This window comes from Megascapheus bottae, chromosome X (genome assembly GCF_031878675.1).
Source record: "Megascapheus bottae isolate mThoBot1 chromosome X, mThoBot2.hap1, whole genome shotgun sequence".
NCBI lineage: Eukaryota > Metazoa > Chordata > Mammalia > Rodentia > Geomyidae > Megascapheus > Megascapheus bottae.
In genome coordinates this window covers 12,301,975-12,590,332 of record NC_143547.1, presented here as the reverse complement: position 1 = coordinate 12,590,332, position 288,358 = coordinate 12,301,975, and the positions used below count along the sequence as shown (strand labels likewise).

The following is a 288,358-nucleotide window of genomic DNA, read 5'->3' as shown; positions in this document are numbered from 1 at the left end:
CCACATGTACTTTTGTTACATGCCATTTATTGCTGTGAGAAAATATATTAAAATTGCCCCAAAGCATCCTCTAGTAACTGTTTTTATTATAAGGTTTTGTACATGTCAGACCTTACATGACATGTTCCCTCTGGACACTAGGACCTAGCTGAAACTCTCAGTAAATATTCTAGTTTGGCTTGGTCTATTAATTAAAATGCTAGCTCATTTTGGAATACAATTTTAAGCATCTGGAATGGTCAAATTAAGAAAACCTTTTTCCTTCTAGCTGCTGCCTCTTTTCTTTAATTGCAGTGTTTATTTTGTATCTAGTGAGACATGGCTAGGGGGAGGGTTCTTAATCCATCTCTTGCCAATAATTACATGACTGTAAACAAGATAATTAGCATTTGCCTACTTTGTTGGAAGCAAAATGCATGTAAAAACTAGAAAGATATTTCTAATTGGTGTCTTTTATGTATTGCTCCATTTATGGGAACTGGAACATATAACAGGGAATATAAAACAAAGAAAATGGAACTTCGCACAAAATTTAGATCTAATTGTCTGGTAATTTACATTTTGAATCCATGTCATGATAAAGATACATTATTTTTGTTGTTTTCAGTGGCACTGGGTTATATTTCTTTATTTTAAGAATACTTGATTTTGAAATTGGAGCCTTCTAGGAGCTCCACTTTGTTTGGCTGACAATCTATCAATTGAGCCCCACCTCCATCTCTGTACTGGGACATTTTTTATTGTAATATTTTCAGGGTAATGTGTAGAGTGGTTACAGTTACATTTGTCCGGTAGTGGGTACATTACTTCTCAAACATTGATACCACTTCTCATGTTTTTGTCCCCCTTTCCCTCCCTGCCCCTCCCAATCATCTTGTTTTCCTTTTCCCTTCCCTATTTCAAATAAATAAACACATATACAATATACCAGGTAAAAAAGTCAGATACAGTAACAACATGAGATAAACCATAAGGAAAGAAGAAGAGAAAACAATAACTTCACATAGTACATTAACAACAGCAAACACACAAGATAAACCTTTTGTTTCCATATCCTGGAGTTCATTTTGCTTAGTCTCATCGTATGTGGCCATATGTGCATAGCTTTTGACTTATTGTGATCCTCTGCTAGGAGAATCCTAGGTGTGTACTAATCATTACAAATGAGGGAAACCGTGGAGCCTGTGTGTACTGGAACATTTTAATTTGGGGCCTTGAATTTACTGTGCAGGCATTTTACTGCTGAACCATACTAATAGCCATTTTTAAACTAGTTACATTTTTAATAGAGTCTTTCTTCCTGTCCAAACATGTGCCTAGACTGTAGTTCTATTTATTATTGTCCACCATAGGTAGAATGACTGGCATGATATGGAGACTTTTTTTCTAGATCTTGACTAGAATAATGATCCTCTGGATCTCAGACTTTCCAGTAGGTAAGATTATAGCCATGAGCCACCAGCATTCAAATATATTAACTATTTTAATCCTCAAAGCCTAACCAACCTATATTCACCCAAATTTCTTCTTAATATGATTTTGTCTAATTATACAGAACAACAATGAACATATTGTTTAGATTTTTTTCAAATATCAGAGTAATGAGCAATATGATATATATAACACATTTTAGGTTTGGTATTTTTTAAATTTATCTTTATTGAAGCATAATGTTTTGCCTGTCTTGTAGTAGATGATAATACATGTGTACATATAATGTATAATAAAGATAATGTGTGTGTACTTCAAATATTAATTATTTTTATTTCTTGGAAATTGTGTACTTTTCTAGTCATTTTGAAACATACTGGAATTGCTTTGACATATACTTACTCCAGTATACTAACGAAGAACCAGAAGTAATTACTCTATTTCATGTTTTATGTGGTCCTATTGAACTTTCCATCCCACCACCCTTACCTTTCCCAGACTTTAGTGAACTCTAAAGAAAAGCATTTTATAATATATGTATATGTATATGTATATGGAGCATATATTTAGAAATACATGACAATCATTAATATTTCCTCATTGGGTTCCCTTTCATTAAGGTAAAACTGAATAGTATACATGTGTATGCATACATAGAAAAGATCATTTCTGTATTCCATATATATTATATATTTTTATTGTATTTAATAGAAGGGTTACATTATATACACCAGATAGAAGGTGCATTATGTCACATACATTGATATCCTTTCTCAGGTCTTGGTCCCCATTTCCCTCCAACAACCCCCATTTCCCATCTTGCTTTTCACCCTTCCCTATCCAACTTCAAACAACCAAACATGCATATGTAAAATATATCAGATAAGCAGGTGAAATATTGTAAAAATATGAGATAACCAAGGGACAACAAAAGAAAGGCGAGATAACATAGTACATTAAAAACAACCATCACTGATTATATGACTTTTGGTTCTATATCCTGGAGGTCCTTTCATTTAGCATCATTCTATATGACCTTAAGTGCCTAGGTTTTGTTCTATTGTAAATTTCTGCTAGGAGAGCCCAAGGTTTTTACTGATTATGATGATTGAGGGAAACCATTGAGCCTATGTTCCTTTGAGTCTGGCTTACTTCACTTAATATGATTTTTTCTAATTCATTCCATTTCCTTACAAATGGGGCGATGTCATTCTTTCTGAGAGCAGCATAGAATTCCATTATTTATAAATACCACATCTTGTTGATCCACTCATCAACCGAGGGGCATCTGGGTTGGTTCCATATATTTGCTATGGTAAATAGTGCTGCAGGGAACATCATTCTGCTAGTGGATTTAGTATGTCTTGTTTCTGGACTATTGGGTAAATGCCAAGTAGTGGAATTGCTGGAACATAGGGGAGCACATTGTTTAGTCTTTTGAGGAACTGCCATACTGCTTTCCATAGTGGTTGAACGAGTTTACACTCCTACAAACAGTGTAGTAGTGATCCCTCCTGGCAACATCCAATCCAGCATCTGTTGTTATTAAATTTCTTGATCCTGGCAATTCTAACTGGATTGAGTTGTTTTGATTTTCATTTCTTTTATGACCAGAGATGTCGAGCATTTTTTCATATGTATATAGGCCATTTTTATTTATTCTTCAAAGAAGACTCTCTTTAAGTCTTTGGCCCATCTTTTAATAGGATGGTTGTTTCTTTGGAGATTAGTTTTGGAGTGATTCAATTTTTTGAGCTGTTCATATATTTTAGATATGAGGCCTTTGTCTGTTGTATGGTTAGTGAAGATTTTCTCCCACTCTAGGCTTTCTACTTAATTTGCTAGCTATGTCCTTTGCCATACAGAAGCTGTGAAGTTTAATGCAGTCCCACTTTCTTTGATTTGTTGTGCATCTTGGTCCTTATTAAGAAAGTTTCAACCTGTGCCAAGGAGAGCTAGTATATCTCCTATTCCTTCTTGTAAAGTTTTCAGTGTATTTGCTTTTACTTCAGTGTCTTTGATCCATTTGGAGTTAATCCTGGTGCAGTGTGACAAAGAAGGATCCAGCTTTAGTTTTCTGCAGGTGCTTAACCAGTTCTGCCAGCACCACTTGTTGAAGAGGCTGTCTTTCTTCCATTCTATTTTTTTCGCTCCCTTATCGAAGATTAGCTGGTCATAAGTCTGTGGATTAATATCTGGGTGCTTAGTTCTATTCCATTGGTCTTCAGGCCTGTTATTGTGCCAGTACCCAGCTGTTTTGGTCACTATAGCTCTGTAATAGAGTCTAAAGTTTGGTATTGAAATTCCTCCTTCGTTGTTCTTTCTGCTAAGAAGTGTTTTTGCTATGTGAGGTATTTTATTATTCCACATGAAATTTTGGATTGCCTCTTCTATTTCTTTAAAGAATGACATTGAGATATTTATGGGTATTAGGTTGAATTTGTAGATATCCTTTGGCAAGATTGCTATTTTCACGATGTTAATTCTTCCAATCCAGGAGCATGGGAGGTTTTTCCATTTCCTCAGTTCTGATTTATTTCCTTTTTCAGGGTTTTAAAATTTTTATCAAAAAGGTCCGTTACATTCTTAGTTAAGTTAATTCCTAGGTACTTCATTTTCTTTGAGGCTACTGCAAAAGTAGTTGCTTTCCTGATTGTTGCCTTGTTCCTCTCATTGTTGGCATATAGGAAGGCAGTTGATTTGTGAGGCTTAATTTTATAGCCTGCTACCTTGCCAAAGTTCTGAATCAGCTCAAGAAGTTTGGGAGTGGAGTCTATAGGGTTCTTTAAATACAGAATCATGTCATCTGCAAAGAGGGAAAGTTTCACTTCCTCTTACCCTATTTGGATCCCCTTTATGCTTGCTTCTTGCCTTATTGCTCTGGCTAGGAATTCTAATTCTATGTTAAAGAGGAGTGGAGAGAGTGGCATCCTTGTCTTGTTCCTGATTTTAGAGGGAATAGCTTTAGCTTTTCTCCATTGAGTATAATGCCAGCTGTGGATTTGTCATACACAGCCTTTATTATACTGAGGAATATTCCATGGATTCCTAGTGTCTCCAGAGCTTTTAGTGTAAAGGGGTGTTGGATCTTGTCAAATACTTTTTCTGCATCTATTGAGACAATCATGTGATTCTTGTCCTTGCTCCTGTTGATGTGTTGAATTATATTAATTGATTTGAGTACGTTGAGCCAGCTTTGCATCCCTGTGATGAATCCTGTTTGATCATAATGTATAATTTTTTTGATGAATTTCTGAAGATGGTTGGCTAGTATTTTGTTGAGAAGTTTTATATCAATATTCATCAAAGAAATAGGTCTATAGTTCTCTTTCTTTGATGAATTTCTCTCTGGTTTTGGGATGAGGGTTATAGTCGCTTCGTAGAATGAGTTTGGCAAAGAGCTTTTGTTTTCAATTTTGTTGAAGAGCTTGAATATTATTGATGTGAGCTCTGCTTTGAAGACTTTATAGACTTTGGACATTTGTTGGAGTTCGGTCAGCTTTTGGTTTGTGGATTCTATGAATTCGTCCATTTTTCTTTGTAAATCCTTTATTATGGCTTCTTTTATGGCTTCCTCTCACATATCACCATGTTTATGGTTTCATCTCATTTAGATATGGCTTCTTCCCGTATCTCTTTCTGTGTATTTTCAAACTTTTCATTATTCATGCTTATCAATTGCATTTGTATAGCATTTAGAATACTCTCATCTAGTTTTGCCATTGACTGCTCCATTACCTGTTTATATTGGGTGGAATATGCTATCCTTGATTTTCTATTTTTATTGAGTTTCTTGTTCTGCCCATTTGAAAATGGGAGCAAGATTAATACTGTACAAGATTACAAATTTTAAGATATAACCAACATAGACCTCTTTAGCTGGCCAGACTATAAATGTTCACAGTTTAGATTGATATTATCACTCTCTCTCTCTTTTTGTGCACTTACAGACAAATCTATTACCACCACTGATCACCATTTCATGACCAAAAAATAAACCCCTCAATCCAATCTCTATTGTATTTAAGTCACTCTGGGCCTACAGTATAATTGAACACCTAGATATACAGTATTACTCAACAACCATCCACTGTATTATAAAAGTTGAAGGATGAACAGATTACCAGAGATAGAAAAATAGTATGAAAGACAAGAGGGGAGGTAAGAAAAGGGTAATGTAGAAGTATAAGATTAATATAGTAATGAAGGGTAGTGATAGCATAAGGATAACTGACCTAAGGTGATAGAAAGATAAACTAGTTGAGTATAAAATTTAGAAAAAGTAAGATAAAACTTACGAAAAATAAGAGTTTTAAGAAGAATATATAGAGAAAAGAGGAAGGTATATATAGGGGAGTTCAATGATAAAAATTTTTTAAAGTAAAAATAAACAAGAAAAAGAAAAAAGTTGGGAGGAGATCCCACACATTTGTGAGTTCTTAGACAAGAAATACTAAGGTTGAGAACCAGCACATTAAAAAGCAGATGACTATCAATATAAATATCATTTGTACATAGTCTGTACACAGTGCTGTCTCTAGGAATGACCGCAATGGCAGAAGGAAAGTAGGGAAAGAAAAGAAAAAGAAAAAGGAAAGAATCATAACATTAAAAAAATGTGTAGATAAAATGGCAAAAAAACAGTAAGAACACAAAAAACGCAAATGAAAAAGTGTAGAAAAAGAAAAAAAAGAAAAAAAAGGGTATTCTTCAGGCTTTTTGGGGGGGGGGCAGGATAGGGAAAGTGTGTTTTCACTAAATCCAGCATCCAAACCCTTCAAAAAGTCTTTTCTCTTGTGATTTGGCTTTGCGGTTTTTCTGATCAGTTTACTTGATTGGAGAGAAAAAAAAGGTGGAGTCAGGAGTGGCTTTGTTTACCAGGACTGTAGCCCCGCCCAGGGGGAGGAACTTCCTCTAGCGCCAGGGATGGTCATGCAGCTAAGCTTCCTCTGGGAAATCCTTTGCCCTTTTGAATGATGGCGCTGCCAGCACCACTTTTCAGGCTCCAGTTGGTTTGGCAGGGTGTTTGCCAGCAGTCAAGATGGCGCTGCTCTCGGCTGGTGGGGGAGGGGATTCCTTCCCAATTCCCTTTCAGCGAGCAGAAATGGAGTCGTCCACAGAGGTACTCGCAGATTGCTGGATTTTCTGGTTCCGTGAAGCTGGTAGGTCTGTGCCACGGCCGGGTGTCAGCTCTGGGCTCACGCATGCTCTGTGTGGCTCTGTCTGGAGCGGGAAGGTCTGCACTGTCTGCTCAGGTGCGGGAGGGAGGCTTTGTCTCCCTGGCGGCTCCCAACGGCTGGCACCACTCCATGCTATCTTCTTACGCTGGTTTCCTGCCTTTCTCCTCTCTGACTGAGATCTCTGTGGTGCTAAAGCTTACTTAAGATGGATCTTTGGGTATGAACTTTCCCCTACAATGATAGAACTGACATCTTGGCGAGAGCTCAGAAAGACTCACACTGAACCTCCGCCATCTTCCGCTGATCTCTCCAGTCAAATGATTTTATATATATAAAGAGAGAAATATGCTATGATGTGTAAGAAATAACTAGATAGTGAAGGAGGAGAAAAATAGTCCAGTTAAAAAAATTTCATCATCATGATTCCAAAATCTGTACACTATAGGAAAAACAACAGGCTGATTGAAAGTAAGATTGCTGGAGAATTATAATGGCAAGACAAGTTTGGGCTGCAGTCCTATTCCTCTAAAATTAAAAGCAGCATTAATTTTATTGCTAAATACATTTAATTAATACCCATTATAAATAAGGCACTAGACCAAGCTTTGAGAATAAGTGAGTATGGTTCTAGTCTTTGTGTAGTGTATATTATTATCTAAGAAAATTAGTCATAGCTACCATTTATTAAGGTATGTTACTATATAGTATATTAATCCTAATATTAATTAGAAACTAGTTTTGTGTTATTGCATGTGTGGGAAAATAGCATGACAAAAAGTCAGTGCTATCCTTAAGTCCACAAACCTCAGCCATATTGGCCCCAAATATTTTGCTGTTCCCATTACATTATCTTACCTGTAGCAATTTTCTGATAAAACTCAGTAAAAGGCTGAATTTATGAGTTAACTTTTGAAATAGTACTCATTTTAGAATATAATATATTTTAGAGCTGAAAGGAAATTTAAAAGTCATCTAATACTCATTTTCTTCTTTTTTTTTTTTGCCAGTCCTGGGCTTGAGCTCAGGGCCTGAGCACTATCCTTGGACTTTCTCAAGGCTAGAGCTTTACCACTTGAGCCTCAGCACCATTTCTGGCTTTTTTCTATGTATGTGGTACCGAGGAATCAAACCCGGGACTTCGTACATGCTAGGCAAGCACTCTACCACTAGGCCAAACTCCTGGCTCCAACATTTTCTTCTTATACTTGATGTCCAATGATGTTAGAGGATTGTTTAAGGTTTAGACAGTGGATTATTTTGAAATAAGAATAAAGGGCTATTTCCCACACTTGGCAATTCATATAAATCTAGTTATTTTAACTGCTAGGGCTATATTATTCTAAAGATTAGTTTTCCTAAACTCAGTTACCTTTGTAATACAAGTTAAAATGAAAATCCTATATATGAAAAAGTTCTAGATATGATAAGTCCTATATATGAAAACATCATTTAATTATATATTGTTTCAAGTTGTAAATAAAGCAAATATTTGAATTATATAAAAAGATAAAGCATTTCTATCGATATTGTTCTCTGGAATCTACTAAGTACCATTGGCTCTATGTCAGATATTTCTCTTGTAGGCTCACCTTTATATTCTCTCTTTTTACAAAATCTATAAGTGATAACATATCTGTTAGTCTAGTCCTATTTATTCTCTTTCCTATGATTAATAACTAGTTTTAATTTCAAATGCCATAAAAAAGCACATGATTTAGTTGCTTTTATGGTTTTTAAAATGCTCCTTGGCAAATCTTATTCTCTAAACACTAAAGGACTTATATCAATTTTAACCTTTTCTCAAACAAATATACTTATTAGGTTTATCCTTGAATTCATGTTGTAAAAAATAGGTCTTTTCATCCTTAGTATAGTTTTACTAAAAATGTAACAAAAATTCTTCTAAATGATTTAAATATTGAATTCAATAATATACTTTTTCCATCTAAATCATTTAAATGTCTACCAGTGGATGGGCATTTGGTCGAGGAAAGAGTAAGAAATAATTGGTACTCTGCTCTCTATTTTCTTTCACAAGTATTCCCAAGGAAGTGATTTTTATGCCTGAAGAGAAATGGAGAACCAAAGAATCTCAAATTTTCTTCAGTCATTGCTGTACACAAGAGACTGAAAGGCTTAAAACTGGAAAGATTATCACTGACATACTGAATAGCTTTGTGCTTGATATATAACACATGCTGAGAGTCAAAATTCACCAGAGAAAGTGTGACATACCAAGGATTTATTAAAGGTGTGCAGTTAAGAATTTCCAAGTAAAGGTGTCAAATGTCAGAGGACACCTTGGTATAAATAACTAGAATTCATACAATAAAAGGATTGCTGCAAGTAGGTAATTATGCCTTTAAAATTAAAGAAAAATACAGAAATATGAAATTAAATAAACAGAAAATATCTAAAACTGTGTGTCAGTTCAAATTAAATATGATCTTTTCTACTTGCCAAACAAGATTGTATTCAGAGGCAAGTTTTCTGCTGACTGGACAGTGTAAGTGACTAAGTAACTAAAGAAGAGAAGATACTTAACATTTCCAATTTGCATATTATTCTCATTTATCCTCATGAGGTCTATTAGTTTGTCTCTGTCAAGTAGGAAAGGGTTGTCATTTTATTACATTTTAGATGCTGGGAGAGCTCCAAATTCAATTAAATTACATGCTTCCTTTTATCATGGTCAAACAAACTTAGCTATCAAATTTGGTCTGAAAATATATAGATTGTACATTTCAAAATAAAATTGAATGCTTATGCTTTTTATAATATAAACATGGATTATTTTAACTCACATTTCCTTGATGTTTTCATTATAGATCATTATATCTTATAAGGAAAGCTAATCAGTTTAGTTTGTTTTATTTATGACCTTACTATAGTCTCTCTCCATCACTTACAATGCCATGTGTAAGTTACTTATATTTATGCTATTTTTATGGCAAGATATCCCTAGAAACTAGAAAACAAAAGAAATGTTATCCAGAAAGAGAAATCCGGTATAAATACCACTGTATGTGCATTGATCATTATGCTTTTGAAGTTTTTGAGAAAACTTCTCTGTGAAGCTAATGACAAACATGGTGAGCCTGCCATAATTGCTATAGCAATTACTACAGTGAATATAAAAATTGCTATCTCTCAGCTGAATGGATTTATTATCAACTTTTTTTGGCAGTCATGGGGCTTGAACTCTGGGCTTGGGCATTGTCCCCAAGCTGTTCTGCTCAAGGCTGCTGCCCTATCCCTTGAGCCACAGCCCCATTTCTGGCTTTCTAGTGGTTAATAGGAGAAAAGAGTCTCTTAGACTTTAGTGCCTGAGCTGGCTTCAAACCATGATCCTCAGATCTCAGCCTTCTGCGTAGCTAGGGTCACAGGCATGAGCCACCACACCTGATATCAACTTATTTTTTTTCTTTTATCAATTTAACAACTTCATCAATTCAGAGTCAAATTTTAATAATGGACAACATATGTGCAAATGGCTTTAGGTGCTGGTAATAAAAAATACAGATTCAGCTGAATGTGGTGCGTGCCAGTAAGTATTCATGAGAAGGAGACAGAAAGATCTTGAGTGTGCTACCAGTCTGGGCTTCACCTTTAGCTTAACTCCAGCAGCTCACACCTGTTTTCCTAGCAATTTATGTGGCTGGGATCTGAACATTGTGATTCAAAGCCAGTCCAGGTGGAAAAGCCTATGAAACTCTTTTCTCCAAAAACCCAGAAGTAGGAGTATGGGTCAAGTATTAGAGTTGCACTCTTGAGCAATAAAAAAATAAGCAAGAGTGTGAGGCCCTGAATTCAAAGCTCATTATTGGCACACAGAAAATAAATATTTGGTAAAAAATGACTATTTGAACAATATAGTTTTTAACTGTATTTATTACTGACTAATCTGATCAAAATTGCCATAAAATTCTTACCTTTGGCTTCAAAGCAAATACCAACATAGTATTTTTTTAATTCCAAAACTAGGTTTACATCCTACACGAACTTAATCTGTAAGTTTGAGATAGTGCCTAAGGTTCAGTCCTTTTTAAAGTAACCCAGAGGCTTCTAGTATAATAATTATGACTGAGTTTCATTTCCTTTACAGAAGACTACTTCTTCATATATTTAATGGCAATTTGTCATTTTTCTTGTAAAAACTATTCAGTTCACTTATGTGTTTATTAATTGGGTGGTTGAATTGGGGGGAGAGATTAGTGTTTTTATTAACTCTCTATATGTTGTGATTATTAATCCCTTAACAGATATATAGCTGGCAAAGATTTTCTTCATTCCATAAGCTATCTCCTCAGTCAGGTGCATACATTCTTTACTGTATAGAAGTTTTCTAGTTTGATGTCAGTAATATTCATCGATCCTTTCTCCTATTTGCTGAGCCATTGAAGTTCTATGCCAGTGTATTCATGTGTTTTCCCCATTTGTTTTCTAACACAGTTTCAAATTTTGAGATCTTACATTAAGATCCTTGATCCACTTTGAATTGATACTACTATAGATCAAGAGATAAGGATTTACTTTCAGTCTTCTACATGTAGTATTCAGCACCATTTGTTGAATGAGAACTAAAAAGTTGAACATGGATATTTTAGAACACTCTGAGAAACCAGAAAGATGTCTTATGTTCATGGAATGACAGAAATGATATAGTGAAAATTACTATACTACTGAATGGATTCTAAAGATTTAATAACTTCCCCATCAAATTTCAATGTCATTCTTCACAGAAATATAAAAGTCAACCTTCTATTTGAACTACAGAGCCACTTTCAGTTTTTTCTATATATTGAGGATTTGAACCCAGGGCTTCACGCATGCCATGCACAGCATCAAAGAAAACTTGAGCAAAATGGTGTGCCAAAGCTGGGCATGGTGGCTCACGCCTGTAATCTTAGCTACTCAGGAGGCTGAGATCTGAGGATCGAGGTTCAAAGTCAGCCCGGCACAAAAGGACCTGAGACTCTTATCTCCAATTATCCTCTAGAGAATGGGTACAGTGGGACTTGGCTCAAGGGTAGGGCTGTAGCCCAGGGCCAGGGCAGTATCCTTGAGCTGAAGTGCTTAGAGACAGTTCCCAGGCCCAAAGTTCAAGCCCCATGACCCACAAAAAAACTGCTATTGGTAAAAACAATAACAGTTTTCAAATAATACTACAGGACCAAAGTAATAAAAGAGTATTGTACACATGCACACACACATATACAGAGACAAATGGAGAAACAATACCACTTTTTTTCCAAATTCTTCATCAGCAAATTAATTCCCTTATTATATTGTGTTGCAGGATATACTATTATATTGCATTATACTGTACTGATGGATAAGACAAGATCATACTGTACAAGTGGAGCTGTGTCTCTAAGTGGTAAAGTGCTAGCCTTGAATAAAAGAGCTGAGTCACTGGGTGCAAGCCACACAACCTTTGTTTTTGAAGTACTGTGGTTTTGACTCAGGGTCTTTGCATTTAGTAGTCACTCACTTTATCACTTGAGCAATGTTCTAAATCCTTTGTACTTCTCTCACCTTTCAAATAGGACCTTGCATTTTAAATATGGGCCCACCTTGAAAGCCATACTCCTATCATTTATAATTCTCCTATAATGGAAGTTATGTACCTCCATGATCAACATCTTAATGGATGTGATGGGTCTTGAGAACTCTGTCTTGACTGGCCTTGAAACTTGAATATCTTGATCATCTCCTCTTAGTAGCTAGGATTTCAAGCATAAGCCACTAGGCTTGGTTCAGCTTGGTTCTAGAATATTTAGAATATTTAACCATAGAAGTAAAAATTCCAGAACAACACATTTTAATACAAAAATGTTTGTTATATGCATAAAACATACAAAATCAAAAGATAATTTACAGCTTGAATACTATAAGATATTTTGTTTAGCAGCCAAACACATACTATATATGGCTATCTCCTTTAAATCCCTACAGTTTCCTTTAAATGAAATTTTAAGTTGGTTAAAGCAAAAATCTGGGGTATTTTTTCGTAGGTAAACAAATGCTAGTGAAAGGTGAGACACTGTTTTACTTGAACTTTAAACGAATATGTGTTCACATTTAAATCCAGTATTAGCATTGTTTCCTGTACCCAATAAAGCCCCTTTAATTCAATAGATAGAGTTTTTATTTGAAATAAAATTAAGTTAATGACTAGAGGCCCTTTTCAGTGACTATAAATTTTCCAAATGATAAGTACATTTTTCCCCTTTAGGATGCTACATATAACAAATCTATTGGTTCCAATTTTCTTCTTTTTGACTTCTCTTACTCATTCTACCATCACCCACCAGAAAAAGGTGAAAGTTAATAACTAGGTTCAAAGTCAAGAATGAGATTAGAGTCACACTAAGCAAGGGAAGGTGATTTTCGAAATTTAAAAAGGAGCCCTTCAAGGGTCATGTAATTACTAGGGTGTTACCAAAAAAAATTATCACTGCAGCATATTCCTCCTCATTTGAGAGGAAAGTGCCACAATGCCACAGGGCAGTGGAGTTATAAATGGTGTCATGCAAATGAGTCTGGAAAGCACGTACATTCATGTTCTGTTGCCCCACTAGTTAATGGAAAATGCAACATCAGAGAGCATACCTTCATGGAGAATGGCATATTTAGGACATTGGCTGGGATTTACAGTCAACCACCTTTCTGCTGCTTCACTGACTTTTACAATTCATTCCAATTTCCACTCATAGGGACAAAAAACTCACAGTGCATACATTAGCATCTATCCTTGTTATGCTGTTGTCTGCTTATTTTACTTGTGATTTAAAAAAGTTAGCTAATTTATTTATGTTATAGTTCTCTATAATAATGACTTGGAAGATAATTTTCTCTTCATGAAAACGTCTCTAAAACAATGTTATATAGTCTTGCTAAGCAATGACTCTGCTCTTCAAGCTCTCTATTAACTTAAACCCTCACTATGCTTTTAATTGAAGTCCAATTTTACACTTTTAATATCTAGAAAAAGTTTTTTAAAAAGAGTAAATAAAAATGGGACAAACTTCAAGGCTGATATATCAAAGGTTTTGAAATTCCACATTTTAATGTTTCTTATATTAGAAAATTAATTCTTAAGGAAAAGTATTATTCAGATTTATTTAATCATCACCTTAGAGATGTCATCTGAATCTTTTGAGATTTTTGTAACCCTTATTCTGACCTAGTTTTTAAAACTTTCAGGTGTTAATGAACTACTATTTTTTCTCAGTAAATAGGAAATCTAAACCACTTTGAATAGACTATCTCATATTATATATTTGACTGGTAGATTTAAGCATTTCATTTTCACTTTTACCTGAAGTAATAATGGTGCTACAAATTATATGCCCTAAAACCAAATAATTAAGGTATGAGGAGACCAATTTCATTTAGTGACTGGTTTTATACAAAAGTGCTATAACCATACACAATGTGAATATAAATTAAACTGGTGCTTGAGTTCTTGTTATATTTCTAAGAATAGTATCAAAGTACCCATTTAATAATTACTTAAATATAATTTAATACTGAGTATCATGCCAACACTCATTAATGGCTGAACAGTACTGTTATTTTAATTAAAAGTGTAGCTGCCTGCCGCTGAAAGACCAATATACTAGAGATAGGAAGGAAGGAAGGAGGTTTATTCAAGGATCAACAATCTTAAAAATGTAAACAGGTCATCACCTCAAAGTTCTATCTTAGTGTATAGAGAACAAAGAACTCTTATGTGGAAGGAAAGGAGGTACTTAATAAAAGAATGGACAACAAAACTACTTGAACATTGATGACAATGATCAAGAAGCACTGTATTCATAAACTGATTTGTTAAAAGGCACTCCTTAGGACAACTATCTCTAAGATAAAAAGGGAGGGAACATAAAAAGATTAGGGAGGAAAACACAAAGCAGTTCTGCCAAGGGAAACTTCCTTAAGGAGCTAGCATGTTGAGTATAGGCCCATGGAAAAGTATATTTTGTACTTTAATGGTTAATTTGGATGCATATAATGATGAAATATTACCCGATCTTACTTTTAGAAACATTTTATGCTTTTTTCAGTTTCTTTCTTTTCTATGACAGTCCCAAGGTCTGAACTCAGGGCCTGAGCACTGTCCTTGGGCTTTCTCAAGGCTAGAGCTCTGCCACTTGAGTCATAGCATCACTTTCGGTTTTTTCTGGGTATGTGGTACCAGGAATTGAACCCGGGTCTTCATGCATGCTAGGCATGCTAGTGGTCTTCTAATACTCAGGCCAAATTCCCAACCTCTTTTTTCAGTTTCTATATATAGTTTTGTCGATAAATCCTTTCAAATATTTCACTATAGTCATCAATATTTTCTTCTAGGACCAAACTGAAGAGCATATATATATTCCAGAGAGAAGGTGAAGTATTTAACCATACTTGTGGATATCTCTCCAAAGAGGATCCGTGTCTTTTGTTTCCAAGCAGGCAGGCAGGCAAGCAACATGATCCTTTAAGGCAGTGGTTCTTCCACTTTAAAGTAGAGAATTTATTCAAACAGGTTGTTCTTTTTCCTGTCTCAGTTTCTGAGTTAGTCGGTCTAGCTGAGAATTTGCATTTCTAACAAGTTTCCAGCTGATATTGCTCGGCCATACTTTAAAAAATTAATAATGGATAGATACAAATTGGGTAAGGGTTAAAGGTAACCAAGGCCAATTTTAATTGGGAGTGCAAATAAAGAATTGGAAATTTGGTAGAGATTTCTACCTATAGGATTTAACAAACATTGTTATTACCCAAAATGAAGATTTTATTTTTAGTACATAATTGGAAATATTGAGAAGGGTAACTTGAAATATAACCTGAAGAGAGTAACCAGAAGAAATGAGGAATAACTGAACAATCCAGGTTATGCTTCTGTCTTTTGCTGCTTTTCCTGGCTGGCTATGTGCATGGGTGTGTTATTTCTCTGTGTAATGTTTTCTATTTCCATGTTTTTTTTTTAAGCTCAAGGTTAATGCCCTACCCCTCGAGCCACAGCACCACTTCTGGTTTTCTGGTGGTTAATTGGAGGTAGGAGTCTCAGGGACTTTAGTGCCAGGGATGGCTTTGAACTGTGATCCTTAGATCTCAGCCTCCTGAGTACAGGTGTGTGAGCCACCATGCCCAGCTTCCTCTTTCTATGTTTTTCAGAAAGTAAAAAACAAAAAAATAGCAAACCATTTCTAATAGCAAAACGTTCAATAATATTCTGGTTGCTATAGCATGCAAATTCATGAAGAGATTGTTTTCCCAGACTTGGAGAAAAAATGAAGGGAGTACATTGGTTAGACGTTAGCTGTCGTGTCCATCCTCCTACTGAGCGGTGCCGGTTTAACTCCCTTTTTATCCTCCCTTGATCTGTGACTTTTTAACTCATTTCATTTTTAACTCATTTACTCATTGGGAATTGCTTTGGCCCACAGAATGTTTCAAAAATGACATCATACCAGTTTTAAGCCTAGGTTTCACAAGACTTTAAATTATTTTTATTAGGTTTCTTGCTGCAGCCTTAATTCAACAACTATATGGTCAAGCCCAGTCTACTTCCTGTTGATAATGAAGTCACTGTCTTCAACAATGTCAGTAGGCTAGATATATCATAAAGCTTTATTGTGACCAATAGCTGACTTTAGACTACAAAATGACTCCAGAGTGACTATTTTAAACTTCTAAAATGGATGTTGTTCATTAGAATACAAGTTGACTTGTAACAGATTTAGAAGTAACTTTTTCCCAAAGCACTCTTCAACTGGGATGTCTGATGGAAGCAGGATATAAAATCTCTGTCTTCATTTTCTGTCTCCTTTGCTAAACTTTGGATTGGATCCCTGCTTAGCTTTACACGGAGATATGTTAATCACTTTAGAAGCATTCATCAAAAGCTAAGAATACTCTGCCTTCAAGGCTGAGGCTCCAAGATATTTTCAAGATTTGCAGTGACATAATCAACACATTATCAATTGGTAGGTTTTACTGTATCCTGTTCCAAACCACTGGAGATATGCCTCAAAGTCTCCAGGCATTGCCCTAAATCTTTACTAAACTTGCTTCATCTTCTCTCTGACTTGTACTTTTCTCTGAATCATTCCCTTACGGAGTCTATAAGTAAGTCAATAAATATATATCACTAACAAGAGATAAGACTACCCCCTCCCAGCTGCACTTTTAAGTTGCTAATATGACCGATTAGGGCACCTATAAATAATATCAACCTGACCACTGTGACCAATATTGTTTGACTATACATGTTGTTTTTGCACCATACCAACTTTTCTTCTTCCCCATATAACAGCAAAACTCTTATCCATGCCTCAAAGAGAAAGCCCAGGACACTTGGTGACTATGGCCTTTCCTAATTCACTATTGCTTTTCCCTTTTTTGTGTGTTGATTGTTTATAACTGCTCTATTGGGACCCTTGAAATTAGGTATCTGGTCCAGAATTCTAGTAACAAACTGGTATACTAACCTTTAAGGGGCCAAATATAAAATGGTAAGAACCAATGTAACTTTAGAGTGAAGCTGATTATTTAAGAGCCTTTAAAATATTTATTGTCAATTTCTACAGGATATGCAAAGTAATTTGTATTCTAGAATGGTTTAAAATAGCTTAATGTAAAATATGTGAAATGAAGGTACTAATTAGAATCTTTAAATATTTTTGCTTCACCCACGTACCACTGGCTTATGCATATAGTTTTACCTACTTAGGAGACTGAGAACTGGAAGATTGTAGTTCAAGGTGCAGAAACCCTTTGAAACACTTGATTTGGTTCAGAGGCATGTACCCGTTACCTCAACCTTCATGGGGGGCTGAGACTGGGTGGGCTGTGGTACGGTGGTCAGCCTAGGCAGAAAAAACTACAAGACTCCATCTCCACAAATAGATGAATTGTTTCCATCAAGCAAGTGAAATTCATTTACGAAGAACAGAATTATCCTATGTGATTATTTAATCTTCATTCCCATGATTCAGCTAAGAATACTGAAATCATATTAGAAATCAACAACTGCATATGTTGTTTCTTTGTTCCAAAAGTTTGTGTGGTTAATATTCTACTATTAAAACAACCCTGCAAGTTTGAAACCATAGCCAAGTTACAGATTTTTGAAGTTCATGTTTATTCTAATATTTCCAAGGCAAATTAGGTAATAAGTAGCAAACTTAGAAGCTATACTCATGTCTTTCTGACTCCAGAGACTATAATCCTAACCACTTTATTATTTAAATGTCTTAATTTTTTCCTTGGATTAAGAGTTTGGCATGATTCAGCATTTTATGAGGGTGACAGCTGACTCAAACAGCTTATTATATTTTTGTATTACTGAAACCAAGTTGCTACAGAAGAACTACAAAAATGTTAATTTATCATATGACTTTCTGCTAGTGAATCCTCAATATATATTAGACCAATAGTGTAATTTTTATGCTGAAGTATTTTTAAAAATCAAATGATACTCAGGCCTGAAGGAATAGAATGGAACGAGATTAATAGCTAAGGCATCCAACTAGATGGGAATATCTGATCTGTCAGTTTGGCTCAACAGATACTTGGCCCAAATTCTGAGGGCTTCTCACAGTGGATAGAAATAGAATCCTTAACTTCACATGGAATTATAGATATCACATAGAACCAAAACAACTGTGAGCAAGAATGAAGCTGGAAGTATCACACTTCAAATTATATTACAAAGCAATAATATAACAGTAGTAATCACATAAAAATTGGCACATATAACAATAAAACCAGTTACATTCCAGAAATAAGGCCATGTTTATCTAATTAATTTTGAGCAATGATGCCAATATGAGAAAGGACAGTCTCTTCAATAAGTGATATTGTCAAAATCAAAATCTACATATGAAATTGTACACAAGTCATACTATCTACAAAAATCAACATATAGTAGATTGAATATTTAAGCATAAAATTTGGAACCATATATCTGATATATCGTATATATGTTAATTTGTTTATTTTAAATAGGGAAGGAAGAGGAAAATCAAGATGATTGGGAGGGGTGAGAGGAGGGAAAGTGGTAAAAAACATGGGAAGGGGTATCAATGTTCAAAAAATAATGTACCCACTACCTGACAAATGTATCTGTAATCCCTCTATATATCACCCCGACAATAAAAAATATTAAAAAATACAATCCAGAATATATTAAAATAAGCTTCTACACACCAAGTGGGGCACAGTGACTCACACCTGTAATCCTACCTACTCAGGAGGCTGAGATCTGAGGATTGTGGTTCAAAGCCAGCCCAGGCACTAAAGAAAGTATGACTCTTATCTCCAATTAATCAATAGAAAACAGGAAGCAGGACTATGGATCCAGGTCTAGTGCAATAGCCTTTAGCTGAAGAGCTCATGGACAGCATCCAGACCCAGAGTTCAAGCCCCATGACAAACAAAACAAATTTTACACACCAACTAAATCTATTAACAAAATGAAAAGACAACTCTAGAATGGGACCATATATTTTAAACTGTACATCAAATAAAATGTCAACATCCAAAATATATGAGTAATATATACAACTGAATAGTAAAACACCTCCAGTTAAGAAATGACAAAGGCCCATTGTTCAGTGGCTTGCATCTGTAATCCTAGCTACTCAGCTCGGGTAATATGAGTGGACAAAGGAACATTATGCTAAGTAAAATAAGCCACATGCAGAAAGACATATACTATGTTATCTCATTGTTATGTAGAATCAAAAAGAGTCAAGTCAAATAGCATCTCAGAGAATAATAATGGTTGTCAGAACCTGGGAGATAGAGAAATGAGGACGGTTAGTGCTAGAAGGTCAATATTTCAGTTATGGAATATAAATAAGCTTTGGGGATTACTGTGCAACATAGTGCCTATAGCTAACAATGCCATATTGTATATTTAAAATTTGCCAAGAAGGGAGATCTTACGTGTTCTTACCATGCCCAAATAGTAATGATAGTAATAACAATAATGAGAATGTAATACTAATATGAAGACAGAGGGAAATATTTAGAGATAATGTTTATGATTATATGTTTAAGGCCTCCATGATAGTGATGATTTCGTGCACATACAATTATTCCTCAGTTAACTGAGATGTATATATTAAATATGTACATATTTTAAAATGTCAACCACACTTCAATGAAGTGTGTTGAATAAAACAAAGAATCTAGTTCACATTAAACAGGATATCTAAGTATCCTTAGTTCATGCCAAATTAGTAGTAGATTTAGCCTTTCACTTTACCTTTGCCAAGTGGATTTAAAATTCTGCAGACTCTATTAAAATTTACTACTGAAGTAAGAGTGACAGTTATTTCTTTCTACTTTTTAATATGGGACCATAGTTTTATTAGAATACTTGCCCTCTGAGTTCAGCAAGGAGCATGTTATAATTAGATGAGTATTACAATAGAGACACTGTTAATGGCATTTTTGAGAAATAGTAAAAAAGAAAGCCTACAAGAGTATCTCCATTAGAGTCTTTATAAGTAAGTGAAACCTGTCTTAAGGGACTACTAAAGAAATCAGCATGAGTTAGTTAACTGAAGGTCAAACAAAATGATATGATATGCCTTGGGGAACCTGTTAAAGTAATCATTGCAGATAAGGGACTGACACACTGTCAGAGTTGTCTCTGCCTATTTTTAATATGAAAATAAAGATAGGAATTAGAAACTGCTGAGATGGCCCCTTTATTTTGCCACAGACTTAAATATCATCTATTAACAAATACATTAAAATATATTTTCTATGAGACTATGAAATTATAGGATAGTGTATAATGGAAGCAGTCTCATACATGGTATTTGAAATAATTTCCTGTTATAGTAAACTTTTCTTTTTCGTGACAGTCTTGATCTTGATCTCAGCACCTAAGGACTGTCCTGGAGCTTTTGTGCTCAAAGTTAGGGTTCTACCACTTGAGTCAATGCTCCACTTCTGGATTTTTAAAAATTAATTGGAGATAAGAGTGTCTCAGGGATTTTCCCGCCCTGACTGGCTTCAAACTGTGACACTCAGATCTTTGCTTCCTGAGTAGTTAGGATTGCAGGCATGAGCCACTGCTGCCCATCCTCTGCCGGGTTTTTTAAAGAGTATTTTTCAGAATTTTATTCAAAAGATTTAAACTAAAATTTTACTCAAGAATATGTAAAAGATACTGATTGTTTAAAAACTTAGAATATAAAGAAAATATAAGAAGATAAATCATGTAATACCATGATTCAGAAAATCTCATAAGTTTTTACATGTATCACATTAATATACTCATTGTAATAATATATGTTTTTTAATCTATTAATCTTCATTGAATCTTTTAATTTGACTACTTTTCCTTTAACTTTTTTGTTATCATGGAAAGATCACATAAATTCATTTTAGAAATAATTACAAACACTTTAATCAGTCTGAATTTCCTCTACGGGAAGTTATAGAAAATAAAGTCAGTCATTTTTTTATTTATTCAGCAAAAGTCATTACTGTCCCTGATACAGTCATGAACTTAATACTATTCCCAAAGAAGAACAAGCACAAGGGGAGTATGATATTGGCCTTCTGGCATTGTAACTCTATATGATTCAGAATACCTATAAGTTAACTTGAATAATGAGAGCAGGAAGAAAAATCAGAGAATGAATAGCAATTTTTCTCATTTGCTCACTTTTCTGATTTCTTCCCCAGAAACAAAACTTACTGGAGTCAGACTCTCTGGTCAGAAATGCTAACTTTTCAAATTTTTCATCTCTGCTCCTAAGATAAAATGGGTTCATAGAGCTTTTTTACTTTCCTTAATATTTGCCATTGAGAGACCACAGGTCATGGCATTCAATATGATGTGACTTTAGGATTTCCTTCTGTTTCTTCTGTTTTGGTACAATTTATAGCACCAGGAAAACATAAACTAATAAAAAATATATTAAAAATAAAGCAATACGGCCAGGAGTTTGGCCTATTGGTAGAGTGCTTGCCTAGCACGCATGAAGACCCTGGTTGATTCCTCCATACCACATACATAGAAAAAAGTTAGAAATGGTGTTGTGGCTCAAATGGTAGAGCTCTAGCCTTGAGAAAGCCCAAGGACAATGCCCAGGCCCTGAGTTCAAGGTCCAGGACTGGCAAAAAATAAATAGGGGCTGGGATTTTGGCCTAGAGGTAGAATGTCTGCCTAGTATGGACGAAGACCCGGGTTCAATTCCTCAGTACAACATACATAGAAAAAGCCAGAAGTGGTGCTGTGGCTCAAGGTAGAACTCTAGCCTTGAGAAAGTCCAAGGACAGTGCTCAGACACTGAGCTCAAGCCCAGGACTGGCAAAAAAAAAAGTAAATAAATAAAGCAACAGTGTTACTGTAACATAGCTTTTTTTTTTCCTGTTTGGAAAACAAATTAGAAATTCAGCTAGAACTAAGACAAAAAAAGACTATGAGATTGAAAATATATAGTATTTATTCTTAATACCTCAATAGAAATATTAAAATATTGAAAATGCATAAATATTTTTATATATGTTATCTTAAGTCATTAAACATACTCAATATCAAATTGTTAGTATGGCCCCAGGAAATTTTACTGATGATTCTAGAAGAAAGATTAAAGCAACGGATTTAAAGAACTTACTGGCATGGGGCCAGGAGTTTGGCCTAGTGGTAGAGAGCTTGCTAGCATGCATGAAGACATGGGCTCGATTCCTCCGTACCACATACATTAAAAAAGCCAGACATTTACCCAGTTGTCCAGAAACAAAGACATACTAAATCCACTAGCACAACGATGTTCGTTGCAGCACTATTTACCATAGCAAAGATATAGAACCAACCCAGATGTCCCTCAGTTGATGAGTGGATCAACAAGATGTGGTATTTGTACACAATGGAATTCTATGCTGCTCTCAGAAAGAATGACATGGCCCCATTTGTAAGGAAATGGAAAGACTTAGAAAAAATCATATTAAGTGAAGTAAGCCAGACTCAAAGGAACTTAGGCTCAATGGTTTCCCTCATTTTTCATAATCAGTAGAAACCTTGGGTTCTCCTAGCAAAGATTTACAATAAAACAAACCTAGATACATAAGGCCATATAGTATGACGCTAAATGAAAAGACCTCCAGGATATAGAAACAAAAGTCATATAATGAGTGATTGTTGTCCTTAATGTACTATGTTATCTCTTATCTCTTTTGCTATCCCTTGGTCATCTCATATTGTTACAATATTTCACCTTGTTATCTTATATATTGAATATATACTTGATTGGTTATTTGAAATTAGATAGGGAAGGGGGAAAAACAACATGAGTGGGGGGGGGGCGAGGGAAATGGGGACCATGACATGAGAAAGGGTATCAATGTATGTGAAATAATGCACCTTCTATCTGATGAATATAATGTAACCCTTCTATTAATTACAATAAAAATTATATGAAAAAAAGCCAGAAATTCTGTTCTGTCTCAAGTGGCATAATGCTAGCCTTGAGGTAAAGACCAAGGACAGTGCTCAGGCCCTGAGTTCAAGCCCCAGGACTGGCAAAAAAAAGAACCTACTGACTTAAGTGCATAAATTCATATATGTTTATATATCTTTCCTGAATGATGTGTTAAATCACTATTTTTGCAATATTATCCAAAGGAAAATTAATCACTCCAGATAATTTCTTGTTAAAAGAAGCAATAGATATATTATATACTGTATATACTTGCAAGGTTTGCAAAATATTAATGGAGGTTTGTCAATGGCTTTTGTTCATAATTTAACTCTATTGGCCAGTATCAGAATCTTTCTTTCTGCTTTATTTACATTTATGCACTAAAGTATTAGTTGTTTTTAATTTAAGAAGCAAGGAAGTACAGGGTGCCAGTGTCTCAGGCCTGTAATTGTAGCTACTCAGAAGGCTGAGATGTAATGATTGCTAGCCAGGGCAGGAAAGATTTTAGTTCCAATTAAACAACAGCAAAGCAGGAAGTAGAGTTTTGACTCTATGGGTAGAGACCTGGCCTTGAGCTGAAAATCTCAGGGACAGAGCCAAGGCACTGAGATCAAGCCCAAGGTCTGAAAAAGAAAAAATAATAAGGCACAGGTTCTTTGGTAGTCTTATTGTTTGCTTTTTCAAAACAAGCACATGACAAAGGAGAATTATATGTGTCAGGAAGATGAATACTGGTGAAACCTAAAGGAAGTCTGAAAAATAATCAAATCTTTGACCCCCCACTTCCATTTTTAACTTTTTGTGTTTTGAGAATTTCCATGAATAATTGACCCTGCATAGCATACCTCACTGTTTTTACTATTGCGCATTACAAAACTTATAAAGGAATTTTAAATATAGCCTTGGGACTCATAAGCATGCCTTTGCACATCTGGCATATTATAAACTTCCCATTGCAGGTGACAGAATAAAATGAGTCTCCTTCCTTATGTTTGCTTTGAACAAGCAAACATGACTTCCAAAGAACTTTCTTGTTTCTTTTTTCTCTTTTGTAAATTAATTTTATTGTCAGTATGACATACAGAGGGGTAACAGTTGCATACATTAAGGTAGTGAGTATATTGCTTGTTGAATATTGTTACCTCCTCCCACATTATTTTTCCACTTTCCCTTTCTTGTTTCTTTTCTCTTCTTTCTTTCTTTTGCTCTTTCCTTTCTTCTTTCTTTCTTTCTTTCTTTCTTTCTTTCTTTCTTTCTTTCTTTCTTTCTTTCTTTCTTTCTTCAGTTTGTATGCTCTTGGCTATCCCTGAGCATTTTTGCTCAGGTCTAATGCTTTAACACTTAAGTCACAGCTCTACATTTACTGGATTTATAAATGTATTTGCGAGGAAAAGAAGTGACAGATTTTCTAGTGAAATAAGAACCACAGAATGCTGGATCTGTATAGACATGAAGACCATGTTACATCATAGATGAGATGAGTGAATCTGCAAAGTAAAGCATATTTTTCTCCTCCATTGATCTCATAATGAAATTTTGTTCTTATAGATAGGAAAGAAAAGGGAAATTAATAGATTTCTTCATAGTGGTGTTCCTACTGATTCTTTTTTTTAATATATTTTTTATTGTAATTAATAGAAGGGTTACATGATATTTTCCAGATAAATGGTGCCTTAATTCCCACACATTGAAACCCTTTCACATGTCATGGTCCCCATTTCCCTTCTCCCCTCCCCCACCCCTCATCTTGTTTTCCCCCGTTCCCTATCCAATTTCAAATAACCAAATTCAAATATATCCAATAGCTACTGATTCTTTTTTAATTCCCTCAGTTCAGCAAAGACTTTTTGCATTTCAATATTCTTCTAGACTCTAAGACTGTAATCTAAAATAAAGAGTCCACATATTGTACAAATTTCTTTTTATTACTCTACCCATCACTTCTCCTCAGTTCAAGTTTCCAAATTCACAACTTGAAATATCTACCTTTAAAATATCTACTGATGATTGTCACAGTTATATCATGTATATAATAACAGGGTATTTCTCTTCCACACAAAGCATGGCATATTCCACCTTCATTCTAACCATTATTAGAGATTTTATTAGTCTTATCAATCTTGAATTTCCTTAATATGGGATTTAACTTTAACATTTTTGTTTTATTTTTGCTTATTTATTGTGTAGTTGTAAAATTTTTCTTGTGCTAATTTTACAAAGGGTATTATTTGAGAAAAATGTATCAAGTTTATGAAACATAAAATCAATTGCAGATGTTCTCTAATTTACAACAGGCTTATAGCCTGTGGCCAGGAAGGATCACTACTACACTGTTGGTGGGAGTGTAAACTCATTCAACCACTATGGAAAGCAGTATGGCAGTGCCTCAAAAGGCTAAACATACAGCTCCCCTATGACCCAGGAATTCCACTACTTGGCATTTACCCAGCCATCCAGAAACAAGGATATCTGATATCTGAGGATCACAGTTCAAAGCCAGCCCTTCCATCAAAGTCCATTACACTCTAATCTCCAGTTAATCAGACAATCAAACAAAAGCCTAAGGCAGACCTGTGGCTCAAGTGGTACACTATGAGCTTTGAGCACGAAAGCTCAGTGACAGTGCCCAGGCCCTGAATTAAAGCCGTAGGACTGGAAATAAAAAGGAAGGAAAGAAGGAGGGAGGGAAGGAAGGAAGGAAGGAAGGAAGGAAGGAAGGAAGGAAGGAAGGAAGGAAGGAAGGAAGGAAGGGAGGGATAATTATAGTATAGGATCTGTTTGGGGAGAGGTTATTGGAGAGATAAAGGTGGGCAAACACAATTGAAATACCTTATATACATGTATGAAATCTGTTAGTTTAAGAAAAGGAGGTCAGGGAGAATAGTAGATGGCATAAGTTTGAACAAAATACATTATGAGCAGTGAAACGTTCTTTTTTTTTTTTTTTTTGCCAGTCCTGGGCTTGAGCTCAGGGCCTGAGTACTGTCCTTGGACTTTCTCAAGGCTCGAGCTCTACCACTTGAGCCTCAGCACCACTTCTGGCTTTTTCTATGTATGTGGTACTGAGGAATTGAACCCGGGTCTTCATGCATGCTAGGCAAGCACTTTAACCACTAGGCCAAACTCCCGGCCCCTGAAACGTTCTTTTATAAATAATATATACTAGTTAAATGTTAACTATAGAATATAGTAGAATCATGAAGAGAGAGAGAGAGAGAGAGAGAGAGAGAGAGAGAGAGAGAGAACAAAACAACCCAACTGAAATGAATGAACAAGAATACTCAAAATTTCCTATTCCTTTCCACCATATTAATTCACTTGTAAATCCATGTAAAATAATCCTCTCTGTATCTTTAAAACTTCTCTAGTTAGCTTATAACAGGCAGTTCCCTTTTCCCTTCTTTGTTGACCTCCTTTTGTCAAACAATACTTTGAAGTTTTCCTTTGTTCTTGAAAAACTTCCCAGAATTATAATATTATAAAATGGGATGGTAGGGGCGGGGAGTTTGGCCTAGTGGTAGAGTGCTTGCCTAGCATGCACAAAGATCCAGGTTTGATTCCTCGGTACCACATACATTGAAAAAAGCTGGAAGTGGTGCTGAGGCTCAAGTGGTAGAGCTCTAGCCTTGAGAAAGTACAAGGACAGTGCTCAGGCCCTGAGCCCAAGCCCAGGACTGGCAAAAAAATAAAATAAAATAAAAATAAAATAAAATGGGATGGTATCTTTTTTCTCTTCTCTCTCTTTAGGCCTCACATTATGTTGTCTTCTTAAAAGTGATTTCATAGAAGAGTGAGTAAAACCATGGATTCCAGAATTCAATTCTTTAGTGAACATTCTGGTTCCCTCAGTTACAAATGCTTGTGAGAGTACTCTTAAACTTTACTGTGATAACAACTTCTGTTAAATGAACTAGTTGGACCTACTTTATAGGTTGTCATGACAACAAGATAAGGAGAGACTATGTAGTACAATATACATATATATTAATTATGAGACATTATACAACAATCCTTACACATACTTTACATTTCTTTGCCCCAATCCCGATTAGGATGCCAGTATCTTTACTGTGATACGAGCATAGCTGGACTGATAGTCACATTCTATTTCATTTTATTCCTCACCTTTTCATTCAGTCAGTTACAAAATACCACTTTATCTGTCCAAAATACTGCTCTATAGATCTAAATTTCATTGGCTCTAACCTATGGTTTTGTAAAGTTGGTTATGGTTGGCCGCACAGAATTTAATGGTAGGTTTGAAACAAACATATCAAATTACAGTGCTTGCTCTCAAATTATTTCATTTAATTATTCAAGTAATCATTTGAGAGCTAGTACCTAACTCTCAGATGATCCTTGACCAAAATAACTTAGTTACTAAGTACCGTAAGTGCTAGATCAGAACCTTCTCTTACACATTTTGTTGTTTCTCAAGATACAAAAATCTCTTAGAGAATATTTTCTCAGGAAAACCAGAGTTGTAAATATGTCTCAGAGGTCACAGGTATTAGCATTTTACAGAGTTCCTATCTCAAAATTATGGTAGCTGGATTATATGAGAGTAAACTTCTCTCAGATAAAGTAGGTCTTTTCTTAAGAAAACTGGACTAAGCTCCCCTCTGTTTAATTAGTATTTATCTAAAGCAGTTTATTATATACTAGCAGCTAGTGACTAGTGAAAACCTCTCATCCTCTATAAGTTATTATGTACACTGTTTCAACTTAATGTTTTACCAAATGCAATCTATAATTTGAAAAGGCAACTAGACTGTTCATACAGCAATAAACATTAATACCCCCCCCCGCATGCACAGGTATATTTAGCCTGGTGTGGAAAATAAAGTGTTGCCATTAATTTGTTGAGCATTAAAGCAAGCAGAAAAGAAACAATCTTGAATGGTTAACTCTAGAATAACTGAGCAAAATAAGACCTAATTCTAAAATGTAGACTGCATCAAAACTAAGATGGTATGCCCCAATGTAAACACTAACCATGAACTCCTTAAATGTACTTTTGGTAGAAATATGAATAACCTTTCATGAGATTGCTTCATATTAACTACTATAGTTTTTCAGATAAATTTTAAATTTTTTACTATGTTCATACACGTCTCCATGTAAAGCAGGGGAAATATAAAGATTTTAGGGGTATTGTACTTGTTATTAATTTAAATTGAGTATTCACTGTTTGAATTTACTGCAGAAGATGTCCTCAGTTACCCAATTATTTTAGCACAATTTGGCACATACATGATTTTAAAAAATGTTGTATCTAGGCAAAGCATTTAATGTACTACCAAATTAATCCCTGTGGAACACTACATTAGATGCCATAGTGATTATAAAAAAACACTTTCATAAGTGCAGAGTGCTCCAGTAAATAGTGGAAGATGTACATTTATTTCTGTTACATATGATGCAGATTTCCTTACTAGTAGCTTGTATTGTTTCTCAACATAGCAGTTTTAAATAATGTGCATTGTGTTCATATCTCTCTAATTCTGAGGTCTTCTTTTCCCATATTTGGTAAAAGACATACACATACTCAGAAAGAATATGGATTGATCCATAATTCTTTAGCAAAGTTATGAGAAATAGAAGTGATCAATAAGCTGTCCCGTTTCAGTTTGACCTAATTAAATGAGAATAGGGAATGTATGTGTTGTTAGGAATTATTTAATGACAGTTAATGTATCCTAGTTGTTTTGTACCAAACTATCTCAAAACTTGTAAAGTAGCCATTTTTTATCTGCATAGATCTCGTGGTTTTGAAATTTTGACACAATATAGCAGGACTGGTTTGACTTCGTTTCATAATACATGAGGAATCTCCTGGGAACCTCAAAGGGCAGAGGTCACTTAAAGTCCAAGTGCTTTTTATCATGTGGGAATTCCTTCATGGGCTTGTCTAGACACATAGAATGAGATTACTAGAAAGCTAGGGACTGAACTATGAGTGTTTACTGAGGCATCTACATGGATCCCTTGGTTATGCTTTTGGTACCTTAAAGCATGCATTTAATATTTGAAGGGAAGCAACCAAAAAGGGAACTTATACCATAACAAACAAGCACTTAAAGAAATCCAAGTGAAAGTTACATGTTATTATCTAATGCATCTTCTTAATTGATATGATTCATTTCTTCTGACAAGTTATTAACACAGCATTGAAGTCAATATAAATTTAAGGAGAGAAGAAACAAATCCCATCACTTAATAAAAAAAAGTGTCATAGAATGTATTTTAAAACCACCACAAAAGATCAGCAAATATATTTGTTTATAAGCTGAATATTATCATGACTCTATATTATTTGGATATTATATAAGCTTTCCATATCAACAAGATAACTATGCAATGATTGTAGAGCTCTCCTAAAATAATATTTCATTTCCTATCTGCTTTTAAATTTTTACCTATTGCTAATTCTTCCCAAATCATCGTAAGTTCTGTAAAGTACAGTTCAGAAATATTGTTGACACAATTTAATGTGACATTTTTTGGTGTGTGTGTGTCAGTGTTGGGATTTGAACTCAGGCCCTGGGCACTGGCCCTTAGCTTTTGAAACATTTGAGTCACTGATCCACTTTCAGCTTTTTGATAATTAACTGGAAAGTTTCACAGACCCTTCTTCCCAGGCTAGCCTTCAAACATAATCCTCAGATCTCAGCTTTCTGTGGAGCTAGGATTGCAGATGAGGGCCAAGGTTGCCAGATTAGCATTTCTACGTTTATAGAGTTCTTCAAGAGTCTACTGAAAAACAATCACACTCAGCTTCCCTTTTGCTTTCATGCTTGGACTTCCCTTTTCATCTAAATCAGATCATCCCTTTCCTTGCTGCTGAAATTCACATCTTCCTATCTCACTTTTAGTTGCCTTTTTTAGATAGTTTCATAAAGTAGTTTGCTGTGCATTTCCTTCCATGGATAGTATATTGAATTTAGAATAAATTGTTTCCACAGGATAGAAAATGGCTTCATTTTAGCTTCTCTTGTAGTTGCCAGTTTAAGTAATCATAACATTCCTGCTTGAATATTATTTTTCATAATTTTGGAAAGGGTGAGCTATTGTTTTGTTTGCAGATATTTATTTGGGGAGTGAATTCCTATCCTATTATAGTACTCAGGTCATTGTAGATAACCTATTCTATATGGCATTGCTGTTTGCTTATTTTTCATCTTTCTTCCTGAAAGCTTTCACAGTTTTTTACCCCTGTATCTCTCACATACTAATATTTTATGGTGATATACATGTGTGGTCTTTCATATTCTCTCTTTTGCCCAGTATATCATTAATATTGAAGTTTGTACCTCTGATTACTATAATTTTTCTTACTTATTTCTTATGTTTGTTGGGCAAATATACTCCCAGTGGTTTTCTTCTCTATTCTCTATAACTTTCAGGAATTTAATGTAAACTTTCAGGTTTGACCCTATGTTATTCTTGCCTGGTTCTGTCCTACTTTCCACTTTATTTATTGGTTTTGCTACTGTGGGGAGATTTTATTGACTTTCTATTTGGTGTTGGTACTTTTAATTTCCACGAAAATGTTTCTCTTTGTGTTTTTCTTTATCGGGATTCTTTGTCATTTCCATTTGCACAATATAGCCAATGGTTATTTCATCAAAATTTCTATTATTTCTGAGTATATAGTTACATTTAGTTGAAGAATATTTTGTCTTCATGATCTTATTTTCTCCAACATCATTTTTCTTTGTGTTTTCTTTCTATTCTCCCTTTCATAAAGCTTCCTTTCAGGAGCTTTACACGAATATTTTTATCTTTATCTATTCATATTATGAATGAAGTATTAAGCCGAGAATAGTGCCTCATATGCATACTACTAGCTACATAAGAGGCAGAAACTGGAATAATATTTTGAGGCTAGCCCACCTAAAAAGTTCATGAGATCCCAGCTTATGTATGAAAAGCTGAGTATAGCATCATATAACCATGTAATCCTAGCTAGTCTCTACACATAAAAAGGAGGACCATACCCAGGCCAGCCTTTATTTGAAAAATAACAAAAACAGAAAGGACTGGAAGCAGCCAGGTGCCCGTGGCTCAAACCTGTAATCCTAGCTATTTAGGAGGCAGAGATCTGAGGATCACAGTTCAAATCCAGCTCAGGAATGAAAGTTGTGAGACTCTTATCTCCAATTATCCACCAGAAAACTGGAAAGGGCACTGTGTTTCAAGTGGTAGACTGGTAGCCTTGAGCTGAAGAACTCAGCGACAGGCAGCACCAAGGCCCAGAGTTCAATCCCCAAAACTGACAATATCTATCTATCTATCTATCTATCTATCTATCTATCTATCTATCTATTTATCTATCTACCTATCTATTTATCTACCTATCTACTGTAGCAAGTGAGTAGTGGTCCCCAGTTATTCTGCTTTTATTGGCTTTGGCAGGTATTGATTGTGAAATATCTTATTGTCAGTATTAATACTAATTAATAGTTCTTCCCTCTCTTCCTTTGCATATTTATATATTACTAAAATACCACTTATAAATCTGCCATTTGTAATTCTTTTCTTGTTTTATTGTCTGTATATCATATAATTATCAGAAAGAATAAATTATTTCCATCTATTCTGAAATTAAAATCATTTTATACATCTCAGTAATCATCTTTCACATCTCTAGGAACATTCTGAGGTAGGTCAAACCATTTCATTTAGTGTTACAATTGATAAGCAGATTACTTTGAAACTTAGTAAATATTCATAACTAGGCAGATGGTTGATGAGCACTTTCATATTTCATAGTCATAGCAATACATTGACTCTATCTGCATTACATATTTTTCAACTTATGTTTTATGCAATAGTATTGCCTAAATATCTATTTCTATGTGAAAAAAGAAAGAATTGTATATGCATATATTTATGTATGTATGTATGTATGTATGTTTGTATGTATGTATTATGTATGAGAATATTGGTGCGTGAGCCTAAGTTCTTGCACTCACATTTGGCTTTTGTTTCCCTCAATACTAGCACTACCGCTTAAGCTATCTCTCTCTTCTTGATTTTTGCTGCTTACTTGGAGAAAGAGTTTCATAGACTTTTCTTCTTTGGCTGGCTTTGAATTTCAATCCTTAGATCTCAGGCTCTTAAGTAGCTAGAACTAAATTGTGTGATTCATTAGTGACCAAGACACAATTTTATATCGAAGAAAATGTGGATCATAACTGGATACAGTCATTGCTGGCCAGTTCTCTATTTTTGTGGGTTATGTGGCTTGAACTCAGCCTGGGCACTGTCCCTGAGCTCTTCAGCTCAAGGCTACTGTCTTAGCCCTAGGCCTGGGCATTGTCCCTGAGCTGTTCAGTTCAAGGCTACCACCCTATTCTTGAGCCAAGCCCCACTTCCCTGTTTCCCAGAGGATAATTGGAGATAAGAATCTCAAGCTTTTTTGTGCTGGGGCTAGCTTTGAACCGCAATCCTCAGATGTCAGCCTCTTGACTAGCAAGGCTTACAGGCGTGAGCCACCATGCCCAGCCTAACCTTCTAAGATTCCTTAAAATTTGTATTCATTTTATTTTCTATTACTATTATTATTGTTGTAAAGGTGATGTACAGAGTGGTTACATTTACACAAGTCAAGGAATGAGTACATTTCTTTTCAATAATGTTACCCCCTTTTCTTGCTCTCTCCCAGTTTTTCCTTCCGATCCCCACCCCAAGTTGTATAGCTCATTTTCAATATAGTTTTAGTGAGTACCACTACCGCATTTGTTTGCCCTTTATCCCACAATTTTTGAGCTCCTCCTGACTCCCCACAAAACTGATAAACTTACTTACAAAAGGTACAGAAGTCAAAAGCAGAGATACAGGAGGGGAAAAAAAGAACAAAAAAGCAAAATAAGAAAAAAAATCCTCTTATTTCCATTTCTTGGATTTCATATTGATAAACTTCATTTTATATGAGCCTTTGTGATCTCTCCTAGTATGAATATGGCCTTATATTTGACCCCAACATAACCCTCTCACTAAAACATTGCATAAATGAAATAGCTTCTGATTTATAAATATGTTAAATGTCAAAATAGCCCAAAGCTATTATCAAAAATGAGAAAGGATTTCATATCATAGAACTTTCTACCTTGTTTTTCTAAGATTCTTTACAATAGGATTAAATTTTTTTGTCTTTAACTCCTATCTCTGTTCTGATTCACAGATTATGAAATGGGCCCTCATACCTTTCCTAAGTAAACCTCCTTTAAAAAATAATCAATGAGCTGGGTGGATGTAATCATGCCTGTAATCCTAGTTACTCAGGAGGATGAGAACTTAGGATCAACATTCAAAGCCAACCCAGACACGAAAATCCATGATACTACTTTCTCCAATTAACTAGTAAAAATTCAGCTCTGGCTTAAGTGGTAAAGTACTAGTCTTGGGGGGAAAAGTGCTCAGGGATAGCACCTGCTCTGATTTCAAGCCCCAGGACCAGAAAAAAAACAATAAAAATAAATGCTAGCCAGATGTTGGTAAAATGTGTGGGGAGACTGTCATAGTTACAATAATTTGAAGAATGTTAGCTATGCCTAAGTATAGGAAATTCTGTTATAACTTCAGTGTGCTAACTCCTAACAATATGCATGATAATTCCCAAATAATAATTCAGTGATGTTACAAAAAAAGTCATGGCCAGGCTGGGAATTTGGCCTAGTACAGTGTTTGCCTAGCATGCACAAAGATCCAGGTTCGATTTATCAGTACCACATACATGGACAAAGCTGGAAGTGGTTCTGTGGCCAACGTGGTAGAGCTCTAGCCTTGAGAAAGCCCAAGGACAGTTCTCAGGCCCTGCATTCAAGCCCCAGGACTGGCAAAAACCATCATAGCTACTTATTAAATGGAACTTTCATACATATTTTCTTTAATAGCTCATCATTGTTTATGTACTGCTGATCTCATTTTTATAAAGTAAAGCATTTATGAGTTATTTGTATAAGTCCACAGCTCAGTAAATACTTTAGGACTGCAAAAATATATTTTAGATGACATTTTGGTTCTTATATCTTTCAATTCGTACTATCTCATGCTACAGTTCTACAACTTCAACAATGTAATGACTTACTACAGCAAAATAGTTTATTTCATTTATATGTTATCTGTGGAGAGTGAGACTGCTATGTCTCTCTGCTAGGCTTTGTTCAGCCTTGTTGAAAGTGCCTCTACTCTCACCACCAGGCTTAAGGAATAGCTGATAGTGGGAAATCTGAGGATCCTACTAGAACAAAAACAGGTTTAATGCTTGGTTAAAAAAATATATATGTATGTGTGTATGTGTGTGTGTGTGTGTGCGTGTGTGTGCGTGTATGTGTGTATAGCTACTCAGGACGCTGAGATCTGAGGATCAAGCTTCAAAGCCAGTCTGGGCAAAAAAGGATCTGAGACTCTTATCTTCAATTAACATCTAGAAAATGGGCTTGGCTCAAGGGTAAGGTGCTAGCCTTGAGATGAAGAGCTCAGTGACAAAGTCCAAGCCCAGGGTAGGGCAATAACAGTGAAACGACAAGCTTAGGGATCATGCCCGAGCTGAGTTCAAGCTCTATGACCCACAAAAATCCATATATATATATATATATATACATATATATGTATATGTATGTATGTATATAAACACTATTGAAGTGTCTATTGCCAATTGGCATTCATATCCCTGATAATAGTTCCTTACTCAATTCATGTCATATATAATAGAATATATACTTTGCCCCTGGACAATACTATATATAAATATATATGTAATATATATATGTATATATAAATGGGCAGCAATATATAATCCTCTTAAGGACAAAGGAAAAGTGAATGTTTGTTATAGTTGTTCATTCTATGTCATAATGATATAATAAAGTTTAACAATAGAAGACACTCGTCCTGATACATTCCATCACAAAAAATCAAACATAAGAAATAACATCCAAATAAATGACAGCTAGGAGCCATTGCCTCATGCCTGTCACCCCTACTTGAGAGGCTGTGATGGAGAGGATCATGATGCCACCCTGTGTTGGGAGCCAGAGTGGAATCCAACTGTACCTTGACTTGCATCAGACGATGGCTTTATTGTCTTATTGCTTTCTGGCCCTATTCTATGTAAATGACCTGAGAATTACCATATGAATGTAACACCTGGAGGTTCCCTGGGAGAGGAGGAGGGAAGAAGGGGGAGTGGAAAATAAACGCGGCAGTCTCGGCAGTCTTTACCTGGACTGCGGACATCCCGGACCCGGTGTGTCTGTCTCTCTTCTATTTCTTGTTAGTCCTTGCCCCTGATTTCAGGAACCCCAATCTGCGAACCCTGGTTTGCTGCCGGTTGGCCCCGGCAACCCTGTCCAAAATTGTTTGCAAGACCCCCTTTAACAGAAAAAGCTAAGTGCCGTGTCATGTGTCTGTCATCTCAGCTAAATAGGAAGCATAAATACAAGCTTATACTTCAAGCCAAATAAAAAAATATAGGCCACGTGCCAGTGGCTCATGCCTGTAATTCTAACTACTGAGGAGTCTGAGGTCTGAGGATCATGGTTCAAATCCAGCCTATGAAGGAAAGTCTATGAGACTCTTATCTCTAGTTAACCACCAGAAACCTGGAATTGGTGCTGTGGCTCAAAATGGTAGAATGCTAACCTTGAACAAAAGAGCTCCTAAACAGCACCCTGGCTCAACTGACGGAAGGAAGGAAGGAAGGAAGGAAGGAAGGAAGGAAGGAAGGAAGGAAGGAAGGAAGGAAGGAAGGAAAGAAAGAAAAAGAAAGAAAGCATTAGAAAAAGCCACGCAAGTCTACTATGATTAAATCAAAAGAGCAAGGAGTAAAATTGATGTATTAAAATTATTTAAAGTATGATTTATAGTGAGAGTAGATTAAGTGAGAGTAAATTTTAAGTAAGAGTAGACTGAAGTTCAGGAATGAGTAGAACTTTCTTGCTCTAAATCACCCCAAATTAACAGAAAACTTCTGTGATATGAAGTATCCCTGACACAGCACAACATTAGAAAAACATACTGATGAACCTTTAAGAAAGAAAAGAAAATCTCCACTTTCCAGGAACAATGAGGAAATGAAAAGATGGTGCTGTAGCACTGTTTTTTGTTATGAGTGTTATTAGGAGCAAGGAAAGAGATTTATGGAATCCATAAAGTCATTTTAAGGCTAAGCCCTGGGTTTTAAAGCTCACCAGATTTATTTAGGAGAAATATACCATGTGCCATCATGGTGTTAGAAGTCAGAAAAGATGCCCTAAATTCGCACAGACTCTCTGGACAGAATAAAATGTCTTGGCTAAACAGAAACTGTAGCTATGGCAAACCATTAGGATTTGTTAGTATTAGATGGGAGGTTTGATTTACTTATTTTTTTGCCAGTCTGGGATTTGAACTCAGGGCCTGAGCACTGTCCTTGGGTTCTCTTAAAGGCTTATGCCCCATCACTTGAGATACAGCACCACTTCCAGCTTTTTCTATGTGTTTGGTAACAAGAAATCAAACCCTGGATCTTTGTGCATGCTAGGCAAGCACTCTACCACTAGGCCAAACTCCTGGCCTGGGTAGGTTTTAAATATATATCCTCCTCTGAACAGTTCTGCATGAATGAGACATTGAATATAAAAGTTTCATTATTAAAAAAATGATAGCAAACACACACATCTTATGTATGGCAGGATATATAAAGATGAAGAAAGAACAAATGGGTAAGAAACAGAATTAGTTCATTAGATTGAATTTTGAACATCCCCTGGTTTCTTTTGAAGCATGCGTAATCGATTCTTAGGTTTTTTGTGGGATAAAAATTGCACATGTCACTTCACTAAAAATTCAAGGAAATATATGTCATTACTGCTTAGAAAGCCAATCCCACAGCACTAAGTTAACTCACACATGCTAAAGAAAACCCAATCCAATGCAGCAGATTCTGGGCTGGAAAATAATACCAACACATCAAAGTTAGAGAGCTACATGGTAGAATTTCCTTTCAAATATCCAAAATTTGCTTTATTTTAAGAATCAAATAAAACTGTAGCACCCTGTGGATTTATCAGCCATGTCTTATGTGGGGAATGATTATTATGCTGAATTTATGAAACCCTGAATATAATGCTTTACAAAAGAAAATGCTAGCACAACCTTAATTGCAGTTCACAATGTTGACGTTTTAATCTATATAAATAGCCTAATAATATCCTTTTTCTTGCGTATCTAAGCAGTCAGAGCTATTTAAAGACTGTGGCATTTATCTATTGTGGGTTTCCTGGACCCTTGTGAGAGAAACCCTTGTCAGAACAAAACTAATTCCTTTGGGCTGATTAAATGAAAAACATGAGCAAACAAGGACTCTGGAGTTAGCTGGTTGCTCTCTCAACTAGAAAAGTGCTTTCTAGAATTTCTAGTATTTCGATATACTTACTTCTGTGCCTAAAACTAATTTTGCATTTTCTACTAAAACTTATGCTTTAATTCATATATATGTATAACATAGCATTTTCTCACTGAACTGTGATTTTATGTGTTTTGAATTAGGATAATAGTGTTTAATCAAATGAAATCCAAGGCTTTATCAAGAAATAATAATCCAAACTCAGTGGATTGTCTACCATTTTGAGAATCCAGGCTAATATTCATAAAGCCCAAACTAACTCTACTTTATCCTTTCCATCAGACAATTGAAATGGAAAACAAAAAGTTGTTTGTGAGCTTCCCTACATTTCAGGATTGTGTTAACAAGCTTTCATGGGAAAACAATATTTGAGAAGATTATCTTCAATGTATATCATCTGTTCTGTATATCATCTGTTTAAAGACTTAAGCTAAAGTAGGCATTTCTGAAGTGGAACCCTAAGACTGAATGCTCAGAAATATTTAGTGTATGTTCTTCTTAAATAGGAACTTTAAATTTTGATTTTTAAATGGACATCAAAATTTGCATATACTGAAGATTTTAATTCAGAATCTGTGGTTTCCAAGCCTTTCCTGTATCTATATTTTGGGCTTATAATGTGTGTGTGTGTGTGTGTGTGTGTGTGTGTGTGTGTGTGTGTGTGTGTCAATACTAGGGTTAGAAATCAGGTCCCAGGCACTGTCACTTATGGTTTTCACTCAAGGCTAGTGCACAACCATTTGAACCACAGCTTCACCTCTAGCTTTTTTCTTTTAACTGGAAATAAGAGTGTTAAGGATTTTCTACTTGCGCTGACATTGAAACACATCCTCAGATCCCAGCTTCCTGAGTAGTTAGGATTACAAATATGTGCCATCAGTGTCTGGCTAGCATCATAGTTTTTAAAGTTATTAAACTTGTTCTATTTTTATTAGTAGATCTTTGCTCAAAATATTTTGGGTTGTTTTAGTGTTCTAAATGACATTTTGTTTTTAAAAATATGTTGCTATCTTGAAGCAAAAATTGCAAAAACTGAAGTGGATAATTTGTAAACATACAGATCAATGATTTCTTAATGTTCTTAATTTAGTTTTTAGTAATGTAGGGAATTTTGCAGTTATTTACTATCAAGATGAGGAAATCCACAACGATTTTTGTTTGATGAGGATTTTTTTCATGTATGTGAAATATTCATATAAATGAAGATACATAGCTACTTAAAAAGAAATATATAGTAATTTAAATGAATAAAATATGAGATTAATTTTAATATAAATGAGTAAAACATGAATAAAATACATATTTATTATTCAGGTTAAATTGCTAACTGATAAGCTAATTTGTAAAAGGTTCACATATCTGTAGTATATCCTACTTGGTGTGAGCATATATTTGTATAAATTTCTGGATTCAGTTTGCAACAATTTTGTTGTCATTTTTCATACTTAACATCATGAGACATCTTAGTCCATAAATTTTCTTTCCAGTATGTCTTTTATTTTTGGTATCTGGGTCATGAAGAACTATGTATAGAACAGGTTAGTATTTCTTTTTCTTTTTTTTTCTTTTTGTGGGTCATGGAGCTTGTACATGGCCTGAGGTCTGTCCCTGAGCTCTTCAGCTCAAGGCTTCCAATCTACCCTTGATCCAAGCCCCCCTTCCCATTTTCTAGAGGTTAATTGGAGATAAAAGTCTCAGGTCCTTTTGTGCTGGGGTTGGCTTTGAACCTAGATCCTCAGATCTCAGCCTACTGAGTAGCTAGGATTACAGGCATGAGCCACCAGTGCCTGGCCAAGTTAGTATTTCTTATTTCTTCTTGTAGTTTATCAGTTTTAAGTACTATTTGTCATTCAGTTAAGGATAAATACAAGTTACAGTTTGTTAGGTCTTCTCAGATAATTAACCCCTTTTCATAGTACAATGCACTCTATTCTGTTTTATCTGAATTTATTGTAGGATTGCCAGCATTCTTCCTTTTCTTTGATCATCCAAATATTTTATTCTGACCACATGAGAATTGGTTTTCTTTTCTTATCATCAACACATTTCATTTTGCGTCTTGCATCTATCACCTAGTTTCTGTTCTATGATGTCTGGAAACTCAGATTGTATGATTTAGAAAACTATGGACCAAAGATTCTAAGGACTAGCCAGATGTCCACCTTCTCCCATCCTCATCTTCCTCCCTCTCTGAATCCCACGCTTTCATCACCAGCATCAACTTCCTTATAGTAAGGTAGTCTTGAATAAAGTTCTTATGTAGGAGTCTAGGGCTCCAAGACAGAGGATCTTGCTGTCATTAAAGTTTGGCCTAAAATAGCATAGCATCACTTTCAAACTATTCTCCTAGTCACAGTGATGAAAGTCTATCCAAGATTCAAGGGGAGAAGGTAGAAATTCCCTGTTTCAAAGGGAATTATGTCAGTGCAATTTCTGTTATTGAGTTTGCCTGTGGTACCATTAAACCACTTAATTTTTTTTACTATTTAGAAAACTGAGAAGTCACACCTTGTTTGAGGCACTTCATTTGAAGGGCTCTGTGTGGATGAAATATCTTTTAAAAATGTCTTATACTTTGAAAGACATACATACATAATTTTTGAAATGTATACAAGCGATTATATTTTGATGAGTAATGAGATTGTAGGTATGTAGGCATTAAAACTGGTTATTACAAAGAAAGATAATCAAATTATCTAGTTTAATTGATATCATAGTGTTGGTGTTATCTTTTAGGGCACCACAGTACTAACAACAGGAGATGTGTTCCTCTCTGAGCAAGCATATCCCTGTATTACATCAGATTAGATGTTTCCTCTGTTTATACATCGTGCTCTAAAATAAGGAGACTTTAAATGTACTAACTAATTAAAAAGATAAGGCAGAAAGGTTATAGATACTTTACATTATTAACTTTTAAAAAGATTGCCAGTGGGGGGGGGGGGGCAGAGTTTGGCCTGCTGGTAGAGTACTTGCCTATTATGCATGAAGACCTGGATTCGATTCCTTGCTACTACATACATAGAAAAAAGCTGGAATGGTGCTGTGGCTCAAATGGTCGAGCCTTAGCCTTGGGAGAGCCCAAGGACAGCACTCCAGCCCTGAGTTCTAGCACTAGGACTGGCACTAAAAAAAAAAAAAAGATTGATGAGGAGAGGAAGGAAAGGGGGACAAAAGCATGAGAAGGGATGTCAGTGTTCAAGAAAGAATGGCATTGCTCCATTTGTAAGGAAATGGAAAGACTTGGAAAAAATCATATTAAGTGAAATAAGCCAGACCCAAATGAACATAGGCTCAATGGTTTCCCTCATTTGTAATAATTAGTACATATCTAGGACTCTCCTAGCAGAGGATTACAATAGCTCAAAACCTAGATACATAAGGTCATATAGCATGAGACTAAATGAAAGGATGTTTACATATATATACACACATATACATATATGTGTGTATACATATATGCATACATATACATATACACACATACATATACATATATCCTCTCTAGGACAGTAAATCACTTTCTGAATGATCAACCCTTCACCTAATGATACATATATTCCAAATAAATATTTTCAGCTCTTTTATTAAAGGTTTATTAAATCTTTTATTGTATAATTGAGACTTGTGGATTTTCAAATGAAAAAGGCATTTTACCAATGTTCCAGGATAGTACTAACTTCCAGTTCTTTTCAGCTAAATAAGAGTCATCCCCTATGGTTTGTAATGAATAATGTAAACTAAACTACCTGACATTTCCACTCAGTCCAAAGAACAGACTGAAAATGCTGAATTGTCAGTAAAGCTTTGATGTAAATCAGTAGTCATAGGAGACTGCAAAGAAGAACATAATGTAACTGTCAGTTCATCAAAGGGAAGCTTTCTTCTTTTAAAAATTTTAAAGAAAAATTCACCATACTTCCTCTGAATTAAAGGATGATTTGGCTCTATTATTTTAGGGTGTAATTTATAGCCTAATAAATATCAAGACAGCTTTGAGAAAAGTTGTTGTTTCAATGTTTTAAACAGTATTATAAAAATATAAGTCAGAAACAAAATTTCATATGGCTATTAAGACTTTATTTTTCAATTATTTTACTAAATGATTAAGCTCATAGTTATCTTCTTTGGCTCAAAGTAAAAGGAAATTAAGGAGAAAATATACTCAAGCACATTTTTTTCTCATTGTTGGTCAGTCATTGAGCTTGAATTTTCTGCTCTAGGTTAGCACTATACCACTTTGAGCCACAGAACCAGTTCTATGTCTCTGGTGGTTAATTGGAAATAAGAGTCTCATGGCCTTTCCTATTTGGGCTGGTTTCAAACTGCAATCCTCAGTTCTTAGCCTCCAGAGTAGCTAGGATTACAGGTGAGAGCCACCAGTGTCCAGCCTTTGAACACACTTTTAAAGTCATTTTTATAGAAAATCCACAAACTGCTTCCTAAAAATCTACTTCTAGCAGATGATATGTATGCATCCTTTCGAGGCAAAACAGCCTTTATGCAAAGCAGCACTGATATCCCTGTAAAGTTTGGGAGAAAATTCATACTCTCAGGCCTCCCCTCTATCTGAATCAGAACCTGCCTTTTGACAATATTTCCAGGTGTTTTGTTAATGCATGCTAAAGATTGAGACATGATAACCTAAAATTTTCAGTAACAATGACTTATTGCATTTTAGCATTTTATTCAGACCAACACATGGACGAACTTGTGAGCCATTTGATTTGCATACAATCATTCCATTCATGCTCCCAATATCTTCTATTGTTTTTTTGGTCGGTTGTGGGGCTTGAACTGTGGGCCTGGGTGCTGTCCTTGAGCTCTTCAGCTCAAGCCTAGTGTTCTACCACCTGAAACACAGTGCCACTTCTGGTTTAATTGGGGTTAATTGGAGATAAGTGTTTTACAGACTTTCATGTTCAGGCTGGCTTTGAACCACAATCCTCAGGTCTTAGCCTCCTGAGTAGCTAGGATTACAGGCGTGAGCCACCAGTGCCCAGCTTTTCTTCTATTATGCTAGTTAATGTAAAGATGTTCTGTCCAACTCATCATATAAGTCAAGATGCTTTACTGCATTTGCAAATAATGAAAATTTTAGGTAAGGAAGTTTTAAACTAAAGGAAATTTATTGTCTTGCATTAGGAAGATCACAGTTGAATAAATTTAATGCCTCAATATTATCTTTAAGAATTGAGGATTTTCTGATAAATGCAAACACATCTTTATTCTAGCTTCTCTCATATGTGTGAACTTGAAAAAATGATCTTTCCTAGTCAAACCTGGAGAGAAATGGAGTCATATTGATTATATATTTAGGAAAGCACCTGGGCCAGAAGAACCAGGAAAATCAGGACTGTCTTCTTGCTCCACCGAAACTATGAAATATTCAGTGTTTAATGTCTGAAATTTGTAGTATAATTTATTGAGTTGCAATAGACAACTAGTACAAGATGCTTGGTAAAAATTGGGGCTCTTGACTGAAAAGAATGGAAATATAATTGGGGTGATATGACAGACTCTTAGGTTGCTTCCATTGTTCCTTACCTCTTACGATTCCTGAAATTGTGCATTTACCCCCCTTTATGTATGGGCTGATGTAATGTAATAAGAGTGTTCAGGTATCATTCTATAATTATTACAGTTAAGACTATATTGTTACCTTGCTCTCCAAACAACTTAAGAGATTCTCTAGAGATTTTACTGCTTTGTTTTGTGTGTGTGGGGGGGGGGTATGGCCATGTTTGAAAACTTCACATAGCAAGTGTGGCCTCTAGTAAAAATCCAACTAAAATTCAAGACTCTTTAGTCCAACAACAAAAATGAAATGAGGTCGACTACAAATCAAAATGAGCCTGTAAATCAGTACCTGCTTAGTGAAGCCTCTAGAGGAAAGTTAAGCCTGGCCTACACTTTCTAGCCTGTAAGATCACCAATAAAATACCAAGTACCTTGTTTTGGACTTCCAGTAAGTAAAAACTGGTAGGTAATAAACATGTTTATTGTAAGCTGCTAATTTGTCTTACTTTGTCAAGCTATACTAAGGGTAAAAATGGGTGGAAAAAATGAGCAGTCTTCTAGAGATGTTAATGTAAATTGTGTCTTTATAGATAGTGCCTTTTGTAAACATGAGTAAATATATTCAGAAACTTAGGGCTACCATTCCTGAGGTTCACCATTTCATAGCTGTAAGTTTTGAGTTCACATAGTACTTACATTATGTCATTCAAGTTGAAACATTATGAAGACTCATGAGCTAGCTCATTTTTCATTTGCTAATAATATATTCAATGAGACAAGTACTTTAAAAGTTATAAAATGTTCTACCTGAGTAAAAAGCCTACAAGATACATCCTCAGATGAGCTCTGTGGTCTATGCGAGTTGTATCCTGCAAAAAATTTTGTCTGTACACATGGAAAACCTGAGTTCCAAGGAAACTGAATGCATCTTTGGAAACAGTGTGACATGATGGAAGAATTTCGATGTGTCTGAGAAATAAGTAATATTAGGGAACAGAGGTTAGTTGGGCTAGAAAGTACCAAATGGGTGTAGGAGAAAAAGTCAACCTGAGTTAAATACTTTGGGACATGCTCTCAGTTCTGGCAGATGTCAATAGATAAAAAAATAAAATATACTGATTTCATTTGTCATTTTTCCAATGTTGGAACCTATGCTTGTTATCATTTTCTTTTGCTTTTTTTTAATCATCAGGGTGATGTATAGAGGGGTTACAGTTACATTTGTCAGATAGTGGGTGCATTACTTCTTGAACATTGATACCCCTGCTCATGTTTTTCCCCCTTTCTCTTCCCCACCCATCCCAATCACTTTATTTCCCCTCCTTCCCTTCCCTATTTCAAATAAACAAATAAATGGATATGCAGTATACCAGGTAATAGCTCAAAATCTATGTACATATGGTCATATAGGATGAGACTAAACAAAATGGATATGGGAACGTCTATATGGAAACATGTATAGGAAACATCTATAGGAAACATATGTAGGATATGAAAACAAGAGGTTTATCTTTCTAATTATTGTTCTCAATGTATTATATGCAGATATTTCTTTTCTCTTTTTTCCCCTCATGAGATTGCTAGTTTTTACAGGTCAAAAATAATTTAAAACAAGACAGATGCCACTAGCTCATGCCTATATTCCTATCTACCTAGGAGGCTGGAATCTGAGGATCATAATTTCAAGCCATCCCTGGCAGGAAAGTTCATGAGACTCTTATCTTTAATTAACCAACAGAAAGCCAGAAATAGAGCTAGGGCTCAAGTGGTAGCGTGCTAGCCTTGAGCAAAAAAAGCTCCCTGACTCTTGTCCCTTTCTCCAGGCCAGCAAACAGCCAGATATGGTAATAAGGACCTCTAATCCCATCACCAGGGAAGTAAAGATAGAACTCTTAGGTTCAAGGGTACCCAGAAGGCTCAAGGCAAGCCATGACTACAAACAAAGACCCTATGTCAAATTTAAGAAAAGATTGAAAACATCCAGGTATGATGACATTTGCATGTAAAACTACCACTCAAAAGGCTGGACCAGGAGGATCTCTGGTTTGAGGTCAGCCTGGACTACATAATAATAATTTTTAAGAAGATTTAAAGCAAAGTTTTCCTTAATGACTTACAGAATTATTATTTGAATTTCAAAATTTAAAAGACCTACTGTCATGTTTCTCACGTTTCTCAGATAATGTCACAACTATGTTTGAATATTCAAATTTTTCCATAGGAGTAGCAACCTCTGGGAATGTCTTGTACCTTTGTTAAAATGCATTCATTGGTGGAAATAATTTAAGCAGCTTTTAATTATCTGTGGCTCAGTATAAAATATTTTTATTTAAAGAATTTATTAACATTGATTTTTACATCATATTTTAAATGACTTGTTAAACAAGTATTCAAGCCTTGGGCTCTACTAGCAGAGATTTGCAATAGAGCAAAATCTTGATACATAAAGCCATATAATGTGAAGCTAATTGAAAGGACCTCCAGGATATTGAAACAAAAGCCATATAATGAATGATTGTTGTCCTTAATGTACTATGTTGTCTCTCATCTCCTTTGCTGTCCCTTGGTTATCTCATATTGGTATAGTATCTCACTTTGTTATCTGAGATATTGAATTTATTTGTATTTGGATATTTGAAATTTGATAGGGAAGGGGGGAAAACCAAGATGGGTGGGGGTGTGGGGGAGGGAGGGAAATGGGTACCAAGACATGTGAAAGGGTATCAATGTATGTGAATTAATGCACCTTCTATCTGGCAAATATCATGTAACCCTTTTACTAATTACAATAAAAAAATTTAATAAAAAAAATAAAAAAGAAGGGAATCTCTGTATACAATCACTGGCACTTAGATTTTAGAACATAATTAAAATTAGGCTGTGGGTTTGTATGTCATAGATACATATGTTTTTAGTCTCTGAGTTCAGAGTCCTTTCTTAAGAAGGAAGTAAGTTTTCTGATTTTAATTATACCTTTCTGGCTAGTATAATGACAAATATAAAAATAATTATCTTTCTTGAAGTGTTAGTATGTGTGATATGCAGTTAACATGGTTAACATGCTCTAATATAATCTCTAAAAGATGCTTACAGACAATGAAAATAACGACATTAAATTATTTTAATTTTGTTCAAAAAATGCCCTTACTGTAACCCATACTGCATAGCTTTAAGTAAATGAAACATTTTAATAGTTATCATTTTGTTATATATAGTAACTACTTTTAAATAGGTTCCTGGTTTTTCCTCTTAACAGGTATTAGAATCACTTCCTTATGAGCCTATGAACATTACTGCAATAATGATATTACCCGTATAGTAATTAGAATTTTTGTGGAATTTAGAGAGTTACATATTTTAAATTAGTATTTCCCAATTGGGCCAAAGTCTCATTGAATCTAGATGTTTAACTAGATCTTATGAAAATCAAATAAACCTCATTATTGAGAGAATTGCATTTGTTCACTGAGGAATGAATACTTGCTCTAGTTTCTCCTTACCTGTGCACCTTGTGTACTATAGACTATCAGTAAGTATTTCAGTAGAGCAAAAAAAATATCTGTAGGGTGCTTTTAAGAATTAAGCTTAAAAATTGCACAAACAAGACCAGAGATGCAGCTCAGTAGTAGAGTATTTCCTTAGAATGAATATTGCCTTACATTCCACCCCAGAAAAATCCTCTCCCAAAAAGATTGCACAAATAAAGTAGCTTCTGATTTATAAATATGTTAAGTGCCAAAGTAACCTAAAGCTATTATCAAAATGAGAAAAGATTTCATATCATAGCACTTCTTTTTTATTTATTTAATTTTTATTGTAATGTTTGAGGGGTTACAGTTATATTCACCAGATAGAAGATAGAAGGTGCATTACTTCTCACACATTGATACCCCTTCTCATGTTTTTGTCCCCATTTCTTTACCCCCACGCCCTCCCAATCATCTTGTTTTCCCTTTTCCCTTTCCTATTTCAAATAAGCAAATAAACATATATACAATACACCAAGTAACAAAGTCAGATACTATAGCAATATGAGATTAACCTAAGGGCAACAAAAGAGAAAAGAAATAACAAAGTACATTAAGGACAACAATCACTCAAGATAAAGCTCTTGTTTCCATGTCCTGGAGATGCTTTCATTTAGCCTCATCCTATATGACCTTATATATCTAGGATTTGAGCTATTGTAATCCTCGGCTAGGAAAATCCTAGATGTGTACTAATTATTACAAATGAGGGAAACAATTGAGCCTATGTTCCTTAGGGTCTGGCTTACTTTACTTAATATCATCTTTTCCAAGTATTTCCATTTCCCTACAAATGGGGCAATGTCATTCTTTCTGATGGCAGCATACAATCCCATTGTGTATAAATACTACATCTTCTTGATCCAATTATCCACTGAGGGGCATATTGGTGGGAGTGAGAACTAGTTCAACCACTATGGAAAGCAGTATGGCAGTTCCTCAAAAGACTAAACATAGAGCTCCCCTATGACCCAGCAATTCCACTACTTGGCATTTACCCAATCATCCAGGAACAAGGACATACGAAAGCCACTAGCACGATGATGTTCATTGCAACACTATATAGCACTTTCTACCTTGTTTTACTGAGATTCCTTACAATAAGATTAAATTTTTTCTGTCTTTAACTCCTATCTCTGTTCTGATTCTCAGGTTATGAAATGTTCCATCATACCTTTCCTAACTAAACCTCCTTTAAAAAAAAATAATGAGGGGCCGGGGTTTGGCCTAGTGTTAGTTTGCCTATCATGCATAAAGACCTGCATTGGATTCCTTGGTACCATATACATAGAAAAAAAAAGCCAGAAGTGGTGCTATGGCTCAAGTGATAAAGCTCTAGCCTTGAGAAAGTCCAAGGACTGTGCTCAGGCCCTGACCTCAAGCCCAGGACTGGCAAAAAAAAATTTTTTAAATAATCAATGAGTGGAAATGGCTCATGCCTAGGTACTAAAGAGGATGAGAACTTGGGTCATTGTTCATAGCCATCCCAGACAGGAAAATCCATAATACTCCTTTCTCCAATTAACTAGTAAAATTCAGCTATGACTCAAGTGGTAATGCAGTAGTCTTGAGGGGAAAGAAGCTTCAGGGAAAGCACCCGGACCCTGAGTTCAAGCCCAAGGACCAGCAAAAAATAAAAAATAAAAAATAAATGCTAGCCAGATGTTTTTGGCTTATACTTGTAAACCTAGTTTCTCAAAGAGTGAGATCTGAAGATTGTAGTATGAAGCTACCAGCAGTGGGGAAAAAAAAGTTCAGAGTTTCTTATTTCCAAAAAGACGGAAGTGAAGGTATGTATGGCTTGGTTCAAGTGTAGCACACCAGCCTTGAAAGAAAAAGGCAAGCAAGAGAGTAAAGCCCTGAGTTCAAGCCTTAGTGCTGACATAGAGACACTGACAAACACAGACATACATAGACAAAGACACACACACACACACACACACACACACACACAAACACAAAAGCTCAGAAAGGAAAAGTTTAGTTTTGTTATTGTTGGAGTGAGTTTTTTACTACAAGGCTTCAATTGTGAGATATTTAAATATTTTGAGATATTTAAATATTGTGAAATATTTAAATTTAAATTTTAATAAAAAAGTGATATACAAAGTGGTTACATTTATATAAGTAAGGTAATAAGTACATTTCTTTTTGAACAGTTTTACCCCTTCCACAATTTGCCAATTTCTGTCTCTAAGTAACTAGAGTTACAAGTGTGACCTACTGGCCACAGAAATATATACTATTTTAAAATTATTAATAAGCTTTAATATTTATAGCACTACAATCTAGTATATATCCATTTTTAGCATAGAATATATACCTATATTCCTATTGTCAATCCTGACTCCCAAGCTGCAACAAGTGTTCTGAGGATTACACCCAGTGATATTTTACTTATTTCTGAAATACATGTAAACAAATAGGATATATTTATAGGAACATAATTTTCAATGCGTCATGTTATAATATGAGTAATGCTATCTTATTTCTGAGCAGTATTCTGTTATATGCAGTGTATTTCATTAGATTATAAGCTTTCCTGTTTGTCAATATTTTATTTATTTACAGTTTGGGGCTAGTGTAAATGTCAGATATATTTAGGGGTAAATACATTTTTTGAACCAATACTGGGGCATGAAATCAGTTCTTGGATGCTGTCCCTGAGCTTTTGTGCCCAAAGCTATTGCTCTGCCCCTTGATTCACAGCTCCACTTTCTATGAATTGGAGATAAATATAGCTGTGGACTTTCCTGCCTGGGTTGGTTTCAAACTATTCTCTTCAGCTCTCAGCATCCTGAGTAACTAGGATTAAAGGCATGAACCACTGCACCTAGCAATTACATTTTAAATTCCTCTGGGTTACTATGTAAAAGTAGAATAACCTAGCTGTAGCAAGTTAAAATATGGCTAACCAATTGTAATTTATGGAAAATTACAGGCAATGGGGCCAGGCGTGGTGGCTCACACCTGTAATCCTAGCTACTCAGGAGGCTGAGACCTGAGGATCATGGTTCAAAGCCAGACTGGGCACTAAAAACATTGTGACTCTTACCTCCAATTAACCACTAGAAAACAGGGAGTGGTGCTGTGGCTCAAAGGGTAGGGCAGTGTCCCTGAGCTGAAGAGCTCAGTGACAGCGGTCCAGGCCCAGATTCCAAGCCCCACAGCCTACATTAAAAAATATAGGAAATGGAAAAAATATGTCATGAGAGAAAGCAAATAATTGGTTAATAGATAAACTAATAATACAACGAAAGAAAACAGGTCTAGTAGTTGGAGGGAGGTGCCAGAGGAAGGGATTTAAAAAAGGACAAGAATCATTTTGTTGTGAAAATGTTTCTGTATTAATTGTTTGATTTCATAAATATATATCAAAACTTAGAAAAATTGTATATAATAAACATGTACTGGTTATTATACAAGTACAATATATTTGTTGCACAATTAAAATATTTTATTGATATCATTTATCCCTAAATTTTGGGTCATTTCATTTCTATTTGAAAGTAAAGGTCCGGAGCCGGGATTTTAGCCTAGTGGTATAATGCTTGTCTAGCACGCACAAAGACCCCGTTCTATTCCTTGGTACCACATACATAGAAAAAACCCGGAAGTGTTTCTGTGGTTCAAGTGGTAGAGCCTTGAGGCAAGCCCAAGGACAGAGCTCAGGCCCCGAGTTGAAGCCAAGACTGAAAAAAAAAAAAAGCTTAGTGATGACTAAATAAAAACTTTTACTATGTATGCATCAGAGGAAAGGTGGCTGAAAGAATACAGCTTTGTAAACAAATTTATTACAATTAGATTTCCTTTACTGCTTATTTATTGTTTCATTAACTATTGTATAACTTTATAAAATTATACATTGGAATAAGTTATGATATTATGTTTTGATATACAGACACATTGCATAAAGTTTAAACCAGGTTAGACAATACTCACTTCTTCACAATCACTTGAAATGGGGTCATCAGTCTGCTACAATTTTGTCTTGAAATTTTTGTCTTTCATTCCTGCTACATGCACTCATATTTCTCTAAGCAATGTCAGTTCAAAAACCTGAATCTATGAATTATTTAAGTATCAATAGCGAAGAGCACATGAGAGAATATTGTTCATGAGCTTGTCCTTTATTCATAGTGTAATATTTAGCCTGAAGTTTATAGTAGAACCTTCACAAAGCCAGAATACCAACAATTAAGGATGAGACTCCTAAGACAGCATTATTTCTAATTAATTCATTTCAGCAACCATCAAAAATAACCAGCAGAATGAAAATGAAGATATGTCTCTACTGGGTACAGTATATAACTATTTAATAAGAATTTATAATCAATACTTTCCTGACATTAAAAATGTATACATGATGGTCAGTGAGACCAGACAAATTTTAACAGCCTCTAGTCTCTAGTATAAGGTATACAATTTCTGTAACTAATATTTCCTCTGTAAGAACTAATTTTTTTATTTTATTTTTTATTGTAATTAGTAAAAGGGTTACATGATATTTGCCAGATAGAAGGTGCATTAATTCACATACATTGATACCCTTTCACATGTCTTGGTACCAATTACCCTCCCCCCCACACTCCCCACCCGTCTTGGTTTTTCCCCCTTCCCTATCAAACTTCAAATAACCAAATACAAATAAATTCAATATATCAGATAAGAAAGTGAGATACTATAACAATATGAGGTATCCAAGGGACAGCAAAGGAGATGAGAGACAACATAGTACATTAAGGACAACAATCATTCATTATATGGCTTTTGTTTCAATATCCTGGAGGTCCTTTCAATTAGCTTCATACTATATGGCCTTATGTATCAAGGTTTTCCTCTATTGCAGATCTCTGCTCGTAGAGCCCAGGGTTTCTACTGATTATGACGAATGAGGGAAACCATTGAGCCTAAGTTCCTTTGAATCTGGCTTACTTCACTTAATATGATTTTTTCTAAGTCTTTCCATTTCCTAAAAAATGGGGCGATGTCATTCTTTCTGACAGCAGCATAGAATTCCATTGTGTACAATGTTGATCCACTCATCAACTGAGGGACATCTATGTTGGTTCCATATCTTTGCTATGGTGAATAGTGCTGCAATGAACATTATTGTGCTAGTGGATTTAGTATGCCCTTGTTTCTGGATGGTTGGGTAAATGCCAAGTAGTGGAATTGCTGGGTCATAGGGGAGTTCTATGTTTAGCCTTTTGAGGCACTGCCACACTGCTTTCCATAGTGGTTGAACAAGTTTGCACTCCCACCAACAGTGTAGTAGTGATCCCTCCTGGCCACATCCCCTCCAGCATCTGTTATTATTCGTTTTCCTGATCCTGGCCATTCTAACTGGAGTGATGTGGAATCTTAGAGTTGTTTTGATTTGCATTTCTTTTATGACCAGAGATGTTGAGCATTTCTTCATGTGTCTATGGGCCATTTTTGTTTCTTCTTCAGAGAAGACTCTCTTTAAGTCTTTGGCCCATTTTTTAATGGGATGGTTGTTACTTTGGAGATTAGTTTTGGAGTGGTTCAATTTTTTGAGTTGTTGATATATTTTAGATATGAGGCCTTTGTCCATTGTTTGGTTGGTGAAGATCTTCTCCCACTCTGTAGGCTTCCTAATTAATTTACTAGCTATGTCCTTTGCCATACAAAAGCTCTGCAGTTTAATGCAGTCCCACTTATCTAGCCTTTCTCTGATTTGTTATGATTCTTGGTCCTTATTAAGAAAGTTTCGACCTGTGTCAAGGAGGCCTAGTGTATCTCCTATTCCTTCCTGTAAAGTTTTCAGTGTGTCAGCTTTTACCTCCAGGTCTTTGATCCATTTGGAGTTATTTCTAGTACAAGGTGACAAAGAAGGATCCAACTTTAGTTTTCTGTAGGTGCTTAACCAGTTCTGCCAGCACAACTTGTTGAAGAGGCTGTCTTTCTTCCAGTCTATTTTTTTGGCTCCCTTGTCAAAGATTAGGTGGCCATAGGTCTGTGGTTTAGTATCTGGGTCCTCAGTTCTATTCCATTGGTCTTCAGGCCTGTTCTTGTGCCAGCACCAAGCTGTTTTGAGAATTATAGCTCTGTAATAGAGTCTAAAGTTTGGGATTGAAATTCCTCCAGAGCTGTTCTTTCTGCTAAGAAGTGTTTTTGCTATACGGGGTCTTTTATTATTCCATATGAAATTTTGAATTGCCTCTTCTATTTCTTTAAAGAATGCCATTGGGATATTGATGGGTATTGCGTTGAATTTGTAGATAGCCCTTGGCAAGATTGTCATTTTCACAATGTTGATTCTTCCAATCCAGGAGCATGGGAGGTTTTTCCACTTCCTTAGTTCTGCTTTAATTTCCTTTTTTAGGGTTTTAAAGTTTTCATCAAAAAGGTCCTTTACATTCTTAGTTAAGCTAATTCCTAGATACTTTATTTTCTTTGAGGCTATTGTGAAAGGAGTTTCTTTCCTGATTATTGCCTCGTTCCTCTCACTGTTGGCGTAAAGGAAGGCAGTTATTTTTTGAGGGTTGATTTTATAGCCTGCTACTCTTCCAAAGTTTTGAATCAGCTCAAGGAGCTTGGGAGTAGAGTATATAGGATTCTTTAAATACAGAATCATGTCATCTGCAAAGAGGGATAGTTTTATTTCCTGTTTCCCTACTTGGATCCCCTTTATGCTTGCTTCTTGCCTTATTGCACTGGCTAGGAATTCTAGTACTATGTTAAAGAGTAGTGGAGAGAGTGGGCATCATTGTCTCGTTCCTGATTTTAGAGGGAATGGCTTTAGATTTTCACTATTAAGTGTAATACTAGCAGTGGGTTTCTCATACACAGCCTTTATTACATTGAGGAATGTTCCATGGATTCCTAGTTTCTCCAGAGCTTTTAACATAAAGGGCTGTTGGATCTTGTCAAATGCCTTTTCCGCGTCTATTGAGACAATCATGTGATTTTTGTCCTTGCTCCTGTTGATGTGTTGAATTATATTAATTGATTTGCGTATGTTGAACCAGCTTTGCCTCCCCGTGATGAATCCAGTTTGATCATAGTGTATAATTTTTTTGATGAGTTGTTGTAGACGGTTGGCCAGTATTTTGTTGAGAAGTTTTGCATCGATGTTCATCAAAGAAATAGGTCTATAGAAGAACTAAATTTTTAAAGACTTCAAATTCTTTCTCTGGTAGTCAGCTAGTTGATGAAGAAATAGATGGCTTTTCAAATAAACCTAATTGCTTTAGAAATCTTCATGAGGTGAGTTCAAATCACTGTAATTGATTTGAAAACATTTGCGAAATTCCAAAGATGGAAGTAATTCCATCTTGATGATATTATTGTTCTAAATTTCGAATTTTATCCTTAGACTAAATTAAGAATCTTTGTAGATGTAATTTGACCACATGATCAAATAGAAGAATAAGAACGGGATCCAAGGGACTGATTGAGCACAGATGTTTACTAACCAAAGAAAAAAAATATGCCAGTCCTGGGGCTTGAACTCAGGGTCTGGGCACTGTTCATGAGCTTTATTGATTTTTGCTTTCAAGGCTAGTGCTCTATTACTAGAGATACAACTCCCCTACTGTTTTCTTTTGTTAATTAATTAGACAAAAAAAGTGTCTCATGAGCTTTCTTGATCTGACTGGTTTGAAGCAGCAATGCTCAGATCTCAGCCTCCAGAGTACCTAGGATCAGACGTGAGTCATCTGCAGCCAGCAAAATCCAAGTATTTTTAAATGACAGAACATGAAACATTTGGAAGTAAACATCACTCAGAAAGCTTCTGTACTTGTTTCTGTTTCAATATTTGGAAGTATAAAATTAAGCATAAAGCACAGAACCCAATTCTGTTCAGACACAAATCTCTATTATCTGGATGGATTGAACATGTAATAACTTATTTTATTTTCTTTTGTTCATAACAGACTGGACTACTTCAAAACAAATTCACAAATTAGCAGTGAGAAGACCATAGTCTAATCTTATATGCTTGTTGGCTGTAGATTAATTGCAACCTTTTTTCCTTACAAATAGAACAAACTTGAGCACCCATTTTTAAATTTTTGTTGGGCATCATTATTTGCAGATGTTAGAAACAGAGGGAAAATACATCTCTGCAAACTCTCTAGACCATTCTAAGTTCATTCAATATTAATCTTTCTCTGTCACATTTCTCATTGGAAATCCAAATACTTCATTCCAAAACCAAAATGCTCTTTTCATCATAAATTTTAAGAAATATGACTATAAAAGTAAAATCTTGTTTCTAGGGTTATTTTAAAATGTTTATTATATGAATTATTTAAACAGTATATTAAATTCTTCCTCACATAGAAAACTGAAGCCTAGGTAATTGAGAAACCTAAATAACAAGAAGTACTAAAAGTAGACTCTCTACATACATCAGTGTATATGCGTCTGTCTATAGCTACACAAGTATATCTATGTATATAGTACTATCCCTGCCTATAGCCACAATTACCACCTTTATGTTTTATTAAATGGGCATTAATTGGGTTACTCGGGAGACTGAGATCTGTGAATTGTGGTTTAAAACTCGCCTAGGCAAGAAAATCCATGTTACTCTTAACTCCAATAAACTACCAAAAATAAATAAAGTAGGAAGTGGAGCTGTGGCTCAGTGGTAGAGCATTAGGTCTGAGCTAAAGAAGTTCAGAGATAGCACCCAGTCCCTGAATTCAGGCATGTGGATGAGCCAAAAAAAATTGCAATGCTTAAAATGTACATTACTATGGCTCAAATTTAGAGACATTAAATAACCTAAAATGAGAATTATACAGGCACACCACACACACACACACACACACACACACACACACACACACTCACACACTCACATACTCACACACACACTTACACACTCACATACTCACACACACACACTTACACACTCACATACTCACACACACACGCTCACACACACACACACACATACACACACACCACATATTCGCACATTATGTCATGCCTCACTATGTAATTGGACTGAATTTTTAGTACTCTATTACCTCAAGAGCTAAAATTGTAGAGACTAATTCATTCTGTTTAATACTACACCAAAATCTTAATGGTGATAGTAAATTAAATTACATTTAAATTGGCATGCAAAACCATATAATTATTATTAATATAAAATGTTTGTGACTAGTTGGGCACACTTGGCTCATGCCTGTAATCCTAGCTACTCAGGAGGCTGAGATGTGAAAATCACAGTTCAAAGTGAGCAGGGGCAGGAAAAATCTATGAGACTCTTATCTCCAATAAACTACTCAGAAAGAGACAAAAGTAGTACTGTGACTAAAGTAGTAGAGCACTAGCCTTGAGCACACAGAGTGTCAGGGACAGTGCCCATGCCCTGAATTCAAGCCCCAGGACCAGGAAAAAAATGTTTGTGACAATTATAATTCAACTTAGCTTAGTAAATAATTCAAGTATGTATATATATATATTATGTATATATATATATACAAACACATGTGTCTCTATACACATATATATAATGTAATATATGCTACATATAATATATACTATATACATTGTGTATACATTGCCTATTAGTAGCTCTCCCCACAATTTTCATCTCAGTTTTGGCAACAGTTTCCTTCTATTGTCTTTTCTCCTAATCTCTTTAAGTATAGTATAGTAGTACTAAGATTATAATAGTCACAGGAACACCACCTTGCCCCTATCTTTTTATATAGGTTCTTTATTAAGTCCTCCAGAACTAACACATCTTAAGTGTCATCTCTTATATACCAGGACTTCTGTAGATATAATGTGGAAAGAAACTGCCTGGATAACGTTATAAGTGCCAGAAACGTTATAACAATAACAGGATTCTGAACTGACACACAACTGAAAACGTATAATATTATTTCATAAATACATGAGTGAAATCAGAGTGTAATACATCAAAATAAGTTTCTGTACAAATAGGATTTTCATTTAACTTGATGCTGGCTATTTAAAGCAGCAAGAACAAATTTGTAAGGATTTGGAAATGTATATCATGTGCATAATACACAGGATCATCCTGAGAACATTTTTTCTAAGACTAACGCAAGTTCCAAAATGTATAACAAAAAAACTGTGTTACATTTCATCACATAATTTCTAAATACATACTGTAGTTAGAATAGTCTTTCATATGCTAGTGAGTGACCAAAGTATGGATCTACAAAGGAAACAGTCACATAAACCATGATTCTCTAATTTGCTGGAACCTTAAACACTAAGAAAAGTTAGAAGTGGAGTCAATACGGCTTCTCTAGTTTGCTAGATATAGCTTTATATAAGAGGATTCAACAAACCCATAAAAAAGTGTTTTGATGAGCATTGCTGTGATCGTCAGGACTTAGTCTTGGTGTTATCTAACTTCCTCTTGGACAGAACACGAAATTCAAATGCTATTTTCTGGATACTGTAGATGCAATCCACACATATTTAGGTAGAACAGAGGTCAGGGCTAACCTAATCTATCCAGTGAGACCCTGTAGCAACTGAATAGAAGAAAATATTAAATGAATAATGAGTAATTTAATTATTGGTTACTTAGCACAAGACAATATGAGATGTATAGGTGAATATATTATTATTGCATACCATTAGGGATTAAAACAATTTCTTTTTTTCACTCTTTATGTATTATTTATTATGGTTTGGGGGATGGATTCCAAGGCCTTATGCATGCTAGGCAAATACTATATCACTGAGCTAAATTTCCAGTCTTAACTAATAACTTCATGAGGAAAATCAAGGGGATATTCTATATGTAATGGAAAATATTGAATGCTAGAATACCTTGGGACAATGTTTTAATGGTTCTGAGGGAAACATTTAGAATCTCGTATTCTCTAGCCCATAAAGCAAATATACTTTCAGACACGCAATAATAACAGTTTACTTTCAATGCATCCTTTCTGGGAATTTACTCATGTCGTAATCACAAAATAAGGATAAAATAAAGAGGAAAGTATGAGATTTGGGAAATAACACAAAGAATAACAGAATAGTAGAATGTGAATTTTTTAACTGTATGCCCCCAGCTGAAAACATACAGTTTTAGGAAGACAAAGAGCTCTAGGAAAGATGTTTTATGATAGGAAAAAAGGCATCATCCAGATGGTAAAATAATTCACAGGAGAAAATCATGCAGTCATGTAATTTGATCTTTAGGTTACTGTAGATTTTTAGAGTCCATTTTATACCCTCTGGTGTGTGTTGTGTTTGCATGTATACACATATTCATTTATACTCATATGCATACAGGTTTGGAGAAAGACCTCTCAAGAAACTTTTCATGAGTACATGATAGACTATCAAACAAGCTGATATGTATTACTTTGGATGATATTAGAAAAAATATGAAGGGAAAAGAATGCTTGGTGCAAAGAGCATGATAGCAGTTTTTATTCCCAATAGACAGGATAGAGAAGTATTTTCTCCTAATGACTAATTTGGGATGAAACCTGTAACTTTCAGAATTTAGAAATAGCACAATGAAGATGGAGTAGAGAGAAGAAAAGCAAATACTGGCCCAGGAAATAGAAACGTAATTGGACATCACAAGAGACTTAAACTCATAATAAGGACTGAATTTCACTGTGACTGACTCAGAAGACCACTGGATGGTTCTGGTATTATTATGCTATTGTATGTTAAGTACATTGTTAGAGGAAAATAATGGAATAAGGAAAACTATGAAAAGACTATTACTGTAATTCAAAGGAAAGATTAAGGATCCTAGTAATAAGGCTTTAATAACAGAAATGGCCAGAAAGAGATTCAAATGTGATGAGAGGTATTCTGAAAAGTAGTTTAGACTGGGCTAGAAGTATATGAGAGAATAAAAGAAGAGCCATGATAACCAAATATTTGACAAGAGGGACATGAGCAGCAGAGTATCCGCTTGGGACAGGAAGAACAAGTTTCAGGTATAGTAGGCAGGAATGAGTTGAATACATGATGTAGGAGTTTGTGAGAGCTATTTGGGATAGAACTGTGTCTCCCTTTTCTCCTGAGAAAAAGATGACAACAAATAGAAAGTTCAAAAAATACAGAACATTGTCATAAGACAGGCATAGCAAAGCATGTAGGAAGTTATGAATTTATGAAATGTAAGATTATGCATACACAAAAAACAAACACATGCCTACATCCATATAAAATGCTGATTTTTTTTGCTTTTGATTTGCTTTGGTTTTGTTTGATTTCTTTAAATCTTGTTTAGTTGACAGTGGGGCTGGTAAGAGAGAACAGAGATGAATTGACTAAGGGTAAACAAACACACCAGCAGTGTTCAATAGACATTATGTTGAAAATGAACTTACAACTTGCGGGTGGGGACAAGAGGAAAAAATTGGGAGACTGAGGGAAAGGGTGACATTGTCCATAAAGAAATTCACTTATTACATGACTTAGGAAAATGTAACTCACCTTTATAATAGCAATAAACATTTTATATTCTTAAAAAAATGAGAAATATGTGGGGTGCCAGTGGCTCATAACTGTAATCCTAGTTACTCAGGAGGCTAAAATCTGAGCATCATGGTTCAAAGCCAATGTGAGCAGGAAAGTCTGTGGCACTTTACTCTGTAACAACCCATGTATCTTCCTCCCATCTAGGAACCATGAAGAAATAGTAACAAATCTGGGTGCCAGTGACTCATGCCTATAATCCTAGCTATTGAGAAGGCTGAGATCTGAGGTTTGTGGTTTAAAGCGAGCCCAGTCAGGAAAGTCCATGAGAGTCTTATCTTCAATGAAACACCAAAAAACTAAAAGTAGTGCTGTGGCTTGATGTGGTAAACTGCTAACCTTCAGCACAGAGAAACTCAGTGGCCATGCCCAGTCCCTGAGTTCAAGCTCCAGGAACAACAAAAAAAGACAGAAATATGACTTTAAGAATTTATGAATGTAAGATGGTATATGCACACAAACACACATACATACACATGTGCATAATATTGATTATAAATTGAAATACAATATTGATTAGTGTACTATTTTAATTCAAATAATTCAGAGTCAATATAATGAATCTAAAAACCATAATCTTGGTATACTACTTGATTAGCCAATGAGTACTGCTTATACCTAGGGTTTTTTTTTGTAGTGAGTTTATTTTTATGTTGTATAAATTCCAATCCAAAGCATGAAAGTTGTGATTGTGGTTGAAGGAAAAAATGTGGGATTTAATAATCTTGCCAAATGTGAGAGTAAAAGTGCAGGTGACAGATTGTAGGAGATGATAGGGAAAAGAAATGTGAAGAATATATGAAGGCACTTATATGCCCATTCTATGCTGAAAGAAAGCAAAATATATAACTAAATTTTGTAGAAGAAATTGAAGTGTCATGATACTGCTTAACTAATAAATAACATGTTATAGATAAAAATTAGTTGGAATCAGGCAAATATAGGCAATAGAATGAATTAAAATGAACTGTCCTATTAGGAAGTAAATATAATTTTTCTAAAGTCAGTTAAGATGTACAAGTATATCTTGAAATTGGTGACTCACACATGTAATACTAACAACTCAGAGTGCTGAAATGTGAGGACCATGGGACAAGGATAGCCCAGGAGAAAATGTCCAAGAAACCTTAACTCCAATTAACCAGTACAAAAACTGGTCTGGAGTTGTGTCTCAAGAAGTAGAGCACAATTTGGGATCTAAACACTGAGTGAGAATATCCCACCTTGTGCAGGCACAGAAAAAATGGAGAATTATGAGCATTTTTGATAAATCAGAGAATTACTTCAGGAAAATTTTTATTGATAATCTAGCATGGGCTAAGAGAAGTATTGAAGGAAGTTTTCTAAACATTTTCAGAATGAACTATGCAATGTTAATTTTTATTTTTATAAATGTTTAATAATTTACAAGAAAGATATTTGTATTTTAAAAATCTAGAAGTCTTTACTAAATACCAGGAGGAAAAGAGTAAAATTTTAAAGATACAAGAAATTATAAAAATACAAAATTGCATGATATTAATGTCTAATATTTTCCATATCTATGTGATTCTAGGACTTTGTCCCAGATAATATCAATTTAATAATCTAGATGAGAAGCACTAGTGTCTTAAGAAATTATAGGCTATAACTTTTGACCATCTGTCATTATAAAGGTGTGAGGTAGTGTGCAGTTTAAAAACAAATGCAATGTTACTACCCAAAATATTTGAGAATATAAAATATTACAACAAAATTTTCCTTATCAAAATAAGGAAGATGGGGTTGTATACTGCCTATATCCCTCTAATCACAGACCAAGGGCACGGTGAAAGCTATTTTCTTGGAGCTATCTCAAGGAAGATAAATTCTGCATACATAATCTGGTTATTGTTATGGTTAAACTTTCTCTCGTGTTCAATTTGCTTAAAGCAAATTCTTTTTAATAATAAAGCTTATAATTGTTTAGCCACTTAATAATAATAACGCAAAGTAAGTAGTCTTTTGTAATTATGTGAATACTGAATAACTCCATTCTTAAAACAGAAAGCCTTATATTGTATTGTGTATATTCATGTATTCATAGTTCTTTACATGAAATATAGTCATGATAGAAGCAGAACTGATGCATGTTACTTTCTCTATAATATTTTACTTGTAACCACACTTCACATTTAGATGTTTTGAATATGTTAACAGTATTACAAAGGAATTTTAAACCACAATTGAAAATCACTGTTTTCCCTTTAGGGAAACTAGGCTAGAGTTAATAAAACATGACTCAAATTCTTAGCTTAGCTTCTTCATATGCTCTTATCAGTGTGTCATTGGAATCACATATTGGCTTTTATTTCTTATTTTATGATATTAATATATTAGAAATAGAAACAGAAATGTCACTTTATTATTCAAAAAAGGAATTTAAATTATATTTTATGTCTTTCAATCATCAAGATAGGTCTTAGTTTCTCCAAAAGGGTTGAAATGGAAGAGAGTCACTATGTTAAAAAAATACTTATTCCCTACATTTGATGCTTCAGATTGATTTCAAATACCTCTTGCATCATAAAGGTATAATTGAAAATTATATATTCTCTTTGGATTTTCCTTAGTGTCCCATTTCTTTTTCTAGGATATATGCCACCATCTACAGTATTAAGAAGTTCTATTTTATAATCATCGTATTTCTAAGTGTGGGATGAAAAGTTATTTGAGAAGAGGAATTCTTTCTTTATTCATCGATATTCTCCAATGACCAGTGCATTAAATAAATATGGTTAAATATTAAATTAAACCTATACTTTAATTTCCCTTTCCAACATTACTAAAATACACATTCTATGTATGTTGTAACAAATTTATCACCTGAAGGAATGTTCCTTTCACAGTATTATGTATGTCTGATACGAGAAATAGAATGTGTTCTCAGAATAATTCTTTGAGTTGCCCTATAAAGGTTACAGACTAGCAGGGTACTAATGGCTCATATTTGTAATCCTAGCTACTCAGAAAGTTGAGATCTGAGGATACTGGTTTGAAGCCAGTCCAGGAAGGAAAATTCATAAGATTCTTAGCTCCAATCAACCACTAAAAAGCTAGAGGTAGAATTGTGGCTCAAGTGATAGAGTGCTAGCCTTGAACGAAAAAAAACGCAGGGACAGTGCCCTGAGTTTAGCCCAGGCTCTGAGTTTAAGTCTCAGGACTGGCAGACATATATAAAAATGAAAAAAAATGAGTCAGTAGCTTGTGTCAGTCTATAATTAATAATACTTGAAAGTGAATTCTTAAAACTATATAAATATGTGTAAAATGTCAAACTATAGCAGTTTGATTTTATTTAAAATTTCTTAAGTTACTACTCAATTTATAATATAAGCTTTTAAAATTAATCTAAATCAAACTAAATTTCCATTTTCTTGATTTATTTGTTTATGGTAGTCTAAGTTTATATTTCACTGAAGTTATAAGATTCAGGAAGCAGTTGTAAGATTCACAGTAATGACCCATCCTAGTACTAGTCATTGTGAAACTGTCACTATTTCAACACAACATATTGTCATTTGAATAGTCTAAATAAACTAAAGTTGATATTTCATTTCATTTTTTTCTTTTTTTTTTGGTGGGTCATGGTTCTTGTACCCAGCCTGGGTGCTGGCCCTGAGCTCTTCAGCTCAAGTCTAGTGCCCTACCCTTGAGCCAAGCCCCACTTCCCATTTTCTAGAAGTTAATTGGAGATAAGAGTCTCAGATCCTTTTGTGACCCAGCTGGCTTTGAACCTTGATCTTCAGATCTCAACCTTCTAGAATTACAGGTATGAGCCACCACACCTGGCTTGATATTTCATTTCTTTAGATAGTTTGGTATATAAAATACAGATAGAAAAAACTTTCTTAATGATATATGTCCAAATGTAAAACAACATAATTCAACATGGTAAATATAATTTATACCAAGTGTAGTTATTAAGCCATTTATCCATTAAGAAATTTATTTTGTAGTTAGTATAGGCCACAATATACAAGAAAAGGTCTTATATTCCTGGGTACCATAGTTGACAGAGGAAAGGGATAATGAAAAAGAAACCAATAGGATAAACATTAACTAATGATTTTCATTAATTAGTTACAAATGGAAATGGTTATGAGTAAGTAATTTTATTTAAGACATATATTAGATGCAGTTATGGATTTAAGCATATAGAATAATATCTTGTGTAGATGAGATAATACATGCACATAAAATGACAAAAGAATTAATATATGTCTAAATCTATGTTGTATGACTAAGTAAAATCTACAACACAGTAAATCTAAAAAGGTGATTTTTTTCATGAGGACTAGAATGTATCATCTCAAATATTATTTGACTAAGAATAAAGTTGAATTCTCATATAAAGAATGCAGGACTTTGGAAAGATCTCAGCCATTTTTCCAATGACTGACAGTCACTAAATATTATAATTTATTTCCTAATGAAGTTGTCAAAGCCTTTTCACATGTCTATGAAAATAAGATAGGAGTTTCATCTGTTCAGGATGCTTTAATTGTCTCTATATTATGCCAAAACATCTGGTAGTTCTAGTCTATAGTAAAAAAAAAAAAAACTTCATACTGTCAAATCAAAGAGCTTCATGTAGCTCAAACAAACCTGTTGATTGAAACTGTCATTTCTCTTCAGATTATTTTAGCTAAATAGAAATTCTAAACTCTTTTTCTGAGGGTTTTATTTTTATTTTATTTTATATTTTATTGTCGGGGCAATGTATAGAGGAGTTACAGTACCATTCGTCAGATAGTAAGTGCATTAATTCTCACACATTGATACCCATTTTCATGTTTTTGACCCCATTTCCCTCCTCTCTCCCAATCATCTTGTTTTTCCCTTTCCCTTTCCTATTTCTAATAAACAAATAAACTTATATACAACATCCCAGCTAACAAAGTCAGATATAGAAACAATATGAGATTAACCAAAGGACAAAAAAGAGAAGAGAAATAACGAGTATATTAAGGACAACACTCACACAAGATAAAACTCTTGTTTCCATACCCTAGAATTCCTTTCATTTAGTCTCATATTGTATGACCTTAGGTACCTAGGTCTTGAGCTATTGTAATTCTCTGCTAGGAGAGTTCTAGATGTGTATTAATTATTACAAATTAGGGAAACCATTGAGCCTATGTTCCTTTTAGTCTGGCTTACTTCACTTAATATGATTTTTTCTAAGTCTTTCCATTTCCTTACGAATGGGGAAATGTCATTCTTTCTGATGGCAGCATAGAATTCCATTGTGTATAAGTAACACATATTCTTGATCCAATCATCTACTGAGGGGCATGTGGGTTGGTTCCATATCTTTGCTATGGTAAATAGTGCTGCAATGAACATCATTGTGCTAGTGGCTTTAGTATTTCCTTGTTTCTGGACGTTTATGTTGGCTAATGTGGTTAGATTAAGCAAAAAGTTGTAAATTCCTTTACATCTATGTATACATAAAATTAGTTTTATTCATACTATAAGAATATAGTATGAATAGAACTCCTACATAATTTGGATGAAGCATACCTGATGTATAGGAAAATATTTAAAGTGAGAAAATGACATTGCTGATTTTTAATTAAAATATGGATGATAAAATTCAAGAAGTTAAACATTAAAGCATGGCTATATTTTAAATCCTTGTACATTCATTATATAAACAGTTATATACAGTAAAAAAAACTTTGGAAAGAATAGCAGTTACACTAAAATTGAGAACAATAATTTCTAATTGTTCAGTGTATACATATTGGTTTGTTTATGTGTTAAAACAGAGCTGAGGCAGATATCATATATAATGATATAATCATAGACTAGTCAATTCAATGTGCTTATGATTTTCTAAACTGGGGACTAAGAAATTTTCCAGTAATAAGAAAGAAATAATGGTTCCTGGGAAAGGAAATTACCACCTGTTTTATACTTGAGTATTTGTCTTTGATTTTTCTTACAAAGTGATTATTTCTAATGTACAAATAAATCAGCTCCTTTTTATGTGCCTTATATATGTATAAATAATTTTCATAATATTTGCAATTTTTATAATGAACTCTATAAAAATGTTTCCCAGGCACATACAATTATGCATTTCCTGTTCAGAAATTATATTCATAGTTGCATAAGGTACTCATTTTACAAATGATAAAAATTAAGATAATAATACATCAGTGGCTCTAAAGTAATATTAACTGTGACAGGTATGCCTCAAATCTTAACCATATAACCTTTGTACAACTACTTAAAGATAAAAAATTATATTATAAATGAAATTAAACATATTTAGCTATACAAAAGTTCATTTATTCAGAAAGTTTAAAATGAAAGTTCCACATGTATTTAAAAATTACTTACAAACCAATATTTTCTGTTTATGTCCCTACCATTTTCAACCAAGTCCTCCAGGTCATTTCTTTTGCCTTCAATCAAAATAGGATGATAAATGATATTTTTAAGGGAAAATCTAGAAAGAACATAATTTCAACCACATTCCATTTTTATGAATGTAATCATATAAACCCACCTAAATGTGAAGAAGTTTATGAAATGTATTCTAGTGCTATCCTGAAGAAAAAATTTGTTTCATGGGCAGCCTATCAAATGACAACCACATTGCTAGTCATCAAACGTCATACATGGATCATATTTTCCAAAGAGAAAATCCAAACCTCAACCAACCATTGCACCTAAATCAAAATCTGGCTCAAGTAGATGTGCAGTAACTATTGTCAAGTTAGACATGTGGTTCACCTTCATTTGGTAGGAAGACAGGTTTTTCTTTTCTTTTTTTTTTTTTTTTTTGCCAGTGCTGGGCTTGAGCTCAGGGCCTGAGCACTGTCCTTGGACTTTCTCAAGGCTAGCGCTCTACCACTTGAGGCTCAGCACCACTTCCGGCTTTTTTCTATGTATGTGGTACCGAGGAATCGAACCCGGGTCTTCATGCATGCTAGGCAAGCACTTTAACCACTAGGCCAAACTCCCGGCCCGGAAGACAGGTTTTTCAATGAAGTAGTCAGACTAATTAATACTCTTCTGTATCTCCACTCCTGATATCATATTAAAGCCTTAGCACCAATAAATATATTAGGTAACATAGCAAAGGATGCAGGTAAAATTCACATGTATAATGAGCTAGCTTGTATACAAAGTACCCCGGAGGGTCAAAAAAGGGAACCTGAAGAATGGTGTGAGTCAGAGGAGATCCAATGATGAAACATAAAATAATAAAACAAGTTCAAGGTATGAAATGTGAGGACTCAATTGACCACTTCTATCTTTGAAATTAGCAGAATATGCCATAAGCCAAGAAATATGGGAAGCCTGGAGGTACTAGAAAAGGCAATGGGGAGCCTCACCTTGGTCGTGAAGGGAATGCAGTCTGTCAACAGTTTATTTTTGTCTGGCTGCTCCAAGTATTTGGCTTCTGCCTTTAAAGTGGAAGATTATTATTGTCAAGCTGCAATCTTTGGTGGAGTTTTTATAACAGTAATGGTAAATTAATGAAACTCTCTTCCACCATAAATATACACTATACCATGGTAGTGCTGGAACAAGATTAGTAGTAACTAGAAAAAAAAATCTATTCAGAAAGAGACCTGGAAGTCCTAATATAAAACAATGACATAATCTTGAAAGGAAAGCATTTTAATCTCACCACCACAAAGATTCAATAATTAATAGTTCTTTGATTACAACTGATTTTGTTTTGGGAAGAGCCAATTCCTATATCTAGGTGAATACTGGTTCTGAGGCTTGAATTCAGTGCCTGGGCCATATCCCCGAGCTTCTTCTGCATATAAAGCTTTACTGCTTCAGATATAGCTCCATGTATGGCTTTTTTGGTTCACTGGAGTCTCACAGACCTTCCTGAACAGGCTGATTTAGAACTTTGATCCTGAGATCTCAGCCTCCTGAATAGCTGAGATTACAGATGTGAGACACTAGTGCCTGGATCTGTGTGTTTTTGTGTGTGTGTGTGTGTGTGTACATACACATGCTTATACATGTGCTCTGATCCTAACACTTGAACTGAGAGCCTAGGTGTTGTTTGTAAACTAGATTGTCTATATTCAATGATGTCTTCATTGCATCTGTACCTGTGAAATACTATAACCAAACATTACTGGCTTTTAAGCATTGATTGTTAAATTTTCAGGAATGTTAGGTGGTCACTGACATCAAGGTGATATCCTAAAACTGGCTGTACCACAGATGTTGGCAAATACCATAAAGCATGGCTTTTTATTTTTGTACATGTTGAGACCCAGGTGTTAAAATTTTAATAGCCCAGCAATGTGTATATTTCTCTTTCTCAACTTCACATAGGCTAATGTGATTCTCTCTTAAAAAACCAATGTGGAGGGCTGGGAGTTTGGCCTACTGGGAGAGTGCTTACCTAGCCTGCATGAAACCCAGGTTCAATTCCTCGGTACCACATACTTAGAACAAAAGCCAGAAGTGGTGCTGAGGCTCAAGTGTTAGAGCTCTAACCTTGAGAAAATCTTGAGAGAGTGCCTTGAGACAGTGCTCAGGCCCTGAGCTCAATCCCAGAATTGGCAAAAATAAATAAATAAATAAATAAATAAATAAATAAATAAATAAATGAATGAAACCAGTGGGAATTTTGTAAAACCTGATCTTGACTACAAAACTAAGTAATGTTGCCCAGTTGAGAGGTCTTATTGGGACTTTTGTTCAGTGCTCTTTAGAATCTTACCTATTATACTTTGGTACTTAGAATAAGCCATTTAAGGTCCTAAATTTCTGAACTTTCTCTCCTTATTAAATATTTCTGCTTGTACCCCAACCAATTACTTCTCTAACTTATCTCCTAATAACCCCTTATAAAATAATGTAGACTGTAAATGTCAGCCTGCCATTATCACTACAATTCAAGTTACTGTAGGTGATGTTTTCACCAAATGTTTTCTCACTACACCAGACAGATCTCACTGCAGTATTGATTTAACTGTCCAGCCACTGTTGCACAACTAAGCCATTCTGTAGAGGGCAAGGCTTTCACATTGCCCTCTTTCACATTGCCAGTTGCCTTGTTAGTTCAGGTAACATTATCTACAATAATTAATGAATGATAAAATCGAAGTGTCTTAACAGAGTACAAGTATATCTCATAGATACATCCCAAATGAATCTCTCCAATTTGTAAGTGGCTCTTGCTCAAGCAGCAACTCAGGGATTCAGCCTTCTTTCCTCTGTGGCTTCCCCCAAGTCCATGATTTGCTTTTAGGTCACTCCACTCTTGTTACAAGCTAGCTGAAAGCAAAAATACAAAAAGCATGGGTAATAAATGGGGAAATTTCTGTGGAGTAGCTTTAGAAGTAGCATACTTAATTTATGCATACATGTCTTTATGTAGAAATCAGTTACACAGATACTTTACTACAAAAGAAATGATGTATGTGGTCTAGTTGTTGGGAAAGGAGAAGAAATGAATTTGGTAAAAAAAACAGAAACAGCTAGTCTTTGGCATAAGTATTTTTTATTCTAGAAAATATACTATATAAATATAGCTATGATTTTACTTTTATATTTACAAAATATATTTACAGTTGAATAAAATGGTAACAATACAATAAGGCACTATTCACAGAAGTTACCAAAAGAATACCATTTTTAGAAATTACCTCGAGAGAAAATCATAAAATATAAAAGTATATAATGTTCAATACCATCTTCCAACCTTATAGGGTAGCTTCACATAAATTTTCACAATTCTGAAAATAATCCAGAGTTTGAAGCCTGACAAGACAAACATGTTCAAAATGTTTGCCATATATCCAAGCTAAGGCATATATATGAACTCATTCCATAGTCACAAACATCCTTACTCATTTTACAAATGAGTAAATTTTGACATACTAAATATAGGTAGTTGTTCAAGATAAAAATACTAATTAGTATTTTCCCTTTGTTTTCTACATTTGTTTGTTTCCTTTTTCTGTTTGCTATCTACTTGTGAAATTTATTTATCCTATCAAGTACAAATTTGCAAACAGTACTTTTTTGTGTGCCATAGTTTAGCTTGAATTCAGGGCCTGGACACTGTTCTTGATCTCTTGTTAACAAGGCTAGTAGTATATTACAGCCAACTTCTGGCTTTTCTTGGTGTTCAATTGGAGATAAAGTCTTGAAGACTTTCCTTCATGGAATGACTTAACTGTGATTCTCAGTCTCCAACGTTGCTGGGATTACAGGCTAAGCACTTGTGCCTGGTGCAAAAACAGTTCTTTATAAGAAGACTTCTGGCTGTTGCAAACTCAACAAAGAAGGAGAAAGCAATGATACTCAATCACAGAATTCCATTTTTTTCTTGTCTTATCAAATTTTAACTATGCTTCAATTAAGGCACTTGCAGGTGTTCCCTTATTATATGCAACTGCTAAACAGAGATCTCTATTAAATAACATAAATCAATTTTCATTCAAAAAGATAACAATGTCAAAAGTCTCAGATCCTGGGCTGGAGGTTTAGCCTAGTGGTAGAGTGCTTGCCTCGCATGCACAAAGACCCGAGTTTGATTCCGTGGTACCACATAGAAAAAAGCCAGAAATGGTGCTGTGGCTCAAGTGGTAGAGCTCTAGCCTTGAGAAAGCCCAAGGACTTCAGGCCCTAAGATCAAGACCCAGGACTGGCAAACAAAAGTCTCAGATCCTGGCCGGGAGTTTGGCCTAGTGGTAGAGTGCTTGCCTAGCATGCACAAAGACCCAGATTCGATTCCTTGGTACCACATGCATAGAAAAAAGCTGGAAGTGGTGCTGAGGCTCAAGTGGTAGAGCTCTAACCTTGAGAAAGTCCAAGGACAGTGCTCAGGCCCTGAGCTAAATCCCAAGACTGGCAAAAAAAAAGTCTCAGATCCTATATTTTCAAGAGCCACGTTAGACTCAAGCTTTGATGCTTGTCTGTGGTTTATATATCCTCATCATTGCAAATATTGAAACATTCATGAATACTCTAATGGATGAAATTACCCTCTTTTAACAATTAACAAGTTAAAGCAATTATTATTATTATTATTATTTTGCCAGTCCTGGGCTTGAGCTCAGGGCTTGAGCACTGTCCTTGGACTTTCTCAAGGCTAGAGCTCTACCACTTGAGCCTCAGCACCACTTCCAGCTTTTTTTTTCTATGTATGTGGTACGGAGGAATCGAACCTGGGTATTCATGCATGCTAGGCAAGCACTCTACCACTAGGCCAAACTCCCGGCCCCAAAGCAATTATTTTTTATATACCTTTAACTCCTTATGCATTTCTTTGTTTTGCTGAAATATATTAAGAGTCAACTGCAAATATCATTCAACTAGCAAAAATTCATCACATATTACTACAATAGCATTTTAACATAACAAAAATGATATTAGCACAATAATTAATATTAATAATTGTTATTTTATATCACATAATATTCAATTTACATTTCACCATTGGTCTCAAAGTCCAGGAGACAGTCCAAAGTTTTCCTTGAACCACTGAGTTGTTAAAGTAAGTTTCCAAAAGTATCTTATATTGCAATTTGTTTCTTACCTTGTGATGAATTTTTTTGGCCAGTCTTAGGGCTTGAACTCAGAGCCTGAGCACTGTGTCCTTTGGCTTTCTTGAGGCTAACCCACTACTACTTGAGCCACAGCACCATTTCCAGGCTTTTCTATGTATGTGGTCCTGAGGAATTGACCTGGGTCTTCGTGCGTGCTAAGGCAAGCACTCTACCACTAGGCCAAACTCCTGGTTCACAATGAATTTCTTAATCTAATTCACATGGTGAAATTTCCATCTCCTTTTATAGGTCAGTTATTGGTGTTTGAAGGAATAAGCAGTTGTCTTGTAGAATCTTCTACATCCCGAATTTAGCAGGTTTTCTCAAGTAGACTTTTGCCTTGTTTCTTTGTTTTATATAATTATGTATCAGGTATATAGCTCGGGTCTACCATCTTATTGAAGCTTAAAAATAATAATCCTATTCCATATTTCCTTATTTTTTGTGTAGTAGTATTTTCTTCCTTTTTCATTTTATAAAGAAAATGTTTACCAGCTACCAGTGGCTCACACCTATAATTGTAGCTACTCAAGAGGCTGAGATGTAAGGTTTAAAGCCTATTCCAGCAGGAAAATTCATGAGACACTTCTCAAATTAATGACAGGGAAACCAGAAGTGGCACTGTGGCTCTAAGTGGTAGAGTGCTAGCACTGAGTGAAAAAGCTCAAGGATAGTGCCCAGGCCCTGTGTTCCAGCCCTATGAAAGATAAAAGAAATTTTTTTGCCAGTCCTGGGCTTGGGCTCAGGGCCTGAGCACTGTCCTTGGGCTTTCACAAGGCTAGAGCTCTGCCACTTGAGCCACAGCACCAATTCCAGCTTTTTTAATGTATGTGGTACCGAGGAATACCACCCAGGTATTTGTGCCTTCTAGGCATGCACTCTACCACTAGGCAAAACTCCCCAGCCAAAAGAAAATTTTAAAAAGGAAGAAAATGGTTCCTAGTCAATTATTTTTTTTAACACATTCAAGTAAAATTTCTCACAAGAAATTTAGGAAAAGAAAATTGACTTTGTTTCAATGTCTATAAATTTTAGAAAATAAATGTACAAGGAACCCTAATGGGCAGTTACAAGAACTTTTGCTAATACAATGTAATAATGTTAATATATTCTAAATATTTGTGAGTCTATTTCATTGCCAATATGTTCTTTCTTATTCCTATGGAAGTGTCTTTAAGTCAAACCATGCTTCTACATGATTACCCGAATCATTAAAATGTTCCTTCTTGGCCCATGCTACTCTGGAGTATGGGAGGTTTGTAGATAATGGTGGATGCTTGATCCCTAATTATTGTCGAGGATGTTTGTCTTCTTCCTGTGTGTGTGACCCCAAGGACAAGTGGATCAAGGTCCTTCCTTCAGGACAGGCAGACATCTAAAAACTATAGAGGCAACTTCTTGTTGCAGAAATGGATGAGCATGTGGAGCTCTTCCAGCAAGGACATATCTAAGGCAGGTGCAGAGGCCCAACAGGGTGTAGAGCTGAGGATGGTCGATGAAGGTGTGGAGAAGGCAAGCCTGAGACCAGTAGGTAGGCTCAGGGGCCTATGGAAGCACAGAGACAGTGGCTTGGGTAGGCACGGAGAAGGTACACTTGAGCCAGGCAGGCCGATGCAGAAGCCTTGAGCATGAAAGACCATGCAAGCACAGAGACAGAGGCAATGGCCTAGGCTAGCTCAGATGCAGAAAAGATGCACACGAGGCAGGAAGGCTGGTGCAGAGGCCTAGGTGAACACAGAAGCCTGAGCAGGTACAGAGGCTAAATCAGGCACAACGATGGAATCCTGCACAAGCACTAAAAAGGCATTCATATAAAAGGCATAGAGGCCAGCCAGTATGGTATAGAGGCAGAAGAGTAGGCAGGTTCAGAATAGGACACACAAGGCAAGGCAGGCTGGTATAGAGCTCTAGGAAAGCAGAGAGGGCTTTGGCAGGCACTGAGGTACAGGCAAACCCAGAGACAGAGGCCTGTGCATGCCCAAAGAAGGTTTGCACGAAGCAGGCTCTGAAGCCCAGGTAAGCTCAGAGAGAGACGGCTATTCCGGTGTGGGGAATGGCATACACAGCAAGGCAGGGTAGTGCAGAGGTCTAGGTAAGCACAGCGGCCTAGGCAGGCAACGAGGCCCAGGAAAGCGCAGAGAAAGAAGCCTGCACATGTGCAGTGAAGGCTCTGAGGCCCAGGCATGTATAGGGCACACAAGGCAAGTACAGGGGCCTCGGCAGGAACAGAGGCCTAAGCAAGCTCAGGGACATAGGCATGAGCATGCAAAGTGAAGGCTCAGAGACTCAGGCCAACATAGATGCATAGGCCTGTGCAGGTGGGGAGAAGGACACATAAGGCAAGGCAGGCTGATGTAGAGGTCTAGGTGAGGGCAGAGACTTATGTAGGAGGCTCAGACAAGCACAGACACAGAGGCCTGCACAAGCACAGAGAAGGCTAAGAGGCCAGGTTAGCACAGAGGCCTGCACAGGTGCAGAGTAGGGTACACAAGGAAAAGTAGGCTAGTGCAGAGGTCTTGGCAAGAGCAGAGGCTTGGGCAGGCATGGAAGACCTGACAAGGGCAGAGGCTTGCACATCCTCAGAGAGGGTGCATGCAAAGCAGGGTTAGAGGCCCAGGTAAGCACAGAGGCAGAAGATGGCACAGGTGGAGACGGGCACAGAAGGTAAGGCAGGCTGGTGCAGAGGTGTAAGCTAGGACAGAAGCCTAGGCAGGCACAGAGGCACAGGCAATCAGAGAGGCCTGAACATATGCAAAGAATGCACGCACAAAACAGTTTCAGAAGCCAAGGGAACACAGAAGAGAGGGGAAGCAGAGGCCTACACAGGTGCAGAGAAGGGCACAGAAGGCAAGGCAGAATGTTACAGAGGCCTCAGCAGGCAAGGAGGCCCCTACAAGCATAGAGGCTTGCACATGCGCAGAGAAGGTATGCACACAGCCGGTTCTGAGACCTGCGCATGTGCAGAGAAGGCACAAAGCCAGGCAAGCACAAAAGCAGAGGCCTGCACAAGTGCAGAGAAGGGCACATTGTACAAGGAAGTCTGGTGCAGAGATCTAGGTGAACACAGAGGCCTAGGCAAGAATGGAGGACCAAGCAACTGCAGAGGCGGCATACACAAAGCAGGCTGTGTCCTGCACATGCACCAATAATTCACGCTCAACGTCTTAGAGACCTAGGGAGTGCAGAGGCACTGGCCTGCACAGGTGCAGTGAAGGCTCAGAGCCAGGCAAGCACAGAGGCCGAGGCCCGTGCAGATACAGAGAAAGGCACATAAGGAAAGTAGGCAGGTGTAAGGGTCTAGAGGTGTATAGAGGCCTAGGCAGGCAAGGAGACCCATATAAGCATAAAAGTTTGCACATGCACAGAGAAGGCACACACAAAGGCTGGCCAGCAGAGAGGCAAAGGGCTGCGCATGCGCAGAGAAGGCGCAGAGACAAGCACAGAGGCAAAAACCTGAGCATGCGCAGAGAATGTGCAGAAAGAGACAAGCACAGAGGCAAAAACCTGAGCATGCGCAGAGAAGGCGCAGAAACAGACAAGTGCAGAGGCAAGGGCCTGCGCAAGTGTGGGGAAGGGCACACAGTAAAAGGTGCAGAGTTCTAGGCGAACACAGAGGTGAACAGAGAACCAGCATGCACAATGTAGGCTCAGAGGACTGTGCATGCGCAGAGAAAGCTCAGATGCCAGGCAGAGAGAGGGCTGCGCAGAAGCAATAAAGGGCTCACAAGTCAATGCATGCTGATGCAGAGGTTTAGGTGACCACAGAGGCCTAGGTAGATACGAAGGCCCATGCAAGCGCAGAGGCAATAGCCTGTGCAGATGAGAAGACAGGCACACAAGGCAAGGCAGGCTGGTACAGAGATTTAGGTAAGCACAGAGGCCTAGGCAGGTTTTGAGGCTCAGGAAACGTATGCACATGCAAAGAGAAGGCTTGTACAAAATAGGCTCAGAGGCTAGGCAAGTGCAGAGGCAGAGGCCTGAGAAGGTATCTATAAGGGCACACAAGACAAGGCAGACTTGTGATGAGATCTAGGTGAGTGCATAGGACTATGCAGACTTATAGGCCCAGGCAGGCACAAAAATGAGGCCTGCACATGTGCAGGGAATGCTCTTAGGTCTGGTAAGCAAGCCAAGGCAAGTGCACAGAAAGTGCACATAAGGCATGGCAGACTTGTGCAGAGGCCTAGGTGAGTGTAAAAACCTGGTCAGGCATGGAGAAGATATGTATATGACAGGTACAGAGGCCCAGCCAGGGGCATGAGAGGCTGGCACAGATGCCCGGGAAGGTACAGAAGCCCAAGCAGGTGCCTGACAGGCAGGCACAGGGGCCCTGGTAGGCACAAAGAGACTCGTAAGAGGCAGTCACAGATGCTGTGGAGGCAATAGAGGTGCAGCTGAAAAGAACCCACGGGTGTTTCTGATCTGTGTCCTGGGGCTGGGCTATTCGCTGTGCTTGGTTACCTATCAGGATGACACCAACTGCATCCTGTTGCACTGTACTTCCTGTAATATTTCTTTGGATAAGGAATAGAAAATTTCCAAACCTAAAGATGAAGATGATTGCATTCTGGAGACTCTGTATGGTACATACTTTTCCTCCAACCTTGGCTACAAATACAGGTGAATTCCCAAAAATCTAAATCACAGAAGGACTTGTTTTGTCTCAGAGTGGAAGCTGTTGAAAGTTGTATTGTATGATCCTCTGAGAAACATATGGTACCAAGAAGATAGGAATGTTTTTTTGTTTGTTTGTTTGTTTTAATATATCGAAAGTAGGTTGAAATAGAAAAGGCCCAAAATCAGATGGAAGATGTCTTGGTAGCATTACAAAGGAAGCTGTAGAATGTCAAATCAAAGTTGGCTCTTTTCTCCCCCCATACCACCCCCATCTGTCTCTCTTTCTCTCTTTCTCCTCTTTGCCTCCCTCTCCCTTTCCTTTTTTTACTCTTATTTCTTAACTGAGAAGCGTCATAAAATTGATCATGCAGTTATATTTTATGCTAAAGAGGGAATGTCATACTTATTTATATTTTGGAGCTATTTTATATTTTCTGTAGTTGGAATTTGGGAGTTTTTATTCTAGTAAGAGACTTGGTCATCATTTCAAATCAATTTTTGTCTGTGTCAAATTCACTAGTTTTTATTTTAAAAACCTCTGTGTCACTTTTAGTACTTTGGACAATATTTAATAGTGAATTGTAAGAAAAACTTAAAACTATTCTTCAGTTTACTAGGTGATTCAATCTGAAAACTATGTTCAAAGCTCTTTGAAATAGCTGGACAGTTAAATTATTACAATTATTTGAAAATTTACACAAGAAGAACAAGAGATCACCAGGTATGTGCTCAACTGTTCAGGCTACCCAGCTGTGAAAAAAACTGCGTATAAGTCTGTAATTAAGGAGCAGTAATTATCACCATGATTCACCCAGTGATGTCACAGAGCTCTTTGAAAATCACTCCAAGGCTGGGAGCTGAAAGCACACACATGCACACACCTGTCCACATACCTGTCTCTGCTGCCACCATCTAACTTTTGTGGTTTGCACTGGCCTCAGTGATCTTCCATATTTGCCTCTGAGATTACATATGTGCATCTCATGCCCAACTCAAACCCAAGTTGGCTTTTTTAGGGGGGTGGGTCAGTACTGGGGTTTTAACTCAGGGCTTCAACTTTGCTGGACAGGTACTCTGATGCATGATCTATACCTGCAGACCTTTTTTGCTCGTTTCATATGCTCATTTCTCACTTATTGCCTGTGACAGCCTGGATCATGGTCCCCCTATGTATGTATCCCTGCCATGGAGGCAGGGATGATCTGTGTTTACCATTAAACCTAGCTTTTTTAGTTGAAATAGGATCTTATGAATATTTAGCCTAGTACGGCCTGAGACTACATTTCCCCCAATTTCAACCCTTTTTTAATTTTTCAGTTAGTGTGTTGTATTTTGGCCTCAAAACATGTCTCCCTAAATATAGCCTCCCAAATAGATAGGACTGCTCTGTTAGCCACTGCACTCTGCTCTACTGGTTTACTTTTAAAGATAAATACTATTCTTAGAATGAGTTACTTTTCCAGTATTGTAAGATTTTTGTCTTTCTCCTGAGTTACTGATAAGATTATAATCAATTATAAACTTTGGTGCCTTTACTGTAAATATTATTTCCTGGCCTGTCCTTTTGTGTATGTATGTATGTGGGTTTGAACTCAGGACCTGGGTGCTGTCCTTGAGCATTTTTGCTCTGCCACTTGAACCACAGCTCTACTTTTAGCTTTTGGATTGGAGATAAGAGTATCATGTACGTTCCTGTATAGGCCAACTTCAAACTATAATCCTCATATCTCAGATCCTTTACACGCTCGAATTACAGGTTTGAGCCGAAGGCACCCAATTATCATTAAATTTTAATCTTAATCATATTTACTCATCTTACCTTTAATCTTAGAGATTATTTTCTTACAAATAATCATTTTAATGTTTCTGAGTCAGGGTCTTTCTCTTGGTAGCACAGAATGGCCTGGAAGCCATGACCTTCCTGCTTCAACCTCCTAAGTGTTGGGATTACAGGCAAGTCTTGGAGGTACATGACCTATTTAGTCTGAACTCAGATACAGAAATTCCTCTGCAGTGACTGGACTGTCAGTCTAGCTACCTTTGTTTGCAGATTCCCAGAGATAAAATGGGCAGGAAGATTTTGGGTTGCTATCTTTTAGGTTGTGTACCCTCTTTATCTCTAAATTAGGATCATCCAGGTATTTCTATAACCAAACTTATCACAACTATTAATCTCTGAGATCACCAAGGGGAATGATAGGGTTCCCTTGAAACACAGCTGCCTACTGTTGGGCTGAAATAATTGATAGACTATAATATGAAGTGAAATAAATCTTCCGTTAAATAGATAAGGCTTGAAAAATAAAGAGTTGCGACAATGGTACAAGTGTTACATAACACTGTTATGTAACAGAAAAACATAATATTTTTCCCTCCAACTAATACTTCACTGTATAGAAACCTAGTAGTCTTCATATACACAATGGAAAAATGATCTGAGAGACAACTAGATGTTGAGAGGATTGGAATTTATTAAAACAACAAAACTTTACCTTTAAATGTTTTTAAACAAGCAGAAAAGTGAGAAGGAAATATTTGAAAAATTATAACAGCAAGGAAAACAAATCTTTAACTCAATATGTAAGTCTTGGAAACTAAAGATCAGAGTTACAATCTTAAAACAAGGTTACAACTGTGTTACAGGAAAAGAATACAGAAGTTAAGTTTTTCTTCCTCCAGCACAACCTTTTCACAAACGTTTTCCTTAAAAGATTCACCACTGTAGACCCAACTAGAAGTGGGAGGAGCTTAGGTTTGGAGCATGGGAAGAGACCTGGGCAACACTGCAGGCCCCAGCTGCACCTCTCGCTTCTGCTCTCACTTCCTCATCCCTCAAAGCCTCATCATACAGCATAGGGAAAGTATTGATGGGCTTATCAACAACTTTAACCAAGAACTCTAGGACTTTCATTTTGGTGGTTTCAGCTCGGGCTCTGGCCCCCCACTGGAATTCATAGCAGGGAGGATCACTGTCAGGTATCTGGCAGTAGTTCAGGTATCCATCCTTCACCAATTCTTTGGTGATAAGCTTTCTAGGCTCCCCAAACATTGCATACCTCATCCCCTCATGAATCCCTAGATCATTCAGGAATTTCCAAACATCTTCCTCAGTGGCACGGTTGCCCTTCATGAAGATGATACCCAAGAGCATCATCAGCATTCCCATCTTGGACAACCCCCCCGTGGGACTCAGACTATACTCATTGATTTCATCCAAATTGCTGCCAAGGGTTTCAGGTTTACTATTTGGCTTTCCTTCCTTCAGATCAATACCAAATATCCGCTCTATCTGCTGGGTGGCATTCCTGAAAATCTCAGGAAAGCGCTGCTTGTAATTTTTTTGGATGACCTTCAGCATATCTACCTGTGTAATAGGCTCTTTTATTTTAAACTTCTCTAGCATGTACTGCACCAGTATATTATTCTTCTTGGAAAGGGGATCTTTGAATTTGCTCTTAGTGGGGGCAGACACCTGGGGGGTGTTTGCTCTTTTCTTACCAGCACCAGTATTAGGACTCTGGACAGCTACATCAGAGCTAGTGCAAGAAGCCTTTACATCAGCACAGGCAGATGACTGAGCTCCCTGAGACTTCTGGGGAGTGCTGGCAACATGGGAGCTAGGGAGAGCTCCATCACCAATAGGAGGGGAGGGGGAAGACTCCACATCCTTCTCTTCAGGGGCTTCTGCACCCTGCAGACTCTTGTTCTCCCTTTGTTCCTGTTGATTCTTGGCACGGGAGCGATGCTTACTCTTATGTCCCCTTGGCATGATGACTATGGTCAGATCCCTCAGGCAGAATCCTGAGGGAGACAGAGGGGAAAATGTACTTGTGAGAACTGTCTCCAGAGGGAGAGCTCCCTGGCTTTAATCCAAGCTCCCTCTGCAGGTTTTCTCTCTGGCTTTTGTTCTAGAAACCTACCTGGTCAACCTGTGTCCTCTCCAGGTCAGTCTGTGTTCTCTCCTATTCAGCTTGTGTCCTGAGACTCCTGCAGAGAGGAAGTTATAGAGTTTTGTGTCATAGCATGACTCAAAAGCTTTATTTTAGGGTACCCCAATGACTAGCAGTAGAGTCCCAAAACACTAAAAGTCCTATTGGTTTACACTCAGGATTATTATACTTACTTTTGCAAAGTCTAGATCCTTCCTTTTCTCTTTTCCTCTGAAAGCAACTTTGAACTTCTCTAGTAACAAAAAAGGTTGCATAAGAGAGCACTCTAGCACTTCATTCAAGTACATTTAGCACTCCTACGTTTTATTTTAGAAAATGGTACATTTAGGCCGGTGCAGTGGCTCTCACCTGTAGTCCTAGCTACTTAGGAGGCAGACATCTAAAGAACAATGTTCAAAGCCAGACTGGGCACTAAAGAACATGAGATTCTTTTCTCCAATTAATCATTAGAAAACAGGAAGTGGGGCTGAAGCTCAAGGCGTAAGGCATTATTAGCTCAAGGATAGGCCCAGCCCCCACCCTCAAAAATGATACATTTGATGTCTATTGGGAATGATCATAGTCCTCACACTGTGGTGTTTTTGTTTTTTTGCCAGTCCTGGGCTTGAACTCAGGGTCTGAGCACTGTCTTTGGACCTTCTCAAGGCTAGAACTCTACCACTTGAGCCTCAGCCCCACTTCCGGCTTTTTTCTATGTATGTGGTACCGAGGAATTGAACCAGGGTGTTCGTGCATGCTAGGCAAGCACTCTACCACTAGGCCAAACTCCCGCTCCCACACTGTGTTTTTTAATGGGGCCTCAGAATCATTCTTTGCTCATCTCTTGCCATTTTATTTGCCTAAATGCCTGCCCTCCTCTTGCAGAAAACAAATGATGGACAAACTAGATCCTCTTTGTTACTGGACCGTACAAAGCACAGTCTGGAGGGGTTCCACATATCTGCACCTAACCCACCTCCCAGCCCTGAGTTCAAGCCCCACGACAGGAAAAAAACAAAAACAAAAACGAAAATGAAAAAACAAACAAAAAAACCAACGTTTAGAGGGCAAAAAATTTGCCCCTCTGATGAACAAAATCTATCAGCCACGACCTTTATTTGTTGAGACCAAGAGAAGAAGTGGAGCAGCCTTTTGCAATTCCCAAGGAATCACGGAACCTTCCATGGGCATCACGAGACGTACTCACATATTTCACGAGAATGGACTATAACTTCGAAGATTCTCTGTGACTCAAAATTTCAACTCAGTTTACCCACTAAGACCCCCAAGCACACCCCATAAATCTTTTTTACCTGACGAGAAGTAGAATTGCACCCGGAGGCAAAACAACAGCAGCTGAGGCAGGAAGTGCCCTCTTCTGCTTTCACTTCCGGCCTTTAACTCCTACTTCCGGTCATGAGTCCACGTTTTTCTGGCATCCAGGAACCTAGACCTCAGAACTCCCTCCCCCTCCCCCCCCACTTCCGCTGTTAGTCTTCCTTTGTTTCTGAGGAGTGGCATTCCAAGAGCGCTCCCTGGAAGGTCTCTTTCACTTTGCAAAGACAAATGGACTTTCCTCTTTTCTGAGGTAAATTCAAGCATGCATGACAAAAAAGTTCATTCTCCTGAGTCCGGAATGGGAAATAGAAAACAAGTAGTCATGACTGAAACTTTGTAAGAATATACTGTATAGGGAAGAGACTTAAAGTAGCCATGGCTGCAATTTTTTAGGTTTTTGTTTTTGTTGTTGCAACAGTACTGGGGATTGAACTCTGGGTTTGATTGGCTTTTTGCTCAAAGCATCCACTCTACCACTTAAACCACACCTCTACTTCCAGTTATTTTCTAGTCAATTGGAGATAAATATTTCAGAGACTACCCCTGCCCCACAAACCCCACACCTCCTCTCCCCCCTCCCCCCACAATCCAGGCCTGGCTTTGAACAGTGATCCTCAAATCTCAGACTTCTAAGTAGTTAGGATTAAAGTCATGAGCCATCATTGCTCACTATTTTTTTTTTTTTTTTGCTGATTCTGAGGCTTGAACTCAGGGCCTGGGCACCTTCCTTGAGCTTCTTTTGCCCAAGGCTAGCACTCCACCACTTAAGCCACAGCATCACTTCTGGCTTTTTCTGTGATTTAATTGGAGATAACAGTCTCACAGATTTTTCCGTTCAGGCTGGCTTCAAACTGCATTTCTCAGATCTCAGCTTTCTGAGTAGCTAGGATTACAGGCATGAGCCACAAGCTCTTGCCATCTGCTCCTCTTGATATGAATAATTGATAAGAATCATCTGGCTGCTCTGATTAACCTGGTGGTTTCACATAAGTTAGCCTAGCATAAGGAGATTAAATTTTGAGCTCTTGTCTCTCTTGAGGTTTGGAGTCCTTTTTTCTTAGCTTTGGTGGTTTCTATTGCTTAAGGTCATATAACTCTATATTGCTTATAGGAAATCACCACCTACCTTCCACCCATGACATACAATATACTCAAAAACATGGGGGGAATTCTTAGCTTGAAATTCATGTTTCAGTCTTCTGTGGGTGTCTGTGTTTATATTAAAACTGAATTTCAACTTGAACTATATGTTATTTTTGTATTTGTTATTCTAACTTAATTTTAATATTCTACAAAGGAGATTTAATGGCCAATACCAATTTATTTAAGAGTATTCACACAGTTATTAGTGAAATCTCTAGATTTACCTCTATCAATTACTCCCAGTGTTCCTACTATTTTAAATAGTAGTGACAGACATATGTGCTATCTGGGATTCCTTCAATAAAAATTTAAAAGATACATCCGAAGGCACTGTAGAAGTAACAAATGCCAATCTTTACAACTTTTCCTCCAGTTCTATATTCAGGATACATTTATACAAGGTTCTAGTTCTATAGAAACATAGAAGCCCTTAATGGTATTAACTTTTGTTACAGTACCACTAAAGCCATAACACTAGCATTTCTACCTAAGGATAGGTCCCCCAGGCTTGCCTGTTCATGTATTCTTCTTCTTCTTCTTCTTCTTCTTCTTCTTCTTCTTCTTCTTCTTCTTCTTCTTCTTCTTTCTTTCTTTCTTTCTTTCTTTCTTTCTTTCTTTCTTTCTTCTTTTTTCTTTCTCATTTTTCTTCTTCTTCTTTCTTCTTCTTCTTCTTGTGGGTCATGAGGCTTGAACGCTGGCCTGGGCGCTGTCCCTGAGCTCTTCAGTTCAAGGCTACTTCCCTACCCTTGAGCCAAGCCCCACTTCCGGTTTTCTAGAGGTTAATTAGATATAAGAATCTCAGGTTCTTTTGTGCCTGGGCTGGCTTTGAACCTTGATCCTCAGATCTCAGCCTCCTGAGTAGCTTGGATTGTAGGTGTGAGCCACCACGTAGTGCATTACTTCTGTTTATCCTCTCCTCCTGACATCTATGGATCACCATGCCCAGGTATGGTTTGTGATGGAGCTGTCTCTCTAGAGACTGGTATCTAACTGTGATTGTCCTGGTCTCTGCTTCCAAAGTAGCTGTGCAATTATGTCCACCCCTTCCTTCTTATTATTCTTAATTTTGATTTTCTTTATTCCTTCAGTTGTCCCATGGTTGATGTCAGTCATTGCATTGAGAAATCTTAGTTTGGTTATCTTCCTAGTCATGGTTTGGAAAGCAGTAAATCTGGTAAGAATTGGAGGATAATTGCAGTCTTTATAATATTTTCTCATATGATTAGTAAATAGTATACAAATGTATTAGAGGCTTTTCTTTCTTAAGTGTGTGTTTAAGATTTTATAGTTGTCTCTACCAGGAACTTGTGCATTTCTATTTTTATTGAGTATATCTTGGATTTTGTTGCTCTTGTGGGAGTTTTATTTCCCATGGCATATTCCTGTATACCAGACCTGTGAATTTTTTTATATTTACATATTTTCTGCAACAGTTCACATTTGTAAATGTTTATCATTATATTTATTCATTATTATAGTGTATTATAATTGCATAAAAAGGTTTCATTGCAACATTTCTTAATTATATGAGATATTTTGGTTATATTCAAACCATTTATTACCCTCACTTATACTCCTTCATAACCCCTTCCAACTCCCTATAGTCCCCATTATATATATATTTTTTGGCCAGTCCTAGGGCTTGAACTCAGGGCTTGGACACTCTCCCTGAGTTTTCTCAAGGCTGGCGCTCTACCACTTGAGTCACAGCACCACTTCCAGCTTTTTCTCTGTGTGTGGCCACACTCCCAGCCCCGCACTTTACCTTCAGGTGTTTTTTATATTCTTTTCTAAATTCTTCAATGGCACTATCATATGATACATCTGAATCTGGTATATTTTACTTAACATGATGATCTCTAGTTTCACCAATTTTCCTGCAGATAATATAACTTCATATTCTTATTCTTTTTTGTTGTGTGTGTACTTGTTCTAAGGTTTGAACTCAGGGCCAGGGTACTGTCCCGGAGCAACTTTTGCTCAAATCTAGTGCTCTACCATTTGAATTACAGGTCCACTTCTGGAATTTTCTGAGTACTTGATTGGAGAAAAGGGACTCAAAGACTTTCCATCCAAAGCTGGCTTTGAACTGTGATACTCAGATTTCATCCTGCTGAGTAGCTAGGACTGCAGATATGAGTGACCAGTGCCTGCTATAATTTCATATTTTTGTATGGCTGAATAAAACTCCATTGTGTGTATATATACACATGACATTTTCTTTATGTATTCATGTGTTGGTAGGTACCTAGGAATAGTTTACAGTAAACTTTCAGTTTGTATTTTTCAGTGGAAGATTACCAGATTTTATGTGAAAATTTTAGTCATTTACATTTTGCCAAAAAGTCTTCATTTTACTTTGCATTTCATATTTAACAACATGACATTAAAATTATCCTAGTATGAAAATTAACTTACAGAGAATAAAATGAAGACAAATACCTAACATCAGTCTTCAATAATCCTCAATTTAAAATAAGAATTATCTTTGTAATCAAGTTTGTTTATTGGTAGTTATACACTGAGCAAGTGCACGATTATCTCCTTTCGGAGGTACATGATATCTGTTGTTTCCTTTGTTGTGATACTGGTACCATCCCCTTATCAATTATTGTTATAGTTTCTGCAATATTGCGATTCTCTATTTCTAAATTTCTTTTTTCCTTTTTTTGCCATTCCTGGGGCTTGAACTCAAGGCCTAGACACTGTCCTTGACCTTTCTCAAAGCTAGTACTCTATCACTGGAGCCACAGCACCACTTCCCACTTTTCCTGTGTATGTGGTACCCAGGAATCAAATCCAGGGTTTTGTGTATGCTAGGGCTTCGTGTATGCTAGTGGCACTCTGCCACTAGGCCAAACTCCTGACCCTACCTAAATCTTTTATATAGAACCTTTTTATTTGTCCAACATTTATTATGTTGGCGTGTAGTAATTGTTATTATATTGTTTCCTTAGTAGCATTAAAATCTTTCTGTACCTAGGGTTATATAATTTTCATAGTTGCTTTGACTTCTTTCATTATCAAGTATCAAAATCTTTGTATAACTATTTCAATGAACTGCCTTTCACTAATTTGCTTCATCATTTTCTAATTTATCAGTTTTTCATTTTGATTCATTATTCTGTACCATCTTTGTATCTAATTTGAGATTCTGTAGCTTCTTGAATCTTTTAAGCATTGTTTTTCTTATAAATATGTATACTTACTGGTGATACTGATAGTTAAGAGATTTGTGCTTCCCTAGAAATGTTTTCTACCATTTAAACCATGTCTCAGTTCCTTTTTACTTTAGTTCTTTTTGAGACTGGATCTTGTATGTTTGCATAGTACAGGTTCGTGAGTGAACTTCCTATTTACCACTCCTGGCTAGCTAGGCTAATAAGGCAATTGCTACCATGCTCTACTTTAGCTGAGATTAACCTCTCACTACCTTTTTATTGCAAGTGCTGTCCTTGAAATCTGTTCATTCATATGTCAATATCTTAAATAGCTTGGACTGTATATTTGAGCCATCATAACTGACTAAATAGTTTTGATGAAATATTCCTATGAATTATTTGAGCTGATTACAAAAATAATTGGAATCAACATTTCATGTTGTACTCAATTTTTCTTCAAGTTGAATATATCTGTCATAATTCTCTATAACATTTTAAATATATAAATATATATGTATATATATACATACATACACAGAGAGGGGAATATTTATTCATGCATATGTTCTAGAGTGACAGTAGCAACATTTTTATAAAGAAATATGTTTTCCTATGGCATATCTTACTTAATAATGATAGAAGAAACTTTAATGACTAGTGACAGATGATTGACATTCTCTGTGTGTGTGTGTGTGTGTGTGCGTGTATGTATGCATGTGCACATGTGTGTGTGTGTGTGTGTGTGTGTGTGTGTGTGTGTGTGTGTGTGTGTGTACTGGTCCTGGGGCTTAAATTTAGGACTTAGGGTTTACTGCTCAAGGCTAATTGGGCCACAGCTCTACTTTTGGTTTTGCTGGTAGTTAATCTGAGATATAAATCTCATAGGCTTTCCTGCCTAGGATGGCTTCAAACCACAATGCTCAGACCTCAAGACTCTTGAGTAGCTAGAATTATAGGCACGAGCCACTGCTGCCTAGTGCGCGAGCTCTCTCTCTCTCTCTCTCTCTCTCTCTCTCTCTCTCTCTCTCTCTCTCTCTCTCTCTCTCTCTCTCTCTCTCTCTCTCTCTCTGTCTCTCTGTCTCTCTGTCTCTCCCACCCTCCCTCCCTATTTAATTCAGGAAGAAAGTGTTTTTCATTAAAAATTTTGCTAAATGGATATATTCATGGATTATACAGAGAAACAGAAACAATTCTAAATGTATAACTTAGTAGAGACTTTTTAAATTGCTAAACTTGGTTGTATATTATTTTATTTTGGATATTACTAGGGACTGAACTAAGGACCTTATGCTTGGGCAGGTGCTATACATCTTGAAGTATGCCTGGAGCCATTTTTTTTGGTTTTGGTAACTTTGAAGTTCTTACTTTTATACCAGGATGCAGATATGAATAGTGATCTCCGTGTTTATGCTTCTCCTATATATAGGATTACAGATATCGCCTTTTCATGGTTGAGATAGGATCTTGGTAGTATGGACCTTTTGTGTCAATTTCTACTTCTTGTGTAGAAAGGATTACTTGTGTGAGCTACCATACTTGATATACTTGATTTTTTAGAGCAATTTCCATTTTACAGCAAAACTGAGTGAAATGTCACATCTGTCCACCACACAGACTTTCTTGGTATTGATATCTAGTATCACTGAGATCATATTATTTAGAATTACATTAATGTGTTATTTTAAACCTGAATCCATAGTTCACATTATCATTTATACTTTTGGCTATATAGGCCAGTCTACTATTATTCCAAATACATTCACTATATCAAAATGTATTTGTGCTTTATTCAACCTCCTTTATTAAAACCACTTTTTATACCTCTGAAACCCTTACCTTCTAAAGTTATTTTCATTTAAAAAATAATTTTGTTGCCAGAGTGATGTACGGAGAGGTTACAGTTACATGGGTAAGGTAGTGAGTGTATTTCTTGTTGGAATTTGTTACCACTCTCAGGTTGTTCTCTTACTTTGTCTCCTCTACCCTTCCTAAATTATAGAGATCATTTCCAACATATTGTCTTGTGTGTATCACTACAAATGTTTGCTTTTTCCAGAATGTCATAATGTGAAAGTCATATAGTTTGTAACCTTTTTTCAGATAGGCAAATTTTGCTTAGCAGTATACACTTACAGATAACCCATGCCAATTCAGGAAGCACATACTTTTAAGAATTTAACTACAATTTCCTGTGTGGGGAGCAGAAAAAAATGTTTCTTTAGCTTTTACTATTTCTTTAGACTTTACTTCTGTTACACTAAAATAAATCCTTCCCAAAACTTTCAAAAATAACATTAGTTTTTTTTGCCAGTTCTGGGCTTGAGCTCAGGACCTGAGCCCTGTCCTTGGACTTTCTCAAGGCTAGAACTCTACCACTTGAGCCTCAGCACCACTTCCAGCTTTTTTCTATGCATGTGGTACCGAGGAATCAAACCCGGATCAAGCACTCTACTCTTAGGCCAAACTCCTGGCCCCAACATTACTTTTATCACTAGACATTGTTCTCATTTATGAATGTATCTATTGAAGGATATCTTGAATTTTTCTTTGTCAACTATTCATAAAAATCTGCTGTGTGTATCTGTGAGTTTTGTGTTGACATAGTTTTCAAACTGTTAGTGGATAAACACTAGGGAGTATAATTGCTGTATAATATAAGAACATATTTGCTGTATAAATACTCCCGCCACATTGTCCTTCAGTAGGTTGTAACATTCTCATCTCTCCAGCATTAAATTAGGGATTTCATTGTTAAATATAATTTTAATCACTTGATCTTGTCAGTGTTTTGAACTTTAGCCATTTTAATAGGTGTATGTTGATATCTCATTGTTTTAGATTGAAATTCCCTTATGATATATAGGCATCTTGAGGAATTAAAATATTTTCTATAGGTTCACTGAATTTTGAGCATAGTATTATTATAATATTTCTTAATATACTGTTTATTGGTCTTGGAGTTATTAACAATGGCCCTATTTGACTTTTAGTAGCAATTTGTATCTTCTTAATGTTCATGGATCATTACAAACATTATTAATAGTATAAAAAGTAGACTTTAGTTTTATCAGTTGTTTATACAAATATTTTCATGTATTTCTATTTTGATATGTATAGTTTCTTTTTCCTTTGAATTTAATTTCATTTTTCACTATTTTAAGGTAGAAGATTAAATGATTACATTAAATGTTCCTTCTGTTAAAATGTAAATATCCAATGCTATAAATTTCCTTGTAAATGCTGCCTCCATTACAGCTCTCATATTTGGTGAATCTTATTTTGATCTACTTCTATTGGAGAAATTTTATTATTTATTCATTTATTTTCCTTTTATCAGAATTTGAAAACTGGGACTTGCTCATCTTGCTTGTCTTGCTGGCAGTCTTATGCCACACCCCCAGACAGGTTCTTTTATTTCTTGTTATTTGTGCTTTAGTATCTCTCAGACTTTATTACTTAAGCTACCTTTGATCTGCCATCCCCAGAGATCTCAGTCTCCTGTGTATCTACTACTACAGGCATGAGCATTGGTATCTGATGAGAATTTTTCTTTCAATTCTCTTCAGACTTCTTCTTGAACCTGTTGTTTGATCTGCTATTATTTAAGGATAATCTATTATTACTTTATATTTTTCTTATTTTATCTATTCTATTTGTAAAAATCAAAAAATATGGAATGCTTCACAAATTTGCGTGTCATCCTTGTGCAGGGGCCATGCTAATCTTCTCTGTATTGTTCCAGTTTTAGTATAAATGCTGCTAAAGTGAGCACACTTCATGTTTTTTCCATATCTAAAATTGTAGAGTGTGTGCATGCATGTGTGTATATATGCATCTATCTATCTGTCTATTTATTTATCTATCTATCAGGGTCTGGGCACTGTCCTTAAGCTTTTTCAGTGCTAGTACTCTACCACTTGAGCCATAGCACCACTTCTGGCTTTTTCTTTGTATATAGTAGCAAGGAATTGAACACAGGGCTTCATGCATGCTAGATAAGCACTCTACGGTTAGGTCACACTCCTGGCCCTTGTAGAGTATGTTTTATTAAATTTTCCTTAAATTTTCCAGTGTATGTTATTTGGAACAGAGGGTGAAATTTTCTGATGTATTGTCTTTTTATAATGTGCTATTTATTTCTTGTGTTAAATAATTATAACATTACATACAACTAGTTAATTGACTATATGATTCAATTTGAGTACATCTTTATGGATTTTATTTGTCAGTACCTCTGTCTTTCGAGTATACATGGAGAGAGCTGCGTGAATGTATTACCATTGCCTCACCAATGTTTGCCTGTTATGGCTTACATTAACACTGTGCTTTACTGTGTATATCTAATCCTTGCTTTTATACTTTTTTTTTACAGAGGGAATTGACTCCTTTATCATTGTTATTCTTGTATTCTTTCCTAATTATTACCTTCCCCTAAATTCTATCTTGTCTCTAGTGAATATATCTAGTTTAGCTTTTTAATTATGTTTTTTTATTTTTGGTGCCAAGACTAGTGCTTGTATTCAGGACCTGGATGCTATCCCTGAGTTTTTGTGCTCAAGGCTAGTGCTCCATCACTTGAGCCACAGATTGGTGTTTAAGTGGTGATAAGGGTCTCACCAAATTTCTTGCCTAGATTGGTTTCAAACTGTGATGCTCAGATCTCAGCCTCCTGAGTAGTAAAGGTTATAGATATAAAAGTCACTGGAACCATCATTAGCTTAGGTTTCTTTCTTTTGTGTTAAAGGATCACAAACAAGGTTGGTTTGACTTCCCTCTTTCCTGTTTGGATCACTTTTAAATATTTCTCTTACTTTATTTTTCTGGCTAGGAATTTTCATACTATGTTGAATAGCATGCAGAGAGTAAGCATCCTTGTCTCTCTCATTTTACAAAACAAATAAAAATAACATACATTCTTTTTTTGGTTATTTAAGATGACTTTTCCTCTCGGCCCTATGCTATATCCCTCAAGTGGCTTAACTCTTTCTGAACCAGTTCCTATGGCAATCTGGATGTAGATATAATAATATTTCTTCTAGGGGGAGCAATAACACTTTGCCTCTTTAAACCTTGTCTTTTGTCCTGTTCAGGTTAGTCTTGTAATATTTGGTGACTCACTAAAGTAAGAGAGAATGGAGGAAGTCTTTAGCTTCTTTTTCTCGAAGGTTGTTCTTGTGATGTTATCCTACTATTTGTTGCTACTGTGTGACTCTGAATTCTGCCACTGAATTCCCAGTGTATAGGGGATAGTTTTTTTGCCTATTTAATATTGGAAGGTCTTCGCAGAAACAAGTGTTAGGTGGGGGAAATCATATGTGGAACTTAAGCATACGGAGTCTTCTAGGTATCCCTGGTTGATTGCTTCCTGAGTCCCTAGATTTCATCCCATGAGCATATGCTTTCATTTACTAGGTGATAAAGGTACTACCTCTGCATCTTACTGGATGTTGGGATAATAAATTATTATTTCCTTATAAAGGCATTGTTCTCCTTCCAGGATTGGCATCAGGGACTTTCTGTGCCTCAAGATTCCCTCATGAAACAGGTTCATTTGCTGAGTTCTCTTGGGTCACAGAATACATGTGTGCAGGGATATGAAGCAATAAGTTCCAATGAAACACTTTTTCTCTGTTCTGATAAGTAGGGAAGGAGATGCTGCTGCCACTGGAAGGGAATCACTCACCAGAGAACAGATACATTGTGCTAGGCTCACATGGTTTCCTGGGAGCTGAAAACTGATCTACTGGACATGGGCACAACAGCGTCTTCATTTACTTGATTTTGAGAGAGTTGTAGGTGGACCACACAAGAGTGAGCAAGAGCAATTTACTCAAATGGTTTTGCTGGCGGAGGGCATGGATCCACATATATGAGCATCGGCTCATGAGTGCATGCACAGGGATACCCCAGCATTGAGCTCATGGGGCTTGGGTCTCAGTGCATTGCTTAGGTGCTAGAAGTATGGATTTTTTAAAATCATTTTTCACTATAATTGATTGATTAATTTCCTTTCTTGGAGCAGTAGATTTAGGAAGTTTGAACCTTTGTGTGAGATTATTGTACTGATCAGCTTGTACTTTCTGCTGTGGGTACTTTGTGTGTTGCATATGTGTGGAAAATGATCAGCTCAATATCAGACAGTAACCACAACAACAAAAGAGAAAGCAAAAAGTTTCTGTATTTACTACACAGAGGTCTGTTACCCAACAGAGCTCCTTCTGGATGCAATTAATCACTTGCTTCCTTTACATAGAGATTTGAAAATATTTTGTTCTTTGCTAGTTTCCATCTCTATATTGTAAAATTTCTCTTATGTCCTTACATAAGTTATCATTTCCTTTTTTGTTCTATACCTATAACTTGTCTATGGGGAAAAAGAACTGTAGTTGTCAGCAGTCCATCATACTGCGCTGTCCCCTGTTCAATATTTTTAGATAGACTGATAGAAAAACTTTAGCTTACATAGATAGAGTACATTACAGGGGAATGTCATATTACATTGGTGTATGATACCATGTGATTACCAGTATGCCAACTTTGGTATAGTAATTCCCTCAGAATAAAATCGCATGCCCTGTCCATGCTTAAGGCAGAATTTTTGAGGAAATTGAAAAACAGTTAGGTTTTCTGAAGCAGTCTGCCCTCTAGGCCCCATTGCTTATATCCCAACCTTAAACAAAATATTCACCCATCCCATGGATTCCCCAAAACCTGTCTTATTACAATGTCAACTCAAAATTTAGTCTCGGCAGTCTAAATCAGGGCCATCAAGTGAGAAGGCTGTTAGGGTATGAGACTTAGGTATGGCCATAGGGTAAGATATGCTTTGTATACATATTTGTGAAAGGAAAGAGAAGACATCTTTCACACATGCAGTACGTTAGTAGTATACACATAAGCTAGTAGTTGTGTTCATAAATGTATCCATATAGACATATAGATATAAAAGGGTAACTGGGTAATGTCTGCAATCCTAGATTCTCTGGAGGCTAAGATCTCAGCATTACAATTGATGCCAGCCTTAGCAAGAAAGTCCATGAGACTTTTTATCTCTAACCACAGAATCCAGAAATAGAGCTGTGTCTCAGGTTGTAGAGCACTAGCCTGGAGCAAAAATGTCTCATGGATAGCATATAAGCTCAGAGTTCAAAACCGAGAAAGAAAGAAAGAAAGAAAGAAAGAAAGAAAGAAAGAAAGAAAGAAAGAAAGAAAGAAAGAAAGAAAGGAAGGAAGGAAGGAAGGAAGGAAGGAAGGAAGGAAGGAAGGAAGGAAGGAGAGGAAAGAAAGAAAGAAAAGAAAGAAAGAAAGAAAGAAAGAAAGAAAGAAAGAAAGAAAGAAAGAAAGGTAACTGGAAAACAGCAGTTCTGAATTCATAGTGAGCAATTTTAATCTGTTCCTTGATATAATTTAAAAATAATTAATTTATCCAGTGACTTCATTCTGTGGGTTTTTACTTCCTTCTTCACTGTCATACTTACAGGTTTATGGAGAGGAGTATAAGTTTGCATTTGAGTATATGAAATAGTACCTTGCCAATCTGTGGTCATATGCTCTAACTCACACACCTGAAACATGTTATTTGCCTTCCCCAGAAGGAAATTTTGCCTGCAGTATCTAGGATTGAAGAATAAATGTTAGGCCCGTATAGTGATGGATCCTGTTTTCTAAGGATCCTGTTTTCTAAGCCAAGTTAGGATTGCTCTGTATAAAAAACAAACAAATCATAAAGTCCTGGGGTGGTATTTCAAGTGCTGGAGCAATTGCCTAGCTGGAACAACTCCCTGGGTTTATTTCCCACCGAGCAAAACAAATAAATAAAGCACCCATCATGGACTAAATCTGTTGTCACTTGATCTGGGGCTTCCCAACATCCAGAACTATGAGAATTAAATAATTCTTAGGATTATCTGTATCTTTTTCTGCAACAAACTGCTATTCCACCCTCATATAACAGTATATATGGAACACAGAAAAAATTTTAAAAACTTTTATTCAAACTTTGTGGCACCTTCTGACATGGAATTTACACTTCCATGACTATCAGTCCACCCATATTACATGAAAATTCCATCAAACCAGGGACATTCAGTTTCCTAAAACCTCAAAGTCCCTGCTTTGCAAATTTCTACTTGGTCACTCTCATAAGGAACACCCTTATGCTAACTCTTCTTTTTACTTTAAGTCACAGAGGGTAGTTGAATATTTTCATTGTTTAACTGCACATCATGGGCTCAAAATTTGTATAGACACAGGCTGGGTCATTAGCGTATCTCCCCTTAGTACATTAATTCACAAAATTAATACAGCCTTCCAAAGAATATATTCTTACAATTCAAGATGCTAGAATTGCTGCCAAGAGAGAAGTCCTTCCATCTTTCCCAATCTATCCCATCTGCCTCTATTTGCATTTCATAGTAGTCTTAACAATAATTTATTCTCATATAAATAAAGACTGCTGATTTACACTCCAGATAAACTAATTGTAATGCCCCTTTAATGTAGTGGATTTAACTATCCCAGTTCTTGTCCAAAAGTGCCATAGGTACATTGTGCATCTCACCTTAAAGGATTATTGCTCTTTATCAGCAACACCTTATAAAAAGTGCATGAAATTCTTATTTCCAAAATAATGGAAACAGAGTTCAAAACACTGGACTAATTCCCAGGGGGACATTTTTCTCTCACTGTACTCACAAACCCAAAGTAACCTATCAGGGCAGTTTTCTAGTATAGGTAGAATTCTGTCCCCATCAGACTCAGATTCATATGCTGAAGCAGCAGTCCCTTAAGTAACTGGTTTGGGATGTGGTGATTTGTAAGTCAGTAGGTTCAGGCATAAGTGCCTGCCCCTGACTTTTGTCCTCTCTCAGTGCTAGCAGTCTACCATATGGGCCACAGATCCACTTCTAGATTTTTGGTAGTTTATTGTCGTCAAGAGTCTCACAGACTTTCTTGTTGGCCTGACTATAAACCATGATCCTCAGATTTCAGTCTCCTGAGTATCTAGGATTATAGACATGAGCCACTGATGGCCAGTGGTTTGCATGTTCTTCTTTTTTATTTAATTTTATTGTCAAGGTGATATACAGAGGAGTTACAGTTACATACGTAAGGTATAATGAGTACATTTCTTGTTGGACATTGTTACTCCTCCCATGTTTTTCTCTCACTTTCCCTCCCTCAACTCCACACCACCAAGTTGTAGAGTTCATTTCTAACACATTGTCTTGTGTGTGTTTCTGTTCTCTTGGTTCATCCTTTGTCATCTCACCATTTTGTTTGTCACCTTTCCATCCCTAATCCACATAAATGTATGTACAATACACCAGGTACCATAATCAGATACAGTGACAACATGGAATAAACCATAGTGTGCATGTGAGGGAGAACAAAAGAAAAAAGAAAGCAAATCACATAGTACACTAAAAACAATATAGACTTCGTGGGTTCCCTTTTTTATAATAATTAGTATATGTCTAGGATTTTCCCAGCAGAAGACCAAAATTGTTCAATAACTATGTACATTATACCATATAAGATGATGCAAAGTGAAATGAACTATAGGATATAGAATCAAAAGGTTTTTCTTTATGGTTGTTGATTTCAATGCATGTTTTTTCTTAAGAGTAGGCTCTCATCTTTTGATTGCTGTCTCTACAACAAAAGAAAAATAGAAACAAGTGTTTGTGCTCTTTTCCCTTTCTACTGGTCACTTGTGCCTGCTGTGGTTTGTTCTTCTCTCTCCTGTATTCGGTCACAGTTAAGTACACAAGCCAGTAAGGGAGGTAAATAAGGAATTGAATGTATTTACACCATAACCTGAGACAACTCAGCCTCTAGAACTGGAAAGACTAAATGTCTGTTAAGCTTAATTGTTCTCTTTTTCTAAACTGCCTGTCATCCTAAACTCAGTCAAGAGTATTTGCTTACTGCATCCAAAGAGACTTAATGATTTTAGTCTTTAAAGTGTGAAACAACATCTGAGAGCATTTCCATGACTCTAGGTGGTCCACCACTCAGATTAAATGAAAATTCAAAAAAATGGCATTTGTAGTTTAACAAACTCCCAAAAGCCTTGCATTGCACATTTCCACTTGGTTGTTCTGATAAAAGCTACACTCATAATCACTCATTTCTTTACTTCAAAGTCATAGAAGATAGTCCAACATTTTCCATGTACAGTCGCATGTCATGTACTGAGAAATCATACAAGCAAAGTTGATTAAATTAGTTTAACTTCCTGTTGCTATACCAAACCTATCCAAAGAATATACTCCCAAGAAATTATGTTTAAAAATAAAATACAAACAACAGTATGTTTTTTATAAACATTTTAGTTCAAATTTTTTGAAAAAGGCAAGAAAAGGTTTAAAACAATTTTTGCCAAACAACAGTAAAAGTAGCAAGAAAAAAACAAGGATGAAGCATGGTTAACATTTTTTTTCAGTCCTGGGGCTTGAACTCAGGGCCTGGGCACTCTTCTTGAGCTTTCTCAAGGCAAGTGCTCTACCACTTGAGCTACAGCATGACTTCCAGCTTTTTCTGTGTATGTGGTATCAAGGAATCAAACCCAGGGCTTCATGTATGCTAGGTAAGCACCCTACCTCTAGGCCATATTTCCAGGCTCAAGCATGTTTAACTTTTTACCCCACTAACTTTCTCTACTTTATTAATTTCACCAAAAATGATATCGTGCTATATTATTTATTTGGACAGTTTTACAGCTTCAGATTCAACTGAGGTAGAAATAATTGCAGGGGGAATGCCACTAAAAACTGCATACGCTTTAGTATTGGTGCCAGACTGTGTGTCTCTAGATTCAGGACTCCTTCTTTCTAATAATCCAAAGAATCTTCACAAATAGAAGCAAAGAAAGAAGGAGCAAGTTCATTAATCTTGGCCAAAAAATTCAAGACTTCCATCTCAGTGGTTTCAGCATAGGCTTGAGGACCCCACAGGAATTCATAGCATGGAGGTTCACTGTTGGGCACCTGCCGGCACTCCAGGTATTTCAACCTCACCAAATCTTGGGTAATGAGCTTCTTTGGCTCTCCAAAGGCATAGTGCTTCTTCCCAGGGTATACTTGCATCAACTTTAGGAATTTCCAGATGTCTTCCTCGGTAGCAACATTGCCCCTCAATAATATCATACCTAGGACATTCATCACAAAACCGGCCTTGGGATAGCCTCTGCCTGGACGAACTCTCCCATTGTTGGGGAGTTTCAGTTTGCTCACAAGATTAAATGTGTCTTGGCTCACTTCTCTCACTTCAACTGCAAAGACAGCAGAGAGGTGCTCACAGGATTTCCTGAAGATCTCATCAAAGTCATTTTGACAGTCTGGGTCTATATTAGTCAACATTTCTTCCTTGGTAGTCAGTTTCTTCATATTAAACTTGGAGAGAATGAACTTCTCCAGGAACCGAACCTCTCTGGATATAAGATCTAGGTGTGAAAGCTCACTACAGGAAGGTTTCTCAAAAGGGCTCTCTTGAAACTCTTCTTGAAGATTACTCCCAGATATACCAAGAGCAATAGCAGCAGTAGACAATGCTGCAGAAACAGCCTCATCTGATGAAAAGGTAGATGGTACTCCAAAAAGACCCTCATTAATAGGAGCCATATAAGGGACTGTGAAAACAAAAACATCATTAGAGGCAGAAGATGTAGTAGGAACACCTTCATCAGCATGGCCAATAATTTGTGGTGTTGAAACAGCACTAGCAGTAGCTTCATTCGAGCAGACTTTTCTAACTCCTTGGAGAGTGCTACATGACTCAGCCATGGGCACCACAAAGGATGTAGTGCATTCTTCAGCTATCATTAATATTTCCTCAGTACACTTGCAAATCCTGGCATGACAACTCTTACAGGGAAAATTGGAAAATGTGTGTGCCAGAAAAGTGCTGATTTAGGAGCCTGGAGGAGGAAGAATGAAATTGTGTGAGTACCTTCAGTAGGGAGATAGCTGATTGACTACCCATGTGTAGTTTTCAATGAGCTCAGTGTTTACTAGTAACTCCTGAGGCATCTATTCTTATCTTCTGTTTCCTTTGATGCAAGACACAATAATTCTTAGGCTATAGCTTTCTACGCCTAAGTAGGCTGGATAGGATGAGGGGAAGGACTTGTTTTAAAGGTCCCCTTTTTGAAATTTGGAATCTTCTACATCTGAAGTCAAAATCACCACAGCAATAGTGGGCAAATCTAGTGTTCTCCCTTCCACTGTTCTGATCCAGCAAAGAATAATCTAAGATGTCCTTGAAAGTCTAGATGAAGAATTGAATGAGATTTTTTTTAGTCTGCTATTCCTTTCACAGAGAGCCAACTGTAATGTCATTCACTTGTTGAATATGCAAAACTCCATCAGGAATGTCACTCCGACTTCAAGTATATTTGGTGCATTTTCTTCAGTTTTATTAATTGGCCAACATCACCAGAATTCAAGTTTTAGAAAATGCTGTCCCTCAAGCTAATAGTACTAATCTTGGCTTTCTAGGATTGAATGTATGTGTAAGTATCTTATTCTTACCTCTAAATTATCACTACACTAGAATTTCTTGTTTCTTGATGATATCTCCTAAGAATGTCTTTTGGGAAAAGATGGCCACTTAATAAGCCACAGATCTCTGTGGTTGAGAATATGGGAGGAAATGGATACTAACCTCTTAATGTAGTCCTTACATGGTCCTCATCTTGTTGCTAAGGAATACCTACAAATCCTTCTGTATTGTCCTTTAGGCCATCATTGTTTGATTATATTCCTCACCACTGTTAATAACACCCTATGCCATGGGAGAAAAATGAGTACAAAGCATAACATGTTTGAATATAGTTGCAACTCACCCTGTGGTGGTTCACTTAATATCCCATGGGGTCCTTAGCTACACTTCTGGCCATTCCTGAGAAGTTACGATATATTTGCATAGGAATTGGGCATTCTACTCGAAATCCTAGATCCCCAAGACCTTCTTGTTGAAGTTACCTTGGTAGATTTGTTTGAGGATGACAGTGTCCAGCTGAGTACAACCTCACTGTTCTGGAACCAGTAGTTTTCTAAGAAATTAGGCAAAGCCAGAATATTTTGGAATCTATGTGACCATAATACTCTGTTTTATATATTTCTAGGTTGTTTTGTTTTGTTTTGTTTTTCTGGGAGAGAGTTACCTGAGAGTTGAGCTTGGGGTCTGGATGCTATCCTTGAGCCATTTTTCTCAAGGCGAGTGTTCTACCTGAGCCACAGTCCCACTTCCAGGTTTTTAATGGTTAATTGGAGATAAACTGGGGGGCTTTTCTATCTTAGAATCACAGTCCACAGAGTAGCTTTGAACGGCCACCTGAATAGCTAGGATTACAATCATAAGCCACCTACACTCAGCCTTTTGTTTTAAGTAATTGTTATGGATATTAAGACTATGTACTTGATAACCAGGCCTCTGCCTCTGGTTACCCACGTTTTTTATTTTTTCTTTTACTTGAACCCACACGTTCCTCTTCCTCCCCCACTCACTTAACTAAACCTTTTTGATCTTTTTAATATCATGGAGGAAAATAGGCTTACATCTTGCCAACCCTCCTCTAGCTCTCACCTGTGAGTGCCCTACCTTCTCTTCCAATATTCTTTCCCTCCCCCCTCCCTCTCTCCCACCCTGTCTTGACCCTCCCCTCCCCATATTACACTTCAAAAGAAGTCTTCCCCCAATAGCTTCACATTGTGGAAGTAAAAGCTAACTTTGACCAGCCACCATAAGGAGGAATACTGAGAGCCATAAACAGTCTCTGGGCAAAACCTCCCACCTAAGGATCTTAATCAACTGTTGCTATTTTCCTTTAGTTGTTTCCTAACTGTGCCACATTGTTTTATACTCAGAGCCTGACATCCTAAAAATTAAAAGAAGGAGCTATAAAATGGTTTACGTCTCAACCTTGTGATTTCTTTTATAGACTGAGAACAAGGATAGAAAGGGGTTCTCTTTTGAGACAGAGGTTTATCTCATTGTCTTCCAATCTCCTTACCTTTCTTTCAAGAAACGAACTTCTCCCGGGGTTAGTGGACAGCCAGACTGTAAGCCCCTCTGTTTCTTGAAACTCTCCTGCAGGAAGTGGGCAGCAACAACTCTTCCAGATCTGTTCACCAGTAAGTTACATTGTTTATTTCAGAACATTCTAGATTTGACTGGTCTTTGGTTTAGGCTCTTCTCTCAAGCACTCCCCACCCCCTACCCCACTGTGATGTCATTGTATTCCTAAACACTTCTTCCACAAACTATCAGGACTTACCTTAATATAGCACAAAAATCTAAAAAGCACTTGCTTAGCAAATACAAGGCCCCCAGTTTCATACAAATATCTCGAAAGAAAAAAAAGTCAGCATTAAAGTTATCTATGACTCGTTGGAGGTTGTAGGATTTGTGACTGGAATGAGCAGTTCTAAACCAGATGTGATAATCATCTGGGTCCTCAGGAAAGCATTGATCTTGTTTTCCTCCACCAGTACTAGGGTTTGAATTCATTTGATTTCAGGGACTTCCCTCTTCTTGGCTTATAGGGACACTATAACACTTGAGCCATACCTCTACTACCAGCTTTTGGCTGGATCACTGAATAGAATCATCAGAACTCAATGTGATGTACAGCTAGGATTATAGGAATGAGTTAGCCAAGTCTGGCTTTCTTCTTTCTCTTTAATTAAAGACTTCTTCCAAATGCAACATCCTTATACACTTTTCTTTCTTTTCTGATAATTCTTGGAATTGAACTCAAAAACTAGCTATTACTCAGCAGCCCTCTGTCACTTATCCAGCAGTTTCATCAGCTCCTTTCACTCCTAAGCCATTCAGGAGGAAAGGAGTACTCCCCACCAAACAGCAGATCCTTACAGGAGGAGCTTAGTTCAGGGGGAAGAACTTTGACTTCTGTCCTTTCCTGTGGAAATACATAGCTGAGTGAGTCTCAGAACATTCTAAGATTTTATTATTTTTGAAATTATATTTTATTGTCAGAGTGATGTATAGAGGGCTTACAATTACATTTGTAAGATAGTGAGTACATTACTTCTTGAACACTGTTACCCCATCCCATATTATACTCCCACTTTCCCTCAAACAACCTCTCCCAACTTGTAAAGTTCATTTCCAAGCTTAGAGTTGGGGAAAGCAACTATGCTTATGATACCTGTTTTGAGGTTTTTTTTGTCAGTTATGGGACTTGAACTCTGGGCCTGGGCATTAGCCCTGAGCTCATCAGCTCAAGGCTACTGCCTTACCACTTGATCCACAAAGCCACTTTTGTTTTTTTGGTGGTTAATTGGAGATAAGAATCTCATAGACTTTAGTGCAAGGTCTGGCTTTGAACCGCGATCGTCAGATCTCAGCCTCCTAAGTAGATAGAATTGCAGTCATGAGCTACTGTGCCCAGTTTATCATAAAATGTTTTTATCTGGGTTGTGTAGCTATGTCAGTGCTTCATCCTGGCTCCTTAATCTCCTCCTCCTACCACTCCCCCTATTATGAGTCCTTTAATTGCTAAGTTTCTCCTCCAGGAGCCATCTTAGGAGCCTGCACACAGCTCAAATAACAATCAGTTGCCTAATAAACAAAAAGTCCAGAGTCTAATTCCAATTCCTTAATAGAAAAAAAAACAACAAAAATCAGCCTTGCAGTTATTTCTATGTGTCTAAGAACAGGTTATTAGAGTTTATGATTGATTGCCTTTGTTTTTGTATTTAACCAACCTCTACTCCTATCTTCTGCCTCTTTAAATGAAAGTATCTTACCAAATTCCACATTGTAACACATTTTCTTCTTTCCTGATACTTTCTGGGTTTGAACTCAAGAAGCACTTATTAGTGATTGGCAGAATGTAATTTGCCTGATTTACTTTTTTCATATATTTTATTGTGATTAATAGAAGGGTTACATTATATTCACCAGATAGAAGGTGCATTATGTCACATTCATTGATACCCTTTCTCATGTCTTGGTTCCCATTTCCCTCCCCTCACCCCCACCACTCATCTTGTTTTCCCCCTTCCCTATCCGATTTCAAATAACCAAATACGCATATATCCAATATGTCAGATAACAAGGTGAAATACTGTAACAATATGAGATAACCAAGGGACAGCAAAAGAGATGAGAGATAACATAGTACATTAAGGACAACAATCACTCATTATATGGCTTTTGTTTCTATATCCTGGAGGTCCTTTCAATTAGCTTCATACTATATGGCCTTATGTATCTAGGTTTTGTTCTACTGTAAATCTCTGCTAGGAGAGCCAAAGGTTTCTACTGATTATGACAAATGAGGGAAACCATTGAGCCTATCTTCCTTTGAGTCTGGCTTACTTCACTTAATATGATTTTTTCTAAGTCTTTCCATTTCCTTACAAATGGGGAAATGTCGTTCTTTCTGATGGCAGCATAGAATTCCATTGTGTATAAATACCATATTGGAGGGGCATCTGGGTTGGGCCATATCTTTGCTGTGGTAAAACGTGCTGCAATGAACATCATTGTTCTAGTGGCTTTAGTATGTCCTTGTTTCTGGACATTTGGATAAATACCAAGTAGTGGAATTGCTGGGTCATAGGGGAGCTCTATGTTTAGTCTTTTCAGGAACTGCCATACTGCTTTCCATAGTGGTTGAACAAGTTTACACTCCCACCAACAGTGTAGTAGTGATCCCTCCTGGCCACATCCCCTCCAGCATCTGTTGTTATTAGATTTCTTGATCATGGCCATTCTAATTGGAGTGAGATGGAATCTTAGAGTTGTTTTGATTTGCATTTCTTTTATGGCCAGAGATGTCAAGCATTTCTTCATTTGTCTATAGGCTGTTTTTATTTCTTATTCAGAGAAGACTCTCTTTAAATCTTTGGCCTATCTTTTAATGGGATGGTTGTTTCTTTGGAGATTAGTTTTGGAGTGATTCAATTTTTTGAGCTGTTGATATATTTTAGATATGAGGCCTTTGTCTGTTGTATGGTTAGTGAAGATCTTCTCCCACTCTGTAGGCTTTCTAGATAATTTGCTAAATATGTCCTTTGCCATACAGAAGCTCTGCAGATTAATGCAGTCCCACTTATCTAGACTTTCTCTGATTTGTTGTGTTTCTTTGTCCTTATTAAGAAAGTTTCCACCTGTGCCAAGGAGACCCAGTGTCTCTCCTATTCTTTCTTTTAAAGTTTTCAGTGTATTTGCTTTTACCTCGATGTCTTTGATCCATTTGGAGTTAATCCTAGTGTAGGGTGACAAAGAAGGATCCAACTTTATTTTTTGCAGGTGCTTAACCAGTTCTGCCACTTGTTGAAGAGGCTGTCTTTCTTCCATTCTATTTTTTTTGGCTCCCTTATCAAAGTTTAGGTGGCCATAGGTCTGTGGGTTAATATCTGGGTCTTCACTTCTATTCCATTGGTCTTCAGGCCTGTTCTTGTGCCAATACCAAGCTGTTTTGGTCACTATAGCTCTGTAATAGAGTCTAAAGTTTGGTATTGAAATTCCTCATGCGCTGTTTTTTCTGCTAAGAAGTGTTTTTGCTATACGGAGTCTTTTATTATTCCATATGAAATTTTGGATTGCCTCTTCTATTTCGTTTAAGAATGACATTGGGATATTGATGGGTATTGGGTTGAATTTGTAGATAGCCCTTGGCACAATTGCCATTTTCTTTTTTTTTTTTTTTTTGCCAGTCCTGGGCTTGAGCTCAGGGCCTGAGCACTGTCCTTGGACTTTCTCAAGGCTAGAGCTCTACCACTTGAGCCTCAGCACCACTTCCGACTTTTTTCTATGTATGTGGTACCGAGGAATCGAACCCGGGTCTTCATGCATGCTAGGCAAGCACTTTAACCACTAGGCCAAACTCCCGGCCCCGACAATTGCCATTTTCACGAGGTTAATTCTTCCAATTCAGGAGCATGGGAAGTTTTTCCATTTCCTCAGTTCTGCTTTACTTTCCTTTTTCAGGGTTTTACAAAATGTCCTTTACATTCTTAGTTAAGTCCTAGGTACTTTATTTTCTTTGAGGCTATTCCAAAAGGAGTTGCTTTCCTGATTGTTGCCTCATTCCTCTCATTGTTGGCATATAGGAAGGCGGTTGATTTTTGAAATTAATTTTATACCCTGCTACCTTGCCAAAGTTTTGAATCAGCTCAAGCAGTTGGGAGTGGAGTCTATCGAGTTCTTTAAATACAGAATCATGTCATCTACAAAGAGGGAAAGTTTCACTTCCTCTTTGTCTATCTGGATCCCCTTTATGCTTGCTTCTTGGCTTATTGCTCTGGCTATAATTTGTCTGATTTCTAATGTAAGCCTCTCACATTTCTAAACTTCCCAGTAGTTAGCCAATACTACCATTAAAGAAAAGATCCTAAAGGAGTCTTAATGGAGGGGGAAAGAAGTTGACTAATATATTTTCCTGAGTTATATAATTTGTCAGTCTCTTGAAATTCTAGGTTAATTGATTCTAGAAGTTTAGGCTCATTCTTTGCCACTCCCCTTTATAGGGAAGTCCTCACATCCCTGCCTTCCTGGTCTAGAGCCATTTTGGCAGAGGTCATGTACCCAGAGTCATGAAGCACTTAAATGAGGACTGCATGGTTCCCAGTTATTTCTTCAATATGTTGAATGAAAATAAAAATAGTAAACCAGTAATCAGCCATAGAATTATCTGACACTACCTTTTATATATAGGGCATTGAATTCCTGAGCTAATTCAGGGACTAGCATGGCTAGCACAAGCAGAACACTCCAATTTGAATCACCTATACTTTAAAAGAAAAAGAAACAAAAACAGAAGTCAATATTTAAGAACAGATTATAACATAGTTCGCTTCAACAATCACAGAATCCTTTTCTTCCAAAGCCACAAACTGTATTACAAATGAAAGCTGGTACTGCTGCTTATCAAAATATACAAGACAATTGATGTTTCATGAACTATGTTATAAATGCAAAGAGAAGATAAAATATTAAAACATATTTTCTAAATTCATAGTGCATGGTTAATTCAGACTTCTGTACACTACAATATATTCAATTTTTCTTCAGTTTGTATTTGCTTACTATTGTTACTTGATATCTCTAAGTCTTTTCCTAACCGATATAGCATTTTAGCATGCCTTTTAATAAATGTCATGACATCTGTAAAAAAAAAAGAAAGAACAGATTATAGGAATGTGTGATTAGTGTTATGTGTCTTTTACAAGACCTGGAAATTTAATGCATTCCTTGTCATGGTTCCTGTCTTGTTAATATAAAACAACATAACAAAATACTACCTGGATATCCTGTTGGGAGCTGGGGGTCATTTATAGTTAGGTTCTCTTATCCCTCCTGAGCTATTTCTGAGCAGAAATTATTTTGACAGCCAGCATGTAGCTCATGGTAAAAGCATTTGCCTAAGAAGCACATGCTTCCCAGTTAAAGTTCCATATTTTAAAATGAAAAAATAATTAAAAAGAAAATAAACAGAAGGCAGCCTCATAGTTATACTACTATTTTCAGAACCATTCATGGGGATCTCTGACTAGTATTTCTGTGGTTTCTTAGACCACAAAATATATATCACTGGGAATATATAAGTACTCCTCTGTCTTTAAGGAAAGCCTTTCTGTGAAATGCCCTATACTAGCAAACTGTATTCATTGTTTTTTCTTGTGTTTAAATTCATGAACTTGCTCTTGTTCTGTTAACTGCTGAGCCTAGCTTCTTAACAAGCTCCTTACTTTCTTGAAGACATCAACAGGAAGTGATCAACACTACTCAAGGAATATTCCCAGGGAATGCTTAGCCTTCATCATCCTTGCCTCTTAGTCTTCCATCTCCTTGCCTCTTCTATATTTTCTTCCTCTCCTACTTCCTCCTTGCCTCAGGTTTCCACTCTTCTTTCTCTCACTTTCCAGTTTGTTTTTTTCAGAGCCTACTGCTTTTGTACTTGCTGGCCAGGAATAGTATTCCTACTATCTCTGCTTCCAGGTTGGCTGAAATTATAGCCATGAGCCATGGTACCTAGACCTTGATTGGTGTTTGTACTTTTGTATTTTTTACTCTGTTACCTTTTCTGTCATGATATATAGTCACTTCAGTTTGGTTGTCATCTTCACAGACCTATGTAGGCAGTAATTTCTAAAGAAGGAAGATGATTTACATCTTTGTAATATTTTTTGAATGAATAAACATCTTACAAATGCATTTGAGACTTATTTCTACAATTGTATTCATACAGTTTTATAGTTATCTCCATAAAGAATTTATGCATTTCTCTTTGTTTTTATTAGGCATATTTTGCATAGTGTTGCTGTTTTGAGAAGCATATTTTCTGTTTCTTGTGCCAGTTGATTCTTGTTTTTTCATTGTCTAGGCTCCTGATATGCTTTGGTCTTTTTTTTTTTTGCCAGTCCTAGGCTTGAGCTCAGGGACTGAGCTATGTCCTTGGGATTTCTCAAGGCTAGAGCTCTATCACTTGAGCCTCAGCACCACTTCCGGCTTTTTCCTATGTATGTGGTACCGAGGAATCGAACCCGGATCTTCATGCATGCTAGGCAGGCACTCTACCACTAGGCCAAACTCCTGGCCCCTTGCTTTGGTCTTTTTACATCAGTTCTCTGAAGTTTCTTATTGAAATATTTTATACCTATTACTTTTTTGTAAACACGCACATTTTCATTAAGACTATTTCTAGGATATAGTGATTTATACAGAGTAATAGGTTTCAAGTTTACATTTTCTTTTGTGCCAGCTCTTTTTTTCTTCTGATGCTGATCCTTGAAATCTGGGCCTGGGCACTGTTCCTATATCTTTTTACTTAAGGTTGGCACTCTACCGCTTGAGCCAGAGCTCCACTTCTGGACTTGGAAATAAGAGTCTCATGAACTTGCCAGGTGGAGTGGCTCATGCCTGTATTCCTAGATACTCAGGAGGATGAGATCTGAGGATCGCAGTTCAAAGCCAGACTTGACATTAAAGTCTGTGAAATTCTTATCTCCAATTAACTACTAGCAAATGGGAAGTGTCACTATGACTCAAAGTGTAGGGCAATAGTCTCAGGTTCAGTGCCCAGGCCCATAGTTCAAGTACCACCACCACCAAAAACTAAAACAGAGTCTCCTGAACTTTCCTGCTTAGGCTGGTTTCAAACTGTGATCCGCAGATCTTAGCTTCCTGATTAGCTAGGATTATAGATGAAAGCCACTAGTGCTTAGAAAACTTTATATTTTAATATGTGTATAATATATTGTGATTATAATCCTCTATTATATTTTCTTATCCTCTCCCTTAGCTCCTTCCATATGCCTAATTGCCCTACTTTTACTTTCAAATTCTTTTTTTCTTAATTCATATGAGAAACATGCAGTTATTGATTCCAGCTTATTTGAGCTAATGAGATGATCTTCAGTTTCGTCAATTTTCGTGCAGATGACATAATTTTATGACTGAATAAAATGTCTTGTATATCTATACATGCCATGTTTTATTTAGCCACTCATTTGTTAGTGGGAGCTTTGATTCCATAAATTGGTTCCTATGAATATGCAATATTGAATGTTGTATATGTAAGCATTTCCATTATGTAACTTTGACTGTATTTTTCATTTAAATTTTTATCAGCAAATATGAAATGTAAGAGGATGCAATTTTGCTATTTTTATTTGTATGTCAAATTCACACTTTCAAGTTATTTTTCACATCAACCTAATAATTTTAGTAGGCTTCATTATTATATTTTAACGTTTCTAAAGTTCTTTGAGTATATTTGTCCCTCACATTCTTTCCCTCTATCCACTCTTATTTTGATTCTTTTCTATATATGAGCAGAAATGCTATAGGTGGATCTTAAGGACATTACATGTTTAGTAATTTGAAAAACCCCTATAGCTGTTTTCATACAAATGAACTAGATTATACTCTAACCAACAGTATATAAGTGTGAATTGACAGATACATATGTGGTTTAAAATGGTTATGAAAGGAAACAAAATAATTTCATTTTGGCCTAACTTTAAAGTTGTAAATGAAGTGCCAACATGGGAGCCATAGATGAGTATATCAAACCTTAGACTGAACCTTGTCAAAAATTACCAAAACTCTGTCTCAGAGAGCAAACAAGAGCCAGGCACCAGTGACTCATTATATAAACATAGAGACTTAGGAGGAAGAAATCTGGGGAATGTGGTTCCAAGCCAGCTTGGGCAGGAAAGTCTATGAGATTCTTATCTAAAATTAACATAAATTATAGCTCTGTAATAGAGCCTAAAGTTTGGAATTGAAATTCCTCCGGCGCTGTTCTTTCTGCTAAGAAGTGTTTTTGCTATACGGGGTCTTTTATTATTCCATATGAAATTTTGAATTGCCTCTTCTATTTCTTTAAAGAATGCCATTGGGATATTGATGGGTATTGTGTTGAATTTGTAGATAGCTCTTGGCAAGATTGTCATTTTCACAATGTTGATTCTTCCAATCCAGGAGCATGGGAGGTTTTTCCATTTCCTTAGTTCGGCTTTAATTTCCTTTTAGGGTTTTAAAGTTAAGCCAGACTCAAAGGAACTTAGGCTCAATGGTTTCCCTCATTCGTCATAATCAGTAGAAACCTTGGGCTCTACTAGCAGAGATCTGCAATAGAGCAAAATCTTGATACATAAGGCCATATAGTATGAAGCTAATTGAAAGGACCTCCAGGATATTGAAACAAAAGCCATATAACAAATGATTGTTGTCCTTAATGTACTATGTTGTCTCTCATCTCCTTTGCTGTTCCTTGGTTATCTCATATTTTTGTAGTATCTCACTTTGTTATCTGATATATTGAATTTATTTGTATTTGGTTATTTGAAATTTGATAGGGAAGGGGGAAAACCAAGATGGGTGGGGGGTGTGGGGGGGAGGGAAATGGGTACCAAGACATGTGAAAGGGTATCAATGTACATGAATTAATGCACCTTCTATCTGGCAAATATCATGTAACCCTTTTACTAATTACAATAAAAAATGCAAAAAAAATAAAATTAACATAAAAAGCCAAAGTGGAGCTGTGGTTCAAGTGGTAGGGTGCTAGACTTGAATACAAAATTTCAGGGACAGCACCAATGGCCAGAGTTAAACCCTCTGCACCAGCACAAAAAAAGAAATAGAGAATGAGGGAAGGAAGGATGGGAGAGAGGGAGGGAGGGAAGGAGGGAGGGAGAGAGGGAAGGAGAGAAGTAAGGAGGGAGGGAGGGAAGGAGGAAGAGAGGGAGGGAAGGAGGGAGGGAGGGGAGAGAGAGAGGGGGGGGGGAGAGAGCGCATATCTACCCAGCAACCATGAGGGGCAGTACCACAACAAAAAGAAGGAAAGAAAGAAAGAAAGAAAGAAAGAAAGGAAGGAAGGAAGGAGAAGAAGGAGAAGAAGCAAGAAAGAAGAAGGAAAGAAGGAAGGAAGGAAGGAAGGAAAGAAAGAAAGGAAGAAGAAGAAGAAGAAGAAGAAGAAGAAGAAGAAGAAGAAGAAGAAGAAGAAGGAAGGAAAGGAAGGAAGGAAGGAAGGAAGGAAGGAAGGAAGGAAGGAAGGAAGGAAAGAAAGAAAGAAAGAAAGAAAAGAAAGAAAGATAGAAAGAAAAAGAAGGAAAGAAAGAAAGAAAGAAAGATAGAAAAATAAATTTACCTGCCAGAATGGTAATGCATGTCTCTAATGTCAGGCATGTGGGAATCAGAGGTAGGAAGATTGAAGAATAAGGTCAGTTCTTGTAAATGTAAGAACCTAAGAAATAAATGGAAGGAAAAAGGGAAGGTAGCATAGCCAAAGTGATATAGTGTCCTTCGAAAAGTACAAGTCTTAAATGTTGATATTGCAAAAGAGAGAAGAAGATAGTGAGGAAGGGGAAGGAAGCAAGGGAAGAAAAATGCAAGAAAAATGGTTCCTTTCCAAACAAAAACACTTTGCTCTTCCAGAAATGGAGTTAAAATTGATGGTAAAAACATAAGTGGAGAGGAAATATTTATAATGTCATATTTTTTGTATGGCTGAATAAAACTTTGAGATACACACACACACACACACACACACACACATCTCTTGTTAGGTACTTAGCCTAATTTCATTAATTGCCTATTGTGAATGGTGCCATGATAAGAATGGGTGTTAGATATGTTTTTCTGTTGTGAGCATATTTTAGGTATATAGCCACGAGTGGATATTATGAAAGTTGTACTTTTGTTTTGTAAGGAATCAAAATACAGATTTTTATGTGCTAAACTAATTTACATGCCTGAGAACAGTGTGTATGGGTTACTCAGGAGCTTGGTGAAGCAGCTTAATAATGACTGGGTGCCAGCAGAGCAAGAGCATGTCTCTAAATTCAAGCACAGAAACTAACAGAAAAGAGAAAAAAAGCACACAACAATGTGGCATCTGATATGGTCTTTTTATTTTTTGCCAGTCCTGGGCTTGGGCTCAGGGCCTGAGCATTGTCCTTGTGTTTTCTCAAGGCTAGTGCTCTACCACTTGAGCCACTGCTCCACTTCTGGCTTTTTTCTATGTATATGGTACTGAGGAATCAAACCCAGGTCTTTGTGCATGCTAGGCAAGAACTCCACCACTAGGCCAAACTACCAGCCACAGGTATGAAGTCTTTTATGAGGAAGAACTGGATACATATCCAGTATGTGCCACCTTTTTGGGTGTGTCAGTCATGAGGATTGAACTCTGGGCCTGGACCCTGTCTGAGAACAATCCAGTTCAAGGATAGTACTCTACCACTTTGAGCCACAGCGCCACTTCTGGTTTTCTGATTGTTAATTGGAGATAAGAGTCTCATGGACTTTTGTGCCTGGGCTGGCTTTGAACCACATTTCTCAGATCTCAATTTCCTCAGTAGCTAGGATTATAGACCCAAGCCACCAGCACCTGGTTTATGTGCCAAATTAAATGGAACCAATCGCAGATTCTAATAACCTATTCTTAGACATAATGGGGTAGCTGTAAAGCTGATTTCTGGACTTTGAAGGAATGCTAGCCCGAATAACAATGCATCTGTACTTATTTCTCCCCCTTCCTGTACTTGTAGCTTCTACTGTAGCTCTTACTGTTGCTCTCCCTTCCTGATTTCCAAAGTTTAAGGTTATTTTCTCCTGCTAGTTATAACTCAAGTTGCTAAAATTGGTGTCAAGCCATAAGTTCTTCTAACCTTCCTGTGTATCTTTCTATTCAGTGTCTGTATTTATCAGTATTATAGCTTTGACAATATCTAGTTCTCACTTAAAATAACCTAATTTTAAATTCCATTTTTATTCAGGGAATCACACTCCTAGTTCACTGGCCAAACCAGCAGAGTGGCTTTTATGCATCTCACTTTAAGGGTTATGCCTAGTTCCTAGAAACTCCTTGTAGAAAATTTACATTATACACTATTTTGCAAATTGTTACCCAGCAATAGAAGTAGTCCGTGATACTTTATTTTCTGCCTAAGTTTTTAAGTTTTTCCCTAACCTCAAAGTGACTTATCAACAGTTTAGCATTATGGACATGTAATTACTACGTCCCTTTCATTCCTTGAATTCATATACAGAAGCCTTAGTTCCCCCATGTGATTGTATTGGGATGTGCCACTTTGCAAGTTTAGGTGTTATTAGCATGGGTATCTATATTTATTGTTTTGATTAGTGCCCTCTACAACAAATGAGACTACATTAAAATTCTCCTTTCTTCTTTCAGTCCCATTTGTTCACTATTTCTTATTCTTCTCTCCCTTTCCCTCTTCTACTCAACTCTGCTATAGGTTATACCACAATAAGCAACCAGCCAGTAAGGTAACTTAATAGGGAACATAATCTATTGATTTGGGATCAGGGACCACCACTGAGATTATGTGTAAATTCAAAAAAATAGGAGGACTTGGAATTTTCAAGTTTTAAAAGCATTGCATTGAAAAATTCTACTTGATTGTTTTAAGAAAGAACCTTATTCTTATTTTAAGTCACAGAGGGATGTTGAACACTTTCTTCTTATAATTATATCTCATGAACTTGAAAATTCATCAGCCCACCCAAAGTCTATATTTTCATTGACTGTTGGATGAATAAAAGTAAAGAAACACAGTTGAAATTATAAAGATTTAATTTCAACAATTTTTGAATATGCTAAGAAAAACCTGAACATTTAATTTTATCAACCAAAGTAAAAGCAACAGAAGAAACAAGGTTATGTAAAACTTTTCCCCTACATTACATTCTTAAATTTCACACTTTTCAAGACATTTCTACTTTGATGTTTTACTTTTTCCCCTGGATAACTTTAAAGATTTAGATTCAACAGGATGAACAGCTTGAGCAGCCTTAGGAAATAAACGAGGTATGCCTGAGGTGCAAGGCTTGATTCCCTGTAATTTCTGGGCCCGCTCCTTTTCCTCTTCCAAAGCCTCTTCATAAAGAGAGGCAAAAAATGTAGGTGAGGTTTCATTGACGTTTGCCAGAAATTGCAGGACTTCCATTTTGCTGGTTTCAGCAAAGGCTTGAGGACCCCACAGGAATTCATAGCGTAGAGGATCACTGTTGGACACCTTCCGGTATTCCAGGTACTTCAGCCTCACCAAATCTTGAGTGATGAGCTTCTTGGGCTCTCCAAATATGTAGTGCTTCTTCCCAGGATACACACGCATCAACTTTAAGAATTTCCAAATGTCTTCCTCAGCGGCACAGTTGCCCTTCAAGAATATCATAGCCAGGACATTCATCACAAAACCTGTCTTGGGATAGCCCCTGCCAGAACGAACTCTCCCATTGTTGGGGAGTTTCAGCTTGGTCACAAGATTGTATGTTTCAGGGCTCACTTCTCTTACTTCAACTGCAAAGACAGCAGAGAGGTGCTCACAGGCTTTCCTGAAGATCTCCTCAAAATCCTTTTTATATTTCTGGCTGGTAATCCTGATCATGTCATCCTTGGTAGTAAGCCGCTTCAGATTAAACCTGTAGAGAATGAATTGCTCTAGGAACCGGACCTCTCTGGACATAAGATCAAGGTGTGAAAAATCACTGGGGACATCTTTCTGAGTAGGACCTTTCTTTAACTTTCGTTGGAATTTGACACCTTTAAATGGCCTGGTGCCAGACATACCCACAGCAAGAGCAGCAGTAGACAGTGCTGCAGAAACATCATCATCAGCCAAGGTAGATGGTGGTGAAGAAACAGACTCACCAGTAGAGACAGGGGATGGTACTTTGAAAACTCCCACACAAGTAGAGCTAGCAGCTTGTGCATCTGGATCAGTATTGGAAGGAGATAATTCTCCCAAAATAGCCTCAGTAGTAGATGATGGAGACAGTGTTGCATCTATATCAGTAGAACCAATAGATGGTGTTGTAGAAATGCTATCATCATTAGAGGATGTAACTTGTGCCACAGAAACACTAGTATCAGTAGAGGTAGTAGTGGATGATACTATAACAGCTGGCACAACAGAAGCTTTGGTAGATGCTTTCTTCTGTGGCCCTTTTGGAGTGCTGCGTGACTTTGCTGCAGGCACATTCTTAGAGGTTGGAGCAGACTCTTTCACCACTATTGCTGCTTGCTTAGGCTCCTTGCCATCCTGAGCATTACCTCGGGCTTGGTTGCGTTTTTTACGGGCATGAAGTTTGCTTTTCTGACCTCGAGGCATGATGATTCTTGTTAGAAGTGGTAGGAAGTACTGTGGACAAAACAGCTTGTTTTTACAGCCACCTAGATAAAGAAGAGTAAATTGTTTTAGCACCTTCAGTTTTCCTTGAGAGCACTGCTCTAGAAACTCACAATCAGTCTGTCCTTCTGAAGGAAGGCAGAGAGATTCTTAGGCTACAACTACCCATAACTGGGTTAGTTGGATTAGGATTTTTTTTTGCCAGTCCGGGGCTTGAGCTCAAGGCCTGAGCACTGTCCTTGGACTTTCTCAAGGCTAGAGCTCTACCACTTGAGCCTCAGCACCACTTCCAGCTTTTTCTATGTATGTGGTACCAAGGATTCAAACCCAGGTCTTCATGCATGCTAGGCAGGCACTCTACCACTAGGCCAAACTCCTGGCCCTGAATTAGGATTTTATCAGGAGCTTGTAGTAAAGCCCTTTGTTTCCAGATGTGGGGATCTTCCAATGTCTTAGAGGTCTACTTTATAGCAACATTTTTCTGTTGCTGTTAAGTTAACTCCTTAAACAAAAGCTGAATATGCCACTGAGACCCTAGGTTAAAAGTTAAGGAATTTCTCTGCCTGTTGTCCAGATCAGGAAGACTTTTTTGGAGTTATGTGGAACCCTCTCTGTCATGGACTGCTTGACTATGTAGACCTCCTATTCAGGGAACTCCCCTCAACTCCAGTTACTACTTGGTCTTTCTAGCTCCCTTCTATTATACCCCACACAAGTTTTCTTTTATATATCTTAGATCTAATGTAAAGAAGTATTAGGAAGCTTGATACCCTGAGGCTTTCAGTAGTGCATGCATCAATGAGCATCCTATTTGTTATCTCTGCAGTGATTAATTGAAAATGGTGAATTGCCCTCTTAAATTTTCCATTGATTTCTGAATGCTTAAGACATCTTGCTGACATCTCTGGATTCTTCCTCACAGTATATGATATTCCATGACTTCAAAAGGTAATTAGGAAGCCTACAGAATGGGAGAAGATCTTCACCAACCACATAACAGACAAAGTCCTCATATCTAAAATATATCAACAGCTCAAAAAATTGAATCACCCCAAAACTAATCTCCAAAGAAACAACCATCCCATTAAAAGATGGGCCAAAGACTTAAAGAGAGTCTTCTCTGAAGAAGAAACAAAAATGGCCTATAAACACATGAAGAAATGCTCAACATCTCTGGTTATAAAAGAAATGCAAATCAAAACAACTCTAAGATTCCACCTCACTCCAGTTAGAATGGCCAGGATCAAGAAAACTAATAACAACAGATGCTGGAGGGGATGTGGCCAGGAGGGATCACTACTACACTGTTGGTGGGAGTGCAAACTTGTTCAACCACTATGGAAAGCAGTATGGCAGTTCCTCAAAAGACTAAACATAGAGATCCCCTATGACCCAGCAATTCCACTACTTGGCATTTACCCAATCATCTAGAAACAAAGACATACTAAATCCACCAGCACAACAATGTTCATTGCAGCACTATTTACCATAGCAAAGATATGGATTCAACCCATATGTCCCTCAGTTGATGAGTGGATCAACAAGATGTGGTATTTGTACACAATGGAATTCTATGCTGCTGTCAGAAAGAATGACATTGCCCCATTTGTTAGGAAATGGAAAGACTTAGAAAAGATCATATTAAGTGAAGTAAGCCAGACTAAAAGGAACTTAGGCTCAATGGTTTCCCTCATTTGTCATAATCAGTAGAAACCTTGGTCTCTCCTAGCAGAAATTTGCAATAGAGCAAAACCTTGATACAAAAGGCCATATAATATGACACTAAATGAAAGGACCTCTAGGATATAGAAACAAAAGCCATATAATGAGTGATTGTTGTCCTTAACGTACTATGTTATCCCTCATCTCTTTTGCTATCCCTTGATTATCTCATATTGTTACAGTATCTTACTTTTGTTATCTGATATATTGGATATATTTGTATTTGGTTATTTGAAATTGGATAGGGAAGGGGGGAAAACAAGATGAGGGGTGGGGGTGAGGGGAGGGAAATGGGGACCAAGACATGAGAAAGGGTATGAATGTACGGGAAGTAATGTACCTTCTATCTGGCAAATATAATGTAACCCTTCTATTAATTACAATAAAATATATATGAAAAAAATTTAAAAATGGCAAAAATACAGGATCAAGTTGGTGCTAATCTCTTATATGTGTGTTCTTCATAGAGTAATCCTCATTTTAGCACGGAGAAAAACCTATAAATGTGCTGTTTAGGCCATCTCATTTACATTAAACTCATCACAGTTTCTACATGGTCTCCCCCTTCCCATTCCCCAATACTAGGGAGGAAATGAGTATCAGTAACATCAGTAATAAAACTATATGCTGCTGTCAGAGTGCTATTTACCTCATACCTCTACAGGGTCCTTCATTTATCCCTGGTCAACCTGGGCTACTTACATAAGCTGACCTGAGAGCCTCTACTGTGACTGAGGCCCTCCTCTCCTAGAGAAACTTTTGCAAAAGTTAGATAAACTTGTTTGGGAGTCTCCTGCAATTAATGGCTGTGTCCAGCTGTGTGCTATCTCACTCTTCTGGTACCAGTGATCCCTTTGAATCCCACTGCTAGAATACACTTTGGAGATGTTCTTCTTCTTCCTCTTTTTCCTCTTCCTCCACCTCTTCCTTCTTTTTCCTCCCCCTCCTGCTCCTTCTTTTTCCTCCCCCTCCTCCTCCTCCTTCTTTTTCTTCTTCATTATTTGTGATGATTCTAGGGTTTGAACTCAGGGCCAGAGTGCTGTTCCTAAGCTTTTGTGCTCAAGGTGAGTATAATTGGGGCTAAAAGTCTCAAAGACTTTTTCCCCCATTGGCTTTGAACCACAATCTTCATATCTCCGCCTCCTGAGTAGCTAGTATTATCGTCAAGAGCTACCGGCGCCTGCGTTTCACTACACCCACCTCTTTCCGGTACCATGGATTCAACTCAGAATCATATTCTTTCTAGGTACATCTACCAGTTGGAACTAGCCTCCAATCCTGGTTACTCCTTTTTCTGAGTTGAGCTCCCACTCCACTCATCCCCCCACTACTTCACTTGAGACAAATTCTTTCCTTGGCTTACTTATATAGGAAAAACGGCATCACATCCACTGACTTCTGTGTCTCGGTCTACCACAAACTACATACACAGTGTTAGTATCTGTACTTATACCCTTCACGTAATGTCCCTCGCCATTATTATGTTATTTTCAACTGTGCCTGCGCAGAAATGGGCCGCGTCATTGTCATAGGACTCTAGAGGCAGAAATGCGCGAGCACTATGGCGGCTTCTATTTCCTCCCAGTGGCTTCCTCTCCCAACGGGAAAACAAATATGCTTTTTTAAAAGATGAAAGGGGAAGTTTTCTAATGTGGGATTTATATCAGTCACTTTTAAGTTCCTTACCTTTACTTCTCACAGAAATTGGAATTTTCGTTATCTTCGTTCTCTACTCTCGGCTTAGCTGACAACCGCAGTCTACAGAACCTTCCCGAACTCCACCCCTTAAACCGGAAGTATCTTCGGCCACCACCACCCTTGGGTGGGGCCAATGCACAGTGCAGAGAATCTATGGTCTCCCCACTACATTGAGATAGTGGACTAGACCAGTTGTGGTATGTTCTAGGTTTGATTTGCCTTGACTGTTGGGCTCCTCCCTCTGCCACTCCCCCTTAAAGTGACATCCTTTCATTTTGAAGCTCCTCCTTCAGGAAGTCAGCCTGACAAGCTGGGGGTGTGGCTCAAGAAGCATCTTGCGGGGGCGGGAGGGTGGCCTAGTGGTAGAGTGCTCGCCTAGCATGCACGAAGACCTGGGTTCGATTCCTTGGTACCACATACACTGAAAAGGCCGGGAGTGGTAGTGTGGTTCATGTGGCAGAGCGCTAGGCTAGCCTTGAGCAAAGTGTCCAAAGACAGTGGCCAGGCCGTGAGTTCACGTCCCAGGACTGGAAAAAAAAAACACTCTTGTTTAGCAAGCACAATAATTCCCTCCTCATACCCTCGTTCACAAAGGAAAATAAAGGGAAAAGAAATCTATACAGCAGTTATCCTGTTATGTATAAGAGCTGGCTTTGATATGCCTATAACTTTACTCCTTTTTTTTTTGTTACATGTTCTGATCATTTATCACCATCTTCATTATGGTTCTCCTCTCCTTAATGAAAAGCTTTCAGCCAAATGCCTCATCCCTTGAAAATATCCCCCCCCCCCCCCCTCGCCGCCTCACCAAGTGTTGAGTTTCTTATTCAGGCCTTGCCCGCTTGACTTGTGCTCTATCACTGGAGTCTAGCTTCTAGTTTTGTTTTTTGCTGACTATTGGAGGAGGAATCTTCCAAACTTTTCTGCCTCGGTTAGCTTTGAACAAAGATCCTCCTATCTTAACCTCCAGAGTAGATAGATTACTTAAACCTGACAATTTCGGACTCTTCAGTAGGGTCCTTATTTATTTTTTTTAATATTTCTTATTGTAATTAATAAAAGGGTTACATGATATTTGCCAGATAGAAGGTATATTAATTCACATATATTGATACCCTTTCACATGTCTTGGTCCCCATTACCCTCCCCTCCACCCCCCCCCCTTATTTCTTTTAGTGGCACATCAGTTCTTAGTCTCCATATAATGTAACACAGGCAGTCTAGTCTTATTGAGATAGTGTCTGACAAACCTTACCCTAACTGTCATCAAACAGTGATCATCCTGGTTTGTGACTCACTCAAAGCTAAAAATTATGAGACATGATATTTGGTCATATTCCTTATTTTTAGAATAATTTCAAGTTTAAAGTAAAATGTTGGTGAAAAGGTTAGTTTCCCACTCAATAATGTTTCTTTTGGTACTAACACTTAGTATTACTGTGTTATACTTTTATATTAATAATATTTCATAGCTAATACTATTAAAGCTCTATTTAACCAAAATCCATAGATCATATAATATATAGTCTTTGTCATATCAGAATTATACAAAACAAACAATATTTAGTGTACTGAAATTCCTCCTAGCTATCTTATCCATTGCTTTGATATTCTTTAAAATACTTTGCATAATTTTTCTTTTTTTCCAAAATGTCATGTAATTGGAATCATACAACATATAATCATGTTTAAATAGACAAATTTCATTTAGAGTACACAAATGGTGTTCTTTTCTTCATGTCTCCATCCTAGAGAACACTTGTTTATTTATTTTTTGGCAAGTCCAGGGCTTGGGCTCAGGGCATGAGCACAGTCTTTGGGTTTTCTCAAGGCAAGAGCTTTCCCATTTGAGCCATGGTACCATTTCTGGCTTTTTTTCTATGTATGTGGTACCAAGGAATCAAACCGGGGTCTTCGTGCATGCTAGGAAAGCACTCTACCACTAGTCCAAACTCCCAGCCCTTAAAATATTTTTAAATGTTAAGACCAACTTAGTTTTTTTATGCCTTAGTACTGTTCACAAAATTGCTTTGAATATTTTCTGTAGGTTTTATTTTGTTATGTTTTTGTTTTGGTACTTTACTTTTTTGTTGATCAAGGGACTTGAACTCAGGCTCTGGACACTCTCCCTGAGCTTTTCTCACTCAAGGCAATTTCCCTAACATTTTGAGCTACATTGCGCACCACTACCAGTTTTCTAGTGGTTAATTGGAAGTAAGAGTCTCATAAATTTCCTACTCAAGCTAGCTTTGAACTCTGATCCTCAGATCTCAGCTTCCTGAGTAGCTAGGATTATAGATGTGAGCCACTGGCACCCAGCTTGTGTGGGATATTTTGGAAACATAATTTTCAATCAATTAGGTATAAACACCTAGGACTATATATAACTGCTGGATACTATGGTATGAACATGTTAACTGGATAAATACTTACACACTGTCATTAAGTGAGGCTGTGACATTTCCCTTCCCCCAGAACTAAAGCAGGGATCCTACTGATACATATTTCCTTCATATGATCTTGTCTTGTCCTGGGCATGGGCTCAAGGCATGAGCACTGTCCTTGGGTTTTCTCAATGCTAGAGCTCTACCACTTGAACCAAAGCACCCCTCCTGACTTTTTTCTGTGTATGTGGTACTGAGGAATCCAACCTGGGTCTTTGTGCATGCTAGGCAAGCACTCTACCACTAGGCCAAACTCCCAGCCCCAGTTTCAACCATTTTTATGAATGTGTATTGCTACATTATTGTTTTAGATTATAATCCTATAATGGTACATAGTTAAGGATCTTTTCATGTGCTTTTACTATAGAAAAGTAGTACCATTTCTACCTAAATATTTAATAGAATTTAACACTGAACCAATTTCACATCATTAGGTTTTTGGTAGGAATAATTATTATTTTTTTTCACCAGTCCTGGGGCTTGAAATCAGGGATCTGGGCATTGTCCTTGGACACTTTTTGCTCAAGGCTAGTGCTCTGCCACTTGAGCCACAGTGCCAATTCTGGCTTTTTCTATGTATGTGGTACTGAGGAATCAAACCCAGGGCTTTGTGCATGCTACCCAAGCACTCTAGCACTAGGCCAAACTCCTGGCCTACATATTTTTTTATTTCAAAGATATAGACTTATTTAGAAGATTTATCTCTGCATATATTTATCTGGGTGTCTTGCGAGGAATTGAATCATTTCATATAGGTTACCAAATTTATGAGCAGAAAAGTGTTTATAACCTTCATTTAATACATTTTTATTAATCATGAAGTTTGTTAGCAAAGTGGCAGGATACAAAATTAATCTTCAGAAGTCAGTACCCTTTTGTACACCAGCAATACACAAACAGAAGGCCTGTCAAGAAAATGATCCCATTTTCAATAGCCCCCAAAAGAATAAAATACTTAGGAATTAACTAAACCAAAGATGTAAAGGAAATATTCAATGAAAACTATAAAAGCCTAATGAAAGAAATTAAAGAGGACACTAGGAAATGGAAAGACATCCCATACTCATGGCTAGGGAGAACAACATAGTTAAAATGGCTATACTGCCAAAATTGATATACAAATTCAATGCAATCCCCATCAAAATCCCAAAGACATTCTTTACTGAAATAGAAGATATAATCCAAAGATTCTTATGAACAAGAAAAGACCTAGAATAGCCAAAACAATTCTAGGCAAAAAGAGCAATGCTGGTGTTATTACAGTATCAGACTTCAAACTCTACTATAGAGCCATAATAACAAAGACCACTTGGTATTGGCACAAAAACAGACCAGAAGATCAGTGGAACAGAATAGAAGACCCAGAAACAGAACCACATACCTATAGGCAACTTGTATTTGACAAAGGAGCCAAAGATATACAATGGAACAAACGCAGTCTATTCAATTATTGGTGCTGGCAAAACTGGGCAGCCACATGCAGAAAACTAAAAATTGACCCTAGCCTTTCGCCATGCACAAGCATTAACTCAAAGTGGATCAAAGACCTCAATGTCAGACCAGAAACAGTGAAACTGCTACATGATAAAGTAGGAGAGACACTGGAACTCATAGGCACAGGCAAAAGATTCCTGAACAGAATCCCAGGGTCACCACAGTTTGGAGAGAGATTTGATAAATGGGACTACCTAAAAATAAAAAAGTTTCTGTACAGTTAAAAGCATAGTCACAAAAATAGAGAGACAGCCAACCAACTGGGAAAAGATATTTACCAATAATACAAAGGAACAAAAGGCGCATGGAATCCTTAATATGTGGCTATTAAATCCAATGAGTACAAGAGCAAGGACTCAATATTTGCATACTCAATGCTATGGACATGGTAATGGAAATATAAACATAACTATATAGACATAAAAACCTATGATTTTATAGACATAATGTTTTATTTCATAAATTAATATGTTTCTATGACATACATACCGTTAGCCTAATTTTGTTTTTTTCATATATTTTTATGGTAATTAATAGCAGGGTTACATTACATTTGCCAGATAGAAGGTGCATTACTTCCCGTACATTCATACCCTTTCTCATGTCTTGGTCCCCATTTCCCTCCCCTCACCCCCACCCCTCATCTTGTTTTCCCCCCTTCCCTATCCAATTTCAAATAACCAAGTACAAATATATCCAATATATCAGATAACAAAAGTAAGATACTGTAACAATATGAGATAATCAAGGGATAGCAAAAGAGATGAGGGATAACATAGTACGTTAAGGACAACAATCACTCATTATATGGCTTTTGTTTCTATATCCTAGAGGTCCTTTCATTTAGCGTCATATTATATGGCCTTTTGTATCAAGGTTTTGCTCTATTGCAAATCTCTGCTAGGAGAGTCCGAGGTTTCTACTGATTATGACAAATGAGGGAAACCATTGAGCCTAAGTTCCTTTTAGTCTGGCTTACTTCACTTAATATGATCTTTTCTAAGTCTTTCCATTTCCTAACAAATGGGGCAATGTCATTCTTTCTGACAGCAGCATAGAATTCCATTGTGTACAAATACCACATCTTGTTGATCCACTCATCAACTGAGGGACATATGGGTTGAATCCATATCTTTGCTATGGTAAATAGTGCTGCAATGGACATTGTTGTGCTGGTGGATTTAGTATGTCTTTGTTTCTAGATGATTGGGTAAATGCCAAGTAGTGGAATTGCTGGGTCATAGGGGATCTCTATGTTTAGTCTTTTGAGGAACTGCCATACTGCTTTCCATAGTGGTTGAACAAGTTTGCACTCCCACCAACAGTGTAGTAGTGATCCCTCCTGGCCACATCCCCTCCAGCATCTGTTGTTATTAGTTTTCTTGATCCTGGCCATTCTAACTGGAGTGAGGTGGAATCTTAGAGTTGTTTTGATTTGCATTTCTTTTATGGCCAGAGATGTTGAGCATTTCTTCATGTGTTTATAGGTCATTTTTGTTTCTTCTTCAGAGAAGACTCTCTTTAAGTCTTTGGCCCATCTTTTAATGGGATGGTTGTTACTTTGGAGATTAGTTTTGGATTGATTCAATTTTTTGAGCTGTTGATATATTTTAGATATGAGGACTTTGTCTGTTATATGGTTGGTGAAGATCTTCTCCCACTCTGTAGGCTTCCTAATTAGTTTACTAGCTATGTCCTTTGCCATACAAAAGCTCTGCAGTGTAATGCAGTCCCACTTATCCAGCCTTTCTCTTACTTGCTGTGATTCTTGGTCCTTATTAAGAAAGTTTCGACCTGTGCCAAGGAGGCCTAGTGTATCTCCTATTCCTTCTTGTAGTTTTCAGTGTCGCCTTAGCCTAATTTTGATTAAGTTCTAAAAACAAAGTCCCAGTGATTGCATATAGAGATTCCCTTCTTGAACACTTGTTAAACTTGTCATTTGAAATATGATGTAAAAATCAATGTTAATGAATTCTTTAATAAAAAAGAAAATAAATAAATAATTCCTTCTGATTGATGAATGCAAATGTTAATGATATCCTACTTTGCCTGGTTTTAAAATTTACTAAATGGATCCTCATTGTATGTGCTCTCTTGTACCTTGATTCCCTTACCCAGAGTTATATTTGTGACATTCATCCATGAAGGTATGTGTAACGGTACTACTTTTATTTCCATTGCTGAGACATCCCATTATATAAATATATTTATTTCTTTGAAAAAAATAGATAACCTAATTTTAAATGCCATTTTATATTATTTTATTTTATACTAGTCCTGGGGCCTAAGTGCTGTCCCTGAGCTTTATTGCTCAAGGCCAGCTCTAATGCTCTACTGCAGGAGCTCAGCTCCACTTCTGGCTTTTTGGATATAAGAGCCTCATGGACTTTGTAGCCTGGTCTCACTTGAAACCGCAATCCTCAGTTCTCATCTTTCTGAGTAGCTAGGAATTATAGGCATGAGCAAACCGTGCTTGGTTTAAATTATTATATTATTATAAGCAAGGATTGAATCAAACAGTTTAGTTTCTCATTAGCATTCCAAACCCTTCCAAAGAATATGTTCCCAAGAAATGTTTGATAAATACACAAGTCATTCTCATGATACAGGTCTTGGGGTTTGCATCTGCCAGGATGAATTCTCTGATTTGTTGGGGAGTTTCAGTTTGATCACAAGAATGTATGTGTCATGGATCATTTCTCTTACTTCAAGTCTAGAGAGAACAGAATGGTACTCACAGGCTTTCCTGAATATCTCATCAAAATCCTTTTTATATTTTGTGTTGATAGCACTCAACATATCTTCTTTGTAAGGGGCTTCTTCAGATTAAACTTGGAAAGTATGAACTTCTCCAGGAACTGAACCTCTCTGGATACAATATCTAGGTGTGAAAGCTCACTACAGTAATATTTCTCTTTTTAAACTCTTCTTGGAGTTTAGAATGTTTAATTGGTTTACTGCCATATACACCTATAGAAATAGCATCAGTGGTCAGTGCTATTGACAAGGTAGAAGATGCTTCAGAAACACCTACATTGGTAGGAACCCTACATGGCATTACAGAGGCACACACATCATTAGGGTAGAAGATCATGTAGCAGAAACATCTATACCAGTATCACCAGTAGATCATAGTAGTGATGCAGTATCTGCAGGAGCTGTGGTTGATGTTGCCTTCCTAAGTCCCTGGGTAATGCTTCCTCAGACACTCTTGAAGAATAAAGTAAACTTTTTTTCTGTGAATGATTTTTCTTCAATACCACCACAACCTGAGCATTCACCACATCCCTGGAGGCATTTCTCATGATCATTGAGCTTACTTTTCTGACCTTGAGGCATAATGAGTCTTGTAGGTACAAAAGGAAAATGTGTATGGAAGAGAGGTAATACTCTTCTGATTTGAGGTGTAGATATCCTCTAGGATTTTTATAAGAACCATCATCTTAACTGTGTAAAACAGTTATTCTGAACCTAATTCAGCAAAGAAAAATCTAAGATGCCTTTGAGATCTCACAGGTGAAATTAGGGGAATTTCTTAGACGCATTCTTTTCATAGGCAGCCAATTTTATATATGTTGACCCCTCTTTGTCATGTACTTGTAGAGCATTCAATACCCAATCAGGAGAATCACTTCAACTCCATGAAGCATTTGGTACATTTCTTTGAATTCTAGTGACCCTTATCAGATTTCTTGTCTCTTTGATTTGCTATTCCTCAGGGTTACAATTCTGATCTTGGCTTTCTATGATTGACTGCATGAAATGAATAGGCCTCAAGTTTTTTGTTATGCTCAGTGATGTGTGGTTCCCAAAATATTCCCTTAACCTCTGAACCATCATTTTACCTAAAATTTCTTTCTTCTTGCTGGTAATTCCTGAGAATTCCTCATAGGGAAGGATGGCCACCTTGCCAGCTTACTTATATCCTGTGGCTGAGAAAATAGGATGCACTAGATGCTAGGTTCCTAATGTAGTCTTCACTCATCATACTGCTACAAAATGCATAGAAATCCCTCTACCCTGGCTCTTAAGGTAAACTCATTAGATTATATTCTTTAACACCCCATACCATAGGAAGAAAATACTGATCATATTACCTTTCAATAGACAAACAGAATGATGGTTCCTTCAGTTTTCCATTTGTGGCCTTGGATGCATTTCTGGCTGTTCCTGAGGAGCTTCTAGGTACTGACTTGAGGATGTAACATTTCTCAAGAACTTTAGGTCCCTAAGACCCTTTTTGTAGATGTTATTCTGATAGACCCGTTTGGTAATGGCAGGGTCTAGGTAGAAAGAACGTCATTGTTCTGGAACTAGTGATTTCCTCAGAAATCAGACAAGGCTATTCCATTCTGGAATTTATGTGAACACATGGATTCCATGTGTTCTCTGTGTGTGTGTGTGTGTGGTGTGTGGTGTGAAGTTTTTGTTTCGTTTTCAGCAATACTGGGTTTAGGTCTTAGAAGCATGTGCTCGTGCTTGATAACCAGGCCTCAATTTCCTGGTTATTCTTGTCTTTGACTGGAACCAAAACTCTATTATCCACCTCTCCTCCCACTCAATTCATTTAATGGGGGGGGGGGCTCTTCAGATCTCTGTACTATCACCCAGTAAAATTGGGCTCACAACTTCCATTCTCACAGCCTAGGTGCCCTTCTTCCTCTATTATATCCATTCCTCCCTACCTCCACACATCTCTTTGTTCCTTGCTCATTTCCTCTTCTTCCCCATGTAGTCCTTCAGGAAAATAGCTTTGCTTCCTATATCATCACATTGTAAAACAATCTAACATTCACTGACCTCCATGCCATAGAGTTTTGGGAGCCACAAACAGGGTCTCTATGCACATGCCCTCTATCTAAGGTTTCTTGCCTTTCCTTTAGTGATAGTTTCAACTATTCCAAAATCTGCACTTAACAGAGTTATGTTCATTTCTTTACCCTCAGAAGCCTGAAACTCTAAATGTGGAAATGGATGAATACTCTGCCTTTCTCTCTACCTTATAACTGTATTTTTATAGACTCATAATACGCATATAGCTGTATGGAGGAGGAAAAGGGTACTCTTCTGAAATATGGGTTTGACTCATTGTCTTCTAACCTCCTTATCTTTACATTTCAAAGAAACTGAGACTTCTGCTGGATTTTTCAAGGGAGCTGGACTCCAAGCCTCTCCACTTTCTGAACCTCACCACCAAAATGAAAGGTTCCTAGGAAGGGACTGGCCTAAAGTGTGCAGCAACTCTTATTCTAGGTTTGTTCTGGCCTAAGTTGCAGTGTCAGTCTCAGAACAATCTAGATTTTATTGATCCTTATGCTTTAGTCTTCTCTCTGCTATCCTCAAATTAAATAAAAACTGATCATATTAGAAGAGATGGTTATGGAAAATCTGTGACTGAATACCTTTATGATTGCACATTCTGAGCATTTGTTCATGTACTCAACATGATTCCTCTCTAATAGATGATTTTGAGTCAAATGCCATATATTTGCAAACTGCTGGTGTCTGGATTTTAACTCAGGAACTTGTTGGGTGACTCAATAAGCTCCTAGACTAATCTTAAGGCCTCTCATCAGGAAGTGAATGCCACCATCAATTAAAAGTCTGTAGGTGGAAGTGGTACTATAGCTCAAAATGTAGAGCACTACCCTTGAGCAAAAGAGCTCAGGGACAGTACCCAGGCCCTGAGTTCAAGCCCCATGACTAACAAAAAATTACTAGCAAATGTCTCTAGGGCTGTACTTACAAAGGAATCAAGAAAAAATTTACCCTATTTTCTCTGTGTTTTACATGGCTGTTTCACTTTCAGGATATTCTTGATTTGATTGGTCCTTGTGCATTATTTAGGCTCCCTCCTCTGTCCTGTCCAATTGTTTGAGGTTCTTGTATTCCTCAGCTCTTCCTCTAGAAGCTATCATGGAATCCTGAGCATAGTTTATGCTAAAGAATACTTGCCTAATAATATAAGATGCTCTGTTTAATTCCAATAATTCAAAAGGGGAAAACAGAAATCATTCTCACAATTGTCTCAGTATATTTAAGAGCAGGTTATAGGATGTACTGAATATTTATCCAGGCTCCTATCTTCATAATAAAAATACTTCCTATGAAATGCTACTTCCTTGAAAACTTTTTCTTTTCTATTATACCTGGGTTTGAAATCAAAGACTTGCATTGACTCAACTGACTATCACATAAGTGGCAGACAAACCAAGTTTCCTTACAAGTATCCCTTCTTTTCTGGGTTATGTAATTATGTCAGTTTCATAGCATTTTGGATTTGATTGTACCTGGCACTTTAGGCTCCTCCCTTTGCTGCTACTTCTTACTTTGAGGTCTTCACAATTCTAAACTATTCTTTCCGGAAATTAGCCTAACACCTGGGGATATGGCTCAAGCTCAGTTGCACTTGCCTATCAAGCCCGTGGTCTAAGCTGAAACTCCAATAAAATAACTGAAAAAATAAGATAAAACAAATTATCACATTATGACTAAGAACTGGTTATGAGATTTCTGTGACTGGACTCTTACTTTTCTTGATTATCATCATGGCTCTTATTTATGCCTTTAATGAAAGGCCCCCTGCCAAATTCCTATTACTTTTTTAAAATTATGGTATTGGAGTTTCAGCTTAGGACCAGAGTGACATAACATGGGAAAGCTGAAGAATAGGGCAGAGGATTGTAATAGGAGATGAATATAAGAGAAAACTTACATACGCTATTCCTTCCGTTCACTGCACAGACTCAATCTTTTTGTTTTTGATCTGAGTTATATAATTAGCGTAGTAAAGAATTTTAATAAAATTTTATTATTAAAATAAGCTCTATGATGGTTTTTGGTGTGTCACGTTTACTTAATTATTGAATCTACATTAACAGATTTTAACAGCTAACGATTAAACAATTTTCCTTTTTTAGCAACAATTGTGTTTCCCATAAGAATATAAATAAAAATAATTAGCAGCTAATATTTATAGATGACAGACTAAATATACAAAGGCGTACTATTCATAAGCTTATATGTTGTGAATAATTTCAGATTAACAAAAATTTAAGATAGCAAAACAGAGGGACTGTGTAAACTTTTACATTCCTTCCCTCTTTAGTTTCTCTTGATACTGACATCTAACATTAGTGTGCTATATTTGTTGTAATAAATGAACCAATATTGATGTATGCCTATAAACTGAGATCCATAGTATGCATTGCTATTTACTGTTATATATTCTGTGATTTTTTTTATTGAAAAACTCATACATTGACCAGTAGGGATCATAAATCAGCATAGAATTCATAAAAATATTTTCAGTGTACTAAGAATATTCTGTGTTTTACTCATTCATCCCTCTCTCCCTCAGGAGCATTTCATCTGTTTTCTATTGATTCTTGAACTGGCTTTTTGCAGAATGTTATATAGTTGGTAGCTTACAGTATATTATTGTCCAAGCTAATTTTACGGATAAGTGCATGTTTTTGCATAGCATACTAGCTCATTCCTTCTTTACTACTAAACATTATTCTACTGTTAGATTTACGACAATTTGTGTATCTGTTAATTTGTTGAAAAAATATCTTTGGTTTGTGTCTCTTTGGAAGGGTTTCATTCTTACATCTTCACACATATACATATTGTATTCCAATGGATCTTAGCTCCTCTATTACTGTTTCTACTTTCCCCCAAATAAAATCCCCAAAACGTTTCATTACTTCATATTTGTAGTTGCAAACAATCATCTCATCAGCATTCAGGCGCTTTCATCATCCCACCCACTAAACAGCTCTTGCTATTACGTGTCCACCATATCCACCCATCAGAGTATATTTCTATTTCACCTCAACCCATACAACTTTTATTGTTGACCACATACATATTTGTAATATATTAGTTATTGACTATGTTTGTTTCCTTTCTCTCTTCCCTGTCTCCTCCTAAGCAGTCCCTTAATTTGATTCATATTCTAGATTCAACCATCCAAATATTATGAACATGTACATTTTTTAGTTCTAGGTTCCACTTACGAGTGAAAGCATAGTACATTTTTAAAACTATTCTTCCTCAGTATGACTTTTCTAATTGTATCAATTTTCCTGAAAAAGGCACGGACACAACTTTCATTATGTCTGTGTAATATATATATATATATATAACATATACATGTGTATATATGTGCACACATATATGTACACACTCACTCACACACACACACATATATATATCTATACCACATATTTTTATCTATTTGTTGTTAGCAACTAGGTTGCTTTCATAGTTTTTTCCTTTCTTTTTTCTTTCTTCTTTCTCTTTCTTTCTTTCTTTCTTTCTTTCTTTCTTTCTTTCTTTCTTTCTTTCTTTCTTTTTCTTTCTTTCTCTCATTGGTTTCAGGGCTTAGACTCAGGGCCTAGGCACCATCCCTGACCACTTTGTGCTCAAGGCTAGCACTCTACCAATTCAGCTACACCGTCACCTCTAATTTTTGAGTGGTTAATTGGTAATAGGAGTCTCACAAGAATTTTTCTGCCTGGGCTGGCTTCAAGCTACATTCCTCAGATTACAGCTTCTGGAGTAGCTAGGATTACAGGTATGAGACACCAGCACCCAGCTTGAATAATTTTTCTATCATGAATAGTAATGTAAAAACATGGTTATGAAGGTGTCTTCCTGCTATAATAATTTGCTTTCTTTTGAATATATGCCCAAGAGTGATATGATATGGCTCAGTCACAAGGAAAGCTTTTAACCTTGAAGGAACTTCTAAATATATTTCCACAGAGGCTACCCTAGCTTGTATTTCTTCCAGTAGTGTATAGAGTTTATAATTTGGATGCAAATGGTTCTTCTTCACCTAGGTGTAGCCCAAATGGCCTAGAATAACAAACATCTTTGCTTGTATTCCATTTACCTAGTGATAAAAATGACATGTATTTTATTCAATACTCTCCTCCACAAATTAATCCCTCAAAATTTTCCTTTACTATAACATAGGTAGAATGCCCTTTATTTCAAACAGGATTATATTGTTCCTGTTTGAGGTGAAGCATAACAATACAGAGGCTTCTGTGCATCCAGATGGAATATTGTCTTTGTTTGTATCCAGAAACTTCAGGACACACTGTGCATTGCATAGCACAGCTAAATTGCATGCAAGAGCCTTGAGATATAGGCTAAGATACCTTTTCTTTTACTTTTTATGGGCTAAATTATTTACTCTTTGCCCCCAAATTCTTTTATTAGTGTTTTTATTTTCAAAAAGTCAGAATCTGACTATATTTGGAGACAATATTTCAAAAGATGATGTGCTTAAGTGACACTACTAGTGTACACTGTAATGTTGTCTGACTGACTTTTCCTTATATGAAAATGTAAGGACAACACTCCAAGGAAGTACACATACACAAAATAATCCTTGTAATGAGGCAGCAAGATCGAGATTTCTTGAAAACCCATAAGGGAGGACTCAAGTGACACAATCATGACAGGGTTTTATTCTTGTGATTGCAGCTTATAGAAATGTGAGAAAATGCAGAAATACATTTCTACTTTTGAACTACTCACACGTTATTTTGTATGTGTGTACTTGTCTTGGAGCTTCGACTTAGAAGCTGGGCATAATACCAGAGCTACTTTGCACAAGATTATTGCTCTACTATTTGAGCCACAGTTACTTGCAGCTTTTGCTGAGTAGTTGAGATAAGAGTCTCGCAGACTTTCCTGTGAGACTGAATTCCCAGACTGAATTTGAACAGCAATCTTCAGATATCAGCCTCCTGAGTAGCTGGGATTACATGTGTGAGCTACCAGCATCTGGGATTAATACTTTTTAAAAATATTGCCCAGATAAGACAATAATAATGATGATGATGATGATAGTAATAGTAATAGTATGTTTTATATAGTTTTTTTTCTGGATTATGTGTGATATAAACCTATTTTGTAAGATTATACTTCATGTCCTATTTACATCAGTAGAGGGAATGAACTTCGATAGTATATTTCAAAGATGTCCAAATATACAACATTAGAAGACACTGCAGGTTAGATCAACAACAGTTATTCACATATACATTTTTTTCACATGTGGGCAAGTAGTACAATATGAAGGTGATTTTTAGAAACAGAGCAGTAAGTAAACAGGTTCTCTGGGAGAGAAAGTTTGTTCATAAAGAGGAAGTGACTTTTTGGCAACAATAGTGCAAACAATGCGAGAGAAGGAAATCCTGAGAATTGAGAATAGGCAAGACCTAGGTTTCACCCCATTGATCAAGATGGGTATGGGAAAAGGGAATATGATACTCAAGTAGAGTCTAGAAAGGAACATGTAGTTGTGATACAACTTTTTTTTTTGTCTGGCCTTTTATCCAAGTCCCACATCCTTTTATAGCCAACCTGGAGTTTTAAGTATAAAATTACATCACATTGGTTGACAGGAAGCTTCCAAAAATTCACAATACTTTGAGGCAAGTAAATTTCCCTCTATCCAAAAGTTCTACTTCCCTTGATTTAGTCTAGGGTATTTTAATCAATTCTTCAAATGACTACATCTGCCAGATTCTAAAATTCTTTTTGAGAAGGTAGATCTTGGTCTGAGTATCTCCAGTACTAGCACAGAACCTTCTAATGAGTAGATCCTCGTTATGTTTGAGCAAAAGGAATAGTAACTAATTTATGAATAATCAGTTTCTCCTAGATTAATTACATTTATGTTCTTCATGTGGCTGAAGAATTAGTAATCCTATCAAAAATAATTTTAAATTTATGATATCACTGTTTTAATGTCATTGATTTCTAGTATAATCTATATTGCCTTTTCTCTTTATACTCTGAATCTATTTCCTATTTGTATTTTCCTAAAGTGGGAAGAAGTTTACATTATTAGATTGTTTCTTCTAATATAGGCATCCAATGACATGAACATACTGTAAACACTGCTTTAACTGTGGCTCAACTAATTTTTTTCTCTACTTGATTCAAAATTTTTGTATTTGCCTGCATGATCTGCATCTCAGATCTTTCTCTTTTTTCACCTTTTTTTGCCAGTCCTGGGGCTTGAACTCAGGGCCAGGGCACTGTCCTTGAGCTTTCTCAAGGCTAGTGCTCTACCACTTGAGCCACAGCACCACTTCCAGCTTTTACTGTGCATCTAGTACTGAGGAATTGAACCCATGGCTTCGTGCATGCTAGGCAAGTACTCTACCACTAGGTCATGCCCCAAGCCCAACTCTATATTTTTTCGTACTAGTGTTCTACCACTTTAGCCATACTCTGACCTAGCATTTTTTCTAGTTGTTTGGAGATGGAATGTCATAGGTTATAATGTCTTGGCTGTGCTAGATTTGAAATATTCCAGGTATCACCTCCTGAGTAGCTCAGAGAATAGATGTAAACCATCATCATACAGTTTTTTTTTAAATTTCAATTTCTCCTACTCTCTTAACAATCTAAGAATACAAAAGTTTAAGTCAATTGTACATGAATGAAATGAACAAAGGTATACAGATAATATTTTATTTGTATTTTATTCATCGCAATTATTTTGTGTAAAATTATTTTGAATTTCTATGTATACCCCTACCAGATGGAGAGAAAACTTTGGACTTTAAGAAAGGGGAGAAGCGCTAGCTCCTGGTAAAGTCAGGGAGGAGCATAGCCATATTATTAGTGCTAGCTGTGATAGCAGTTTCACTGTTGACATTCCTCTTCAGCCCTCCTGGCTTCTCCATATGCAACTGTGATTTTTTTTGGATCAATTACATTATTATTTACTAAAAAGTCTATCACTTCCTTATTTGTTGTTTCTTTGAAAGCTTTGCATCCCCAGAGAAATTCATATTGAGAGGGATTACTATTTGGCACTTGTTGATATCTCAGATAATTTAGCCTCACCAGATCTTTGGTAATAAGATGCTTGGGTTCTCCATATATGTAGTGCATTTTACCAGGATATAATGCCTTTGCTTTTAGAAATTTCCATAGATTTTCTTCAGAAATTCTGTTACCCATCAGGACAATAACACCTAGAATAGTCATAACTAACCCAGTTTTGGGTAAGCCAGTACCAGAATGGATTCTTCCGTTGTTCGGGAGCTTTAGTTTACTGACTAATGCATACTTGTGTCTACTTTTGTCCATTTCTTTGATGACAACTGCAAAGGCACTCTCAATATTTTCATTGGCTTTCATGAGAATCTTAGTAAACATGTCTTCCTTCGAACAAGAGATAATTGTTAGCATATCTTTCTTGAAAATAGGCTTCCTTTGTTCATACCTATAAAGCATGAACCCTGCCAAAGCAATTGCCTTCTGAGCCACAGAATCAATGCAGATTATCTCCGTTGAAAGTTTAATCTCAGAAGACCTTTTCTTTTCTTCTTTTTCACTCCTTTTACCCTCATTCAAGCTTGTAGTAGCAACATCTTTATAAGTAGTGGTGGGTAATTGAATAGTACACGGCCCCTGAGGAACACTAATTAATTCAAGAGTAGATGGAATTTTTAGAAAATTATATAGAACAACATGGGGATTGTACATAGGCGATGTAAGCACAAGCCTTGACAGGGAGGTTTTAGCGGCTTTGCAGTGTTTCCAACACCTTAGCATCGTAATTTACTTCTTCCTAGGTATGACGGTTTTCAATAACAAGAGAATGTCTGATGCTGGCTCAGTGGAAAAGGGCTGATGGTGGGCAGGGGCTTGTGTACACCTTCACCAATCAATGTCTGTCATGCCTATGTAGTCTTCCAAGAAGGATGTTTATACAATGTAAGAGATTTCTATAGTCTTGACTGGCAGATACTTTGGGAAACCTGGGGAAGAAGGCAGAGTAAATGTGAGCCTGCTAGCCCTCCCTCCTGCATAACCTGGTGACAGTTCATTATTTTGATAGCTGCCTGGCCTTAACACACCCCATTTTCTTAACATGAATCCTATGCCTTCATGGTAATAACCCAAATTCTCTGAAATTACTCAGCTGGGAGAGATCTCATTTGGTAGAGGAATGGTTACCTTAGTTCTCACTGCTCTCCTGAATATTCAGCAAGTCTTCCAACTACTGTCCTGCTTCAAACAAGACCTTCACCTCTAATTGACATCATAGACAAGATCTTAGCAACACTGATGTATCCAAGGGCAGCTAGCAGGGGTGGGGCTTGATGTGCTCCATTGAGTTCTAAGGCTGGAATTTTAATTGTTAAGTCCTAACTTAGCTCTGTACTTTAATTTTTGATCAGGACTAAGACTGATTTTTTTTTTGCTTATTTAAGAGATTTGTTCCCTAATCAGGTTCTTCCTAGTCTTCAATCTTTCTTACAGATATCTGCTAGATAGTACTAGTCTTCTTTGGATTATTGAAAGGGGAGGGTCACATCTCTGTTTTCCTTAGATTCAAAGCACATATGGTTTTACAGATTCCCTGTGGCCCCAGAAAGAAAAGGAAGAAGGCAGTATCCTATGAACATATCTGTCTTTTTCCTCATATGGTTTGAAACAAGATTCAGCTAGAGATTATGGCTCTCTTGTTGTTGCTCAGGTTCTTTAGACTCCTGTCCTTCTGTTGATGCATCCTATTTAGCTTGGATGCGCCCCTATTCTCAGTTACTGAGTTGTAGCTTGGATAATGTTTTCTTAGAGCACCTTTACCTATGATCCTCCCATTCTCATCTGCAAAGTAGCTTGGACTACAGACAAGCATTATATACTCTTGCCTGACTATTGATTTGTTTTGTTCCTATTTTACTTTACTTCCTTAGTTTTTTTTTCTTTCCATGACTGATTTCTGTCATGGTACACAGGAGTCTTAGTTTGGCTTAGATTTAGTTATTTTCACAGCTATACATAGGCAAGTTTATATTCAAAGGATATAGGCAATTTTTATAATATTTTCTGTTCTCAAAAATAAATAGTAAAAATTGTTTTGAAATTTATGTTTTCCAGTAAGTATGTGTAATATTTTGTTGTTGTATCTATGAAATATTGTTCATTTATGTTTGTTTTATATTAGGTTTAATCTTCAATTTTCTGTTTTGTAAATTCTGTATTTTATTACATTTTGTAATTAGTTACTGATTTTGTCTTAGGAGGCTACTGATTTTCCTATATTTGTTTTTTTAAAACTATTTCTATGAATTTTCTTATAAATTTAAATCACCAATTCTTCTAATGATTTATATTTTAATTACTACTACTATTAGTGTAAATTAATTATGCAACATGATGGGTTTAAGAAGTATAGTTTCATATATGCATAGAACATAGTTTCAAAAACACAAGCTTTCTTCACTCACTTTCAATATAGCCATGGAATTTTTAATAAGAGCATTAAGACAAAAAGACAACATTAAAGGGTTCCAAGAAAAAAAAAGCAAGAAGTCAACTGTCCTTTCTTAAAATGACAGGATGAGCAATAGTAATTCCTTATCTTGTTTGTAGTAAAGGGTAAATGTATTATTGCTAGTTAAAAAAAAAACCTGCACAGAGGGGCTGGGAGTCTGGCCTAGTAGTTAAGAGTGCTTGCCAATAATGCACTAGGTTCAAACCCTTGGTACCACATACATAGAAAAAGCCAGAAGTGGTTCCGTGGCTCAAGTGGTAGATCTCTAGCCTTGAGAAAGCCCAAGGGCATTGCTCAGGCCCTGAGTTCAAGCCTCATGATTGGCAAAAAAAAAACCTGTACAGAATTATCCCCTCAACCAGTTTCACTCCAAGAGGTACATTTTTTCACTTGTTCAAAAAAAATTTGCTCTTGTTATTCCATGGATTAAAGGGATGAAAATTGGATGGAGGCAGCCAATTGAAAGAAACAGGATATACTCTACTCATGAAATGTATCCATTTTGAGCTCCATTATCTCAGTGAATATTTGCTGTTGAGCAGATGCTGGGAGTCATCTAGCATGTGTAAAGGACAAGGGTTTGATTGCTTAGAAAATAAAGAAAAGTGGATATCTGAAGGAAGGAGTCTCTAGTCTTATAACTGATAATACTTCTAGAAAATCTTAACCTCACAGAATTTTAATGGGTGTCTGCTAGTAATGTTTATTTTACATGTAGAAATTGTTTCTTACATAGTTGAGGGCAGTTGGAAACAAAGTTGAATTTATTTTAGGCAGTACTAGGGCTTGAATTCAAGATCTGGGCACTATCCTTGGGCTTTCTCAAGACTAGAGCTCTACCACTTGAGCCACAGTACCACTACCACCTTTCTCTGTGTATGTTGTACCAAGGAATGGAACCCGGGTCTTCATGCATGCTAGGCCAGCACTTGACCATGCTCCTGGCTCCTGGCCCACTGAAGAGTTTTATATGTTTTAAGTATATTGCATTCAGTCTGTAAAAATAGCACATAAGCTTTGAACTAATAAATGCATAAATGGAATAACATTAAAAAGTTTAAAAACTTGGGCAGGGGGTTAGGCCTAGTGGTAGAGTGCTTGCCTAGCATGCATAGAGACCGGGATTTGATTCCTTGGTACTACATACATAGAAAAAAGCCAGAAATGGTGCTGTGGCTCAAGTGGTAGAGCACTAGCCTTGAGAAAGCCCAAGGACAGTGCTCTGGACCTGAGTCCAAGCCCCAGGACTGGCAAAAAAGTTTAAAATCTTTAATTACTCAACTAGAATACAAGTTTAAATACACACAAAGTTAAGTCCAGTTCCTTGGTTTTCCTCTGAAATATTTACTGCATTTTTTTTAGTGAATGAGTGGAGACATTCTGTCACCTTCACTTGACATGAAGGAGACTTGGTTGTGAATCATGAAGGTATGTTAAGCTTTCATTTAAAATCTGGCCTCCTCTAGTTCTTGGGCCTTTTGTTCCTTGTTTCCCAAAATCTGTTAATTGTGGCCTATATATACATTGGGGTTGCTGTCATTTCTTTTTATAAAATTCACTGGCCTTTTATCATTCTGATTTCAGCAAAGTCTCGACTCTAAGTCTGTCTGCTCTAGGTATACTCTAAATTGGCTCAGAAAATATCAAATCTCCTCTGTGACAAAGATGCCCTTAATGAAGACCATCTCTAATTCTAGTAAAATGGGAAAGGAAATAGTAAACATAAGGAAGAACGAGTTGAGAAAATGCAGGAATAAATTAGTCTTTTTTAATTTTAATTTTTTATATAAAGGGTATTATACAGAAGGGTTACAGCTACATAAGTAAGCAACACTTTCCTTCTCTGGGACATATCTACTTAAATTAGTCTTATATACTCCCCCCGACACACCTACCTAAATTAGTCTTATATACAACTGTCATTGAAAACTTGCTTCAGTGGTAAAAATAAGAAAAGCTTCCTAACTTTCTTCTAGGTTTCTTTATTAGTCATTGGATCCATGACAGAGAAGGAATTTGAATTTTCTATGTAAGAAATTAAGACCTCCCACCTACCTCCTTTAAGAGTTCCCATAGTAAGAGAAGAGTTAACTTTATTTAAAAAATAAACAAAAAACTTTTGAGGCCGGGAGTTTGGCCTAGTGGTAGAGTGCTTGCCTAGCATGCATGAAGACCCAGGTTCAATTCCTCTGTACCCCACATACATAGCAAAAAGCCAGAAGTGGTGCTGAGGCTCAAGTGGTAGAGTTCTAGCCTTGAGAAAGTCCAAAGACAGTGCTCAAGCCCTGAGCCCAAGCCCAGGACTGGAAAAAAAAACTTTTATACTGGAGTTGTGATGGAGAATAGAAAGGTGGTATTTTAGTCCTATAAACTATCTCAAATTATAAAACTGATAATTCATGTGGAAACATTTTTACTTTTAATTTTTAAAAACACAGAACTTCTAATCTTAACAGTTTTGTATCAGGGTCCATTCTCTAATTTCTGGAACAAGCTAATATTTTTTGAGCTGAGTCAGCCTGCATAAAGCTAAAGTCCTTACTAACTTCACTCCCCAGAGGCAGATGTCAGAGTAAGCCAAGTGGGCTGCATTTTTTGAAAGTTAACAGCAGAGTTCTAAAAAAAGTTGACTGGTTTAGTTTTATTCTGGAACTGAGACTTTCCCTCTAGTAAGTTGAGTCTGTCAGGGCTTGTTTGTGGCATCCCAGAACTTGGTATGTTGCTGACTTTCCGGTTGGATGCCCTCCTCCTTCCTAATTTAGGTCCTCATACTGAATATTCCTATAGCCTTGAGTTTTGAACAGAGAATCTTGCACTTACTAAGCTGGTGTTCTACCCACCTGAGCCATGCCTCCCGCCCTGTTTATGCTGGTTAGTTTAAATCATAACATCTCGAAGCTGGGTGTGGTGGCTCATACCTGTAATCTTGGCTACTCAGAAGGCTGAGATCTGAGGATCAAGGTTCAAAGCCAGCCTGGTTACAAAAGGACCTGAGACTTTTATCTCCAATTAACCTTTAGAAAATGGGAAGTGGGGCTTGGCTCTAGAGTAGGGTGGTAGCCTTGAGCCAAGAGCTCAGGGACAATGCCCAGGCCCAGGCGTAGGGGGGTAGCCTTGAGCCAAAGAGCTCAGGGACAGTGCCAAGTGCAAGTTGAAGCCCCATGACCCACCAAAAAATTTTTTTAAATGACATCTTAAGAACTTTTCTTGACTGGACTAGCCTCAAACTAGAAGAGTATAGTATAGTTTCACGTTTCAGCTTCCTGATTAGCTAGGATGATAGCCCAAGGCCATGGACACCTAGCTGCTCCAGTTCATATATATATATATATATATATATATATATATATATATGGCACATAAAATGGTATACAGTAGGGACACTAGAGTTTATTAATCCTAAGAAGCAAACACATGTTGACCAATTCTTTTCTCCTTTCCCTGAATGATCTACAACTCCTTGTAATTTCTTACTAAAAGTCTATTTTAAAATTTACTTTTAAAGAGATAGCTTATGGGCATACAGCTTTCTCAAAGGCAATGGACCTAGCCACAAACTGGAATAAGATGGATTTTTTGGAGAAAATACAGATTTCTGCTTGAGCTAGAACATGTACGAGTCTCAAAGTGTAAAGTGAAACATGATCATGGCCCTCCAGGTCCTATTTTTTTAGTGGCTATGGGGATTGATCCCAGGGTTTTACATTTGTTAGGTAGGCTGTATATAATTTGTGACATGTAACAAACCCTTTTGATTTTGTTATTTTTCAAATAACATCTTGTAGTTATTTCTAGGCAGGCATGAGAAACAGCTTCCTACTTATACTTCCCATGTAGCTGGACTGACTGGCAAACGCCATTATATCTTCTTTGTGACATGGGAATCTTACAAATCTTTTTGTTCTGATGCTCTCCTTGAACTACAATCCTCCTGATCTCTAAAATCATAAATATCTATTTTTACAGGTGGGAGTTACCATGTTTGGCTTTATGTTTTAGAGCAAGTTTAGTTAAACTTGGATGAACACACTTGAAAATCTTTGTAACCTGTCACATCATTTACCCTACATAGTTTTCATTCATACTGAAATCTACTGTGTCCACTAGTACAGTATTGTAATATATAAAATATTTCATCCACACTAAAAGTTTGTTATATTCTACTTATTCATTCTTACTTCTATTACCTGAGCCCTCATCTTTTTTCTTCTTTCCTTCTTTCTTTTTATTTTTTGATGCCATTCCTGGAGCTTGAAAATAGCCCCTGGGGACTATAACTGAGATTTTGCTCTAGGCTAGTGCCCTACTACTTGAGCCACAGATCTATTTCTTGCTTGGTTGTTTATTGTAGGTAAGTCACATGGACTTTCTTGCCTGGGCTGGCTTTGAACCATGATCCTCAGATGTAAGGCCCACTGATAGCTAGTAATATAGGCATGGTGAACCACACTGGTACTAGAATCTAACCTTTTTTTTAATAGCTTTAATGCTTTTCCTTTGTCTGCAATATCATATAGCTGGAATTACAAAGCCCATATCATCATTTTAAATAGGTTGACTTGACTTCAAAATATACAGTCAAGTTTCCTCTGTGTCTTTCCATGGCCTAATAACACATTTATCTCTATTAATTAGCATTATTCTACCATATGGGTTTATAGAACCTTTTAAAAAAATCCATTCTTCAGTTTAATAACATCGTGATTGTTTTTTGTCTGTATGACAACTGTGGTAAATAGTACTATGATTTTTTGTGTAGGTTTTTATGTGGAAATTGTTTCAACTCATCCAGGAAAATTTCTATATCATACAGTTGGAGTATATATGCTCTTATGAAAAGCTGCCAATATGTCTTCCAATGAGGCTGTACCATTTGAATCCCTGCCAGCACTAAATCAGGTACCTGATATTTCTGTCCCCTCTATCATTTGATGTTGTCAGTGTTTTGAATTTTAACCATTCTAATAGTTACATACTGATCTCTCTTCATTTTAATTTGCACAAAGCTTTGAGTTAAATATCAAGGATCACCCAAAAGGGAAACACATTTATATAAATAATGTTTCACCAAAATCAAATCCTTTTGCCTTGCAAAGAACACTCCATTTTTGTGTTTATGTGTTGATCCTGGTGCTTGAACTCAGGGCTTGAACACTCTCCCTGAGCTTCTTTCGCTCAAGGATAGCACTCTGACACTTAAGCCACAGTTCCACTTCTGGCTTTTTGGTAATTTATTGATGATAAAGAATCTCTTGGGCTTTCCTGCATGGGCTGGCTCTGAACTGTGATATTTAAATACCTAGGATTATAGGCCTGAGACACTGACATGCAGCTTTCAAAGGACACTCTTAAATATAGATAATAAAAACACAAATGCAAAAAAATTTTAAATATATCAAGAAAACAGTTTGTTCTCAGGTTAAAAATAACACAATAAAACTTTCAGAAAATGAAGTCCAATTTTCAAATACATATAAACCTGAACACATTTCATGAAAAAGAAAATGTAGACAGAAAATAAAGGTAAGTATGTTTAATGTGATTATATATGTACATGCCTCTCTTTATGGATGGAACCCTTAATCCTCAATGTCTCACTTTGACTTCTTGTAGGTGCTTGACTAGCATACTTCTAATGATTTGGAGAAGAACAAAACCTTAACTTCCTGAGACTTTTGATGAAGTAAGTATGTATCTTCTGGCCATACTACTTCAAGCCTTCCAGACATGCCTGCTACTGGTAAGTCATAGCAAACATATGGGGTTGGTGGTAGAGGCCATGAATTCTATAGTGTGAATCCTATCAGCACTAACTCACCTCTTACACTGATATTAGGGCTAGATTTTGTACTTTTTGGATAAGAATACATCCCCTTCCTCTTACCATGGCCTGCAGAATCACCATTTAACAAATGAAGGTCCTGATAGCTATTTCTAGAGATTTTCTTCATGTGTATCAAGGATAGTTCCCAAACGTCTCAAGAGTAAATTGGTATTTTGGTGTTGTGTTTATGATAGTCCTGGAGCTTGAACTAAGGCCATGGGCATGGTCCTTGAGCTTTATTGCTTAAGGCTGGAACTCTACTATTTGAGACAGAGCTCCACTTCTAGCTTCCTTATTTGGTGCTTAATTGGAGAAAAAAAGGCTCATGGAGGTGCTTCGAGTTTGGCCTAGTGGTAGAGGGCTTGCCTAGCCTGCATGAAGACCCAAGTTTGATTCCTCAGTACCACATACATGGAAAAAAGCCAGAAATGGTGCTGTTGCTCAAGTGGTAGAGCTCTAGACCTGAGAAAGTCCAAGGACAGTGCTTGGGCCCTGAGCTCGAGCCCAGAACTGGCAAAAAAAGTCTCGTGCATTTTTTTGCCCGGGCTGACTTTGAACCACAATCCTCAGGTCTCTGCCTCCATCTTTGTTACTCCACATTAGCCCATTCCCTATTCAGTTAAGGTGATTTAAAAAGTTCTCACTCATTTGTGAATGTTCAAGTGGTTGTTAATACAATGTGTAAATTCATACCGACTCCATCAACTCCTATGTTTATTTGGTCCTTGTATTTCATCATGATTCTAGAACTTAGTTCTAAGGTGCTGCTTCAGATTTCTTCAGCAAGGCAGTCGAAATTCCTTCTGCAGGTGACACTAGAAGGACCAAAGGCTGAACTCTATAAAATCATCAGCCCATCCATCCCTGTTATCTACTGCATATTGCAGCTTACACATATGGTTTCATTTCATGGTGCATCTTCTTCAAAAATACAAACTCAAAAGAGACTACGTGGTCCTTCACTTTTTCTCATTTTGTGATTTTAATGATCTCTATGATTTTGTTCTTTTTTCCAGTCCTTTAATTTTGTCTAGGGTAGTTTGAGAAGCAGGAAACAGCAGCCATAGTTTCACTGTTGTTTTAGAAGCCACAGATAAGGCATTGTATCTATGAGTATAAGTAGAATTAGCATCTACCTTATTCTTGTCTCTGAATAAACATAGTAAGTAATCTATTTAAGATTGTGCTCCCTCATAATTGCTTCCAAGAAATTCTTCTAAATTTACAATTTTAAGTTCTTTCAGATATCATTTCTGTTGGTAGTTATATATTTTTTGTTACATATTACAAGTTGATATTGATTTTGTGGCTAGACTTTGGATTATGCTATAATGATTTCTTATATGCTAGCTTATTTTCCCCTTAGATATTTAAATGCCAATGATTTTAAAACTATAATTACATGATCTTCTTGTCACTATTATTATTTTTCTTCATTATCCACACCTCATTTTTTCTGCTTTTTTTGTTCATTTGTTAACTTGCTATGCATACTATTGTGCATTTGTGGTACTATAACTATATTTTTCCAGATTTTACTTCTAATGCTTCTTGTTTATGTATGTTTTTGATAATTTTTTGGTATAGATATTCTATTATTGAGAAAATGAATAATTTCTTGCTTTTCTGTAGGGTTTAAACACTTTATTTTAGTCAGAATGTTTTTTTTCTCTATCATTTGATTCATTGAGTTCCTAAACATTATCTGGAAACCTTTGGAGACTGTCTTAGGGTTAATTGCTATATTAACATTGTTCAATTATGTTTTCTCTTTGCAATGAACTTATTTGATTATATTTTGCAACCTTCCTTCAAATTAATTGAGTTTTTAAAAGTAGTGGCATTGGCTGGGAGTTTGGCCTAGTGGTTAAAGTGCTTGCCTAGTATGCATGAAGACCCGGGTTCGATTCCTCGGTACCACATACATAGAAAAAAGCCGGAAGTGGTGCTGAGGCTCAAGTGGTAGAGCTCTAGCCTTGAGAAAGTCCAAGGACAGTGCTCAGGCCCTGAGCTCAAGTCCAGGACTGGCAAAAAAAAAAGTAGTGGCATGGTACTTGCAATAAAACAGTTTTGTCATTAAAATTCCCAATTGATATAAACAATAGTATAGAGAATACAATCATGAACCTACTATACCTGGCACTAAGCTAAAATAAGATTGAGCAGATGGTTTATTTAGCTGTGAGTTTACTGATAGCTCTACTCTAGACACAATATTTTGGATTTCCATTCGGATATATATATAGTGTTAGTCATTTTCCTTCACTGTGGGAAAATATCTGATAAACAAAAATATAATGGGGAAAATATTTATTTTGGTTCATGGTTTCATTCCATTGCTCTTAGGCCTGTGGTAAGGCAGGAAAAAAATGTGTGTGGCAGAGCAGACCTGATTATTTCCAGAATAGAGGAATAAAAGGAAAAGTGTGACCAGAGACTAAAAGTTATGGTTGACAGCATGGAAAATCATGGTTGAGCAACATTAAGGAAGATAGAACCACAGAGATATAGCCATGAAAGAATAATAACCTGTTCTAAGAGAGGATGAAAATGAAAATTGAGTACTTCTGTCCCCCTAGACTCTAATTCTAGATGGAAAAACTTAGCTGAATTTAACTGGCATTATAGAACACAGAGATAAGAAATGGGATTTGAATATTTTAAAGGGAAAACACTGGAATAAAAACTCAACAAAAGGAACTGAGGGCAAAGATCTAACCTGGTTTACATCATGGAAAGAAGTAGATAGGAAAAATTCATTCTTGAAATGATATGTAACAGTGGCATGTAATACTACATATGGTACTAAATGTGCCTTCTGATCATTTTGTTTTTTCTAACATATTTCTTTAATTTCTTTGATAGCTTTTCTTTTGAAATCTTTTCATCCTCTTTTGTTAGTTTTGCTAATTCTAGCAGTCAAAAAAAACAGCAAAGTAAGTCAGGCCAATGTACTAATAGTGCTGTCAATAAACATGCATGCAGTTTCTTCACTAGGGTATTAGTAGGTCACAGCTCCTTAATAAATATCCATGCTATTTATTCTGCAAATATAACCCTCAGAATCCCAGGAAACATTCATCACATCCAGTCTCAAGACACAGTAAGTCTGGATGTTTCCTTACACACATATCATATATTTGCAATGGGGCTAGTCTTAAGTGTTGATAGCTAGACACTATCATTTCTATGATACACTTTATCTTATATTATTTGAGAGTAATGACAAATGATCATTACTAAGCTAAAGTTAATTTATAACAAAATAGAAGTTAATTTTCTGTGCTCATTTGAGGCTAGAACTCTAAGCCAGAGTGCTATTCCTGAGCTTTAGTACTCAGGGCTACTACTTGAGCCACAGCTATAATTCTGGATATTTTTTGGGGGGATAGTTTATTGGAGATATGATTCTCATGTTTTTTCCAGCCCAGGCTGTCTTTGAACTGTGATCCTCAGGTCTCAGCCTGACGAGTAGCTAAAGTTGTAGGCATGAGCCACCAGCACTAGGTAGAAGTTAAATTTTAGGAAAACAAAATAAACAATAGTTTATCATGCTATAGAAAAAAAAATATGTTATTTTCTTAAACCTTGTAATCCATAATTTACTTCAGTACCATGTATGTCTAATTATTTTCCCCTCTGTTGTTGGTTTGTGATCTGATTTTAAAACCTTTTATTCTGTTCAAGAAATATATATTTCTGTTCAAAATATCCTATATTCTTTAGTCTTGCATACAAAGTAGTCTCTAATTTATGGTATTTCTTCAGTCTTGCATACAAAGAACTTGGTTATTCATGGTATTTCTTCAAGGGCTTCAGGACACTCAGAAGAAATTTTCCTACTGGAAAATTCCAAAATATTATTCTCCTCTGAGGATGGGAGGGGGAAAGAAGAGAGAGGGGGGGGAGGGGGAGGGGAAGGGGGAGGGGGAGGGAGGGAGGGGGGAGGGAGGGAGGGAAGGAGGTAGGGAGGGAGAGAAAGAGAGTTTTCCACTCTTCTAGACCCTTAAAACATTTACTTTAGAAAACTTGTAAAGACAACATCCTTTTCTTTTAAAATGCTGAGTAAGTCTCTTCCTACTTTTACAATCCTTTGAATGAAGCAATTATCTATCTAACAGGTATCCTAAATTGGTAATTGAATTGAAGAATAACCATGGGTGACAAATGGTGTCATCAATTTCCTCTACTTAAAGAGTACTTATATTTTATCTTAGAAAGCACATTTAATAGATTATATCTGATTGGCTATATAAATGCAAGACATTTATGTTGTTGCCATATCCTTGGCAGTTTGCCCATAATGTACATCATATTCCAATGTAATCACTATACAATTACACATTTTTTCTATTATATGATAACGTTGATTTTTATCTAAGTCTCACAATACTGGAATAGGGTAAAGGTTAAGAAACTCCTGTGTCCCCACATTGTTTCAGAAAAGGTTTGAGAGAAGCAAACCACCCCTGCTCATATAAATTAAATAAATCAAGGGTAACTCCCTTGGTAATCTGAGATAAGCTCAACACAACAACTGAATGTTCTATTTCTTTGCCCTGTAAATGGTCAACTTGAACTGCTTGTATTCATCGATAAATGAAAACAAAACGCTTGTTGACTAAACTTTGGCAAATCATTTCCTCTTTCTACATGCTTCTTAACTTTGTTCCAACCTCATTTCAACCAGCATAAAACCGCTGCTAATAATAGACTGCCCTTAGTATATTGGCATTCTTTGATCTACTGTTTAATGATACCACCAATTCATCCCACTTCTTTACACCCATAATTTTACTTTTGCTTTGTTTGCATATCTCTATAAGATACCTTCAAATTTTCAGTAGAATATCTGTAATAGATAATTACCTAAATATTTTAAAGTAAGGAATGAAGAACACTTTGACTATCCTCAACATGAAGAAATAACATATCTGAAAAATAATGATCAGAATTGTATATATTGAAGTGTCATATGATATTACATAAATATGTACAATTATTATATCAATTTAAAACAAAATAAGAAGGTTGGGAGTTTGGCCTAGTGGTAGAGTGCTTGCCTACATGCAGGAAAACCTGGGTGCGATTCCTTGGTACCACATACATAGAAAAGTGAGATAAGTGATGCTGAGGCTCAGGTGGTAGAGCTCTAGCCTTGAGAAAGTCCAAGGACAGTGCTCAGGCCCTGAGCTCAAGCCCAGGATTGGCAAAAAAAAGAAAGAAAGAAAAACAGAATAAGTTTTAGACTACAATATGCCTATGATATTCTTTTTTGGGGGGCTTGAACTCTGAGATAAGGCCCTGTCCTGAACTCTTAAGCTCAAGGCTAGCGTTCTAACACTTTGAACCACAGCACCACTTCCAGTTTTCTGGTTGTTTATGGGAGATTATAGTCCATGGACTTTTCGTGCCTGGGCTGGCTTTCAACTGTGATACTCAGATCTCAGTCACCTGAGTCACTAGCGCCCTGTGCCTATTACATTGTTACTTTTTTTTTAATGTGTTCAACTTTCTTTTTTTTTTATTAGAATGTATAGAGTGGTTACAGATACATTTGCCAGATAGTAGGTGCATTACTTCTTACACATTTATACCTCTTCTCATGTTTTTGTCCCCATTTCCCTCCCTCACCCCCTCCCAATCATCTTGTCTTCTCGCCTTCCCTTTCCTATTTCAAATAAGCTAATAAGTATATACAATATGCCAGGTAACAAAGTCAGATACAGTAACAGTATGAGATTAACCAAAGGGCAATGAAAGAGAAGATAAATAACATAGTACATTAAGAACAACAATCAAGCAAGATAAAGATCTTGTATCCATCTCCTGGAGATCCTTTCATTTAGCCTCATCCTATATGGCCTTCTGTATCTAGGTTTTATGCTATTGTGATCCTCTGCTAGGAGAGTCCTAGATGTGTACTAATTATTACAAATGAGGAAAACCATTAAGCCTTGTTCTTTTGGATCTGGCTTACTTCACTTAATATGATTTTTTCCAAGATATCTCCAGAAACCAATTGCTTAGTGTTCTTAGTGCAAAGGACCATATATAATGAAGTATATTAAGTTGAACTCCAGGATATGAAATCAAAAGTTCTTATTATTTCCTGTATATAGGGATTTTTTTTAGCTTCTCTTAGTTTTCTGTACCTTTTGTCTTGTATGTATGACTTTGATAATGTGGAAGCGAAAGGGAATCACAGAAACAGCAAGACAAAGGATGAACTAATGCAACATTGATACTCTCTTGACAATAAGTTGAATACGAATCTTTCAACTTGGGGGGGTAGGAGAATAGGGAGGACTAAGCAGGAGAAAATGAAGGATGGGGTAACAATATTTAAAAACAAATGTACTCATTTCCTTACTTATGTAACTATAACCACCTGATTATCAACACAAAATAAAGTTAAAAAGAGAAAGCTTTAAAAAGACAAATACCTTTTACTAATTCTTGAAGAACTTGCTGATTTTATACCTCTATATTCTATTGTAATAATCACCATATACCATTTTTAAAGAGTAGCCAAAATCTTTAATTCTAGCAATAATTTTTTCAAAGAAAAACTCTTTACTGTGACTGAATTTATTTTTGATAATTTTTTGTGATGACAATTGTTTTTTTTTCTTTTTCTTTTTTGCTTATTTTTTTGTTCATGGGACTTAAACTCAGGGCCTGGCCATTGTCCCTGAGCTTTTTCTTCTCTCAAGGATAGTTCTATACCACCTTGAGTCACAGTGCCACTTCCAGTTTTTGAAAGGATAATTGGAGTTAAGATTCTCACACACTTTCCTGCCCAGGCTGACTTTGGACCACAGTTCTCAGATCTCAGCCTCCTGAGTAAGTAGGATGACAGGTATGAGCCAATAGTACTCAGCATGTGGACAATTTTTATACTCAGAAGGATATTTTTCTCTCTTTTTTTTGTGGGTCCTGGGCCTTGAACTCACCCTGGGAGCTGTCCCTGCGCTATTCAGCTCAAGGCTACCACCCTATCCTTGAGCCAAGCCCCACTTCCCAATTTCTAGAGATTAACTTTAGATAAGAGTCTCAGATTCTTTTTTGTCCAGGCTGGCTTTGTACCTTGATCCTCAGATCTCAGCCTCCTGAATAGCTACAATTACAGGCATGAGCCACCGTGCCCAGCTTCAGAAGGATATTTTTTATATATTTTTGTTGTAATTAATAGAAGAGTTACATTATATTTGCCAGATAGAATGTGCGTTAATTCACATACATTGATACCCTTTCTCATGTCTTGGTCCCCATTTCCCTCACCCCTCCCCCACCCTTCATCTTGTTTTCCCCCTTCCCTATCCGATTTCAAATAACCAAATACAAATATATCCAATATATCAGATAACAAAGTGAGATAAGGATATTTTTATTTTTAATTATGTCTTCAGCACATATAGTATAATCATGAGAGTGATATCTGATTACTTTGACCATAATATGATGACAAAAATCAAGTCAGTGGCCTAACCACATTCAGGAATAGGAGCACAAAGAGAGATTTGAACATGAATGGATGGTCCCCATAAGAACTCCATGTGATACTGTCAGCCACAGCTTGTTTTGTCAGTCCCGATATTGAATGTCTCTATCTTATGCCAAATCAATTCACCCTCCTTCAAGGTCTCCAAAAGTCTGATTCAACTGTGACATTATCTTATAATCAAATCTCATAATCTAAATTTCATTTATCTGTAATAATGATAACCTTGGAGTAGAAGATAGTTTATTAAACACACCAGCTGGGCATAACAAATGTGTGTGATGGCCTGTGAAACAAAAAGTACAAATTGTCTGTCTTAATATGTCTAGTGTGCAATGGTGGAATAGAAATAGGATAACAAATATAGATATTTCACTTATTTCTATTTTTGACCTTAAAGTCAGTCTTGACTACTGAATTCTTTTGTATTTCCACCTAAAACTTACTTATGCTCTATCATCCTGTTTCACATGCTATAAGATGGAAATTTCCCAACTTGACTTTATAAATGTATATAATTCCTACTTTTAAACCTCATATGTAGTGACAGGCTGTATAATCAAAGTAGTGATTCATGTATTCTAAAGACATTCTATTAAAAAGATACTTCAGAAATGAGAAACTATTAAATATTGAAAAAAATGATAAATGGAAGGAAGAGTTGAGTGGGAGGAGGGCAAGAGGGAAGGAGTAGCCTATTCTAGATAGGAGTTATTGTATATACCTGTCCATTTTTCATTGTATGCAAATTTCTCAAAAGAGTTTTATTATGGTCTTTCACAAGTACCAATTAATCAGATCGGCTCCCTCTAATACTCTCGCTTTGCTCATGCACATTTCCATCCATATCCAACAGAACATTTTATTTTACTATCTTTATTCATAGATGGAATGCATTTCAATATTGTTCCCTCTGTAAAATTCTCTCTCCCTCAGTCCTCTCAGATTGTCCCACAATTACAAAAATTTTCTATTTACATTTATGTTTGTATGTGTGAATATATACCTAAAACTATGTATGTTTCTGTGTATGTTTATCTTTTTGTTCTAGCTTCTATATCTGAGAGAAAGTGTGTCTGTCTGGCTTATTCTTGTAACATGATATTGTCTAGTACCATCCATTTCCCAATTTTTCACAAACATAAATTACATTCTTTTCTATGTCTGGATAATATTCCATTGTATTTATGTTCCACACACTCTTGATATATTCATTAATTCTAGGGTATCTAGACCATTCTCATACCTTGGTTATTTATTATGAGCAGTGTTGCATTGATCATGCCTCTATTATATAAAGATTTACATTTCTTTGGCTATATACCCAAGAGTAATAGTTATAGATCATTTGATAATTTTATTTTTAGCATTTACAGGAATTTCTACTTCCTGTAGTGGTTGTAATAATTTATATTCCTATCCTAAACACATTTCTTTTTCAGAAAAAAAGGATATCCACATATAGAATATTGAAAGGAGATCTTTATCTCTTGTACCAATTTCAATTTGAAATGGTTCAAAAATTCTTTTCTTCTTTTTTCTCCCTCTTATGGGGAACTTATGGTCTGGGGGCAATCCCTGAGCTCTTTTGATCAAGACTAGAAGAACTCTACCACTGGAGCTATAGCTCCACTACTACTTTTTTGGGGAGTGGTTGATTAGTGATAAAAGTCTCATGTAGACTTTTTCTGCCCATGCTGGCTTTGAATAGCAGTCCTGAGATCTCAGCCTCTTAAGTAGTTAGGTATGAGTCACTGGGCACCCAGCATAGCTGTTTCTCTTTGTTTATTGTATTTTTTTACTTCAAGCTCTTGCTCAGCATGTTTTATCATACTAGTACTATAGCACCTGAACCACACAACTAACCTGGATTTTTGCTGATTTTTTTGGAGATAAGAGTCTCAGACTGTTTTGTCTGGGTAGGTTTTGAACCATAGTCTTTGGATGTTCACTTCCTGAGTAACTAGAATTAGAGTTGTGAGAAACTAGAATTTACATGATCAAGGATCTTAATATAACAGTTGAAACTGTGAAACTAATTATATTAAATAACAGGAACAGTACTAGAATATTGGCCTAGTCAGGATCTTCCTGAATAGAATTCCAATTATTTAGCAAATAAGAGCAAGGATTGACAAATGAGATTGCACTGAACTAAACAGCTTCTGTACAGTAAAAGAAGTAGTTACTAGGGTGAAGATATGGACTGTACAATAGCTTACAGAAAATGTCAAGAGATAAATATCTAGAATATATAGTAATCTGTACCACCTAAACACACAATCAACAACTCAATAAATTGTCAAATGAACTGAAAAGACAGCTTTCAAAAGAAGTAAAAATAATTAATAATTTCATATAAAAGTTCTCATGGGGGCCGGGAGTTTGGCCTAGTGGTAGAGTGCTTGACTAGCACGCACAAAGACCCGGGTTTGATTCCTCGGTACCACATACATAGAAACAGCCAAAAATGGTGCTGTGGCTCAAGTGGCAGAGGGCTAGCCTTGAGGAAAAAGACCAAGGACAGTTCTCAGGCCCTGAGTTCAAACCCCAGGACTGGCAAAGAAAAAAAGAAAGTTCTCATGAGCCCTGGCCATAAAGAAATGCAAATCAAAATGGGCAATATCCATATGAATCTGGAGGGAGGTCAACCGAACACCATGTGGATGAGCCCTTAAAGTTTCTCTTTTAAATTGGTATATACTAGGTATTTAATAAAAAGTCAACTATTAGACTTCATTTTCTTGTTAGTGTTTCTAAAGAAGCAATTTACCTGGGGACCAAGACATGAGAAAGGGTATCAATGTTTGTGAAGTAATGCACCTTCTATCAAGTGAATATAATGCAAACCTTCTATTAAATACAAAAAATATGAAAAAAGAAGCAATTTACCTTATAATTTTCCAACATTTTTACTATCTTTTTTAGCATGAGAGGTACTTTCAAATACAGGATCACATTTAATTTTTCTAGGACTCATACCTCAGAGAACATTTATATTTTTAATTAGTGGAGACATGTTGCATTGACTTCCCTGTACTGATTCCTTAGAGAGAGAATTTCATTTTCATTTGTGAATGGGCACAATCTTAAAAACTACACAAATCTTAACACAAATAAATTGTTTGATAAAAGAGTTTTTGAATTTGTAACAACATTATCCATGCCTGGTGGAATTTCTAAGAAGGCCAGATTCTCCTTGAACTATTTAGAAATTTTATGTGGTGAATGGTTTAATGCAAGATTCCATGAAATTTTCAAAAGGAATCTATAAATTATTAGCACAGGAAACCTCAACTTTTCATCTAAGTATCAATTTTTTGTATTGACTTTTATAGTATCTTGACTCCTGATAGAATGTCTACTTCTTTTTATGTGCATGGTGAAATATTAGGTTGAAAATTTTCTAAACCATAACATGACTGAACATGTTGGCATCATTTTGCATGTGCAAGAAAGCATAAAGAAAATCCTGGAGTTTTCTCTGGAGAAAATAATACTGCAATAACAGGAAGAAGAGCAATAGTGAATTATTATCTTTGCTGTTAAAAAAAAACAGGTCTGCAAAGAAACTGTTTTTCCCTTTGAATAAAGACTATGGAATATCCAGTTAGCAATGTTAAATATTTGTAAGTACTAGAAGGTTGAGATCAGGAGGATCACAATTCAATAGCAGCCTGCAAAAAATGTTTCTCAGACTCCATATCAAAGTGTCTGAAATCAGGAGGCTCATGGTTCCAGTCCAGCCTGAGGAAAACAAATTTTTGAGAGACTAGTTCAACAAAATAAGAGGGGTATGTGGTGACACATCAGTCATCTCAGCTATGCTAGGAAACACAAATACAAGATTACTGAAATGCTGGCCCAGAAAAAAATTGAGACCTTATCTCAAAACTAACCAGAACAAGATAGGCATGTCTTTTGCTCATGTTTTTCATCCTACCTAGAGAGTGGAGATTTTAAGCCAGCACAGTGATAAAAGTCATGAGAGCTGGGCATGGTGTCTCACGCCTGTAAACCTAGCTACTCAGGAGGCTGAGATATGAGGATCCCAGTAGAAAGCCAGCTGGGCACTAAAGGACCATGAGCCTCTTATCTCCAATTAGTCACTAGAAAACAGGAAGTGGGGCTGTTGCTCCAGGGTTAGGGCTGTAGCCTTGAGCTGGAGATCTCAGGGACAGCACCGAGGCCCAGAGTTCAAGCCCCATGACCTACAAAAAAATCATGAGTGTCACATCCCTAGCAAGCAAAAGGCAGTAGAGGCATGACTCAATAGGTAGAACATCAGTGCAAAGTCCTGAGTTCTTACCCTGATGGTAGGGGACAAATGCAAAACAGAGCAAAAAGCATGGTTCAAGTAGTGGGAGTACCTGCCTAGCAAGGATAAAGACTTGAGTTTCAACACTAAATACCAAAAAAGGGAGAAAAAGAAGTATTATGAAGTAGTTTGAAGAATTCACCTTAGGAAATGTTTCCTTTATTGTTATTTTTATGCCTTTCTTCATTTCTAGGTTATGAGAGAGACTTTTTTTGTAATCTAAGTAAACTCAGCTATCTGTGTATTTGTCTTGGTATATTACTCAGATAGCGTACCCCATTCAACTCTTTCTGACATTTGTCTTTCTGACAAATTCTGTCTTAAACTTCAATTATATATTAAAAACCGATATATTCCTTGCAAAATTAGAAATCAAACTTGTCACCTATTCACTTGGAATTTGAATGTATTATACAGATATGGGATGATCAGCAGCCTCAGGCAACTGGACACCTAAGTTCATTGTCAATGGTTTCACAAAAGGACCCTGCAAAGTGTTGGAAAATTCTATGTCCACAGGTACGCAGGTGATATGGAAACATTCGTATTATAGAAAGTAAGGGTACAGAGTTTAGAGGAAGCCATGAAGTTGCTGGTTAGAAGATAAGGTTTCAGTTTGAACTTGAAGGCACGCTGGAATATACCCATGAAAAAGGATCTATATTATGAGAAACAGTTGGTATTTGTTTAATATATCTGCTGCATTTGGGCAAAATCTACTCTTAAGGCAATCTCAGACTAATAACAGAAGGTTCCTTGGAAAATTCTGCTTATAGGAATTCCTCACCATAGACTTTATTTTCATATTCACCTTCCCTTAGGCCTACTTTTAGTATTTTGGCTAGATAGTCTTCTCTCTTCAATTGTCAATGTAATGTGTTTTGGAGTAGTGAAGGGAAAAAAAGTAGTGACTTAAGACCCAGAATCTTCTTCAAGTTAGGTAGCATATAAAAATGTAAACTCCAGAAAATCATCAGAGGTCTTTCCCCAAGCTCTATCACTTATTAGTCATGTAAATTTTTTAAAAAGTTCTGAAAATCATGTCTGATTCTCTCTTTCTCTCCCTATTTCTTTCTTCTTTCTTTCTTTTTCATTTATTTTTATGGTACCATTGTCAGGGCTAGAACTTAAGGCCTGGGCTCTGTCCCTGAGCTTTTGTGCTCAAGGCCAGTACTTTACCATTAGAGCTATAGCTACACTTCTAGCTTTCTTGGTGCTTAATTGAAGATAAGTCACTCTGACTTTTCTGCCTTTGGTGGCTTCGAACTGTGATCCTCATATCTCTGCCTACTGAATAGTTAGGATTACTGAAATGAGACACTGGTACCTGGCTACAGATATGTTTCTCAAACAATATAAAATTTTCCTAGAATGATACTTAGTATATCCATATAAAACCTCCTTCACTTGATACAAAATTAATTTGAAATTTGACAAAGTCTTCCTCAGCTTAATGCATTTTGGAATTCTAGAATCTGTATCAGGGATTAGTTTCGCTTCCAGATACTTACATCCTCCCAAACGACTTCTATTTTCATTCATTTAATAATTGTGAAATAGTGTTTTACATGCATATTAACTTAGTTTAAATGCACCATTAAAGCACTGTGATCTAGCTCTCCGAGAGCCAGTACAATTATTTCTGCACATACTATCTTCAAGTGAATTTTACCCTTATTTTCCAGAAATTCCTGGGAGATATTATATATAATATCATGTATTGAACTGGATATGGAAAAGAACTTAGAACACTACCCATTTCAGCTCTAAGAGAAGGCTATCCTGTAGTTTACTGAGGTCATCAAAATAACTCTTTTTGCTTAAACCTAACTTCATACTGTTTCTTAACTTTTTTGTTCAAGGCTGGTATTCTACCAGTTGAGCCACATTTATTATTTTGGCTTTTAGCTGGTTATGTGAAGATGGAAGTAATACAGACTTTTTCCTCTGTTGGGTCATGAACCTTCATCTTTAGTCTCCTAAGTAGCTCAGATTATAGATATAAACCACCAGTTCTCAGCTACCAAAGTAATACTTTAAGGCAAGACTTTACCCTTTCATACCTTCCATTTGAAGACATACCATAAGTATCTTATACCTTCATTTAGCCTACTTCCTAGCTTAAAGGTATAGTCATCCTTAAGTATATGCGGAAATGATGCCAGTACCTACTTACCATGTCTCTTAACCAAATTGTATGATATTTTCGTGTAATTTGTGGACCTTCTCTTGAAATACTTCATCTCCAAATTACTTAAGCCTAATTGTGAGTGTTAAGTCATCAGTTTTGTTATGCTGCATTGTTTATGGACTAACAAGAGAAAATTGTGAATCTCACTGAAAAAGTTAGTTGTATATCATACTGGGAGACTTGTAGTTTCTGAAAAACCGAAAATGACCTCATCTTCTTCACTATATTTTCACCTATTTTTAGGCATTCTTTTTTTGCCAGTCCTGGGTCTTGAACTCAGGGCCTGGCCACTGTCCTTGGACAATTTTGGCTCCAGCCTAGTTAGCACCATTTCTGGCTTTTTCTGTGTATATCATACTGATGAATTGAACCCAGGATTTCGTGAATGCTAGGCAAGCACTATACCACTAAGCTCCACTCCTGGTCTCTAGCCAGACATTCCACCCTTCACTTTTACCAAATCCCTGCCTACTTCCTCCTTATTACTTGTCCTTTTAGGTCTTTGAAGGTATTTAAATATTTTCCTTGTATGTTTATTATTTGACTATGAAATTCTAAACAGGACCTGGCTGTCTTGTATATTACTTTCTTATGACTAATTTTGAAAAAATGAATAGGCCAGTGAACATGAATTTTTGTTTATAAACAATTTATTGTTATATATTTTATTAGTAAATGAATGAATCTAATTAGTACCTTTTATTCTTGCAGAAAAAATAATAAAATAAACCAAGAAATGAAATTGTATACTTTCTCCCTCTCTTTCTTGATCTCCAAACTTACTGCCAAACTTTTCACACTTGCAAAGAATGCTTATATCATATCCATGTTTGTTTGCCAATTCTCATTAAATATAAATGGGTTATTACTATCCTACAAAACAATAAAGCTACTATTCTTAAACATATTAATAAAATTCTTACTCTTAAAACTATTGAACAGCAATATGTGTGCAAATATTTTTATTAACTAATTTTAGATTTTAAGGCTATTGAAGTGGATTGAGTGAAACATTTCAAAGATAATACAGAAAAGGAAAATACTAATCGAGGTTATGAATATAGATTAGAAACCTAAAGTTGAAAATTTCTCCCGACATCCATTCTGCTCATCACTGCTTAGAATATCACTGTACTTTCTGTCCACGAATAAAATGATCTTGAGACTTCAATCTTTGAAATATAACCTGGGAGAAAAAGGAAAAAGAGTAACTCCAAGTTAGCAATAATAGGAATACAAGGATAATATACATTTATTCTGTCTAGGCCCACAGTGACCCCCCAATTTAGAGATAACAAACCTTATCGAAAAAATGAAGAATCTGCCTCAGATATTACTTAGTGTGGGAGAGGCTGTTAGATGAGGGTCTAGAATCTGTTCTGGTCACCACAGCAGCATTGCGAGCCCTGGCTGCAATTCTAGCTTGAGCTCTTTCCTCCTCATCCTTCAGTGCTTCTTCATACCAGTATGGAAAGGCACTGGGGCTAGAATCGTGGATCTTGGCCAAAAACTCCAGGATTTTCATTTTGCTGACTTCAGCTCGAGATCTCGGACCCCATGTGAATTCATACCGTGGAGGATCACTATTGGGTACCTGCTGGTACTTCAGATATTGTAGCTCCACCAAATCTTGAGTAATAACTTTTTTAGGGTTCCCATAGATGAAATGTCTTCTGTTAGCATACACACCCATCAGATTCAGCACTTCCCACACCTCTTCTTCTGGAGCATAATTCTCATTCATGAAGATAAGACCAAGCACAATCATTAGGAGGCCCGTCTTGGGTATGTTGTCTTCTTCGCTCATCGGCCCATCAATGGAATGATCTAACTTGTTGACAAGCGTGTAGCAGTGCCTAACAGGATCCACTTCTTTCAAATCCACACCAAAAGCCAGCTCCATATGCTCTGAGGCTCTCTTGAGGATCTCATTGAATTGGGGCTTATGCTTTTTGATAACAAGCTTGAGCATCTCTGACTTCATGATCGTTTCCTTGTTTTGATACTTGTCAATCAGGAACTGCACCAATAAAACCACCATTCTATTTAAAGGATCTCTGCGCCAGCTATCAGTGATTCTTGAGAGATCTGGAGTCAGATCTTCTTGGCTTTGGGCCCCTTCTTCCACATCATTATTTGAAATGGCTGCAGCAGTATCAGTAAGAGCTGCAGCTGCCTCTGGCATCTCAGGAGAGCTGGGCATGACAGTAGGAGAAACCCACTCAGGTTGTATCTCAACAGGGGGAGATACAGAAGGGGCGTATTCCTCCCTCTCTATTGTGATAGCCTCATCATCCATCAGAATGTTACTTTCGCCAGGGACATTGCGGCGTTTTCCACGGGAACGTTGCTTACTCCTTTGACCTCTAGGCATGATGATGCAGAGAACAGTAAGAGTTGGGCTGATGAAGTAGTCAACCTAGAAGAGATACGGAGGAAGATGAGCTTTGTGATCAACCTCAGTATAGAGTGTTTAAGCTAAGAATAATGGCTGCGATGGCCCCCTCCCTCTCTTCTCCTCTCTTTCTCTCTTCCCCCCTCCCTCCCTCCCTCCTTTCCTCCTTCCCACTCTCTCTCCCTCCCTTCCTCTTCCCCCTTCTCTCTCTCTCTCTCTCTCTCTCCCTCCCTCCCTCCCTCCCTCCCTCTCTCTCTCTCTCTCTCTTTCATTGTCCAAGGTCAGGACTTGAACTCAGTGACAGTAACAGCTGATTTCCTTCTATGCCTTTCCATTCCAGATTTCTATAAAGAAGTTTGCAGATGTTAGGCCGAACAGCTGGGCTTTGCGATATTAATGTTGACAGTGAAATCAGGCCTTGGGAGGAATGGAGTGGGTGTCATGAGGCTGCCACTGATGAGGAAGGGAGGAATACCCCAATAGATACCTTGATACATTCAGGTTCCTATGAGTTTTCCTCAGTGGCAGCACAACTTTCAAATGTAGGCTTTTCCCGTAACCCGGAAAACCGGGAAACTGGAAAATCAGAAGCAGGAAGCCGTTGAAGCGGAAGTTGAACATGGGAGTGTGTTACAACCGTTGCTAGGGCAACTGGTCCATTGGAACATAATCATCAGGGAGGGGCTGCCAATTCACCCTGTGGGCGGGCTTCCAATCCTTTGGAGGAGGGGTTTACGCAGAGAAGTCTCATTGATTCTTTCACTCAGCTTGAGGGCCAAGGCTTTTTTTGTCTATTTTTTTGCCAGTCCTAGGGCTTGAGCACTACCCTTGAGCTTTCTCAAGGCTAACTTGAGCCACATCACCAATTTTGGTCTTTTCTGTGTATGTGGTACCAAAGAATCAAACCCAAGGCTTCATGCATGCTAGGCAAACACTATACCACTAGGCAACGTTCCTGACCCCAAGGCGTTTTCTTTTGAGGGGAGTCAGTAGGATTCTCAAGCATCCTGAGTTTCCTAAGCATCCTGAGTTGTAATGAAGGTAGAGCCTAAGCATAACAGCCATGCCTAGAACTCTTAAAATGACAGTATGTGTAGAGTATTATGACTGGAGGCTAGCCACATCAGAAAGATATTAAATCTCTAAATAATTCAATGTAGATTGATATGCACACATACACAGAATATTCTCTTCATCATAAATAAACATAGCATATTGTTTTACTCAAGAAAAACTTTACTAAGTCTATTAGTGCATTTTTATTTTTGCTTTGATAAAGATTGTTTTTAAAATTATCTTCTTAAATGTGTTTTGAATGTTGTTGCTATTTAAGCTATTTTTGATTCGTACATAAAAACTGAAAATATACTGTGGGTGCTATATCATGACTTGATACATGTATACATTAAGTACTATTTAAGTCAGGATAAACATATTTTCTCAAACATTCATTGTTCCTTTGTGATGAAGCTCTCAAACCTTCTTATTTAGGTAGAAATAAGATTGGTCCTTTCCCATCCATGCCTCCCTCTTACTCTTACCATCCTCTAGTAACTACTGTTTTATTTTCAATTTCCATGAGATCAATATTTTAACATAAATATTCTACATATGGATGGGATCATTCAGTAATTGTTTTCCATGGCCTAGCTTTTTATATAGCATAATGATCTCCAGTTTCATATATGAATGTTTTGCGAATGATTGATTTACTTGTTTTTGTAGCTAAAATATTCTCTTGTATGTACTACATTTGCTTTATTCACTTATCAGTTGAAGAATGCCTAAGTTGTTTACTTTCTTTAGATATTATAAGTTTTACTGCAATGAACAGATATATCTGGCATCCTAATCTTCTTTCTTTCCAATATGCACATAGAAGTGGGATTCCTGCAATATGTAAAAGTTCTAGTTTTAAATTCTCAAGAAACCTTTTCACTGTTGTCCATAATACTATTTTATGTTCAAAGAACAATGTGCAAGGTTTATATCTTCATTCTGTTGATTTCATTTGCCGACCATAGGATTGTTAATTAGATATCATTCCATTTGTCTATTTTTACTTTGTTATCTGTACTTTTGAGATATTATTTCCCACCAAATTCCTTATCAATTCTAATGTTCTGAAGCATTTTCTTTTGTAGTTTCTAGAAATTTCATAGTTTCACATCTTATATTTAAGTCATTGATCCATCTTGAGTTACTTTTTATAGAGGGGATGATGGTTTAGATTTATTCTTCTACATGAGAATTTCCAGATTTCCTAGTAGCATTTATTGAAAAGACTTTTCTTTCTCAAATATGTGCTCTTACCATCTTAATTAATTAACTGTAGATGTATACATTTTCTTCTTGGCTTTCTGTTCTGACATGCCAATGCTATATTCTTTTGTGTAGACTGTTGATGGTATAAATTTAGTTCAGACCTAATTCTGGCATCGAGGTTCCAGGAATTCTTATGTATGAGATAAAACGAAGATGGATATCTTACAGCAAATAGAATGAGCAAGCAAAAATTTCCTCCCTCTGTCTTTTACATGTAGGCCTTTGGTAGATTGGATAATACTCACCCATATTGATCAGTGAAACTTTTTTACTCAATATATTGATGCAAATTCTAGTCACTTCTGGAATCACCTTTACAGACACACCTAGAAATAATGTTTTACCAGCTGTCTGGTTAATCCTTTGTCTAGGAAGTTGAAATATGGAATTATCTATCACTATGGTAAAAGATAAATTTATATATATATAAATATAAGTGCTAATAATTTTACATAAATGAAAGTTATAAAGACTTTTATTTTAGAGAAATTTTATACTTATAAAGTCTCGGTTTCATTTTAGTAATGAGTCTAATGTATACTGAACTGATATTGAACTAACATGTGCATTTAGAAGACTTTCCAAGTATCTGTGCAGATTTCTGATTTTTTTCCATTCACTTTGCTAATATTTGTTGGTATTTTGTTATGTCCACTGAGTTTGTTTGGGGTTGGCTGAAGATCTGAAATGGAGTTAGGATCCAAACCTTCTACATATGTCTCTGATGTACTTTGCTACCTGTGACATCTATCCTTTGAGGCAATGGTAAGACTAGAGTGGGATCAAATTAAAACCACAATCATACATGTACATTTCACATTTTATGTCATGTACATTAACATCCCATTTACTAAAGCAAACTGAATTTAGCACAGCATTAGTTTTTTTCACAATCAAGACTTCTATTTTATATTGGAGTTACTTCAACTTTTTAAACACAGATTCCTGCGCTATGCCTTTTTAAATGGAATAGTCATCATTATTAACCCCCTCACTATTTGACAATAAAAGCATCATGACAATTTTGAAGAGTGAACACTGTAGTGGCTGATTATGTCAGTATTGTACGTTGGATGGTACTTTGTTCTGCTAAAGATTTCTTTTTTTCATATATATTTTATTGTAGTTAATAGAAGGGTTACATTATATTCACCAGATAGAAGGTACAAACATTGATACCCTTTCTCATGTCTTGGTCCCCATTTCCCTCCCCCCACCCCCACACCTCATCTTGTTTTCCCCCCTTCCCTATACGATTTCAAATAAGCAAATATGCATATATACAATATATCAGATAACAAGATGAAATACTGTAACAATATGGGATAACCAAGGGACAGCAAAAGAGATGAGAGCTAACAGTACATTAAGGACAAAAATCACTCATTATATGGCTTTTGTTTCTATATCCTGGAGGTCCTTTCATTTAAGCTTCATATTATATGGCCTTATTTATCTAGGTTTTGTTCAGTTGTAAATCTCTTAGCACAGCATTTGTATAGATGAATACTCATAGTAGGGGTGAGAGATGAATGAAGTCCATATCTGCTCAACAAAATCTAAGGGGGCTTCCATAACTTATTCAAAATGCAATCTGGTTTTGAATTTTAATTGTAGATTCCCCAAATTCATCTTTATGCTCTATTTTTTGTTACATTAAGAGGGTAGTAATTAAAAATGCTTTAATGTCAGTAAAATATTAGAAATTCAAATTCTTAAATAATGCAGAGATCTAAGTGTATACACAATAGTTCTATGTCAAGAAGGTTCTGTACAAATGTAGAAGTACTTTGCTTACAGTTTTTCTGCTAATTCTTTACCAGCATGTGTGAAAGGTAGGCAAAATTCTAGATGCTTTAATTTCATATTATTATTTAGAAACAAGAAGGCATAAACTCTTATCCACTGCCTTCATATGATATTGAAATTATTATATTTTTAATTAGAGATTTGTCAGTGAGATGCAAATATAGAACTTAAACTGTACATTTGTTGATTGGGCTTCATAAAGACTTGGGGTTTCTGAATAAGATGAAAATTGGCAATTATCTTACCAGTGCCATCATTACATAGAAACAAACATTTTATAATCCCTGTTCTGTGAGAGTGACTGAACTATCATGATGCTTCTTTGAGAACACAATGAATCTTGATTTACTTCATATTTTGCAAAACATTGGGAACCATGAAACCTCACTTACTGTCATACCCTCTATTTCTTACTTCCATCATTTGCTTAGATTTCATGTTTTTGAGTTTTCAAGTATAAAAGTTTCTGGTGATCACATGACTTTTTAGATCATGGTGTTTCTATGCAAAGAACTAATTTGGTAGCCAAAGGAAATCTAAAAACATACAAAAGTAAAAAGAAGTTTATCATTCATAAAGTTCAAATTACTACTATTTTACTTAACTTTTATTTATGCAAAGAAACAAAAAGCAGTTGTTTCTTTTTCATTAGTATTGCTTTTGACGTCAAATCACTTCACTACTCAGAACAAAAGTGGTTTTTCTGACAATGGAGGGGAAGTATACTGTTAGCTGAATGAACACCTATATACATGCCATATATATATATATATATGTATATATATATATGAATGCCATTGGTAATAAAGTACTTGCCTGAATTCGATCCTCACAACTAAAACAAAACGTTGGATATAAACTTTATCTGGGTTTCTTTTCTGGTTTGTGTACTTCTCCATTGCTTCTTGAATTTGTAGTTGTGGGTTTCTTAAGATAGTTGGCTTGTGAGATTTTCTGATTCTCTCTTTTTGTGGGAGAGAGCTAGGCTGGGTCCCTATTGTTTTGGCACCATCTTGCTTCCTAGCTCAAGGTTTTGTCATATAATGGAAATATACTCATATATGCTAGTAATATTTTTCATGACAGTAATATAATTACATAAAATTAACTATTCACCTGCAAATATATAATAAATAGATGTGATATATTCCTGATATATATGTATATATTTGTGTACATACACACAAAGTTATGTATACATATGTGAAAAAATGGTGCATTTTGAGCTGGGTTCCAATGGCTCATGACTGTACTTCTAGCTATTAGGAGGCTCAGATATAGAAAAGTACAGCTCAAAGCTAGCCTAGGCAAAAACACTATGAGATTCCATCCCCAAAATAACCAGAAAAATGCCAGGCACAAGCTGTGAGCAAGAAAGTTGCGCAAGAGCAGCAAGGGTTGAGTTCAAACCTCAGTACTAGCAAATAAATAAGTAAACAGTGTTTTGTTAACATTCAGAAAGATGACAATTTTTGTTACTATATGAAAGAAAAAACATGCCTAGATAGGGTCCAACACCATGTTGTAGCTCACATCAAACCCTGAAGAGTAAGTAGTCCAGCGGCCTCCTGCAAACCCATCGAGAAAGCAGAGCTGGTGGCGAGCTACAGAACTTAACCCAGACCCATCCCACCCCACCCTGGCAAGTGCAGGGGGGGTAAGGAATTCAGAATCCTGACCCTTCCCCCAACAGCCCCCTCCCCCAGGCCACTGAATGGAGACTGACAGACGGGCAGGCACTAAGACCCAACACCCCAACAAAGGGTGTGGAGGTGTCCCTGCTCCCACCCACCCAACAGCCTCCTCTCCCAGGCCACTGAAACTGGAAACTGAGGGGCACTAAAACCCTGCCTTCCAACAGCGGGTGAGGTTGTGTGTGAGTCTGAGTGTGCATGCAAGTATCTGACTGAACTAAAACTAAGTGGGACACCCTCCTGCTGGGAGCCTCTGGAAAGCCAGCACCTGGGTGCCCCCCATGAGTCACAGGAAGACTCCCTGGTAAAGAGGCCCAGTACTACCCTGAAACACAGAGGGAACTGAAGGGCAGACCAGCAGGGGCCTAGCTTCCCCTCTGTGAGCCAGAAAGGCGTGGCTCCACCCTCAGAGCCTACCCCCTCTGCTGGGACCAGCCCCTGGGAATAGGGCCACAGCTAACCTGATCCTGGAAGCTCCCAAACCACAGATCCTTGGCTGGGCCCTGCCTGTGGGAACAGAGCCGGCAATTTAGCCACTGGGGCAGGCAGAAACCCCAAACTGCTGGCCCATAGTGGGACCACTGGTTGGGCAAGCTGAGAGCTAGCTGTGCAGTGGCACACAGCCTTTGGGAATGGGCTGACACACCTGTAAAAGCTACAATCTCCAACCCAGTCAGCCGCGGAACTAATTTGGCTGAGAACCACATATACACAGATTCCCAGAACCACCATCCCCAAACCAAGTAAAGACTACAACCTACCCACCACAGAGCGAACCTCCAATAGTCTCCAAAGTGTCGGAAATCACAACAACAAATTCAGAAATATATAAATAGTCAAAGTCCCAAACAATGCCCAAAAGGAAACAAGAGTGAAGGGATGAGAGAGATGTCACCACCTAAAGAAATGACACCTGAAGAGACACGAAACTTGACCCTGTTCAAGGAGATGACTAAAGAGATCAAAGCAGAATTCCAAAAACAATTCCAGGAACATAAGCAGGATATCAACAAGGAGCTCCTCGATCTCAAAAGAAAAATAGAAAAAAATTATACTTCCCTAGAAGAAAATATTAATACCCTTAGAGCAGACATGATCAGCTCAGTGTCCACAATGCAAACAGATATGGAAGCATTAAGCAACAGATTGACTAAGATGGAAAATAGGACATCAGGGAAGAAAGCTAAAACACAGGAGCTAGAACAGAGAATCATCGGTCTGGAGAAATCAGTCAGAATTCACCAAAGAGAACTCCAGGACCTGGCAGACACAGCCAAGAAATCTAATCTTCTTTTAATAGGAATTGAAGAAGGGAAGGAGTTTCTCAATAAGGGAATGCAACCCTTATTCTCCAAGATCATAGCAGAGAACTTCTCCAACCTCAAAAGGGAAAATACATTACTGAAGGCTTCAGACCTCCAAGCAGTCAAGATCCTAGAAGGAACTCTTCTAGACACATCACAATAAAAACATTAGACCCAAATGCTAAGAAGCGGATCTTAAATGCAGCAAAAACAAAAAAGAGGTATACTACAATGGAAAAAATTAGTATTTTACCTTGTTATCTGATATATTGTATATATGCTTATTTGGTTATTTGAAATTGGATAGGGAAGGGGGAAAACAATATGGGGGGGGAGGGAAATGGGGACCAAGACATGAGAAAGGATATCAATGTATGTGAAGTAATGCATCTTCTATCTGGTGAATATAATGTAACCCTTCTTTTAATTACAATAAAAATATATGAAAAAATTAGAATAGCTGCTCACTTCTCCATGCAAACCCAAAAAGGAAATAAAATCTTGGAAAAATATCATTCATGCCTTGAAGTCCAACAACTGCCAACCCAGACTGATATATCCAGTGAAACTAGCATTTATATTTGAGGGAGAAGCAAGAACATTTCATTTCAAACAGAAGCTGTATGAATATGTGCACACTAAATCAGCATTACAAAAATATTAAATAATCAAGAACAAATTCCAGGACAGCAAGAACGCCCATCAAGAAGCTATCACCTATAAGTCACTAAACACATAAGGGGAAAAAAGAGAGAGAAAGAAACTCAGAAGTAAAAATAAATAATGACAAAGGACACTGACCACTTCTCCATGATTTCCCTAAATTTGAACGGGCTGAATAATCCAATCAAAAGATCCAGAACAACAGACTGGATTAAGAAACAAGACCCATCCATATGTTGCCTCCAAGAGACCCACCTCACTGCCAAAGACAGAAACAAACTCCAAGTGAAAGGATGGAAAAATATTTTCCATTCCAACGCACCGTGAAAAAAAGCAGGAGTAACAATCTGACAAAATTAAGGTCTCAGTAAAATCAGTACATAAAGATAAAGATGACCAGTACATATTAGTAAAGGGTATATACAGTCCCTACCCAGAATATTACAGTTATAAACATTTACTCTCCCAACATGGGAGCACGCAAATTCATCAAGCAAACGCTCCCAGAACTACAGAACGAGATAGACTCAAACACAGTCATAGTGGGAGACTTCAATAAGCCACACTCATCAAATGACAGGTCAACTCAACAAAAGATAAGCAAAGACACCACAGACTTAAACAACACCATAGCCCAGCTGGGCTTAACAGATATACACAGTCTTCCATCCAACAGCAAAACTTTATACATTTTTCTGAGCAGCACATGGAACATACTCCAAAATAGATCATATAATAGTTCATACAGAAAATTTAATCAGATACAAGATGACTGATATAATCCTATGCATTCTATCTGATCACAGTGGAGTCAGACTAGTTTTGAACAACACAGTAGAAGGTAAAAAACATTCAAACACTTGGAAGCTGAACAACACACTTCTGAATAACTCCTGGGTTACAGAACAAATCAAAGAAAAAATTCAAAATTTTCTTGAATGTAATGACAATCAAGAGACATCACAAATGAACTTATGAACACAGCAAAGGCAAATTTATTGCACTAGGAATCCATATTAAAAAGACAGAAGAAGAGCATGTAAATAACCTAAAGAAGAAATTAAAGCACCTAGAGGAACAAGAAAAAGTTAATTCTAAAAGAACTAGAAGGACAGAAAAATAAAAAATAAAGTCAGAAATATAAAAGATTGAAATAAGATCCACTATACATAAAATTAATAAATCAAAAAGTTGGTTCTTTGAAAGATTCAACAAAATTGACAGAGCCAGGGCAAGATTAATCAAAAAAAGGAGAGGGGAGACTCAAACAACATTAGAGACCCTATGGGAACAATCATAACCGATATCCAAAAAATTCAGTCCATTATGAATAAGTACTACCAAGGCCTATAGTCAAAGGAACAAGAAAATCTAGTAGAAATGGATGACTTCATAAATAAATATAGGCTACCCACATTGAACAATGAAGAGGTAAACAAATTGAACAAACCAATTTCATACAATGAAATAGTGGAAGCAATCAGGGAAATGCCAACCAAAAAGAGCCCAGGTCCACATGATTTCACTGCGGAATTCTACAAGACTTTTAAGATGAAGGAATATCTATACTCTTGAAACTCTTCTGAGAAATAGAAGCAGAAGGATCAAAACCAAACTCATTTTATGAAGCTAATATTACACTCATTCCCAAACCAGGGAAAGTCCCAACAACAACAAAAAAAAGAACTACAGACCTATCTCTCTAATGAACAGATGCAAAACTCCTCAATAAAATACTAGCCAACATAATCCAGAAACAAATTTAAAAAATTATACACTATGATCAAGCAGGCTTCATCCCACAGATGCAAGGCTGGTTTAACATTCACAAATCAATCAATGTAATACATCATATCAATAGAGCTAAGGAAAAGAATCATATGATAATTTCTCTGGATGCAGAGAAGGCATTTGACAAAATACAATATCCATTAATGTTGAAAGCACTGGAAAAAATAGTAATAAAAGGTACATTCCTTAAAATAATTAAAACCATCCATGACAAACCTACAGACAGTATTATACTAAATGGAGAAAGACTGGACCCATTTACTTTAAAATCAGGAATTAGACAGGGATGCCCACTCTCTCCACTTCAATGTAGTGCTGAAAGCCTTAGCCAGAGCAATAAGGCAAGAGAAGGACATCAAAGGGATCCACATAGGGAAAGAAGAAATTAAACTACCCTGTTTGCAGATGACATGATCCTCTACCTGAGTGACCCAATAAGCTCCACTCCCAAAGTCCTAGAATTAATAAACTACTTTAACAAAGTGGCAGGGTACAAAATTAACTTGCAAAAGTCAGTAGCCTTATTGTACACCAACAATACACAAACAGAAGTCCAAGTCAAGAAAATGATCCCATTGGCAATATCTCCCAAAATAAAATACTTAGGAATTAACTTAACCAAAGATGCAAAGGAATTATTCAATGAAATCTATAAAAGCCTAATGAAAGAAATTAAAAAGAAATGTAAACAAGTGTTTACAAGGAAATGTAAAGACATCCCATGCTCATGGGTAGGGAGAACCAATATAGTGAAAATGGCTATACTGCCAAAATTGATATACAAATTCAATGCAATCCCCATTAAAATCCCAAAGATATTCTTTACTGAAGTAGAAGATATAATACAAAGGTTCATATGGAACAAGAAAAGACCTAGAATAGCCAAAACAATTCTAGGCAAAAAAAACAATGCAGGTGGCATTACAATACCAGACTTCAAACTCTACTATAGAGCCATAATAACAAAAACCACATGGTATTGGCACAAAAATAGACCAGAAGATCAATGGAACAAAACAGAAGATCCAGAAATAGAACCACATACCTATAGTCAACTTGTATTTAACAAAGGAGCCAAAGATATACAGTGGAATAAATGAAGCCTATTCAATTATTGGTGCTGGCAAAACTGGGCAGCTGCATGCAGGAAACTAAAAATTGACCCTACCCTTTCATCATGCACAAGCATTAACTCAAAATGTATCAAAGACCTCAATGTCAGACCAGAAACCTTGTAACTGTAACACAATAGTTGGAGACACACTGGATCTCATAGGCACAGGCAAAAAATTCCTGAAGAGAATCCTAGGGTCATAATAAATTGAAGAGAGGCTCGATAAATGAGGCTACCTAAAAATAAAAAGTTTCTGGACAGATAAAAGCATAGCTACTAAAGTAGAAAGACAGCCAACCAACTGGGAAAAGATATTTACCAATAATACATCAGACAAATGCTTAATATCCAGTATCTACAGGGAACTCAAGAAACTAATCACCCCCAAACCCAACAAACCAATTACAAAATGGGCAAGGGAACTAAAGAGAGACTTATCAAAAGAAAAGGTTAAAATGGCAGAAAAACATATGAGAAAATGCTCATCATCTATGGTCATAAAGGAAATGCAAATCAAAACAACCCTAAGATACCACCTTACCCCAACAAGAATGGCCAAGATTTTGAACTCAGACAATGACAGATGCTGGTGGGGTTGTGAAGAAAAAGGAACCCTACTGCACTCTTGCCGGGATTGTAAGCTAGTTCAGCCACTCTGGAAAGCAGAGTGGAGCTTTCTTGAAGTCCTGAAAATTGACCTTCCCTATGATCCTGCCATATCACTTCTGGGCATCTATCCTAAACAGCATAACCCAAGATAAGATAAGGACACCTGCTCAGCTATGTTCATCTCTGCACTATTCGCAATAGCCAGGCGATGGAAACAATCCAGATGCCCTACTGCAGATGAATGGATACAGAAAATGTGGTATATATATACAATGGAATTCTACATAGCCAACAGACAAGATAAAATAATGACATTGGCAGGGATGTGGATGAATCTAGAGCGAATCATGTTGAGTGAGACAAGTGAAGACCAAAGGAACAAAAGACACATGGTATCCTTAAAATGTGGCTATTAGATCCAAACAGTACAAGAGCTATGACTCAATATTTGTGTACCCAATTCTATGGACATGGTATTGGAAATATAAACACAACTACATAGACATAAAAATCTTTGACTCTATAGACATAATGTTTTATTACATAGATTAATATGCATGTATGACATACAAACCCTCAGGCCCAATTTTAATTATGTTCTAAAATCTAAGTGCCAGTGATTGTATATAGAGATTCCCTTCTTGAATACTTGTTTGTTAAGCACATCATTTGAAATACAATGTAAAAATCAATGTTAATAAATTCTTTTTTAAATAATTTTATTGTGATTAATAGAAGGGTTACATTATATTCACCAGATTGAAGGTGCATAACTTCACAAACATTGATACCCTTTCTCATGACATGGTCCCCATTTCCCTCCCACCATCCCCCCCGCTAATCTTGATTTCCCCCCATTCCCTATCCAATTTCAAATAACCAGTTAAGCACATATAAAGTATATCAGATAACCAGGTGAAATATTGTAACAATATGAGATAATCAAGGAATGGCAAAAGAGATGAGAGATAATATAGTACATTAATGACAATAGTCATGCATTATATGGCATGACTTATCCTGGAGGTCCTTTCATTTAGTGTCATACTATTTGGCCTTATGTCTCTAGATTTTGTTCTATTGCAAATCTCTGCTAGGTGAGCCCAAGGTTTGTACGATTATGACAAATGAGGGAGACCATTAAGCCTAAGTTCCTTTGAGTCTGGCTTACTTCACTTAATATGATTTTTTCTAAGTCTTTCCATTTCCTTACAAAAAGGCAATATCGTTCTTTCTGAAGGCAGCATAGAATTCCATTGTGTATAAATTCTACATCTTGTTGATCCACTCATCAACTGAGGACATCTGGGTTGGTTCCATATCTTTGCTATGGTAAATAGTGCTGCAATGAACATCGTTGTGCTTATGGATTTAGTATGTCCTTGTTTCTGGACAATTGGGTAGTGGAATTGCTGGGTCATAGGGCAGCTCTAGCTCCCCAATAAATTCTTTAATAAAAAAACCTTGATCTAGTCTCAGGTTGAAAGAAGGTGATGACTAAGTAATCTCTACTTTCAGGATCAGTATGAAATTTTGTTAAGATTTCCTTTAATTTAAGAGCCTCCTGACCTAAAAAGAGTAGAGTGCTCACAGTCACTTGAAATCTTTCAGGAAAGCATCAAACTTTCTATCTAGTCATTCAATTCCCCTTTTGACTAGGAAGTTTCTAGTCTATGTATATATATTTACATATATATGCATATTATATAGTTTACCTATAGTTCTAATATTTATAGCTACTTAAGGTACTATTATTCCAGTTTCATAAGTTTGGTAACGGATGCATAGTTTAATTGCACTGTCCTATTGTACTTAGCAGAATTAGGACCATGATTCAACTCCAGATCTATACAAATTCCAGACTCATGCTGTAAACGTAGCTGCTGAGGAGGTTAAGATCTGAGAATCTCAGCTTGAAGCCAGCCCAAGCTAAAATGTCTATAAGATTCTTATTTCCAATTCAATACCCTCCTCTCTCTCAAAAAATAAAACAAAACAAAACAAAGAAAAAAATGGGAAGTAGAGCTGTGGCTGAAGTGGTAAAGCACTAGCCTTCAGCAAAAAAGATCAGGGCCAGTCTCTGAGTTCAAGCTCTAGGACTGGCATCCACACAATGAAATATGTGCAAGTATAAATTCCTATCATCCCTATATTTGTTATATCACCTTAAGAGAAAGGTTTATGTAAGGAATTCATTTGATAAAGGTAGCCTCAGAGTGAATCTGCCTGTGGGGAAGGCAAATGCAAATTTCAGTGTCCTACATACTTATTAAATTTGAAAGTCATCAAAATACAATTAATTTTAATATAATTATGGGTCAAATTGACATATCTGAAGCTTAAACTTTATCACTTTCACCATATACTAACCTATATTTGGGAAATAGTAGCTTCATGAGCCTTGTAGCTCAAAGGGAGTCACAGAAATTAATCAAGTGACTAAGGAGAAGATATATAAAAGTTCTAAATGATATGAGGGGACATTAATATGATGAGAATAATGTGATTGGGAGGATAATGGAAATACAGAATCAGAGTTTTCCAGAGCTTTCACAAGAATTTGTTGTTTATTTTACAACCAAGAAGAAGACTATGTTGGTCATAAGCATTCCCAGGGGAGGAACATATACCTGCAAATATCCTAATACCGAGCATGGGGCATTCAAAAAGCAGAAGCATTGTGGTTTTTAAATTATATTTCTTTTTTTAAAACATATTTAAGTAGTTGTATAAATGACTTGCCATTTAACAAAGTAATTTATAATTATACAATATCTAAATCAATGTCACCTGTTTCAACCTTTTTTCCATCCCTCTCCTATCCACCCATTTCCTCACTTTTCTTAATTTTGTAGGCTATACATTGGATTCTTAACTGAATTTGCCACTCTCCTCCTCTTTATTTGTCAACCCTTTTCTCCTTAACCTTACTCTACCTCTTTCCAGTATGTGCTTCCTGATGTTTAATTTGATGAACTTGGCCTTTGCCTTTCTTACACTATTTGAGTTCTCTCCTGAATCTATTTTATTTTAGTTAATGCATTTGTATAAAATTGCTTACCACTCAATGTATGTATTTATAAGTGAGTCAGGCCCAGAAAGACAAAGGATACATGTTTTCCATTGTGTTTTAAAATTTAATAAAGATACATATAGAGAAGATATTCAGGTAAAGGATATAGGTACTTCTCTTTTTTTACATTTCCTATGGTTTCTGAAAATTATTCTGTGCTGCGCACTTAGTATAGCCTTGGGATTAAATAACTTTATTTCCTGATATATTTATGAGTAACATTTTAGTATAGAGGCTTAAGTTCTTGGAAATATGTTGGGCATGGATGTCTACAAATATTGCCAACATTTTACCTTGTCACTGATAATGGTTGTTCTCTCTCATAGGTTTCTGACTACTCTAAGAAGTACATTATTTAAATAAGTCTACATAGTTATTTTTGGACTTTCTCTAACTACATTTATATCCAAGAGGATTAAAAAAGATTTGAGTCTTTGCTCACTTTGAAGTATATGTTTTTAATTTTCCCTTTGATTCTTTTAGGCTTACTAGTGATTCATAAGCCAGGAAGTAAATCGATAACTCTTCAAGGAAGACTGAGTTTATGGGAAAATCTGAGCTCAGAAAAATAATTCAGGCGAGAGTGTTCTTTTCTGCCAACACCAAATTTTCAAGAAAGATTCTCTGTTAAAATGATGCCTAACAGAAAGCACTTCATAATTCACTTCCTATGTACAATAAATCTATTTTAATCCTCTTTATGATGAAACCTGGGAGTTTCAGAGGGTCCCTGGCTCCTCAGAAGAGCACTACAGTACCAGTAAAGTGTTATAGATCCATTCAGAGCTTTACAGTAGAAAACACAAGGAAAATGGGAATTCATAAAGGAAGTTTCACTTCAAAAAACTCTGAACTATATTATGTAGCTTATCAATAACTTGGGGAGAACACTATTGTTTTGGTGCTTGCACAGGAAAGAATTTCCCAAAGTGCCAACATGGCTCAGAAAATTTGTCATGCACAGAAAAAAAGAATTTTGTAATGTAAAGTTTAGTGCAGTACTTTGTTCTTTACCAAATTGAGTGTTAAATAAATTCCTTTCTCTATTTCTGTTGGGAGAACAGCAGGAAGCTTGTCAAAAGTAAAAAAACAACTCAGGAGGCTAAGATTTGAGGATAAGAGTTCAAAGCAAGTCTGAGCAGAAAAATCTGAGAGTCAGATTTCCAGTTAACCAGAAAAAGGCTGGAAGTGGAGATGTGGCTTAAGTGATAATGGTGTCAGTTTGGGGCTAAATGCCAAGGGAGAAGGGATTGCCCAAGTCACTGAGTTCAAGCTCCAATCCTAATATGGACAAACATACACAAATACACAGAGTAAAAAGAGCAGATGCTTACTTGAACATATTTGAGTATACATTCTAGTGACCTAGAGATGATGTTTGACTCATGGAGTGACTAAATAGGTTATCATAATGAGGAGATAGAGACATTTCTTTCAGTATGTTCTCATTGGACTTGATTCTACCTTATGTTTAGATTGTGATTGATTAAATGGAAGTGGTAGAAGATGTATCCAAGTATTACAGTTTTGGTTTAGCATATGCAAGGTCCTGGGTTTAACACTCAGCACTTAAAAACAAGATATGGTAAAAAGTTAATTATAAGCTTAAAAAAGTGGGAAAAGATAGTTCCCCCCCCAACTGACAGAGGATGCTCTTTTCTTCATGCTTATCCTGCTTTATTAAAGAAACCTTTCCTATCTCCAATTAAACACCAGAAAACCAGAAGTGTGGCTGTAACTCAAAGTGATAGACTGGTAGACTTTAGCAAAAGAGTTAAGGGACAGCGACAAGGCCCTGAGTTCGATCCCTGTGACCATTACCACTAACAAAAAACATCATTCAGGAAAAACGTACTTGTTTCATTACATCTGTGTATCTGATTTTCAAACAAATAACATATATATATATACATGTATATGTATATATATATTTATTATATATATTTGTTTCCATACTCTTTTTCCCATACTCTAAAGCATTATCAGTAACTGGTATCAATATTACCTCCTGGTGGAAAATTAATACCTATGAACATTTTTTAGTAAAAAAAATTGTATCATCCTTCTTAATGCTATATATGAAAGGTGTCAATTTACATATGAACTACAAAATCAGTATATGTGTGTGTGCATAATACATATATAATCTAAATATGATAAAAAGTTTCATTCAAAGTTAAAATAATTTTATATCAGGTATTGTACTGTTGCATAGTATCCTGCTGTAAGAGCGTAGTGTAACTTTTTTAATTGCCTTTTGTTTGTTATTTAAATTGTTTTGCTTTTTTAAGATTTTAAACACTGCTATGTATTTATATTTCTATGTATGTACATATACAAACATTAATATATTACTAAATGAATTTGATACATTTTCACTAATTATATTCAAGGTGTTCCGCGTAAATTACGAAAGACATGTTTCTTGGCATTCAGGTTACATTTGTTATTTATCATGAAATTTGATTTGTTGAAAATTATTTTATGACTATTTCCATTTACATTTTATTGGCCAAGTGTAAAGCTGTATTTTTATATTTATTGACCCTTAATATATTCCCCATTAAGTTATATACCTTCTGAAGGCATCCAACTTGTTCTCAACTTAAACTAGCCTTCATTATTCCTGAGTATTAGCACAGTGCAAGGCACAAAGTAGAGCTAAGCACATATTTATATTTATTTACATGTATTTATATGCTAACACATATAAACATACTATATATGCCATATATTCATATGGCAATAACCGTTTGTTATGTATAAATATAGTTTAATATTATATACAAATATTAGTGTATATATGTACTAGACCAAAATGTATAGTATTTTTCATTTGTCACTAATATTTGGAATTATTAAATATTAATTTTTCCAAAAATATTTCTGATTCTTATTTGGGATAAGCTTTCTACAAATACTTTTTTGATGTAATGCTTTGAAAAGTTTTTTTCTTTTTACTTTTGCCCTGCCTATCCTTTCCTTGCCTTGCCTACCCTTGCCTTGCGTACCCTTGCCTGCCTACCCTACCCTTGCTTTGCCTTCCCTTGCCTTGCCTGCCCTTGCCTTGTCTACCCTTGCCTTGCCTTGCCTTGCCCTACACTTACCTTGCCATGCCTACCCTTGCCTTGTCTTGCCTTACCTTGCCTACACTTGCCTTGCCTTGCCTTGCCTTGACTACCCTTGCATACCCTTACCTTGACTTTCCTGCCCTTGCCTACCCTTGCCTTACCTTGCTTACCCTTTCCTTGACTACCCTTGCCTTGTCTTGCCTACCATTACTTGTCCTACATTTGCCTTGCCTTGCCTACCCTTGCCTTTCCTTGACTACCCTTTCCTTGACTTGACTACCCTTGCCTTACCTACCATTGCCTGCCTACCTTTGCCTTGTGTACCCTTGCCTTGCCTACCCTTGTCTTGCCTTGACAACCCTTGCCTTGCCTGTCCTTTCCTGTCTTGCCTACCCTTGCTTTGCCTACCCTTGCCTTGCCTTGCCTACACTTGCCTTGCCTACCCTTGCCTTGTCTAAATCCTTGCTTTGACTTGCTTATGCTGAAAAGTTTTTTCTAACTTTAGAAATCACAAGATTTAACTGAATATTAAATATATTTTATCTGTTGTTTTTTCTTAGATGTGAGGTGGATTTTGAGCGAATCAAGACAAATTCACCTTTGTCATTTTACTTTTTGCGACAAGAGTACTTAAACTCCTCAGGCTTGATCAGCCTGTAGACCATCACTAGCAAGGATGTTAACCTGTCATTTACACCAAAGGTAAGACAAACAGTTGTCAAATCACTACATGGCCTGGTAAAATAATTACCTACCTGATCTCCTTGTTGTAGTATGACCTCCTGTGACAATATAACAATCCAGGTAAGGAAGATTTATGGTTTTTTTTTGGTTGTTTCCAGTTCTCTTCCCCCCCCCCCCACCAGACTCTCTAAAACATCATTAGTAATTGACAGTCACTATATGTTTGTTACTGTCTAGTGGAAAATTGATAGCTATGAACATTTTCTAGTGAACAAGTTGTGTCATTCTTCTGAATGCTGTATGGTAAAGTTAGCACTTTACATATGCACTACAAAACCTTGTTATGGAAAGCAGTTTGAGAGAATCTCGGGTGAGAAATGAAGCCTTATAGCTACTTTTGATTTGGCACCTTTCTCCCCAGATACACAGAATAAAATCCAAGGGTTAAATGCTAGATAGTAGAAGGTAACATGTAGAGAAAGCCAAGACATGAAAAGTATTATTCACTTGACATTTCTCATACAATTTTTATTGTATTGTGCGGTATACTTGTTGAAAAGAGATTATATACTGACTCTATTTATGTAAGTTCTAGAAATTAATAAATTATAAGTTAGAAAGCATAATGTGGCTGCCAAAAGGAAGGAACTGGCCATGAGGAAATCCCTATTTTATTATGAAACAATATGATATCTACAATATGGTTATAATTACATAGATGCATGCGCATGGTAAAAAATGAGGCAGAATTGCTTGGTACTGTACTACACTGAGCTTATAATCCTAGCTACTATACCCAGCTATCGTGCTTCCCCTAGAACTGGGATAACAGTTGATAAACACCATATGCTCAGACATCACTAGTTGAAATGGAGTGTCACAAACTTACTTTTGGCTTGCGTTAGGCCTCAAACTGTGATCCACTGATCTCTTCTTCCCAGCTAGGTTTAGAGTTGAGCTACCATATCCAGGTCAATTTTTAAAATAATATATTTTTTTGAAAAGGTGATATATACCAGGGTTACAGTTAAATAAGTAATGAGTACATTTCTTTTTTTCAATTTTATATTTTTTAATATTTTTATTGTGATTAATGGAAGGGTTACATTATATTCAAGGTATATTTAACAGTATTACCCCCTCCCTCATTTTCTCCCACTTCCCCTCCCCCACTAACTCCCTTCTCCCTTATGTTGTTCCAACATAGTGTCTTTTAAGTTGTTCCTTTGGTTCAACCTTTGTCCTTTGCCTTACCATTTTGTTATTCCCTTTCCCTTCCCCCAATCAGATAAACATACATACAAGACAAAGGGTATCAAAATCAAAAACAGTGACAACAGGGGATAGAGTAAAGGAAAAAATGAAAGAAAAAAAAACACCTTCACAAAGTATATTAAAAAAAAAAGCTCTTCTTTCCATATCTTGGAGTTCATTTCAATTAGCATCATTTTGTGTGTTTATATGTACATAGCAATTGTGCCATTGTGATCTTCTGCTAGGAATATCCTAGATATATGATAAGCATTACATACGAGGGGAAATGGTAGAGGGAAACCATGGAGCCTTTTTTTTGGGGGGGGTGGCTTACTTTACTTAATATGATTTTTCCCCAGTCTTTCCATTTCCTTAAGAATGGAGCAAATGTCATTCTTTCCAATGTAATTACAGAATTCCATTATGTATATATGGCACATTTTCTTGATCCTTTCATCTACTAAGGGACATCTGGGTTTGTTCCATGTCTTAGCTCTAATAAATAATGCTACAAGGGACATAGTTCTGCTGGTAGCTTTAGTGTGGCCTTGGTGTGATCATTTGTGTAAATGCCCAAGAGTGGTATTGCTGGATCATAGGGGTGTACTATGTTTAGTCTTTTGAACAATTTCTGTAAGGCAAAGACATAGCTAGCAAGAGAAATAGAAAGCCCACAAAGTGGAAGATCTTCACTAACTGTACAACAAATAAGGGCCTTACAACAAAAATTAAATAAAAAAATTAAACCACCCATTAACAAATTCTACCCTATTAATAAGTAAGCTAAAGAATTAAAAAGAGCAGCTGAACACCGTGGCTCAGGCCTGTAATCCTTGCTACTTGGGAGGCTGAGATTTGAGGATTTCGGTTCAAAGCCAGCCCAGGCACAAAAGACCCAAAAGACCTTGAGACATATCCAATTAATCACTAGAAAACTGGAAGTGAGGCTGTAGCTTCAAGGATAGGGCAATAGCCTTGAGCTGAAGAGCTCAGGGACAGTACCCAGTCCCAGAATTCAAGCCTCATGGCTCACAAAAAAAATAAAAATGACTTCTATGAAGAGGAAATAAAAATAGTCAATAGACATATGAAGAAATGCTCAACATTTCTGGCCATAAAATAAATGCAAATCAAAACAACTTTGAGATTCCACCTCATCCAAGTTAGAATGGCCATTATCAAGAAATCTAATAAATTGGGGCCGGGAGTTTGGCCTAGTGATTAAAGTGCTTGCCTAGCATGCACGAAGACCTGGGTTCGATTCCTTGGTACCACATACATAGAAAAAAGCCGGAAGTGGTGCTGAGGCTCAAGTGGTACAGCTCTAGCCTTGAGAAAGTCCAAGGACAGTGCTCAAGCCCTGAGCTCAAGCCCAGGCCTGGCAAAAAAAAAGAAATCTAATAAAAACATATGCTGGCAGAGATGTGGCCAGGAGGGATCACTACTACACTGTTGGTGGGAATGTAAACTTGGTCAACCAGTGTGGTAAACAGTATGACTATTCCTCAAAAGACTAAACATACAGCTCCCTTATGACCCAGCAATTCCACTACTTGGCATATTCCCAAATGTCCAGAAATGAGGACATACTGAAGCCAGTAGCACAGCAATGTTCATTGCAACACTGTTTACCATACCAAAGACATGGAACCAACTCAGATGCCCCTTAGTAGATGATTGGATCAGGAGGATGTGGTACTTATACACAATGGAATTCTATGCTGCCATCAGAAAAATGACATTGCCCCATTTGTAAGAAAATGGAAAGACTTAGAAAAAAATCATATTAAGTGAAGTAAGCCAGATCCAAAGGAACTTAGTCTCCATGACTTCAAACCTTAATTATCAGATCTCAGGTGTGAGCACCAGGACTTGGCAAACCTAAACATTTTATGGTGCTCATCCTGAGGCTTGAACTCATGGCCTAGGCACTATCCCTGAGTACTCCAGATTAGTACTCTGCCACTTGAGACATAGCTCCCATTCTGAGGTTTGGAGATAAGAGTCTCACAGATAAGAGTCTCCTATCTGGGCTGACTTTGAATCATGATTCTCAGATATCAAACTTCTAAGTAGCTAGGATCATAAATGTGAGCCACTAGTGCCCAGCTTAACCCTGGATATGTATATATAGGGCTTAATTTAATTTGTAGCTTCACAACTTTCTACATGTGATAACTTTGACTTTAAACTTGTTGATTTTTCATCATTAAGTAGTTATACTGACACATTTCAGTGTGGCAATTGTGATAATTAAAAGTAGCATGTCATTAAATTAACCATGACATGATAATTTTTAATCATAATTGCTGTGCTTTTAAGTGGTTACTTTTATGTAATAGGTGGTCAAGATTCCTTGTAGTTTATGGGGTGTGTGTGTGTGTGTGTGTGTGTGTGTGTGTGTGTTTGATACTGGGACTTGAACTCAGGGCATAGGTAATGACCCTTAGGTTTTTTCCTCAAAGTTTGTATTCTAGCAATTGAACCACAGGTCTATTTTTAGCCTTTGGTTGGCCAGTTGGTGATAAGATTCTTATGGAGTTTCCTTTCCAGGTTTGCTTTGAACCGTTATCCTGAGATCTCAGCTCCCTCAGTAACTAGGATTATGTTTGTGAGCCACATTATTCTAGTTTTTGAACCATTTAAAAATACTAAAAATTTATTAATTCATGAGCCATATAAAAATAGAAGACTGGATCTAGCCTAAATGTAATAGTTTGCTAACCTCCAAGCTAAGAACCTGAAGACCAAAAGGTGGGACAAGCTGTGACCGTAGGCTTATCATGTCCTTGCAGATCTGAATGAAATTTTTTAATGTTTTCAGTGGATAATGCAAGAATTTTTCAAAATCATGGACTTGTTAGAGAAGAACATTTGTCTGTAAACAAACAAGGACTGTGTGTGTGTTTGTGTGTGTGTGTGTGTGTGCCCGCGTGTGCATGTGCACACGCGCGCACAGGCACACACACTATTTTGAAGCATGAACACAGGGTCTAGGAGCTATCCCTTAGCTTTCTTGCATGAGACTAATGTTCTACCACTTCAGCCAAACTCCACTTCTAGCTTTTTGGTAGTTGGAGATAAAAGTCATACAGACTTGGTTCCTAGGATGTCTTTGAACCCCAGAGCTCAGATCTGAGCTTCCTGAGTAGTTAAGATCACAGATGTGAGCCACTGGTGCCTAGCTCTTTCTTGCAGTCTTTTAAAATATGCATTGTATTTCCTAATTTGCAGAGATATTTCATGGCAAAACCACAGCTCAATATAGCTTGTGGTTTTAGATGCTGGTGATAATAGAAGATAGAGTTAAATCTTCCACCTACTACAGAAAAAAAACTTCTTACAATCAGTTAGTAGATGCAGAACCAAATGTTTTAACAATCTGTATATTTCAAATACAGTAAAGACAGCCACATCTGAGAAATATTTTCCAGTAATTTTCAAAGGCTAATATATTCCTAGATTTTTGTTTATCTGTTTGAATATATATGAGGCAGAGTATATTCTTGGAATTTTTAAAGCTATGCATTAATCATGTTGATGACTTTCCATTCTGCACTTTTATAAATATATGAGATATAAAGCAAGTAAAATATGGATGTATTTTGCATTTTACCTGTAAGGCAAGAGATAAAGGACTATTACAATGTAGTAATTCATGTGATTTTGGTGCTTTAATTGACACATGTATGTTTCTTGATTTAGATAGCTTATCAGTTATTTTAATAAGATTGATAATGTTCTTCATATTTACATTAGGGTTAAGTTCTGGTATATACACCATCACTAGATAAGGAATGAAAAATAAATTATATCTTACATGCCAAATTCTGATCAATGACAAGTCATGTTTGGCTGGGTTGCATAGGTAATGATTCTGAGGTAATGTTTGGCTTGAGTGGGAAAAAGGTCTGTGATCAATTGGGGATGCTTGTTACGGGCACAGCAATGGGGGACAAAGACATTTATTTGGGATCCTGTCATCTCATTTTATAATGTAGGCTGACTCTTCAATGATTAATGAAGTTCCGGGAACCATGTGATAATTTATATCTTAATGAATAGAAGAATGAATGCCCTATTACTTATTCTAGTTTTTCACAAATAAATTATCATTAACATTTCATTTTGCTAGCCAGGTTTTCATTTCTTTTATTTTCCTATGTCCTAAGCTAATGCGGGTAGAATTTTAGTTACAAAAACACTTATAATGGTTTATAATGGATAAATTTTTAGAATTAGAAATAAAATTGTCTCTAATTCAGTGGTTCACTTATTAAATCAATTTATGATCAATGTCACCCTTTTTCTCACTCTCCTCCATTTCTTCCAGGCCAACCATCTCAATTTTCTCAGCTTCATTTTCACATATATACATTGAGTATTATGACTGCATCCTCTCAAAAAGGAAAAGAACAGGAGAACAATAATAAAATTATTAAAGCTTGTGGGCCGGTGTTGCTCCATTTCATATTAACATAGGGCTTTATAATTTTAATTTGTGTAAAAGTTTACTGTCCTAAGGAATAAATGAGCTTAGAGTAGCATTTACACAAGCATAGGTTATAAAATCAATATTCCTAAAGCTGCTAGAGATAATGGGAAGCATTCTATACCTCCAAGGAACGATAAGGCTATAAATTAACATCTACCTCAAAACTAGGCCAAATCTTATTTCATTGATCAGCTTTTTCTCTTTCTTCCCCCTTCTTTTATAACCAAATTACTTCAAACCTTCCCTCCAAGTGTCTCTTACCTTTTCAGCCACTATCTTATTAGCAGATGTCATCTCCTTTTGACAAGTCCATCCTAAAGGAACTCTCATTTATTTTCTTATATCTATGGGTGAACATTTTGTCTTATATAAAACAGATGTATGGTTTGTCCCTTTCACCCATTTCATCTGTCTTCTTATGCTGTTTAGTTTTCCTTTTTCTTTTCCGTGTGCCAGTACTGAAGTCTGAACTCAGTTCCTTGCACATTTTGGGTTTTTATTTTTGTTTTTATTTTTTTGGGGTAGGTCATGGGGCTTGTACTCGACTTGTACTTTTTGTTCGAGGCTGTCATTCTACCACTTGAGCCACATTTTCACTTCTGGATTTTTCTTGGTTAATTTGAGATAAGAATGTTTCAAATTTTCTAAGTCTTTCCATTTCCTTACAAATGGGGCAATATCGGATTTTTTGACAACAGTATAGTATTCCACTGTGTATAAATACCACATCTTGTTGATCCACTCATCAACTGAGGGACATCAAATTTGTCTGCCCGGGCTGACTTTGAACTGTTATTCTCAAATCTCAGCTTCCTGAGTAGCTATTACAGTTATGAGTCACTAATAACCCACTTATATTTATTATGTGGTGTGTGTGTGCGTATGTGTATGTGTGTGTAACACACATGTATGTTATGTGTGTTCCAATATTGAGATTTGAATTCAGGATCTCATGCTATATAGCATCCTCTGTTTCCTCAGAAATCTCACTCTATTGGTCATTCACTCCTACCTGAATCATTAACATATCGCCTTTATCGTTTATAATGATTACCTTTTTAGAATCAGGAATAAAATTGTCTTTAATTCAGTGGTTCACTATTTACCAAGTAAGCTTTAAAAATGCTCATTGCCTCTCCATCTCAAAAATGAACTTTCTCCTACTTCCCTTGTCAGTTCACCACTGTCCAATTCTTATATCCCTGAAGCAAATTTTAAGAGTTTTTATTTCAATCCCTAAACCACTCCTCCTTTTCCCATATAATTAGACCACATTGACCTAGTTTTAGCAACTATGAAATAACTGAAGTGGCATTTCTAATATCATAGATATCACCAGTGTTAGAGTACAGTAGAAATTCCAGTTTTCCTGCTTGATTGTCCGGCATCCTTTGGTATTACCAAATGCTCCTTTCTTCTGTTAGCCTCCTTATGAATATTCCCCTTAATTTTCTGACATTTTCTCACTAGTTTATGTGCACTCTATATTTTCTCAGCTAAACCTGATGTTTTTCAGGTTTGCCTATAGTCCCATCACTTAGGAGACAGAATCAAAGCATTAAGATTTTAGACCTAGGATACATAGTGAGTTTCAGGCAAGTGTAGGCTACAGAATGAAACTGACTCAAAATAAAACAATACAAAACAAAACCATGGATGTTTAATTTTAAATAGTTGGCGCTTATTAGAATTCTTACCACATGGAATCTACATGATTCCCCAGAACCTAGTACAATAGATTGAAAGTTATTTAAATTTGGGGAATGATTTTATTGCTGAAGTAACAAGACACTCTTCTTAATTTCTTTTATTCCTTGCTATGTCCCATTTTAAATGTAATAAATACAGAAAGGAGACAAAGTGTTCTTGGCTCATACATATAATATCAGTTAGGCAGGAAGCTTAGACCTGAAGGAACATAGTTCAATTTAGCCCAGGGAAGAAAAGTTCAAGAGACTCCACCAGCAAAATTCCTGATGGGAAACATGACTCTCAAGCAGTAGAGTGTGAACTAAGTATATAAGCTGATAAAGCATAAGTCCCTGAGTCTAAAGCCCAGTACCAAAACAAAACAAAACAAAACATGAGAAGTCTTTCAGCAAAAGTAGAGTTAAACTTCTTCTCATTCTTTTAATGTAGACATGAAGTCTGGATCTCTGGTAAGCACATTACTACTAAGAGAAAAGGAAATATTACATACATACATACATACATACATACATACATACATACATACATGTACTCTTAGCTGAAAGCCAATGGCTCACACCTGTAAGTGCTAGCTACTCAGTAGTCTGAGTGAGATCCAGAGGTCCAGCCAGAAAACTCCATGGGACTTTTATCTCCAATAAATCAGCAGATTGCTAACTGGAAGTGTAGCTCAAGTGATAAAATGTCAGCTGTGATTAAATAAGCCAAACAAGAGTATGAGGTGAGTTTCTGACTTGAAGCCCCTATACCTAAGTAGAACAGAACAGAAACCTAAAATAAGATGAAATTTTGTTGTCATTAAATTAGTATTTTGATTAACGTATGCTATGTAAACATGTCCATGTGTTCCATGTAATAGTTCCACAAAAGCATAATGGCATGTACTGATCCACCTTCCCTTCATCATCTCTCATCAGTTCTTAACCTCTAGTAATCACTATCCTATTTTTGGGTCAGGTTTTTTTAGCTTCTGTATATGAGAGAGCAAAGCAAGGCCTGTAGCACTTGTCTCTAGAATTGTTTTTCTATAGTAAAAGTAAATCCTTTTTTTTAAATTTTAGTTACATTTTGTTATATGTTGTTAAAGACTTTCAGGTGACAGAAAATGTGTATCGCTTCCCTCAGCTCCCAAACAACTGTCTATGCAGCATCTGCATTTGTATATCTTAGAAATGTCTTAATAGCAATGAGCTCAGCACGAGTCTACCATCACTTCCCTCTGCAAAGTTGCTTTTCCAGCTTCCATTGGGAGAGGATAACACTCCTTGCTTCCTCTCTCCTGCTTCCTAACTCCCACATCAGGGTCAATAAGGATTGTTAATACTGCATACTAAATAGCTCTGACATGGCTCTCCTCATCCCTACTTCCACTCTCTTATTTTAGAACATTCCATTGTATTAAAAAATTTGAAGCATAAAAATATACAGATGAAGGCACATAAATGTATTTACAATACAATCTATTATTATAAAGTACAAGTCTCCAATTTTCTCCAATATCTTTTCTACATGGCAGGCAGAGAAGTATTTGTAAATTGGAAGATTAGGCTGTTGCCAATTTTAGTGTTTCAAAAGCTTCCCATTGTGTTCATAAAAACGTTCATATTTATATACTCCTTACATTGCACTTCTTTCACCTTCACCCTGCTCTGTTTAACTTCTCGTGTTTTATCTCTAGAAATGACCTTTCTGTCTGCCTGACATTGCATTTAGCCCTTTAACTAACAGAATTTAACAAACTTGTCTTTACTTTATATCCTGCAGGAAACTCTGACCTCTGGCAGGTCAGAGATAATATCTCATTTATTACTCTATACGTAGGGCCTAATACTTTCTCATTTATAATAATTATAAATCTGTTATAATATAATCTCATGTAAATGAATGGAGAATCCTGAATGAGTGAGAAACATTTATTAGGTCTTCATAATTTTTTTGCATGCAAAATCACTGTTAAATTTTAAACTAAGTGTGCAAACTTAGAAGTCAAGAAAGAATTCATTTCAGTTTTTCTCTGTAACAAAGTAATTACTTGTATCAGTATTTTGCAAATATGTTCTTTTTTTGTTCTTTTATATGTATATATACAATAGAATAATGAAATCCATTAAAACTAAATGGTAGGAGAGGGATAAAAAAGAGTAATAGAGGAGATAAATTTGATCAAAGCCCATTATATGTACGTATGTATGTATGTATGTATGAAAAAATCATAATGGAATGCCTTTGTGTAATTAATATATGTTAATGAAAATTCCCCTTAAGGTTGTTTTTTGTTTACTATACATAGGCTGACCCAATAATAGTTTCATATTATTGACAGGAAATCTTACCACAAACTTACTGACTGAAAATATGTTTATTAACTTATATTTCTATAGGTCAGCAATCTGACACAAATGGACTGATGCTATAAGTAGATCTTTACAAGTTTACTTTGCAATTTAATGAAGCAGTTTATGAATACAATGCATCTGATAATGTCACCCCTTTCAGCATTCTCACATCCCTCCACTACTTACCTCTTTCCTCACTCTTAATGTTTCTGTTTTTCTTGGTCATGCGGCTTGAACTCTGGGCCTGGGCACTGCCCCTGAGCCCTTCAGCTCAAGGCTACTGCCCTAGACCTTGAGCCCCTGCACTGCTTCTGGCTGTCTAGTGGTTAACTGGAGATATGAGTCTCATTGACTTTTGTGCCTTGGCTGGCTTTGAACCATAATCCTCAGATCTCAGCCTTCTGAGTAGCTAATAGGCTTGAGCCACCACACCAGTTCTCACTCTTAATTTTGTAGGAAAATAAAAAAAAATTGCCCAAGTATGTTCTCACCTGAATTCATGGTGTTCTTTCAAGTTTATTGGCTGAATTTAGTTCCTTACAGTTTGTAGTACTAAGATCCCTACTTACTTGCTAGGGACCCTTCTGAGCTTCTTATCCTATCTCATGAGGTCCTTCCATCATTAAGTCATCAATGATGCAGTACTATCTGTGAAGTTCTCTTGTTTTAAATCTCTTTACCTCCTTCTGCCATTGTCTAGAGAAACTTCTCAAGTGATTTCCAGTCCCAAATGGATAATCATATATATTAAGTTTAACTATGTCCTAACGTAACTACAGGAATCGTATTTTGTATGTGTCTATTGTAGGAACCATTGAGACAGGTAGAAAGGATTATAGGTGATACTAAAACAATGGGAAAAAATAATAATAAATGCCAGAATCTGGAATTAAGACAGTGCAAGGAACCCAAACTATAACTTAGTAGAGCTTGTCTCTGCTCTTGTGTTATAACATCAAAATAGGAACTTTGCAAAATTTATAAAAGTAGCAATGTGATCTGAATCCCTCAAATCAAGAGGATATAAACACTAGTGCAGAAGACAGTCATTTGAACCTCTCAGCTCCCATGCTGCATGTAAAGGTATCATCATTTTTTTTAAAATTTCTCTTTGACTTGTCCTGCTTTGTTAAATAAATGCATGCTGGCTTTCTACCCTATGGGTTTCATTTTGTGAAATCATACATTCTCTTTTTATTTTTCCATTTTTTAGCTATAATTAATTGTGAAAGGGAGTTTCTTTGTGGTCTCTCCATATGTGCATTTAGTGTACCTTGATCAGATTCATCCACTTGATCACTCTCCCTTATCCCTATCTTTACATAAGGAAATTTCAACAAGCTTCATTGTTCTGTTTCACACAGTCTTAACATTTATCGATTATCTCTTCTTTCCCTTTCTCTGTCCTTTCCTGTCTGTTATTATCTGTATACATTATGTTGTTTTTTTCTACATTATGAAAATGTATATCTATCATGTGCTTTGCAAATGTTTTCCTTAGGTCAGACAATTAAATATAAACTTCATAGTGCTTTTAAGAAGCAGTCCATGGTTATATGTATGTAATTAAATGAATTAATATAAAATTATGCTAATAAACTACAATTAAAAATTGTCCTTATAAGTTCTGGATCTAATGTATTTATTGAGATAATCTTTAATACTCCAACAATGTACCTATTTTAAAACTTTATAGGGGGGCTAAGAATTTGGCCTAGTGGTAGAATGCTTGCCTAGCATGCACGAAGGCCCAGATTTGATTCCTCTGTACACATACAGAGAAAAAAGCCAGAAATGGTGCTGTGACTCAAGTGGTAGAGTACTAGCCTTGAGAAAACCCAAGGACAGTGCTCAGGATCTGAGCTCATGGCCCAGGATTGGCAAAAAAAAACTTTATAGGGATTTTAAATATAGTTTATACTATTAGATTATCTGAAACTTATATATATATACACATATGTATATATACAGTAATGCAGCTTCATTATATTGTTGTAAATTGTTTCCTTCAGCACAATGATACATTTTAAAATTTATGTATATTTGTTACAGTATTTGAATGACTCAAAGGGAACTACATTTTCCATTTATATTAGTATTATTAATATGTAAGGATCCATATTCTATAAAGGAGAGGGGAGAGTTCAGTTACATTCTGAAAACAAAGTAATCACAACGAAATTTTGACCAAGGGTTCATGATTACTTTCTATGGAAATATTGTAAGTGTGATTACACTTACATTATCTCCCTTTCTCTTCTTCATCTTCTTCCCTTCTTTGTACACATGTGCACATGTATTTATTCACCATCTCAGAATAACTTAAATAAGCCAGGGAAAGTGGCTTACATGTATAGCCCTAGCTACACAGGAGGGTCATATCTGAGGATATGTACTAGATGCCAGCCTGGGCAGACAAATCCAGGAAATTTATCTCCAATTATCCTTCAGAAGTCCAGGAATGGAGGCATGACTTAAGTGGTAGAATGCCAGCTATGAGAAGAAAAAAAGACAAGTGACAGTATAAGGCCCTAAGTTCAAGCTTCTGTAAAGTAGCAAAATAAAATAAGAAAAAGAAATATTTTATACATAATATGCATAATATGCAAGCATATTAGTAATGATTAAAATATGAATAGAGATAGTAAACTATTAATGTGTAGTGTTAAAAAATTCAGCATAATTTTGAGTAAGGCATGAATTAAAAGGAAAGATAGGATCATCTCCTTTATTATTTTGTTTGTAGTTATCAACCTTGATCCTTCCCTACCTAGAGGGCATTTTAGGCAGTTTCCTTAGATTTTCTGTACATATGAAACAGCAATAATGTTTTTTATATTTATTAATCACTTTCTGTTGTTGAATATGCAGTACCAATTGGAACCTTAATTTTACCTGAAATGTTCTTTTCTAACTTCATTTCATGTTGTCAATAAAATGTACAAGCTCACATTAGGGGAGATATGTGATCTCTCCTCATACTCATCTTACTCTAAAATTGTCTACTGCTATTTAGGGGTATTGTCAAAGAAGGGTGAGGGAGACTCAGAGGAAGGGTACTAATGGCCTACTTAACTTGGATCTTGTAATACTTCATTGACATAAGCAGGCTGGCATGAACATTGTTATGGAAAATAATATGAATACTTTATCTTTTGCTAGGCTTGAAATTTCTGTATGCATTCTATCCATGGATATGTCCCAAATACATCCCTTTCATGAACCATGTGTTTCTTTGTCTTATTTTCTAATATCTCTAAATACTTGCCTATTGTCCTTTTATTGCTGAAATCTCATCTTGACACATGGCCCTTTTAGATAAAATTTCATTAAGGTGACTATACCATGGATGTTAATTGCCCATTAGGAAATTGGCATTTATCTAATGGGTAGTAAAAATACTATTGCATTTTTAATCTCAAATTCCAGTTATCCATATAGATATTTAAGAAATAATTGACTTCTTATGTTGGTCCCATATCCTGTAACTATGCTATACAACTGATTCTTAATTACAGTAAATTTATTGGGATTTTCTACATAAATAACCATCTCATCTGTAAATAAATATATATATATATACATATATACATATATATATTTGTGGGGGGTTTTGCAGACACTTTTAATCTTTTTTTTTGCCAGTCATGGGCTTGAACTCAGGGCCTGAGCACTGTCCTTGGACTTTTCTCAACGCTAGAGCCCTACCACATGAGCCACAGTACCACTTCCAGATTTTTTATATGTGTATGGTACAGAGGAATCAAACCCAGATCTTCGTAAATGCTAGGCAAGCACTCTACCACTAGGCCAAACTCCGGCCCCCACTTTTAATCTTTAAAAATAGTATTCTGACAAACGTGAGGTAATTTCTCATTGTGACTTTAGTTTGTATTTCTCTTAAGGTTTAGTGTTCAAATAGACACATACATCAAAATATAAAATCAATGTATTATAGCAAATACTGGTTATATCCTGCCATGTACATGTCCATTTCTATCCTTTTTTCCCCTCTATGACAGAGTCTCACTGTTCAGGCATCTCTGCCCTCAAAACTACTGCTATGGTCTAAGTGTAGTTAGGGTATTTTTCTTAAGGCTTCTTGAGTTGGAATTTGAACCCCATTGTGAAGTATTAAGAGGCTGAATCTTAGTTATGGCATTTACTGGTGGAGCCTTTGGGAAGTAATTCGAATTAGATAATCACAGTGGAGCCAGTGTGATCAAATGCACACTATGATCAAATTTGGTTATAGTGATGATGGTTTGAATTTCATTAAAAGCGAGACCAGAAAAGACATAAACTTTCACACTCTCTGTGTCTTACCATGTGATTTCCTATTTCCCTTTTGGGCTCTGATAGCAAGAGAGCCATCACTGTACATGGGCCCTCATCCTTGAACTTGTAGAATAGTGAGCCAAAAGATTCTCATTTCTTTAGAACTCACCTGGTTTGTGATATTGTGTAATTGGCAACAGACTAATATGCTCATTACTTAGAAACTCGTCTGGTGTGATCTACCCATCTGTGTTTTAACAAGGTCTCCAGTGGATTCTGATTGATGAAAAAAAAATATTCAAGACCACAATTCCAGAGCATTGACACATTAAGAATGGCTACTTACAGAAGTAAATTGCTCAGTGCACCTTATAAAAGTGGAAAGGTGTAGTTTTATCCCTAAAGCTTCTTGGCTTTTCTCCAACTTGACTAATCCTGAAATTCAAGAAATTTCTAAATGTGTCCTATGTGTGCTTTTCAGATTAGGCCATTAACTTGCTTCATGTCTTTTGACAGCAAATCCTTTGGTACCAATTGGTTTAATTAAAGAACTTTGTTCCATTACTTTTGGTATCCTAATCTGTGAAATTTCATACTACTGGGACATTAGGTTGTACATCAATTTTAATTAGCTGGCTATAATATAAAGATAGATCATTGACTTACTGGAATTACTTAAGTAACTTAAAAGCTTCTGTGATATTGAACTCTAGATCTTCTCTTTCCTATCCTAACTCAGTTCCCAGATGCCCCATGTTAAAATACATGAACAGTGTTTATATTTATGAAGTGGTTTTTGGTTAAAAATTATGTTTCAGTGTGTGATTAATTGGAGCTTCATACTATAGAGTATCTATTATATAACTATAACTCCAAGACAGTTTTCTTCACTGGTTTTCATGTGCTTTCCAGTTCAAGAAGGAGCAGTGGTTATTGCAGTTTAAATATCAAAGTAAAATGTGTGTGTGTGTGTGTGTGTGTGTGTGAACATATGAGTGTTACCCATAATTATCGTATGGTAGAATGACATACCTTTACAAAAACAAAGTAGTTAAAATATTTCAGATATTTTAAGATTGACTGTAGTGCTATTCAAAGACTAAAGAATGAATTAAATGAACAGCTAGGCAAGAATCCTCAACTATTCAAATAAATTTTCTGCTGTTATTTAAAGCCTTTATCCAGTGTTAAACAAAAGAAAATTGCTCTTTTCTGAAATTCTTTTCCAGCCATATATATGACTCATAGTTCATTTTGCTTTTATGGCATTAAATTATTTGCTTTTACTCTCAACAATGTTTACTTTGGTTCAGTTCATGAAATACTCATTCTCCCTTGTGTGTAGGTGTTGATAGTCTCAACACCTAAAATAAGTGATCACTTTTTGTACATTTGAGAAACCATTAAGAATATTCAGTCTAACTAACCCACAAGAATTGCCTATTAGTTATGACACATTTGCTAACTTCAACAGGGGAGCACATTCATGTGAATGTTTCAAAGTTAACAGCTTTATATGTGCCCTGAAGATGTGTCAAGACTTTCCTGCAAATTGTCCAAACAAAGTGAGAATAAGAAAAAAGAAAGGAAACCATTCCTCTGGGAATTTTTCTCTCACATTAAAAATTATTTTTGGCACATTCTGAGCCTGTAGAAACAACACATTCATACTAAATTTGTAACTAATGAATACAAACAGATAGGAGCTATTAATTAATATCCTTTTACAACAGGGAAATATAATAAATCATTAAGCCAATCAATAACTACCTTTAAAAATCTTGTAGAGTAGAAATATTGTTACAATGAATTCACTGGAAATTAAAGATGGGTTCATTTTAACAGAGCTGGTGAACAAAGACAGTTTACCTCACTGTTATGGAGCAGTGACAGTTATAAAACAAAATAAGAAACACCCAACTGTTAAATAAATAAAAATGTACACATAATTCAAATACTTAAGTCACAATTTAGAAAGTTTGACTTTTTTGTACTACACTGAAAATAAAAAGTTTTAACTTAGTAGATGTGTTTCTGCATTTATCTGTCATTTTAACTATAGAAAAGTAAACTTATTTTAAATTGTTAGCAGAGATCATGAGACTAGCATGCATATTTTCCTTTTATTTATTTTAACTTTTTACTGAAGTATAGCATAGCCGCAGTAAACGGTTACAGACTAAATATATATATATATATATATATATATATAACTTGTTTAATTTTACTAACTGAATGTAGTCTCTGCATTAACACTCTGATCAAGAAATAGTGCTAATATCTTGTCAATTTCTAGTTGTTACCATTCTCTCACTTAGTACTGACTAGACCATCTTTATCTTATCTATTTACTTGGAGGAGATGTTGCTGCATTTTGAGGTCAGGACCTAGTACTTGCAAGACAAGTGGTCTACCACCTGAGCCATACCTTCAAATATTTTTGCTTTATTTTTTAGAGAAGAATGTCATTTTTGCCCTGGGCCATCCTTAGACTATGATACTCTTACACACACTTCTTGTATATCTAGATTTATAGGCATGTACCACTATTCCTAACTTCTTAGCAAGATAGTCTCCCTAAATTTTTACTTGGCCTCATTTCAAACTGTCATCTTTTTAAGTAGCTGGGATTATAAGCAGGAGTCACTGCATCTGGATTTTATTAGCCTATCTTCTGACCATAAAACAGTTTCATTTCATTATATTTTCATAAAAACATTGAATAGAAGGTGGGTGCTGTTGACTCAGGCCTGTAATCCTAGCTACTATAGAGGCTGAGATCTGAGGGTCACAGTTTGAAGCCAGCTAGGCAGGAAAGATTGTAAGACTCTTATCTCTAATTAACTACCAGAAAACTGGAAGTAAAGCTGTAGCTCAAAATAATAGAGTGCTACCCTTGAACACAAAAGCTCAGGGAATGTGCCCAGGCTTTAAATTCAAGCCTTGCAAATGAAAAATAAAATAAACAGAAAAAAATCAAAGCAATTAGCAATCATGGTAATGTTTGGGTGTCATTATCATTTATACCAGTAGCAGTATTTTCATTCTTTGTTTTGTGGTCTAGCTTAGGTACTAAAATATATCAAGATATCTTTCATCTAACATGGACCATGGTTTACGTCCATGGACCATGGAAAGATGGCCAAGAGACTTTTGGGAGACAGTGAGTGGCAAAGTCAATCTATTTCATACTAGTACTGAAAGATTATTCTCCTTTCTATTCACTCTTTGAAATGAATATTTATTGGGGTTTTCCAGAGGATGTTCACCCTATACTAGGACAGTAGACTGAATGCAGAGGAAATCTGAGAATTCAGTTGTCAATTATTAAGCCAGGTATTAAGGAGATTTGCAAAATTCTGAATACAGGTCTCTCTATTTTTAGGAAGTAGAATTTTGTGATAATACTATTTTTGTAAACATGTAATGAAATTATTGTTATTTTACAGTGATTAGTAAAGATTTTTAAATGTCAGGGTCATTTACTAACACATAAATACTGACACATCCCACTCCAACAAAGGATTTTGGACAGTGTTATAACATTTTAGATAATGGAAAAAGGACCTACCTACAAATGCAAGACAGAAATAACAATGTTGACTTTGTCAACATTTATATGTGTCTTTGGTTAGAATTTTATCCTATTGGACAAATGTTATAACTCATAATATTTATTACAATAGCTCATCCATAGTAGAAAGAAAAATAATTCTCACTGAATAGCTTCTAATCACTATGAAACAAATATGTTTCTTTCATGTAAACTTTGATTGAAACCTTACATCCACAAGGCACTAAAATCTCTTGCCTGTAATCCTAGCTTCTCAGGAGTCTGAGATCTAATGATCATGGTTTAAAGCAGCCCAGGCAGGAAAGTCCCTGAGACTCATTTCCCATTAAATTCCCAAAGGCTGAAAGTGGAACTGTAGCTCAAATGGTTGAATACTAACTTGGAGCAAAACACTCAGGGACAGCACCCAGGCCCGAAGTTCAAGACCTAAGACTAGCACAGAAAAAATAAAAAGGTGAGAACTCAGGGACTTGTGCTCTTACTTAGGTTTTCCACTAAAGGCTGGCACCTTATCACACTGTGCCACACCTCCAGTTCCTAAACTGAAACTTTTAGAATTAAATACTTTCTAATTTTAAATTGCATACTGGTTTGAGTATGTTTTGTTCAGTATGTCCACATTGTGCGTAATCTGCCATTTGCTATTTTATCCAGGTTTTTGCATCAGCTGTTATCCTATAGCAGTGTTCATGTTCTCATCACCCCTCCTATATCCCACATCATCATAAAAAGAGTGACTACAAGGTAGTAAAATATTTTGTGAGAGAGTGGTTTAAATCAGGGCTCAGGATGCTTCCTGTGTTTTGGAACTAGTGTTTGTGAAATGCATTCGTGACTGTGTATGCCTAATTTCAGAAACAAAGGGAGAGTTAAGTAATAGTGACAGAGATATATGATATATGGTGTAAAAAGGGAAACTATTTGTTATAGGATTTTTTAATGTTTTAACAGGAAACTTTTGCACGCCCCCGCTCAAGGTGTGAACACCGTGTTTCCTTTTACCATTACAAAGCTTTCATTTTTATCCCACAGAAAATAAACTAAAAGCTATTAAAAATCCTCCTGTAACACCTGGTTAACAGGGTTGATTCTTCAGTTTCAAAAAGTTCAAACGGAAATTGAATTAAGGAACACTGGGAAACCTTATTGAACAGCATTTCTTTGTAATGATTTCCTGCCTGTGGAGGCCAGGCTTCAACATATTTTATAGTTGTTTTTCAATTATATATATATATGAATGCAAAGACAAATTTCCTATAAAATTACAGATATTTTTATGTCCTACTGGTAGAAATTTAAATCTCTGTAAACAATTTGAAAAATAGGCCTCAATGTCCTTCAAAATGGGGGATAATTGTTGCTGCTACCTGGGGCTTGTTTTAAGTAGGCTTATAAGGAATTGTTCAAATAAAGCTTTGCATCTTCAAAACTACTCCTTTCAATTATACATCATAAAGTCCAATTGAGATGCAGCATACTGAGGTTCTAATTTTTCTTTATAATCAGATGTTTTAAAATTACTTCTAAATTTTCTTTTAAAATATCTAAAAGAAAATACAATGGTACAAGCTTTCTTTCTCACATGATTTTTATAGCTTAAAGATTAAATCCATTTAAATGTAAAATTGTTCTAGTACTTAGGGCCATGAAAAAGCCAGATACTTTAGTTTTCAAAGTCTTTGTACTAGTAAAATTGAAACAATAATATGAATGATTACTGATTACATGCTCAAAGTTACAATGAATTGTCTTTAATTCACAGAGACGTATGTATTTTATAATCAGTTAACAATGTACACTGAGGTGAGATTCTTCCCATTATGATAGCATGTCATCTTCGCTTGGCTGCAATGATGTAATGATGGGCCTATTATATCCAGTCTTTATTCTCATTAGTTTATAGGAGTGGTTTCGTAAATCCATCATATTACCCCAGTCATATTATTAAATCTTTGTTAAAAACCTGGCTGATTTTTCCTTAAAGATAATCTATGGTAGATATGTAATCCATTAGGGTGAATGTATACATATAGTCTTACAAGTTTAGCTTTATGGAATTTTGTCTATTTGGATTACTTTTCAATCTTTATTCTCCAAAAGACTTACTTATGAATTATGCATGTGTAATTTATTGAACTTCCTCTTCTTGTTGAAATAGGAGCGATTGATGCTGTGTGTGTACATGTGTGTATGTGCAAACACACATGTGCATGCTCTGCTCCTAGAGCTTGAAGTCAGGGCCTGAGCATTGTCCCTCAGATTTTATTCTCAAAATTAACACTATACCACTTAAGCTACATCTCTGCTTATGTGGTTTTTTGGTGATTACTTGGAAATAAGAGTCTCACAGACTTCCTTTCCCTGGCTGACTTCAAACTGTAATCCTCAAAACTCTGCTTCCTGAATAGCTATGATTACAGATGTAACTAAGGGGCCCAGAGTGATGCTTCTTGGTGTTGTTTTGGGGGTGATGTACAAAGGAGTTACATTTACATTCATCAGATAGTGGTAATTTTCCTTCTTGAACATTATTACCCCTTCCAATATTTTTCTTCCATGTCTCTTCCCCCAATCCCCTCCCACTCATCTTGTTTTCCCCTTCCTTATTTTCAAATAAACAAACATATATAAAATATACCAGGTACCTAGTACCACATTCAGATACAGTGATAACATGAGTAAACCATAAGGAGAAAAGGACCAGCTTTGCATAGTACATTAAGAACAACGATCACATAGATAATTCTCGTTTCCATATCCTGACATTCATTTTGCTTAGCCTTATCCTATAAGGACATGACTGATGCTTTTTAAACACTTGTAGAATATTGTTTACTCTCCTTTCAAACAATAATGGCCTATGCTATCAGCTATCACTAATATAAGTATCAAATTTGCTCAAGTTCTAAGGTATATTCTTTGCCCATAACTTTAAAAGTGAGGCTTTAAAAAAAATTCAAACTCAGTAGCTAACAGAAAGAAAGCAAAATTACGATATGTTTTAAAGAATTTGGTGTCTTAAAAATAACAAATTTATTATGTTGTACTTCTATTGGTAATTAGGTTAACAACGGTTTCATTGGCTTGAAATCAGGGAGGCTATTATTCTTCTAGAGGCTTTAGAGAAAAACCTCTTTCCAGCCCTTTCCACCTTTTAGAGACAAAATGCATTTCTTGGCCCATGTTCTGTTTATATTCAAAGGAAGTAGTGCTGGGTCACTTTAATACTTTTTCATATAGGCACATTTCCTTCTCTGACTCTCCTCTTCCACTACCCACGTTCTTTTCTAATGCCTCTTGCATTACATTGCAGCTACATAAATTATACATAATAATCCCTTTATCTAAGGATCATCTGGTTAAAGACCCTAATTCTATCTGAAACTTCAGCTCCCTTGTACCATGTAATATCATATTGACAGATTCTGAAACTTGAACTTGGACATCTTTGGAAAAAAACTCTTATTCGCCATACCACCACACTTCTTACCTCTTATCTTTCAAAATTCTCATAAATTGGTATTCTCTCTCCAGGTATATAGTTTTAATCCTTCAAGCATTTGCACATACTATGATAAAGCTTAATTCTACTTTTAGGGAAATTATTATGGATGTTTTTAAAAGCATATCAAACAAAGATATTAATAGCCTCAAATAGTACTTAGGATCTATATTTTAGCTGATGTATATCTGAGATCTCGGGAAACTAGGACAGGAAGATCATGGTCCAAGGATATACTGGACAAAAGTTTGAGACCCTATATGAAAACAAAGGTACTAGAATCATGCATGTCTCAAGTTGTAGAGTGCTTACTTAACAAATGTATGGTCTTAAATTCAGTCCCCAGTACTGCTGTAAAAATTACCAAGGTTTTCCAGGCAGGGGTTGCACATGCCTGTTATCCTAGCTACTCAAGGGGCTATGATCTGAGGATCAAGGTTTGAAGTCAACCAAGGCAGACAGATCCTTGAAACTGAGATTCTTTTTTTCCATATATTTTATTGTAATTAATAGAAGGGTTACATTATATTCACCAGATAGAAGGTGAATTACTTCACAAACATTGATACCCTTTCTCATGTCTTGGTCCCCATTTCCCTCACCTACCACCACCCCTCATCTTGTTTCCTCCCCTCCCTATCCGGTTTCAAATAACCAAATGCACATATATACAATATATCAGATAACAAGGTGAAATACCGTAATAATGTGAGATAACCAAGGACAGCAAAAGATATGAGAGATAACATAGTACATTAAGGACAACTATCACTCATTATATGGCTTTTGTTTCTATATCCTGGAGGTCCTTTCATTTAGCATCATCTTATATGGCCTTATATATCTAGGTTTTATTCTATTGTATATCCCTGCTAGGAGAGCCCAAGGTTTCTACTGATTATGACAGATGAGGGAAACCATTGAGCCTATGTTCCTTTGAGTCTGGCTTACTTCACTTAATATGATTTTTTCCAAGTCTTTCCATTTCCTTACAAATGGGGCGATGTCGTTCTTTTTGACGGCAGCATATAATTCCATTGTGTATAAATACCACATCTTGTTGATCTGCTCATCAATTGAGGGGCAACTGAGTTGGTTCCATATCTTTGCTATGGTAAATAGTGTTGCATTGAACATCTTTGTGCTAGTAGGTTTAGTATGTCCTTGAAACTGAGATTCTTATATACAATTAACCAGCAAAAAGCCAGAAGTGGAGACGTGGCTCAAGTTGGAAGTGTGTCACATGTGAGTAAAAATGATTTGCCAGGGTGAAAGGCCATGAGTTTAAGCCCCAACACAAAAGTATTGGTAGTGATAATAAGTGTTTCTGAAAAAGCATTTTGTGTATTTTTATTAGGAACTCCAATAGAATTTACTCTTGTGTATGCTTATTAAATAAATGAAAAACTATTAGCAAATTACCTGTTAAGCTACCTATTTTATCAATGATTTTATTGGCATGTTGTAAATTTTGGAAGCATTAATATATATTTCTTTGGTAAAAATATATGTGTTGCTCTAGAGATAAAATATTATGAAGTAAATGATATACAGAATTGGCTGGAAAATAGCAAGTTATGTTTTATAAATTTTCAAGCATTTTAATGGGGAGCTATGACTTGGTAGGTATTTGAACCATAAATGTAATTAACTAGTAATAAGTATATCAAAAATACACCTACAGTTCTTTACTCTTTATCATCATGACTTTATGGTACCCAGTGGTAGGGGAAATGTTTTATCTGGGAGGGAAAACATAAAATATTAATGTTTTAAATATTGAATGTCTTTATGCTATTGGAATAGTGATTCAAAAATGTGAGTCAGGCCTTGGGATTTAAAGGTGATAGGTCACACTTGAATAACATAGTAGATTTTTTTCCAGCTCCAAGTATTCTGATTCAAAACTTTTACCTAAAACTATCCCTAAAATTCCTCACATGTTGTAAGGATCTCTAACATTTACTTATCAATATTGTCATGTTTCACTGGCCATAAAAATTAATAAAATAATTATATAAGCTATTGTTTATGAGACCCTTACATATTCATGTCTAATTGCTAGTAATAAAATAATAAATTTTCAAAATAAATCACAAGATTTTATGTTTTCCTAATTTTTATCATATCACCTGAAGATTATTGTATTTTAAGCTGTAATAAAATTCCCTGAAAACAAGCACTAGTAAAATAGCAAATCAGACACTATAGAGAAAATAGAAAATTATACCAATTTTAAATGAACCAAATAATTCCAGTAAAATTCAAAAAGTTAGATTTTTACCTGTCTGAATTTAGGGATATTAGACATAGACCTATACTTATAAAGTTAAAAATCAAATGTCAGGACACAGAAAAGTGAGGAAAGGGGCCAAAAACATGTCTAGAACCACTTTTCAGTAATGAACACACAATATACTTTGAAACTTTTTCTGTAGACAACACAGAATTTTTTTTTCGTTTTGTGTAATAAGGAGAAATTCAGGGAAATGCCTTTCATTGCTTTCCAATTATATATTGTCTTCAGTTTTTTTTTTCATTAGGAAGGATCACTTATGTTTGGTGAGTGTTAAAAGGAGTCAGATGTGCAAAGATTTAATTAAAGTGTCAATGACTTCCAGGATATGTCTCTAAAGTTCCACACAGACCAGTTGCTGTCATGGCCTTATATAGAAAAATTGAGATCCAGTTAGAGGTTCCAGTGATCTAGTCAAAGGTGTCAATAGCTGAGAAAGAGCACCCTCAATACTTTCATGATGAAGTAAATTATTTGACAGCTGGGACAAGAATCGATTAAGTTAGGGGATTGACTGTTTTTTATTTTAAGTATTTTATTTGCACTTGTCTATATCTAGCTCTTAAGAAAATACTTTCGGGGCCGGGAGTTTGGCCTAGTGGTTAAAGTGCTTGCCTAGCATGTATGAAGACCCGGGTTTGATTCCTCGGTACCACATACATAGAAAAAAGCCGGAAATGGTGCTGAGGCTCAAGTGGTAGAGCTCTAGCCTTGAGAAAAATCCAAGGACAGTGCTGAGGCCCTGAGCTCAAGCCCAGGACTGGCAAAAAAAAAAATACTTTCATATATAACATGAGTCAATATATCAAAATAAATACAGGAACAAGTGTGAAAATGATACCATTCTAAATTCAGGGGAAAAGGCATTGTACATGAAAATGGGCCATCTTCTTGCTTACTCATGTATTTTAATAAATTATATGTAATTTTTAAATAGGTATTACCTGTTAATGTAGATTTAATATATAATCATAGTTTACTCCATTTGATAAACTGCTTTAATGGTTTCATTCAACTTATTTTGGGTACAAAAATGACTATGTGTAAGTTAAAACATATGCTGTAAAAAGGAATTAATTAGCACAAAGAAAAATCATGCTACAAATGGGCGTGTAATTGTAAAAAATTATCCCGTACTTTAGAAAGGCAGTTCTTAAAATCATAAAATAAATTTGATATTGTTCAATATTCTAAAGTATTGATATTCTTTAGACTATATGTAAGTAATTATGAAAAATACTTCTTCTAATTTATTTAAAATATTTATTTCACCACCTACAGTCCTTCCTACACACACATGCCAATGCATATTCAAGATATAAAAGGCATTTATGTTTTCATAGTAAGGATAATCCTTTGATAATTGTTTGAAATTTACAAAATATCTGTCTGAAAAATTCCTCTGGCTGGACATCTGTGGCGCACACCTGTAATCTTAGCTACTCAGAAGACCTAGTTCTGATGATTGTAGTTTGAAACCAGCCCCAGTAGGAAAATCCATGAGACTCTTAACCCTAATTAAACACCAAAATGCTGAAAGTGCAACTGTGGCTCAAAAGAGCTCAGGGACAGTGCCCAGCTCACAGAACCGGAAAAAGAAATTCTAGTGTCATTAAAAAAGTGTTTCTCTATTAAGCAAAACAAATATATTTATCATAATAGCATAATACATCGCAAGTGCAAAGGCATTGGCATTTTACCTAGTAAGGACAATTGTCCTTTGTTCCTAACATCTCACTTCTTTTAAAGTCACTGATAGTTTTGTTTTTTCACAGGGACATAAGTAACAGAATTTATCTTTCTCCTGGACAATGGAGACACTGTATATAGTCCCTCAGCTATGATTTTCTTTCATTAACTGCCATGTTATGCAATTACTTGTTTTTATATATTATTTGCTTTTCTCTACTATAAACACCAGCTTTCTAAGCTGTCATTATTTTCCCTGCTAAATAATCAACTTTTTCATTCTGCATTATATTGAGGCTCTTGATGTTTTAATCACATTTAATTTAAAAACAAACTTGTATACACCTTTATCTTTGTTGGTTTCTGTCACGTCTTTCATAGCATTTTCAAGTGCTATGGGAAAAAATTGATTTGTCAATACAGTCTGATTTGATGTTTAAACAATAGAGGCGATTTTTATTGCTTTTAGTTCTAATGGAATTACACAAATTGTAAATACCCTGCCCTGTTATTTCTCTCCTTTAAAATACAAAATTCTCTAACATATCTAACATAATGTTCTCTACTTTTGACATTTTCTGACTTGACGTGTGAAGCATTTTTTGTATGTGGCAAATATATGAGCCAGATATATTTAGGTTAGATTCCTGTTTCTGACAACCAAGAGTTCTGTGAATTAAGGCAGGATTTTTAACCCTCTAAATCCCAAAAGCTACCTCTCTAAACTGGAGGAAAATATGCTCACTTTTGAGATTTTATGATGTTTAAGAAAGAAAAACTAATATAATGAATTGAGTAACAAGAAAATTGTATCATTATGTAATAAACAATGTCTAAGAATTCATTCCATACCTAAGCCACATGATGGAGTAATTGTGAAATTAGTAGAATGTTCACCAGCATTAGCTTGTATACTTACATAATGAGAGTTTCTTTTACTTTCACACTGTGTATCACTTGATGTAATTTTATATATTTTTACTTAGATATCCATGGGGACTATTCTGGATCCTCTGACAACGTGATGAGATAAAACACAGAATGACTAGCTCAATTTTCAATTTCAGATAAATAGTAGTTTGATGTAATGCTTGCCTCCTCCCCAAAGTATATCATGGAAAGGAAAGAAAGCTACAGAATAAAAAGAATAATATCTTTATCTGCCACTGAGTTTGAACAATAAGATGTTATGCTCTGAAGGGCTTCAGGTGGTTTCTAAACCTGCACTGAAAGTGTTGCAAATGCTCAATAAAAATCCTACATCTGGGGCCGGGAGTTTGGCCTAGTGGTAGAGTGCTTGCCTTGCATGCACAAAGACCCGGGTTCAATTCCTCGGTACCACATACATAAAAAAAAGCTGGAAGTGGTGCTGAGGCTCAAGTGGTAGAGCTCTAGCCTTGAGAAATCCAAGGACAGTGCTCAGGCCCTGAGCTCAAGCCCAGGACTGGCAAAAGAAAAATTAGTAAAAATTCACTAAAACTGATACATAAGCATGAAATTTATACATATTTTAGGGCCTGAGTACTGTCCTTGGACTTTCTGAAGACTAGAGTTCTACCACCTGAGCCTCAGTATCACTTCTGGCTTTTTTTTTGTATGTATGTGGTACGGAGGCATTGACCCCAGATCTTCATGCATGCTAGGCAAGCACACTACCACTAGGCCAAACTCATGGCCCCATACATATATACTTTATATGCTTAAAGTAGGTTAAAAATGGATGTCCTCAGCCATGTACAATTTCCTTGTGGTGAAAATATGGGAAACACGTGTAGCTATTTGAAATGTCTAGTTTTTTTTCTGTATGGTCCTCCTACTATTTGAAAACACAACATAACTTCTTATTTCTATGTGATTATAGCTTACATCCTTATCTGCCCCCAGCCCTACTACCCCATCCCTAGGGAACTACCATTCTGCTCTAAACTTTTATGATATAAACTTTTCTAGAGATGCTAAGTGAGTATGATGATGTGACCATGTGGCATTTGTCTTTCTGTCCTGGTTTATTTCCATCTGAATGCCTATGTCACTGCAAAACAATGGTAGATATGTACAGTATTTGAAGTATGTGAAATAACTGTATATGAGTTAAAAATGATTTCGGTTGATGAAAAACTCATAGATATTATTATACCTGTAATCATAGGAAATATCATTTAGATGTTGTAAAATTAAGATGGAGGATTCTTTTTAATCCTATGGCATGGACTCTGTAAAGTATGATTATTACCCGTTAAAAGAATCACTGATAGAGCCAGGTGCTGGTGATTCATACCCATAATCCTAGCTAGTTCGGAGGCTGGTGTCTGAGGATCACAGTTCAAACCCAGTCTAGGTAGGAAATTCTGTAAGTCTCTTTTTTTCCAATGAAGCACATAAGTGCAGTAGAAAAAGAATTTGACTAAGATTGTATTTTCAGTTTGCATTTATATCCATAAAGTAGGGCTTGATAATCGTACATTTTAATCACAAACCCAAATTACTGCTTGAAGGGTCATGGCATGTATCTATATTGATCCAATTGTAACTGAAAGGTAAAGTTCATACTATTTTTTCCTTGATAGTAATGGAGTTTGGAATTGAAGAAATATACTTGTTAGGTGGCAGTCTGCCACTTGAACATGCCAACATGCTGATGTTGTTTCTTTGTCTGACATGGGGCTTGAAGTCAGAATCTGGGCACTGTCTCTGAGCTTTTTCTTCTAACATTTTGAGCCACAGCACCACTTCTGGTTTTCTGGTGGTTAACTGGAGATAAGAGTCGCTTGGACTTTCCTATGTAGGCTGACTTCAAACACAGATTCTCTGATCTCAGCTTCAGATTTCAGGCATAAGCCACAGGTACTCTGCATCCCATGCTGGTTTTTGTTAGTTATTCTAGATATAAATTTTGTGACACTTTTCTTGTGATTTGGATTTGAACTATGATCCTCAAGGTTTCATCTTTCTGATTACCATAGGTATAAGTCACCACAGCACCTGGCAAAATTTCATATTTATTAGGACAAATCTTTTAAATTACTATTACAAGAATTAAAAGGTATTGTATGTGAATCAAGTCTTTATCTTTCGCCAGTTCATTCAAATGAGAAAACATTGCAGTTACTTAAAATAGGCAAAACCTATTCAAGTGAAGACCATCACAAAGAAACAAACGAATTAGCATACATACTAGGTGCTAAAAAGTAATACGAACAATTGGGGAGGTCAATGTTACTTCAGTAATCAGATGTCATGTTTACATAGTTATTGATTGGCAGATGTATTAATTACAGTGTTTGATATTCATTTACTACCACCTAGATCTGCCAATTACATTGGTCTTACAGAAGTCACAGGCAGTAAGTTGGTCACAGAAAGGGCACCCATATTCATCTTCTTTCCTTAAGATGGCAGTGCCTTGTTTTCCCTACATCAGAAGAAATTGCCTTTTCTTTCAGCCAACACTTTCAACTTATGCTGCCAACTATGAAACTATGATCACATCCTTTGCCAGTATCTCCATATAGTTTTCTTTAAATTGCCAGTACTAGGAGGCCACCCCCAACCTCTCAGCTCCCTCATTATACTATTTCATAGTGGGGGAGAGGAGGATCCATAACAGCCTATAAATCATGAGAGATTGACAGTAGGAGAAATGAATCTGTCCTGTATTTTGAAAGGAATGTGGGCTACATATACATATGCATTCAACAAAACTTACTAAAATGGATAAATAGGGATTAAAACTAAGTGAATCCTTAATGTATTAAATTATCATAGCATAAATCCTTTTAAGTATTCTTTGTGTGTGTATGTATATGTGTGCCTAAACTCAGACCCTGGGCACTGCTTCTGAGATGTTTTTACTCATGCCAGCACTCTACCACTGAACCACAGCTCCACCTCCTTCCTTCCTTTTCTTCTTTCTTTCTCTTTCTCTCTCTCTCTCTTGTATTCTTTCTCTCTCTCTCTCTTTCTCTCTCACTCTTTCAATTTCTTTCCTTTTTTTCTTTCCTTTTGTGGTGGTCCTAGGGCTTCAACTCACAGCGTTGGGGCTTGTTCTGTGTATTTTTTTGCTCAAGGCTAGTATTCTACCAATTGAGCTACAGCTCAATGGGCTTTGTTTTTGTGTGTGTGTGTGTGTGTGTGTGTGTGTGTGTGTGTGTGTGTGTGTATACATTTAATTGGAGATAAGAGTCTTGGGGATTTTTTTTCGCCAGCTCGCTTTGAAACTCAAGCCTCATATCTCAGCTTCTTGCATAGTTAGGATTACAGGTGTGAACCACCAGTACCTAGCATATCTTGTATTTTTTCTCCTCAAAATTTGAGAATTGTTTATTGAATTCTCATACTAGAATTTTCTGCTGTTTCTCATTAAGTTTAATAGTAAATGTTTCTGACAATAATCTGTGTAACTGTCTTTAAGATATAGTTTCATGGTGAAACTATATGGTTAAGCAATTAGAAAAACAATAGAAAAAAATTTAATGGAAGAGGATGTGAAATGTAAGTGATGGCCTGAGAAGATTTTCTTTATATTAAGATATATTAAGAATGCAAGAATTTATATTAAATGCTGAAAAGTTTTAGAAATATTTTCACATTTAAATAAAATCTATATAGAGAAACATCCTGGAAAATAAGCTTGGCATTAGCTAAGTATTAATGTCATATGCTATTGCATTACTAGGTATTGATTTCCTTAAGTTCAGTATTTAAAACTGAATAAGAGTTTTCTTACTCATATTTTTATTATCCAAATATTTGGAGCTGAACATGGAAGATCAAGAATAATTTTCTCTTACATAAAATTTCACACAATCATTTAATTTCCATTTATTACCAGTATACTAATTGGATGGCAGAAAAGTTGAATTTAACAGCAGTAAAATTAAATGCTAAAAACGTTTTCCATTGTCATAACTATGAAACCTTTGAAATTTATCACTTCAGTATGGACCAAAGGTGCTGGAAAATGGCTCACACTGTATACGTATGAGTACTTCAAAAATATTTGCAAATCCATGTAAAGTACTTTATATTTTTAACACATGAAGGCACTTACATTATAAAAAATGTGAAAATTATAAAATATTAGTGGAATCATTCATCTATATTAAATTATTTGTAATTTTAAAGAAATAGGCATAAAATTGTACATATATAAACAGGGTGAACATAAAAATTCACTCACCTTTCCTTGGAAGGAAAAGATGCCTTTCTCACTTCTCTCACGCTTTCTCGTGGTTTTAAACTTTCTGGAGAGAAAGAGGCCTTTGTTTCCTAGTAGCCTTGAAAAATCATGGAAACAAAATAATTTTAAAAGTATCATTGTGCTGTAATGATAACATGAAAGAATTCTTCTTTGTGATCAGTGCTATCCCAGAATCCAACCTATTTTAGTGCATTCATTTTTTTCATGAAATTCTACATCATTTTAACATGAACATTACATGTATTAAAACGTTATATTATTTATTATGTGTATTGTTAGAAATAGATACAATTTGTTACTTCTAAATATCTTTTAAAAATTGACTTTCACTTCAAGTGCCACTACCTCTTTTGGTTAGATAATGTGATTTCATGACTTGCAAAAATACCGGTACTTTATAATACCAGTTTTCAAGAACCTATTGATTTTAAGCTAGCAATTTGCTTTGTTTTAAGATCCTGGCTTCATGAAAATATAACTCACCACAAGTTCTTATTGTAATTCAAGTGAAAAAAGAAAATGTATAAATGAAAAATTATATACACATATCCAACTCTCTAGGAGTCACTTTGAAAGTAATCTTTTAAAAATACAGGACAGCAGAGAATATTTAAATGTGAATAATTCTAGTGCAAAGACAGCACTGAAATGTACAAGGAGATAAATGTAATGTTGAGCATTGTTTCTTGTTCCCATCACAACCAATTTTATTATAAAATTGATTTATTTTCCATTCATTTTACCTACATTTCCTAGACATTAAAACATTTCATGGGGTTGGGAGTTTGGCCTAGTGGTAGAGTGCTGGCCTAGCATGCACAAAGACACGGCTTCAAGTCCTCAGTACCATATATGTAGGAAAAATGAAAGCTAAAAGTGGTGCTATGGCTCAAGTTGTAGAGCACTAGCCTTGAGAAAGCCCAAGGACAGTGCTCAGGCCCTGAGTTCAAGGCCCAGGACTGACAAAAAACCACTGCATTCATTATTATCACTTTATTCTTTAATTGCTTATCAAAATGGAAACTAGAAGTAGAAGAATATATAGAATGGAAAGAGAGATACTGTTTCCAGAGTCTGGAGTTCCAAACCACTTTTCTCCATTAGCCTTAGTTTCATTCATTAGAACATTTTCTCCAGGAATTAAGAGATAGTTAATAATTTTGCTCCTATTTTCTTTAATTCATTTCCAGTTTTCTTCAATACATGAATCTCTCAAACACCAAGGGAAGGTAAAAATATCCTTTGAAACAATATAACCATATTCCCCTAGTATTAGTAATAAAACCATGTATATTAGTTTATTTTTACATACATATATATGCTGCATGTGTCTTGTTAGGATTAATAATGTAATCATGTCAATTTAGCATCGGCAGTAGTTTAACTTCTGTATTTTGAACTTTCACATTTGGACTTTTTTTAACTTCAGCATGACTCAAGGTCCTTTCAATTTTTTTCCTTCAATAGACAAACACTTATTCTCACAAATGATTTCAAGACTCCTACTTTACTAATACACAGAACCTTTTCTCATGGAACCTCCCAAGTTTTAGATAATTCCTTCATGAGATTAAAAATGAAAGCTGTTTTATTTCTTTCACTATTTGCCAGGAGGAGAAGCAGAGTTATCTTTGTCTTTCGTAAGCAAATACCAGAGATAAGTTTTTTCAACTTCTTTTCCATCCCAAAAGATGTTACAATGGAGGAGAATGATGGAAAGGGTGACATTAACCAAGATGAATTTTATTTAAGCTGATTTGTTGGATTGAAATCCCTTTGTACAACTACCTAAAGATAATAATAAAGCAATATATATATTGTGTTAAGACTCTACTTCAGTAGAAAAATAAATGGTGAGTTATATAAATAACATATAATGTATAATATGATATATATATAGTAGGATAACTGGGTACTTGTGGCTCATTTGTCACATGTAAAAATGCCAAATTTCAAGCCAGGTACTGGTGGCTCATACCTATAATAATAGCTAGCCACTCAGGAAGCTGAGGTCTGAGGACTGCAATTCAAAAGCAGCTTGTGTGAGACTCTAATCTACAATTAACCACCAAAAAGCCAGAAGTAGAGCTATGGCTCAAAGTAGGAGAGCACTAAGCTTGATTATGGAAGTTTAGGGACAGTGCCCAGGTCCTAAGTTCAAGCCTTAGGACCAGTATTACACATTTATCAACTTGCCAAATAAGTTTTTCTTTAGATCCAAGTCAGCAATTAAACAATAGGATATTTGGTATGTGGTAGAAATAGCTTATCTACACTCCTTCTGATTAACATGTGTTTCCTCTCCTTGGGAGAGGAAAGAATAATTCCTTGGGAGTAAAGTATAATCTGTGTGTCTGAAAATAGTCCCATCTGTCAAATAACTAAATATAACATGATAGGAGACTAAATATATATGTCCTTGTTTCACTTAAGCTTTTTCTTTCTTAAGGCTCTTATGATTTACCCATTGCTTTTAATTTAAGAAATTTTTAAGGGAATGTGAAATTCTCCATTTCTAGAAATAATTTATATATGTATAAATTTTGATACAGAATTTCTATGAACATATAATCTCCCATTCGTAAAACTAAATTCTGTGTATTTTCTAGGATTTCTTGAGCACTAAATATAATTTTAACCAAGAGTTTTATTCTCAGACTACATTCTATCCCTTGCTGACCTTCTTTAGTTTGATATTAGCTCTTTAATTCCAAAAATCTTCACTGAAGTTTCCAAAGACTTATTATACATACCTGTTTCTTGAGAGACATTCTAAATGTGAAAGTCAATCACTTTCCTATTGATGTAATTGTACTCCCAGGCAAAAGAGGAGTTCAGGATGAAAAAGGAAAAAAAAAACTTAAGGAAATAATACCAAAACATTCACAGATTGGAGAAACATATACGGATGAGCCCTAATGCATCATAAAAAATATACAAACATACCGCCCCAAAAATATGCATTATAATAAAATTCGGGAAAGTAATGATGAAAACAAAATCTTAGAACTAGCCAGAATTCCCACTCCTGGACATTTCTTCAAGACACTGAGACAAGGAAGCCATTTTACATTAAGAGAAAAGTGCTGATAGTGGGCTGATGGGAGGTTACAGTTGCTTGTCCTTAGGGACACTAAGATAGCCCCAAAGATTAGGCAACTCTGAAAATTACTGTCAATCAGACAGAAAAGCCACAGTTTGTACTAAAAACAAGAGTAATTTAATATTGTGTGATCCAAGAAATGAAAATTCCAAAAAATCTTTCCAACAAAAGGCACAAGTATAAATGAATCATATTGCATTAGGTTTCATGTAAATTTTTAACTCACAGAAGATTTTGGATCTTGAATGGCTAAATCATTGGGGAAAGGAAAAAGTAAAATTAAATAGTTAGAATTGATGAGTAGTCTGAGAAATTCCTTTTGAATAAGAGCATATTATTTTAGGTTGAGTTGCCAGTTCCTAACACACTGCCTAATAGACTATGTAGTTCCTTAAAATGGGAATATAGTAATAATAGTCTGGATTCAGGACTGATCAGAGGACCAAAGAATGTATAGCATTAGCTAATACACCCAATGCCACTTTCCAAGGAACTTTCCGGCTGTGTTGTGCTTTTACTAAAGTATATAATGAATAGCATTATATCTCAGAGGATCCTTGCCAAATTAAGCAGTACTCCAGACAGTGACATTCCTCTCTAGGAATTTTTTTAACATATCTCCAAAAGTCGCAGGAAAATGAACAAACTGTCCTCTGATAGAAACTATGACAACAGTCCTGCTAAATGAACCAAAAGGTAAGGTCACTGTTTGAAGCTGGCAATTTGTGAGGGTTAATTGTCTTAAAATCAAGCTAGCATTTCAGATACTAGTTTGAACAATAAAATTAAACCTGGATTTGATTTATTTCTGAAGATAAGGTTCTTGCACATTTAGGCCAGATTAGTTTATGAGTCAATGACAAAGTACAATCTCCAGATTGGAGATCTATGAACATTGCATAGAGTAGTGGAGTCTAAGATTTAGGTAGAATGGAACTAGAAAGGATAGGGATCACCACAGTCTGTGATAGCAAGGAAACTGTATATATGTGTTCCATACCTCACCTAAAGTTCATATCACTTGTGAATTTAGGGTCTTGTACTTACTAGACAGATCCCACTTGAGTCATCCCTTCAGTCATTTATTGCTTTATATATATTTCAGGAGTGGGTTCATATGTTTTGGCCGGGAGAAATGGCCTCAGAAGGCAGTTCTTAAGTACGGTCTCCTGTTTTTCTCAGAGCTAGCCTCAGACTACAGTCCTTTTATACTTGTTTCCTAAGTAGCTAAAATAATAGATTCACACCACTCAGTTTGTTGGCTGGGACATGATCTCACTGACACTTTGCCCAGACTTCCCTTAAACTATGAGCTTCCTGACCTCTACCTCCTGAATATCTGAGATTGCAGGGCCAGATATATTTTTAAAACATCACCTGCAGTAAATTCTTGCTTTTCATTAGTTGCTCTTAAGAAATCATGGACTCTATATTGGATGTCTATTCAAAGCAGAAGGAATCCTTATAATCTGCTCTTAACCAGCTTTCCCTTCCCTCTTTGAAATTATGACACATTTGACCCTCTGACTGTTCTTGAATAAATAACTTGTCTTTTGATACTTGCTTAAAATGACTCAAGCTATCAAACTTTTCTTCTGAGCCTGAATAGACAAAGCTTATTTTGCCACCTAAAGCACAATGTGCGACTAAGTGGAGCTTTATCTCAATCTTTGAAAGTCTCACAAGCTCAGAGATTATCTATCTATATTTTTTGAGATATGTATATATGTAATCATGATTGCATACTTTGTCTTTTCTTATATAGGAGATTCATATCATGTTATGATTTTTGTATATAAAAACTATAATCATTCAGCTTCATTGTAGCACAGTTTATTCTAATGGGTTTTAAATTGTAACCAAGTATAAGGGATTATAAATTATTACCATGCATAATTAATCCCATGGTCTTCCTCTTTTTTCCAAAAAGGTTTTATTGTTTTAATATATTTTCTTCTTGTTTGGAATTATACTTCCTTCCTTATTACTATGCTAAATGAAGTTAATGTGTTTTTTGTCTGTGTGCATATATTTAGTAAAAAGAACAGAAGAGAATTATAGTGCAGCTTTAGATGTAGATATCATTTAAATTATAAAGTCTGTATTCGCCATAAGAATAAATCTATGTATTTAAAAATATCATGCATCTTGCCAGCAACTCTAGTATTTTTTACTATAGAGGAATATACCTGTGATAGTATTTAGTCATCTTGAAGTTTTATGAGACACATAACTGTCTTACCTTTTTGCTGGTATATTAAAGTGATTCACTACTATCTCAATGTATGTATTATTCCAACCTAGCTGTTCCTGACATTTTGAAATGATAGTTGAGAATCATTTATCCCACTGAGCTCAGTTCTCAAGAGGTATTTTAATTTCAATATGAAAATTCAATGTGAATAGAATATATAATATTTAATATTCTGGACATGTATTTGCATTGGCTTATGAATTGATAAACTTACTCTTGGATGTCAGAACTATCTATACAAACAATCAGCTATCCTCTTATCTTCATACATTTTAAATACAATGATAGCAAAATTAGTAGTAGTATGAATACGTGATAATTATAAATGGCATGTGCAGACTACTTCCCTTTCCCATTTTTATGAGTTATTCTTAGAATCTATGATGATATATTGGGATGACCATTACTAGTTTTTAATTAAACAATAATTGAAGTAATTTTTCCAGTGCATACAAATAATTAATTCTTATTTCAGTATTCCAGAAAAGATTTTGAGTTTCTCCTAAAACATCTTTTTGTAATATACTAACAAGATTCAACATGAGATTTTCCTTTTTTAATTTAAATTTTATTGTAAAAGTGATGTACAGAGGGGTTATAGTTACATGAGTCAAGTATTGAATCAATTTCTTTTTGTATAGTGTCACCTCCTTTCATTTTCTCCCAGTTTGTAAAGTTCATTTCCAACATAGAGTCTAGTGAGTATCACTGCAGACTTGGTTCAAACTTTCTCCCCCTCCCCCCGCCAAAACAGATAAACTCATATACAAGGCAAAGTGTACAGAAAGCAAAACTGTGACAAAGGGAATAAACCAAAGGAAATAAAAATAACTGCAAACAGTGCAATAAAAAAACTCGTATTTCCATTTCTTGGAGTTCATTTCGGTGATCATCATTTTATATTAGCATATGTGCAAAGCTAGTCCTAGAGTATAACTCGCGGCCTGGGCAGTGTCCCTTACCTTTTATTCTTAAGGCTAGGGCTCTATCCCTTTGAGCCACAGCTCCGTTTTCAGCTTTTTGGCAGTTAATTGGAGATAAGAATCTCAGGGACTTTCTTGCCTGTGCTGGTTTTGAACTACAATCCTCAGGTTTCAGCTAGGATTACAGGCATCAGTTAGTTACTGGTAATGAGTGAGATTTGCTTTCTTAATAATTTTTATGTGTACTGTATTGTCTGTTATAGAAATGATATTATGCCTAGATCTTTAGAATTTCTTCTTAGATAATTAAAACTGTATACATATCAAATACCAATCTCTCATTTCTTCTCCTCCCCATATACTATCAGTACATACTTTGCTTTTGGGTATTAGGCTATTATATATAAAAAATGTATTGGATGATTTCACTCAGTGTATGCTAAGTTCATCTAAATTGTTTCATATGGAAAGATCTTTTATTCTTTATCTGAATAATGATCTATTGTATGTGTACACTATTTGTATGTGTATATTATTATATTTATCCATTTATTTATTCTTTATAAGCATTTAGGTTTTTCCATATCTTTTCCATTGTGAATAATGCTGCCTGAACATTGGATATATATAGCTCTTTGAGATTTCAATTTGTTTGGAAAAATTACTAGAAGAGAGATCATTGGATCAAACGGCAGTCCTAGTTTTAATTTTTGTGAGTTGAATCTTTTATTGACACATAATATTTGTATATATTTATGATGTTCAGGGTGGTAGTTAGATTGAGTAGAGATCAGCAACAGGATAATTACTAGATCTGGCACTATAAACTTCTATCATTTCTTCATGACAAGTTTACCGAGATTTTTCATTTTTACCTACGTTGAGAAATATAATGCACTGTTAATTGCATTCACTTTGATATGTGATAAAACACTAGAACTTGCTGGGGTGTAATGGCGCACTCCTGTAATCTTAACTACTTAGGAGGCTGAGATCTGAGGATTGTAGTTCAAAGCCAGCCTGGGCATTAAAGACCTTGAGAATCTTATCTCCAATTAACTTCTAGGAAAAAAAATAATGGGAAATGGGGCTGTGGCTCAAGGGTAGGCCTGTAGCATTGAGCTGAAAGAGGTCAGGGACAGCTCCCAGAGTTCAAACCCCATGACCCACAAAACAAATAAACGAACAAACAAGAACACTAGATTTTGAGCTACTGTAATCCTCTGCTAGGAGAGTCCAAGGTTTGTACTAATTATTACAAATGAGAGAAACCATTGAGCCTATGTTCCTTTGGGTCTGTCTTACTTCAATTAATATGATTTTTTCAAAGTCTTTCCATTTCCTTACAAATGGTGCAATGTCGTTCTTTCTGATGGCAGCATAGATTTCCATTATATGCGAACAAGAGCTATATAATGTGTGATTGTTGTTCTTAATGTACTATGTTATTTCTCATCTCTTTTGTTGTCCCTTGGTTATGCTCATATTGTTACAGTATCTTACCTTGTTATCTGAAATGTTGTATATGCATTTATTTGTTTATTTGGTAATTTGAAATAGGAAAGGGAAAGGGGGGAAACAAGATGATTGGGAGGGGTGGGGGGAGGGGAATGGGGAAGAAAAACATGAGAAGGGGCATCAATGTGTGTGAAGTAATGCAACTTCTGTCTGGCAAATATAACTGTGACCCCTCTATTAATTACAATGAAAAAACCCCACTAGAACTTAATTCTTTTATCAAGCAACAACAGTGTAACTGTTGTTTAACTTCTCTCCTGTCCCCTACTTTCTCTGGTATCTACTATTCTATTTTTAACTGCTCTGCGATCAATGTTATTAGAGTCTATTAATGAATAAGATTATGGACTTGCCTTTCTAGACCTGACTTGTCTCACTTAACATTATGTTTACCAGATTCACTTAGGCTGTTGCAAATGACAAGATGTTATTCTTTTCATAGACAAATATTATTCTGCTAAGACTATTGCTTTTCTATTGTGTATTCTTGGCTGCCTTTTTGAAAGTTAGATTGATATATGGTTTTGTTACTACACATTCCCTTCTGTTGTATTGATCTTTATTCCAGAACCTTACGAATTTAATTACTATAGCTTTATAATGTTTATTGAAATCAAGGGGTGTGATGTATTACAACTTTGTTTTTCTTTCCCAAATTGTTTTGGCTATTAGAGTTACTTTCATTAGTATATTGTATATTATATTTTTAGAAATTTGAAGAATTTAAACAGAATGAAGGATATACAAGCAATATTTTAATATTAAGATTTAATTTAATTATACTAATTATAATAGCCAATGTTTACATAAGCCATTACACAAAGGTTCATTTGTACCTTGTTAACTGCCAAGTGAATTATATAAAATAATGTTTATGAAGAAATTCAGCCTAAAATTTGATTTTTCAAAATCATTTTAATTAATGAATTACTTAAGATTAGTTAAAACACCATTATTTGAAAGCTATTTCAACTAAGATAATTTTGAAATACTTGTAAGTAGATTATTCTGATTAGCACAGTAAAATATAAACCCAGAGAAAGAATGCTTTCTTTGTCTAACTTCACAATAACAATAATAAAAAAATCTTTTTTGTGGATAAATGTCAATCTGCAACAATAGGTTGTCATTATTACAAAAAAGTATTGAGAATTATGTAAACTGTATTTCTAAATGTAATTCTCAGCCATAAAGTTAACGATATATATGTGGGAATCTTGGAGGAATAGGACACAATTTTTTAGATTTGTGGGGAGTAAAGAAAGATGAATCTGAACAGATTTAGATACAGTTATACTTCAGGAACACTTTAAAATATCAGATAAAGCATAGAACTACTGAATATCACAGCATAAAAAAAGTCTAAAAATGGATTGAAATGTGGCTTCAGGGACTGGGTATGACTCACCTTTTTAGGTTTCAGTTCACAAGCATTTGGGGATAATGTCAATTAAAGTTTCAACTAAAAATTAAAACAACAAAAAAAAACCTATCCAGACTCTGGTGGTGTACACCTGTAACTCTGGCTACTCAGGAGGGTGAATACAAGGACTGTGGTTTGAGGCCAACCTTGGTGGGAATGCCCATAAAATTCTTTCTCCAATTAACCACCAAAAAATCCACAAGTGTAACTTTGGCTCAAGCACTAGAGTGAGCAAAAAAAAATGCTATGGGACAGTATCCCTAAGTTCAAGCAGCAGGACTGGCATGTGCGTACACACACACACACACACACACACACACACACACACACACACACACACTAAAAAACACCTAACACAGGATAAAGCTATCTTAAAACTTGAAAATCTTCATTTCTAAAATAAAAGTTTTAAAAATTAAGGAAGGTAGAAATTAAAATTTCTTTGTCATTTTAGTATTGGATTAAGGGTTACTCAACTACATTTCCATAGTGCCTATTATATTAATGCACATGAAGCTCAACTATGCGTGTAGGAAGAACCAATGATTTAACTTAATATGTTCAGCCGGGAATCAATGTGATGAAAAACTAGTCAGTTGCCAGCACAGCTGCACAGTGAGAGGAGCCTCAGGTAATGGTGTTGTTTATAGAGGAGAAAAGTCGCTTTAGGGCAGGCAGAAGCAAAGATGGCAAAACTGGCTTGGCTCCCCTCTCAGCATCCCTTGGCTCTTCTAGTGTCTTATTATGGCTCTCCATTCCTTGCTTTCTCATGAAGGATTGTACTGCCTCCTTTATTTTTTAAGTGCAGGTACAGTGTGTGAGAAAATGGTTTCACAATGCCAGTGAGAATACTTGCTAATTGCTGTGACTGGAAGCAGAACCCATTTTCCCCTTTTCAATGTTGGTTGTAATGGTAGGACAACCTATCGAAAACTTAGAAATAAGTCATTTTGTAAAGGAGCGAAAGAAATAAAGTAGCACCATCTTGGGTCTTAATACCTTTGGTTGGTTTGTGGTTCTGAATGTATAATTTCCCATTGTTCAGAATGATGTATTGTAGTTGTATGAACTAAAACACAGGAGGGAAATACGACAAAGTACAAAAAGGTAGTGAGTGCCTCTGTGATGCTGTGGTTCCCCTAAAAGTAATTTCCTTGTTTTATGAGCTATAAAATCATTAAATACTTCATTTTTTCACAAATTGCTCTTTAGATTTAAGTGTGAGCTCATAACAATGAAATATTTAACAAGTTGTCTTTTAATGGATCAACTCACTGAGGGGGTCTGAATGCTATGCATACCTAATCAGAGGCTGGCAAAAGAGAAAGAATGCACAGAGCCAAGGCCAGTGTGTTTGGTAAGCTCTGCTGGTTCTCATCCAAAGTCAGTGAATTTCTTTTCCAGCTTCTCAAGGATTAGTGTGCTGAATGCTGAGTAGATAAGGAAAAAGAATTACTCTTATTTCATAAACCACTGTGTCAGTGTGGGGACAATTTTTATGGTACATGTTGGTTTAAATCGCATTTTAATGTATTTCATGATAAAAAAAAAACCTTCCAATACTACAAATAACTTAAAGTATTATTGACCTTGATGTATTTTTGTGCAACAGATTAACACTCAGCACTCTAGTTAGCATAGGAAATGCAGTACATTGTATAAGCCTTAAAGGACTGCATCTTTTCTGTGCATGTGTATATATATATATATATATATATAATATTTATATATATTATATATAAATTGTCAATCATGGGACTTGAACTCTGGACCTGAGCACTGTCCCTGAGCTCTTTAGCTCAAGGCTACTGCACTACCCCTTGAGCCACAACACCACTTCCTTAATTATAGTTCTTAATGCTTAATTCCATGTAAAAATGAGGTTAGTCACTCAGTCCCTTGATGTCTCAATCTATTCATTTATGAATGGACAATATGTCTTTGTCTCATGAAGTTTATGACCTTTAAACAAGTATTCATTTGAAAGTAATATTAACTAGACATTGTAAAATTATAATTTTTATTGAGCTCTTCTGTAGAAAAGTAAATTCACGAACTAAATAAAAAAAGATCAGTTAATTCCTACAACCCTGGAAGTTTATTGTCCAATTGGCTTAATTTTTGCCCTTTTTTTTCAATCTGTATTTTTCCCTTAGTTTCTCACTTCATGTTTTTTAAAAATGTTGCCACTATAAAAATTTGTAATTAATTTTGATTATTTAGAATAAATGTTAAAGAAAATGATAATTAAATACTTGGGAAAGTCATCCTCTGAAGCAATGAAAGTCTGGCATTTCATTTGTAGAAGCAAATTTTAATCTCATTTCAAATTCATTATCAAATTTCCCAGTATTCTTAAATTCAACAAATTTCTAAAATTCGTCTTTAAGCAATGTTTCATATATTTAATACAAAACTTACAAATAGATTTTCTCAGAATCTTTTAGATACATGTAATTTTATATTCCTATTTTTTTTCTTTTTCTATTTTATTTTTTCTGTCTTTTTTTTCTCCTCCCCTTCCCTCCCATCCCCCCCCTTTTCTTTCCTCTCCAATCCTTCTTAAATCTCCTTGGATCTCCTCTCCATTCTCCTCCCTCCCTTCCTTTCCTCCTCCCTTTCCTCTTCCCCACCCCACCTCTCTTCTCTCTTGGAATTTGAACTCATGTCTTTATACTTGCTAAACAATATCCCGCCTGAATTACATCTTCAGCTTCTTTTGACTTTAGCGATTTATCAGCTAGGTATTCATGCTTTTGTCCAGGGCCATAATAAAACCTTTGCCCTCCATGTAGCTATGATTATGGATTCATACTACTATATCTGCCTTGTTGATTGAGATAGGGTATTCTCATTAATTGTTTTTATCCAGATTTGCCTCAAACTATAATTCTCTGGATTGCCACATCCTTAGGAGCCAGTACTGTTTATTGATTACTTCTTTTAATATTTGAAAGATAATTATACTATTTGTTTCCTAATTCCTGTTGGATGGTAATATTTTTTTACTAACCTATTCATTTAAGGTTGTATCTAAAAACTATTCTATGAACATATAAAATTTTGATCTGTGTTATTCTATTAAAATTTCGTTTCTGGTTGAGCACTAGTGGTTCACTCTTAGCTACACAGGAAGCTGAAATTAGAGGATCCCAATTTGAAGCTAGCCAGCCTAGGCAGGAAAGCCCTGGAAACTCTTTAAAAATATTGTAATGGTAGTGTACAGAAGGTTTACAGTTCCACAAGTTCGGTACTGAGTACATTTCTTTATAAACAGTTCTCTCAGTTTTTCTCCCTGATGACACCCTCCCCCTCCAAATTGTCTAGTTCATTTCTAGCATTTATCACTGCTGAATTGGTTCACCATTAAGACTCTTATACTAATTAACCACCCAAAAGCCAGAAATAGAGCTGAAGCTCAAGTGGTAGAAGAGTAGCAGAAAAACTCAAGGGCAGTGCTCAGTCCTTGAGGTCAAGTTCGAGGGCTAGTCATTTCCTCATAATTTTATTATTTTCATTTGATCTATAAATTGTTTCAAAGTATACTTTAACTATTTCAAGTATTTGTATATTTCCAGCTATTTTATTAATATTATCTCATTTATATTTGTAAATTTATTAACATATTTTCAACAGTATTTAATATACATATTCATAATAATCAATTGAGGCTAAGTAAGGCAATTTGCATTATGTAATTCTTAAAATCTGTTGAAACCTGGTTTATCACCTAGCATATAATCAGTTCCCTTAAATATTCAGTGTATTCTTGAAAACAAGTTAGAATACATTTGTATTTTATTGTCCTGTATATGTCCAGTTAGCAGCCTGATCTTGTAATTTATCTATATTCTTACTTATTTTATGCTCAAAACGTATCATTTACTGAGAAAAAGGTATTGCCTTCCAAAGTACATTAATGTGTTTGTCTGTTTCCTCTGGAATGTCTGTGAATTTCTGTTAGTATTGTCTTGAAATTATGTGTTATATTCACAAATGTCCTGAATTTGTATGTGTTCTTGGTAAACCAAAACCTCTATCATTATACATTTTGTCACTGAGTCTGTTGCTATTTTTTTATTGATTGAGAAGTTTTTCAGTTGATTATTTATTTCCCTTTTCTAAATTCTAGTTTCTATTCTTTTTTTGCCAGTCTTGGGACTTGAACTCAGGGCCTTAACACTGTCCTTGGGCTTTCTCAAGGCTAGAGTTCTACCACTTGTATATGTTACCAAGGAATCAAACCTGGTTCTTCATGCATTCTAGACAAGCACTCTACCACTAAGCCAAACTCCCAATCCTCCAGATTCTATTCTTTTATATAACATGTTAGTATTTATCATATATTTTAACCATCGAAGTCAAACTTTCTGTTGAATGACTATCTTCTTGTGTGATATAAGCTTATTGCTTATTTAAAACATTGTACTGAAAATGTATGTATTTTTCTCATTATATGTTCTTTCTTGGACATGACTTTTTCTTTTGTCTTCAAAATAATAATTCAACAGAAATAAAGCTCATCTTCTAGTTTTACCACTTTCATTTTGTTTAGAAGTTGTATTTGTTTTTAATCTTGCTAGTTCAAGCATGCATTCAATGCTTATTATGTATTTCCTTCAGATATTCTTGATGTTTAAAATTGTTCAAGATATCTAAGCCATTATGCCAGTGGAAACTGAAATTCATCTCTTTTTTTCTTAACTCTCTGCTCATAAGGCTAAAATTGACACATTTAAAATTCCAACTAGTCTCTTCAATAGTTCTCACATTCTCTTTCATTTCAACTTTGAACTACTAACATTCACAAACTAAATTTTTAAAAATAATTATGAGATGAGACACTATAACAATAAATATCTCACTTTGTTATCTGATATATTGAATTTATTTGTATTTGGTTATTTGAAATTTGATAGGGAAGGAGGGAAAACCAAGACGGGGGGTGGGTGGTGGGTGAGGGGGAGGGTGATGGGTACCAAGACATGTGAAAGGGTATCAATGTATGTGAATTAATGCACCTTCTATCTGGCAAATATCATGTAACCCTTTTATTAATTACAATAAAAATATTAAAAAAATAATTATGAGTTTAGACTTTTTAAAATGATTACAAGATTAAAATTATTGGAAATATTTTAGTTTGTAAATGTTGGCTCAAGCATAACTAAGGCAGTTTTTAATTCTTCTGGAAATAGAATCTTTTGTTCAATACTTTATGCATCATTTTTATGATTCCAGGGTGAGTCAGAAAATTAAAGGCATATTTATGAAAGTTACAACACAGAAAGTAGAAGTTGATAATGTAAGAAATAGCAGCACTGCAAGAATCAGAACTACAACAAAACAGCCTTTATCCTGGGCTGGGATGGTTGTGATAGTATCTTTTAGATTGATACTTGTTCTCAATTTGGATAGTTTTATAGATTTGCTCAATCTTGTGATTGAAGTAATATCACTGAGAATGTCCGCCTTCTGAAAAGGTAATAAAGACTTAGAAGCTTTGTACTAGAGTGATAGGAGGGTGACATTTTGTTCCAATTAATATTAGTTAATACAAAATACAATCCATCACCACCTTGTATTTATTAGAATGACTATTTCACCCTGAAGATTTCAATTTCAATATATTACATTCTAAGAGAATTATATTCTGAACTGTAGAACATTTTGCAAGTAAGATCTTTTGAGTTCCAGAAATCACTTCTAATGGACAGGTACTTGGTCCTGAAACCTAGCTGCTCCATGTTTAATAAAACTCCTTGGCAACAAGAAAAGGAAGTGCCAGAAATCTCTATGCTCCATGAAAACTTTTCATTAAATAAAGCATTGTACAAAATTGATTTTGACAAAACAGTTTTCTTTGCAGATATTTTGGCACTTTTTGATGGGAGGATATAAAAAATATGAAACCACACACAGATCTAGCTTCTGGTTCTGTCTAATGAAGACAGGCATTTAAATGGAAGGTTAATTTTCCTGAAGTTCAATCAGTTCCATTACACTATACAATGAAAACTCCAATTATGGCTTTCTCATTTAATTTAGGCTACACAAGAATATGCAGAAGCCTTTCCATATACCTCAAAAACATTTTAAAGAATTTAATTATAGGGCCGGGAGTTTGGCCTAGTGGTTAAAGTGCTTGCCTAGCATGCACGAAGACCCGGGTTCGATTCCTCAGTACCACATACATAGCAAAAAGCTGGAAATGGTGCTGAGGCTCAAGTGGTAGAGCTCTAGCCTTGAGAAAGTCCAAGGACAGTGCTCAGGCCCAGAGCCCAAGCCCAGGACTGGCAAAAAAAAAAGAATTTAATTATAGAATTTTGAAATTATCTAAACGTTTGAAGGCTAAATAATTTTTAAATAACTAAAGAAAAGTAATCCTTCATAGAAATGAGGTATTAGGGGCTGGCATTGTGACCTACTGGTAGAATGCTTGCCTAGCATGCATGAAGCCCTGGGTTCAATTTCTTAGTACCACATACGCAGAAAAATCCAGAAGCACTGCTATGGCTTAAGCAGTAGAATACTAGCCTTGAGAAAGCTCAAGGACAGTGCCCAGGCCCTGAATTCAAGTTCCAGACTGGGAAAAATAAGAAATGAGATACTAGTTTGTTACATAAAAATATACTTTTAAAAATCATTTGGAAAAACAATTCTTTAAAAATACCCAGGTACATATTATTAGTTCCATGTAGCAAGTCCATTTATAAACAGACTGTTCTATCAGTGTTAAAAAATGGCCTTCTTATTTCATAATTTAGTTGATTACATAAGTTTGGGTCAAATACAATGCAGGAACAATGAAGCAAACATTGGCATTCCCAAAGTAGAACATGTTTCAATATCATAAATTTTTGATGAATTAAACAATTTGACAAGAGAGGTAAATTACTAAGAAAGCAGTTCATATAAGGACATTTTCTTTGTTACTAAATTTTGTTTTTCCTAGAGTAGAAACATATTTAATTTAAATATTTTGTAGTCATACTCCTATATTTTCCCTAAGCCTTTAATACTTGTTTATGAGGTAACTGTATAAATGTAAGTCAATCTTATTTTGCATACTAATTCCAAAATTTGATGCAAAGAAAGAATTAAGTCATTTAGTAATTGTTTAAAAAAAGAGCAAATTAGTAGAGACAGTTTTTAAACAAAAAGAACGTTATAAGAAAGCAAATATAAAAAAGAATGATAAACTGGTATTTACTCATGGAATATTCACCTTCATAAGCAAGTTTTGTTGGTTGGCATTTTTTTGTTCTTGTACTTGCTATATGTTTGTGCATATAGATAGATAAACAGCGTAGAGTTAGTACCTCTGTTAACCTATCAGTGTGATTTGCACATACTTGGATGTTTTCTTTTATTCTATGGGCTCTACTGCCAGTATTTTTAGTATTTCGATTTTGCTGGTTGTTTTTTAAAATTTTACTCTAAAAGTGATATACAGAGTAGTTATAGTTCTATGATTCACGTAATGAGTACATTTGTTTTTGAACAGACCCCCCCTCCCTCATTCACTCCCAGTGTTTTATTGATAGAAAATATTCCTGCTGAAAAGGAGAAAATTATCCCATTCTCAAGCAGGTTGATCATGCTGTCTTAGAATTACACATAATAAATGATAGGATATAGTAGGTATTTTGTTTATATTTTTCTTGTTAATATTACTATAAAGTAAGGAGTCTTTGCTAGACAAGGAAAGACGTGACACAATGAATTGAGAAATAACTTTTCCTTTGCTGTAAACATAGACTTCGCAAAAGTTTTAATTTGCTAGACTTACTTGTTGTTTAGGAATGGTGTCCATTCACAGAAAATGTATTGTTTAAGCTGGCACAGTGTCTCACACCTATAATCCTAACTACTCAGGAGGCTGAGATCTGAGGATTATGGTTCAAAGCCAGCCCAGGCAGTAAAGATCTTGAGACTTCTAGATCCAGTTAATCATTAGAAAAGGGGAAGTGGGGCTGTGTCTCAAGGTGTAGGGTCGTAGCCTTGAGTTTAAGAGGTCAGTGACAATGCCCAGGCCCAGGGGTAGGACAGTAGCCTTGAGCTGAAGAGCACAGGGACAGCACCTAGTCTATGTAGGCATGCATTTTACTTTAGCTCTGCCAGGCTAACCAGGATCTTAGACTCTTAAATAGATTTTCATAAAAACACATATGTGATTTTCCTAAAAGAAAACATATTGGAACAGAGAAAAATTACTCTGTGAAGTCTGAATAACTAGGGACTTTGACATTAGAACAAATTTTTAGGTGAAAGGGATAATTCTGTCCCTCTGGGGAAAAATTACCAAAAGAATACTTATTTTGATTCTGGCTGGTTTCTTAAAGGGTGAAGTCCAGAAAAGGTATATTCTACTAACATGATCTATGTGGGGAGAAAGGGTTTTATGAGGGTGATAAAAGCAGTTGAGAACAGGCGTGTGATGCCATCCAACTGACATAATATAAATGATTCATTTTCTGCTAGATCTACAGTTATCTCCATAATACACACAATGGCTGACAAGAAAAAGTGAGTAGCACAGTCTGTCTGATTCCATAGCTGAAAAAATAAGCTGCAGTTAATCATTTATTGACTAGGCCAAGTAATAAGTCTACTGAGAAAATAGCAAAAGTAGACTGTGATGATGCACAGAATTTTGTAGAAATCTTACATTTATTAATAAAAACATGAACAGCGACCAATATCTCCATGTATGTGAAATCAGCAGCACTGTCTACGCTTTTTGTTATACTTCAATTCCATACTCAAGAATGAAGGATTGCTTTTTTGGAGGGAAACTATGACAGTGGTAAATGTTTTATTTAAGCCTTTAGAAGCCAGCCTCCATTAAAAGAACCTATAAAACTCCTAATTCCATTGAATTTTATAGCCCAACCAAAGAGAATTGCTGTAGCATTTTAATTAAGTTGCTTGTTCTGTAGAATGGATTATTTATGGTGCATGTGCCAAAGGTGTTACAAGAACATTTGGGGCCTGTGTAGTCATGTTATTATGTGTAAAAACTTTTTATATTCCCCTCCATCTTCTTTCTCTTCATCCTTTCAGTGTTCAATCCTAAGATACTTACTCAAGAAACCAGTAGTTAACTATACATGCAAGTGCAAGTTCATATTTTCTTCTTGGGGAGATCATTTTTTTAATATACTAGTCCCAGTGCCCCTCCCCTTCTGATATACTATTGCTTCAATCCAATTTTCCTCTTATTATGTATTGTTCAGGAAATTGATGAAAGGCTGAGAATATAGGAAAAGTTCTTAAATATCAATTCTGATGGAGTAGCTATATAAAGTAGCTTTTAATTAATGTAATTTTAATTAATGACTTTTAATTCATGTTTCCATATTTGAAAACATTTTATTATTTCAGAGGCCATAAATATTTATAATTCTCATTCTCTCATACATGCTTATCATAGGAATGCATATGTGATATAATGGAAATTACATTAGTACAGATGCTTACATATATACTATATGCATATATTCATAATATATTCATAAACAAGTGATTGTTCTTGCTTGCAGTTATAAAGGTTATATTCTAATATTTGAGAATCTTGTTTATGGGAAATAAAATTCATATTTTGTCCAGTTCATGTAAATATTTTGGCATGGTATTCTTCCCTTTATTTATGTGAGTGGTTTGCTAAGTACTTTTATATTTTATTAATCTGTTTGAACATAAAACCAATTAAATAAATAATTGAGAATAATGCATAGCAAGTACCAAGTTCATCTTTTCTATTATCAAAAATTATGTATAGAACGACATTTTACATAGAAGGGAATTAAGGATATACATTGATAAGATTTGATTATAGGAAAAATCAATGCTACTGTCATATCTCAGAATTTAACCAGTTGTTTTCCTTTAGTTATCAAATTAGTACATATGACTAGATCTTAAATTTTGTGTAGCTTTTTAAACCCATCCAGTGCAAAGAATAGGTATGCTATTGTCTTCTAATATGTGCAGATTGAAAAATTGAAAAACAAACATCTAGACCGAAATCTATTTTTCCCTTGTCATAGCCTGACAGCAGTGGGATCAAGCTTCCTCTGATTAGCATAATCATGCTTCCTCACTCCTGCTGGCTCTGCAGGGGCACAAAGATGTCCCCCCATACTGCTATGCCAAACACTCCCACACATTCTCACCCCTACTGCAAGCCACCTGCCAGTCATATCCAATATTTCCCATGCCCCCAAGAACCTCTTTTACTCAGCCAAGCACCATCTCCCAACCACCTAAACTTTAAACTTAGACTTTTGGTACATCTAACAGGATTCCTGGATATAATGATAGAAGCCTAAATTTGAAAGTTATTAAATAAAAACAATAACAATAACAATAACACTGTTATGAGACCTTGACTAAAAAATAAAATTCCCATGAAGCAAATACTAAACGTTAGTTAACAAATACACCATGAAATCAAACCTTTATGGTATAATACATTAAAAAATCTGTTGAAAGGCAAATTTAGATGGCAAATATACTCAAACAGGAATGAATGATGTTTTAAAGTAATAAATTATTGTTTAATTCTACATGGTTTTTAAATCAAAAGAGAGAAAAAAATGTATCAATAACCAGAGGAGAATATAAAGGAAACATTTGTCCCCATTATTACAGATTTTATATATGATACAGGTGATACTATAATGCCATATGCTTCAAATATTTAAAGAAAAGTATGAATGAGTATTTTTGCTTATGTAAATAATGTTAATTTTTAATAAAATTTGGGATAATTCTTTCTTTTAAATTTTAGGACAGTTTAATAATGAAAACCAGTAGACATTGAAACATTAATACTCTACTCTGAAATGTGCATTTGGAAAGCAAATGATACTATTTTCCTAAATGACTCCTCATTTCTTCTCACATGAATCTTATTCTCACATATTTACATTCCTAATGGTATTAAATAGTAAGTAATTGTCCATGATTTGCATTATTTTCCTCATTAGCTTCTCTCAGAAATGTCTTTTCTTTATGCTCAACATTAAAAATTGTTATTTAAGCATTTAACTAGAAAACATCAATTGAACAATTCTCAGAAATCATAAAAATGAAAATAAATTATAATGACAATCACAAAGTATCATAGTTTTAAGAAAACATAATTGATAATATACAAATACAAGTTTTGGTCATGCAGTGATTATCACATCTATTCTACAGACATATAGATAAAAATCCTGGAACAATTCTTATTTGGAAAAATTTAATATATACAGACACATACTAACATATGCATGTATATTCCAACTTTCAAAAAAGATGTATAGCTATATGTATATATACCAAGTTTAAAATATATATATAACACAAATATGTACGATTTTTATCTTTTCAAATTTTTATTGTAATTAATAGAAGGTTTACATGATATTTGCCAGATAGGAAGTGCATTAATTCACATACATTGATACCCTTTCACATGTCTTGATCCCCATTTCCCTCCCCCCCACCCCACCCCTCATCTTGTTTCCACCCCTTCCCTATCCAATTTCAAATAACCAAATACAAATATATCCGATATATCATATAACAAAGTGGGATACTGTAACAATATGAGATAACCAAGGGACAGCAAAAGAGATGAGAGATAGCATAGTACATTAAGGTCAACAGTCATTCATTATATGGCTTTTGTTTCTATACCCTAGAGGTCCTTTCATTTAGCGTCATACTATATGGCCTTATGCATCAAGGTTTTGCTCTATTGCAAATCTCTGCTAGGAGAATAAAAGCTCTCAACTTTTCACCATCCAGTGAGATAGTAACCTTGGATTTGTTATGTATAGACTTGCTATGTTGAAATCAGTACCTTCTACATCTACCTAATAAAGACTATAAACCTTTATTTGCATTGTCACAAGCCATTTGAGTCCACCTTAGTTTGACAAATCATAGCTGAATCATAGAATAAATGTTCCTTGCCAAGTCATACAGACTAGTAAGCTAATTCTAATTCTTGATCCTTAATTGCTTAAGTCATTGTTATTGTTTCTTCTGACAGAATGAAATAAAGCAAGTCACTGGTAAGCAAGGCCTTGTAGACCATAAAAGGAGACACTGGGTATGGTGACTCACACATATAAATCCTTGCAACTCAGGAGGCTGAAATCAGTAGGATTATGGTTCTAGGGTATCTTGAATATAACATTCATGAGACCCCCATCCCAACAGAAAAAGCTAAGCTTGATGGAAATGTAAAAATGAAGACTCTGGCCCCAGGAAAATGTGAAGCTCTGTTTCAAAAAAAAACTTCAGCAAAAAGGGGTGGAGATGCAGCTCAATCAATAGAGCACCTACCCAGCAAGGGTAGGTCTCAAAAGCTTAGTACTGGTTAGAAACGTCTAGTTGCAGGAACTAGAAACTTCTAATAAATGCAAGAATGTTGAACTTTATTTCAGGAAATGGTAGGGAGAAAAAAAATCTTCTGAATGATGCATAGAAAGTGATGATGAGAGGAAAGAGAGGCAGCACATTAGATCTAATTAGAAAGTATAGTTTGCAGTTACCAGCGACTCACTCCAGTAGCTACTCAGGAGGCTGAGATCTGAGGATCATTATTTGAAGCCAGCTGGGGAAGAAAAGTCTACAAGACACTTCTCTCCAATTCACTACTAATAAAAGAAGTGGAACTTTGTCTCAAGTTGTACAACACTAGCTTTGAGTAAAAAAAAAAAAAAACTCATGGACCATACCTATGCCCTTTGATACCCTATGCTCAAGCACCAGGACCAGCGCACAAGAATGTACAGCTAAACAGTCTGTGAAATGGGGTAAACTACATTAAGATTGCATACTGGAAATACATTCATCCTCTAACTCAGTCCTCCGACATGATCAGTGAAGAGACATCTCAGCTTAGAAGAGTTCAGATGAACGATCAGTATTCCTCTAGATCCTGTACATATTTGAACTATATAACACTTAACATACAGAGCTTAATAATATCTAGCATAGCTATTTATTCCTCTTTCTTTCTGTTTTTTCTTTCTCCACTGACATTATATATGCTAGACCACACTTTAGATGGAAGGGAAAAATGCTTGTCATATACTGATATATATATAGGTATATATATGTATTTTATATAAATACATATATATATATGGCAAAAACCTTTCAGGAGCCTTTAAAGACATGACAAGGATTCATTGGAAGAGACATCTAATACTCTACTCCTGCAATAAAAAATGTGAAAACATTTATATTTATTTCTGGTGATATTACCCCACATTGGTAGAATCATTTTCTTGTCAATGAAGTTTGTACTCAGATAATATTCTCAAGTCTAAGTTTTCCTGATCTATAAGTCCTAATGTCACTGCAGAATTCCAAAGAACAGTCTTGCACATGTAAAGATGATATACCATGATATTTCTTGGAGAAATAGGGTATTTATCTCTATGTAATAAATTGAAGCCTTGAGCAACACTGGAACAAAACATCTTTCAAAATGCATTATCAGTCAGTTCCATGTCCTTATTTATTATACCACATGGGAGGCTGAATAATAGCCACCAAACGTTTTCTAAAACATAGTCCCTAATACTAAAAACCCAAGAGTATATTACATTATATTGTTTTTAAAAAAGGACTGAATAAGGATCTGGAGATGAACCAAAAGCATATTGATAAGAGGGGAACAGGAGAATCAGAGTTAGAAGAATGAAATATGAGGGTAGAAGCAGAAGGCCTTAGGAGAGGCGATGATTGCTCATTTTGAAGTTGAGGAAATGGTCATGATTTCACAATTGTCACGGCTTCTGGTAGCTAGAAAAGAGAAATAAATGGATTCCCCTAGGGTCTCCAAGAGAAAAATCAACCCTTTAGGTACTTTGATATTAGCCTCATGAGTCTGATTTCAAAACTGACCTCAAAAACTGTAGGAGAATTCATTTATTTAGGACACTAAATTTTTGGTCATTTGTTACAGCAACAGTAAACTTTTAAAACTAGTAATCAACTCTATTATTTATGGCAGACAATGATGACTTTTATTTTTTTTAAAGAAACTACCTGTATTAATACATCCTAATGGAATATAATCGATCAAATAATAGCAGCAATCTTCAATTTTTGTTCTGGATGAAGGAACAAATTAACAAAATATAATAAAGAACCCTGTAAGGTTACAGTCTCATAGCCACAGGTGACAAATTCACATATTAGTTAAATGAATTACATTAAAACACAAGCTGCTTAATTGCAGTAACTCTGTGTCAAGAGTTTAGTGAACCTGTGCAGCTAGTGGCTACTGCATTTGAAAGCAAAATTATAGAATATTTATGTTATGCTCTTCACTGTCTGTCTGACTGTCTTTCTCTCTTTCTCTCTCTGTCTGTCTCTCTGTCTGTCTCTCTGTCTCTGTCTGTCTGTCTGTCTCTGTCTCTGTCTCTGTCTCTGTCTCTCTCTCTCTCTCTCTCTCACACACACACACACACACACACACACACACACACACACACATGTGCAATTCTCTCACTCCTTGACAAAGAAAGGCATGGAAATACTAGAAAGCATTTAAACAGTTGTGAGTTCTACAAAGAGAAATTACTAGTTTAATTTGCTCTAGTTTTTGAAAACTTGATCTATAAAGGGACTAACAGTATTTGAAGCATATTCTCAGATCTTAAACATTAGGCCTATACTTGTGTTTTTATATACAGACCTAGTGTTCAAATTACATTCAGGGGAATCCTTTTACAATGATGGAGAAGAGGGCAGAGTTAACATTCTGCTATTGCTAAGGATTTTTTCATCATAGTAATATTGAGAGTAAGAAAATATATACATTGAATAGTATAAAAACTTTATTAGCAGTTTTAGATTAAATAAAGAAGGCATATAATAACGTCTTCTGCAGAAAGTATCAACAAGTGAACTGCTTTCATTGATGACCCACCTACATGCTCAAAGGAAAAGTATGCCAATTGGTGCAGGCCACCAGACAAGCAGAACCTAACTCAAGTGTAAAACCAAACAAAACAATACAAAAGCCAGACACTAGTGGCTCATACCTGTAATCTTAGCTACTCAGGAGGAAATCTGAGGATCATGGTTCAAAGCAAGCCTGGGCAGCACAGTCCATGAGACTATTATATTCACTTAACTGCCAGAACATAGGGAAGTGAGTCTGTGATTCCAGTGGTAAAGTGCTTCCACACCCTGAGTTCAAGGCCCAAGCTTGGCACAATAAAAAGGTTTAAAATATTTGTGAGGCCAGGAGTTTGGCCTAGTGGTAGAGTGCTTGCCTGATATGCACGAAGACCCAGGTTGGATTCCTTGACACCACATACATAGAAAAAGCCAATGGTGGTGCTGTGGCTCAAGTGGTAACGTGCTAGCCTTGATGAAAGCCCAAGGACTGTGTTCAGGCCCTAAGTTCAAGCCCCAGGACTGGCAAAAACATCTTTGTGAGTCTGAAGTTCTACTACTTATTTTTCTCCTCATATTTGCTTGTTTATTATTTTTATTTAAATCCTACTCGTGCCTTTCATAGAGGAGATCAATGCATGGAGTAGCTTACTTTGAAAACAAGTAAAATACTAAGCTAGTCATTGTATATCTGTTGAATCTGAAGAATGAGGAGAGCTGAGTTGGATGGAATTTTTGGCCCATCGATTCTGCTTTAATGCAGGTTATACTGTAGATCTGTGGAGAAGATGGTTATAATCCTCTTTAGTCACAGAGATTCATACAATAGTCACTTGAGTAATTATTCAGTTTCAGTATATGTATATGTATACAGAATGTCAGAATTGTTCTTATGAACTATTGTAGGAACGAGTATTATCAATTATAGTACTTCAGTTGCACTTGCCTTTTTTTTTTTACACTTGCCTTTAAGGATTGCTTCCTGGAATCATTTCTAAAATGACAGTCAGGCACCTTTTGCCTTTACACACTTCAGTGTGTAATTAATACAAGATTGCTTTGTCACATTATGCTTTCCATAAGTTGTATAATTGTTGGGTGCTGGTGGCTCATGCCTGTAATCCTAGCTAATCAAGAGGCTGAGATCTGAGGATACCAATTTGATACTAGTCCCCACAGGAAAGTATATAAAACTTGTATTTCCAATTAACTACCAAAAAGCCAGAAGATGTATACAGTACAAGTGATATGGTGCTAGCCTTGAACAAAAAGACCAGGGGCAGTGTCTAGGCTCTGAATTTATTCCCCAGGAATGGTCCCAAAAATGTCAAAAAAAAAAAAACCCAACAACAACCACAACAGAAAAAAAATGCACAGCCACAGAAAATACTGCTTGGTTATAGTGTGTATTTTGTCCACCTTATGGTACTTTTTCAAAAGTTTTATTGAAGATTTTTAGACCAATTTTGATGAGAAATGTTGGCTTGTATTTTTCCCTCTTCATAATAGTTTGTGTGCGTGTGTATGTGCCAGTTCTTTGGCTTGAACTCAGAGACTCAAACTCTCAGCTTTTTCAATCAGAGCTGGAACTTTACCACTTGAGCCACCTCGAGTTTTGTGTTTTACTGGTTATTTTGAGAAAGGGTTTCCTAAACTTTTCCACCCAGGCAAACTTTGAACTCTTAGCTTCTATCTTAGCTTCCTAAATCTCTGTAATTATAGTCATGGGCTACCCATGCCTGGCTTCTTTTTAATGTATTTTATGTTTGTGAAAATATGACTTTACCTTCCTTCTGCTTTTATTTTGTTGGAGAGATCTTGAACAATTGATAGCAAAATTTTCTTGAAAATTGGGTAAAACTCACCTGTTCCTTTTGATTTGGGGTGGTGATTAACTATTAACTCAACTTAAATAAAGTTTTTTATCAATAACATTTCTCCTTGGTGTATTTTAACAATTGGTATCTTTGAAGATAAATATGATCTATTTCAATATTTGTGGGAATAGAATGTTTTAAATAGTCTTTTTTATTTTTAAGGGAGAAAACATCGTTAATGATGACTTTTTTTCAAGATATTTGAAAAGAGGAATTTATATTTTATTATATCAATAAATTATATCAATAAAATTCAAACTAAGTTTTAAACAAAAAATGAAATATGGCTTTTGGTTATGAAGTTATCATAAAATCAAAATCTTAAAATGCAACAGAAATGATTAAATATCAATTCAGAGTTTAATATATCATGAAATAACTGTCATCTCAGAACCTGGCACTAGTGGCTCATATCTGTAATCCTAGCTATTCAGGTGACTATGATCTGAGGATAATGGTTTGAAGCCAAAAGAAGCAAAATGTCGGTCAGACTTTTAGCTCCAGTTACCCACCAAATAACTGAAGTAATATTTCCTTAAGCTGATAGAGTGATAGCTTGGAGTGAAAGACGCCAACAACAGCCTGAGCCCCTGAGTTCAAGCTAAGGATGGGAAAATCACAGCCTAAAGCTCTCTGAGGAGAAAAGGCATAAAAGTCTATCTGAAAAATAAAGCACAAAGGGCTGGGAGCATGGTCAAATGCCAAGAAGAGTAAGGCCCTGAGTTCAAATTCCAGTTGTTCTTAAAGAAAAATATATTTGTAAAGGCCAATTAGCTATTTATTTTCATTGTAATAACAGGAAATTACACAGAGAAAAAAGAGTTTTTATTCACAGCAATAACATATTGATGATAATAACAATAACATATATGAGAAAATTAGTTTAACAGGAAATAAAACCTAAAAGAAGATACCCTAAAGAAAATGAATAGAAAGTTACTCATAGACAAAAGTAGCATAACTCTTAAATATTAATATTAACCTTTCCAATCCAGTGTTAACTAGATTTTACCAAATTATTTTGTTGCATCAAAATTCTTTTGGGGAAGCCGAACAGAATCTTAGGAAAAATGTTACCGAACCACATTATATATTGAATATAGGAATCATTATATAATAGGACCAAAATGAGCATATGTTTTTAATTACAAGGATAGTTTAACACTAGAATATATGTAAAGATCCTTCTCTGCAATACTGAGACCATGACTCAAAAATCATGAAACAACCATGCAGAAAAATGTAAAGGGTTTTTTAAACAAAAATCATTATAAATTTTGCCTCTGTATATATGTATGTGTAAGTGCATATATTATATATTACTAGTTTCACATGGGTAAGTTAAAGTTATTGGTCATGTGTGCAAGAATAAATAAAAATAAAATTCCTGAGAGCATGGCTGTAAAACATAATAACTGAGGGGAACATATGATTATCTGTCATTTTCTGAAGAGAGTTGAATCTTCATTTCAGTGAAACTTAGATCCAAATACATCTCCTGCCATAAACCCTTGAGAAGTTTATTTTTGTTTAGATAAATTCACTTGTCTAGCACAAATAGCCATACCAAATACAAAGTGAATTTAAGATGATTTGTGTATGGAGAATGTTTCAGTAAAATTTTTTCATTTGAGAACTGGTTATTTTTCTCATGAGAACATAGATAAGAAAAACTTTGATAACCCTGAGCCCAGAACTCCTTTTCAGCTTGGACAGATGCCGGGGACAGGGGAACTCATACATGAGTTGTTTGCAAGACAACGCTCTCAACCGTGGGAATGTTGTGAATGAATAAATACATTAACTATAAGCGACTACATCTTTTCCTGTCTCATTCCCTAAAGTTCAATTTAGATTTTGCCACAGAAATAAGGTTATGAGTCAAAGAAATCAATGTAAGAGAGAAAGACTCCACATGAATGTTTTTTTGTAAAACTAAAATTAAAAGCAAAGGTAAAAATAGAAATAATGCAAATGGAATAAAGGAAAATAACACAGAGAATCAAAATACATTTATATATTATATAAAAGTAATAGGGTTTCCTAGCATTTCTTCTTTCTTTTTTTTTGACAATCCTGGGACTTGATCTCGGGGCCTAGGTGCTATACTTGGGCTTTCTCAAGACTAGCATTTTGGGCTTTTTCCTGTGTATGTGGTACCAAAGAATGGAACCCAGGACTTCGTGAATGATAGGGCAACCACTCTACCATTAGGCCATGCCCCCAGCCCTTTCTTAACTTTTCTACAAATGAAGATCCAATTCTTTCTATCTATCTATCTATCTATCTATCTATCTATCTATCTATCTATCTATCTATCTATCATCTGTCCATCCATTCATCTATCTGTTGGGATTTGTTCTCCCTCCCTCTCCCTCTCCCACTCTCCCTCTCTCCTCTCTCCTCTCTCCTCTCTCCTCTCTCCTCTCTCCTCTCTCCCCTCTCTCCTCTCTCCCTTCTCTCCTCTCTCCCCTCTCCCCTCTCCCCTCTCCCCTCTCCCCTGTTCTCTCTCTCTCTCTCTCTCTCTCTCTCTCTCTCTCTCTCTCTCTCTCTCTCTCTCTCTCTCTCGCTCTCTCTCTCTCTCGCTCTCTCTCTCGCTCTCTCTCTCGCTCTCTCTCGCTCTCCACTTCAGAGGCTTGAACTCTAGGCCTGGGTGCTGTCCCTGAGCCAAACAGTAAACATCCTTTACTCTGTCTAAGGGTATAATTTTGATAGTAACACATGGGACTAGAGAAAGAAATGATCGGGATACCCTGATAACATTAGGATCAACAAAATTAATCCTGTTAATACAATGACAGATTTAGATTTATGTTTCTTGTGTGGTTATGTAGATAATTAACATGCCTGAGGGTTTACTGTAATAATGATTGTAAGTATAATATGGGGATTAGCTAAGCAGGCAACATTTAATTTGACATGTAAATGTATATCATATTTAGGTAATATAAATTTTAAACAGTTGATTAATTTATTTACTCCATGAATTATTATTGATTCATAAATAATTATCAGTTTGTGTTGTGTTCAATACCACAAACTACACAATAATTTTTGTAGTTTGTTGTTTAATTTTATTCACAAAGATCATCAGGTGTGTGTGTGTGTGTGTGTGTGTGTGTGTGTGCCGACACAAATGTAAGCCAGTCCTCGGGCTAAAATTCAGGGACTGGTCACTGTCACTTAACATTTCATTGAAGGCTGGCACACTAATATTTGAGCCACAGCGCCACTGAAGGTTCTTGTTAGTTTACTGATGATAAACCATGATCCACACATCTCAACCTCCTAAGCAGCTATGATTACAGATGTGAGCTATGGCACTTGGCCATCAGTTACTGCTTTATAATCCTTCACTTAACATTATCTTCCTAAGGATAAAGAGTATTTTTCATTTTCAAAAGGTAGGGTTTTTTGCCAGTCCTGGGGCTTGAACTTGGACTTTCTCAAGGCTAGAGCTCTACTAATTGAGCCACAGCACCACTTCTGGCTTTATTTTTATGTACATGATACCGAGGAATCGAACCTCGGTGTTCGTGCATGATAGGCAAGCACTCTACCAATAGGCCAAACTCCCAGCTCCAAAAAGCAATTTTATAAATGAAAATAATCCTTTATACTAAATTCCTCATTTGAGAAAAGGTCCTAAGTAATTATTTCCTAGAATCTTATTTTAAACATTAGTGACATAAATATATCACTAAGCATGTACATTATTTTTTCAAACTTTTACATTAATTTTTTCCAAGCCTGGGGCTTGAACTCAGGGCTTGAGCACTGTCCTTGGGCTTTCTCAAGGCTAGAGCTCTGTCATTTGAGCCATAACACCACTTCTGGCTTTTTCTGTGTATGTGGTACCCAGGACTTGAACCCCGGTCTTCCTGCATGCTAGGCAAGCACTCTACCACTAGTCCAAACTCCCTGCCCATTCATTTTTTAAAGCCTTAATTTCACATATATTTAAACTTATATAAAAATTGTATAAAGCAAATCAGAGGCCATGTCTCATTTACCAGGTATTATTTCTTCCCTTATTTTGAATAGCTAATGTAAAGAAAGATGCAGAGTTCAAAAATCATTATTAATGAAACCCATAATTTTTCAGAATATGTTCTGAAATTCAAGTGAACTCTCAGGTGTGGGGTGTATATTTTATTTATTATGTATTATTTATTATGGTGATAATTGAAGTTGTTTAATAAACAGGTTTAATTGCCTAGATAATTAGGTTACACTTAATAAAATAAATTAAGTCTGAGAAATGTAGTGTCATGTTAAGATAACAATTTCATGTAATAGAACACTGAATTATAGAGCATACACTCCAACATATACAACTTTTAAGCTGATTGAAAATTTCCAAGCAACATCGTGGAGTTTGGCCTAGTGGTAGAGTGCTTGATTAACATGCACAAAGACTCAGGTTCAATTCCTTGGTACCACATACATAGAAAACAGCCAGAAGTGGTGCTGAGGCTCAAGTGGTAGAGCTCTGGCCTTGAGAAAGTCCAAGGACACTTGCTCAGGCCCTGAGCTCAAGCCCAGGACTGGCAAAAAATTTCAAACAACACAATAGGAAAAAAAAATCAAAATATTATGGTTAAGTTTTTGTGTCTTATGGGTATCCAGATTTATTGTGTTTATTATGCATAGGTATTGTGTCCCTGTTAGGCAAAATTTTTTGTTTTAGAGACCATACTTTAGTGCAACAATCCTCTTTTCTAGAATTGATGTAATAAACATATCTCCTGATATCTCAGTTCAAAAAATGTTTTTGAGCATTTTGAAATTAAAATATAAGTTCATCTTAGATGAGCTTTGAATACCATTGGAAATGAAATATAAGCATAGTTTGATGATATAAGTAAAATAGTCATGAAACCAGTCATACTCATTGTTATGAGTTGTTTTTGGTACTTTTCTTTTTCTCTTTTGTCTGAGCATGAGACTTGAAATAAGAATCTGCTGCTTATCACTCATTGGTAGGTGTCCTACCACCGTGCTACACCTCCAACTCCTAATTTGATTCCTATAACTTAAACTTAAGGCTTGTACCCTGTCCCTAAACTTCATTGCTCAAGGCCAGTGGTCTATCATTTGACCCACAGTTCTACTTCTAGCCTCTTTTTAGCATTTAATTGAAGATAAGAGTCTTATGGACTTTCCTGACTAGGCTAGCTTTCAACTGTGATCCTCAGATATCAGCCTCCTGAGTAACTAGGATTATAGGCATAAGCCACCAGCACCCAGCTAGTATTCTTATTTTAAAAAATATGCCATTGACATATAATTTAAAATTTTCCTTAACAGTAAATTTAAATCATTTTCAAAAGAATGCAGTTTGAATCAAATAAGATAGTTATTTTATTGCAATAATAAATCTTGTTGTTCACTCAGGGTGAGTTAAGGAGATCTTATATTGTCATTGCTGTTATATTACAGCTTCTTAAAATGACATATCAGTTTTGTTCAAAGAATAAAATTTTCTTTTTCATATATTTTTATTGTAATTAATAGAAGGGTTACATTATATTCACCAGATAGAAAGTGCATTACTTCACATACATTGATACCCTTTCTCGGGCTGGGAGTTTGACCTAATGGTAGAGTGATTGCCTAGCATGCACGAAGACCAGGGATCGATTCCTCGGTACCACATGCATAGAAAAAAGCTGGAAATGGTGCTGAGGATCAAGTGGTAGAGCTCTAGCCTTGAGAAAATCCAAGGACAGTGCTCAGGCCCTAAGCTCAAGCCAAGGACTGGCAAAAGAAAAACATTGATACCCTTTCTCATTTCTTGGTTCCCATTTCCCTCCCCCCACCCCACCCCTCACCTTGTTTTCCTCCCTTCCCTATCTGACTTCAAATAACTAAATACGGTAAAAATTTTCTTCACATAATTTTTATAAAGTTAACAAATAAGCAAAAGAATCAGGTACATATTAAAACCTGGCACCACAGGGGAAAAAATAGGGTTTACCACACACTTTGATTAGGTATCTGTATATAACATGAAATTGTGAAAGAAGTTCTTCAAATGAATTCTTTTTTTTGCCAGTCCTGGGCTTGAGCTCATGGCCTGAGCACTGCCCTTGGACTTTCTCAAGGCTAGAGCTCTACCACTTGAGCCACAGCACCACTTCTGGCATTCTTCTACATATGTGGTACCAAGGAATTGAACCTGGGTCTTTGTGCATGCTAGGCAAGCACTCTCCCACTAGGCCAAACTCCCAGCCTTTTAAAGAAATTCTGAAATAAACAAATGCTGGCATGTTACCTAAGCTGGGAATAGCTAAATCAGGAACAAGAACAAGTGGGTAGATAAAGTGGGGAAGAAGCTAATCCTCTCAAGAACTTTATCTGAACATTGTTTCGGCTTGTCCATTATGGGTCTACGTAACATTTTTAGGGCTCTGATGAAAATCAGATTGCATCTCTTTTCTCACAAATAGATTTCTCTTTTCTGGTTTGCACCAAAATATTACATACATTTCCCTCCCTCTCCTCACTTCATTTCCTTTTTTTGTTTGTCAACATCCTGCAATGTAGTCCACACTGGTAGCAAATTTATATAGCCTAGCCTGGCCTGAAACTCATTGTATAGCTCAAATTAGACTCAAATTCACATCCTCTCTCTTTAATCACAACTCACATTTATTTTTATATTTTCACTTCTTACTCTTTTGCCTGTGTATTCCAAGACAGTATTTTGTGAACCACTGACCTTACCACCAGAAATAAACACTGAAATAATACAAAGAAAATGGGTGACATGAGAACTGCTTCAGGTAGTAATGTGACAGTATGAACTCTAAAGGATTTTGGTCAGTATCTAATCCAGGTCTGCCACTTACTGGTCCATAACCTTGAAAAACTGAGAGTTGTCTTCAGAGAGAATTTGATAAACTCTTTATGTAAGATTTGGGTGCGTAATCAATTTAAACCACCTGGCACGATGCTAGGCAAAGATTGAGTCTGTAATAGGGAAGTTACTACTAATGTATTTTTATTTATTTTTTGTGTGTTTGTCATGGGGCTTGACCTCTGGCCTGAGCTCTTCAAGGCTATCACTCTACTCCTTGAGCCACAGTGCAACTTCCCTAATTTATTTTGACCTAAGATTCTAACAACCTTCCTGTATAAAATTGAACTTTAAACCTATCTTAGAGAATATGCAAACTCTAAAAGATGTAGCTCAATTACAAGGCTGCTGTGCAAGTAAATCTGAGTAAGGTTTCCCAATTATAGCATGTTAATTCATTTGGGCGTGGGGTTGTTCTCCAGCTTTTAATTCACAAGCTCCTGTTTTGGGTAAAGGGATGATGACCTTTCTTCTAAGTGTTCTATCTCACTTATACTTCTTCAATTATTTCATTTTTATCAACAAATAAGCCTTCCCTTAGTTGTAGAAATTATCTTCCAAGTTATTTAAAATGTATTTTTTTGTCTTCTTGCCCTGGGCCTTGATCTCAGGTCCTTAGTGCTGTCCTGAGCAGTTTTGCTTATATCTAGCACTCTTATCACTTGAGCCATGGCTTCACTTCTAGCACATTCTGGTGATTAATTGGAGATAAATCTCATGGACTTTCCTGCCCAGGATGGCTTTGAACCTCCTATGTCTACCTCCTTACATATAACAGAATATAGCTAAACTACTCCATAGTAGGTGACAGGTCAGGAGTTTTTTGGTAGCTAAAATTTCTTGTGTATGGTTTGTGTAAGTGTATTTATGTGTACTGGCACAAATGCACAGATTTATTACATTCTTACCTCAGATGACGACTGCGGAACTGTTAAGATTTTTTTCCTCTTATGCACTAAGGCCCTTAATCAATGGCACCAACAAGAGGTTCTGGCCCTTGCTCATCATGCCTAGAGCTCCATCTATCCTACCACAAGGCCTTATTTAAATTATTTCACGCTGACAGAATTATAATCTCCTAATGTTTGACATTATCTTGATGAATTTAATACCTGGCTTCCATCTGAACCCTGTTTTCCTCATTCCTCCTCTCCTTGTCCATTCTGCTTTTGACACCACCTCACCATCTTGCTTGTAAAATAGCAGCTATTCAACTCTAAAAGCCTATGGGCAGATGCTGGATCTTCTATTCTTTACCATCACTAGTACTTCTAGGGGCTTCCAAAACGATGTTCAGTTAAGACTTGGGGAAAGCTATCCAAGTAATAAAAAGTAAGAAACTTGATTCTTAAAAGTTAATTTCTTATAGCTTGACTAAAGGAACCAAATCCATGTGTATGCCATTTATTATTACTAGAAATGGGCAAAAAGAATACAGTAAACTATGAATTAAACAATTTATTTTTGTCTTAACATTTTGTAATATCAGCTGTATTCCAATGCTTTTCATTTGTTTGTAAAAGTTCCTCTTCACATGTAGTTGTTACGGTATAAAGAATTTATCCACTTAAGACTAACAAAACTATTAAGCTTGGTAAATAGCAATAAACATGTCATATATTATGTTAAGAAACACACCAAATTAATCTTCAAATGAACACATGAAAGTTATACAATTTGATCATGTATAATAGGCAAAAAGAAAAAAATCTATTCTCTCCTACCCACATAATTTTTTATATAGACACTAAAATGGTAATTTTCCAACCTTCTGAAAAAGCAGTGGATATAGGAGTAAAACAATAAAGATTATAATCTGAAGTAAAATAAATCTTCAAATGAATGGACAAGTCTTGAGAATGGATAAGAACTGAGATATAGCATTAAAACGTTACAGGAAAATGAAAGGAGATGTACATTTTGTTCCCTCTAATTCAGACTTAAAAGACTAACTTCTTCAAACATTTGAGAACTCACAGACCCAGCTAAACATGAGAGGACTTGTGGGACCTAGCATGGGAAGGAACCCTTGCCTTCCCATAACCAACTTCAGCATTCTCTGCTTTTCTCTCTTCCTCTTCTCTCAAAGCTTGCTCATACAAGAGAGGAAAAGAACGAGGTTCAGTATCAGTGATCTTGGCTAAGACCTCCAGTACTTTCATCTTGGTAGTTTCAGCATAGGCTCTGAAACCCCACATGTACTCATAGCTGGGAGGATTACTTCCAGGTACCCGGTAGTGTTCCAGGTAGCCATCCTGTACTAAATCTTTGGTGATGAGTTTTCGAGGTTCCCCAAAAATTAAATGCTTCCTCCCGGCATATATCCCCAATGAATTAAGGAATTCCCAGATCTCTTCCTCACTGGCACTATTACCCCTCATAAAGATCACACCCAGGAGTATCATCACCAGGCCTGTTTTGGGAAATTTCCATCTGCCACTCAGACTGCTGTCACTGGAGAGGCGTAACTTGTTGATCAGTGTATAGGTTTCACTATTGGGATGAGATTTTCTCATCTCAATGCCAAAAATCAACTCCAGGTGCTCAGATGCTTTCTTAAAAATTTCAGGGAAGTTCTCTTTGCACTTCCCTTTCATGAGCTTCTGCATATCTGCCTGTGTAAAGTACTCGTTCTTTTTAAACTTCTCTAGCATATACTGCATCAATCTATTTGTTTTCCACTCAAAAGAATCTTTACACAGAATCTGGGGGGGGCATAATTCCTGAGAGGCAGAGGAACTTTCCTCATCTGCACCTTTATCAACACCCTTTGCACCCACATTGGAACCACCACCGCCAGCCCCTGCATTGTAAGATTCATAGGATTTTTCTGCCTGAGACTGCTGGGAATTACAGACAGAAGGCGAGCTGGAGGGTGCACCCTCATTCACAGGAGGGGAGGATGAGGACTCTGCCTCCTCTCCCTCAATGTACTGTGCATCCTCAAGAATCTGTTTCTCAATACGAGCCAGTTGACGCTTGGCACGAGAGCGATGCTTACTCTTCTGTCCTCGTGGCATGATAACTAGGCTCAGCTTCTGAGGAGACCTGAAAAAGCAGAAGAAATCTAGAGTGGAGGAATGAAAGACTACAACTACTGTCATCATGGGGAGAAGAATTTGGCTTTACCTATGCCCCCTCTTCAAGTTTCTTCAATCACACTGCTTAGAAACCCACCAAGAACCTTGTACAAGTCCTGAGAATCCTGTGGAGGAAATGAAGAGAATGTTAGGTCACTGAATGACACTGAACTTATTTATGGACAAGAGTGCCTGAAAGACAGTGAGGCCTTCATTGTTCTGGAATCAGAATCTTCTTGTTTTATATTTAATTTGCGGCAAGTTTATATCCAGGGCCATCCGCCTTCTCTTTGTTGCTCTGAAAATAACATTACCACCTCCCTTGGTACCAGTAAAGAAGCACACTGACACAACATCGTTCAGGACTCCTAGACAAGAGAGAAAATAAGGACCCTCATTGCTACATGCCTATACTGTGGTTCCCATAAATGCTTAGGGTCATCATCTTGAATTGTTTTGTTTTGTATTATTTGAGAATCTTGCAAGGCTCACCAGCTTCTTTTTTTCATTGAGCAAGTTCTCTATTGCACTAATTTTGCAAAAGGTAAAGTGAAGGAGTACATATATATTTCAATCTGCCAGGATTGCTTGGAAAACAGTCATAGTTGGCCACTTTTGAGATCAATATCACAACTGGCCTTTTTTTCCCCCCATGGCATACGAAATTTACTCATCTGATAACCCTATTGTATATGCCACAGACCAAGACGTTTATTTTTTGAGCCCTCTAGGTGAAGTGAATGGCCTTTGGCCCTCAGTAAAATACTCCCGGACTTTTCCGACTTAATGGCGGAAGGGCCCAATATGGCCGGGCTTTCAAGGAATCAGCAGCCTACAATTTTCGTGGATTCCATAGGATTCTTTTTAAACTCAAATTACTCACCAAGCCCCCTGACTACACTTGAAAAGTCTCTCACGAGACTTGAAGACACGACACAACAGCAAAGCGCCACACTTGAATATCTCAGAAGTAGAAGCAGTCAGCGTCTTTCACATCCGACCTTTCACCGCTCGTCCTTTTCCTCACTAGTCTTCTACTTCCGGCCATCCACTTCCGGCCCTCCTACTTCCTCTGCTCTTTTGGTCTCCCCTTTTCAGTCTACCCCTTCCGGTCTTTCCCCTCTAGTCTTGCCCTCCGAGTTTTCGCCACTCACATCTTGAGGTTCCATCAGAGAATTTAGTCCTGGGAATAGAACCCCCAACACAGGCGGACAGAGGCACGTTCCAAGAAAAACGACAAAAATGATTCCTCTGACTATGCTTGTGGCGAGGCTCACACTCTCGCGGATGAGTCCAAAGAATCCATTCTCAGGAGCATAGTGAATAGGAAATAAAATAGATCCCTAGCATAGTAGTCATGCAGTTCTTCTGAAGGTTTGTGCCTAGAATCCAATCTTATATGTTTTGAAGAAATGTGTGAAGATAGCGGTTCAAAACCAGCTCTGACAGGAAAGCCCGTAACACTCTTATGACCAAAAAGCCAGTCGTAGACGGTTGCCTGTAGCACAAACCTGTAAATCTAGATATTCATGAGGCTAAGATCTGAGGATAGTGGTTCAAAGCCAGCCTGGGCACGAAAGTCCATGAGACTCTTATCTCCAATTAACCACTAGAAAACCGGAAGTGGGGCTGTGGCTCAAAGTAATAGAGTAGTAGCCTTGAGCTGAAGAGCTCAGTGGCCAGGTCAGGAGTTCAAGCCCCATGACCGACTAAAGAAAAAAGCCAGATGTGGAGATGCGGCTCAAATGGTAGAGCATTATTAGCCTTGAGCAATAAAGCTCCGGGGCAGCACCCAAGCTCTGAGTTCATGCCCCAGAACAGATGCATACACACGTGCACATACGCATGCAAGAAAAAGTACCACTAGAGTTGTGTTTGGTTTCTTTTCTTTTGTGAATGGCACCCTCAAGTCAGTTGTCTTGATTTTTTTGTATGTGTGATTCTGGGGCTTGAACTCAGGGCCTGGGTGCTATCGCTGGGCTTATCTTGCTCTGGGCTACACCTTAAGATTACAAGTATGAGCCACCAGTCTGACCATTTTGTTTTTCAGTACTGAGGGTCGGTTTGATTTTTGTTTTGTTTTCTCATTTTTTTCTTGTTATTGTGAAGATGATGTACAAAGTGGTTATAGTTACATAAATCAGATAAATAGTACATTTCTCTTTGAGCTATGTTGCACCTTCTTTGGCTCTCTCTCAGGTTTTCCCTCCTGTCCTCATCCAGGAGTTGTGCAGCTCAATTTCAACACAGTGTCTAGTGAATACCACTGCTACATTTGTTCACCATTTGTCCCTCCATTTCTGGGCTGGCCTTACCTCCCAAAGACAGATAAAAGAAAAATCAAGACAAAAAGACAAGAATTAAAAAAGAACACCAACAAAGGAAAAGAAAACCTCATGATTCCATTTCCTGGAGTTTATCTCAATAACTATTATTTTTTATGTGATCAGATGCAGATAGGCGTTGCGCCTATGTGTTCTTTGAATTCCCAAAACTATCCACTTTTGGTGTCACTTTGTGAGAACTGTACAATTTACCATGTCTCTGTATTTTTCTTTTTTTATCCGCCAGTGTCATTACTGAGTTCTGAGATTAGGAAAAGTCATTTGTTATAGGAATATTCCACTACTTAAATCACTTCACAATGCTTTCTGCAATTATTTTTCAAATAAGACTTCTTCTTGTTTGTTTTACCAACTCACTTAGAGATCCTTCTATATCCATTTGCAAAGTAGTTAGGGTTGCAATTATGGATCAACATGCCTTGCTCTTCCTTGATGTAATTAGTTATTATCTTTAACTTTTCCATAGTTGATTTCTGTCATGTTACACTGTAAATCTCAAAAGAATGAAAAACTGAAGGATGTTTTTACAATACTTTTCTCTGTGCTAAATACTATGCACTTTTATTTGAGGCTATTTTCTTTCTGTTCAGTTCTTAAGGTTTCATAGTTGTCTATAAGGAACTTGCACATGTTTGTTTTATTAGGTTTATTTTGAATACTGTTGCTTTTCTGAAAACTGTATTTTTCATTACATGTTCCAATTACTGATTTTGACTAGGCTCCTGATTCTTCTGTAGTGCTTTTTGCACTAGTTTTCTTACACATTTAAATCTTTTCTGGATGATTTAATTTTTTTGTACCAGTCCTGGGGCTTGAAAGCAGGGACTTGGCACTATCCTTGGGATTTTTCAAGGCTAGTACTTTACCATCTGAGCTACAGCACCACTTCTAGCTTTTTGTGTATATGTAGTACCTAGGAATTGAACCCAGGGCTTCTTGCATACTAGACAAGCACTCTGCCACCAGGCCAGGCTCTAAATCCAACAAATTACATTTTTCTAAGGATGAACATTTTCATTATTATTAGAATATTTTACTTGTACATAGCAAAGCAGTGAGTTTCACTGTAACTCCATGCCATTAATGCTGGGAGTTGAACTCAAGAGTTTCACACATGCTGACACATGCCTCTATCCAATTCTGCACACAAACTTTGTGCTTCCCCTAAAGTAGAGGTAATAGGTGCAAACCATCTCACCTAGCCATTGATTGAAAAGGAGCCGTCAAGCTGCTATGCTTGAGCTAGACTCAACTCTTTATCCCCCATCCCTACTTCCCAAGTCTCTTGGGATACAGGCTTTAGCCAATATAACCAGCTTCACTAATATTTTTATACAAGCATACAGCATACTTTTATTTTGTTCAACCCCTATATTTCCTATTATCTCCCTCTTATTGTTTTCCACATGCTTAACAGCCCTTCTTTTACATTTATGGTTTTTTCTTTATTAAATTCCCTGATAGAAAATATGTGATATTTGCTTAAGTATAGCTTCATTCATTTTCTTATAAGAAGAAGTTTCTTGTAAGAGAAATAATTTATATTTATCTGTATAGATTTCTATTATATATACACACCATCTTCTCATTAATCATTTATATCTGTTAGTGGACACATACTGGTTCCATAAAGTACATTTGTTAATGTGCCCAGATAAATATATTTAGGTGTATCTATAATAATCTGCATTTCTGCTTTGAATTTTTAGTTTTTGTTGGCATCCACTAATTGCAAAAAATGTGATTTCAGTAAGTCAATACACACATACAATCTGTTTTGTGAAATTCACCACCTTTAAATCCCCATTTCCTCCTTTAAAAATAATTTTAAATACTGGGAGCCACAGATACATGTCTGTAATCCCAGCTTCTCAAGAGACTGAGAACTGAGGATCATGGTTCAAAGCCAGCCAGGCAACAGTTGTCGTGACTGCCTGTCTTATCTCTAATTAAGGATCAATAAAAATACCTGAAAGTGGAGCAAACAGTTCAAATGATAGAGAACTAGCCTCTAGCAAAAAAGCGTAGAGACAGCACCCAGGACTTGAGTTCAAGCTCCAGGACCAACACACACACACACACAAACACACACACACACACACACACACACACACACACATACAAATTAATTTTAGATTTCATTATATTTTCTTTTTTTTATTTTGCCAGTCATGGGGTTTGAACTCAGGGCCTGTGCACTGTCCTTAGATACTTTGCTCAAGGTTAGCACTCTGTGCAAGCACGCTACCACTAGGCCACACTCCTGGCCCTTATTATATTTTCATGCATGCATATAAAATATTTGTATCATATTCACTCACTTTCTACTTTTGCCAGTCCTGTACTTTTTAAATTTTTTGTGCCATTCCTGAGGCTTGAAATCAGGGCATGGGTGCTGTCCTTGAGCATCTTGTGCTCAAGGGCAGTGCTCTCTATCACTGGAGCCACAATTCAATGTCAGTTTTTGTTGGTAGTTTATGGAAGATAAAAGTCTCTTGACTAGTTGGGCACCAGTGACTCATGCCTGAAATCCTAGCTACTCAGGAGGCTAAGATTTGAGGATCACAGGTCAAAGCTAGCCTGGGTACTAAAGTCTGTGAGACTCTATTCTTCAGTTAACCAACAGAAAATAAGAAATAGTGGTATGGCTGAAGCAGTAGAACACTAGCCTTGAGCTTAAAATCTCAGGGACAGTGCCCAAGTCCAGAGTTCAAGCCTCACAACCAACCAAACAAAACTGTCTCATAACTGACCAGACTTGCTACAAGCTGTGATCTTCAGATCTCAGTCTTCTACATAGCTAGGATTACAGATATGGCCACTAGTATCCAGCTTGATCTTTTACTTTTATTCTGCTTATAAATTTATATTTAAAGTAGTTTGTTACAAATACACTTGTGTTGAAATACATTTGCTTTGAGTATGTAATTAAATTTAGATACCTTTATTAGTGTGGGCCTCAATATTGGAGTAGTATTCCTATACAATACAGAAGAGAGACTAAAATTCTCATTCTTCATCCTTTTTTCAGGGCCATTTGTTTATTGTTCCTTAGTCATCTCCTACCATTACCTGCAATGTATGTGAGTTCATAGTTTCATAAGCCAACCAGGAAGATAACCTACTCAGGAACTGAATCTACTGGCATCATGATTTGAGACTTCCTAGTGTCCAGAACTATAGAATTAAGTATCTGTTAGGTCTACATTTTGCCTTACCCTCCATCACTGTCCATTTGACCTACAGTCTCTAGCTGCTTAAAACAAAAACAGACTTAAAGGTTTTTATCTCTCAGCTGTGAGATACCTTCTGGGGACATGGTATTTATTCAACATTTCTACAAGGGGACTAGCTTACCACTCTCGTTACATAAAAATCCCATTGAACTACTGATTTATAACTGCAAATCCCAAAAGCTAAATACTATAAATTTCTATTTGTTTTCAGCAAAACAATCTCTTATAAATAATAATTGGACATCTCCCCCATTTTCGTGGGGAATGCTGATCCTGGGTTTGAACTCAGGGCCTGGGCACTGTCCCTAAGCTTTGTGCACAAGGCTACTGTACTACAGGCACAGCTCCACTGTTAGAGATAGGAGTCTCATAGACTTTACTGCCTGGGTGGGCTTTGAACCGTGATCCTCAGATCTAGCATTCTGAGTAGCTAGAATTACAGGCATGAACTACGACTGCCTAGCAAACACTTTCCTTTCAAAATTACACCTCTTTGGCTCAAGCCTTCTATAAACAGGGTCCAGATTGTTACCTTAACATCCAGTTATCTTACGTGCTCTTAAGAGTATGCTCTCAATAAATGTTTGATGAATAAACATTTAGAAACAATCTAAATTATAAACATTTGTTTTTTATTTTTATTCATTCCAAGATAAACTTTGAAATGTTTAATTTTACTAGAAAACAGTACAATCAAATAGAAATATCGAACATGTTTAACTTTTTCGTTCAACTGCATTCCATATTCTTGTATTTTCAACAAAACCCCAGTGGTGATTGTTCTGTTTTCTTATTTAAACATCTTTTCAGGTTCATATTCAACCAGGGGAGAAAAAACTCCTGGAGGAGGGATACTGGTAACTGAAGAAGCTTGGGTAATAAAGCTAGGCTCCCGTACCTCTATGCTCACAATTTCATCTTTCTCGCTTTTCACAACCTCTTCATAAAGTGTGGCAAAAAATGTAGGGGCAGTTTCATTGATCTTATATAAGAAATGCAGGACTTCCTCTTTGCTGGTTTCAGCGTGAGCTTGGGGACCCCACCGGAACTCATAGCATGGAGGATTGCTGTTAGACGCCTGCCGGCACTCCAAGTAATTCAGCCTTACCAAATCTTGGGTGATAAGCTTCTTGGGCTCTCCAAATACATAGTGCTTCCTCCCATGATATACATGCATCAACCTCAGAAATTTCCAGATGTCTTCCTCAGTGGCACAGTTTCCCTTCAATAATATCATTGCCAGGACATTCATCACAAGACCAGTCTTGGGGAAGCCTTTGCCAGCACGAACTCTCCCATTGTTTGGGAGTCTCAGCTTGCTGATCAGATTGTATGTATCAGAGTTCACTTCTCTTACTTCAACTGCAAAGACAGCAGAGAGGTGATCAGAGGCTCTCTTGAAGATCTCATGAAAGTCCTTTGTATAGTTTTGGCTGATAATACTTAACATATCTTCCTTGGTAGTAAATTGCTTCATATTATACTTGTGGAGTAGTAGCTGTTCCACCATCAGAACCTCTCTTGATACATGATCTAGATGACTAAACTTATTGGAGTAATCTTCATCAGAAAGGCTTGTACCTTCTTCACCTTGAGATGTGGAGTCAGTTAGAGACTTAGTCTCAAACATATGTATACCAACAGTACCAACAGATTCTGTCTCTGAAACATTATCATCAGTAGGTGGAACACCAGAACAACCTTCATTAGAAGGAGCCATATCTGGTAGTACAGAAGCACACAACTCAGTAGAGGTAGCAGATATCAAAGCAGAAATACTCACATCATTAGTGGCAATAGATTTTGCTGCAGAAATACCCACATCAGTAGGTATAGTAGATGATGGTGTAGAACCAACTGCACATTTACCTTTATGAGCTGTGATAGATGGTGCCTCAAGCCCCTGGAGAGTACTACACGACTCAGCAGCAGTGCTCATGGAGGGTGGAGTGGGCTCTGTCACTGTCATTGCTCTTTCCTCCAAACCCTTAGAACCTTGAGCATTGCCTCGGTTCTGGCGGCGTTTCTCACGGGCATGGAGTTTACTCTTCTGACCTCGAGGCATGATATCCCTTATTAGGGATAACAGGAAGTGCTATGAGAAGAAGAGTTTTGCAGGTACCTGTCGAAGAAAACATAAAATATTGGAAGCATATTCCACAGGTCAACAGTGAATCAGCTTTAACCCAAATCTCATCTACTGCTTTCCATGAGAGCATTGTTCTGGCAAGTCACATAGGTGCTGTTCTAATCAGACTGGGTGCCTTAGGTTAAAAAATAGGTACTGCTAGTAAAATACCTCTATTTTGATATTTCAGGATCCTCCAATATCATATTCAGAATCATCAGATCAAGTATGGGCAAGTTCTGGCATTTTCTCTCATGCTGCTCTGAAGTTGACCTCGTCAACAAAACACTGGTGCCAAGCACCAGTGGCTCATGCTTGTAATCTTAGCAGCTTAGACAGCTGAGATCTAAGGATCGTGGCTTGAAACCAGCCAAGCATGAAAGACCATGACCTTTTTCTTCAATAAAATACCAGAAAAACAAACAAAAGAAACACAAAACTGCTGGAAGTGGATCTATGGTTTAAGTAGTAGAGCGCCAGTATTCAGCAAAAAAGCCCAAGAACAGCATCCACGCCCTGAATTCAAGCACTAGGATGGGCACAAAAGAAATCCAAGATGTCCAAGATGATAGCAGAAGAAGTGAAGAAACTTGTCAGCCTTTCAGCTTGTCATCCCTACTGAAGGGAGCCTCTTCAAGTTATGTGGAACCTGTCCAATTTCAGTTACTTGGGTATGTCTGATTGATGCTTTCAGGGAACTTACCTTAAGGTGGTACCTGCTTCACCTCACCAATGTCTCTGTACTGTCTTGTTGGAGTTTTTGTATCTGTTAGATTAAATATAAATACATGATTAGATACAAATGTTAGCCTCAGGATAACAATCCTGTCCCAAAACTTCTAGAATTGAGTAGATGCATGGGCTTTTGATTACCTATTCAATGGTGAAAGCCCCCCTTAATTTTCCCATAACCTCTAAATCCTTCACTTAGGATGCTTTCTTCCTCCTAGCCATCTCCTGATACTTCCTTATAGGATATGATTGCCAACTTAGCATCTCATAACTATACAAGGCTATGAGTAAAGAACAGATTGTTCACTACCTTCTTAAGGGTAGTGTAAAACAATGGTCCTCACTATAGCACTGAGAAAAGCCTAGAAATATGTTTGATAATTCTTTGGGATATACCCTTTAAACTAATTTTCCAATCACTTTTTTCAATGCTGCGGGAGGAAAGGCATACAAACCGTCTCATTTGAAGTTTCCCTCCACTGAGTTGAAAAATCTTCATCCTTGGAGACATTAGCCCAATAGCTAATTTTTCAGGACTGATGAAAGTGACGGGCTGTGGACCGCCTCACTCTTCTGAAAGGAGATTCCCTTAGAACTTTGGTTCTGCCCTTGCATCCATGTGAACATGATACTCCTCCCCGCCCCCTCTCTTTCTTTCTCTTTCCCTTTGGAGATACAGGATATTTACTCAAAACCATGTTTTCAATAATTAGGAAGTCTACCAAATGAGAGTCTCCAGGCCTGATTACTATTCCTATTTCTGATTTTAACTTCCAGCCAGTTCCCCTGCTGACTGTCCTTTAGGTCAAAGCCCTCAGTTCTACATATCATCACGTTGGGAAAAAAAAACAAACATAAGCTGACATTGACCGACCTAAATGGTGAGGAATACTGTGAGTTACATATAGAGTTGACATTCAAATAAAACCCAACTAAGGTTTCTTGCTTTATTATGTTGTTAATTGTCTTGAATATTCCTGACTGCACCCAAACAGAACCATGTTCCTTTACATCATGTTCCGGAGACACTGGAAGCGGAAGTGGGTATAGGTTTCGTCTCCTTATGGCTTTCTCCCCTGTGAACAGAGACACATCTTTTGGGGAGAAGAAGAGGTACTCTAGGTAAGAAGTTTGTCTCCATATCGTTTTATGGTCCATACCGTCGCTTCTCATAGAAATTGAACCTTCTCTCACTCTAGCCAACATCGGCAGTCGGAGCTTCTCACCTTCCTGAAATGGCCTCTCCTTAAGCAGGAAGTGAATTTGGCCACAGCCAAAGAACAGATCGTAGGGAGAGACAGCCACACATGAGCAGCAACTTTGGCGCCCCCTCTGTTCTGGGGGATGTGACTGGCTACCTCAGAACATTGAGACCTGATTGGTCCTGGCGTTTAGAGTCTTCCCTCTACGGCTCCCTTTGCCATTCACCCTTAAAGTGAGATACTAGCATTTCTGGGTTCCTCCTTCTAATGTTACCCTGGCCACCCAGGTAAATAGAGCCACTTGATAAAACTGTATAAGGTCCATAAAACCACAAAGAGAGAATGTACAGAGAAGGAAAAGGGGAGAGAGTGATACATTAAAACAAAACAAACAGTCAAGCACCAGTGGCTAACATCTATAATATTCTCTGTGCAGGAGCCTGAGATCTAAGGATCATGGTTTAAAGTCAATCCGGGCAGAAAAGTCTAATTAATTGCAATAAAAGCTGAAGTGAAAGTGTGGCTCAAATGGAAGAGGGCCATCCATGAGGGAAAGAAAAAAAAAGTAAGAAAAATTTCCCAAAGTAAACAGTTGGACAGTTTCTCCATGTATAATAGCAATTTATGGGAAATCTGTGACTGGATCCTTAAAGAACTGCATGTTCTGAGCATTAATCCAGGCTCTCATCTGGTGTCTCTAATGAAAAATTTGCTGTTAAATGCTACAGGCACACAAACTTGAGTTGTTTTACATGGTACAAATAAACCATGTATTTCTCTCAAATGGTGTGATATGAATAAGCTAAAGAACAAAGGACATAGGGAGAGGGCCTGTGACAGGTGGTGACAATAAGCGATCTTTACATACAAACTCAATCATTTGCTTCCATTTGTTCTGAGGAATACACTTATTACAGAAAATGGGCTAAGATATATGATTACATGACATCCTATTCTCTTCAAGTTAACTAACAAAGAACCTGTAGACATTAATGTTTTACCAAATATTATTTTTTTCATTATGATATTTCAAATCCCTCACTAATTCTAACAATCTTACTGCTCTAGCTCTGGATTCACATCCAATACTTTGAGTATACATTCTATTTTAAAAATTTTATTTTTTTATTATAGGGGTAATGTTACCGATAGTATTTGTCAGATAGCAGATGTATTACTTCTCACACATTGACACCCATTCTCATGTTTTTGTCCCCATTTCCATCCCCCCATCCCCTCCCAGTCAACTTTTTTTCCTCCTATTTACTGGAGGACCTTGGTGGAAAGACAGCCTAAGTAGTAAAGTTCATGGAATCCCATCTCCAAAATTGTCGGTAAAAAGCCAAGGTAGAGGCATGTGTCCAGTGATAAAAGCTAAGTGAAAGACACAATGGAGCATGTGCCCTAAGTTCAGTCCCTAGTACTGCCGAAAATATAAAAATGGGAAGATAATGTCTACAATTTAAGCCTCTTAGATTCTGGTATATTTATGATAGCCCAAACATGCTGATATATTGTACTAAATAGAAATTTATTCTGTTATGTATACTACAAGAGCAATTACGTTTTTTTAACTTTCTTCTAGTTCTTTCCTATTTTCTCTTCTTTCTTTTTGGTGGGGAGTGGGGAGGGGTGTTGTGGACCTGGTCCTTGAGCTTAGGGCTTGTGTATTGTCTCTGAGCTTTTGCTCAAGGCTAGGATACTACCACTTAATCTGCAGCTCTACTTCCTACATTTAGGTGATTAATTGGAGATAAAATTCTCACAGACTTTTGCCTCTGTACTGGTTTTCAATGGCATTCCTCAGATCTTAACCTTATAAGTAGTTAGAATTATAGATGTGAGCCACAGGCACTCAGCCCCAACCACATTCTGAAGAGAATTATCAAGATGTATTGCATTCATAAACTGTTGAATCAAAACCCCTTTTTACAAATTAAAGATAATTAAATTATAATACTAAAAATAGCATATAAGTAAAAGGATGTCTTTCCATATGCCAGTGGCTTAAGCCTATAATCCTTGCCACACAGAAGGCTGAGGATGAGAGGTCAAAGCCAGACCATCAGAAAAGGTGTGAGGCTCTTATGTTCACTTCACCTGTGCAACCTGGAAGTAGAACTGTGACTTAAGTGGTAGAGCACTGGCCTTAAAAATATAGCTAAGCAAGTGGTGCAGTGGCTCTGACCTATAATCCTAGCTACTCAGGAGGCTGAGATCTGAGGATCAAGGTTCAAAGCCAGCCTGGGCACAAAAGGACCTGAGACTCTTATCTCCAACTAACCTCTAGAAAATGGGTAGTGGGGCTTGGGTTAAGGGTAGGGTGGTAGCCTTGAGCTGAAGAGCTCAGAGACAACGCCCAGGCCCAGAGTTCAAGCCCCATGAGCCACAAATATATATATAGTATGTATAATAGTATGTGTATATATATATATATAATGTATAATTAAGTGACAGCTCCCAGGATTCATGACCCAGAACCAGCACACACAAACAACAAACATTCTACGTGGCCTAAAAGTCCATTGCTATAAGAGGAATTTCCACAGTATATTGGGGGATTTATTTTTATTTTCATTTTATTGTAAAGGTGATGTACAGAGGCGATACAGTTACTTCTAACATAGTGTCCTAATGAATATTGATGTTGCATTGTTTACCCTCTATCCCACCATTTCTGTGTTTCCCCTTCCCCTTCCCCAATCAAATAAACTCATCTACAAGACAAGGAGTACCGAAATCAGAGACAGTGACCACAGCAAAACAAACAGAGGAGGAGAAAATAGTGAGACAAAAGCAATGACAGCAAACATGCACACACACACACACACATACACACACACACACACACACACACACACACACACACACACAAACAAACAAAAAACCCTCTCTTGTTTCCTTACCATGGAGTTTATTTCTATTACCATCATTTTATATGTTTATATTTATATACTTATTGGGCTATTGTGACCCTCTGCTAGGACTATCCTAGGCTTATACTAATGATCACAAATAAAGGAAGCCATGCAGCCTATGTTTCTTTTGGTCTAGCTTACTTCACTTAATATGAGTTTTCCAAGTCTTTCCATTTCTTCATGAATTGGACAATATCATTCGTTTTGATTGAAGCCTAAAATTCTTTCTCATCTATTCATCTACTTAGGTACATCTGGGTTAATTCCATATTTTAGCTATGATAAATAATGCTGCAATGAACATAGCTTTAGTGTGGCCATGTGATTATTCAGATAAATGCTTGGGGGTGGGATTGCTGTGTCATAGGGGCACCCTATGTTTACTCTTTTGAGGCACCTCCATCCTGCTTTCCAGAGTGTCTGAATAAGTTTACATTCCCACCAACAGTGTAGTAGTGTTCCCTTTTGACCAGCATCTGTTATTTGTTTTCTTAATAATGGCCATTCTAACTGGGGTGAGATGGAATCTCTACGTTGCTTTGATTTGCATTTCTTTTATGGTGAGAAATGCTGAACATTTCTTTATGGCCATTCTTGTTTCCTCTACAGAGAAGTCTCTTTTTAATTCTTTATGCCACTTATTAATGGAGTGATTGTTTCTTTGAAGATTTGTTTATGGAATGTTTACTTCTTTGAGCTCTAACTATATTTTAAATGTGAGGCCCTTGCCTATTGTATGGCTAGTGAAGATTTACCAGTCTGTGGATTTTCTGTTTATTTTGCCAGCTATGTCCTTTGCCATGTAGAAGCTCTGCAGTTTATTGCAATCCCAAACTATGGGCTTTCTATTTATCTTCTGCAGTATATTAATGTGATAACTAATCAGGCAACACTAAATATTTTGAAGATGTAATAAATATTACCAATAATTATTCATATGTACTCCTTTTCCACAGCTGTAACAGGAAGATCATTAAAAGCTATTGAGGGCCACAGTTGTGCCACCAAGGGCTATAGGACATAAGGAGAATCTCTAGGTAGAGGAATTGCTCATCAAGGGAAAGTAATCTCTACTTCCCTGGGGAGGATTAATTTTGCTTGTTTGAATAATTCAGAATGTTGGAAGAGGTTGAAACCTGATATTTGGGAATAAGATAGGTCTTAGCCTCGTCCCCTTGTTATAGATGTTTATGTAGATCTGGAAATAGTCTAGAGGAGAATCTTAACAGGACGGATACTTGAGACCCTGGTAGTCTCTAAATGTCATGGCACCTCATAACAGGATATTCAAACTAACTTGCTTTTGGTTCTTTAAGCATTTTTCCCTCTATGTAACCTGTTCTATCATAACAGGTTTATTAATATATTCTTCATATAGCTGTAACAGGCAGCCAGTTTCTAATCTTGTGTGTGTGTGTGTGTGTGTGTGTGTGTGTGTGTGTGTGTGTGTGTGCGTGTGTGTGCCAGTCCTGAGTCTTGAACTAAGACCTTGGTGCTCTCCTTGAACATTTTGTTTGTTTGGCTCAAGACTCTAGCACTGAGCCACAACTCTAGTTTTTGGTATTTAATTGGAAAGTCCATAAGAGTCTTATGAACTTTCTGCCAAGCTGACTTTTTAACTGTAATCCTCAAATGTCAATCTCCTAAGGAGCTAAGATTACAAGCATGAACCACACTGCCCATCTCAACTTTCAAAAATTCTATGGGGCTTTAAATCAGAGGTTTTAAATCATAGATAAGTATTCCCCTATCTAAATACACTTTCACATTTGCTTAGGGAGAAAAGATGATTAATTAAACAGTACTCTAAACGTTCACAAGTTGAGACCAAAGGATATTATTCTTAGGATAGGTTGACAAGGGCCCGATAGCTCTGTGCATATGATCATATAAAATGCTTATCAAAATGAATTCCAAGAAATGGAAACAAGATTTCTTTGTACTTTTCACAGTTTCTTTTTTTCCTTATTTTCTCCCCCTTGTCACTTCTTTTGATTTCTGCACGCTTACATGTAAGTTTATCTGATTTGGGGAAGGGAAGGAAAAGCACAGAAATGGTAGGACAAAGGAGAACTTTTTTGGCAGTGATACTCACCAGACACTATGTTGGAAATACATCTTGAGGGGGATGGGAATTGGGAAGGAGAAAACTGGGAGAACATGAGCGAAGATATGACAGTGTTCAAAAGGAAATTTACTCATTTCCTAACTTATGTAACTGTGACCCCTCTGTATACCACCTTTACAATAAAAAATTAAAAATAAAACTATTGGAAGAAGTTGGAAATGCATCTAGCATTCCCAGTGTTTTATCCTTACAAAGATGACATCCTTACATGATGTCTCTGAGTGTGGGGGATAATTAGCAAGTTTCTAAATTGTAAAGATTTAATAATTAGAGATACAATCTTTAAGTTATAAAGACTTAATTTGCTCCTTTCTCATAACTAAAGTTATGTGAACACATATAATTTTACTATATATTAGAATTAACAGAAATGATCAAATCCAATACTTAGAGTTTTTAAGTTTATATTATTGCATGATCCCAACTACTTTGTTACAAGATGTTAGGCTTTTTTGCCAGTCCTGGGCTTGAGCTTAGGGCGTAAGCACTGTCCTTGGACTTTCTCAAGGCCAGAGCTCTACCACTTGAGCCTCAGCACCACTTCTGGCTTTTTTCTATGTATGTGGAACTGAGGAATCAAACCCAGGTCTTCGTGCATGCTAGGCAAGCACTCTACCACTAGGCCAAACTCCCGGTCTTAAGAATAACTTTTTAATGATGCTAAATGTTATTATCTAGAGAAAACACAAAACAATAGGAGTTGTGGAGAGGCTGCTGGACATGAAGTAATGGAATTGTCTATAACATTATTGCTGGGCCAAGCTTTGCTTATTTGCTTCTGCTCTCTCTTCTAGATCCTTTAGAGCTTCTTCATAATGAGTTGAAAATTTTCTAGGATCATTCTTACTTACCTTGGCTAAAAATTCTAGCACTTCCATCTTGTAGGCCCTTGGACCCCACAGAAATTCATAGCATGGAGGATCACTGTTGGCTATTTGCCAGTACTCCAGATAGTGCAACCTCACCAAATCCTCACTAACAAGATTCTTGGGCTCTCCAAACACATAGTGTTTCTTCCCTCGACACATATGCATTGTTTTTAAAAATTTCCAAAGATCTTCCTCAGACGCATGGTTACCCATCATGAAAATTGCACCTAGAATTGTCATGACAAAACCAGTCTTGGGTAAACCATTGCCTGCATGGATCCTTCCATTATTGGGAAGATTTAGCTTACTCACTAGTTCATACCAGATATTGGCTGTATCTAGTTCTTGCACAGTAACCCCAAAGAAAAACTCGATATTTTCAGCTGTTCTCTGTAGAATCTCAGCAAATTTATCTTCATCCATAGCACCAACAAATCACCAGGTCTTCCTTAAGAATAGGCAGATGCCTTTCAAACTTGTAGAGAATAAAATGTTCCATTAAATCTACCTTGTCATCTAAAGAATTCCTATTGGAGTTTTCAGTTCAAGCTGTGGCTATGGAAGTACTTGGATTTTCATCATCTTGTGGGCTCTTTCTATGCTTATTAGTGCAGGTGGTAAGGAACTCTACAACACTTGTAGTAGGGCTTGGAATATTATAAGCCTCTTGGAAGATGTTACTTGGCCCAGGAACATGTGAGTTCTGGTGACCTTCCTGTGAAGCCACACAGGAAGGGCAGGGTGGTTCTTCTGTTGCTTTACTTGCCTGTACTACACTGTGGGCAGGGAAGGTTGGTAAGGTCTCTTGATCTTTTTCCTGAATGCGAAGGTTATTATTCTCTAGGTTCATGACAGCTGTAATGAGGGACAGGTGGTGAAGGGAGTCACTCAAAAGGACAAATGTTGATAAAGTATGTGAGCATTCAGCATGGAATGTCTGTCATGGCTATAAGACAGGCTATCTTCACAGTAGTACAGGAGGGACCTCCAGAAGATCCTGTGGAGTTTCTGATGTTGACTACCACATCTTTTCTGAGAGCTGGGGCAGAAGTTACAGTAATTCTGAACCTGCTGTCTTTGAGCAGCCTGATAACCCTGCCTTGTGCATGTCCTGTGTTGCATTGAAGTTGACATCCTATACCTCCCTGGGGCCCATGAAAAAGGGAAAGGGGAGGAGATCTTTTTGTCACCACCTAGATACATTTGGTGCTGATTGCCAGAAGCAAAATTTTCATGTAGGCATTTCTTTTTTTGTCCATTGTGGGACTTGAACTCTGAGTCTTGGCACTATACTTGAGCTCTTCAGCTCCAGGCTACAGCCCTACCCTAGGCATCTTTGAGAGGATCATCAGACAATATTGTGGCACATACATCTTTGATCTTCAGCCCTATCATTTGAATACTACCTCATTCTCAGCCTGAGATGGAGAAACCTTCCCATATTCTGCAAAGGATGAAACAAGAGAAAGGCCTGGGTGTTTGCCATACCTTTAGTTTGTTGTAAATATTCCCCACAATGCTCGCCTCTATGCCTACTATGAACTAAATCCTATCTCCTTTTGTACTGATGCTTTTACTCTCTTAGACATGACCAAGTTAGCCTTTAAACAGTCCCAGGGGTCAAAGAGGGTCCTCAGCTCTGGCTCTGCCTATTCTGTTTTACATGGCTTGGAGGAACAAATAGATAGCCTGATGTGCCCACATTATGTGGTGTTTATTTATTTTTTTATTTGTGTGATGCTCTCTGGGTACTTACGGCTCTGAAATAGTCCCGAAATCTTCACCCTACTCACCTGACCCAAATAGTGCTCTTGAACAAGTCTCTCACTCCTTGATAACATCATAAAAGAAGTCCTGTCATATGTTGTTACCAGTAACCAGGCACCCAAAGGCTGTCATCAAAGGCAGAACTTTGTGTATGCTTCTTAGCTGGAAGGTTTCGAAGCTACTAATTCTTCACTCCGGATTCCCGCTGAGGCCAACTTAGACTAGGAAGCTCTTGTTAATACTTACTCTAGAGCTTGGGATAAAATTGTATGCCACAATGCTCAGGTATTTTTTGAGGTGTGTTATCATTAATGTTTTCATATAGGGCAAGCTTCTAAACAGAATGTTCTTCATTTCTGCCTCCTAAATACCTTAGTAGTTGGGATTATTGACAGAGTCCTTAGTTTGGGTGTCATCTTTCCTGACATGCAGAAAGTAGTAAATTTCTAAAATATATAAGGAATATTGATACATAAATCTCTATATAACTCTATTTGAGACTCAAATGACCATTTCCAGAAGGAACTTGTACATTTGTATTTTCTCCCTTATATATATTTTGGACCCTTTTGCTTCTTTAATATTATATTTTCTATGGTATATTCATTAGTTACTGATTTTATTTGAACAGATTCCTTTTATCATTTACTGTATGTATAGAATATGTATATAATTTTATGTACCGATTACCCCCTGGTAAGTAATTTTCATGAATATTGGTGTATTTGAATTGTACACATTATTGGGTTTCATTGTGACATTTTTATACTTGCATGCAAGATGATTACATTTACTCCTTTTATTTTCTTGTATCACCTTCCACATCCATAATAGTGTCTCTTTTAGACTCAGATTCCTTTTTTCTTTTCTACATCCCATATGAGAGTAAGCATGTAGTGTTTGTGCAAGTCCCCACTGTTTCACTTAATTCATGATCTCTAATCACACCTACTTGCATTTAAATGGCATAATTTCATATTTCTTTATGGTTTAGTAAACTCTATTAAATATAATTGTCTTCACTAATTCATGTACTGGTAATAATTTAGATTGATTCTATAGGTTGGCTAATGTAAATGACCCATGTTAAATATGGGAATGTTCATGCCTCTATTGCAAGGTCCTTTTTCTTTCTTATTTAAATTTTCATTGTTTATATTAATTATCCAAAATGTAGTCATGTTTATATTTCTATGTATAAATGCATGTTACAGTGTTCTAATTCAGCTTCTTTGTTTGTCTTTCACTTTTTCTTCCCTTCTTTGAAAAATAAGTTTTATAGCTGGGCGCTGGTGGCTCACACCTATAATCCTAGCTACTGAAGATATTGAGATCTGAGAGTTACAGTTCAAACACAGCCTGGGCACAGAAAACAGGAAGTGGTGCTGTGGTTCAAAGTGGTAGAGCTCTAGCTATGGGCTGAAGAGCTCAGGGACAGCGCCCAGGTCCAGTATTCAATCCCCACAACTGCAAAAAATAAAAAAGTAAACAAATAAATAAGTTCCATAACCTGTTTGCTGGTGGCTTATATCTGTATTCCTATATGCCTACCTATTCAAGTGGCTGATATCCAAAGATCATGGTTCAAACCCAGCCCAGGCAAGAAGTCCTTGAGAGTCTTATCTCCATTTAAGTACCTAAAAGCTGAAAGAGAAAATGTGACTCAAGTGGTAATGTGCTAGCCTTGAACACTAAAGCTAAGGGAAAAAGACCCAGACCTTGAGTTTGAACCCCTTGACTGGCACAGAAAAAAACTATCAGGTTTCATTATTCTACTTTAATAGATATAGTAAGTACTTTTCCATATTCAGCCTCCTACATATGAACTTTCCATTCTCAAACAATCTTCTCCCTGCTTCCCATCTGATCTTTTCCCCTACCAGTCTCATTGTTTCCTAGTTTTATTTTCATTGTATTCATTGAGTCTTTTAACTATATTTGTCATCCATTTCTCTTTCCATTCATCTATTTTAGCCCCCACTAGCATTAGCTTCCATACTCCACACTCTGCTACCAGTCAAGTCCTATTGTAGCTTCCTGATACTTATTTTTAATTAATTAACTTTAATTAATTTTAAATTAATAGTTTAACACTATTAATTTTCACAAGGGCATATACACCACGAGATCTCATGCCTGTTTATGCCACATTTTAATCAGGTTTATGTGTGTGTTTGCAGGTCCTGGGGTTTGAACTCAAGACCTTAATTCTGTCACTGAGCTTTTATATTCAAGACTATTGCCTTCTCATTTTGAGCCACAGCTCCATTTCTACCATTTGGGTGGTTAATTCGTGTTTTGCCTCAAGGGTTTTCCTTCCCAGGGTGGCTTTAAACCATATTCCTCAGATCTCAGACTCATTAATAGCTGGGACACTGCCCAGCTGAGTCAGTTTCTTAAAAAATATTTCTAAGTGCACAGAAATGAGGTGAGACATTTAATATGAAACAAGAGACATATAATGTGTGACTGTTGTTCTTAATGTACTGTTATTTCTCATCTCTTTTGTTGTCCCTTGGTTATCTCTTGTTGTTACAGTATCTTACCTTGTATATATGTATATACCTTGTATATATGTTTATTTGTTTGTTTGAAATAGGATACGGAAGGGGGGGAAACAAGATGAGAGACGAGGGTCGTGGGGGGAGGGAAATGGGGACAAAACACATGAGAAGGGGTTGCAATATATCTGGTGAATATAATGTAACCCTCCTATTAATTGTAATAAAATATATTAAAAACATTTTTATATTGCTGGAAAAAAAGAACAACAATCACTCAAGATAAAGCTCTTGTTCCCATATCCTAGAGACCCTTTCATTTAGTCTCAACTTATATGACCTTATGTATCTAGGTTTTGTGCTATTGTAATCCTCTGCTAGGAAAGTCCTAGATGTATACTAATTATTACAAATAAGGGAAACCATTGAGCCTATGTTCCTTTGGGTCTGTTTTAAGATTAATATCCACATATGAAACAAAAACGTACTCTGTCTTTCTGACCCTAGTTTACTCCACATTATATGATTTTTACCCAGATATATCCATTTCTCTGCAAATTACATGATTTCATTCTTCCCAATGGATGAGTAAAATTCTATTATGTACATCTGGACTTTTTCATAGTGAATATTGAGTTTCATTTTTTAATTGTAATCTTAAAGATAAGTAAAAGTGGAATTACTGGATCATAGAGCAATTCTATTTAATGTTTCAATAACCCTCCATGACTTACATAGCAGTTTCACTAAGCTACATTCAAAATATGATACTAACATTGTATTCTCAGAATGTACCTATTTTTATTAATTTATTGCTATATTGGATATGTTATGAATTTGTGATAGTTTGTCTCTATGTGTGTAAGATATTTTAAGTATCATTTTATTATAATATACTATTATTTATAACAAGAATGATAACTTACTCAATTGGTTAGTAGTTTCCATTTTCTTTTTATATTTTAAGAGTGTTTGTATGAGGTAGAAGTTTTTTTGGTCTTTAAATATCATGTGATGTACCTCCACGTTTGTATGGGTGGTCATACTATATAGACATAGTGTCTTGTATATGGACTAGATCTTCATTTTCTACTATACATTTGAAAATTTTTTCTTTGCTAAAAGTTCTTTATATTATTTGGGATTTCATATTTAGAGATGTGATATAAAATTTTCTTTTTTAAAATTTTATTTTATTGTTTGGGTGACTTAAAATTTTCTTACTGTAAAAATTCTGATAGTTACATTAGTACTGAAATTTTTCATAAAACCAATTACCTTTAGATAAAACATTTTCCTGACCACTATTTATTATCTTGACATGTTGGTAATACTCTTAATAGCATTTAATTTTTTCTTCCTTTAAGATATACACAGTTTCATTTGTCTTATATCATTTATTTTGGTTTCTTCTCATTTATAAATAACAGCACTTATAAAAACCCTTCTAATAACTGACTCTCACTACTTGGCTTCACAATTTTGTAGTTCATCAATTTTCCATTTCTCTTCCTATCTACACCATCTACTTTTTGTCTCATGATATTCATTCTCTAGTTTCTGAAATTATTAGATATTTTAAGATAGTTTTTGTTATGAATACCTATACTTATTGGTAGTTATGCTGGTAGAACTGAGAGCTTATGACTTGCTAAATAGTCTGTCATTGTGCTACAACCTAGCCCTTTACACTCTTTGAGAAAGTACTATTTGGGTAGTGGTTCATCTTTTTGCCCTGGTAGGTAGACCGATTGCTAGATTCTTATATTTATCCTTCCTGCTTTGTTGGGATGGCAGGCACATGTAACTATTCCCAGTTATTGATTGAGATGGGGATCTTGTTGCTATATTTTTATCAAGCTGGCCCAGAAAATTAATCCTTCAAATTTCAAACTTGAAAGTAGCTGGGTACTGGGGCTTTCACTCTTGCTTGGCCTTTTGCTCAAGACTGACACTGTACCACTTGAGCAGCTCCTCCACTTATGGTTTTTTAATATTTAATTGGAGAAAAGAGTCTCATGATCATTTCTGGGCTAGTTCTGAAACACAATTCTCAGATCTGAGAAGTCTCAGAATTCTGAGTAACTGGGAATACAAGTATGAGCCACACCTTTCTGCCTGGGATAACATCCCAACCTCAGCCTTGTACATATCTTAGAAAGACATACATGTACCACTGTGCCGACTTACATAGAAAAGAGGTCTTGCAAATTTTTCTGCTCTATTGACTTTGAACTTTGATCCTTCCATTCTCAGTTTCCCCTACTAGCTGTGATTTCAAATGTGAGCCAATAGCATCTGGTTCACCTACTAAAATGTTTTTTGAACGAATGGGTAAAGGAAGAAAATAAACATCCAAAATCATCAATCAGAAAATAAATTTGAAATCTTAGAGTTTATCCCAATTTTGAAAACTACTTCTTACCCAAATTTGTGTCATGTTAGGAAGAATCTTTTGTCAGTAGAAAATGTGGGATTTTTCAAATGAAAACTAAAAGCAAATATAATTTTGTGAGCTACTTTCATTTTTACTCAGTTCACCCAATTTCCTCATATGATTTAACTTTGGTTACTAAAGCTGGAAAGTAAATTATATAAGCTTATTACTATTTTTGGTATTATTTTCTGACAAATAATTGAAATAATACCAGCAATCACTCAGAACAATCTCAGAAGTATATGCATTTCAATCCTACTTCTGCCCCTTAACTAGCTGTAAGAACAAGATAAATTGGATTTAACATTGATTTATTTCACTAAAGCTATTTCCTAGTTTTCTGGAAATGAAAGGTAAATAAGGTCAGTTTTATAGCAATAAGATGAAAATTAAATGTACTAGTTTATATTGAATCCTTACATAGGAATTTAATCAATATTAGCCAGCAGTATTATTCTTTTATTATTGTTCTCACCTTTATTTTATATCTTATTTATAACCTTGGGTGAGTTATTTTACTCTCTTATTTCCTATGCCTCTCACTATGTAAAATGAGGATATTAACATCATGTAGTCACTGGATAATTGGAAGATGAAAGTAGTTAACATGTGTAAATCACATAGTAGAATACTCCTCTGTACACTGTAAGATATGTTAACCGTTGTCATTAGTGTTAAAGAAATTTCATTTTCAAGCATCAGTGAACAGATGCAAAAAACTCTTACTGTATACTACAAGCTCTAATATATTCTGCTTCAATTTAAGACTGATTTCAGACATTAATTTTGAAGGGCTTTTGTTCCAATTTTCTGTTTTTAATTCCTTATTGAATTTAAATAAATATATCCTTTATGGTAGATTTTATAGAGATAGTCAAACAGTGGTTAACAGGGATTTTGATGGGGAGAGGTATGGGAGAAATAGGATGGTGTCAAAGGAAAGGGATTAATTCTCATCCCCAGAGGGTTCATCTTCAAATGACTTAACAATGAGTTTTATATGACTATTATGAAAATAGTGCCATTATGTAATAATAAATCAAATGTAGAGATTTAATGTACAACAGAAGCTAAAGTTAATACCTAATGTTCCTGACCTCTTGTTTGCTTTTAAATAATTATCAAATAATTCAAATAAAATAATAAATAATATAAGCCAAATACCAGTGGCTCCTGCCTGTAATTCTAGCTACTCACGATGCTGAGAAATGAGGATTGTTGTTTGAAGCCAACCCAGGCAGAAATGTCCATGAGAAGCTTATCTCTGATTGACAACCAAAAACCTGAAAGTGTAGCTATAGCTCAAGCAGTATAGCATCAGCCTTGAGCTGATCTTACATTTTAGCATCTAAAATAACCCATGTATTACTATGATTGTTCCACAGTGATCATATCATTAGTACTACACTAGTATTTACATTTTGCTGATTAAGAACTGAGACATTGCAAATTTAAAATTATGGTCTCTGGGTCATTCAAGTTGCAAACCTTTTTTTCATCTTTAAACATGTTTATTATGTTTAAATAATTGTACAAGTGCATTACCATCACAATACAGCTTATGAATTTTGATCAGTGTGGCCCCTTTCAAAATCATTTATCAAGTCTTCATTGATTATTTACATTTTGTTTCTCCATTATTTTTTTCGAATTATTACTCAGAATTTGCTATCAGCAATGCTAAATTGTTTTTTTATATATTTTTATTGTAATTAATAGAAAAGTTACATGATATTCACCAGATAGAAGGTGTATTACTTCACAAACATTGATACCCTTTCTCATGTCTTGGTCCCCATTTCCCCACCCTCACCCCTCACCTTGTTTTCCCCCCTTCCCTATCTGATTTCAAATAACCAAATAAGTATATATACAATATATCAGATAACAAGGTAAAATACTGTAACAATATGAGATAACCAAGGGACAGCAAAAGAGATGAGAGATAACATAGTACAGTAAGGAAAACAATCACGCATTATATGGCTGTTGTTCCTGTATTCTGGAGGTCCTTCGTTTTGGGTCATACTATATGTCCTTATGTATCTAGGATTTACTCTATTGTAAATCTCTGCTAGGAGAGCCCAAGGTTTCTACTCATTATGACAAATGAGGGAAACCATTGAGCTTATGTTCTTTTGATTCTGGCTTACTTCACTTAATATAAGTCTTCCTTACAAATGGAACGATGTCATTCTTTCTGACAGCAGCACAGAATTCCATTGTGTATAAATACCATATCTTGTTGATCCACTCATCAACTGAGGGCCATCTGAGTTGGTTCCATATCTTTGCTATGGTAAATAGTGCTGCAATGAACATCATTGTGCTAGTGGATTTAGTATGCCATTTTTTCTGGATGGTTGGGTAAATGCCAGGTAGTGGAATTGCTGGTTCACAGGGAGATCTATGTTTAATCTTTTGAGGAAACGCCATGCTGCTTTCCATAGTGGTTGAATGAGTTTGCACTCCCACCAACAGTGTAGTAGTGATCTCTCCTGGCCACATCCCCTCTAGCACCTGTTGATCATGGTCATTCTAACTGGAGTGAGGTGGAATCTTAGAGTTGTTTTGTTTTGCATTTCTTTTATTGTCAGAGATGTCAAGCATTTCTTCACGTGTCTATAGGCCATTCTTATTTCTTCTTCAGAGAAGACTCTCTTTAAGTCTTTGGCCCATCTTTTAATGGGATGGTTGTTTCTTAGGAGATTAGTTTTGAAGTGATTCAATTTTTTGAGCTGTTGTATGGTTAGTGAAGATCTTCTCCTACTCTGTAGGCTTTCTAGTTAATTTCCTAGCTATGTCCTTTGCCATACAGAAGCTCTGCCGTTTAATGCAGTCCCACTTATCAAGACTTTGTTTTGTTGTGTTTCTTGGTCCTTATTAGAAAAGTTTCAACCTGTGCCAAGGAGGCCTAGTGTATCTCCTATTCCTTCTTGTAAAGTTTTCAGTGTATCTGCTTTTACCTCAAAGTCTTTGGTCCATTTGGAGTTAATCCTCGTGCAGCGTGACAAAGAAGGATCCCACATTAGTTTTCTGCAGGTGCTTAACCAATTTTGCCAGCACCATTGTTGAAGAGGCTGTCTTTCTTCCATTCTATTTTTTGGCTCCCTTATCAAAGATTAGGTGGCCATAGGTCTCTGGGTTAATATCTAGGTCCTCAGTTCTATTCCATTGGTCTTCAGGCCTGTTCTTGTGCCAGTACCAAGCTGTTTTGGTCACTATAGCTCTGTAATAGTGTCTAAAGTTTGGTATTGAAATTCCTCCTATGCTGTTCTTTCTGCTAAGAATTGTTTTTGCTATCCAAGGTCTTTTATTATTCCACATGAAATTTTGGATTACCTCTTCTATTTCTTTAAAGAATGACATTGGGATATTGATGGGTATTGCACTAAATTTGTAGATATCCCTTGGCAAGATTGCCATTTTTACGATGTTAATTCTTCCAATCCAGGAGCATGGGTGGTTTTTCCATTTCCTTAGTTCTGCTTTAATTTCCTTTTTCAAGTTTTAAAGTTTTCATCATAAAGGTCCTTTACATTCTTAGTTAAGTCCTAGTAACTTCATTTTCTTTGAGGCCATTGCAGAAGGAATTGCTTTCCTGATTGTTGCCTTGTTCCTCTCATTGTTGGCATATAGGAATGCAGTTGACTTTGAGGGTTAATTTTATACCCTGCTACCTTGTCAACGTTTTGAATCAGTTCAAGCAGCTTGGGAGTAGAGTCTATAGGGTTATGTAAATACAGAATCATTTCATCTGCAAAGAGGGAGAGTTTCATTTCCACTTACCCTATTTGGTCCCCTTTATGCATGCTTCTTGACTTATTGCTCTGGCTAGGGATTCTAATACTACGTTAAATAGGAGTGGAGAGAGTGGGAGATGGAAAATTTTTATGGTTAATTGCGTATTTTTGCTGTATCTGTCTTGTTGCCTGGTATAGTGTGTATACATTTATTTGTTTATTTGAAATAGGGAAGGGAAGAGGGTGTAAAAAGATGATTGTGAGGGCTGAGAGGAGAGAAGCAGGGACAAAACATGAGAAGAGGTATCAATGTGCAAGAATTAATGCACCCACTATTTGGCAAATGTAATTGTAACCCCATCTGTACATTATCCTGACAATCAAATAAAATGAAATTTAGAAGATGAGATGCAATACTTGCCATGAACTGGTGGCTCAGACATGTAATCACAGCTTCTTAGGATGGTGAGATATGATGGTTTACAATTCAAAGCCTCACAGGGAGTAGAGTCCATTTACTCCAATTAACTACCCTAAAATGCAGGAAATGGAGGTGTTCCTCAAATGGTAGAGCACTAGCATTGAGGGGGAAAAAAAAGCTTAGGCCTACCTACTACTCATGAGGCTGATATCTGAGGATCACAGTTCTAAGCCATCCCAGGCAAGAAAGTCTGTGAGATTTTTATCTCCAATGTGCTACCTCCCAAAAGCCAGCTGTAGCTCTGTGACTGAAGTGGTAGAGTGCCAGTTTGAACACAAAGAAGCTCAGGAACAGCACCATGGCCTTCAGTTTACGCTCTGGTGCCAGCGAAACAAACAAAGAACAGATGCTAAACTTGAGAAAACTAGGATTTGAAATCAGCTCTGCTTCTATCCATACTCTATTCTTGATAATCATAGCACAAGTTTCATGAATGATCTCACCAGTTTGTGTCATAAAATTTAACAGAGACAAAATCTCATCTGATTTCCTTGTTGCTTCTCACATATCTGCTTCTGTGGCTACAATGGATGAGACAACCTAATATCTTCCCCTTTTGCAGGGATCACATAGCTACTGGTATATCCAAAATTATATAATTTAAACAGAATCAGCCCAAAGGAGGATATAATTGTTAATCCATGTGCACCAAATATCAGAACACCTAAATATATAAAGCCAAATGTTAATAGATATGAAGGAAGAGATAGGCTGCAATGTGACAATAGTAGGATACTTTAATATTCTATTTTAATGTTGTACAGACCATTCAGATAGAAAATTGATAAGAAAATATTAACCCTAAGATAAAAATCTAGTAATGGTTCAAATATGATATATCCTCCTTAGGCTTATATGGATGGATTCCTAGAAAGTGGTGCTATTTTGGGATGTGCTAAAACTTTACATGTAACTGTAACCCTCCTGTATATGAACACTACATTAACAATGATAAAGAAAATTAGTTTCAATTAGTGAAAACTGAAATGGGAGATGTGAAGCTGTAATGCTACTACAGTAGAATATATAGGTCTGTGACACTGGTCTTGGCAATGATTTTTTTAAAAATATGAACCCCAAAGTATAGGCAACAAATACAAAATTGAAAATTAAAATTACACATTAAATTAAGACAATCATCATAGTGAAGCAATAAATTAAGGATGAAAGAAAATATTTGCGAACCAAACATCTAAGAGGGGTTTAATATTCAAAATGTATGAGGAATCTAAACAATTTATTAGTAAGAAAATAATCTGGTTTTTAAAAAATGGGCAAAAGCTCTAGAAGAAAAAAAACATGAAAATAACTAGCAAGTGTAAGGAAAATACTGAGATGTCAGTAGCTCAGGCTTCAAATCCTAAGTATTCAGGAGGCTGAGATCTGAGGATGATGATCTGAAGCCAGCCTTGCCAGGAAAGTCCATGAGACATTTTATCTCCTATTAATCACCAAAAAAAACCCAGAAATGAAGCTGTGGCTCAAGTGGTAAAACACTTGAAAAAGCTCAGCTACAGTGCTCCTGAGTACAAGTACCAGGAACAGCACTGAAAAAGTAAAAAAAAAATGGGGGTTTGGGAGTTTGGCTTAGTGGTAGAATGCTTGCCTAGCATGCACGAAGACCTGGGTTCGATTCCTTGGTATCATATACACAGCAAAAGCCGGAAGTGGTGCTGAGGCTCAAGTGGTAGAGATCTAGCCTTGAGAAAGTCCAAGGACAGTGCTCAGGCCCTGAGCTCAAGCCTAGTACTGGCAAAAAAATGAAGTTAAAAAAATAATCAAAGTAATTCATCTTGGAAAGGATGCAAATAAAATCTACATAAATAGCACATAATACCTATGATAATGGCTATTAGGAAAAGGTAGAAAATTAGTATTACAGAGGGCATGAATAAAATGTCATATATATACATATATATATATACACACATATACACACACACACACATATATATGTATACCATTATTATTTTTTCCATTGAATCAATGGTATGCTTTAAGGGACACTGTGCAGTAAGTGTCTTGATTGCTATAATCACATTACAACACTATTTTCATAGTATTCACTGTCTTAAAGTTACAGTTGGTACACTTACATTCAATTTAATTATTGACATTTAAAGATATTCACCTGGGCCGGGAGTTCGGCCTAGTGGTAGAGTGCTTGCCTAGCATGCACGAAGACCCGGGTTCAATTCCTTGGTACCACATACATAGCAAAAGCCGGAAGTGGTGCTGAGGCTCAAGTAGTAGAGTGCTATTGTTGAGAAAGCCCAAGAAGAGTGCCCAGGTTCTGAGTTCAAGCCCCGGGACTGGCAAAAAAGTAGTTTCCTATGTGGGTTGGACTTGAACCTAAGTCTTTCAGATCTCAGTTTCAAGCAAGTGGATGAGAATGATGAAAAGGATGGCATTGGTCAAGTTATACTTTATTCATGAACTACTTGGCTGAATGCCAACTGTTTTGTACAACTACTTAAAAGATAATGAAAATATTTTTAAAAAGAAAAAGAAAATGGGTCTTAAGAAGAAAAGTTTGCTTTAGTCTGAGATGTTTCTTGCTGGCACTTTCTAATGGCATGCTTTCTTGTCATATCATCCAGGCAAGCTCTAGCTGAGTTAGACCCAGTGAGAAGAAAAATGGAGGAGACAGGTACCTAGGAGAAAGCCTAGTGATCTACCGAATTTACCCAGCAGAAGATGAGCTTCCTTCTCCTGAGTTAACACCAGGATAGGACCAAATAGTATAATTCAGGTCAATGGGATGTGAGTAAACAATGAAGTTAATGTCAGAAAGAACGGCATTGCCCCATTTGTTAGGAAATGGAAAGACTTAGAAAAAATCATATTAAGTGCAGTAAGCCAGACTCAAAGGAACATAGGCTCAATGGCTTCCCTCATTTGTCATAATCAGTAGAAACCTTGGACTCTCCTAGCAGAGATTTACAATAGAGCAAAACCTAGATTCATAAGGCCATATAGTAGAACGCTAAATGAAAGGACCTCCAGGATATAGAAACAAAAGCCATATAATGAGAGATTGTTGTCTTTAATGTACTATGTTATCTCTCATCACCAAGACATGAGAAAGGGTATTAATGTTTTTGAAGTAGTGCACCTTCTATCTGGTGAATATAATGCAACCCTTCTATTCATTACAATAATAAATATATGGAAAAAAAGATCCTAAGATCCCATCTCACAAAAAAAGAGTTAATTATAGCCTGGTGCTGGTAGCTCATGCTTGTAATCCTAGCTACTTAGGAGGCTAAGATCTGAGGATTGAAGTCCAAAGCCAGACCAGGCATGAAAGTCCATGAGACTCTTAACTCCAATTATCCACCAGAGTACCTAAGTGGCTCTGTGGCTCAAAGTGTTAGATGTAGCCTAAAGCTGAAGAGCTCAAGGAGAGCACCCAAGCCCAGAGTTCAAGCCCTATATCCAACTCCACACCAAAAGCTAATTATAAACCTGGTCCAGATGGCTCACACCTGCATTCCTAGACAGTCATGGAGGCTGAGATTCACACAGTCACAGAGGCTGGTTCAAAGCCAGCCCATGCAATAAAGTCTTCAAGACTTAATCTCCTCAACCACCAAAAATCTGGAAAGGGAGCTGTGCCTCAAGTGGTATGGAACTAACCTGGAGCACAAATGCTCAAGGAAAGACCTTAGGCCCTGAGTTCAAGACCCAGAACCAGCATACACAATCTACAGTTAATTATGAATATGCATAATCTATATAATTCCCATGATAAACACAATGCAAAGTTTTGTGATGTGTATTTATATTTCTAGAGATCTTGTGTAAGATTCTACTACCAGGATACCATACTAAACACTGTTGCATAAATTTCCCCAATTTCAGCAATGTTCAGGATGTAACAGAGTTTCTTGCAAAACTTTGTTTTCGCTTTATTTTTGTCAGAGAAATGAAAAGAATTAAGCTCTGTTTTTCATGGTATTGGTCTGCTGAAAATAGTTTATTTTTTTTCCATGAGTCCGTTAAGCCCTGTGTTAAATTACTGCAACAACAAAAATCTTTCCCTAATTTAGCAAGTCAAATAAGATAGAAGTATTTACTCTATAAAACAGAAGATTCCAAGACTATTCACTGAGTACATCCAGAGATTTAGGATTATCAAGTAGACTATAGCTAATCCTGTATTTCCGAGGCACGTGGAGTGGTTGTGAACATCATTTAGTAGAAAACATGGAAATCTAGGGCAAAGGGCTTAATCACTGTTAAGATAACATTTACACTGAGCACATTGCTTCTATTCTATTCTTTGGCATTTAAAGAAAATATGAAATAACTGTTAAGCACAGAGGTCATGTTTGATGAGATAAAAATGGTAGTGAGGGGGCCAGGAGTTTGGCCTAGTGGTAGAGTGCTTGCCAGCATGCACGAAGACCTGGATTTGATTCCTTGGTATCACATACATAGAAAAAAGCCAGAAGTGGTGCTGAGGCTCAAGTGGTAGATCTTTAGCCTTGAGAGATCCCAAGGACAGTTGTCAGGTACTGAGCTCAAGCCCTGGACTGGCAAAAAAAATAGTAGTGAGATTTCCAGATAACCGGTCAAGTACATGTGTCCATATGACATGCGATTAGAGTTTAAATTGGTACAGTTGCAACTATTAGGAAAAATGGTACCTACTAAAGAAATATAACATCAGAAGACTTGTTTATAAAGGAAAAAACCCACAAGCCTCTGGAATTTTAAAACTGAAAGGATGATAGGATATTAAAAACAGTATGACAAAAGAAAAAAAACAAATTGATTTATCAAAGAAATTAGTTCTATTTAATTCTGTATTGAGGGCTCACAAGACAGTGAAGTTTATCTCTAGAGGAAAGATATGATTTTTATAATACAACACTCATTTCTTTTTGCCAATAAAATAATTTAAGAAGCTTCTTTCTCTTCCCTCCTGTCTTCTCTCTAAATTAATACATGAAGCAAACATTTATCAGATATATGCATTACGACCTCTCATCTCTACTTTTTTTTTACTGATTTTGCTGCTTGAAAGTTTCCATTTTTTTGCTAAATAAACAAATTGGATTTAGTCTCTGCTTCTCAGTAGAAATGCTTGTATCTGTACACTCCCAGGGCAATGAAGACTACAGGCTGTGTTCTAAAACAAGTAGCAACACAGAACAAACAGATTTTGCCCAACAATTCAGTTAGATTTCTTTTGCTGACTTTCCCGACAATAGGAAATCCCAAGATTCTTGACCTTGTTGACCTCTTGGTAACTGCTGATTATTCACACTTATTATCTGCCTGAGTAGCAATCTTTGGAATCAACTGCTTTTCTCCTGAGTCCTCTAGTATCTGACAGATCTGTTTCCTGCATAATAGACTATCCACTGATTCTATTATTTAAAAAAATAAATTCTGAAATCAGTATACACTAACCTACAAAGAATAATATAGTCAGCCTCTTGTATTTGTTACCTAACTTCAATATTTATCACTGTTAAATGTACATAAGACTCGTATCTCCAATTAAACACAAAAAATGCTGAAAGTGGAACTGTTGCTCAAGTAGTAGAAAGCTATCCTTGAGCAAAAAATCTCTGGGACAATGCGCAGGCTTGGAGTTCAAGTTCTAGGCATGGAATGCACACACATAATGACGAAATGGATAATATCATGACCAATACAGCTTTCCCATTTTCCCCTGTGAGAAGTGTTATACATCCTAGTAAATAGATGGGTTTAAATAGCACGTTTCTTAAAATGTATTAAAAAACTAAAGCAAGTCTTTGTTTAATTTTTCCATGTAAAATCCTGCCACTTCTAATATATCTTGTTAAATACTTCTGTTATTCACCCTTGATAGATTAAGATCAAATACAGTACCATCTTACATAAAGGAGGAAATCCTTCATGAAGACACTGCAAAATGGGTATTCCTTTTGCAGTGAAAATTAAAGTAAAACATGTTTTCCAGCAAAGATGCATTTTCACTTTCATTCTTCTAGTGAAATGTATTACTGAAGCTAATAATCTTCATCTACTTTATTCAGAATCTACCTAGATTGGTAGGAACAGAAATTGCTTTAAAGATGATAGCCGAGTAAAATTACTGTTGGGTTATTTATTTTTGGCTTGAGATATCAAATCCGAATTGAAATACATTAATGTCCTTGAATGTGTCCACGTTATGGTGAAATGTTCAGATAAGTGGAATAAATGGAGGTAAGATATATTTACGTAATTATTTTCTTCTGTAGAGCATATGCATGATAATTTGCCAGATCCATTATATTATTTTCTTGAAAATATCCCTAAAGTAACATTTAGTGGCCCTGACTATAATTCCTAATAACACTTTTCTATAGAAGTATCTCTGGAACTATCTAGAGATCATGTCCCCATAACTGTTAGAATGTAATTTTTCCTACGATAGGACATCCAAGTGATAATACTACAGTAAGTTCTATATGACAGATATATTTTAAGGCTTCATTTGAGTAGTTTTAAGATCACAGTAAAGTTAAGAGGAAGATACAAAGATTTTCTTTATGCTCTATACCCCCATGCACACATAACCTTCCTACTTTTAAAAATGTATTTCAATACAGCAATTCATTTTTTACAACCAGTGTACCTAGAATGAAACATCGTAATCACCCAAAGTCCATAGCTCCTATTCAAGTTCACTACTGGCTCTGTACATTGTATCAGTTTGAACAAATGTATAATGACATATAACCATCATTCAATGCAGTATTTCTTTCTTCTTCTAAATCCTGTACTCACCATAGTTTTGTGTTTTTCTCAGTGCTATATGTCATAGAACATGCAAGTCTTTCAGACTGTTTTCTTGGTGGTACTACAAGATGATTAGGAGTGGGTGGGGGAGGGAAATGGGGACAAAATCATGAAAAGGTTATCAATGTGAGTGAAGCAATGCACCTACTACCTGACAAATTAACTGTAACCCCTCTATGTATTATCTTGACAATAAAAAATATTCCTTGGTGGTTTTGTCATTATTTTTTTAAATGCTTCTATAAACATTTACGTGATTGTTTTTTCTTTTTAAAATTTTATTGTAATGGTGATATACAGAAGGGTTCTAGTTATTACATCAGTCAGGTATTGATTGAGTATATTTCTTTTTGAACAGTGTCACTTTCTCCCAGTTTCCCCTCTTTGAGGCCCACGTCCTCCTAAGTTATAAAGCTCATTTCCAACACTGTCTAGTATCTCTGCTGAATTGGTTCACACTTTGTCCCACCATTTTTGTGCTTCCCTTTTCCTTCCCCAATTGGGATAACCTTATATATATAACAAAGATTACAGAAATAAAAAACAGTGACAAAAGGGACAAAACCAAAAGAAAGGGAAAAATCCACATACTGTATAATACAAACCTCTTGTTTCCATTTCTTAGGGATCATTTTGATTAGCCTCATTTTATATAGTAATATGCACATAGCTATTGAGCCTCTCCTACGAATGTCCCCCTTTGTTTCCATTGTATGAGTGTTATGAGTGATGCTTGATTAATCATGTCCAAGTGCAATTATTTGTATTTTACTATCCATTGGATTTACTTATAGATTTATAGGCACATTCTACTTATTACAAATGAGGGAAAGTGCAATGGAATTCTATTCATCCCTTTAGAAAGACTACATTGCCTCATTTGTAAGGAAATGGAAAAAATTATATTATGCAAAGTAAGTCAGACCAAAGAATGTTTTAAGTGCTCATAAGTTTGTACCACCTTTGAGTATCAAACATATATTCTTTAGTAAAATGTGCTATTTTCAGTGGTACTGGAGATTTCATTCAAATTACACTTGAATGGCAGAAGCTCTTGATTCATACCTCCAGCCAACTATGGTATAAATTTAATTTTTTTGTTTCTTTAGTAAATTTTATTTTATTGTATTTCATTGTCAGGGTAATATATAGAGAGGCTCCGGTTACATTCATTAAGTAGTGGGTGCATTACTTCTCGAACATAGATAGCCTTTTTCACGTTTTTGTCTCCACCTCCATCCCCGCATCTCCCCAATCATCTTGTTTTCCCCCTTCCCTATTTCAAATAAACAAATAAACGCATATACAATATACCAGGTAACAATATCAGATACAGTGACCACATGAGGTTAACCTTAAGGAGACAAAAAGAGAAAAGGAATAGCTTCACACACTACATTGAAACTTTTTACAGTTTTAGGTAACAGGCCTTTCTCAGATATATCATTTGCAAGATATATCTGTGGCTTCTCTTCTCATTCTCCTGAATTTATCCTTAATATAGCAAGAATTCTAAGTTTATCAATAATTTATTTCATATGTCCTGACATCATATCCAAATAATTAGACCAACCATAAGGTCATCTGAAGTTTTCATAATTTATTTCATCTAGGTTTTGTACATTTGTCTTTTACATTTAAGTTTATAATTCTGTTTCATTTACTTTTTGCAAAAGTATAGGATCTTTTTTTGCATATATTTTGCTCTACTACCATTTCTTGAATAGTTTATCAATTTGCCATAGCAATATCTATACAGGAATATTTTGTTACATATTTTTGAGAGTGGGGGTTTGGATGCAGGGCCAAGATACCATACCTGAGTTGTTTTGCTCAAGGCTAGTGTTATAACACTTGAGCTATTGATCTAATTCTTAGATTTTTCATCATTCTTTATGTCATTCTTTCCAGATAGGAACATTTTTAATTTATTGCCCTCATTTTAAAGTAAGAAAGTCTTCCAAATTGAATTATCTTTATAATATTTATTTTACTCTTTAGGATGCATCCTAGCATAAAGAGTCCGAATTAGTTGCCCATTTTCTTTTGTATAGTTTTTGGAAGTACTAGGTTTAGAACTCAGGGCCTTATGCTTCCTAGGCATGTTTTCATGATTTAATGAAATATATTACATAAATTATCTTTATATTTTAATATGTGATTCCCCCAGAATTAGATCCTGAGATAAGGATTTACAGAGGGGGGGAGGGAGAGGGAGAGAGGGTGATTGAGAGAGGGAGAGAGAGAAAGAGAGGAGAGAGAAGCTTATTTGAGAGATGAGCACAAAAATCAATAACAAGTGCAATAGAGATGATAGAATAATAAAATGTAAAAGTAGATATATGAAACAAGATCTAATTGAGAAATTCTAGCACCTCAGTGTTATTCATGTTAGCAGATAAGTAAATGAAGTATTTATCTACCGGTTTCTGGCAGTCATGCTAAATGCTACTTACAGGGTGACTTGGAGATTTGCATCAATGTTCTTGACACTGATCATGGCTTGAATTGCAGATAAAATTGGCTCTAGGGATTAGAGAGACATCACGGATAGTGACAACTGTAATATTAATACATACTAAAATATCACATATTGGAGAGACATGGATAGAATAGGGTCAGTATCTGCCACATAGTGCTAGCACATTATACAGAGTAGGTGCTGAACTTCATTAACTTAAATATGGAATGACTATGTAGACTTGAAAGAAGTTTCTTGAGGATAAAGAGTTCCCTTGTAGAATGGATATAAGCTCTTTTGTCTTCCCAACTTGACTTTAGAGCTAAACAATGACTACGGAAATAGGTTCCTCAGCTATAAATTTCTTATGGCATGCCATTTTACCTTTAGTAAATTTGCCTTACTTAAAGAATACATACCTTGAAGAAAAGTCTACTTATTTGCTTTTAACTCTGAATTCTTCAAATAATCTGAAATTAGACTCTTACTATTTTATACTAACATTGCTATTAATGATTATTGAAAGAGCTTGGAGGTGTTACTCAGTTGGTAGAACACTAACCAAGGAGCCAATTGAGTTCAAGTCCTGGTCTCAGACCTAAAAAAGGAAAAGAAAGCTCATAACATGCCTGTATTAGGAGAAAACTATGAGCAATGATAAAGTGTTTCCATTAGAGTCTTCCATAGCTTTTTTTTGCCAGTCCTGGCTTGAGCTCAGGGCCTGAGCACTGTCCTTCGGCTTTCTCAAGATTAGAGCTCTACCACTTGAGCCACAGAACCACTTTCAGCATTTTTCTTTGAATGTGGTACCAAGGAATTGAACCCGGGTCTTTGTGCATGCTAGGCAAGCACTCTACCACTAGGCTACACTCCAGGTCTTCCATAGATTTTTTAAAAGAGAGGGATATTATATGGTCCCTGGACCAACTACTGACAATTTAAAAACTTGAGAGTTCCTCCAGTGCTCACTCATACTACTATGTCATCATGCTGACATTTGCTAAACAAGTACTGCTTAAGAGGATTTCATATTACTGAAAGAATAATAGACAGCATTGAAGTGAAAGAAAAGCTAGATGTTCTTAATACTTAGAAGATTGATTCCTGTTGCTTGAGATCTTAGAGGCAACAGGGAACCTTTGTAATACTCAGATATAAATGAACCTTTTATCTTGCTATCTTGTTTATTTCTTTCCGCATGACACATAGAGATTGAAGATCTGATGTCCTCACAATTCTATAGAATACAGGAGTGTGGGGCACATCGCATCAAGGGTAAAAGGCCTACCTCATGGCCCAGTGCTCACTTCCTGGTTTTGGAGATTCAACCTGCCTGTCTCCTGGTTGGGAGGTTTGGCTGTGGTTTGTGATGTAAAATAAGGCTACCTGGAACCCATGGATTGGCCCCTCTGCCCTCTCTGACCGCACCTACCTCCTCCTGTCCTGCCTACTTTTATGTTAATAGACAATCCTGCATCTTACTTTAGCCCCTGGTATCTTCCCATTAAACGAGTCTGCTGTGACATTCTCCCTGGCGCGTCTGTGTCTTCCCTCCGGATAAGGGAGGGCTGGGTGAAGGCGGCCAGCCGGCCCTATCCTTTCTCGGTCTCCTCTTAGTCGGGGCGTGTTCTCTTTGCCCTTCCTGCTGGTCAGGAGGCAAAGAGTGCTAAAAACCCGACACAGGAGTACATGAAACACTCAACAACTATTATCAATTAACACTATCACTATACTATATAACCAGGTCAACAGTTACACCCCTAGAATTCACAGTGAAGCAATACAATTAACTCACATTGTTGATATAACAACAAACAATCATGTATGATGCAGCTATGAGAACCTCTGATTTTGACCAAAGTATCTTTAGCAATAGCTTTATCCATAAAAGTTCCATGTTATATGCTTGGCCTCGATGTCACAGCTTTCAACAAATCCTTCAAAGATGAATTTTGATAAATGTATCTCTTATGTATCATCCTTTTAGATGATGGCTTAAGGGTCTAATTCTACACATGTTGATTAAATTATCTTCACTCATATGCCTGTTCTTTTTGCTCTTTTTTGTCTTCTATGTGAATAGAATATTTTTTCTATCCCCTTGTGTTCAGTATTATGTATGTCATTAATGTCATTATAGATGAAGTGAATCTCCTATAGGCAGAATATAATTGAGTCTTTTCAGACTGGCCAAAAATTTCCTACTTTCTAGGTTGGCCTCAAACTTAGAATTGTCCTGCCTCAATCTTGCAAGTGATTAGGTGACCCGTTTGTGTCTTCATACACGGCTTGTTTGATATGTCATTGGTAGAAACTTATCTCATATTCTACTTCCTCTGAATATGAGGATCATCTGTAACACTTAAATTTATAATCTGCTCTATGCCTACCAAATGTGACTGTACTTCCCACAACGAATTACTATATAGAAACTTGGTTTTAATTCACCTAGTTTCCAAAAGCAAAAAAAGTTTGTGAAAAAGACCAATAATGCTTAATGTATTATCAACCCATTGGGAACACAAAACCAGTCACTGAGCCATATGAAGTACTTGCTGTGTTGTCAGTGCTGTTCTTTGTACAGACCAGGACTCATGAATGTTGTATAATCAAAATTAAATGTAGGGACTGGTGATGTAGCTCATTGATAGAGTGCTTGGCAAGCATTTAAAAGGCATCAGGTTCTGTCATGAATTGTCTTCCCCTCATCAAACATACACTTTCTTGCAAGAGGACTTTTTAATTTTGTTTTTCCTGAAAACATGATGTCCACAATTTGTTACCGGGACTAAATTAATGAAAAATAATGTTTCATAGTTTGTGAGACTATCACTGCATTTTATACCATTCCACATACTGATAAATTACTGAGATATATAGATTTTTTTTTGCTACTGAGGATTGAACCCAGGATGTTGCACTTGCTAGACAAGGATTTTGCCACCACGCCACATCCCAGACCAAGAAATATGTAGAATGTAAGATTTGCTTCCCTGTAGTCATTTTTTAAAATCCTTAATATTAGGGGAAAATTCAGTTAAATTCAAGATTATATTTAAATGTAAGGGAAAGCAGCTCATAATTAGCATAAAGGCTTGGAAAAATGCCTGCAGATATTTTTTTTCTATCCTCTTAGCTTGACTCCTTAGGGCAAAACCATCAATCCTGACTAAACCATTTTAGAGATTGACAACAGATGTAGAGATAAGAGTTTACTTAGGTGTCTAAAAATATTCCTTTCATAAAAGCTACAACTGTAATTCTAATTTAGACTTAGAAAACATACTTCTTTGTTTCTCCATTCCCCATTTTTTACTTTCTCACTAGTTATTTGCTTAATTAACACTTCATCCAAGGATCACATCTCTCAGAGGTTCATGCAAGTGTGAAATTGCCCTACTGGCTATGACAAGGATGAAGAATATCTTAGTCTCATAGCTATTATTCTACATCTGGTTTTAAATTTTAATATTTTAAAGAACATTTTATGTGGTGGCAGAGAAATAAGACAGGGATTCTCAAAGTGTGATTCCCACACCAGCATCATTATTATTATTCTGGGTTCTGTTAGAACTATAAATTATCAAGCCCAATTCCAGATCTATCAAAATGAGAGTCTCGGATATAGGCCATAGTAACATTTGTTTTATAACTCCTCTTTTTTCCCTTTTGAAACAAGGTTTCACTATATTGTCCAGGCTAGTCTTTATTTACGTTTCCCAGACTGATCTTGAATTCAGAAGACCACTGCCTCAGGCTCCTCAATGCTGTATCTTCCCTGCACTGATGTATAATAGGTGTTTTTAAATGCTCCCAAGATAATTTTGATATAAAGTTTGACAACCATTGGTTTGTGAGTTCCTTCCCTATGTTGCATGGAAATATCTTTCTTAGTGATATGAAAATATTTAGGTTAAATTATTGCTTAGCAATTTAAATTGTGAATCACTGCTTTCAAATGTGAAACAGACTAATTCCAATCCACAGGGTTCCATCATTGTTTTATTTCCTTACTCAGCATGTGTATGTCTGCTGGCAGAGAAGTGATTATCTCAGTAAATCTTCAGAGAAGAAAAAGCCAGCTGCTGAGTGACAGCCCTTGTTTGAACAAAGCCTCCCAACTACATTCAGTAGTTAGGGTTGAAGACATATCTACATCCACATTGAGCTGTCTGCTTACTGTTTAGATAGTATGGTAAGGGAAGTCATCTGATGTATAACATGTCAGCAGAGAATTATACAAAATGAGTGAGGAAAACATATGGCTGAGGAGAAAGATTTCCTTTACTCTTATTGCTTAGCCTAAGTGAAAAAAAGGAGGGCATTATGACTAGAGGGAGAGAATGAAGGAGTTAAAGAAGATGCCAAAGGTCATAAGACAGGTCATTTAAGATCATATTCATTATTATGGATTTAGATTTTATTTTAAAATAAGGAACCTTAAGCATTCTGAGAAGAGACATATCCTGTGGCCAGTATTTTAAAGTTTACTTTGAAATTGATAAAGTTGTTTATATTTATGACGTGCAATATGATGCTTTAAATATGAGGCCCTTGTCTGTTGTATAGCTCTTGAAGATCTCCCATTCTATTTATCTCGCTAGCTATGTCCTTTGCCATACAGAAGCTCTGCAGTTTGATTCAGTCCCATTTGAACCTTTCTTTGGGTTGATGCGTTTCTTTAGTAAAAAAAAAAAAGTTTTGGCCTGTGCCAAGTAGCCCTGGTGTACCACTTATTCTTTCCTGCAAAATTTTTAGGGCATCTACTTTTACCTCAAGGTCTTTGATCCATTAGGAATCGATTCTGGTGCAGATTGACACACAAAGAGCCAACGTTATTTTCTTATAGGTATTTAGCCAGTTCTACCAGCACTATTTGTTGAAGAGGTTGTCTTTCTTCCACCCACCCAATTTTTTCTTGCTCCCTTATCAAAGATTAGGTGGCCATAGGTCTGCAGGTTAATTTCTGGACCTTCCATTATATTCCATTGTTTTTCACGTCTATTCTTGGTCATTTTTTTGGCCTGTCCTGTGGCTTAAACTCTAGGCTTGAGCACTGTCCTTGGGCTTTCTCAAGGCTCTACCACTTGAGCCACAGCACAACTTCTGTTGTTGCTTTTGTTTATTTTTTAATTCATGTGGTACCGAAGAATTGAACCTGGGTCTTCCTGCATGCTAGGCAAGCACTCTACTGGTAGGCCAAACTCCTGGCCCTGTTATTGGTCATTCTTAATGGCTTCCACCTCTTAGCTTAGATGTTGCATGGATTTCTTTATGTCCTTGATTTGCTTTTGAGTGCTTACTCTCAAATCCTTTAGCTGAATGGCTATACTTTCACTGGACCTTTTCTGAAATTCATTCAGCCTTCTGTTTGTGGATTCCATGAATTCTTCCATTAATTTTTGATTAGCCTTGTATGTAGCCTTATTTATGCTTTCAATCTTTTCATTCATCTTGTTTGCCAGTAACATTTGTAGAGCATTTTGAGGACTCTCCTCTGGGTTTCTCCTCTAGGTTGCCTGTTTATTTTGAGCGGGAGATGACATTCCTTGACTTACCATTTTTCTTGAGTTTCTATGGCTTCTTCTGCCCATTTGGAAATGAGAACAAGGCAATAACATACAAGATAAGAATTTTAAGATAAGAGCCAACTCAGAGCTCTATAACCACACAAACTTTACAGGTATCTTAGGTATTGTTCACTCTCTAGTTGTGTGGATTTAAAAATAGATCCAACACCACCACTGAACTCAATTTTAAGAGAAAAACCAACTCAATCCTTATAAGGCTTAAATCAATCTGGACCAAAAGGATATCTCTACGGATACAGATACAATCTGGGTCAACAAGAAGCAACTATAGATCATTTCATCGAACAAAGGAAATCAAAGAAGGAGCAGAGGACCACAGATAGGTATGATAAAATGAAAGAGAGGAAAATAAGAGAAGAGGAATGTAGGGAAAGAAAGAAATAGAGGGAAGATAACTAAGACCTAAAGTCAGAGAAAGGGAAAAGGATGAATAAGAAAAATTAAAAGCAGCTGTGTGTGGTGGCTCATGCCTGTAATCCTAGCCATTCAGGAGGCTGAGATCTGAGGATCAAGGTTCAAAGCCAGCCTGGGCACAAAATTACTTGTGACTCTTATCTCCAATTAACCTCTAGAAAATGGGAAGTGGGGCTTGCTCAAGGATAGGGTGGTAGCCTTGAGCTGAAGAGCTCATGAACAACTCCCAGGCCCAGGGGTAGGTGGTAGCCTTGATCTGAAGAACTCAGGGACAGCACAAATGTTAAAAAGTAATACTAAAATTTAAAACACTAAGATTAGTGGGCACTGGTGGCTCATACCTACAATCCTAGCTATTGAGAAGGCTGAGGATCATGGTTCAAGGCCAGCCCAGACAGAAAAGTCCATGAGACTCTTATCACCAATTAATCACTGGTAGTGGTTCTGTGGCTCAATGTGGTAGAATGGTAGCCTTGAGCTGAAGAGCTTAGGGTCAGAGCCCAGGCCCGGAGTTCAAGCCCCATGACCAACAAAAAAATACACTGAAAAATAGGGGACTGAGGAATCATTATAATCGAATAAAGTATGTTCACAATAAAGTATGTTCACAATAAATGAGAAAGCCTACAAATTGCTGTCAACTATGTGTCCAGGAGTGAACAGTACCCCAATAAAGTAGAAAAGGGGCAAAAAGGATGATGAAAAATTGAGCAAAATGGGGGAAAATGAAAATAATGACAAAAGTAGTAAAAATTAAAATTAGAGAAAACATTCTTGGATACTGATTTCTTTGTGATGATCAGTTTTCCTTTGGACTTGTTGCTTTTTCCAATCCATTTGTTTGAGAGGGCAGAAAAAGTTCTGCTTCACAGACTTGGGGGTCTTTGTGACAGTCCACCCAGGCTAATTTGGTGGCAGGGTGATGTGTATTGTGTGTCCTACAGGAGGGACTTGATTATTTTGTGTAGTTTGAATGTGAGTGGGGTTGTATCCTCTCTGGAATCAGAGGCTTTTCCCAGAGGCAAGAGCCTCTGGCAAAACTCTTCTTTGACTCAGCCTAGACCCACTGTTGTTTTTAGAATCCTAGAGCCAGCTAAACTGAGAGTGGCTGAGAGGCAGGAATGCCTCTGGCTATGTTTACCTGGTGAAGAAAACTGACCTGTTCTGGGAGCTGTTTCTTCCTCTAGGGCAGAGAACTGTTCTGGGCTGAGTTGACACTGTTAGATTCCTTTGCCCTGTTGAAAAAAATGGCACTGCACTTGCTGCTTCTCAGGCTTATCTGCCACCTTCTCAGAGTTATCTGCTAGCTGCTCTGGCAAAATCTCTGGCAGTATCCAAGATGGCCCTGTTGTCAGCTGGTGGGACTGATATATGTAAGAAGAAGTCTTTTGTGGGGTACTCGTGATTTCACTTGGTTTTTGGTGCTGGTCGTGATCTGCATCTCTCTATAGCCAGCAGGATAAAAATTTCTACTCATAATCACCCAGTCTGCACTGCCTTTAAATTAAGTGCTGAGTACTCAAACTCGGGTTCCTTTGTCCTGACACTTGTTCTGAGGTTGGCAGCCAGTGCCGCAGCCACTACTGTAGCCACCACAATAGCCCTGCTGCTGTCCCTGCTGGTGTGGGTTCAAATCTGTCTTTTCGTTTATATTTTTGCCAGTGCTGGGGCTTGAACGAAGAGCCTGGGCACTGTCCTTGGGTTTTCACAAAGCTAGCACTTTATCACTTGAGCCACTATACCACTTCTGGCTTTTTCTGTGCATGTGCTACTGAAAAATCAAACCAAGGGCTTCATACACTCTAGGCCATGCTTCTGGCCTCAAATCTGTCTTCTTAAGCAGGCTGCATACCTTTTTCCTCTATGGCCAAAATCTCTGTAAGCAAGGAGAAACAGAACAGGCCAGGAGAAGAGACGGACTCCGAGATTTATCCCTTACTAGCCTCCTACCTCCAGCTAGGCCTCACCTCCTAAAATGTACAGCACCTCCTAGAATACTGTCACTATCTGAGGATCAAATTTTCAGTATACAGTCTTTTAGGATGCTATTTCATACTCAATTTATAACTATTTAGATCTTTTGTCTTTTGCTTTCATATAGTACTAGAGAGCAAGCCCAGGACCAAGTGCATGCTAGGGAAGTGCTCCACTATTGAACTACATATCTAGCAACTTTATTGCCTTTTTGTATTAATGGATCCTGGGCATTGTCCCTGAGTTTTCAGCTCAAGGCTACTGTGCTACACCTTGAACAACAACACCACTTCCAGTTTTCTGGAGGTCAAATGGAGATGAGTCTCATGGACTTTAGTGCCTGGACTGGCTTTGAATCACCCAGCCTACTGAGTAGCTAGGATTACAGGCGTGAGCTACTGTGCCCGCAATATTGGCTCACTTTTAATCAGATTATTTGTAAGTTAGGGTTTTTTGTTACTATTGTTTAGTTTCTTAGATATTGACCCTTTTTCAGATGTAGTTTGCACATATACTCTCCCAAATCAAGTAATAAGTTATTTGAACTATTTTCTTTTTTCTTTTTTTTTGTAGTCCTGGGGCTTGAACCCAGGTTCTGGGCACTGCCCTTGAGCTTTCTCGAGTCTAGCATTCTACCACTTGAGCCACAGAACCACTTTCAGCTCTGAGTGTGTGGTATGGAGGAGTTAAACCCAGGGCTTCGTGCAAACTAGGTCCACACTCTACCACTAGGCTACACTCCCAGCCCCTTGAATTAATTTTTTAAATCTTATTGAAGACTTTAAGAACTCAAACAAAATATTAAATAGCCATATTGTTTAATGGTTAAATTGTATGTTCATTCAGCTCAATGATATTTAGTAGTTTTAGAAGAATAGTAAACAAACTGGGTGCTATTGATGGATAAACATGATGTTTTCAAGTATGGAATTAAGGGTAAACTGGTATATTTGAGCACTACATTAATACTCTCAATGACTGGAGGAAAAATATATATGAAACCATATCTCCAAGTCTGAGAAAATCATGCATAATAGATGACATGGAGTTATTTCAGGATCAAGAATAAGATTGTAGGGTATGGAAATACTTTATAAACCAATAAATAAATTTGAGACAGAGTCATAAGAGATCTGGAAAACATGTCATGAAAATGAGTTATTCTTTCAAATTCAGTCATTTTTATTATTTTATTTAAGTAGTTATAAAAAGGAGTTACCTTGGGGCCGGGAGTTTGACCTAGTGGTAGAGTGCTTGCCTAGCATGCACAAAGACCCAGGTTCGATTCCTCGGTACCACATATATAGAAAAAAGCTGGAAGTGGTGCTGAGGCTCAAGTGGTAGAGTGCTAAGCCTTGAGAAAGTCCAAGGACAGTGCTCAGGCCCTGAGCCCACAACCAGGACTGGCAAAAAAAGGAGTTACCATTCAACAAATCAGTTTATATGTACAATGTTCTTGATCTATATCACCATTGTCCCCCACCTCTCTGAACCCAACTCCTCCCTTCAGTTTTCATAATTCTTGGAATATGCATTGAATATTATGACTGTATTCCCTACTTTTCTCTCTTCATTTACTTAATCTCCCCCCTTTTATCTCTCTCCTTTATACTTTTCAAGTGCCAGGTATTCATTTTGTTGAATTGTGAATATCTCCTGCATTTACCATACTTTGTCTAACACTTCTGTGGTTACTTTTACATTTATAAATTAGTTCTCACCCACATAAGATAGAAAACCTTAAATAAATAAATAAAGATAGAAAACATGCATCCTTTGTCTCTCTGGGTGTCACTTCATTTACTGCCATTTTTTCCAGGTTTATCCATTTCTTTGGAAAGGATGTAATATCATTCTTCCTAATGGATGAGTAAAATTCTATTGTGTGGTCAGGAGTTTGGCCTAATGATAGAGTGCCTGCCTAGCATGCATGAAGACCAGTGTTAGATTCCTCAGTACCACATACATAGAAAAAGCCAGAAGTGATGCTGCAGCTCAAGTGGTTGAGCTCTAGAGACCAAGGACAGTGCTCAGGCCGAGTTCAAGTCAGGACTGGCTAAAAAAAATTCTATTGTGTATATATACCACATTTTCTTGATCCCTTTGTCCATAGAGAGGCTGTTTCCATAGCTTAGCAAGGGTGAATAGTGCAAGTGGCTTTATTTTATCCTGATTTGTAATTTTTGAATAAACACCTAAGAGTGGTATTGATGGATCATAACTTCTATAGTTAATTAGGTTTATTTTTTGGATGAATCTTAAAACTAATTTCCACAAGATTACATTCCTGTCAACAGTGTATTAGGGTACTTTTTCCCCTCACATCTGCATCACATCTATTCTTTGTGTACTTGATGATTACCATTCTGACTGAGATAGAAACTCAGTGTTCTTTTGATTTGCATTTCCTTTATGGCTGAAGATTAGACTTCAGGGTTTTTTTGCCCATTTTCTGGTAAATATTAATGACTTTATTAAAATTGCTTTGCAAGTTAAACAAAGAGAAACACAGATTGTAAGGCTAGGGAAAGAAAATAATAATTTTAAGACTGTTTTAAAAAAATATTAATTGAAATACTTTAATTATGGTCTTAGCTCCTTTCATAAATCGTTATTTCACATTTCTTTTTATATCATTATAAGCAAATCTATATGATGGCAAGTGCTAACACTACCAACTGCTTGTAATAATCAGACATGTACCATATTAATAAATAGTTTACGTTATAAAACATGTTTTTCTTTTCCAATAACATGGTAAATACTTCAGTAAGTAGCCACATCATATTTCTGTTTGTTGATTTATTTCCAGATCACTTAGCATCATACTTTAATTGTAGAATTTGTTTAGAAATACAAAGACAACTAAAACTACTCAGATTTTCAACTGTGGTATATATTTCTGAGCTAGCAGGAATAGAAAATTTATACAGATATTTCATCATAGGTTTGACCTGGGTATAGAATGTGAGAGGATGTTTGCACATGTATTGCAGGACTATATATTCTCATCTACATCTTTCCAATAGATGTTCCAAAAGTATCGAAAAAAGTTGGTAAATATTACAATATTACAAAAATATAATCAGTTGAGCTCTTGGTTGTAAAATTTTCTGAAAGTTGTTTAGTGAAAAGGAAGAGTGTAAAGACTGACAATGAATAAATCAGTTTCCTTGGGATACAGCACTTATAAGGGCAATAGAAACATCTCATCTCATTTTGAAGTGTAGATGAGAAATAATGGAATAAAATATCTTAAAATTCATTCCATAAGCTGTATTAAATTATTTTAGAGACATCTAGTCTATTCTATTGGTCTATGTTTTTGTTTATTTGCTAGAAACCATGCTGTTTCTGTTATTATGGCACTCTAGAATAATTTAAAGCCAGGCATTATAACAACAGCTTTGGCCATTTATAGTCATTTGTGTTTCCATATAAATTGAAGGATTTTTTTCTAGTTTTTGAAGACTTTATGGATACTGACAATATAGCATCATATATCCCCCATTGCAATATTACTCAGGATAGATTAACTGTTTTCAGTGTCCTCTGTGATCTGTTTATTCATCCCCTTCCTCTCTTCACCTGACTTGATAGCAACCATAATTATCTTTTCATTGTATCTAGTTTTTTTCAAAATGTCCTTTAATTATAGACCTTTAATACTTAGCCCATACTTACTTATTTAGAAGCATCCATATAAGATTCTTCCCCATTTAATCACAGCTTGCTACCATATTTATTTATTTGTTTATTTATTTATTTATTTATTCACTTTGTGGATTGTGGGGCTTGAACTTGGTCTGGATGCTGTCCCTGAGCTCATAAGCTCAAGGTTACTGCCCTATGCCTAGACCTGGGTGCTGTCCCTGAGCTCTTCACTTCAACACTGTCCTACCCTTGAGCAAAGCTCCACTTCCTATTTTCTAGAGGT

The 288,358-nt window shown here is 36.2% G+C and overlaps 6 protein-coding genes, 1 long non-coding RNA gene and 1 other non-coding gene across 13 annotated transcripts; all 8 read right to left on the bottom strand.

Moving 5' to 3' along the window:
* Window positions 1–78,345: 78,345 nt before the first annotated feature.
* Window positions 78,346–80,470, bottom strand: LOC150040494 (uncharacterized). The gene is made up of 4 exons (XR_016533781.1): window positions 80,396–80,470; window positions 79,277–79,335; window positions 79,074–79,140; window positions 78,346–78,954 (listed from the first exon to the last, which is right to left on the bottom strand). It is a non-coding gene; the product is annotated as an uncharacterized LOC150040494 (long non-coding RNA).
* A 7,919-nt stretch (window positions 80,471–88,389) lies between these two features.
* Window positions 88,390–88,496, bottom strand: LOC150040493 (U6 spliceosomal RNA). The gene has a single exon (XR_016533940.1). It is a non-coding gene; the product is annotated as a U6 spliceosomal RNA (small nuclear RNA).
* Window positions 88,497–95,376: 6,880 nt separating this feature from the next.
* Window positions 95,377–115,825, bottom strand: LOC150040492 (melanoma-associated antigen B5-like). Its single transcript, XM_090325588.1, has 3 exons — window positions 115,774–115,825; window positions 98,742–98,852; window positions 95,377–96,356 (listed from the first exon to the last, which is right to left on the bottom strand). The coding sequence occupies exon 3, from the start codon at window positions 96,346–96,348 to the stop codon at window positions 95,560–95,562; it is 789 nt and encodes a 262-aa protein (XP_090181714.1). The 5' UTR covers window positions 96,349–96,356; window positions 98,742–98,852; window positions 115,774–115,825; the 3' UTR covers window positions 95,377–95,559.
* LOC150040491 (melanoma-associated antigen B3-like) lies at window positions 110,857–124,015 on the bottom strand. Of its 3 annotated transcripts, none has more exons than XM_090325584.1 (2): window positions 123,821–124,015; window positions 110,857–112,409 (listed from the first exon to the last, which is right to left on the bottom strand). In XM_090325584.1, exon 2 carries the CDS (start codon window positions 112,345–112,347, stop codon window positions 110,953–110,955), a length of 1,395 nt encoding a protein of 464 aa, XP_090181710.1. In that variant the 5' UTR covers window positions 112,348–112,409; window positions 123,821–124,015; the 3' UTR covers window positions 110,857–110,952. The 3 variants fall into 3 exon arrangements, with proteins under 3 accessions (XP_090181710.1, XP_090181711.1, XP_090181713.1); XM_090325585.1 differs by lacking the exon at window positions 123,821–124,015 and adding an exon at window positions 115,774–115,834; XM_090325587.1 differs by lacking the exon at window positions 123,821–124,015 and adding an exon at window positions 115,451–115,508.
* A 30,555-nt stretch (window positions 124,016–154,570) lies between these two features.
* LOC150040490 (melanoma-associated antigen B18-like) lies at window positions 154,571–204,772 on the bottom strand. 3 transcript variants are annotated; one of them, XM_090325786.1, is made up of 4 exons: window positions 204,732–204,750; window positions 199,898–199,945; window positions 155,187–156,305; window positions 154,571–155,072 (listed from the first exon to the last, which is right to left on the bottom strand). In XM_090325786.1, the coding sequence occupies exon 3, from the start codon at window positions 156,258–156,260 to the stop codon at window positions 155,220–155,222; it is 1,041 nt and encodes a 346-aa protein (XP_090181912.1). In that variant the 5' UTR covers window positions 156,261–156,305; window positions 199,898–199,945; window positions 204,732–204,750; the 3' UTR covers window positions 154,571–155,072; window positions 155,187–155,219. The 3 variants fall into 3 exon arrangements, with proteins under 3 accessions (XP_090181912.1, XP_090181914.1, XP_090181913.1); XM_090325788.1 differs by lacking the exon at window positions 199,898–199,945 and having other exon boundaries at window positions 204,732–204,772; XM_090325787.1 differs by lacking the exons at window positions 199,898–199,945; window positions 204,732–204,750 and adding an exon at window positions 156,769–156,887.
* Window positions 204,773–239,159: 34,387 nt separating this feature from the next.
* On the bottom strand, window positions 239,160–240,820 carry LOC150040489 (melanoma-associated antigen B4-like). The gene is made up of 2 exons (XM_090326185.1): window positions 240,761–240,820; window positions 239,160–240,679 (listed from the first exon to the last, which is right to left on the bottom strand). The coding sequence occupies exon 2, from the start codon at window positions 240,649–240,651 to the stop codon at window positions 239,617–239,619; it is 1,035 nt and encodes a 344-aa protein (XP_090182311.1). The 5' UTR covers window positions 240,652–240,679; window positions 240,761–240,820; the 3' UTR covers window positions 239,160–239,616.
* Window positions 240,821–246,985: 6,165 nt separating this feature from the next.
* Window positions 246,986–258,135, bottom strand: LOC150040487 (melanoma-associated antigen B3-like). 2 transcript variants are annotated; one of them, XM_090325940.1, is made up of 3 exons: window positions 258,063–258,135; window positions 249,124–249,186; window positions 246,986–248,414 (listed from the first exon to the last, which is right to left on the bottom strand). In XM_090325940.1, the coding sequence occupies exon 3, from the start codon at window positions 248,355–248,357 to the stop codon at window positions 247,083–247,085; it is 1,275 nt and encodes a 424-aa protein (XP_090182066.1). In that variant the 5' UTR covers window positions 248,358–248,414; window positions 249,124–249,186; window positions 258,063–258,135; the 3' UTR covers window positions 246,986–247,082. The 2 variants fall into 2 exon arrangements, with proteins under 2 accessions (XP_090182066.1, XP_090182067.1); XM_090325941.1 differs by having other exon boundaries at window positions 258,026–258,065.
* Window positions 256,147–256,768, bottom strand: LOC150040488 (melanoma-associated antigen B5-like). The gene is given in 2 exon segments (XM_090326574.1): window positions 256,147–256,705; window positions 256,707–256,768. Coding segments are annotated over 2 exon segments (621 nt in total).
* Window positions 258,136–288,358: the final 30,223 nt, after the last annotated feature.

Excerpts from the sequence above, each read along its gene's own strand:
- LOC150040492 (XM_090325588.1), bottom strand. The coding sequence starts at position 96,348 with ATGGCTCCTATTAATGAGGGTCTTTTTGGAGTACCATCTACCTTTTCA.
- LOC150040491 (XM_090325584.1), bottom strand. The coding sequence starts at position 112,347 with ATGCCTCGAGGTCAGAAAAGCAAACTTCATGCCCGTAAAAAACGCAAC.
- LOC150040490 (XM_090325788.1), bottom strand. The coding sequence starts at position 156,260 with ATGCCTAGAGGTCAAAGGAGTAAGCAACGTTCCCGTGGAAAACGCCGC.
- LOC150040489 (XM_090326185.1), bottom strand. The coding sequence starts at position 240,651 with ATGCCACGAGGACAGAAGAGTAAGCATCGCTCTCGTGCCAAGCGTCAA.
- LOC150040487 (XM_090325940.1), bottom strand. The coding sequence starts at position 248,357 with ATGCCTCGAGGTCAGAAGAGTAAACTCCATGCCCGTGAGAAACGCCGC.